At 39.9% G+C, this 288358-nt stretch overlaps 1 protein-coding gene and 1 long non-coding RNA gene across 10 annotated transcripts; both read right to left on the bottom strand.

The window, feature by feature from the left end:
- Window positions 1-42123: 42123 nt before the first annotated feature.
- On the bottom strand, window positions 42124-179424 carry KLHL4 (kelch like family member 4). 3 transcript variants are annotated; one of them, XM_004022411.6, is made up of 11 exons: window positions 178927-179424; window positions 96020-96187; window positions 95521-95657; window positions 89599-89795; window positions 85518-85730; window positions 82676-82862; window positions 76118-76342; window positions 72323-72485; window positions 68719-68931; window positions 44776-44947; window positions 42124-43555 (listed from the first exon to the last, which is right to left on the bottom strand). In XM_004022411.6, the coding sequence occupies exons 1-11, from the start codon at window positions 179343-179345 to the stop codon at window positions 43496-43498; spliced, it is 2154 nt and encodes a 717-aa protein (XP_004022460.2). In that variant the 5' UTR covers window positions 179346-179424; the 3' UTR covers window positions 42124-43495. The 3 variants fall into 3 exon arrangements, with proteins under 3 accessions (XP_004022460.2, XP_011962900.2, XP_060264446.1); XM_012107510.5 differs by lacking the exon at window positions 68719-68931; XM_060408463.1 differs by lacking the exons at window positions 42124-43555; window positions 44776-44947 and adding an exon at window positions 58862-62176.
- Window positions 179425-239041: 59617 nt separating this feature from the next.
- On the bottom strand, window positions 239042-251076 carry LOC132658860 (uncharacterized). 7 transcript variants are annotated; one of them, XR_009598951.1, is made up of 5 exons: window positions 250859-251076; window positions 248782-248971; window positions 248366-248475; window positions 247814-247976; window positions 239042-247388 (listed from the first exon to the last, which is right to left on the bottom strand). It is a non-coding gene; the product is annotated as an uncharacterized LOC132658860 (long non-coding RNA). The 7 variants fall into 7 exon arrangements; XR_009598954.1 differs by having other exon boundaries at window positions 249970-251076; XR_009598952.1 differs by having other exon boundaries at window positions 239042-247976.
- Between the last annotated feature and the right edge of the window lie 37282 nt (window positions 251077-288358).

A 288358-nucleotide genomic window follows, 5' to 3' on the forward strand; every position in this document is an offset into this window, starting at 1 on the left:
CTCCAACCTCATCTTTTTCTTGGTGTCTTATTCACTTAGGACCTTATTTTCTACTGAAAAATTGCCAAACTGATAGATGCAGTTCAGTTAAGAATTGAAGGATATAATCCAGAGAAATTAATAATGATATAAGCTTTTTGGCATGCAAAATTAACAGTGATAAAATAGGCTTCTTTCATGAAGTTCCAGAGTGAATCCCGAATAAGATATATTGCCATTTTCAAAAGATTGCTGTGCTATTTTTCTATCACTTAAAACATCCACTAAGAAATGTGCCAAAGAAGAACACATGCATCCCAGGAAAGTCTTTGTTTCTATTCTCAAGCTTATTATGATTCTACCAAGAGATAGCCATCAGGGAAGAGAAATCTGTCTTCAATAACATAGTAAACATTGCATATAAAAAGTTTAAGAAAACACAGAAAAAAAGCAAAAAACCAATCACATTGTAAACCAACTATGTGCTGTGCTTATTCGCTCAGTCATGTCCACTTCTTTGCAACCTCATGGACTATACTTCAAGTTAAAAAAAGAAAATTGTATTTAAAATATATAAAAGCATGTATCTTTTGAGGATGTGGCTAAAATCTCACCATGTCTACTTTAAACACTGCATTGACTAATAACAAGATATAATTCAGGGCATGACTTTCTCAATGTCAGTTCCACACTGTCTCAGATTTCCTATATTAGTGACAAAAATTAAACACTTAGAACAAGTAAGTGTTCTTTCTGTTTCCATGTATCTTTAGTTAATTGAGTTCTTTCTCTCTCTCTCCCTGTTTTTTTCTCTGTAGCCCTTAGTGATTATATGATATATTTTGCTTCCTTGCTTATTGTATCAGTTCAGTTCAGTTGCTCAGTCATGTCCGACTCTTTGCGACCCCATTAATCACAACACGCCAGGCCTCCCTGTCCATCACAAACTCCCGGAGTTCACTCAAACTCACGTCCATCAAGCCAGTGATGCCATCCAGCCATTTCATCCTCGGTCGTCCCCTTCTCCTCCTGCCCCTAATCCCTCCCAGCATCAGGGTCTTTTCCAATGAGTCAACTCTTCGCATGAGGTGGCCAAAGTATTGGAGTTTCAGCCTCAGCATCAGTCTTTCCAATGAACACCCAGGACTGGTCTCCTTTAGGATGGACAGGTTGGATCTCCTTGCAGTCCAAGGGACTCGCAAGAGTATTCTCCAGCACCACCATTAAAAAGCATCAATTATTTGGTGCTCAGCTTTCTTTATAGTCCAACACTCACATCCATACATGAGCACTGGAAAAAACATAGCTTTGAATAGATGGACCTTTGTTGACAAAGTAATATCTCTGCTTTTTAATGTGCTATCTAGGGCGGTCATAACTTTCCTTCCAAGGAGTAAGTGTCTTTTATTTTCATGGCTGCAATCACCATCTGCAGTGATTTTGGAGCCCCCCCAAAATAAAGTCTGACACTGTTTCCGCTATTTCCCCATCTATTTCCCATTAAGTGATGGGACCAGATATCTCTACCTAATTTGAGAATAAAGTATAAAATCCATAAGGAAACAGATATCTTTTTTTTTTTACCACTATATGTCCAGTACCTGAAAAACACTGACTCATAGTAGGTGCTTAAAAAACATCAGATGTATGAAAGCAAATGACACCACTATAGTAAGAGAGATAACAAATACACATTCTATTATAATGGAACAACATAAAAGGAGCTGAATGATTGACAGGATTGCCTTTATATGTTTGTATCTGTGTATGTATTTATATGCCTTCATCTGAAAGAGCAATGCTGAGTTAATTTACTTCCATTTCAAAAAATGACTAATATTTATATTTTAAAGCTGATGATTGTACTGCGAAGTACAATAATCTTTTGCCCCATTCTCAGTGTTGTTTCTGTTAGGTCCATAGCATTTTTGGACCTAACAGAAACAGAAGATATTAAGAAGAGGTAGCAAGAATACACAGAAGGACTATACAAACAGGATCTTCATGACCCAGATAATCATGATGGTGTGATCACTCACCTAGAGCCAGACATCCTGGAATGTGAAGTTAAGTGGGCCTAAGGAAGCATCTCTGTGAACAAAGCTGGTGGAGGTGATGAGATTCCAGTTGCACTATTTCAAATCCTAAAAGATGATGCTGTGAAAGTGTTTCACTCAATATGCCAGCAAATTTGGAAACTCAGCAGTGGCCTCAGGACTGGAAAAGGTCAGTTTTCATTCCAATCCCAAAGAGAGGCAATGCTAAAGAATGCTCAGCTACCACACAGTTGCACTCATCTCACACGCTAGTAAAGTAATGCTCCAAATTCTCCAAGCCAGGCTTCTATAGTACATGAATTGTGAACTTCCAGATGTTCAAGGCTGCATATAGAAAGTGCAGAGGAACCAGAGATCAAATTGACAACATATCTTGGATCATCGAAAAAGCAAGAAAGTTCCTGAAAAACATCTACTTCTGCTTTATTGATTATGCAAGCCTTTGAGTGTGTGGATTACAACAAACTCTGGAAAATTATTAAAGAGGTGGGAATACCAAATCATCTTACCTGCTTCCTGAGAAATCTGTATGCAGGTCAAGAAGCAACAGTTAGAACTGTCATGGAACTACAGACTGATTCCAAATCAGGAAAGGAGTACGTCAAAGGTGTATATTGTCACCCTGCTTATTTAACGTATATACAGAGTACATCATGAGAAATGCTAGACTGGATGAAGAGTAAGCTAGAATCAAGATTTCTGGGAGAAATATCAATAACCTCAAATATGCAGATAACACCACCCTTATGGCAGAAAGTGAAGAACTAAAGAGCTTCTTGATGAAAGTGAAAGAGCAGAGTGAAAAAGTTGACTTAAAACTCAACATTCAGAAAACTTAGATCATGTCACCTGGTCCCATCACTTCATGGCAAATAGATGGGGAAATAGTGGAAACAGTGATAGATTTTATGTTTTTCAGTGTCAAAATCATGCAGATGGTGACTGCAGCCATGAAATTAAAAGACGCTTGTTCCTTGGAAGAAAAGTTTTGACCAACCTAGACAGCATATTAAAATGCAGAGACATTCCTTTGCCAACAAAGGTCCATCTAGTCATAGCTATGGTTTCTCCAGTAGTCATGAGTGGATGTGAGAGTTGGACTATAAAGAAAGCTGAGCACCACAGAATTGATGCTTTGAACTGTGCTGTTGGAGAAGACTCCTCAGAGTCCCTTGGACTGCAAGGAGAACTAAGCCATCCATGGTAAAGGAAATCAGTCTTGAATGTTCATTGGAAGGACTGATGCTGAAGTTGCAATACTTCACGTGATGTGAAATATTGCATGTGATGCAATACTTTGTCCATGTGATGTGAAAAGCTGACTCATTTGAAAACACCCTGATGTTGGGAAAGATTGAAGGTGGGATGAGAAGGGCACTACAGAGGATGAGATGGTTCGATGGCATCACCGACTCAATGGACATAGGTTTGAGTAAACTCTGGGCATTGGTCATGGAAAGGGAGGCCTGGTGTGCTGCAGTCCATGGGATCACAAAGTGTCGGACATGACTGAGCAACTAAACTGAACTGAACAATGTTTTTCAGTTTATATCGCTATTTTTGTCTTCTGCAAAAGTTTGTATTTTAACGCTTAATTTTATATTGGAGTATAATTGGTTATGTTTTGTTAACTTCTAGTGTACAGCAAAGTGATTGAATTATATATATATATATATGTGTGTGTGTATATATATATTCTTTTCCAAATTCTTTTCCCATTTAGGTTCTTACAGAGTATTCAGCAGAGTTCCCTGTGCTATAGTGTTTTAGGTTATCTATTTTAAATAGAGCAGCATGTACACGTCAATCCAAAACATACTTAACTGATAAATGTCTTTTATCATAAGTCACTTTAAATCAGGGTAGAAACTAATCAGAATGCACATTTTACTAATGGTAATATTAATTAGTAAAATATTCCTAAGGCAAATACCAGGCATTCGAACACAAGTATCTCGTCTCTTGAAAATCAAAAGCATAGGAAAGTATTTAGTAAAATAGTCTTCTCCCAAAGAGAACTAGCACATTCTCTTTACTGACAGGAAAAACAAGAACGTTGATAACTGAACTATATTGAAGACTTTAAGTTAAACTAGTTAAAACCGAACATTAGATTTTCTATAAATTGATGTTTGATTCAGGTGCTTGCTAATTTATCTTCCCTGTTTATAGACTACAGGCAAGAGCATTTGGACTTTCATAATTACAAAATATCCTGAGAGAAAATTAATTTTGTTAGCAAATAGGTTAGTTACTGTTCCTTTTAAAATATATTTTCTTCAATGACTATACCAACATATTTTAAGATTGTTCTCTCTTTCTAAAATTATATAAATGTATTCATTGGAATCTCAATGGAGAAGAGGCACAGACTATTCAAAACTTGAAGAATGAGCATGTGTTTTTAAAAACAAAACAAAGAAGAAACCTAATAAAGTCAAGATTCTGATAAAAAATATAAATGCTTGTAATAAAACTTCATGATAAATATGCCACTACATCTGCAACTGGTATTAATATCTATTTGGTTAACATCTAGTAAGTATATAAGATAATCAAAACAAACCAAAAATAAGGGGGAGAAGTTCATGCTGAACTTAAACTTTTGTGTAGAGCCACTAAACAATACTGGACAAAGAAATACTCAGGAAAAGAAAATGTCAGTGTTGCTCAAATAAAATAAATTTTTTACAATCTACATGATTTCAAGTTATGAGTCCTTCATGAAAATATTATTGGAGGACTAATTAAGCAAAGCAAGCACTGATCGCATAAACAGCAGCAGACGTTTTGCTGAGCAGATCTATTTAAATCTCAGAGTAAAGATATAACACCTGAAGAATTCATGGTAATAAAACACAATGGAAATGTTCCAATGGAAATATGAAAATAAGATCACCTTGTAGAGTAGACTGGTGAAATTAGAGCAATGAGATACCACTACACACTTATCGGAAGGGTCAAATACAAAAATCTGACAAAGATGAGGGACAATAGGAACTCTCATTCGTTGTTAGTGGTTTTACAAAATGATAGAGTCACTTTGGAAGCAATCTCTTACAGAGCTAAATATTGTCATACCACATGATCTAACAATTGCCCTCCTAGTTAGTTCACCAAATGATTTGATAGCTAATGCCCACATATAAACATGCACATGAATTTTATAACAGCAAAACGAAGATCATGGCATCTGGTCCCATCACTTCATGGGAAATAGATGGGGAAACAGTAGAAATAGTGTCAGACTTTGTTTTTTGGGGCTCCAAAATCACTGCAGATGGTGACTGCAGCCATGAAATTAAAAGACACTTACTCCTTGGAAGAAAAGTTATGACCAACCTAGATAGCATATTCAAAAGCAGAGACATTACTTTGCCGACTAAGGTCCATCTAGTCAAGGATATGGTCATGTGGTCATGTGGTCCTGTGGTCATGTATGGATGTGAGAGTTGGACTGTGAAGAAGGCTGAGCACCAAAGAATTCATGCGTTTGAACTGTGGTGTTGGAGAAGACTCTTGAGGGTCCCTTGGACTGCAAGGAGATCCAACCAGTCCATTCTAAAGGAGATCAACCCGGGGATTTCTTTGGAAGGAATGATGCTAAAGCTGAATCTCCAGTACTTTGGACACCTCACGTGAAGAGTTGACTCATTGGAAAAAACTCTGATGCTGGGAGAGATTGGGGGCAGGAGGAGAAGAGGACGACCCGGGATGAGATGGCTGGATGACATCACGGACTCGATGGACGTGAGTCTGAGTGAACTCCAGGAGATAGCGATGGACAGGGAGTCCTGGCGTGCTGCGATTCATGGGGTTGCAGAGTCGGACACGACTGAGCGACTGAACTGAACTGAATTCATACTCTTTCTCTCTCACACACACAAATTGGAAGTAACCAAAGTGTCCTTTAATAGACTTATGGATAAACAAACAACGGTACATCAACATAACGGAATATTACTCAAGAATAAAAAGAAACAAGCTATCAAATCACAAAAAGAAATGGATGAAACCTGAATGGATGCTATTAAGTAAAGTAAGCTAGTCTGGAATAGGTTATATACTGCATGCAGCCAATTGTACAACATTCTGGGAAAGGAAAAACTGCAGAGCAAATTAAAAATATCAGAGGATTTTTTCTTTTGCATCACAATAGTTCTATTAGTCTGGATACAGTATGTCAACCTTCAATAATTCCTCTCCTACACTGACACACAAATCCACTCAATTGGAGTCTTCATTGCCCTAGAGCTCATATACTGTAATGTTATTCTGTGCGTCTGCAGGAACCTTGACATTGGCAGGGTTGAGGTTAACACTGGTTAGTAGTTTCCGATTCACACCCTGGACACACATTTCACAAGGTCCATCTCAAGCAGGATTAAGGTATCAAACATATAGTCTTTCTGGAGAAGGCTTTTTTTCTTTTTCTTTCCCAGAGAGCCAAAGGAACCACTCTAACGGGCAGGACTCTGCACATTACCCTCGCCACTCTCTCCTGCCAACTTCACTATCACATATATCAGCACAACAAAAAAAAGCCAGAGCAACGTGACCTCAAACCAGTGTTGGGCATGCTATGGTAGATTCTGCCAAATTACAAAGTGTCCTCAGCAGAGGAACTTACCCTGGAGCTCTCCTGAGGCAAGAGGAAATGGCTCCTGGTGCGCTGGTCTGCCCTGGCACCTGGAGACTGAGGACCAGGAAGAGCTGGGCCCTTGCTGATGTCACAAAGGGCCCATGTAGCCATTGTGAAAAGAGGTTTGCAGGGCCAACTGGAAGTAGGGCTTAAAGGGAAATGAGGAAATTTTCAGCAGGCAAGCGAAGAGAGGTGGGGAGTGACAAAATGCCATCTCCTTACCAGTGTATACTTTCGGAACCTGATGTTCTACTGGAAGGGTGGATCCATCTTCTACTCTCATTATTCCATTTGTTGAACCCAGACCCTGGGCTGAGCAGAACAGAGCCCAGGGGATGTGTCCCTGCGGAGAAGAGAGCCAAGTGAGAAAGAAAGATATTAAAGCAGAGGTCAGAAACTAGGAGCTGCTGATATGTTTTGTGTGGGCTATACTGTTTCTCAAAATGACTGTGGTCAGTCACTAAATTGTGTCTGAGCCCTTGAGACCCCATGGACTGTAGCCCAACAGGCTCCTCTGTCCCTGGGATTTCCCAGACAAGACTCCTGGAGTGGGCTGCCACTTCCTTCTCTAGGCATAGATGTTTTAGAGCAGTGAAACTATTCTGTATGATGTTATGGTAAATACATGGCACTATATATTTGTCAAAACGCATAGAATCTTACAGCAAACAAAGTGAATCAATGTATGCATATTTAAAAAAACATTTTGACATCAAGAATGGAATGCAGAATTTGACCAATCAAATTATATTACAAATGTATGAAACCATCTCACTAAGATCCGCTGAATTAAGTAACTTTGGAAATGAATAGATTTTGCAAGACTGAAAGCAAAAGATAAAACCACTGAAATCTAGTTGGTAGTGTTTTTTCTCATAGAAGTATAGGTTAACAATCCTGATACTGTTACACATGCATACTTGAACAGTTTCGTAGATGGCACATGAATATTCATACATATGTATGTTTCTTTGTCTGGTTAGCTGAAAGGGTCTAAGAGAAATGATACTCCCAAATAATGAAAGAAATAGGCACAGATCTTGGTTCCCAATACTAATTTCCAATGAAAGGAACCAGGCTTCTTGGAGAAATTAGTGATTGTAGGGCTCAGGGAGGAAATATAGAAGAGGAGTCTGAGGGAACTCTTCTATAGGGAATGCTAAAAATATAATTTTAAAAAAAAGCCCCAGAGTAATGAGGTTATGTCAAAGAAGACACGAATGAGCTTCCAATGGCCAAAATCTGTAACAAGATGAGCAATATAATAAGTAAGTCATCTTTGGGGATTATACCCCAAAGTATAAAATTAATATCTATGGGCCATACTGATATAAATAAATGAATACATGTGAGACAATAGACCAATTTCCCATGCAGAAGAATTTCAGATAGTTGACATAGGTAATTCGGCTCTCAGGGAGGTGTAGTGTACATCCCTATTCCTGAAGAGTGAGTTACATGTAGTGAATTCCTTTCAAAAAATACAACAATATGGAGAGGAAGAAACAGAGTAACTTGGCAGTGGAATAACCTGACAAACACTACTTCAACCAGGTGGTAAATATCAGCTTTACCAGTGATAAAGCTTGCTGATCATATCATATGATTTAAAGGACATTCCGCCTCTGCAGTCTTCCCCCAAAATCCATGAAGTGACAGTGAAAGTGAAAGTTGCTCAGTCATGTGCGACTCTTCAAAACACCATGGAATTTTCTAGACCAGAATACTGGAGTGGGTAGCCTTTCCCTTCTCTAGGGGATCTTCTCACTCAGGGATCGAACCCAGGTCTCCTTCATTGCAAGTGGATTCTTTACCAGCTGAGCTACAAGGGAACCTTTCCCCCCAAATCCATAGTCCCAAGCTAATAGGAAAATCATCAGACAAATCCAAATTGGGCAACATTTTATAAAATACATGATAGTATTCCTCAGTAGTATCAAGGTCATAAAAAAATAAGAGAAGTATGTGAAATTGTCACATCCAAGAAGAACATGAAAGGCATGACTACTACATGCAATGTGGGATCCAGGATGGGTTCCTGGAACAGAAAAAGGATATTAGGTAAAAATTAAGAAAATCTTAGTAGGAAAAATCTTAGAAAAAATGTAGGCACTCTATAACAATATGGGTGATATTTGGGAACTTTCTGGTATAAGGAAAATATCTTTGCTTTCTTGTAAATCTAAAATCATTCCAAAGTTTTTTAAAGTTTATTTTCAAATCATAGAGCAATAGAGGCAACATTGTTTCCTGATGACACAATTGTGTAACTGGAGCCTCCAAGAGAAATGTACTCTATACAGTTAGCCTTTCCTACCTATGTGTTTCACATCCATTAAAAATATATATTAAAAAAAAAAAACTCCAGAAAGTTCCAAAAGTCAAACTGCAAATTTACCATGTCTTGGCAACTATTTGCTTATCTTTTACATTGTATTAGGTTTGTAAGAAATTTAGAGATGATTTAAAGTATATGGGAGGATGTGTGTAGTTTATATGCAAATACTAAAATGCTATGTTACTTATTTAAGGGACTTGAACGTCTGTGGATTTTGGTATCTGATGGTTGGCAGGGGTGTCCTAGAACCAATCTCCCACAGATATCCAGGGAAAGCTGTATTTTAAAGAAATTGACCTAGATGGCTGGATAAAAATAATAATATGCAAAACAGTGTTCCTAAATACTAACAAGTAATTACATTTATAAAGGAAGACACCATTTATAATAGCTACAAACAGATAAATATCAAGAATATATTTAAGAACAAATACGCAATAGCTATTTGAAGAAAATTCTGAAATGCTACTGAAAAAATGCAGTGAAATGCATGATGAAATGGAAAGATATCTCTTCGGGGAAGATGAAAATATCTTATACAGATATCAATTGTCCCCAAATTATTCTATAATTATGATAAGATTTCAGTAAGAATACTAATATGTTTGGTGGGGGAAATAAGCTAATTCTAAAACATACGTGGAGAAAAACACGTAATAAGAGGCAGAACGTTTCTGAAAAAGAAGAATAATGAGCATGAAGGCTGAACTTACAAGATTTTGAAACGTGGATACCTACATGCTTACATAGAGAAGTACTGTTATACAACTAGTACTGGTACATGGCTAGCCTTACAGTTCATGAGGTAACAAGTGAAAGCAGAAATCAACTCAACTACACACACACATACACACAAATACAGCTTTTGTCTGAATGTGGCACCCCCAAAATTCATGTTTTGATAATTATGCTGTATTTAAATGTCTGTGGAAATGAAGATCATTCCACTTTTCTTCCTACAAGGTGGTCTTAAAGCAACTTGAAGACCATTTAATGCTGGGTTACCTACCAGAAAACTTGCATCCCACCTTCTTTTCTCAGTGTTCAGGTAGATTGCCTCAGTTTTCTAGTTTCCAGTCTGAAACCCTCGTCTTCAGGCTGTGAGAATGCTCTGAATACACTTGCCCATGCTCCACTTGGAGCTGTCTTTTGCCATTTTGAAGATTCGCAGTGGTCTGCTGCAGAGCCCCTGAGCACCCAAATATATACACCACCCCAGGTGGCCACACCCTTATGCTTTATGAAGTCAGCAAGTCACTACCCCAGTTCATTGTGGCCCTGGGTGAGCCTTGTCATCACACAGCCCCATCCTGACACCTCTAGGGGAGAATGGGGAGAAATTCACATGGTTTGGGGGGATAAAGGAGGCATTTTACATACCCCTTATGAGCACTCGGAACCCACCTGCCATCCTCATCTCTCTAACTCCACACTGTATCACATGGCAGAGGTAGTGTGTCTCCTCATTCCACCTTCCTCCTACAAGGTGGTTTTAAATCTCCCTGAAGACCATTTAATTGTGGGCCACCTACCAGAAAACTTCCATCCCACCTCCTTTTCTCAGTGTTCACGGAGATTGCCTCAGTTTTCCCGTTGCCAGGCTGAAACCCCTGTCTTCAGGCTGTGAGAATGCCTGAATAAGCTTGCCCTTGCTGCACTTGGAGCTGTCTTTTGCCATTTTGAAGACTCGCAGTGGTCTGCTCAAGAGCCCCTAAGCACCCCTATATATACCCCTCCCCATGGAGCCACACCCTTATTCTTTATGACGTCAGCAAGTTATTTCGTCCAGCCAATGGTGGCCCTGGGTTAGGCTTGACATCACAAAGCCTCATCCTGACACCTCTAGGGGAGGATGGCGATAAATTCAGATAGTTTGGTGGGATAAAAGGGGCATTTTAAATGCCCCTTGTGAGACTGCGAAACTCACCTGCCATCTTCATCTCTCTAACTCCACACTCTTTGACATATGGCAGGGTTAGTGTTTCTCCTCCATACCTGGCTTCACAGTCACAGTAGTCAGGTTTTCATTCTGTTCCTTCTCACCTTTCACCATTATCTAGTTTTTAATATCTTGCCTAAAATCCCTCCTTGAAAATTAGGGTGTATTTAAGTGTCTGTGGAAATGAGGATGATTCCACTTTCCTCTGAGGAGGTGGTCTTAAAGCACCTTGAAGACCATTTAATTGTGGACCACCTATCAGCAAACTTCCATCCCACCTCCTTTTCTCAGTGTTCACGTAGCTCTCATCAGTTTTCGAGTTTCCCGTGTGAAACCCTTGTCTTCAAACTGAGAATGCACTTATAAACTTGTCCTTGCTCCACTTGGATCAGTCCTTTGTGATTTTTTAGACACGCAGTGATTTGCTCCAGAGGCCCTGAGCACCCCTATATAAACCCCTCCCCAGGGAGACACACTCTTATGTTTATGATGTCGGCAAGTCACTTCCCCAGCCAGTGGTGGCCTGGGTGAGCCTTGACATCACAAAACCCCATCCTGACACCTATAGGGGAGGATAGGGAGAAATTGAGATGATTTGGTGGGATAAAAGAGCCATTTTAAATGTCCCTTATGAGCCAGCGAAACTCACTTGCCATTTTCATCTCTCTAACTCCACACTGTTTGACACATGTTAAGGGTAGTGTGTCTCCTCCAAACCTTGCTTCGCAGCCACAATATTCAGGCTTTCATTCTGTTCTCTGTAAACTTTCACCATTATATAGTCTTTAATATTTTGCCAGAATCCATCGCTGATAATTAGGCTGTATTTAAGTGTCTGCAGAAATGAGGATCATTCCACTTTCCTCCTACAAGGTGGTCTTAAAGCACCTTGAAGGCCATTTAATTCTGGGCAACATACCAGAAAACTTCCGTCCTACCTCCTTTTCTCAGTGTTCACATAACTCTCCTCAGTTTTCTAGTTTCTAGTCTGAAACACCTGTCTTCATGCTGTGAGAATGTATTGAACACACTTGCCTTGCTCCACTTGGTGCTGTCTTTTGCCATTTTGAAGACTGGCAGTGGTCTGCTCCAGAGCCCCTGAGCATCCCTATATATACCACTTCCAAGGGCGCCACACCCTTATGCTTTGTGAGGTCAGCATGTCTCTTCCCCAGCCAGTGGTGTCCCTGAGTGTGCCTTGACATCACCGCCCCATCCTGACACCTCTAGGGGAGGATGGGGAGAAATTCAGAAGGTTTGGTGGGATAAAAGTGACATTTTAAATGCCCCTTATGAGCCTGCAAAACTCTTCTGCCATCTTCATATCTCTAACTCCGCACTGATGTATCATATGGCACGGTTAGTGTTTCTCCTCCAAACTGGCCTTCACAGGCACAGTATTCAGGCTGTTTTCTGTCACCTTTCACTATTATGTAATCTTTAATATCTTGCCTAAAATCCCTCCTTGATAATTAGGCTGTATTTAAGTGTCTGTGGAAATGAGGATCATTCCAATTTCCTCCTACAAGGTGGTCTTAAAGCGACTTGAGGACCATTTACTTCTGGGCCACCTACCAGAAAACTTCCATGCCACTCTTTCTCAGTGTTCATGTACCCCTCCTCAGCTTTCTAGTTTCCTGTCTGAAACCCCTGTCCTCAGGCTGTGAGAATGCAATGAACACGCTTGCCCTTGCTCCACTTGGAGCTGTCATTTGCCATTTTAAAGACTCACAGTGGTCTGCTCCAGAGCCCCTGAGGACCCCTATATATAGCCCTCCCCAGGGGGCCACACCCTTATGCTTTTTGAAGTCAGCAAGTCACTTCCCCAGCCAATGGTGGCCATTGGTGAGCCTTGACATCACAAAGCCCCAACCTGCCACCTCTTTGGGGGAATGGGGAGCAATTCACATGGTTTGGTGGGATGAAAGAGGCAATTTTTTTTAGTGTATTATTTTAATTGGAGGTTAATTAGTTTTCAATATTGTAGCAGTTTTGCCATTCATTGGCATGAATCAGCCATGGGTTTACATGTGTTTCCCATCCAGAATCCCCCTCGCACCTCCCTCCCCATCCCATCTCTCTGGGTCGTCCCAGTGCACTAGCCCTCAGCACCCTGTCTCATGCATGGAACCTGGACTGGCCATCTGCTTCACATATGATAATATACATATTTCACTTCTATTCTCTCAGATCATCCCACCCTCTCTTTCTCCCACAGAGTCCAAAAGACTGTTCTATACTTGTGTCACTTTTTCTGTCTTGCGTATAGGGTTATCATTACCATCTTTCTAAATTCCATATATATGCTTTAGTATACTGTATTGGTGTTTTTCTTTCTGGCTTACTTCACTCTCTATAATAGGCTCCAGTTTCATTCAGTTCATTAGAACTGATTCAAATATATTCTTGTTAACAGCCGAGTAATATTCCATTGTGTATGTGTACCACAGCTTTCCTATCCATTCATCTGCTGATGGACATCTAGGTTGCTTCCATGTCCTGGCTATTATAAACAGTGCTGTTATGAACATTGGGGTACATGTGTATGTTTCAGTTCTGGTTTCCTCGGTGTGTATGCCCAGCAGTGGGATTGCTGGGTCATAAGGCAGTTCTATTTCCAGTTTTTTAATGAATATCCACACTTTTCTCCATAGTGGCTGTACTAGTTTGCATTCCCACCAACAGTGTAAGAGGGTTCCCTTTTCTCCACACCCTCTCCAGCATTTATTGCTTGTAGTCCTTTTGATAGCAGCCATTATGACTGGTGTGAGATGGTACCTCATTGTTGTTTTGATTTGCATTTCTCTGAAAATGAGTGATGTTGAGCATCTTTTCATGTGCTTGTTAGCCATCTGTATGTCTTCTTTGGAGAAATGTCTGTTTAGTTCTTTGGCCCATTTTATGATTGGGTCATGTATTTTTCTGGAATTGAGCTGCAGGAGTTGCTTGTATATTTTTGAGATTAACTCTTTGTCAGTTGCTTTGTTTGCTATTATTTTCTCCCATTCTGAAAGCTGTCTTTTCACTTTGCTTATAGTTTCCTTAGTTGTGCAAAAGCTTTGAAGTTTAATTAGGTCCCATTTGTTTATTTTTGCTTTTATTTCCACTACTCTGGGAGGTGGATCATAGAGGATCCTGCTGTGATGTATGTCAGAGAGTGTTTTGCCTATGTTCTTCTCTAGGAGTTTTATGGTTTCTGGTCTTATGTTTAGATCTTTAATTCATTTTGAGTTTATTTTTTGTATGGTGTTAGAAAGTGTTCTAGTTTCATTCTTTTACAAGTGGTTGACCAGTTTTCCCAGCACCACTTGATAAAGAGATTGTCTTTTCTCCATTGTATATTCTTCCCTCCTTTGTCAAAGATAAGGTGCCCATAGGTGCGTGGATTTATCTCTGAGCTTTCTATTTTGTTCCATTGATCTATATTTCTGTCTTTGTTCCAGTACCATACTATCTTGATGACTGTGGCTTTGTAGTAGGGCCTGAAGTCAGGCAGGTTGATTTCTCCTGTCCCATTCTTCTTTCTCAAGATTGCTTTGGCTATTTGAGGTACTTTTATTTCCATGCAAATTGTGAAATTATTTGTTCTAGTTCTGTGAAAAATACCGTTGGTAGCTCGATAGGGATTGCATTGAATCTATAGTTTGCTTTGGGTAGTATACACATTTTCACATACTGATTCTTCCAATCCATGAACATGGTATAATTCTCCATCTATTTGTGTCCTCTTCTATTTCTTTCATCAGTGTTTTATAGTTTTTTATATATATATAGGTCTTTTGTTTCTTCAGGTAGATATATTCCTAAGTATTTTAATCTTTTCGTTGCAATGGTAAATGGAATTGTTTCCTTAATTCCTCTTTCTGTTTTCTCAATGTTAGTGTATAGGAATGCAAGGGATTTCTTTGTGTTAATTTTATATCCTGTAACCTGTACTATATTCATTGATTAGTTTTAGTAATTTTCTGGTAGAGTCTTTAGGGTTTTTTTAGGTAGAGGATCATGTCATCTGCAAACAGTGAGCGTTTTACTTCTTTTCCATTCTGCATTCCTTTTATTTCTTTTTCTTCTCTGATTGCTGTGGCCAAAACTTCCAAAACTATGTTGAATAGTAGTGGTGAGAGTGGGCACCCTGCCTTGTTCCTGATGTTAGGGGAAATGCTTTCAATTTTTCTCCATTGAGGATGATGTTTGCTGTGGGTTTGTCATATACAGCTTTTATTATGTTGAGGTATGTTTCTTCTATTCCTTTTTTCTGGAGAATTTATCATAAATGGATGTTTAATTTTGTCAAAGGCTTTCTCTGCATCTATTGAGATAATCATATGGTTTTAACTTTCAATTTGTTAATGTGGTGTATTACATTGATTTGCAGATATTAAAGAGTCCTCACATTCCTGAGATAAAGTCCACTTGGTCAAGATGGTCATCTTTTTAATATGTTGTTGGATTCTGTTTGCTAGAATTTTAAGGATTTTTGCACCTATGTTCGTCAGTGATATTGGCCTGTAGTTTTCTCTTTTTGTGGCATCTTTGTCTGGTTTTGTATTAGGGTGATGGTGGCCTCATAGAATGAGTTTGGAAGTTTACCTTCCTCTGCAATTTTCTGGAAGAGTTTGAGTAAGATAGGTGTTAGCTCTTCTCTAAACTTTTGGTAGAATTCAGCTGTGAAGACGTCTGGTCCTTGGTTTTATTTACTGAAAGATTTCTGATTACAGTTGCACCCAACATCAGAGAAGGCAATGGCAACCAACTCCAGTACTGTTGCCTGGAAGATCCCATGGACAGAGGAGCCTGGTAGGCTGCAGTCCATGGGGTCGCTAAGAGTCGGACACGACTGAGAGACTACACTTTCACTTTTCACTTTCATGCATTGGAGAAGGAAATGGCAACCCACTCCAGTGTTCTTTCCTGAAGAATCCCAGGAATGGAGGAGCCTTGTGGGCTGCTGTCTATGGGGTCGCACAGAGTAAGACACAACTGAAGTGACTTAGCAGCAGCAGCAGCACCGAATATAGGAGCACCACAATATGTAAGGCAAATGCTAACAAGTATGAAAGGGGAAATTAACAATAACACAATAATAGAGGGAGACTTTAATACCCACTCCCACCTATGGATAGATCAACAAAACAGAAACTTAACAAGGAAGCACAAACTTTAAATGACACAATGAACAAGCTAGACCTAAAAGAAGCATTTTAAATGCCACTTATGAGCCCATGAAGCTCACCTGCCATTTTCGTCTCTGTAACTTCACAATGCTGTGTCACATGGCAGGGGTAGTGTGCCTCCTCCAAACCTGGCTTCATAGCACAGTATTCAGGCTTTCATTCTGTTCTCACTCACCTTTCACCATTATCTAGTTTTTAATATCTTGCCTAAAATCCCTCCTTGAAAATTAGGCTGTATTCAAGTGTCTGGACAGGAGGATCATTCCACATTCCTCCTACAAGGTGGTCTGAAAGTAACTTGAAGGCCATTTAATTGTGGGCCACCTATCAGAAAACTTCCATCCCATCTCCTTTTCTCAGTGTTCCCATAGTTCTCCTCAGTTTTCCAGTTTCCAGTCTGAAACCCCTGTCTTCAGGCTATGAGACAGTGAATACATGTGCCTTGCTCCACTTGGAGCTGTCTTTTGCCATTTTGAATTTTCACAGTGGTCTGCTCCAGCACCACTGAGCACCCCTATATATACCCTTGCCCAGGGGGCACACCTTTATGTTTTGTGGGGTCATCAATTCACTTCCTCAGCCAATGGTGGCCCTGAGTGAGCCTTGACATCACAAAGCCCTTTCCTGAGAGCTGTAGGGTAGGATGGGGAGAAATTAAGATGGTTTGGTGGGATAAAAGAGGCATTTTTAGTGCCCCTTATGAGCCCTCGAACCTCACCTGTCATCTTCATCTCTCTAACTCAACAATGGCGTGTCACATGGTGATGGTAGTGTGTCTCCTCCGAAACTGGTTTCACAGCCACAGTATTCAGGCTTTCATTCTGTTCTCTCTCACCTTTCACCATTATCTAGTTCGTAATATTTTGCCTAAGATCCCTCCTTGATAATTAGGCTGTGTTTAAGTGTCTGCTTTCCTTGTACAAGGTGGTCTTAAAACACCATGAAGACCATTTAATTCTGGGCCACCTACCAGAAAACTTCCATCCTATCTCCTTTTCTCAGTATTCATGTAGCTTTCCTCAGTTTTCCAGTTTCGAGTCTGAAACCCCTGTCTTCAGGCTGTGAGAATGCTCTGAATTCACTTGCCTTGGCTCCACTTGAAGCTGTCTTTTGCAATTTTTAAAACTGGCAGTGGTCTGCTCCTGGGACTGCCCCTGTACCCACGGGGGACTCCTCCATCCCCTAGGCAGTTTTGTATTTCATCCATGTGAGAATTAGTGAGGCTGCCGCCCCCTGCAATGGCCCCGTGACACCAAGGACCCTCTGTCTCTCCTCTGCATGGGGGGCGGCGGGGGGTGGGTGTTGGCCTTCATGGGCCACAGAGACGCCCCCTCCCACGGCCACAATGTGTAGCTCTTTGGAGCCAAGCTTGTATGTGCCACTCGCCTGCCCCCTCCTCACCAGTCTCACTCTTCCCACCTGTCTCCGTCTGCTGGGGCTGTTCCCAGACCCCCTCATCTTGTGGAGTTTGCGGGCAATTCCTGGCCTCCCCTGGCCTGTGGCTGCATCCCTCCCATCTGTTTATCATAACCATCTCCTCCCTGGGTCTTCACATCCCCTCTGTCTGCACCTGTGTCCCAATTTCACCTTTGTAGGACACCAGTCACACTGGGTTTGGGTCACCCTAATGGCCCCATCTTAACTTGATCACATCTGAAAAGAGCCCCCCCCCCCAAACAAGGTCACAATTCTGCAGTCATGCTCACACGTTAGGGCTCCCACATATGAATTTGTGGGGACACATTCAGCCTGTAAGAGCACCCCCACCATCTGCTGCTTCTCCACCAGCTCTTGTGTCTCTGGGCTTATCACTATCTGCATCTCCTGGCCTTGTGAGGAGGGTAGAAGGGGGCCTCTCCCGACTTCACCCCGCACCCCCGCCCCGCCAGAGTGGGTCTGTGCAGGGATTGGAGGTAGCACTGGGGAGGAAAGCCCTCTGGAGGGATGGGAGCAGGGAGGGGACGGCCTGTCCTGTGGACTGCACTTTGCCTGCCACCCACCTCCCCCGCCCTTTGGGCCCCTTCAGCCTCTGCTGTCCTCTCTGTCTCTCCCTGCTTCGCATCCCAGGTCAGCCCACGTGGTCACCCTGGACCCCATGGAGCGAGTGCTCTCCCTCTTGTGGCCCAGCCCAGCGTCATAGACACCACTTCTGTACCGGGCTGCCCCTGCTGGCCTCTGCGCCCCCTCTTTGCCCAGGCTCCGAGGCAAAGGAGGAGCCCTGCCTCTTGCCAGAGTGTGACTGTGCGTCCCATGTAGCCCAGACGTGCCGTTGCCTTGCCCCAGCCAAGCCCAGCCCCTCGCCACTGCTTCCTCTTCTATTCCCGGGGAGCTGGAGGCTCGGGCCCTTGGGGACACTGGTCCAGCTGTAGCCAGAGCTGTGTGTGTGTGTGTGGGGGGGGGGGGGGTCTCTGGACTCAGACACGAGCCTGTGAGCAGCTCCCACCCCAGGGCCTGGGGGATTACTGTGAAGGGCCTCGAACCCAGGGGGTGGCCTGCCAGGCTCTGCTGTGCCCAGGTACCTGCCAGGGACGGCTGTGAGGGTCAAGGAAGAGAGGTTGGAAAGCTGCAGGGAGCATTCTGGGGAGGCGAGCGGGGAGGTGGGGGGGCGGGGAAGTGACCCGCACAGCTGTCTACCCACCCGGCGCCCTCCCCGGCGCAGTGACCAACTGCACCATAGAAGGGGCCAAGTACAGCGCCTGTGGTCCTCCCTGCCCTCGCAGGGAGGTGCGGGGAGGGGCGCGGTCCAGTGGCGCCTGCGCAGTGGCGAGGAAGTGGCCCCAAGTCAAAAGATACTGCAGCAAACAGCTAGGGCGAAGGGACAACGCTTTGAGAAGCCCTGCTCGGGCCTGTCCAAGTAGGACGGGAGGCTCCACAAGGAGGCGGGAGGACCAGGACACGGTGCCTGGTCCTGGCCTCTCCCAGGGAGCTCCAGCACCTTCCCAAACGCCCACCGCCCCCGCCAGCTTTCCGGTCCCCGGCTCTCTCGTCCTAGGAGATTTGCCTTGGTCCCCACTCAACCCTCCACGGGGCCCAGCGTCTGGCGGATATGCCATTCAGGGAAGCTCCTCACAAGCTGTCCCTTCCCCACTCTCCTGGAGGAGAAACTCCAGTGGAAAGTCGGCATAAACTGTGTTTAGAAAAGACAGCTATGAACTGGAGCATCGCACTTCACTCCCCGCCCCCCACCTCGTACCCGCCCCCCGCAGCCTCCTTCTTCACTTCATCATGGCTCCCAGGCGCCCCCCTCCATCCCACAGCAGTCCTCTTGGGGCTCCCGCTTTCCACTGACCCGGGCCCTCCCTTCCCTGTCCCCCAGCACTGCATTTGGCGCTGCCAGCCCGGCTGTTACTGCCCCCCTGGCCAGGTGCTGAGTGCCGATGGCACCGTCTTCGTGCAGCTGGGTCACTGCAGCTGCCCGGACCTGCTGACCAGATAGCGGCACCGTCCGGGCGCCCAGCTGGCCAGGCTCTACAGCTGCAACTACTGGTGAGGGCCAGGGGTGGGGTGTGCGGCCAGGATGCCACGGGTGAGGGCAGGGCTAGTCCACTCCGTGTTTCAGCCACCCAAGCTCTCCCAATCTCAGCTGATGCATGCTAGGCTCCCATAAGCCCTGAGAAGATGCGGTAGGTACCCTAACCCCTGGTGTGACAGGTGGGGAAACTGAGGCAGCCAGCTCTGGGGGTCTGGGAGACTTCAGAGAGCTGGACTTGTGCTTTGAGGGGGCAGGGGTGGCAGTGTGATGTTTCCTTCTGCTATCTGGCCTCCTTCAGCCACAGACAACCTGTGGTCACTTCCCCATAGGACCGAGTCCATAGGATACCTGAGAGTACCTTGAGTGGGTCAGGGAGCAGGGGGCTGGAGGTGCTGGAGAGTGGGGAGGGAGACTGCGACCTCAGAGGGCAGTGGAGGTGATTGAGCTCTTCATTCACCTTGGAACACTGGCTATAGAGCTTTGAGCCTCAGAATTTCTTCAGTTTCTTTAGGTGGGACTTTTTTGAGATGATTCCTTGGTCAGCTTTGCTTAAATATGCTTATTCATCCTCACGGTTACCCTGGCCATCTGGATAAAACAAGAGAGGAAGCACAGAAGGGCACTGGTTTGGGGAAGTGGGTGAAGACAGATGGGAACGATGGCTTCAGGAGGAGGGGTGTGGGCAGAGAAGGGGTATGTGCCACATGAGGACAGAGCAGGGGGTCTTATGAGGTCGTGTCAATGGGCAAGAGGACCATGGGTGAGTTCAGCTCACCTTGACTTGTTTTGGACCTCAGTTGATAGGAGGTCTTCATCTTTTCCTCCTGGGCATCTAGAGTCAGCTGTTCCATAACAGCTCTAGAGCCTTGTGGCTTCCCAGTCACCTTGGTCATTTTGAAGACTCCCAGTGGTCTGCTCCAGAGCCCCTGAGCACCCCTATATATACCCACCCCCAGGGGGCCACACTGTTATGCTTTATGAGGTCAGCAAGTCACTTTCCCCAGCCAGTAGTGGCCCTGGGTGAGCCTGGACATCACAGAGCCCCATCCTGACACCTCTACGGGAGATGGGGAGCAACTCAAATAATTCCATGGGAGAAATGCTGCTGTTGCTGCTGCTAAGTCGCTTCAGTTGTGTCCAACTCTGTGCGACCCCATAGATGGCAGCCCACTAGGCTCCTCTGTCCCTGGGATTCTCCAAGCAAGAATACTGGAGTGGGTTGCCATTTCCTTCTCCAATGCATGAAAGTGAAAAGTGAAAGTGAAGTCGCTCAGTTGCGCCTCTTAGTGACCCCATGGACTGCAGCCTACCAGGCTCCTCCGTCCATGGGATTTTCCAGGCAAGAGTACTGGAGTGGTTTGCCATTGCCTTCTCTGTGGGAGAAATGAGGTATTTTGAATGCCCTTAAGAGCCCTCCAAACTCAGCTGCCATCCTCATCTCTCTAAGTCAACTCTGATGGGTCACGTTGCAGGGAGAGTGTGTCTCCTCCAAACCTTGCCTTGCAACCACAGTATTCAGGCTTTCATTCTGTTCTCTCTCACCTTTCATCATTAACTAGTTTTTAATATTTTACCTACAATCCCTTCATGATAATTAGGCTGTATTCAAGTGTCTGTGGAAATGAGAATCATTCCACTTTCCTCCTTCAAGGTGGTCTGAAAGCACCTTGAAGCCCATTTAATTGTGGGCCTTCCCATCCCACCTCCTTTTCTTAGTGTTCATGTAGCTCTTCTCAGTTTTCTAGTTTCTAATCTGAAACCACTGTCTTCAAGCTGTGAGACTGCACTGAATACACTTGCACTTGCTCCACTTGGCTTTCCTTGTGGCTCAGCTGGTAAAGAATCTGCCTCTCATGCAGGACACCTGGGTTCCATCCCTGGGTTGGGAAGATCTCCTGGAGAACAGCATGGCAATGCACTCCAGTATTCTTGCCTGGAAAATCCCCAAGGCCAGAGGAGCCTGTTGTGCTTATAGTCCACGAGTTCGCAAAGAGCTGGACACAACTGAACACATTCTGTCTAAAAACTCTTAGCAAACTAGAAATAGAAAACTTCCTCCACCTGATGAAGGTAATAAATTGTATAACTAACATCACACTTTATGGTAGAATACTGAGTGCTTTACTTCTAAGATCAGAATCAACATAAAGATGTCCACTCTCATTATATTGAATTTCTGTCCCTGAAGTTATGGATTGAGAAATGATTGAGAAGTGATCCAGTTTGGAAAAGAAGAATTAAACTGTTCTTATTAGTCAGTGACATCTATGTAGAATATCCAATGAAATCTAAGCAACCACAGAATACCTAAAATGAAATGGAGTAGCCATCATGGTCAACAAAAGAGCCCGAAATGCACTACTTGTATGCAATCTCAAAAACGACAGAATGATCTCTGTTTATTTCCGAGGTAAACCATTCAACATCACAGTAATCCAAGTCTATGCCCCAGCCAGTAATGCCAAGGAAGCTGAAGTTGAACAGTTCTATGAAGACCTACAAGACCTTTTAGAACTAACACCCAAAAAAGATGTCCTTTTCATTATAAGGGACTGGAATGCAAAAGTAGGAAGTCAAGAAACACCTGGAGTAACAGGCAAATTTGGCCTTGGAATGCAGAATGAAGCAGGGCAAAACCTGAGAGTTTTGCCAAGAAAATGCACTGGTCATAGCAAACACCCTCTTCCAACAACACAAGAGAAGACTCTACACGTGGACATCACCAGATGGTCAACACCGAAATCAGATTGATTATATTCTTTGCAGCCAAAGATGGAGAAGCTCTATACAGTCAACAAAAACAAAACCAGGAGCTGACTGTGGCTCAGATCATGAACTCCTTATTACCAAATACAGACTTAAATTGAAGAAAGTAGGGAAAACCACTAGACCATTCAAGTATGACCTAAATCAAATCCCTTATGATTATACAGTGGAAGTGAGAATAGATTTAAGGGCCTAGATCTGATAGACAGAGTGCCTGATGAACTATGGAATGAGGTTCGTGACGTTGTACAGGAAACAGGGATCAAGACCATCCCCATGGAAAAGAAATGCAAAAAACAAAGTGGCTGTCTGGGGAGGCCTTACAAATAGCTGTGAAAAGAAGAGAGGTGAAAAACAAAGGAGAAAAGGAAAGATTGTAGCATCTGAATGCAGAGTTCCAAAGAATAGCAAGAAGAGATAAGAAAGCCTTCTTCAGTGATCAATGCAAAGAAATAGAGGAAAACAACAGAATGGGAAAGATTAGAGATCTCTTCAAGGAAATTAGAGATACCAAGGGAACATTTCATGCAAAGATGGGCTCTATAAAGGACAGAAATGGTCTGGACCTAACAGAAGCAGAAGATATTAAGAAGAGGTGGCAAGAATACACAGAAGAACTGTACAAAAAAGATCTTCACGACCCAGATAATCACTCATTAAAAGATCTTCACAACTCAGATAATCACTGGTGTGATCACTCATCTAGAGCCAGACATCCTGGAATGTGAAGTCAAGTGGGCCTTAGAAAGCATCACTATGAACAAAGCTAGTGGAGGTGATGGAATTCCAGTAGAGCTGTTTCAAATCCTGAAAGATGATGCTCTGAAAGTCCTGCACTCAATATGCCAGCAAATTTGGAAAACTCATCAGTGGCCACAGGACTGGAAAAGGTCAGTTTTCATTCCAATCTCAAAGAAAGGCAATGCCAAAGAATGCTCAAACTACCACACAATTGCACTCATCTCACATGCTAGTAAAGTAATGCTCAAAATTCTCCAAGCCAGGCTTCAGCAATACATGAACCATGAACTTCCTGATGTTCAAGCTGGGTTTAGAAAAGGCAGAGGAACCAGAGATCAAGTTGCCAACATCCGCTGGATCATGGAAAAAGCAAGAGAGTTCCAGAAAAACATCTATTTCTGCTTTATTGACTATGCCAAAGCCTTTGCCTGTGTGGATCACAATAAACTGTGGAAAATTCTGAAAGAGATGGGAATACCAGGCCACCTGACCTGCCTCTTGAGAAACCTTTATGCAGGTCAGGAAGCAACAGTTAGAACTGGACATGGAACAACAGACTGGTTCCAAATAGGAAAAGGAGTCCGTCAAGGCTGTATATTGTCACCCTGCTTATTTAACTTATATGCAGAGTACATCATGAGAAACACTGGACTCAAAGAAACACAAGCTGAAATCAAGATTGCTGGGAGAAATATCAATCACCTCAGATATTCAGATGACACCATCCTTATGGCAGAAAGTGAAGAGGAACTAAAAAGCCTCTTGATGAAAGTGAAAGAGGAGAGTGAAATAGTTGGCCTAAAGCTCCACATTCAGAAAACGAAGGTCATGGCATCCGGTCCCATCACTTTATGGGAAATAGATGGGAAACAGTGGAAACAGTGTTAGACTTTATTTTGGGGGGCTCCAAAATCCCTGCAGATGGTGACTGCAGCCATGAAATTAAAAGACGCTTACTCCTTGGAAGAAAAGTTATGATCAACCTAGATAGTATATTCAAAAGCAGAGACATTACTTTGCCGACTAAGGTCCATCTAGTCAAGGCTATGGTTTTTCCAGTAGTTATGTATGGATGTGAGAGTTGGACTGTGAAGAAGGCTGAGCACTGAAGAATTGATGCTTTTGAACTGTGGTTTTGGAGAAGACTCTTGAGAGTCTCTTGGACTGCAAGGAGATCCAACCAGTCCATTCTGAAGGAGATCAGCCCTGGGATTTCTTTGGAAGGAATGATGCTAAAGCTGAAGCTCCAGTACTTTGGCCACCTCATGCGAAGAGCTGATTCATTGAAAAAGACTTTGATGCTGGGAGGGATTGGGGGCAGGAGAAGAAGGGGACGACAGAGGATGAGATGGCTGGATGGCATCACTGACTCGATGGACGCGAATCTGAGTGAACTCCAGGAGTTGGTGATGGACAGGGAGTCCTGGCGTGCTGCGATTCATGGGGTCACAAAGAATCGGATATGACTGAGTGACTGAACTGAACTGAACTGAACTGAATTAGCTCAAATGCTTTTGCACAGTAAAGGAAACCATAAACAAAAGGAAAAGACAACTTACAGACCAGGAGAAAATATTTGCAAATGATGTGACTGGTAAGGAATTCAGTCTCCACATTATGCAAACAGCTCATGAGGCTTAATATCATCAAAACAAACAGTCCAATAAAAACGTAGGCAGAAGATGTAAATAGCTATTTGTCCAAAGAAGACAAACGTATGACTGAGAGAAGCCTATGGAAAGATGCTCAACATGGCTAATTATTGTTGTTGTTCAGTCACCAAGTTGTGTCTGACTCTTCATGACCCATGGACTGCAGGACACCAGGCCTCTCTGTTCCCCATCATCTCCCTGAGTTTGCCCAAGTTCATGTCCATTGCATCAGTGATGCCATCCAACCATCTCATCTAATCCCTCATCTTTCTATTAGAAAAATGCAAATCAAAACTACAGTTGGATATCACCTTACATCAGTCAAAATGGCTATCATCAAAACACACACACAAAAATAAAATGTTGGAGAGGGTGTGGAGAGAAGGGAAACCTACTATACTGTTTGTGGGAATGTAAATTGGTACAGCCACTATTGATGACAGTGTGGAGGTTCCTTAAAAAACTAGAAATAGAGCTACCATATGACCCTACAATCCCATTCCTGGGCATATATGTATCCAGAGCAAATCATGGTCTGAAAGGATACATGCACCTCACTCTTCATTGTAGCAGTATTTATAATAGCCTTAACTTAAGTGGAAACATGGAAACAACTTAAAAACTAATCAATAGAGGAATGGATAAAGAAGATATGGTACATATATACAATGGAATACTACTCAGCCATTAAAAAGAATGGAATTATGCCATTTGCGGCAACATAGATGGACCTAGAGATTGTCGTACTAAGTGAAGTAAGTCAGACAGAGAAAGAGAAATATCATATGATATCCCTTATATGTGGAATGTAAAAAGAAATGACATGTCAACTTAGTTACAAAACAGAGACAAACTCACAGACCGGGAATGAACTTAAAGTTACTGGAGTGATGGGTGGGGGGAGAGGGATAATTAAGGAGTTCTGGATCAACATGTACATACTGCTATATTTAAAATGAATACCAAGGACTTACCTGATGGTCCAGCTGTAAAGAATCCTCCTGCCTATGCAGATGACATGGGTTCAATCTCTGGTCTGGAAAGATTCCACATGCCACAGAGCAATTAACCCCATGTGCTACAACTACTGAGTCCATGTCCTAGAGCTGGTGCTATGCAACAAGAGATGCCATCTCAATGAGAAACCCACACATGGAAACTAGTGAGTAGCCCCCACTTGCCACAACTAGAGAAAGCCTGACTGCAGCAAAACAAAGACCCAGTGCATTCAAAACATTAAAAAAAATATTTAATTTAAAAATATTCTACAAAATGGACAAGCAGCAAGGATCTACTGTATAGTACAGAGAACTCTGCTCAATGATATGTGGCAGCTTGGGTGAGAGGAGAGTTTGGGGAAGAATGGATACATGTATTTTTATGGCTGAATCCCTTCACTGTTCATCTGAAAGTAACAGTACATTTTTAATCAGCTGTACTCCAATACAAAAATTAAAAAAATTAAAAATTAAAAATTAAAATAAAGTAAAAATAAATAAATACATAAAATAAATTACTACAGAAAAAAATCACAGAATTAAAACAATTAATAAATCTAATTGAAGGGTGAAAAAAAATAAAACAAAATAAACCCTGAGACTATGAGCCACCTAGCAGAGCAGTTCTCCTGGCTTCCCTTACTATACTATTCTCTGCTCTCCTTTTCCAATAAAGTGCTTTGCTTTATCAATAAAAATAAATAAATAAATGTGAAAAAAACTAACCATAACACTGTCATGTCTTCTTGAATTTCACAAGATATTTTGTATACATGCACATAATAGTATGTTGATTGTGAATATCAACAATTCTTTAAACAAATTTTGGCACTATTAAATGAATAAGTTAATAGAGTTCTAGCCTTTATCAATAGTATAATGCAAATGAACCCACAGAGATCAGCACAGGGGCAAAAGCATGAACTCTGAAGTGATACAAATTTGAATTAGACTCTGATACAGGTCCTCCTGTTCACCAGCTATGTAATATTGTGCAAATCATTTTTATTAGAGCTTCAGGCTCCTTATCCTTTAAAGAGGCATAATAATATATACATTCAAGGGTTATTCTGAGGCTGAAATGAGATGTGTTGAAAGCTTCTAGGACAAGACAGCATACAGCTAAGCATATTTTTCATTTACTGGCTGCTTTCCATATGTTCAGCACTCTTCTAAGCTCTTTTTACAATCAATTCCTATTATTCTCAATAACTTTAAGATGTCTTTATTGTTATTTACTTTACTGTTATTCCTACTTTACAGATAAAAGTTAAGGTTTAGAAATGTTAAAAAAAAAAAAAAGCATTTTTAAGTGAGCATTTGCACATAGACTGCCTAACTTTGAAACCCAAGCTGTTAATTACTATGCATTTGGTTTGAACAAATATCTAGAGTATCTAGAGCTGGGATCCATACACTACAGCCCACAGGCAGAAGACTGAATGTAGCCCACTCTCTGTTTTTGTATAGCCCATGAGCTAATAATTTTTTTTAACATTTTTAAGAAGTTGAAAGATAATCAAAAGAATACTATTTTGTAATAAGTAAAAAATTACAATTTCAGTGTCCATAAATAAAGTATTATTGCAATAAAGCCACTCACACACATTCACATATTGTCTATGGCTATTTTCATGCTTTAGAATTTGTAGTTGCTCAAACCACCACATGATTGCACTCATCTCACACGCTAGCCAAGTAATGCTAAAAATTCTCCAAGCCAGGTACATGAACCGTGAACTTCCACATGTTCAAGCTGGCTTTAGAAAAGGCAGAGGAGCCAGAGATCAAATTGCCAACATCCTCTGGATGATCAAAAAAGCAAGAGAGTTCCAGAAAAACATCTACTGCTTTATTAACTATGCCAAAGCCTTCGACTATGTAGTAGTAGTGAGTAGTGAAGTCGCTCAGTCTTGTCTGACTCTTTGCGACCCTGTGGACCGTAGTCTACCAGACTCCTCTGTCCATGGGATTTTCCAGGCAATAGTCCTGGAGTGGGTTGCCATCTCCTTCTCCAGGGGATCTTCCCAACCCAGGGCTCGAATCTGGGTCTCCCGCATTGTAGACAGACGCTTTACCATCTGAACTGTGTGGATCAAAACAAAATGTGGAAAATTCTTAAAGAGATGGAAATACCAGACAACCTTACCTGCCTCCTGAGAAATCTGTATTCAGGACAAGAAGCAACCATTAGGATTGGACATGAAACAACAGACTGGTTCCAAATTGGGAAAGGAGTATGTCAAAGGTGTATATTGTCACCCTGTTTATTTAACTTATATGCAGAGTACATCATGAGAAACGCTGGGCTGGAAGAATCACAAGCTGGAATCAAGATTTACATGAGAAATATCAATAACCTCAGATATGCAGATGATACCATCCTTATGGCAGAAAGCAAAGAAGAACTAAGGAACCTCTTGATGAAAGTGAAGGAGGAGAGTGAAAAAGTTGGCTTAAATCTCAACATTCAGAAAACTAAGATCATGGCTGCCAGTCCCATCACTTCATGGCAAATAGACGGAGAAACAGTGGAAACAGTGGCAGACTTTATTTTGGGGGGCTCCAAAATCACTGCAGATGGTGACTGCAGCCATGAAATTAAAAGACACTTGCTCCTTGGAAGAAGAGCTATAACCAACCTAGACAACATACTAAAAAGCAGAGACATTAGTTTGCCAACAAAGGTCTGTCTAGTCAAAGCTATGTTTTTTCCAGCATGGATGTGAGTGTATGGATGTGAGTGTTGGCCTATAAAGAAAGCTGATCCCTGAAGAATTGATGCTTTTGAACCGTGATGTTGCAAAAGACTCTTGAGAGTCCCTTGGACTGCAAGGAGATCCAGCCAGTCTATTCTAAAGGAAATCAGTCCTGAATATTCATTGGAAGGACTGATGCTAAAGCTGAAACTCCAATACTTTGCCCACCTGATGCGAAAAACTGACTCATTTGAAAAGACCTTGATGACGGAAAAGATTGAAGGTGGGAGGAGAAGGGGACAAGAGAGAATGAGATGGTTGGGTGGCATCACCAACTCGAACGACATGAGTTTGAGCAAGCTTCAGGTTTTGGTGATGGACAGGATAGCCTGGCATGCTGCAGTCCATGGGATCACAAATAACTGGACATGACTGAGTGACTGAACATAACTGAATCTGTGGGTCACTACTGACTATTTCACTTACCATTTTATGGATATACCACATTTGTATATTCATCAGATGATGGATATATTTTACCCCATTTTTAACTATTATGAATAATGCTACCATGAACATCCAAGAACACATTTTTGCATGAATAGATGTTTTGATTTCTATTAGATTTGTGCCTAAGAGTGGCATTGTTGGGTCATATGGTAGATAACTCTATGTTTAACACTTTGAAGAATCATCAAATTATTTTCCAAAGAGGCTGCATAATTTTATGCTCTCACCGGCAATATATGATTCTTTCAATTTTTCAAAAAAGACTTGCCAAACCTGTTACACCTGTCTTTTAAAATTCTAGCCATCCTAGTGAGTGTACACTATTTTTTAATTTATGTTAATTGGAGGATAATTGCTTTACAACATAGTGATTTTTTTTTTGCCATAGAAAGGGAGAAGACTAAAAATCAATAAAATTAAAAATGAAAAAGAAGTTACAACGGACAACACAGAAATACAAAGAATCATAAGAGACTATTATGAGCAACTATATAGCAACAAAATAAACAACCTGGAGGAAATGAACAAATTCTTAAAAAACTCAGCCATTAAAAAAAATACATTTGAATCAGTTCTAATGAGGTGGATGAAACTGGAGCTGATTATACAGAGTGAAGTAAGCCAGAAAGAAAAACACCAATACAGTATACTAACACATATATATTGAATTTAGAAAGATGGTAATGATAACCCTGCATGCGAGACAGCAAAAGAGACACAGATGTATAGAACAGTCTTTTGGACTCTGTGGGAGAGGGAGAGGGTGGGATGATTTGGAAGAATGGCATTGAAACATGTATAATATCATATAAGAAATGAATCATCAGTCTAGGTTTGATGCAGGATACAGGATGCTTGGGGCTGGTGCACTGGGATGACCCAGAGAAATGGTATGGGGAGGGAGGTGGGAGGGGGGTTCAGGATTGGGAACACATGTACACCGGTGGCAGATTCATGTTGATGTATGGCAAAACCAATACAGTATTGTAAAGTAAAATAAAGTAAAAAAAATAAATAAATAAAAATAAAAGTCATCTTAAAAAAATGTATAACCTTCCAAAACTGAACCAGGTAGAAATAGAAAATATGAACAGACCAATCATAAGCATGGAAATCAAAACTCTAATCAAAGCTCTTTCAACAAAGAAAAGCCCAGGACCAGACGGTTTCACAGGTGAATTCTACCAAAACTTTAGAGATGAGCTAATACCTATCCTACTCAAACTCTTCCAGAAAATTGTAGAGGAAGCAAAACTCCCAAACTCACTCTAGGAGGGCACCATCACCCTGATACCAAAACCAGGCAAAGATGCCACAAAAAAGAGAAAATCACAGGCCAATATCACTGATGAACATAGATCTGAAAATCCTCAACAAAATTCTAACAAACAAAATCCAACAACACATTAAAATGATCATACATCAAGACCAAGTGGGCTTTATCCCAGGGATGCAAAGATTCTTCAGTATATGCAAATCAATCAATGTGATACGCCATATTAACAAATTGAAAGATAAAAAACATATGATCATCTCAATAGATGCAGAGAAAACTTTTGACAAAATTCAACACCCATTTATGATAAAAAGGTCTCCAGAAAGTACACATGTAAGGAGTACACCTTAACATAATAAAGGCCATATCCAACCAATACACAGCAAACTTTATCCTCAATGGTTGAAAGCTGAAAGCATTTCCTCCAAAATCAGAAATAAGATAAGGGTGCCCACTCACACCACTGTTATTCAACCTAGTTTTGGAAGTCCTAACCACAGCAATCAGAGAAGGAAATAAATGAAAGGAATCCAGATTGGAAAAGGAGAAATAAAACTGTCCCTGTTTGCAGTGACATGATTCTCCACATAAAAACCCTAAAGATGCCACCAGAAAATTTCTAGAGCTCATCAATGAATATGGTAAAGTCGCAAGATATAAATTAATACACAAAATAAATCCATTACATTCCTATACACTAATAATGAAAAATCAGAAAAAGAACTTGTGTAAACTATTATTTTATGGTTTCAACTTGTATTTTCCTGATAGTTAATGATTTGAGCTTGTTTTCATGTGTTTATTGGACATCCATATATCTTTTTTGTAGAAATACCTATTAAAATCCTTTGCCCATTTTAAAATTAGATTATGTATCATTTCATTAGTGAGTTATTTTTTAAAAACTTCTGGATGCAAACCACTGACTAGATATCAAGTTTATCCCATTCAGTTTTTTGATAGTGTGTTTTAAAACACCAATACTTTTAATTTTGATAAAGTATAATTTATTTATTTTGTCTTTTATCACCATGCCTTTGGAACCATTTCTAAGAAAACATTATCAGAGTTCATGCAAATTAACTCCTAAATTTTAATCTAAGAGGGTTAATAATGTTTTACACAACTGTCTTAGATTAGGGTCTTACATTAAAATAAGGTCTATGATCCATTAATTTTTCTGTTTGAATTGTAGTAAAATATGCATGGCATAAAGTTAACATTAAAAATTAAGTGTAATTGGCAAATTCCAGGATATAGTGGAGAACAGAGGAGCCTGGCATGCTACAGTCCATGGGATTGCAGAAAGTTGGACAGGACCTTACCGACTAAAAAATAACAATTTAGCAGCACTGACTGTATTTTCATTGTTGTGTAGCTATCATCACTACCAGAACATTTTCATCATCCTAAACTGAAACTCTGTGCCAATTAAACATTAATTTCCTATTATCCCTGGCTCCAAATCCCTGTTAACCACTACTCTACTTTCTGTCTTTATGAATTCTGTTATTTTAAATACTTCATATAAGTGGAATCATGCAACGTTTGTGTTTTTGTGAGCCGACTTGGCATAACTCAAATTTTATCCATGTTGTAGCAAGTATCAGAATTTACTTCTTCTTTAAGGCTGATTGTGTGTGTGTGTGTGTGTGTGTGTGTGTTTATATTCATAGTAATATTGGCCTGTATTTCTCTTGTCTTGTGGTATTCCTATCTGGATTTGGTATCAGGGTAATGCTGGCCTTGTAAAATGAGTTTGGGAGTGTTTGCTCCTCCTTGCAGGAGACCTTGAATTCCATGGTGCTGGAATGGGTTATGAAAGCCTCTGATAGGGTAGTTAGTTTGGCAATGGTCCCTGCTGGATTCTCTCTTAATCCTGTGTCTCTGGCATTGATTGGGAACCTGAGGCTACAAGAGACACCCATGGCAGTGGAATCTAGCCACTATTGGAATATGCTGGGGTGCGACTGAAATCTGTTGCTACATGAGCTACCTGATGCCATAGGAGCCAACTGATGCTGGGGTAAACTGAGAGCGTGTATTCATGATAGTTTGTTAGGAATTTGGTTCCAAGAGAGTCAGCAGGCACCTTGGTGGGTTGGGATCCTGGGACACTGGAGATGCCTAAGTCTGTGGAAGCCAGCAGGTGCCAGAGTGCACTGAGGGCTTTGGTTTATGGAAGCATGTGGAAGCGTGGAGACAAGGAAGCTTCCTGGAGAGAAGGAATCACTTGTGGCCACCAGTCACCTGGAACCACTGGAACTGGCCAGTTTCCTGGTAGAAAACTGAATTCAAAAGGGCCTTCTAATAATCTGGAGCCAAAAAAGCTGCCTGAAGCAATGGATGCTGCCTGGGACTGCTGGACACAGTTCAGTTCAGTTCAGTCGATCAGTCGTGTCCAACTCTTTGAGACTCCATGGACTGCAGCACGCCAGGCCTTCCTGTCCACCACAGGTTGAGTTTAATCAACCTCATGTCCATTGAGTCAGTGATGTGATCCAACCATCTCATCCTTTGTCGTCCCTTTCTCCTCCCGCCTTCAATCTTTCCCACCATCAGGGTCTTTTCAAATGACCATCATCAGCTCTTCACATCGGGTGGCCAAAGTATTAGAGTTTCAACTTCAAAATCAGTCCACCCAAAGAATATTCAGGACTGATTTCCTTTAGGAAGGACTGGTTGGATCTCCTTGCAGTCCAAGGGATTCTCAACAGTCTTTTCCAACATCACAGTTCAAGAGCATCAATTCTTCAGGGCTCAGCTTTCTTTATAATCCAACTTTCACATCCATACATGACTGCTGGAGAAACCATAGCTTTGACTACATGGACCTTTGTTGGCAAAGTAATGTCTCTGCTTTTTAATATGCTGTCTAGGTTGATCATAACTTTTCTTCCAAGAAGCAAGCATCTTTTAATTTCATGGCTACAGTCACCACCTGAACTGATTTTGGACCCCCCAAAAATACAGGCTGCCACTGTTTCCACGGTTTCCCCATCTATTTGCCATGAAGTGATGGGACCAGATTCCATGATCTTAGTTTTCTGAATGTTGAGCTTTAAGCCAACTTTTTCACTCTCCTCTTTCACTTTCATCAAGAGGCGCTTTAGTTCTCTTCACTTTCTGCCATAAGCGTGGTGTCATCTGCATATCTGAGATTATTGATATTTCTCCTAGCAATCTTGATTCCAGCTTGTGCTTCTTGAGCCCAGCGTTTCTCATGATGTATTCTGCATATAAGATAAATAAGCAGCGTGACAATATACAGCCTTGACATACTCCTTTTCCTGTTTGGAACCAGTCTGTTGTTCCATGTGCAGTTCTAACTGTTTCTTCTTGACCTGCATATAGATTTCTCAGGAGGCAGGTCAGGGGGTCTGGTATTCACATCTCTTGATGAACTTTCCATAGTTTATTGTGATCCAAACAGTCAAAGGGTTTGGCATAGTCAATAAAGCAGAAATAGATGCTATTCTGGAACTCTCTTGCTTTTTCGATGATCCAGCACATGTTAGCAATTTAATCTCTGGTTCATCTTTCTTTTCTAAAACAAGCTTGAACATCTGGAAGTTCACAGTTCACGTATTGTTGAAGCTTGGCTTTGAGAATTTTTAACATTATTTTACTGGCATGTGAGATGAGTGCAATTATGCGGTAGTTTGAGCATTCTTTGGCATTGCCTTTCTTTGGAACTGGAATGAAAACTGACCTTTTCCAGTCACTGCTGAGTTTTCCAACTTTTCTGGCATATTGAGTAGCACTTTCACAGCATCATCTTTTAGGATTTGAAATAGCTTTACTGGGATTCTATCACCTCCACTAGCTTTGTTTGTAGTGATACTTCTTAAGGCCCACTTGACTTCACATTCTAGGATGTCTGGCTCTAGATCAGTGATCACACCATCGTGATTGAGTCGAGATCTTTTATGCACAGTTTTTCTGTGTATTTTTGCCACCTCTTCTTAATATCTTCTGCTTCTGTTAGGTCCATACCATTTCTATCCTTTATTGAGCCCATGTTTGCATAAAAATGTTCCCTTGGTATCTAAATTTCTTTTTATTTTATTTTATTTATTTTTTTCTAATTTAGTTTTTTATTTTTTAAATTTTAATATCTTTAATTCTTACATGCGTTCCCAAACATGAACCCCCCTCCTCTAAATTTCTTGAAGAGATCTCTAGTCTTTCCCATTCTGTTGTTTTTCTCTATTTCTTTGCATTGATCACTGAGGAAAGCTTTCTTATCTCTTCTTGCTATTCTTTGGAACTCTGCATTCAAATGGGTATATCTTTCCTTTTCTCCTTTGCTTTTGGCTTCTCTTCTTTTCACAGCTATTTGTAAGGCCTCCTCAGAGAGCCATTTTGTTTTCTTGCCTTTCTTTTTTGGAAGATGGTCTTGCTTCCTGTCTCCCGTACAATGTCATGAACCTCCATCCATATTTCATCAGGCTCTCTATCAGTTCTAGTCCATTAAATCTATTTCTTACTTCTACTGTATAATCGGTAGGGATTTGATTTAGATCATACATAAATGGTCTAGTAGTTTTCCCTACTTTCTTCAATTTAAGTCTTAATTTGGCAATAAGGAGTTCATGATCTGAGCCACAGTTAGCTCCCAGTCTTTTTTTTTTTTCTTTTTTCTTTTTTTTTTTTGCTGACTGTATAGAGCTTCTCCATCTTTGTCTGCAATAGGCACCAGAGTGAGAGGGAAGTCTGCATTCATGGTACTCTGATGAGATCCTGGTGCCAAGGATGGCTTTGGGGGTTGCTGGAGATGCCTGTGGCCACTGGAGTCAACAGGTACCAAGATGAGTGTGGGCCTGAGTTTGCAGGAGCCTATAGCAAGCTACCTAGAGCTGTGAGAATTGGCTTGGTATTGGAGTGGGTCCTCTCTGGAGTTTGTGCTAAATTTGGGCACTCATTTTACTCTCCTCCCATGTGGAAGGTGTCTCTTTTCACACTGGGCTGCCTTAGCTTAGGAACCATGTAATGAGGTAGTATAAATCTATCTTTTTTACCCTTATCAATGTGTTCTTTCTTATTTCTGTGGTTCACCTATGTGCTGTGATTCCCTCACCTAGAATATTTGCTTTGTGAATGTATTTTCATGCATGGTTAATTATTCAAATTGATGTTGGTGAGGAGGAGGGAAAGGGGTAAGTAGCAGATATTCCTATGCCACCATTTTGCTTACATCATTTTCTCAAAGTCTTCTGATTATGTGTTTTCAGGCCTGTTCTTCAATAAGACTAGTTATTCTCCAAGGGCCAGAACCTGTATGTATTCTGGCAAGGTCTAGTTAATTATGATCCAGATAGGATTATTTAACCACTCAGATAGATACTGAATATAGCTTGTGGAATCAGGGTGTTTCTATGAGAATCTCCATGACCTTAGATGATATGTGAATTTGGAAATTTCAGTTGCCTTTGTAGAGGGAAGACCATCAAATACTGATTCTTCAGTTCAGTTCAGTTCAGTCGCTCAGTCATGTCCGACTCTTTGCGACCCCATGAATTGCAGCACGCCAGGTCTCCCTGTCCGTCACCAACTCCCGGAGCTCACTCAGACTCACGTCCATTGAGTCCGTGATGCCACCAGCCATCTCATCCTCTGTCTTCCCCTTCTCTTCCTGCCCCCAATCCCTCCCAGCATCAGAGTCTTTTCCAATGAGTCAACCCTTCGCATGAGGTGGCCAAAGTACTGGAGCTTCAGCTTTAGCATCATTCTTTCCAAAGAAATCCCAGGGTTGATCTCCTTCAGAATGGACTGGTTGGATCTCCTTGCAGTCCAAGGGACTCTCAAGAGTCTTCTCCAGCAACACAGTTCAAAAGCATCAATTCTTCGGTGCTCAGCCTTCTTCACAGTCCAACTCTCACATCCATACATGATCACAGGAAAAACCATAGCCTTGAGTAGACGGACCTTTGTTGGCAAAGTAATGTCTCTGCTTTTGAATATGCTATTTAGGTTGATCATAACTGTTCTTCCAAGGAGTAAGCATCTTTTAATTTCATGGCTGCAGTCACCATCTGCAGTGATTTTGGAGCCAAAAAAAATAAAGTCTGACACTGTTTCCACTGTTTCCCCGTCTATTTCCCATGAAATGATGGGACTGGATGCCATGATCTTTGTTTTCTGAATGTGGAGCTTTAAGACAACTTTTTCGCTCTCCTCTTTCACTTTCATCAAGAGGATTTTTAGTTCCTCTTCACTTTCTGCCATAAGGGTGGTGTCATCTGCATATCTGAGGTTATTGATATTTCTCCTGGCAATCTTGATTCCAGCTTGTGTTTCTTCCAGTCCAGCATTTCTCATGATGTACTCTGCATATAAGTTAAATAAGCAGGGTGACAATATACAGCCTTGACGTACTCCTTTTCCTATTTGAAACCAGTCTATTGTTCCATGTCCAGTTCTAACTGTTGCTTCCTGACCTGCATACAGATTTCTCAAGAGGCAGGTCAGGTGGTCTGTATTCCCATCTCTTTCAGAATTTTCCACAGTTTATTGTGATCCACACAGTCAAAGGCTTTGGCATAGTCAATAAAGCAGAAATAGATGTTTTCCTGGAACTCTCTTGCTTTTTCCATGATCCAGCGGATGTTGGCAATTTGATCTCTGGTTCCTCTGCCTTTTCTAAAACCAGCTTGAACATCAGGGAGTTCACGGTTCATGTATTGCTGAAGTCTGGCTTGGAGAATTTTGAGCATTACTTTACTAGCATGTGAGATGAGTGCAATTGTGCAGTAGTTTGAGCATTCTGTTGCATTTCCTTTCTTTGGAATTGGAATGAAAACTGACCTTTTCCAGTCCTGTGGCCACTGCTGAGTTTTCCAAACTTGCTGGCATATTGAGTGCAGCACTTTCACAGCATCATCTTTCAAGATTTGAAACGGCTCAACTGGAACTCCATCACCTCCAGTAGCTTTGTTGGTAATGATGCTTTCTAAGGCCCACTTGACTTCACATCCCAAGATGTCTGGCTCTAGATGAGTGATCACATCATCATGATTATCTCGGTCATGAATATCTTTTTTGTACAGTTCTTCCGTGTATTCTTGCCACCTCTTCTTCATATCTTCTGCTTCTGTTAGGTCCAGACCATTTCTGTCCTTTATCGAGCCCATCTTTGCATGAAATGTTCCCTTGGTATCTCTAATTTTCTTGAAGAGATCTCTAGTCTTTCCCATTCTGTTCTTTTCCTCTATTTCTTTACATTGATCGCTGAAGAAGGCTTTCTTATCTCTTCTTGCTATTCTTTGGAACTCTGCATTCAGATGCTTATATCTTTGCTTTTCTCCTTTGCGTTTCGCCTCTCTTCTTTTCACAGCCATTTGTAAGGCCTCCCCAGACAACCATTCTGCTTTTTTGCATTTCTTTTCCATGGGGATGGTCTTGATACCTGTCTCCTGTGCTGTCACGAACCTCATTCCGTATTTCATCAGGCACTCTATCTATCAGATCCAGGCCCTTAAATCTATTTCCCGCTTCCACTGTAAAATCATAAGGGATTTGACTTAGGTCATACCTGAATGGTCTAGCAGTTTTCCCTACTTTCTTCAATTTAAGTCTGAATTTGGCAATAAGGAGTTCATGATGTGAGCCACAGTCAGCTCCCAGTCTTGTTTTTGTTGACTGTATAGAGCTTCTCCATTTTTAGCTTCAAGTCCGAGGCCAGTGGTGGCTGGGAGGAGACACCCCACATCCGAGAATAGGGGTGGCCAGGAGAAGCCACCTCGTGCCTGAGGCCAGGGGTGGTGACTTTGAGGAGCCACCCCGAGCCTGAGGCCAGGCGTGGCAGCTGGGAGGAGCCGCCCACGCCCGAGGCCAGGGCTGGCGGCCAGAGGAGCAACCTTAGGAGTGGTGGCTATGCAGCACAGGAGGGCCTAGAGGAGCTATCCCACGTTGAAGGTCAGGAACGGTGGCGGTAAGGAGGTACCCCTCATCCAAGGTAAGGAGCAGCGGCTGTGCTTTGCTGGAGCAGCCGTGAAGAGATACGCCACACCAAGTAAGAGAAACCCAAGTAAGATGGTAAGTGTTGCAAAAGGACATCAGAGGGCAGACACACTGAAACCATACTCACAGAAAACTAGTCAATCTAATCACACTAGGACCACAGCCTTGTCTAACTCAATGAAACCAAGCCATGCCTATGGGGCAACCCAAGACGGGCGGGTCATGGTGGAGAGGCCTGACAGAATGTGGTCCACTGGAGAAGGGAAAGGCAAGCCACTTCAGTATTCTTGCCTTGAGAACCCCATGAACAGTAGGAAAAGGCAAAATGATAGGATACTGAAAGAGCAACTCCCCAGGTCATTAGGTGCCCAATATGCTACTGGAGATCAGTGGAGAAATAACTCCAGAAAGAATGAAGGGATGGAGCCAAAGCAAAAACAATACCCAGTTGTGGATATGACTGGTGATAGAAGCAAGATCCAATGCTATAAACAGCAATATTGCATAGGAACCTGGAATGTCAGGTCCATGAATCAAGGCAAATTGGAAGTGGTCAAACAAGTGATGGCAAGGGTGAACGTCAACATTCTAGGAATCAGCGAACTAAAATGAACTCGAATGGGTGAATTTAACTCAGATGACCATTACATCTACTACTGCAGGCAGGAATCCTTCAGAAGAAATGGAGTAGCCATCATGGTTAACAAAAGAGTTCGAAATGCAGTACTTGGATGCAATCTCAAAAACGACAGAATGATCTCTGTTCATCTCCAAGGCAAACCATTCAATATCACAGTTATCCAAGTCTATACCCCAACCAATAACGCTGAAGAAACTGAAGTTGAACGGTTTTATGAAGACCTACAAGATCTTTTAGAACTAACACCCAAAAAAGATGTCCTTTTCATTATAGGGGACTGGAGTGCAAAAGTAGGAGGTCAAGAAACACCTGGAGTAACAGGCAAATTTGGCCTTGGAATGTGGAATGAAGCAGGGCAAAGACTAATAGAGTTTTGCCAAGAAAATGCACTGGTCATAGCAAACACCCTCTTCCAACAACACAAGAGAAGACGCTACACATGGACATCACCAGATGGTCAACACCGAAATCAGATTGATTCTTTATTACTTAGAAACTGGAGCCGATTATACAGAGTGAAGTAAGCCAGAAAGAAAAACACCAATACAGTATACTAACACATATATATGGAATTTAGGAAGACGGCAATGACGACCCTGTATGCAAGACAGGGAAAGAGACACAGATGTGTATAACGGACTTTTGGACTCAGAGGGAGAGGGAGAGGGTGGGATGATTTGGGAGAATGACATTCTAACATGTATACTATCATGTGAATTGAATCGCCAGTCTATGTCTGACGCAGGATGCAGCATGCTTGGGGCTGGTGCATGGGGATGACCCAGAAAGATGTTATGGGGAGGGAGGTGGGAGGGGGGTTCATGTTTGGGAATGCATGTAAGAATTAAAGATTTTAAAATTAAAAAAAAAAAAGAAAAAAAAAGAAAAAAAAGAATATAATATAAATTATATGGACCTGTATTTGGTAGATTTCATAGACTTAGTCATAATTTATATGCATATTACTAGGGCCTAAGACACAGTAGATCCTTAATAAATATTTGTGACACTGAAGTATTATTTTTGAAGGTTATTAATGTGTTTTACCTTTTAACATGTATCATGTATGAGATTCTAGTATTTTGCTGGATATATTCATTTCTCCCATTGTTTGTATATGCAATGTGTATATGTGTGTGTCTGTAAAGGGAGCAGATTAGTATTATAACAGGAATGCAAAAGTAACTAAAAAATCTGTCCCTCTTCTTCAGTTAACTTACTTCAGGTACCTGTGGTAAGACAAAGATGACAGCTGAAGAAATGTATGTTTTATAGTCTTTTTGTCTTTTCTCAAAATAAGATCTTGGGGTGAGAAACTTGTTAGAGAGTTTAAGAGAAAATCCAAAATTAGAGTTTTACTTCTCTACTCCATTTGGGACTACAGGAGAGACTTCTTTTCAGTGTTCCCTCCATATTAAAATGTACCAGCAACCAAATCTGAATCAAGTTGATGGATGACACAGTTAGGCAGAGAGAGGACCTGAGTTTAGTGCCCTAGAGTCTCCTTCAGCTCCTGTGCAGTATAGAAGATATTTAGAAGTTCATGCATTCCCCGTAGAAATAATGAGAAAGTAACTGTCTGGAGAGTCTTCATAATATAGGCTGAGGGCTGCAAAGTGGTGGTAACCTGAGAGTAAGTTTATAGTGATTAAATAAAAATAAATATTTTCTTTCCAATAGGAGTATAATGTCTAAATGTATCAGCGCTTACACTTCTTGAAACAGTTTATAAATTAGTAATTCCCTCTCTTATCTGTGTTACCTTAAGCCAGACTGATAGGTTATTTCCATCATGTCATGGTAGCAAGAGGCTGCCCCTGTGACTCCCTTCTCCAATTAGATTTGACTAAAGCAGGTGAATTTGCACTTTAGTACTCTAAGCCTCTGCAGCTCTCCATTCTGACTGCTCAGATCTGCTCGGATTTAGCAGCCCAACTAAGCCATAGAGGCCCAAGCACAATATTTTTTCTACTCTTATTGATACATAATGAATACATCACTGTATAAGTTTAAGGCATACTGCATGATGACTTAATTTATATATATTGTGAAATGATTATTGCAATAGGCTCAGCTAACATCCATCATTTCAAATAAATATAATAAAGAGAAAAGAAGAAAAAGAAAAAAAAATTCCTTATGTGAGAACACAGGACTTAACTTCTTAAAAACTTTCCCTATGTATTACATAATAAAGTGTTAACTATAATCATTGCATTGTACATTATAGTCTTAGTACTTATTTATATTATAACTGGGACTTCCCTGGTAGCTCATGAAGAATTCGCCTGCAATGCAGGAGATGCAAGTTCAGTCTCTGGGTTGGGAAGATCCCCTGAAGAAGGGAATGTGTACCCACTCCAGTATTCTTACTTGGAGAATTCCATGGACAGAGGAGCTTGGCAAGCTACATTCCACAGGGACACAGAGTCAGACACAACTGAGCAACTAACACACAAACACATCTTAACTGGAAAATTGTACCTTTTGACCACCTTCCTCCAATTCCTCTTTCATCCACCCTCTGCCTTTAGTAACCACATGTCTGATATGTTTTTCTATGAGTTTGGCTTTTTTGTCTCTTTTTTCTTAGACGTCACATGTGAGATCATAAAGTAATATTTGTTTTTCTCTGACTTATTTCACTCAGCATAATTCTTTCTAGATTTATCCATGTTATTGAAATGGCAGGATCTCCTCATCGTTATGGCAAAATAATATTCCATTGTATAGATAGGTAGGTAGACAGACCCCAGTGTCTTTATCCATTCATCCATCAATGGACACTTAGGTTGTTTCCATATCTTGGTCATTGTAATTAATGCTTCTCTGAACATGAGGATGCAGATATCTTTTCAAGTTAGTGTTTTCATTTCCTTTAAATATAGTCCCAGAAGTGGAGCATTCACCACTGGCTATGATAGGTCCTCTGATTTTGTTTTTCCCACTGGCTCATATTCCAGTTTAACTTGACAGGTAAAACTTTGCTCTGCAGATAAAAGTAACTCTACCTCTGCATTGACTTAGATAAGGTATGAATTTAAAATCCAATGGAACTCTGTGGTGTGTGTGTGTTTATAGCATCTCTGTGCTTCCATCTCTACCCTTAGAACTCAAGATGTCTATAGCTCTTTATTTAGAATTAAAGACAATGAATGGCAGAAATAAGAAACAAAACAGGACAATTTTCTTTTCATATTTAAACATTTTAGCTATTGGAACTTTAAATATTAAAAGGCCAATTAAAAGTGCATTTGACATAATTTAAAGCCACACTCTTTATAACCAGAGGAAATAGATTTTATTTAAATTCAGTTTGTCAAAGCACAAATATCTTCATACGTTTATGTTGCTCTTTTGTGAAACTTAAAAGGTAGTACATTTTATAAGCATCTCTGGATTTTATTTGTTGGTTTCACATACTACAATACAAAGTCCATTTAAAAGAACATATTGCAGAAATTCTAAAATAGTAATTTACTTGAAAAGTTACTGTCATAAAGAAGGTTTTTTTTTTAAACAGTTTCTTAAATATTTTTTATAATTGAACATGGAAGTAAGAATTTAAAAGTAAAATACTACCCAGTTAGGTTTTTTGTTGTTTTTTACTTCAAAGACTTTTTGAGTACATATATCCTTAACATTCTTTACTGGATAAATACAAAATTAACATAAAAGCATGTACTGGTACATAAAGGATATAAAATTAACCACGGATGTTGAATATTTTGGTGTTTCCATGTGTTAATATTGCAGAATATCTCAATTTTACTACTGTTTCAGAATTTCTTTGATTTTGAAAACTTGTTTACAATGACAGGTGTTACAAGAGTTTGTAGAAATATTTAAGGATAATATTAATGTCTATATAAGTGAGGTCCTGACACTCAAAAGCTAAGGTCAAAGTTTGCATCAATATGATAGATAGTCACCACTATATTGTATAGATTGTATTTGTTTAATTACAATAATATTTTGCTGGTAACAAATCTAACAAGACAACATGTTAAGGAATTACCAAATCTTTATGTGTGCTTTGAAAGATAATACTGTAAAAAGAATGTCTGTGAAAATTTTAACATACTGTGAACAGCATAACAAATTATGTCTGAGCTTTTTTTCAACCGATTTTCTACCTCTTGGTAAATGTGAGGTACTATTTAGCTATTTGGGATACTGTTTGAATATGAGGATGATGTCTTACTGTAAATCAAATGTTATAATTTAAGCTTTAGATCTTTTATATTAGTTATGTTCCAAATGATATAGGGTGCTTATTTTTTTTAATAGAAAATATTTTTAACTTATCAGACTCCTAACTTAAAATTACCCATACTTTTATAAACTTCAGTACTTTGGTCACTATCAATTTCCCTGAAGCATTTTTAACATTTTAAAATAACAAGGCTAAACCTAGACTACTGGCTTTTCATTTATGTTAACTGCAACAACATATACACTAAACGCCCATATGTAATTTATGTTCAAAAATTTACTTTGGCTTCACAAATGAGAGCATTTATAACTATACATTAAAATGACACAAGAAATTTCATGTTTGATTACTAATAGAAGGAAAGGACTTTTCTTCTTCCTCTTCTCTTCCTACTCCATTTCTTGAAATTATTTGGTTTCCTCCCCTTTGATAGTTTATGGTAGCTTCACCACCACAACACATGTACCAGCTCTTCCAATGTTAACAGGAACTTCCTAATGCAGAAAACAAAAATAAAGAAAGCAATGCTGTTTGAATGAACTCTATCTTTGGCATAATATATTGGAGCTGAAAAAATCCTCAGCTGTTCTGACCCAGCCTTCATCTTGTATAAGGATAATGGAGAATGCAGCCCAGATAACATTTCAATGTGGAGACAGCATAGTCTTTAAAATGCAGTAGATCTGAGTTTGAAGGACAGGTGATCTTGGTTAAGTTTCACCTCTCTTTTAATTTTCTCACTTAAAAAATTGAAACTAATAATACTCATCCTTCAATGTTTTTGTTAGGGGTAAGCAAGAAAATGAATGAAAATAATTAGGGATATAGTAGTTATAATCTGTTTATCTAGTTGTTCTCTTTCACCCTTTGCAAGGTCACACAATGAAACAGTGAAATACCTGGAATAGAATCTACATCTCTTAACTACTTGTCTATAATTTTCTGAAAAGTAATTTATACAAGGTTAGAAAAACATTTTTTATCATATTTGACCAACATCCCTGTTTGCTAAATATTTCTTTCCATTTCTAAGCTGGTCCTAACCATTATAAATTTAAGAGCTAACTATATGGCAGAACTTGAGTATTTCTGAGGGTCATAATGAATCATATTGTTGGAGTAAAGAGATAGAAACCCACGTTCTTTCTGTGCCCCTTCTTATATTAATATTTTCCTTAGAATTTCTTCTGTTGATACCCAGAACTCTTTAGAGGGTTCAATTCCAGTCTTTTACTGTGCACCAAATCCCTGAATGACTAATTAGTAGTTAAGAGTGTTGCAATTTGTAGAATCTCTATAAGGAGGAGACTGAAAGATTTTTCTCCTGGGCACCAGTCAATAAGAAGGGACAGACATTTGTAGATAAAGATATTAGTCCTTGCTTCTCAAGTCAAAATACACATATAAAAAGTTGTTTAGAGAGTAAAGCTCTTGGATTATTGAATCTGATTCACTTTTCTATGAAAGGAATGAGTCCATGAAGCTTAGAAAATGTCTTGTCCTCACTTTATATAAATACTGATGGATTCTACTAATGATCAAACAGCTCAGTTAATAATTCTCTATAGCTAAATAAAGCACATGCAATAAATTTCACTAAAAGAATTTGATTCAGCCCTAGAGTGGAAGAGAATGGGATAAATTCCAAATATATATTTTAATTTTTGAATTGAAACTTGAAATATATAAATTTGGATACTTAAATTGAGAGTACCTCTCTCCATTCATCTTTCTGTGCATCATATGATTCAACAGTGTTCAAATAGGTATGTCCATCATATCCTCCAACCACATAGAGTCTGTCTCCAAGGGGACATACAGCAACAGCATCTCGAGGAACACTCAGAGGTGCCACAGTTGACCATGAATCATTTTTTGGATCATACCTTAAGAAGTTCAGGCAGACAATTGAAAAGAAAGTTATACAGTGTGAAAATTAAAAATAATATACATTAATAAAATATATACTTATCTATTAAAAAGAAATTTAAAAATGCCTTATAAACAGCAAATGTAATCAGAGTAATAAATATTAAGGCTATGACAGAATTCTCTTTAGCCACCAGAGGACACTCAAAGTATAGTGAAAGTGAATTTCCTTTAAAAAATGCCATGCATTTCTTTGATCAGTTCTCAGATTTTCTGAGGAAATTTCACACATTGGCATCTCAACGTTAAGTGAAAAATGCCCTCTTTGCCATTTAGTATGATGGTTGGAACACATTTTTGTCTTATTCTTTATCAAAGCTATACATGTGATGCTTGATCTTGTTTATGAGAGCTCACATTTAAGTTAATCAGAATATAATTGCCTTTTTGTTATATAAACTATGGTTACCATGGTTTTAATACTCTTTGTAGTTACAGTGACCACAGTCTTATTATTTTTCTTATTCTTATTCTTTATTCTATGAAAGTTCTTATTCATCTTCACAGGACCCTGGGATTTTTATTTACATTTTAATTTGAAATTGATTCCTCACCCCCAAATATATTTTGTAAGCAAAATGACAGAACACTCAGTAATCTGTATTAATTAAAATCTTCTCCAGGAATTATTTCCTAAAATTTGAACCCAATACATAATAATAAAATCTAGAAGAACTTCCCTCATGGTCCTAGTGGTTAAGAATCCACCTGCCAGTGTGGGGGACACAGGTTTGATCTCCAAGTCTGGGCAGAGTTCACATGCCATGGGGCAATCAAGCTCATGGGTCACAACTAAGGCGCTTGAGCTCTAGGGCCCAGGAGCCACAACTACTGAAATTCACATGCTGCAACTACTGAAGCCCTCAAGCCTGGAGCCTGTGCTCCCAGACAAGAGAAACCATTGCAACGAGAAGCCAGCACACCACAATGAAGAGCAGCTCCCCATCTCCACAACTAGGGAAAGCTCGTGTTCAACAAAGAAGATCCAAAACAGCCAAAATTAAATAAACAAATTAAACTGAATTTTAAAAAGTTTCTCTATTATAGAAAAAAGGTTTAAATAGTTTTAAAACACAGTGAACAAAATAACTTATACAGTTATATGTATAAATTTTCTCTGATCTTATACTGGCCTATTTGTAAATTCCAGTGAAAACATTTATTTTACAAAAGATATTTTCATTTATTACCATCTGTTAATTTCCTTATATTTGTATTACTCATCTGATTTCTGTTTTTCCTTGTTTAATCATAATCTAAATCATATAACCCCAGCTTTCACTTGAACTTGGTCTTCACATCCAGTAATATTTTCAATAATATCTGAAATCAACAATAATTAAGATATCCTCAATATCCACCACATATTGTTGAGTGTCATGAAGGATTTCACCTTAAATTATGATGTTATAGTGAAACCCGCAACCTAAAGATCCACAGCTATGTGTTTTAGCTAAGCTGAATCTTCAACACAATTGCTATTATTAGTTGATGCTGCATTCATCTAACAGAGTACACTCATACAACTACACACATGTATGACTGGTGAACCAGGGCTCACAGGATTCTTTTATAGATGGGCATCCAGAGCCCAAGATTTTTCTGCATATACATGATAATAAATGTTCAACAATCTGGTTAATGTTAATAATATCTGGACACTGCTTGATTAATAAGAGAGGTTTGAAGAATGTAGAATCTTTTGAAGAAAGAAAATTGTCACCTTGGTTATTATCTGTAAGGACACACAGGAGCAATTATTAAAGAAAAAGTTAACCACTACATCACCTTCAAATTAAACAGCACCTGTTTCTCCTGTTGTGTTTCTCTTTTGCTTTTTGGTTTCTCCTTACTTTGGTTATAAGTATATATATTCTAGTGGAAATAAGTGCAGACATAAGTAAGGAGAATTGGTCATAGACTTATTCCTCCACTTGGTGTAGTTACAGGTAATTTGCTTGACTTCTTTGCAACAGTTTTCTCATCAACGCTACAGAAATGGTAATCCCTGACCCAGCCATCATAAGTTGATGTGATGGTTTTAGAAAACTTTAATTTAAATGATTATCTTAATTAACTGAATGAATCTCCTACAGTAAGCTGTTGATGTTTGAGTAGAAAAAGAGTTTCAAGAATATTGTCTAGGACATGGAAATGAGAATTATCTAATTCCATAGAGTGTGCATCTTTGACTTTCTACTGACAAGACTATTTTACAACTCTGTAAGTGTAGAAATTAAGTTGTAGAAAACTGAATTTTCTTGTGATTCCTATACATAACAATAAAATAAATTTTGCTTGATAGAGATAGAATTAATTTCTAACCCCAAATGATGACCCTCCCAAATACTGTTTTATTCTCTATAGGATACTAACTACTCTTGCATCTATGAACAATTTTTACAGTATTTTTCACCATTTTCCTAACTGTTTTTATGTATTTTCTTCAAAGATATTTTGAAATAATTTGAATACCTTATGAGTTACCACATTAATTAATGAATTACACAAAACATTTGACATGTTACTCAAAGGCATGACTTTTCAAACATTATACTTTAACACTAATTATTTCTTCAATATCTTTTCAAAGAAAATGCCAATAAGGGGATAATGATAGTAATAATAATACTAATTATAAAATAATACAAACAAAATAATACCAGCAACTAGCTTCCATTAAGTACTTAATATGTGCCAGGCAACACACTTATTATTCTGTACCCTATGAGGTTGATTATTCCCACTTTTCACACGAGGAAACTGTTTAGAGGTGTAAAGTAACTGGGTCAAAGTCCCATAACTTGCAAATAACAGATCTGGGATTTGCACCCAGATCTTTCTGACTCCAAATCTAGTGCTTTTAACTAGTATACTATACAATTTTTGATATGCATGAAGTGCTTTTTTCCTATTAAAATTAAATTAAAAGTGGTATATTTGGAAATATAATTATATCAATAAATAAAAATTAGTTATTATGATATGTTGATAACTATTTAATTTTGTAGCCTGAATTATGAACTGTATATCCAGCTTCCTCCCGTGAGTTTATATTTTCCTAGTTGTATGTGTAAATGCCTATTGAAATTGGTTTAGACACCTCATATTATTGTAAGGCTAATTTCATAGTGCTAGAATGCAGACAAATTACTCTCTTTTTCAGGTCTCAACAGAGAATTACACAATTGCAGGCACTCTAAGTAAAGCCAGGAAAATGCGGGCATAATAATGAAACAGAGGAAGGTGATTTAATTAAACTTTTTTATGTATTCTAGATTTTTTTCCTTATGAAATGTATGCTTTATAGACTAAAGCTAACTTCATAATCCAATACATTTAGATATAAGAAACCAAGTAAATGCAACACAAGCTAAACCACTAAGATAAAACAAAAAGCTTCCAACACTGAAATAGACAAAAACATAAGACTTTAGTATTCCAGAAAGAAAATCTCTTACTAATTTGAATTTATTAAAAGAAAGTGGCTATTATAAGAGCTGGGAGTATTACTTGTTTCTATATATGATTTAACTTTCATTTTAGATGAAATTTTTGTGAAGTCAGGTTTGATTTTCATAGTGACAAACCTTCATTACTTTTTTTTCTTTTGAATTATTATTTTTTTTAATTTTTATTTTTACTTTATTTTACTTTACAATACTTTATTTGTTTTGCCATACATTGACATGGATCCACTACGGGTGTACATGCGTTCCCAAACATGAACCCCCCTCCCACCTCCCTCCCCATAACATCTCTCTTTACTAGATATAATTTTGAATAATATTGCTTATTTTGTATAAAACCCTTCTAGACAACTTTTAATACCATTGTAAAGAACAATATGAATTTATTATATCAGTATCACTCTTTGACCTCTCCTTGTGAATTTACTACTCCAATATAACTTAAGTATTAATGAAATTTGAGAAAGAATAATTACTTTTACATGGGTTTCTTTGTACATTTGATTAAATCAAGTTTTCCCAAATATAATAATTACTGACACTGTCTGTTCATCATATAGGAGGTGATACAGTTTTTCATATTATCAACTGTCATATAAAGAGGAAGCTATATTTATTCTTAGATACAGAAAAATACATAGTTTTACAACTGTAAGGATAGAATTCAATGCCTAGATACTCTTCCTTAAAATGAAAGCTACACTTAGGTAAATTTACCTTTACTAAAATTTTTATTTTTTTAAATTTATTTGTTTTTAATTGAAGGAAAATTGCTTTACAATACTGACTTGACTTCTGCCATACATCAAAATGAATCAGCCACATGTCCCCTCCATCTTGAATCTCCCTTGACCTCCCACCCCACTCCAATCTTCTAAGTTGTCACAAAGCACCATGCTGAGCTCCTCCTGTGTTGTATGCTACGCTAAGTCTCTTCAGTCCTGTCCGACTCTGTGAGACCTGATAGATGGCAGCCTACCAGGCTCCCCTGTCCCTGGGATTCTCCAGGCAAGAACACTGGAGTGGGTTGCCATTTCCTTCTCCAATGCATGAAAGTGGAAAGTGAAAGTGAAGTCTCTCGGTTGAGTCTGAACCTCAGCAACCCCATGGACTGCAGCCTACCAGGCTCCTCCATCCATGGGATTTTCCAGGCAAGAGTACTGGAGTTGGGTGCCATTGCACTTCCTATTAGCTATCTATTTTACACAGTAATCTCAAAAATGAAGAATGATCTCTGTTCCAAGGCAAACCATTCAATATCATGGTAATCCGAGTCTATGCCCCAACCAGTAACACTGAAGAAGCTGAAGTTGAATGGTTCTATGAAGATCTGCAAGACCTTTCAGAATTAACACCCCAAAAAGATGTTTTTTTTTTCATTATAGGGTACTGGAACGCAAAAGTAGGAATTTAAGAAACACATGGAGAAACAGGCAAATTTGGCCTTGGAATATGGAATGAAGCGGACAAAGACTAATAGAGTTTTGCCAGAGAACACACTCGTTATAACAAAGACCTTCTTCCAATAACACAAGAGAAGACTCTACACATGGACATCACCAGATGGCCAACACCAAAATCAGATTGATCATATTCTTTGCAGCCAAAGATGGAGAAGCTCTATACAGTCAGCAAAAACAAGACTGGGAGCAGACTGGCTCAGATGATGATATCCTTATTGCCAAATTCAGACTTAAATTGAAGAAAGCCACTAGACAATTCAGGTATGACCTAAATAAAATCCCTTATGATTATATAGTGGAAGAGAGAAATAGATTTAAGGGACTAGATCTGATAGACAAAGTGCCTGATGAACTATGGACAGAGGTTCGTGACATGGTACAGCAGACAGGGATCAAGACCATCCCCGAGGAAATGAAATGCAAAAAAGCAAAATGGCTCTCTGAGGAGGCCTTACAAACAGCTGTGAAAAGAAAAGAAGCCAAAAACAAAGAAGAAAGGAAAGATATAATCATTTGAATGCAGAGTTTCAGAAAATAGCAAGGAGAGATAAGAAAGCCTTCCTCAGTGATCAATGTAAAGAAATAGGGGAAAACAATAGAATGAGAAAGACTAGAGATCTCTTCAAGAAAATTAGAGATACCAAGGGAAATTTTCATGCAAAGATGGGCTCAATAAGGGACAAAAATATTATGGACCTGACAGAAGCATAAGATATTAAAAAGAGGTGGCAACAATACATAGAGGAACTGTACAAAAAAGATCTTCAAGACCCAGTTAAACACGATGGTGAGATCCCTGACCTAGAGTCAAACATCCTGGAATGTGAAGTCAGCTAAGCCTTAGGAAGCATCACTATGAACAAAGCTAGTGGAAGCGATGGAGCTCCAGTTGAGCTAATTCAAATCCTGAAAGATGATGCTGTGAAAGTGCTGCACTCAATATGCCAGCAAATTTGGAAAACTCAGCAGTGGCCACAGGACTGAAAAAGGTCAGTTTTCATTCCAATCCCTAAGAAAGGAAATGCCAAGGAATGTTCACACTACTGCACAATTGCACTCATCTCACACACTAGTAAAGTAATCCTCAAAATTCTCCAAGCCAGGCTTCAATAATATGTGAACTGTGCCCTTGCAGATGTTCAAGCTTGTTTTAGAAAAGGCAGAGGAATCAGATATCAAATTTCCAACATCTGCTGGATCATTGAAACAGCAAGAGAGTTTCAGAAAAACATCTATTTCTGCTTTATTGACTATGCCAAATCCTTTGACTGTGTGGATCACAATAAACTGTGGAAAATTCTGAAAGAGATGGGAATACCAGACCACCTAACCTGCTTCTTGAGAAACGTGTATGCATGTCAGGAAGCAACAGTTAGAACTGGACATGGAACAACAGACTGGTTCCAAATAGGAAAAGGAGTCCGTCAAGGCTGCATATTGTCACCCTGCTTATTTAACTTATATGCAGAGTACATCATGAGAAACGCTGGGCTGGAAGAAGCACAAGCTGGAATCAAGATTGCCGGGAGAAATATCAATAAGCTCAGATATGCAGATGACACCACCCTGATGTCAGAAAGTGAAGCGAACTAAAAGCGCCTCTTGATGAAAGTGAGAGTGAAAAAGTTGGTTTAAAGCTCAACATTCAGAAACTAATATCACAGCAACTGGTCCCACCACTTCATGACAAATAGATAGGGAAGCAGTGGAAACAGTGGCTTACTTTATTTATTTATTTTTGGCTCCAAAATCACTGCAGATGGTGATTGTAGCCATGAAATTAAAAGATGCTTACTCCTTGCAAGGAAAGTTATGACCAACCTAGACAGCATATTGAAAAGCAGAGACATTACTTTGCCAACTAATGTGTGTTTAGTCAAGGCTATGATTTTTCCAGTAGTCATGTATGGATGTGACAGTTGGAGTCTAAAGAAAGCTTAGCGCCGAAGAATTGATGCTTTCGAACTGTGGTGTTGGAGAAGACTCTTGAGATTCAAGCAGGATCAGTTCTGGGTGTTCATTGGAAAGACTGATGTTGAAGCTGAAACTCCAATACTTTGGCCACCTGATGTGAAGAACTGACTCATTTGAAAAGACCCTGATGCTGGGAAAGATTAAGGGTAGGAGGAGAGGGGGACGACAGATGATGAGATGGTTGGATGGCATCACTGACTCAACGGACATGAGTTTGGGTAGGTTCCGGGAGTTGATGATGGTCAGGGAGGCCTGGCATGCTGCAGTTCATGGGGTCACAAGGAGTCAGACACTTTTGAGTGACTGAACTGAACTGAATATATATATATATATTTCAGTGCTATTCTCTCAATTCACTCCACCCTCTCCTTATACCACTGTGTCCATAAATGTGTTCTCTGAGTCTCTATTCCTGCCTTGCAAATAGTTTCATCAGTAACATTTTTCTAGATTCTATATATATATGTATTAATATATTATACTTGTTTTTTCTTTCGAACTTACTTCACTCATATAACAGATCTAGGTTCATCTATCTGACTAGAATTTACTCAAATTCATTCCTTTTTATGTTTGGGTAATATGGCATAGTATATATGTACCACATTGTCTTTATTCGTTCATCTGTTGATGGGCATCTAGGTTGCTTCCATGTCCTGGCTATTGTAAATAGTGCTACAAGGAACAGTGGGGGTACATGTGTCTTTTCAATTATGGTTTCCTCAGGGTATATGCCCAGTAGTAGGATTTTCTGGGTCATATGGTAGTTTTACTCCTGTTTTTTTAAGAGAAATATCCATACATTTCTCTGTAGAGGCAGTATCAATTTGCATTCCCGACAACAGTGCAAGTGGATTCCCTTTTCTCCACATTCTCTCCAGAATGTATTGTTGGTAGATTTTTGCTGATGGCCATTCTGACCAGTGTGAAACGATACATCATAGTTCTGTTTTGCATTTCTCTAATAATAAGCAATTTTGAGCACTTTTTTCATGTATTTGTTATCCAGTTGAAGGTCTTCTTTGGAGAAATGCCTGTTTAGGTTTTCTGCCCAATTTTTGATTGGGTTTTCTGTTTTTATGATATTCAGCTGCATGAGGTGCTTGCATATTTTGGAGATTAATCATTTGTCAGTTACTTTATTTCCAACTCCGTTCAGTCAATCAGTCATGGGGTACACTGTGGAAACCCAAGAACACCAGGCTTCCTGTCCATCACCAACTGCTGGAGATTATTCAAACTCATGTTCATTGAGTCAGTGATGTCATCCAACCATCACATCCTCTGTTGTCCCCTTTTCTTCCCACTTTCAATCTTTCCCAGCATCAGGGTCTTGTCCAATGAGTCAGTTCTTCACGTCAGTGTCCAAAGTATTGGAGTCTCACCATGAGCATCAACCCTTCCAACTGATTTCCTTTAGGATTGACTGTTGGATCTCCTTGCATTCCAAGGGACTCTCAAGAGTCTTCCCCAACACCACAGTTCAAGAGCATCAACTCCTTGACTCTCAGCTTTCTTTATAATCCAATTCTCACATCCACACATGGCTACTGGGAAAACCATAGCTTTGACTGGACAGACTTTTGTTGGGAAAGTAATGTCTCTGCTTTTTAATATGCTGTCTAGGTTGGACTTAACTTTTCTTCCAAGGAGCAAGCGTCTTTTAATTTCATGGCTGCAGTCACCATCTGCAGTGATTTTGGAGCCCCCCAAATAAAGTGTGTCACTGTTTCCACTGTTTCCCTATCTATTTGCAATGAAATGATGGGACCAGATGCCATGATCTTAGCCTTCTGAATGTTGAGCTTTAAGCTAAATTTTTCACTCTCCTCTTTCACTTTCATCAAGAGGCACTTTAGTTCTCTTCACTTTCTGCCATAAGGGTGGTGTCATCTGCATATCTGAGTTTATTGATATTTCTCCATGCAATCTTGATTCCAGCTTGTGCTTCCTCCAGCGCAGCATTTCTCATGATGTACTCTGCATATAAGTTAAATAAGCATGGTGACAATATACAACCTTGACGTACTCCTTTCCTGATTTGGAACCCGTCCATTGTTACATGTCAAGTTCTAATCGTTACTTCTTGACCTGAATACAGATTTCTCAAGAGGCAGGTCAGGTAGTCTTATATTCCCATCCCTTGTAGAATTTTCCAGAGTTTGTTGTGATCCACACAGTCAAAGGCTCTGGCATAGTCGTTAAAGCAGAAGTAGATGTTTTTTCTGAAACTCTCTTGATGATCCAGTAAATGTTGGCAATTTGATCTCTGGTTCCTCTGCCTTTTCTAAAACAAGCTTGAACACCTGGAAGTTCATGGTTCATGTACTATTGAAGGGTGGCTTGGCAAATTTTGAGCATTACTTTACTCACACGTGAGATGAGTGCAATTGTGCAGTAGTTTGAACATTCTTTGGCATTGCCTTTCTTTGGGATTGGAATGAACAGTGATCTTTTCCAGTCTTGTGGCCACTGCTGAGTTTCCCAAATTTGCTGGTGTATTGAGTGTAGCAATTTCACAGCATCATCTTTTAAGATTTGAAATAGCTCAACTGGAATTCCACCACCTCCACTAACTTTGTTCGTAGTGATGCTTCCTAAGGCCCACTTGACTTCGCACTCCAGTATGTTTGGCTCTAGGTGAGTGATGACACCATTGTGGTTATCTGGGTCATGAAGATTTTTTTATATAGTTCCTCTGTGTATTCTTGCCACTTCTTCTTAATATCTTTTGCTTCTGTTTAGGTGGACCTAACAGATGTGCCCATCTTTGCATGAAAAGTTCCCTTGGTATCTCTAATTTTCTTGAAGAGTTCTCTAGTCTTTCCCATTCTACTGTTTTCCTCTATTTCTTTGCACTGATCACTGAGGCAGTCTTTCTTCTCTCTCTTTGTTATTCTTTGGAACTCTCCATTCAAATGGGTATATCTTTCCTTTTATTTCACATTTTTTCTTTTCTCAACTATTTGTAAGGCTGCCGGGAGCCGCCATGGGAGGTCCCATCCATGACAGGGTCATGTGGAAGAGAACAGTTAAGCAAGGCTTCAGAACTCAAGGGGCTCCCTAGGCTTTCTCGAGCATCTACCCCCAAACCAGAATCTGTCTGTTTTACTGTTTCATGACTTTCACCAATTCCTCTGACATTAACAGGGGGCTAACCCTGACCAATTTTCTCTGGAGAAAATCAGCTTAGGGCTATAGCTAATAAGTCTCCTGGACATGAGAGGAATATTTCAAATCAAACTCCCTCTGTTAGCATTCTAGCTTGCTTGGCAGGTATATCCAGACTCTTACAGCTACACATGTGATTATTTACAGCCTCCCAACTGTGAGAGGCACAGAAAGCCTAAAACATAGAGCCTTTGAAAGAGTTAAAAGTTATTAGAGTAGTGCTGATGTAGGATTTCATTATTGGGCCAATGCTTGTTGCTAAGTTTCCATATCTCTTATCCACTGTGCACCTGGGAATGCATTAGTTAACATAGTGAGAATGCAAGAAAAACAAGTGTAGCCTTGAATTTAAACATATCAGACTTTTGAGCTAATTGTTTCTTTCTTGTAACTCACTGTACCTTTGCTCTGTGAAAAACGTAACTCTTTGGCATTTTCTGAGGCTGACATAGATTAAAAATATAAAGAAAAAACACTTTGAGGGAAAATAAGTTTTCTGGTTGAGCAGCCTTTATCAAAAGAGGGTCATAAAATGTTCACAGGCCTCCAAGGCCAGAACATACTGTACACAACATCATTTGTGGGAAAGGTATGCAGAAAAATCCTGGTTTCGATAAGGGCAAAACTGCTGGAATGTTTGGGCTGACTCTGTATGACCTTGCATCTTTCATTTCCCTCTATGTATAAGGCAAGGTATAAAAGTACCTTTTGAAAAATAAAGCTTTTGGGCCTCGCAGAAGCTTGGTCACCCCGTGTTTTTTCTTCTCTCTCTCTTTCTTTCTCTCTCTCTCTCTCCCTCTCCCTCTCTTTTTCAGGCTGATCCCTAGGAGCATGAGGGCTCCCTGCATTCACTTATCTGCCCGGGTTTCTAAGACCTGAACGGGAAGATGTTCTGCATCTTCACTCCCTCGGGAGACCGGGAGAGCACCTGTGGCCTCCATGAACAGGGCAAACTTCTTGTCTCGGAGTTTTATTGGCTTTCTATGTAAACCAAGAAATATCAGCCTCTTTCTCTCCTCTATTTCTTATCTATAACATTCTTTCCTTCTCTCTCTAAATCAATCGCTGACGCTGTTTCTCCTTTGGGTTTCCCTGGATCCTGCGGGGGCTGGACCCCGGCATAAGGCCTCCTTGAACAACCATTTTGCCTTTTTGTATTTCTTTTTGGGAGGGATGATCTTTATCACTGTCTCATGTACAATGTCATGAACCTCCATTCATAGTTCTTCAGGCACTGTATCTATCAGATCTAATCCCTGGAATCTATTTGCCACTTCCACTGTATAATTGTAAGGATTTTATTTAGATCATGCCTGAAAGGTCTAGTGGTTTCCCCTACTTTAGTCAACTGAAGTCTGTATTTGGCAAAAAGAAGTTCATGATCTGAGCCACGGTCAGCTCCCAGTCTTGATTTTTCTGACTGTATAGACCTTCTCCATCTTTGGCTGCAGAGAATATAATCAATATGATTTTGGTATTCACCATCTGGTGATGTCCATGTGTAGAGTCTGCTCTTGTGTTGTTGGATTAGGGTGTTTGCTATGATCAGTGCATTCTTTTGGGAAAACTCTATTAGCCTTTGACCTGCTTCGTTTTGTACTCCAAGGCCAAATTTGCCTGTTATTCCAAGTATCTCTTGACTACCTACTTTTGCATACTAGCATCTTATATTGAAAAGGACATCTTTCTTGAGTGTTAGTTCTAGACAATCATTTAACTTCAGCATTACTGGTCGGGGAATAGACTTGGATTACTGTGATATTGTATGGTTTGCCTTGGAAACAAACGTAGATTACTCTGTCGTTTTTGAGACTGCATCCAAGTACTATATTTCAGACTCTTTTGTTGATCATGATGGCTACTCCATTTCTTCTAAGGAATTCCTGCCCACAGTAGTAGATATAATGGTCATCTGAGTTAAATTCACACATTCCCGTCCATTTTAGTTTGCTGATTCCTAAAATGTCGATGTTCACTCTGCCATCTCCTGTTTGACCACTTCAAATTTGCCTTGATTCATGGACCTAACATTCTGTGTTCCTATGCAGTATTAGGCTTCCCTGGTGGCTCAGAGGTTAAAGTGTCTGCCTCTAATGCAGGAGACCTGGGTTCAATCCCTGGATCAGGAAGATCCTCTGGAGAAGGAAATGGCAACACACTCCAGTATTCTTGCCTGGAGAATCCCATGGATGGAGGAGCCTGGTGGGCTACAGTCCGTGGGATCTCAAAGAGTCGGACACGACTGAGCAACTTTAACTAACTAACTATGCAGTATTGCTCGTTACAACATTGGACTTTACTGCCATCACCAGTCACATCCACAACTCTGTGCTTTTTTTTTTTTTTCCTCCATATCTTCATTCTTTCGCAAGTCATTTCTCCACTGATCTCCACCTACCCTCCTGTGGAGTTCATCTTTCAGTATTGTATCTTTTTGCCTTTTCATACTGTTCAGCAGTGGCCTGCTGCAGGATTGGAGGCACTGCGTGCAGCAGTACCTGTATGGGACCCTTTGAAGAAGGTCGCCATTACCTTCATTACCTCCACCATAGTTTGGTCTCAAGTCAAACAATGGGGAGGGAACACAGCCCCACCCATCAACAGATAATTGGATTAAAGATTTACTGAGTATGGCCCCACCCATCAGAACAAGACCCAGTTTCCCCCCAGTCAGTCTCTCCCATCAGGAAGCTATCATAAGCCTGTTATCCTTCTCCATCAGAGGGCAGACAGAATGAAAACCACAGTCACAGTAAAATAACCAATCTGATCACATGGACCACAGCCTGTCTAACTCAATGAAACTATGAGCCATGCCTTGTAGGGCCACCCAAGACAGACGGGTCATGGTGGAGAATTCTGACAAATGTGGTCCACTGGAGAAGGGAATGGCATACCACTTCAGTATTCTTGCGTTGAGAACATCATGAATAACATGAACATTTGCAATTAATTTCTCCCATTCTGAGGACTGTTTTTTTTCATCTCATTTTTGGTTTCCTTTGTTGTGCAAAAGCTTTTAAGCTTAATTAGGTCCCATTTATTTACTTTTGTTTTTATTTCCATTATTATAGGAGGTGGGTCATAGAGGATCTTGCAATGATTTATGTCAAAGAGTGTTCTGTGTACGTTTTCCTATTACACTTACTTTTCTGAATACAAATATGAGTTGAGAGTATATATACATTCACAGACAGGTGGGTCTAATCTTTTGTGAATTGTGTGCTCTCTGTAATTTTTTGTGTTCTCTAGAAAGCATCAATAAATTATCTAGGCAATTTAAAACTTCAATAAAATCTATAATTTTCTCAACTTCTTACAGTGAACTTTAACAAGTCTTGCATGTACCATATTCCTTTGGCCTTTCTAAAAGTGAAACATGATTCCCATCAAGTATAGATACACAAGTGCTGAGTAAATGCGTAGAATTTGGTATACACAATGAAATTCTGTATCAATAAAACAGGAAATATTCACGTTTAATCCTATCAATAGTACTGAGTGTACTATAGTGAACTTTTGGTTTTATAATAAATTGGAAAGTCAAATATGACTGGTTTCCAATCTTTTACAAACTTCACTTATATGAAAAAAAAAAATCCTTTAGCCACTATTTGTCAGTTAACCATACAGGGTTTCAACTTCCACTTCTGTAAGATGACAAGAATATACTAGATTTTCAAGGTCCTTTCCATTTGTAATTACATATAATTTCATTATTGTGCTTCTGGACATTTATATAAAGGGCAGAACAAGTTCAGCTCTACTTTTTAAATATACAAACAACTCAAGGTGATTTTCATGTGTTTTTTTATTTTGTTTTCAATGTTAAATAACTAGGGAGTAATACCAGCAAGAGAGTAGGCTAGGAAGTTCTAGTATCTTATTCTAGCACACAAAAAATTATTGAATAAACCAACAGAAACTGGCTCAGATAACTTTGTAGCAGTTCTGGAAATCAGTCAAGCTCCAAAGCAATAAGTTCCATGCTCATTTAAGAAAAAGAAGTAGGCAATTTTGTGAAATTCTTACTTGCTGTTACCCCACTCCCTCCTAGAAAGACATGGTATGGATTGGAGAAAGCAGTAGTTCAGCACCAGTTCCTTCAGTTCCTTTTCCTGAATCAGAGAGAGAAGAGCAGAGCTAATCTACAATCTAACATGTCTCAATTGTTCACAAAGAGGTTATTTTCTGTGTTACCTAGCTTAGAGCTCAGATAGTCTAATGTGGCATAGCTCAGGTATCAGGCTAGGAAAAGCCATGAGAAGTAGTGCACATAGTTTGTGAAATTTGCGGGGAGATTACAGATGCACTGACAACTGAAAAGAGAGATGACTGATACTGCAAAACTACTGATTGCTCCAATAGAAAGCTAAAGCCCTGAAAGACAGCAGGGCCAAGACTCTTAAGAAAAGTAAGGCATTTAAAAGCAGCCATGTATACAGAGAATCACACACATACCCAGGAAAAAAGTAAAGTTCTGAGAAGACCTCAAGTCTTAATGCTAGGTTGATCTCAAGCACAGAACATAATTAGTGATTAATTAGTGACAGTTTTCCTATGTATGGAGCCAATCTGCAAGGACTGGGAAGGATATTTCAAAATGTCCAGTTTTCAACAAATATCCCAAAGCATACAAATAAATAGGAAAATGAAAGTTACTCAAAAGAACAAAGTAAACCTCCAGAGCCATTTTTGTTAGAAACATAGGCATCTGTCTTACTAGAGAAAGATATTAACAGAACTGTCATATATTCTCAAAAAGAAAAAAGAAAAACAGGCAAAGAATTAAGGAAACAGGAAAACGATAAATGAACAAAATAAGAATGTCAACAGAGGAAATAACTTATAAAGAAGAAAAAATAGAAATTCTGGAGCTGAAAGATGAAATGACTGAATTTAAAACCTTACTAGAAGGTTTAAATGGAGACTTGAGCAAGCAGAAGGAAGAATAAGTGAACTTGAAGACAAGTCTTTTGAAAATGATCAAGTTTGAGGAGCAAAAAGAATGAAGAAAAGTGAACAAAGTCTAAGGGCATTCTGAGATGACATCAAGTGAGTTAATATATGCATTCTAGGAGAAGAAGTGGAAACAGAAAGAGAAGAAGAAAGGGAGGAAGAGGAGGTGGGGAAGATCAAGAAGATATGGTTCTATAGTACTAGTAGAATTCAATTCCCCACTTACAATAATGAATAGAATAAACCAGACAGAAGATCAGTAAGTACATGAAAGATGAACAATTATAGGCCAATTGGACCTACTCCCCTAAAACTCAGAAGACACATTTTTCATGAGCAAGCAAGAAACATTATCCAAGATAAAACATATTTTAGGCCATAAAACAAGTCTTAATAAATTTAAAAGACTGAAAACATGCAGTCTTTTCACAGTGGAATGAAACTCTATATCAACAACAGAAGGAAAAGTGATATGTCCACACATAGAGAATACACACTTAAACAACAAGTCAAAGAATACATTATAAGGGAAATTAGAAAATATCTTGAAGCAAGTGAAAATGAAAACATGACTCACAAGTGTCTTATGAAATGCAAAGAAAACATTGATACGAGTCTATAACTGTAAAAGGGAAAAAATTTCAAATCAAAAACCTGATTTTACACCTTGAAAAGGAAGAGTAACTAAACCCAAAGTTAGCACAAGGTAGGAAATAATAGAAGTTATAGCATAGATAAGTAATACACAGAATAGAAAAACAATAGAAAAAAAACAATGAAATCAAGAGTTAGTTCTGCAAAATATAAAAATTGATAAACCTTTAGGTAATTGAGTTTGAGAAAAGGACAAAACACATAAAAATAAAATGAAGTGGAAATTAATACTGCTTTTATGAAAAAGAGAAGATGATAAAAGTACTATGAAAAATTGTTCACTAACAATTTGATTAACCTTGATAAAATGGACACATTTCTAGAAACTCACAACTCATCAAGATTAAACCATGATAGACCTATAATTGTAAGGAAATCAAGTTTCCTAACAAATTACAGTTGATCCTTGAACAGTGTGAGTGATAGAGGATCCCTGTACAGTTGAAAGTTTGTGTATAACTTTACAGTCATCCCTCCATATCCATGGTTCTGTATCAGTGGATTCAACCAACTATAGATTGTAGCATGTATTTACTATAGTACTGTTGTTTTTCAGTTGCTCAGTCATGTCTGACTTTTTGCCATACCATGGAATGCAGCATGCCAGGCTTCGCAGTCCTTCACCATTTCCTGGACCTTGTTCAAAGTCATGTCCATTGAGTCAGTGATGCCATCCAACAATCTTTTCCTCTGCTGTCCGCTTCTCTTCCTGCCTTCAATCTTTCCCAGCATCAGGGTCTTTTCCAATGAGTTGGTGCTTCACATCAGGTGGCCAAAGCATTGAAGCTTCAGGTTCATCATCAGTCCTTCCAATGAATATTCAAGTAGGATTGACTGGTTTGTTCTCCTTGCAGTCCATGGGACTCTCAAGAGTCTTCTCCAGCACAACAGTTTGAAAGCATCAATTCTTCAGTGCTTAGCCTTCTATATGGTCCAGCACTCACACCCATACATCAGTTCAGTTCAGTTCAGTCGCTCAGTCATGTCCGACTCTTTGCGACCCGATGAGTCGCAGCATGCCAGGCCTCCCTGTTCATCACCATCCCTCAGAGTTCACTGTTGGAAAAATCATAGCATTGACTATACAGACCTTTGTTGGCAAAGTGATACCTCTGCTTTTTAATATGCCATGTCATATGCCTTTTTAATAAGCATGTCATAACTTTTCTACCAAGGAGCAAGTGACTTTTAATTTCATAGTTGCAGTCACCATCTGCAGTGATTTTGGAGTCCAAGAAAATGAAAGTCTCTCACTGTTTCCATTGTTTGACCATCTGTTTGCCATGAACTGGTAGGACCAGATGCCATGATCTTAGTTTTTTGAATGTTGAGTTTTAAGCCAGATTTTTCACATTCCTATTTCACCTTCATTAACAGGCTCTTTAGTACCTCTTCACTTTCTGGCAAAAGGATGATGCCATCTGCATATCTGAGGTTGTTGATACTTCTCCCGGCAATCTTGATTCCAGCCTGTGCTTCATTGAGCCCGGTAGTACTGTAGTACATATTTATTGAAAAAAAAAATCCACATAAGTGGATTTGTGCAGTTCATACTGATGAAAAATCTCACAACAAAGAAAAGACAAAGGTCAGATGGCGTCACTGGTGAATTTTCTCATATATTTAGAATTAACACTAATCCTTCTCAAAATCTTTCAAAATATTGAAGAAGTAACACATCTAAACTCATTCTGTAAGGTCAGCATTTCATTCATACCAATGCCACACAAAGACACTATAAGAAAACTACACACCAATATTCCTAATAAACACTAAATGCAAACAGTTCAGTTCAGTTCAGTTCAGTCTCTCAGTCATGTCCAACTCTTTGAGACCCCATGAATTGCAGCACGCCAGGCCTCCCTGTCCATCACCATCTCCCAGAGTTCACTCAGACTCACGTCCATTGAGTCCGTGATGCCATCCAGCCATCTCGTCCTCAGTCGTCCCCTTCTCCTCCTGCCCCCAATCCCTCCCAGGATCAGAGTTTTTTCCAGTGAGTCAACTCTTTGCATGAGGTGCCCAAAGTACTGGAGTTTCAGCTTTAGCATCATTCCTTCCAAAGAAATCCCAGGGTTGATCTCCTTCAGAATGGACTGGTTGGATCTCCTTGCAGTCCAAGGGACTCTTTTCAACATAATACTAGCAAATTGAATTCATCAGATTATTGATATGATTATATATCATAATAAAGTGGGATTTCTTCCTGGAATGAAACAATGGGTTATAATACAAAAATCAACCCAAGTAATACACTACATACTATACATGAACCAAGAACTTCCAGATAGTCAAGCTGGTTTTGGAAAAGCCAGAAGAATGAGAGATTAAATTGCCAACATCCATTGGATCATAGAAAAAGCAAGAAAGTTTCAGAAAAACATCTACTTCTGCTTTATTGACTACACCAAAGCCTTTGACTGTGTAGATTACAACATACTGTGGAAAATTCTTCAAGAGATGGGAATACCAGACCACCTTACTTGCCTCCTGAGAAATTGGTATGCAGATCAAGAAGCAGCAGTTAGAACTGGACATGGAACAAGGGCCTGGTTCCAAATTGGGAAAAGAGTACATCAAGGCTGTATATTGTCACCCTGCTTACTTAACTTCTATGCAGAGTACATCATGCAAAATGCCAGGTTGGATGAAGCACCAGCTGGAATCAAGACTGCCTGAAGAAGTATCAATAATCTCAGATAGGCAGCTGACATCACCCTTAGGGCAGAAATTGAAGAACTAAAGAGCTTCTTGATGAAAGTGAAAGAGGAGAGTGAAAACGTTGGCTTAAAACTCTACGTTCAAAAAACACTAAGATCATGGCATCTGGCCCTATCACTTCATGGCAAATAGATTGGGAAACAATGGAAATAGCAAGAGACTTTATTTTTGGGGGCTCCAAAATCACTGCAGATGGTGACTGCAGCCATGAAATTAAAAGACGCTTACTCCTTGGAAGAAAAGTTATGACCAACCTAGACAGCATATTGAAAAGCAGAGACATTGCTTTGTCAACAAAGGTCCGTCTAGTCAAAGCTATGGCTTTTCCAGTAGTCATGTATGGATGTGAGAGTTGGACTGTGAAGAAAGCTGAGCGCTGAAGAATTGATGCTTTTGAACTGTGGTGTTGGAGAAGACTCTTGAGAGTCCCTTGGACTGTAAGGGGATCCAACCAGTCCATTCTGAAGGAGATCAGCCCTGGGATTTCTTTGGAAGGAATGATGCTAATGCTGAAACTCCAGTACTTTGGCCACCTCATATGAAGAGTTGACTCATTGCAAAAGATCCTAATGCTGTGAAAGATTGAAGGCAAGAGGACAAGGGGACAACAGAGTATGAGATGGTTGGATGGCATCACCAACTCGATGGACCTGAGTTTGAGCAAGCTCCTGGAGTTGGTGATGGACAGGGAAGCCTGGCGTGGTTCAGTCCATGGGGTCACAAAGGGTCAGACACGACTGAGCCACTGGACTAAACTGAACTGAACTGAATACTCTACACTAGCAGAATGAAGAGGGAAAAAACACATATTCTCTCACCTAATGCACAAAAAGCATGTGACAAAATACTTTCAATCATTTTTTAATGATAAAAACAGTAACCAAAGTAGGAACAGAATAAAACCAACTTAACATAATAAAGGCCAGATATAAAAAACCCAGATCTATCATACTCCATGAGGAAAGACTGAAGGCTTTCTCTCTGAGATCAAGAACTAGACAATAATAGGAATTTTCACCACTTCTATTCAACATAGAGAAATAAAATGCAAACACACTGGAAAAGAAGAAATTAAAGAAGATATCATGAGGTAGAAAGACATCTCATGTTCCTGGATTAGCAGACACAATATTATTAAGATGTCAATATCACCAAAGTGATCTATAGAATCTATGCAATGTTTATGAAAACCCCGGAAACTTTTTTTGCAGGAATAGAGATATCCATTATAAACCTATATTGAATGTTGGGGATCCAGAGCATCCAAAATAATTTTGAAAAAAGATGAACAAAGATTGAGGTTTAATACTTCTTGATTTCAAAACTTACTAGAAAGCTACAATAATAGAGTGTGGTACTGGCATAGTGGCAGATATAGAATACATAGAATACAGATATAGAATACAGAGACAGAAATATACCCTCACATACATGGTAAAATAATTTTTGCAAATGAGGCCAAGACCATTCAATGAGGAAAGGACAGTCTTTTCAACAAATATTCATAGGAAAAATGGATATCCACCTGTAAAATAATGAAGTTGTATTTTTCCTTACTCCATATACAAAAATTAATTCAAATGGATCAAATGCCTGAACACAAGAGCTAGAACTATGGAACTCTTATAAGAAAACATGTACACATGTTTTCGCATGTACACCCGTGGTGGATTCATGTCAATGTATGGCAAAACCAATATAGTATTGTAAAGTAAAATAAAGTAAAAAAAAAAAAAAGAAAAGAAAACATAGGGGAAATGTTTTATGACATTTAATTTGGCAAAGATCTTTTGGATATGACCCCAAAAGCACAAACTATGAAGAAAAATTGGATTCAATATTAAAAACATTTGCACATCAAAGGGTGCTATTATCAGAGTGCAAAAGCAACCCATGCAATGAAAGCAATGATGTGCAAATCACATATCTGACAAGAAGTTAATATACAGAATATATAAAGAACTCCTATAACTCAACAGCAAAAAGACAAACAACCCAAATAAAAATGGGCAAAGAACTGCAATAGACATTTCTATAAAGAAAATGTACAAGTGACTAATAGCACACATTAAGATGCTCAACAAAGCTAACCAATAGAGAAACCCAAATCACAAACACAAAGAGATACCACTTCAAATCCATTGGGATAGCTATGAAAAACGAATCAGTGTTGGTGAAGATGTACAGAAATTGAATTCCTTTTGCTTTGCTGGCGGGAATATAAAATGGTGCAGCTTCAATGGAAAACAGTATGGAGGTTCCTTACACATTTAAAAATAGAAATTATGATAAAGAAACTCTAGTTCTATGTATACCCAAAAGAACTGAAAGCAGAGGTTCAGACAGATATCTGTACACCTATATTCTAGCAGCATTGTTCATAGTAGTCAAAAAGTAAAGCAACCCCAATTGTAAACTGATGAATGAGTGGATAAACAAAATGATGTGGTTTGTACATATAATGTAATATTTTTCAGCTTTCAAAAGGAAAGGAAATTCAGATAAACATTATAACTTCTATGAAACTTGAAGAATTTTAAGGCTCAGTAAAATAAGCCAGACACAAAAGGATTATTTATGACTCCACTTTTATTAGGTACCTAGAATTATGAAATTCATAGAAACAAAAAGTAAAATGGTGGTTGCCAGGGACTGAGGTGAGGAAGGAATGGGGATTTATTGTTTAATGAGGATATAGTTTCAATCTGAGGAAGTGAAAAAAGTTTTGGAGGTGGATGATGATAATGTTTCACAACAATGTGAATGTACTTAATGACACTGAACTGTGCACTTAAAAATGCTTAAAATGATAAATTTTATGTTATATATATTTTGCCACACTAAAAAATAATCTGGCATAATGAACAGGTGATCAATTATTACTTTACTAACTCTGCAGAAAACTGATATGGAAAAGCTCACTTTTACATATATCTAAGTATAATATCCAATACTTTGGCCACCTGATGTGAAGAACTGACTCATTTGAGTCGCTCAGTTGTGTCCAACTCTTTGCGATACCATGAACTGTAGCCTAACAGGCTCCTCTATCCGTGGAATTTTCCAGGCAAGAGTACTCCAGTGGGTTGCCATTTCCTTCTCCAGGGGATGTTCCCGACCCAGGGATCAAACCCAGGTCTCCCACATTGCAGGCAGACGCTTTACCTTCTGAGCCACCAGGAAAGCCCACATATATTTAACTATAATATCCAATACTTTGGCCACCTGATGTGAAGAACTGACTCATTGGAAAAGACCCTAATGCTGGGAAAGATTGAAGGTAGGAGGAGAAGGGGACAACAGAGGATAAGATGGTTGGATGGCATCACCAACTCCGTGGACCTGAGGTTGAGCAAGCTCCAGGAGTTGGTGATGGACAGGGAAGCCTGGCATGCTGCAGTCCATGGGGTCGCAAAGAGTGGTACATGGCTGAGTGACTGAACTGTATTATACATTTGAGACCGTAATTGACCTTCTTTATGTTTTGCATAATTCTTAAAGTTTGTTTGCATCTGTTAGGAACCAATCTCTTAAAAAGCGTTCCAGATATACACTGAGTAGCAGGTAGCCAATCATTTAGGATTAAACTTAGGGGGAAAAAAAAAACTACCAAAGATCAATTATTCCCTGTAAGAAACAAGGTATTAGCACTATCAATTATGCCTTTCAGAAGAAAAATAATAGTATTTGTATGCTTTCCTTTAGTCTTTTCTGCCTACATTTTATCCTATATATGACTGTTAAATCAATTTTATCCAAACTATTTTTCTTGGTAATATTCCATTTCTCCCAAACTTAAAATCCTTTTGTCTGTGAGATAAAATCCAAAAGTTTTCATCCTGACATTTTTGGCTATCAAAAATCTGGTACATAATTGAGTTTTTAATTGCTCTTCCAATTTGCTCTACCTTTAAGTCTAAAGTCTCTGCTCATAACTATGAAGCTTTCTCCTTTGCTTTCATGGTTTGGGTTGTGTTTTTTCCTAGACCTGAAACTCCCTCCATTCTTTTTTATGCCTACAAATTACACATTCTACCTGGTTCATGAATTTCTCTTGACAGATGCCATCCATACTGATCTGTCTTCTGAACTCTGATAACTTAACTGACTGTAAATTTGTCACTTGGACTTAGGCTATTATCAACTGCTATGTTTGTGTGTATATATACATATATATAGGACTTCCCTGGTGGTGCTTCCCTGGAGGTTAAAGCATCTGCCTCCAATGCGGGAGACCCGGGTTTGATCCCTGGGTCAGGAAGATCCTCTGGAGAAAGAAATGCCAACCCACTCCAGTACTCTTATCTGGAAAACCTCATGGACAGAGGAGCATGGTAGGCTACAGTCCATGGGGTCACAAAGAGTCAAACACTACTGAGTGACTTCACTTCACTTTATACATATACATATATATATATACACACATATACATATATATATATATACACACACACACACACACATATATAGTGTGTGTGTGCATGCAGTCTATCTTGAAAGGGAAAAGTGAAAATGTTAGTTGCTCAATCGTGTCTGATTTTGTGATCCAGTGGACTGTAGCCTGCCAGTCTCCTTTGTCCATGGAGTTTTCCAGGCAAGAATACTGGGGTGGATAGCCATTCCCTTATCTAGAGGATCTTCCCAATTTAGGAATAGAACCTGAGTGGTAAAGCTACAAAGTAACATGACTGACAAAAAATGTAGCACACTTTGTTCATCCAGATTAATGTCTCCCATTCAAAGAATCTACCTGTGAGAAATTAAATACTTAATGCAATACAGTCATTGTTCAGAACATCATAAACACCTCTCTTTGGGATTTTTTTCTGTTTATTTTGCAGTGATGAGCCTTAGAGTTGGTGATGAACAGGGAGGCCTGGCGTGCTGCAATTCATGGGGTTGCAAAGAGTCGGACACGACTGAGCGACTGAACTGAACTGAAGCCTTTATCCTTTGAGAACTGATTCAGTTTTTGAAACAGTAAAGTTGTGATTTGAGCCAGTGAATAGTTGAGTGATATAGCTTGTAATAAAAATATATTTATTCTTACTTCTGTCTCATTTTATAGAGTGACTTTTAAATGATAAAACAACGTATTCTTTTCATACACTTCTAATGATGAATCTGGAATGCATATGCAAGATTTCTTCAAAATATTTTGAGTCTAGGAGTAAGGATAAAATTTTTAAAAGAATTAAACCTCTGAAAGGATTAACACTTATTTGGAAGACTACATTTTGGCAGCTTAAAAATCCTTCTCATTTCTGAAAAAAAACAAATAACCAAATAAATAATGAATAAATAGAAATATTTTACCGTTCAACACAGGCAGAAAGTCTGGAGCAATGGTTAGAAGCAGGGGCATCATGACCCCCAACCACATATAAGAATCCATTGTATGTTGCAACTCCTACACCTCCACGTCTTTTGGACATTGGAGCACACAGACTCCACCTGTTAGTGTGTGGGTCAAAATATTCCATAGATTTGAGGCAGGAACTTCCATCACGTCCACCAATAGCATATAGCCTAGAATAAAGACAGAAGTATGTGTATATGTGTATATATTTGTGCATAGAATGAAAGTGAAAATACACTGCACACAGCATTGGACTGTGTATTCTACTCCCTCAAGATTTTATAGCGAAAGGCCTGAATTTGTGAAGGCATTTGTTAAAGTCTACCTTACCCTAAACCTACCTGCTTCATAATTTTTTTTGAAAGTTTCTTTGATATAATAGATTAAAGGTTTATATGGGAAATGAACTACAAAGAAAGGAAAGAGATAAAAGCATTGGTAGTATTTGTCTACTAAACCACAATAAAGCTGAACATTTTTAAAGATGGTACGATCTTTCCAAAACCCCAATCCAGGAACCTTACAATTTTAGCTAGATTTAATTGCCTAGCATTAGACTCTCTATTGCTTTACTGAACTACTTTATTTAGTGTAAGAAACATTTGTAACTAAGAAAATATTAATTTAACAAATAACTAAGGGGAATAGGATAAAACCTAAAAAACAGATTTTTTCCCTAGGAAGATGTATTATCTATAACATTTCTCTCATAAGTTTTAAAACGCCAATTTTTTGTATGTATTTATTTTTTAATATAAATTTATTTATTTTAATTGGAGGCTAAATACTTTACAATATTGTATTGGTTTTGCCATACATCAACATGAATCCGCCACGGGTGGATTAGCAGTGTTTTTAATTTGTTATTGTTGTTCAACTCCTTCGTGGCCTACTCTTTGTGACTCTATGGACTGTAGCACAGCAGGCTTCCCTGTCTTTCACTATCTCCTGGAGTCCACTCAAACTCATGTTCATTGAGTCACTGATGCCATCCAACCATCTCCTCCTCTGTCATCCCCTTCTCCTCCTGCCTTCAATCTTTCCCAGGATCAGGGTCTTTTCCAGTGAGTTGGCTCTTCACATCAGGTGGCCAAAGTATTAGAGTTTCAGCTTCAGCATCAGTCCTTCCAATGAGTATACAGGGTTGATTTCTTTTAGGCTCGGTTGGATCTCCTTGCTGTCCAAGGGACTCTCTTCTCCAGGCCCACAGTTCAAAAGCATCAATTCTTTGGCACTCAGCCTTTTTTATGCACCAACTCTCACAACCGTATATGATTACTGGAAAAACCATAGCTTTGACTATACAGGTCTTTGTCAGCAAAATGTCTCTGTTTTTTAATATGCTGACTAGTTGTGTCATAGCTTTCCTTTCAAGGAGCAAGTTTCTTTTAATTTCATGGCTGCAGTCACCATCCATAGTGACTTTGGAGCCCCCCAAAATGAAGTTTGTCACTGTTTCCATTTTTTCCTCACCTATTTGCCATGAAGTGATGGGATCAGATGTCATAATCTTCATTCTTTAAATGCTGAGTTTTAAGCCAGCTTTTTCACTCTCCTCTTTCATCTTCATCAAGAGGCCCTTTAGTTCCTGTTTGCTTTCTTCCATTAGAGTGCTATCATCTGCACATCTGAGGTTGTTGATATTTCTCCCAGCAATATTGATTCCAGCTTGTGATTCATCCAGCCCAGCATTTTGCATGACATACTCTGTACAGAGGGGCCTTTCCTGATAGCTCAGCTGGTAAGAATCATTCTGCAATGCAGGAGACCCACTCCAGTAGAATTGCCTGGAGAATTCTATGGACAGAGGAGCCTGGCAGGCTACAGTCCATGGGGTCACAAACAGTCAGACATGACTGAACAACTTTCACTTCACTCTGCACAGAAGTCAAATAAGCAGGGTGACAATACACAGCCTTGACATACTCCTTTCTCAATTTTGAACCAGTTCATTGTTCCATGTCTGTTCTAACTGTTGCTTCTTGACTTGCATACAGGTTTCTCAGGAGGCAGGTAAGGTGGTCTGGTATTCTTATCTCTTTAAGAACTGTCTACATTTTGTTGTGATCCACACAGTCAAAGGCTTTTGTGTAGCCAATGAAGCAGAAATAGATGTTTTTCTGACATTATTTTTAGTCTAATTTAAAGCTAATTCCAATCAATAGAGAAGATCAACATTTATTAAACTATATGCCTTCATATAGTTTACTGCCCTTCATGCTCAGTTGTGAACAATAGCAAGTTAGCAAGACAAAATTAAATTATTTAAATTCAATTATTTCAACCTCTTCTGTAATAGGTAGGAGATCACTACCGAGTCACTGGATATCATTCAGGTTAGGCTAGAGATAATCAGATTTAGGAGTATTTTAAACCCTAAAACACTGTAAGTCTGGGTTTCCTGTTAACCACAGACGCTTCTTACTTTATGCTGCTGCTGCTAAGTCTCTTCAGTCGTGTCCGACTCTGTGCAACCCCACAGACGGCAGCCCACCAGGCTCCACCATCCCTGGGATTCTCCAGGCAAGAACACTGGGGTGGGTTGCCATTTCTTTCTCCAATGCATGAAAGTGAAAAGTGAAAGTGAAGTCGCTCAGTCGTGTCTGACTCTTCACAACCCCATGGACTGCAGCCTACCAGGCTCCTCCACCCATGGGATTTTCCAGGCAAGAGTACTGGTGTGGGTTGCCTTTGCCTTCTCCACTTACTTTATGCACAAGGTGCTAAAAAACATCTGCATTGAAATTTCTATTGAATCCAGTTATATGATGAGATACTGACTTTATGAATAGTCAATACAGACACACAAGACTGTCATCCTGCTGTATTAAATTTTCATCATTCAAGTTCCTCCTATATGCTTGTCATTATCTCCAAAGATACCTTTTCAGAAAGGACACAATTACAAGTTACCTGCAAGAAGAATAATTCAAGCTTGTAGAAACCTCTAGTATTATCAAGTTTAAGGCAAGTAAGGCAAGTTTAAGGCAATTAAGGCAAGTTAATATATTATTTTCCTTCATAGGAAAGTGATCAGAAAGAAGAAAAGATTCAGAAAGATGGGACTAGCTATAATTCTAGAACACTTAGGAGAGTGAGTTATAAAGAGAAAAAAAGACTTGGCATATTACAAAAACAGACTGAAGTTTTGATAAGTCAAGAAAAAGTCATAACCAAAAAATGGTAGTTTCTTGAGGGTAAGATTGAAACTGCTTTGCTTACAAAAGTGCTTCTCAAATTTAATGTGTAATACAAGTTACTTGAGGATCTTCTTAAAATGTCTATTCTGATTCAAAAGGTCTGGGCTGGGGTTAAGATTCAGCATTTCTAAATAGATCTCAGGTATTAATGTTACTGCTGGTCTCAGGATATTTAATTAGGTATTCATTTTAGATAAATATTTTCCATCATAATGAAGGGAGAGTTCCAACAAAGGCCTTTTACAATCCATTACTAGGATGTCCTCATCACTGGGAATGCTTATTGGCAGGTGTATCACATCACTGAAGTGCTGTACTACAAGAAATGGGAGCAAAAGCATGCATGTTTGGCTCTACTCACTTATTGTTTAATGTGACTACACCAACTGTGCTTCTAGGAGTTGACATACTGGCCACATAATTCCACTGACGTCCCTCAGGGTCCCATCTTTCTACAGTATTTAGATAACTCCATCCATCATGGCCACCAACAGCATACATTGGTCCTTCAAGTGTGGCTACACCTAAAGGAAAAAATAGCATGAGAGCTCACCTAGGTAGGGCATATATAGTAGATATTTCATTTTATAAGGAAGTGACTACTTAAAAACTTGATTTTTATCTATTAATGGTTTTGTAAATAGCCATTTAATGAATAATTTGCCAATCTTGATTTGAAACTAAAACTAGATATGGTCTTTTAACCCTAGGAAATATCATGGAAGGGTATCATGGTTATAATGCTAAAGGCATAGAAAGTAGATGAACACACCATTTCTTGCAATTAACAGAAAAGGGAAGATGATTTTTCTCTGTCACAGTTTCAATGTCATTTTTCAAATATAAAAGTTAGATGAGATATGATACTGAATCTTAGATAAAAACTAGAACTGTTGGCTAAGTCTGATAGATCTTTCTAATCACTTATTTTTATTAAAGGGATAAAAATGATTCCCATAGGACATCTCAGTAGACAGGGGTTTTTGAAGTTTAGTTAGAAATTTGTTCTATTCAGTTCAGTCGCTCAGTCGCGTCCAACTCTTTGCAACCCCATGGACTGCAGCAAGCCAGGCCTCCCTGTCCATCACCAACTCCGGAGTTTACTCAAACTCATGTTCATTGAGTCGGTGATGACATCCAACTATCTCATCCTCTGTCGTCCCCTTCTCCACCCATCTTTAAATCTTTCCCAGAATCAGGGTCTTTTCAGATGTGTTAGTGGTTCAAATCAGGTGGCCAAGTATTGGAAGTTTCAGCTTCAGCATCAGTCCTTCAAATGAATATTCAGGATTGATTTCCTTTAGGATGGACTGGTTGGATCTCCATGCTGTCCAAGAGACTCTCAGGAGTCTTCTTCAATACCACAGTTCAAAAGGATCATTTATTCCATGCTCAGCTTTAATTATATCATACATGACTACTGGAAAAACCATAGCTTTGACTAAACAGACATTTGTTGGCAAAGTAATGTTTCTGGTTTTTAATTCGCTGTCTAAGTTGGTCATAACTTTTCTTCCAAGAGCAAGCATCTTTTCATTTCATGGCTGCAGTCACCATCTGTGGTGATTTTGGAGGTCTCCAAAATAAAGTCTGTCACTGTTTCCACTGTTTCCCCATCTATTTGCCATGAAGTGATGGGACCAGATGCCATGATCTTAGTTTTTTGAATACTGAGTTTTAAGCCAACTTTTTCACTCTCCTCTTTCACTTTGATCAAGAGGCTCTTTAGTTCTTCTTCGCTTTCTGCCATAAGGGTGGTGTCAGCTGCATATCTGATGTTATTGATATTTCTCCTGTAAATCTTGATTCCAGCTTGTGCTTCATACAGTTCAGCATTTCTCATGATGTACTCTGCATATGTTCAATAAGCAGGATGACAATACACAACTTTGTCATACCCCTTTCCCAATTTGGAATCAGTTTGTTGTCCATATCCAGTTCTAACTGTTGCTTCTTAACCTGTAAATAGATTTCTCAGGAGGCAGGTCAGATGGTCTGCTATTCCTATCTCTTGAGGAATTTTCCACAGATTATTGTGATCCACACAAAGGCTCTGGCATAATCAATAAAGTGGAAGTAGATGTTTTTCTGGAACTCTTTTGTTTTTTCTATGATCCAACAGATGTTGGCAACTTGATCTCTGATTCCTCTGCCTTTTCTAAATCCAGCTTGAACATCTGGAAGTTCATGGTTCATGTATTGTTGAAGCCTGGCTTGGAGAATTTTGAGCATTACTTTATTAGAGTGTGAGATGAGTGCAATTATGAGGTAGTTTGAGCATTCTTTGTTATTTCCTTTCTTTGGGATTGGAATGAAAACCAACTTTTCCAGTCCTGTGGCCACTGCTGGGTTTTCCAAATTTGCTGGCATATTGACTGCAGCCATTTCACACCACTGTCTTTTAGGACTTGAAATAATTCAACTGGAATTCCATCAACTCCACTAGCTTTGTTCGTACTGATGCTTCCTAAGGCTCCCTTGACTTCACATTCCAGAATGTCTGGCTCTAGAAGAGTGATCACACCACCATGATTATCTGGGTCATAAAGATCTTTTTTTGTGTAGTTCTTCTGTGTATTCTTGGCACCTCTTCTTAATATCTTCTGCCCTTGTTAAGTCCATACCATTTCTGTCCTTTATTGAGTCCATCTTTGCATGAAACATCTACTTGATATCTCTCATTTTCCTGAAGAGATCTCTAGTCTTTCCCATTATATTGTTTTCCTCTATTCCTTTGCATTGATTACTGAGGGAGGCTTTCTTATCTTTCCTTGCTATTCTTTGCTACTCTGCATCCAAATAGGTATATCTTTCCTTTTCTCCTTTGCCTTTCCCATCTCTTCTTTTCATAGCTATTTGTAAGGCTTCCTCAGACAACCATGTTGCCTTTTTGCATTTCTCTTTCTTGGGGATTGTCTTTATTCCTGCCTCCTGCACAATGTCATGAACCTCTGTCTTTTGTTCTTCAGGCACTCTATCAGATGTAATACCTTGAATACATTTGTCTCTTCCACTGTATAATCATAAGGGATTTGATTTAGGTCATGCCTGAATGGTCTAGTGGTTTTCCGTACTTTCTTCAATTTAAGTCTGAATTTGGCAATAACGAGTTCATGATCTGAACCAGAGTATACCCCCAGTTTTGTTTTGGCTGACTGTATAGTGCTTCTCCATGTTTGGCTGCAAGAATATAATCAATCTGATTTTTTCTATTGGATTCTATGAATAACTCCTTTCTGTTTCTCATCTGCTCTGGGAATTCACGTTACTGGTTCCTCCTGCCACCTTCTTCACCATCTCAGCTTGCCATCTACACTACCTCTCCTATCTCTTTAGCAATAGCAATTAAGAGTTTTAAAATTTGCTTCGGTGTCTCTGTAAGATATGTTTTCTAAAAAATCACATATACAGAACTGAGCTGAATAATTACATAGTCTATCATTTGATATAATTTTCAGTTATATTGGGGCAAACAACACCCATCTTGGATATGTCACACTTTAGCTGTGTAAAATTTGGTTCTTTAAAAGCAATGCAATAATTCTTTTCTTAAAAAACAAACTCTGTAGTATTGAAACATACGGAGTCTAGCACTAAGAAAAGTGGACCTTGACAAGCCATTAGGAGAATCAAAGTTTTTCACTGTTCAAGAAGTCTCTGTTCCTTCTTAAGCTTCTTGGGAACCTCTGACTTAAGTATAAATTAAGGCTACTCTCAACAAAAGTGGTTTTTCTAAATAGCCCTGCCTTCAAACTGCATCCGAAGGCTTTTGCCTAGATACAGATTTGATTCTTATGGGAAGGGACACTGGTAACTAGAAACACATTGTCTCTCTGTTAGCAAGTGTTCTTTTCTCTAAACTGACCTTAGAAGAAAACTTGTAGTTGCATGCTCCTCAGCAATGTATTCTTTCTAAAAGGTTTTATCCTTCCTGAAGCGGGACCCCTTTAAAATACCAGTGGAATGGAGGTACAGTTACAACAAGTATGACACCTGAAACAAGGAAAAAACTTTCACACGCTTTTACCATTTATTTAAGCTTTTCAGAATTTTCAGACGTTTTGAATATGAGTATGACTAAATTTCAATGATATGCACTTATTTAAGCTCTAGTAAATGTACAGTCTTTAGAAACTATAGAACATTAAGCTCTTACCTAAACCATGCCTGTGTGTTGACATGGGAGGCATCACTGTCCAGATTTTGCCAACTGGATTAAAACATTCCACAGTATTCAAAGTTTTTAAACCATCTCTTCCTCCCACAACATACAGTTTGTTATCAATAACAGCAACTCCAAACTGAAGCCTACGCCCATTCATGGTGCCAATATGTAGCCAGCTGTTGTTCCGCAGGTCATATTTTTCAATTGTGCTGGTACCTGTTAAAGGGATAGTAAACAATGCTAAAAACTACTTGTGCAAAATGTTTTCATCATTCATATTATATTTATGTATCTATATTTATAGTATAGACTCAGTGATTACAGTTCAAATTAAAATAAGTAGTCCAGATAATTCTCCAACCTGTAAGACAAGGCAAGGATAATATTTCACCACTTCTGAATCCAAATGGAAAAGTGAGAATAAAACAGTTTATTTAATATATATGGTTTATATGTTTATAATGACTTCTTTGGCTATAATATGCTACTGTTAATACTAACACAGGTTCCAGACACCACATTTTACAACAAAAACTGCTTTGGAATGTATTACTGTTTACACATTCATTATGGTTTTACTTAACTATGAACATTCAATATACTAATTTATGCCCTTTTATTTTACTCAATTTGGTCTGTATGTGTGTGTTTATTTAAAACACAAATGACTAAAAGAACAGAAAAGAAAATTTCTTTTAAATGGGCCTTCAGTGTTAATTCACATGATTCACATAATAACATTTTTGTCCTTTATTGTGCCCATCTTTGCATGAAATGTTCCCTTGGTATCTCTAATTTTCTTGAAGAGATTTTCTTGAAACCTAGGCTGTACTGATTACTAAAATTATGAAGGTATTAATGATGAAGTAAGTAGGAAATTATACCAAGCTACATTAATCAACTATATATAGAAGACTTACATTAAAATGATGTAGAAGTCTGCTTAAAGCCAAGTTATTTTTTCCAAACACTAAATAAAATATAAAAGATGAATTTACTCTATATCTCTTATCTGCATCTATGAACATATATGACTGATAGTTTTGTATCTTTAATTCTGAAATGTTTTTAGCCCATTTTCCTACTAATCAAAATGTAGATCATCTAGCTGGCTTATTATGGCAACTCTGTATTTGATTGAAAAAGCGTTTTCCTTTTTTTAACTAATCTTTTTCTTTGGGACTCACTTCGCAGTTTTTTCTGTGTTTATCAACTTTCTGCTTTAAAACGTTGCAAATATTGCTTCTTACTTCATTTCAAAGTTCCTATTCAGCTCTTACTTATGATCTATTCAAGGGTGAACAAAATCAACTAAACTTTCTGGTATTGTTTAGAACAATAGTTCCTGTAGTTGTGAATATATCTAATTTAGTTGTTTCCTCCATCTATTTTCAAATGAACTTAAAAATCACTATGTTAGCTTTTATTTGTTCCCTGTTATACTGTCTCTCAGAATTCATTATTTTAGTAAGTGAAAATTTAGTGAATACCTGGCATGCACAAAAGCCTGAAGTTTAGCATTCAACCATTTAAAATTTTTGACTGTGTGATCATACTTACAACTTTTTGATGACTCTTTTAATATACACGGTAGGGGTTATAGTTAATTCCAGCCACTTGTGTGGTATCTATATTTAGCAACTAATTCCAAGTTAATTGTATGAGTCAAAAGGAAATTAAAGACTGAGGAAGTACTGTATTTCCTAAATATCAAACGGTGAAAGTTCAACAAGTATCTTAAAAAGATAAATAAAACTACACATTGTAAGAAAAGGCATACATATAGAAAAATTTTTAAGAATGTAAATTGGTATGTTTTTAAATGCAATACTGATTTACATAGATAAATGCTATCACCTTAATATTTTTGCTTTATGTAGGTTTTTTTTTTCCTTTTCTTTTCTTTCCTCTTTTGCTCCTATGTGCTCACTCTGGTTTTTCAATTCTAAGACCCTCAAAGAGAGGGGTCAGTTTTGTTGTTGCTGCTCTTTCATCTAAAATAGTGGCAAGATAGCAACAAAGAACATAAAATTTGAGTAATAATTCCCTGTCCAGTAGTTCTATGATGCTTGCCCTTGGCATGGCTATCTAACCTTAACAGCCTTAGTTTCCTCATCTCCAAAATTAAGGTAATAAAAATCTATCTTGTAGCATTACCATGAGGATTAGAAATGATGTCTGCAAAATGCCAATCAAGGATCAAGTATTCACAAATAATCGTATTTACTATTATTGTAGTTTTCTGTAACTTCCCATAAAGCTTTTTATATTTTCATATACTAGGTATTTCAAGAGTCTCAAAATGATGGCTTTACTTTTTTCCATATCAAACTGGTAGCAGAGTCAAGGGATTATAGGCTCGCATTTCACTCATTTTTGTAAGCTATGAAGGAGTTGAAGATACATATTATTACCATCTTGTGTAATATATTCATTTGTGTAATGTTAATGTGAAAGACAAGAACCTGAAAAAATAAAAATAGCAAATAAACACAAAAATCAAACAAATAAACATAAATTTTCGCATTTCTCACTCTGCTATGTGGACATTTTAAAAATCAAATATTATAGATAACCATTTTTGCATTTTACACTTAGTACCCTTTTGATTTAATATCAAACAAGACACCTTTTAAATTCTGTGCCTGTTCTTTCTATTCAACAAAATGCAGTAAAATATCAAGTTGCTAGACTTGAAATCTATTATAACATTTTACTGTATTTGTTATTTTCTGAAGAACACTAGTTCTATGAAGTTACTCTACATCTTTAGAAAATAATTGTAGTTGCAAACTCCTGTTATACAGATTTATTATTAATTGAGATATCTCCTATATGGTCTTCCAATTTCCAATTACACATACCAAAAGAAAAAATAGTTTTCCAGAAGCATAGAACTTTGATTTTTGTATCATTCTCTATAAGGTGTCAAAACATTTCCATGTATGATTTGGCAAATTTTAAGTGAGTTGATTTTAGTTCCTACACAGCCAATTCTTAATTACAAAATCCTTGCCTCATTGTTTTGGCAACATGGTTCTATAGGTAGAAATCAATGTAAAGAGACAGAACTGTGGGAAAAAATGTTTTAAGAAGTATTCAAGGTAGACATGATGGCTTCAGAAAATTTTCCCTATTCTTATTGAAAACAATTCTTTTGTAAAATCATTATTTTTATTCCAGAATTGAATTGTTGATCTTGTTATCAACACTTTAAGCTTATTTGTAAATGGTCTTTGGTCATCTATCAGGAAATTGACAGCAATAAATTAGAAGTCATTCTCTTATTTCTGTCAAAAAACAAATTTGGAGGACCTCATCCCTTCCACTTATGATAAATCTGTAAGTTCTCCCTGAAAAGATCTTAGGTTGCAAAGCAAATACTCAAATCAAAAAAAAAAAATGCTGCCATAAGAGTCACAAAATACCTCAAGTTGCCAACACAATCTTGTGGAAAAAAAAAAAAAAAAAAGCAAAGCTGGATGTATCACTGTCCCAGACTTCAGACTATACCACAAAGCTAAAGTGAGCAAAACAGCATGGAACTAGCACCAAAACACATACAAAGATCAATGTTACAGAATAGAAAGTACAGAAATAAGCCCCCACATACAGTCAATTAATCTATGACAAAGGAGGCAAGCATATACAATGGAGAAAAGATAGTCTTCAACAAGTGGTGCTGAAAAAACTAAACAGTTACATACAAAATAATGAGATAAGAATATTCCTTCACACCATATACAAAAATAAAATCAAAATGGTTTAAAGACCTAAATGTAAGATCTGATACCATGAAACTCCTAGGAAAAAAATGCAGAACACTACTTGACATAAATCACAGCAATATTTTTTGGTTCCATCTCCTAAGGCAAAATAAATAAAAGCAAAAAATAAACAAGGGGGGGTCTAATTAAGCTTAATTAGAAAAATATTAGGAAAAAAATTAATTATGAAAATACCAAAAAAATGAAAAGGCATCCTATGGAATGGAAGAAAATGTTTGCAAATGATGTGAAATACAAGTGGTCAATATTCAAAATATGTAAATAGCTCATACAATTCAATATAAAAAAATTAAAAATGGGTAGAAGAACTGAATAGAAATTTTTCTAAAGAAGACAGATAGCTAAATGGCAAATGAAAAGATGCTTAGCATTGCTAATTATTAAAGAAAGGTAATCAAAAACACAATGAGATATAACTTCACACCTATCAGTTGACTATCATCAAAAAGTTTCCAAATAACAAATGATGGAGAGGATGTGGATAAAAGGGAACCCTTGTACGCTATTGTTGGGAATATAAATCGGTATAACCACTATGGAAAATGGTATGAAGGTTCCTCAAAAACGAAAAATATAACTATCATAGGATCCAGAAATCCCACTATTGGGGTATATATTTCAAAAAACTAAGACACTAAATCAAAATTATATATGCATACAATGTTCACAGACCCATACACAAGACTCAAGACATGGAAGCAACCCAAGTGTCATCAACATACAAATGGATGAAAAAGATGCTATCAGTTGAGTTCAGTCGCTCAGTCGTGTCCGACTTTTTTGCGACCCCATGAATCGCAGCATGCCAGGCCTCCCTGTCCATCACCATCTCCCAGAGTTCACTCAGACTCATGTCCATCGAGTCAGTGATGCCATCCAGCCATCTCATCCTTGGTGGTCCCTTTATCCTCCTGCCCTCAATCCCTCCCAGCATCAGAGTCTTTTCCAATGAGTCAACTCTTTGCATGAGGTGGCCAAAGTATTGGAGTTTCAGCTTTAGCATCATCCCTTCCAAAGAACACCCAGGACTGATCTCCTTTACAATGGACTGGTTGGATCTCCTTGCAGTCCAAGGGACTCTAAAGAGTCTCCTCCAACACCACAGTTCAAAAGCATCAATTTTTCGGTGCTCAGCTTTCTTCACAGTCCGACTCTCACATCCATACATGACGACTGGAAAAACCATAGCCTTGACTAGATGGACCTTTGTTGGCAAAGTAATGTCTCTGCTTTTGAATATGCTATCTAGGTTGGTCATAACTTTTCTTCCAAGGAGTAAGTGTCTTTTAATTTCATGGCTGAAATCACCATCTGCAGTGATTTTGAAGCCCCCCAAAATAAACTCTGACACTGTTTCCACTATTTCCCCATCTATTTCCCATGAAGTGATGGGACCAGATGCCATGATCTTCGTTTTCTGACTGTTGAGCTTTAAGCCAACTTTTTCACTCTCCTCTATCACTTTCATCAAGAGGCTTTTTAGTTCTTCACTTTCTGCCATAAGAGTGGTGTCATCTGCATATCTGAGGTTATTGATATTTCTCCCGGCAATCTTGATTCCAGCCTGTGCTTCTTCCAGCCCAGCGTTTCTCATGATGTACTCTGCATAGAAGTTAAATAAGCAGGGTAACAATATACAGCCTTGACGTACTCCTTTTCCTATTTGGAACCAGTCTGTTGTTCCATGTCCACTTCTAACTGTTGCCTCCTGACCTGCATATAGGTTTCTCAAGAGGCAGGTCAGGTGGTCTGGTATTCCCATCTCTTTCAGAATTTTCCACAGTTTATTGTGATCCACACAGTCAAAGGCTTTGGCATAGTCAATAAAGCAGAAATAGATGTTTTTCTGGAACTCTCTTGCTTTTTCCATGATCCAACGGATGTTGGCAATTTGATCTCTGGTTCCTCTGCCTTTTCTAAAACCAGCTTGAACATCTGGAACTTCATAGTTCACGTACTGCTGAAACCTGGCTTGGAGAATTTTGAGCATTACTTTACTGGCGTGTGAGATGAGTGCAATTGTGCGGTATTTTGAGCATTCTTTGGCATAATATTGCATTGTGTGTGTCACACACACACACACACAGTGAAATATTATTCTGATAAAAAAGAGGGAAATTCTGCCACTGACAGTAACATTGATGGGCCTAGACAATATTATGATTTTGAAGTAAGTCAGACAAATATAAATCTCTACATGATATCAGTTATATGTGAAATCCCCCTAAAACTGACACAAATGAATGTATATTGAATACAGAAAGAGATACGCACATATATTATAGAAAACAAACCTGTGGTTACTAAAAATGAGAGGAAAGGAGGGAAGGACAAATTAGGGGTATGGGATTAACAGATACAAACTACTGTTAATAAAATGGACAAGTAGCAAGGATACATTTTATAGCACAGAGGATCACAGCCATTATCTTGTAATACTTAGAGTATTGTCTAAAAAAATACTGAATCATCATGCTGTACATCTGTAACTAATATAATAAGTCTATACTTCAATATAAAGAAATTAATTTTATCATAGAAAAATAAATTTCTGTCATAAGAGAAAGAGTACCTATTAACAGTTAAGGAAAATCTAATGAAAGGCTTATATCCCATAAGGCAATAGTAAAAAAAAAGGTATCAGAAAATTTATATTACTTTATTTATAAAAATTAGCTTTAGATGTACACATTTCAATATGGCTTTAATACTGCCTTCACAATTTAGAGGGTGTTAAGAGTAATTAATTTGCTTCTGTTACCTTTCATAGCATCCATGCCTCCTACAGCATAAAGTGCTCCCACAGTTGATTTTCTAGGCCTTGTCCTAGGACTTTGCATCATGGGTCTTCTCTCAGGTAAGAGATGATACTTCATAGCTTCCATCAGGAGTTTCTGACATTCAAGATCACCAGTAAACATGGAGCTGTTTTCAAGATCTGCCAGTAACTAAAAAGTAATGATGCATGGTATATGAAGTAAAGAGCAGATCATTAGAAGTAACATTTCCATTTATATAATTTTGCAGGAAACTCAAGCTAATTCTAATGTATGTGTTATTATTTAATATTTTAAGTTACTTAAGTAACATATTTTATGACTAAAAGCCTCATGGTAGCAACTAATTTATTAATGAAAATTTATTTGACATATCATTCCTCATTTGAATATGTATTTTGCATACAATCTCCAGGAGTAAAAGTGAAAAAGCACTCATAAAATGTGTTACTGAAAGTGAAGTAAATGGCTATGTCTGCACAAAGCAAGCATCTCCTGTCCTACTGCATGTAGCTAGAGAAACAATCAAATTTGTGGTTGATTTAAGGGAAGTAGAGCAAACATGAACAATTAAAGTAATATTACCATGGGGGCTGCATCTTTATCATCAAATCAAAGCACAAAGCAGGTGTTTTTTATCTATATATGTACATGTATTCACAGGTGAAGTACATGTATTAGTAATTAGGTGATTCATTGTCAGTAGTATATGACATCAATCTTTTCTAACCAATGTTGCCTGACAGATAATATGACCCAATTGAATGAAATAAAATCTAGGTAAAGTATTCTTCCTGAGACTAGTTGAGGAGAAGTTACGAGCCTTTTTAGAATTTTTCCAAGGGTCATTTAGATTGATTCTTAGAAGTTTGAAGTCCACATCATCTATCATAGGACATTGTCAGCAACAGCAATCAGGTTGTTGGAAAGGAGGTACTAATCTTACCCCATAAAACTTCCCTGAAGTTTCCTGTGCTGCACTGGTTAACCTAAGCTCTGTTCTCACCCCACTTGTTATCTCTGATGGATCACTGTTTTGACTTGGCTGGTGAGATTCCAGGTACCTCCTTTATGAAGTATAAAATTAAGGGCTTCTGAACCTGTACACCAGTGCACCTCAAATTTTTAAGAGTCATCTGAAAAGCTTGCTAAAATACAGATTCCTTGGCTTCAGCTGCATAAATTGTTTCAGTAGGTTTGTGGTGGGGGCCTGAGAAGCTGAGTTTCAAACAAGCTTCCAGTCTTAAGAGTAAATATATACTGGGAGTTCCAAAGATGGCAGAGAATAAAGACTCTGAACTCATCTCTTCTCCTGGGCACATGAAAATTACAACTATTTCCAGGATAACTATTGATTTAAAAAAAAGACCAGAATCTACCAGAAAAGATCATTTACAACTAAAGATGTAAAGACGGAACCACAAGTTAGGTAGGAGAGATAGAATCTTGGTACAGTCAAGACCCAGAATCCTCGGGTGGCTGACCCACAAACAGGAGAATAATTACAACCCCTCAAAAGAGCGAGGGTTCTAAGCCCCACACTGGGCTCCCTAGTCCAGGTGTCCTGTACCAGGAAGACTCCAGACTATTTAGCTTTGAAGGTCAGCAAGGTTTATATTCAGGAGACTCAGAGGGCTGTGGGAAATAGTGACTCTATACTTAAAGGGAACACACAAAATTTCACATGGTTTGGGATCCAAGGAAAAAACAGGAACTTGAAAGGAGACAGGGTAAGAGCTACCAGCTGATTTTAGAGTCACCAGGAAAGGCAATAGATAGCTCACCTTAGAATCAGACATGGGCAGCAACCATTGTGGGAGTTCATTCTACCATGTGGACACTGGTCCTAGCAAGGGCCATTTTGGAAACTTCCCTTTAGCTTAATAGCAGCCAGACTTGCCCCTATCCAATAGACTACAGGCACTAATCCTGGGATGCCTCAGGTGAAACAACTAACTGAGAAGAGACATAAGCCTACTCACCCGAAGATGTGGTGTATACACACACACTGGAATACTACTCAGCCATTAAAAAAATTCCCATTTGCAAGAACATGGATGGTCCTGGAGTGTGTTATGCTCAGTTTATATATATATAAAATCTGCCATACACTTGAAACTAACATAGCATTGTTATGTATTTCAATAAAAGTTGATTACTGACTATAATGATGCTCTAGTGCATCTGAAACTCTTTAATATGGTTTCAATCATAGCAGTTAATTGCTCATGTTAGTTAGTAGTTTTTATTCAGAATCTAACTCCTTCCTAGAGTCTCCTCTGGGATGTTACTGTAATAATTACTATCACCTTTCCTAGAAGGTGGTAGGAAAAGAAAAAGAGTTAGCTTTAGTCATTTCCCCTGCTTGTTACAAGCGCTGTTTGGTGAGAGAAAACTGAAACTAACGAGTATGCTAAAGTTTGGAGATTATTTGTAGGTCTTTTATTAAACTTTCTTTCCCCTCTCTCTTATCATTATTAATATTGCTAACTGAAGGCTGTATTTGTCCTTTTGTGAAACAAATCCTGTACTAGAAATTCCATATAAAACAGATAAATGAAGTCACTCAGTCATGTCCGACTCTTTGCGACCCCATGGACTGTAGCCTACCAGGCTCCTCTGTCCATGGGATTTTCCAGGCAATAGTACTGGAGTGGATTGCAATTTCCTTCTCCAGCAGATCTTCCTGACCCAGGGATCGAACCCAGGTCTCCCACATTGTAGACAGACGCTTTACCGTCTGAGCCACCAGGGAAGTAAGGAATAGATTAATGTCCAGCTGTCATTTAGAATTATAATTTCCATTACCTGAGTAAGTTTCCATACCTGTGGTGGAAGTAACGGCAATCTGATGTAAGAAAGCAGCATTGCTAGGTCTTGTTGCCTAGCCTGCACATCATGCCCCACCCACAGCATTAGAGCATGGAAAATGGTTTCTTCATCAGGCACATTAATGTCATCACTGCACAAAAGTTTTGAAATCTCATTAGCTGGAAGGAGGAGGAATTCTTGGTTCTGTATTACCTCGATGAAGTGTTCCTAGAAAAGAGAGATCTACTGAAATTTTGTGCTTTAACTTCTTAACAAAATAAGTTTATCAAAGCATTTTACTTTGTTAAACTTCAGAAAAAGTCAGAGAGATAGATATATGCATTTATAAAAAATAGATGCTATTGCTGCCCATGAGAGGGGGGTCGGATGTGTCCTCTGAAGCTGAGGAATCAAAGAAGGCCTGGGAGAGGCTGTGCATTTGAGGGGGCAACATACTGAATTATTTCACGATGAAAAAAAGAGGTCAATTAAAAACTCCTTCCTCTTGTGAAAAAACACGATCTATTAATCAAGGCAAAGGTATATTTTATAATGAATAAAGATCTACAAGTTAAGGTTTATCTGAAAGTGACTCTTATGGAGTTGTTTGTTGAGGGATAAATAGTGGGGCTATCTTTCAATTTTTATATATTTTACCTTAATTCTCCCTTCTGTCATTTGTGCTGTATTTCTGTCAAGTATCAAATCTCAGGCAGTTATGTTTCAACTTTTAAAATCAAAACATTATTATGTTTTTTCTATTTATAATATTATATATATTTATTTGACAACACAATTACCATTTCGAATATTTTTCATAGTGACGATTTTAAGTTTAAATTCAGTAAAATATACTTTTGAAATTGATATAAAGGAATATTCTTATCTCATTATTTTGCATTTAGCTGTTTAGTTGGTAACTTATATTGCCTAGTACACTGATATTTTGGAAGCAGCTTAAGACAGCCTCTTTATAACTGGGGGATCTGGATAAACCAGATCACTCTTTCATCTCCATTCTGAGTTTAGTCATTGTGGGAGGTGAGACTTCTGCCAATGAACCACTCATCCCCTTGAGTTTATTCATTGTGAAACTCAGTTAACCTAATAACAAAATTCTTCATACACCAGTCATCAAGCTTGATAGTCCCATCAGGAGGCTCTAAGACCATAAATTCCAAGTTGACTTGCCTTTTTTGACAAAGAGCCTCCTTGTGACTAAGACAAGCACCAGGGGGAGAACTGTTGAATTTACTATAGCAGATGTTCCTTGTTGAAAACCCTCTCACCTATAGCAAAGTGGTGAAGTTAGTACTAAAATACTAATAGTATTAGTAACTAGTAATTAATTAGTAACTAATACTAATAGTATTAGTACTAATGATTCATTACATTTGTACAGCATTTCACACTTTAAAAATTTCTTTTATAAACATTAAGTCACACCAATGCAATCTTGTGGAAAGTGTAATTAAACAGGCTGTGAATTGGTTTGATCTCCTGCACAGTAAATGGCTAAGCGTGGACTCACATCTATGCCTTCGGGTCTACTTCATTTTATTTGATACTGCAACTGACTTTCATAAATGACATAATTTTTATGAAAGGGTTAAGAAAAAGATAAAACACTCCAAAACTTATGGCTACCTATTATTGATAGTGTATGTAAACTTTGAAGCTGTATAACTGTTATGCATGATCCCATATCTCGTTCTCCTATTTACTGTCTGATGAAATAAAATAAAAATAGAGAGAGAGAGGAAAAAAAGCAGAAGATTAGCCTAGTATGTAAAACCTTAATGGCTAATTAAATTATATACATATGGCACTGAAATATCCAGTACTATAAAACAGATACTTAGTCAAGCTTAAAGATTAATTTTAAATTGATTTATTTTACTCCTAATTTCAAGGTAAATGCTTTCTTCTAATCACCTTCCCAAGTGTCTTTTGTGTGTGTGCCCTTGATTTGGTATTCATCTTTTAAAATCCACAATTATGTTGTGTAAAATAATATTAAATGAATATAGCCTATTTCCTGAATGTTTCATCAATGCAGACTACTATTTATATGACTGTGATAGTCAATTTTATGTGTCAACTTGACTCAGCCCTGGAGTCTTCTGGCCAAACATTATTCTAGGTGTGTCTGTGAAGATATTTCTGGATGAGGCCCACTCACATTAGATAAGACAATCTGTTTATTCAGTCTATGGTTCAAATGACTAAATTCTTAGAGATCAACATTATTCTTAGACATTAAAGTTATTTGCATTTTATACTATCAATACAGTATTATTAAAGCATTATTATAGCATGATCTTGGCATATTTTACCAAATTTATAATAGATACTAAAATAACTAAAGAGAGCTTAAAGGGGACAACATTGTTGCATTTTTATGTACATCCTGCTTTAGCATTCAGTTTCAGTCACATAATAGGAAAAGGAAGACAAGTCCATTTTGAGCAACAAAAATAATTCAAGCTGTTTATCAGAATGTGTTTTGTCAGCAAGAGTAAGATACCAGACAGGAAACTGTTAATACATAGTTCAAGAATTTAAGTAATTTAACAGGAAGTTCTCATGTTTGGCTTTTGTAGTAGGATTAACCTTTGAACTGCTGTTCTATAATTTATATGGCATCTCTATTTAGGACATATGAATATAAATAGCGTAATTAAATAACATGTTAAAATGTCAATCCATTATAATACGGTATCATTTCAGGAACATGTTTAAAACTTCAAATATTGAAAAATGACCAAGGGTGGGAAGAACAGAGGCGAAGTTTTACAAGAACTTTTTTAGAGAATCTAAATATTGCAAGTTTGAAAATTTTGAGGTCTATATAAAACTCTAGAAATACTTTTTAATTATATATATCTCAATTATGGGATTGTAATATTAATTTTATTGTTGCTTTTAGCTGTGATTCTTTATTGTTCACTTTTATGTACTAGTCTTTTATTTTTGAATCTTAAATAAATGTAGCTATTTTCTTAGCTTGAAATTTTATCTTTTAATTTGATTTAGCATGAATGGTAAGGATTTATCTAATATCCTCTGTCTACTTGTCTCCCTACAGATAATCTATATTTCATGTCACTGTCACTTGACTGAATAAAGGTAGTCTTATCCAATGCAACTTTTATAGAATTAACACTAAACATGTTGATTTAGTTTATTGTAACTACTAGTAGAATTGAGAGGGACTTTAAGTTAATTAAGGAATTGAACTGTGAATTGTTTTAAACCAAAATACATATTTTAATTGGAAAATAATAAGTCCATTCAATAGAATGGTCTGACTTACTAATTTTGACAGTTCTAAAGCTCCTCCAGTTAACACTAAGCCATTAATATTTCCTTTTTATATACCGAATGATATCTAAATTTCATTAGAAACAATAATTTGTACAACTTTATGAAATTCTAATAATATAAAAACATCAGGGAAATTATTAGTCTTATTACTGTGGATTCTACTTGAAATATATACTTGTCCAGTTTAATTACTGCTGATATTTTCACTTCTCAAAGTTCTGAGGTTTAATTAAATCTTTTTAGCTTAAAAAATGTGAAATTTGTTTGTATACAGATCAACCAGACCAATATTTTTAGCTAATATTTACTATGTGTAAGTAATTTGAAAATTATATAAATCTATAATGCTTTTTAATGTTATCCCAACATTATAATCTTTACCTTGGAATGGTTCTAAACACACATATCAGTAAACATTTCATTAGGTTAGATATTGTGTTGCTGCTAAGTTGCTGCTAAGTCGCTTCAGTCGTGTTCGACTCTGTGCGACCCCATAGACGGCAGCCCACCAGGCTACCCCGTCCCTGGGATTCTCCAGGCAAGAACACTGGAGTGGGTTGCCATTTCCTTCTCCAATGCATGAAAGTGAAAAGTGAAAGTGAAGTCGCTCAGTCGTCTCCGACTCTTAGCGACCCCATGGACTGCAGCCTACCAGGCTCCTCCGTCCATGGGATTTTCCAGGCAAGAGTACTGGAGTGCGGTGCCATTGCCTTCTCCGTAAACATTGTGTTAATATATTATAAATACAACATGAATCAATTGATTTTACCATTGTGTATCTATGCGCCACATTTAGGAGCTTTGTACAGCCTTGGGCATCTCCAAATGATCGAATCCCTAAGCAGTTTGAAGGGTGGAGTTGCTTTATAAGAAAATTGGAGCAGACTTCAATGACTTGAGTCAGCTGCAGGAGACAAGCTGCAGCCAGCAAACTTTCAATAGTATCTTCTTTCAATTGCAGGACACCTAGATTGTTTGAAAAGTTAAAAAATGATTATATATTCCATAAAAAAGACACAAATATGCTAGAGAGCTAAAATGTTCAATTTATCTCATTAATAGGGCTATTTTTTTCTAGCGTACAGTGACTGTTTAGGGAATGCCATTTGAGGTGAATATATGCAAGTGAGTCTGTACAAACACTAACAAGATGGCTGAAAGGAGCAAGATTATGAAAAACAACTGGAGCAAAAGACCTGTGAGTACCATCGTTGCAAAGAACAGCAATTTCTTGTTTATATACCATCTTAGACCTGTATATAAATCTAATATCAAATATTGTCTACACTAGGACTCAAGAAACTTTATGATATATTACATAAGGATCATGGGGCTTCCCTGGTGGCTCAGATGGTAAAGCATCTACTTGCAATGTGGGAGACCTGGGTTCAATCTCTGGGTTGGGAAGATCCCCTGGAGAAGGACATGGCAACCCATTCAAGTACACTTGCCTGGATAATCCCATGGATGGAGGAGCCTGGCGGACTACAGTCCACGGGGTGGCAAAGAGTCGGACATGACTGAGATACTTAACTTTCACTTTCACATAAGGATCATGATGGGCTATACAGGTAACTGTCATTTGTGTGGGAAAATGTCTTGGTATATAAGAACATTAAGCTTATATGTCAGGTTTTTTTTGCATCTGCATTTATTAGCTGATTAGGGTGACTTTGCTCAAATATTATGCCTGGAATTAATCACTAGCACTTCTTTAAAAGAAAGAAAATACTGCCAAGTGTCCTCAGATAAAGAACTGCTTATATGATTATTTTCTTAGGTATAAAAACAGATTCAGCTAAAATATCCATAAAGATTTTTAAAAATCAAGATCAGAGCAATTTAAGCTGTTTAATTTTTATTGATGCATCATTATTTTTAAGCAAGAGTTACTGATAAATCATTGTAAATATATTATTTTGATAAGTTATATTTCTATATTTTTGTTTTAGCCTCACTTAGAGAAGTTGTAAAGAATATTTCATATGGGTTATATAAACTATGACGGAGAAGGCAGTGGCACCCCACTCCCGTACTCTTGCCTGGAAAATCCCATGGACGGAGGAGCCTGGTAGGCTGCAGTCCATGGGGTCGCTGAGAGTTGGACACGACTCAGTGACTTCACTTTCACTTTTTCACTTTCATGCATTGGAGAAGGAAATGGCAATCCACTCCAGTGTTCTTGCCTGGAGAATCCCAGGGACGGGGGAGCCTGGTGGGCTGCTGTCTATGGGGTCGCACAGAGTCGGACACAACTGAGGCGATTTGGCAGCATATAAACTATGAATTATTATTTTATAATTTTGCTTTCTAAAATACCATAATATAGATTCTATCTAATTGCATAAGTATTAAATAGAATATTACAGTATTTGGTTCAGCCTTTAAAATATGTTGTAAAGGGATCCAGTCCGTTAGCAGACTTTCATGTATTGTTTCCTATCTGGATTTTGAAAGGAGAGCCCTACCTCTATCTCATAAAACTCAGAAGTACAAACTATTCTCCAAATCAGGTATAAAGTTTCACCTGTCATAGACATTGAAACTTGGCCTGGTTATGAAGAATGATATTCATTTCTCAATGAGTGAAACCATAAAACCCATAGAAGAAAACAGCATAAAAGCTCCTTGATCTTGACAATAATTTCCTGGGTAAGAGACCATAAGCACAGGGGGAAAAGCTAAAACAAACAAGTGACACTACATCAAACTAGAGAACTTCTCCCCAGCAAAGATACAAAAATAAATTGAGAAGAAACTTGCAGAATGAGAGAAAATATCTGCAACTCAATAGCACAAAAGCAAATAATACAATTAAAAATGGACAAAGAATCTGGATAGACATTTTTCCCCCCAAAGAAGACATACAAATAACAAACAGATACGTTAAAAGATGCTTAACATCACTAATCATCAGGGAAATGCAAATCAAAACCACAATGAGATATCACCTCACACCTGTTAGAATGGCTGTTATCAAAATGAGAGGAGACAGTTAATGTTGGTGAGGCTTTGGAGAAAAGAGAACCCATGTACATTGTTGGTGAAAATATAAATTGGGTCAACCATTATGGTAAACAGTAAGAAGGCTCTTTAAAAAAAAAAAATTAAAGATTAGAACTACCATCAGTTCAGTTCAGTTCAGTCGCTTAGTCATGCCCATCTCTGTGACCACATGGACTGCAGCACGCCAGGCCTCCCTCTCCATCACCAACTCCTAGAGCTTACTCAAACTCATGTCCATTGTGTTGGTGATGCCATCCAACCATCTCATCCTCTGTCATCTCCTTCTGCTCTCACCTTCAATCTTTCCCAGCATCAGGGTCTTTTCAAATGAGTCAGTTCTTCACATCAGGTGGCCAAAGAACTACCATGGGGTCCAGTAATTCCACTCCAAAGGAAAGGAAAACTGGATCTTAAAGGGGTAGCTGCTCTCCCATGTTTTGTTGTTTTTCTTTAGTCACTAAATCGTTAGTGACTCTTTGCAACCCCATGAACTGCTATGTTTGTTTGGCATTATTCATGAAATATGGAAATAACTTAAATGTCCATTGACAGATTAGTGAATTAATACAATGTGATACACACACTCAAGAATAATATTCAACCATGAGAAAGATGGAAATTCTGCCATTTGTGACAACATGGATAAAACTGGAGAGCATTATGCTAACTGAAATAAGATAAAGAAAGAAAAATACTATATGGTATCACTTGTATATGAAATAGAGGCATGAAGGGAAGATGGGGAAAAGTAGATTGATGGGTACAAACTTTCAGTTATAACAAGTTCTAGGATATGAAGTACAGCATGGTGATTATAGTTAATAGTATTGTACTGGGTACTGCAGGCTTCCCAGGTGTTGCTAGTGGTAAAGAATCCATCAGACAATGCAGGAGACATAGAATATGAAGGTTTGATCCCTGGATCATGAAGATCCCCTGGAAGGGGGCACACAGCCCACTCCAGTATTCTTGCCTGGAGAATCCCAGGGACAAGAGGAGCCTGGCCGGCTGCAGTCCCTAGGGTTGCAAAGAGTTAGACACAACTGAAGCAACATAGCATTGGCTACTCATACTTGAAAGTTGCTAAAAGTGTATATTAAGTGGTCTCACCAACAAAACAACAGAAAAAGGGTTAACTATATGAGATGTGTGAATTACCTTGATCTTGATAATCATTCCACTATATGTGTATGTATGTATATGTGTTAGGTCCATATCATTTCTGTCCTTAATTGAGCCCATCATTCTTGAAGAGATCTCTAGTCTATTTCAAGAAAGATGGGCTCAATAAAGGACAGAAATGGTATGGACCTAACAGAAGAAGAAGATATTTAGAGGAGGTGGCAAGAATACACAGAAGAACTGTACAAAAAAGATCTTCATGACCAAGATAACCATGATGGTCTGATCACTCACCTAGAGGCAGACATCCTGGAATGTGAAGTCAAGTGGGCCTTAGGAAGTATCATTATGAACAAAGCTGGTAGAGATGATGGAATTCCAGTTGAGCTATTTCAAATCCTGAAAGACGATACTATGAAAGTGCTGCACTCAATATGCCAGCAAATTTGGAAAACTCACCAGTGGCCACAGGACTGGAAAAGGTCAGTTTTCATTCCAGTCCCAAAGAAAGGCAATGTCAAGGAATGCTCAAACTACTGCACAATTACACTCATCTCACAGGCTAACAAAGTAATGCTCAAAATTCTCCAAGCCAGGCTTCAGCAATACTTGAACTGAGAACTTCCAGATGTTCAAGCTGGTTTTAGAAAAGGCAGAAGAACCAGAGATCAAATTGCCAATATCTGCTGGACCATCGAAAAAGCAAGATAGTTCCAGAAAAGCATCTATATCTACTTTATTGACTATGCCAAAGCCTTTGACTGTATGGATCACAATAAACTGTGGAGGATTCTGAAAGAGAAGGGAATACCAGACACCCTGACCTGCCTCTTGAGAAACCTGTGTGCAGGTCAGGAAGCAACAGTTAGAACTGGACATGGACCAACAGACTGCTTCCAAATAGGAAAATGAGTACATCAAGGCTGTATATTGTCACTCTGCTTATTTAACTTATATGCACAATACATCATGAGAAACGCTGGTCTGGATGAAAGCACAAGCTGGAATCAAGATTGCCAGGAGAACTATCAATAACTTCAGATATGCAGATGACACCACCCTTATGGCAGAAAGTGAAGAAAACCTAAATAGCCTGTTGATGAAAGTGAAAGAGAAGAGTGAAAAAGTTGGCTTAAAACTCAACATTCAGAAACTAAGATCATAGCATCTGGTCCCATCACTTCATGGGAAATAGATGGGGAAACAGTGAAAACAGTGGCTGACTTTGTTTTTCTGGGCTCCAAAATCACTGCAGATGGTGATTGCAGCCATGAAATTAAAAGACCCTTACTCCTTGGATGGAAAGTTATGACCAAGCTAGACAGCATATTAAAAAGCAGAGACATTATGTTGTCAACAAAGGTCCGTCTAGTCAAGGCTATGGTTTTCCAGTGGTCATGTATGGATGTGAGAGTTGGACTATAAAGAAAGGTGAGCACTGAAGAATTGATGCTTTTGAACTGTGGTGTTGGAGAAGACTGTTGAGGGTCCCTTGGACTGCAAGGAGATCCAACCATTCCATCCTGGGGGAGATCAGTCCTGGGTGTTCATTGAAAGGACTGATGTTGAAGCTGAGACTCCAATATTTTGGCCACCAGATCTGACTCATTTGAAAAGACCCTGATGCTGGGAAAGAATGAGGGCAGGAGGAGAAGGGGATGACAGAGGATGAGATGGTTGGATGGCATCACCTACTCAATGGACATGGGTTTGGGTGGACTCTGGGAATTCATGATGGACAGGTATGCCTGGAGTGCTGCGGTTCATGGGGTTACAAAGGGTCAGCCACGTCTGAGTGACTGAACTGAACTGAATTGATGTATATGCATGTGCATGTATTTGTTGCTCTGTCGTGTTCGACTCTGCAACCCCATGCACAATAGCTTTCCAGGCTTCTCTGTCGATGGGATTCTCCAGGAAAGAATACTGGAGTGCGTAGCCATTCCCTTCTCCAGGGATCTTCCTAACCCAGGGATTGAACCTGGGACTCCCACTTTGCAGGTGGATTCTTTACTGTCTGAGCCACCAGGGAAGCTCTATGTATATATAATCATCAAGTTGTATACTTTAAATATATATGATTATATTTGTCAATCATTCCTCAATAAATTTGGAATGAATGAATGAATAAATGTTTCTTGGCCCCCAAACTGTTCCTGTTACTTTTGTTTTATGATTTGAGTAAATATGACATTATTATTTCAAGAAATGAAGCTAAATCTATAGAGGTAGAATATTCTTTTTCCACTCTTAGTTTTACAAATGAGAATGTATTCACATTAGACACAGAGAGAGACAGAGAGACATGCTCTTGTAACTTTGTGTTAATATAGCTATATTTTCTCATGGCCCCAAATTTTATAGCATATTATTTACCTCTTCCTCTTTTATACTATTAAATTTAAATACTGACTCTATCACTTACTACCTTAGGAAATTTACTTAACTGGTCTATCCTTCAGTTTTCTCACTAATAATAGACTCACAGGCTAATAATAATGTGAGTTATATGATGTAGAGATATTGTGAGGATTGAATGAGTTAATACATACCAAGCACTTACCTGTGTAAGCATACTGCACCAAGGAATTAAGTGCATTAGGATCGATTCCTTCCATCTTGACCTCTTTTTGTTTGGCTTCAAGCACATCATTAGTAAACATTGCAGCAAAATAATCAGACACTGCACTAAGAACCAACCTAGAAATAGGAATGTTTCATAGGAATTTAAAACAGTCCATAATCTCACTGAAAAGCATGAAATACAGTCAGTAAATGTGTAATACTGATAAGTATGCTTTCTGCGTACATATTTCATATGTCAGTCAAGTATAGTTAAATTAGAAAAGTAAATTAAGTTTATTTTCTTTAGACAATTTGTGCTGCTTTTCTTCATTAATTTCTCTAATGTTTAGCTCTTCTAAATATCACAGGGTGACATGGATCATATGGGCTAGTGCATTTTTAATATAATGACATAAAAATCTATTTTCTTAAAAGCTCCAATTTGTAATTAATGGACTGATTCTTTCTCATTCACACATGCTATACTCAGTACTTACCGATGGGCTGGAATCCGGAGATGTCCAGCAATGAGTAACACATCACACAACTGTTTCTCTTTCAAGTAGTTCTCCATTTTTTGAAGAGTTTGTTGTGCATGGTTTACAGCATGGAACTGCTCCTCAAATCTGCTAACACTCATGTCTTCAGCATGCTGTGTAGCCAATCTGAAAGGGAGATAAGTGTGAGAATATGGTTTGTTTCTCCTAGTGAGTGTGCAAATATCCAATGGACATTTAGGCACATCACTTCTAAAAGAAATAAATTGAATTAAAGTAAACAATATTTGCCCACCAATCCTAAATATTTTACTATTATTGCTCCCTAACCTCCATTAAAGTGAAGTGTCATGGTTAGTATTTATATCTGGAATGTAACCATGGATCTAATTATGTATAGTACAGCTGCAGACGTCATGCTAACTTTATATGCACAAACATAAATTTCAAAATACAAACCACTTTTTAAAAATTTTATTGACATCACAGTTAAATCATTAGGCATGATATGGTAGAATTGTAGGTATAATTTAAAATATTTTTTTCAAATTTGTTATGTTCTGGAGCTTCTCCATAAAGTATTCATTGCACATCAGAAATATTTCCTGGAGAATCTCAAGCCTGAGAGTTCCACGATATTGTTTACAGTTGTTTCCCATCAAGAAAATAAACATATTCCCACCTTTTATATTGTTTTTGTTTTACTCAGATATAACTGACATACTATATTGAGTAAGTTTTAGATGTGCAGTGTGATGATGATATTCATATATATTGTGAAATGATTACCATGATAAGGTTGCGTGCATGCTCAGTCACTAAGTCATACCATGGGATTTTTCAAGGCAAGTATACTGGAATGGGTAGCCATTTCCTCCAGCTGATCTTCCTGACCCAGGGATGGAACCTGCATCTGCTGTGTCTCCTGCATTGGCAGGTGGATTCTTTACCACTGAGCCATATGTAAAAGGGACCACTTTTACAGATACAGAATAGTCAAGATTTTTTTTTCTTTCAGCACTTTATTTAGAGCAAGCCCTTCATATCTGTGGATTGAACCCATCCACAGATTTTTGTATCTGTGGTGGGTCTTGGAATCAATCCCCCATGGATACTGAGGGACAAATGTATATCATACCACTGCCTTCTGTCTTGCAAGGTTTCTTCTCAGAAAATTATTGATAATTTTATTGATAATTCCTTGTATGTACTGAGTCACTTCTTTCTTGCTGCTTTCTAGACAACTCTGTCCTTTACAGTTTCATTACAGTGTGTCTGGATCTCTTTGGTTTATCCTACAAAAAGTTCATTTAGATACTTGTATTTCAAATCTATATCTCTCCTCAAATTTGGGGAATTCACTACTTTTATTTCTTATTTTTAAGTATATAAGTAGGAGCACAATACATATTTATTAATTGACTGGTTACAACTTTGTATTTTCACAAATCACAATCATAGAACAGATGAATTTATGCTAATGGTCTTGATGAATTTCAAGAATTTAGAAAACATTTTGACACTGAAATTTTTAAATATGCAGAAAAGTTGAAGGGAAAGAACAAAAGCATAACATCTCCCCAAACCTGCCAACTTTTAACTGTTACCAAAAGTACTTTATCTGTTTTACTGAATCATTTGAAAGTAAGTTATTACAATATGACACTTCATGCCTGAATATATAAGCATTTATCTCCTAGTGAAAGAGTCAATTCTTAGGTAGGTTGATAAGAATTCCAGGGTCTCTGAGGAGGAGAAAGGGGCACAGTGCTCGAAAAGGACAATTTTTCCACATTGCTTTGTCTTAGTTACATAAGACATTATTTTCTCTCAGCTCAGAGCTAATGATTACACAACAAAACAACTCATCTTAAACTATATCACAACAATGTATCCTGCTCAAGGACATGTTTCTCCTTCTTAAGAACATTCTGACTAATCCTGTTATCTTCAAATTATATTGTGGGAGTGTGTCTGGTAAGACTTTTCTGTTGTTAGTTCTAATCTTGATAATTTAAGATGTATGTCCTGGGAGTAGGTCTGGTAGAAGTATATAAGGCTTTGATAAAACTAGTGACTGGATGTACTTTCCATCCCTCTTCTGATGTCTATGTCAGAAGCTTTCTCTATCCCTTTTTATACTTTAATAAAACTCTGCTACACAAAAGGTCTTGAGTGATCAAGCCTGGTCCCTGGTCCCAAAGCTAAATCTTCTTCAGGGATCACAAATCCAACATTGTTCACCATAACTATTACTAGGAATAAGGATATTCTACATCTTATGGAGGAGCCTGGTGGGCTACTGTCCTCGGGGTCGCAAAGAGTCGGAAACGACTGAGTGACTTCACTTCACTTCACATCTTAAGGTGTGCCATTGCAACACCTGAGATCAATAGCTCAGTAAAATCTAATATGATAGATTTATATGGAATAATTGCCCCTATAGTTCTAATATGTCTTTTAATTTTTTTTCCTCATCCAGGATCTAGCCAAAATTTATACACCCATCAGGTTATGTCTTTTCTCTTTTTTTTTGTCTTTCCTCTTTTAATTTAATAAGGAATACTTCTTTCTGGCATTTCTTTCCATTATGACCTTGAACTTTTTCAACCATTCTGAATTCTTGTAGAATGTCCTAAAACTTGGATTTTTCTGTTTGCTTCTTTGTTTGTTTTTCTTTTCTTAGTAGATTTAAATTACAAATTCTCACTCTGTGGTGCATCTCTTAGTGCATCAGTAGAGATACAGAATGTCAAGCTGCCCCACTGCTGGTGATGCTAAGATGATTACTTTTTTAAGATGGTAACTGTCAGATCTTTGTTTACTTAAAGTACATTTTTTCCTTTTGTAAATGAACAATATATGGGGTGATACTGTGAAACATTTTAAACACCTTTCCATTCAAGTATTCATTGATAACATATGTCCAAGACCCTATTAAGTGTTCTAAGAAACTCTCTGCCCATTTTCTCCCTTTTCTCCATCTGGGACTTTAGTTCTGAATATATTGTCTGTTTGATGATAGTTCTTAATTCTCTAAGGTTCCATTCACAGTTTTCACTTTTTTCTTTGTGTTTTTGAGATTTGATAATTTCATACCAGTTCAGTTCATTTCAGTTGCTCAGTCATGTCTGACTCTTTGTGACACAATTAACTGCAGCACACCAGGCTTCTCTGTCCATTACCAACTCCAGGAACTTTCTCAAACTCATATCCATTGAGTGGGTAATTCCATCCAACAATCCCATCCTCTGTCATCACCTTCTCCTCCAGCCTTCAATCTTTCCCAGCATCAGGGTCTTTTCCAATGAGTCAGTTCTTCACATTAGGTAGCCAAAAGTATTGGAGCTGCAGCTTCAGCATCAGTCCTTCCAATGAATGTTCAGGACTGATTTCCTTCAGGATTGACTGGTTTGATCCCTTGAAGTCCAAGGGATTCTCAAGAGTCTTCTCCAACACCACAGTTCAAAAGCCTCAGTTCTTCGGTGCTCAGCTTTCATTATGGTCCAATTCTCACATCCATACATGACTACTGGAAAAACCATAGCTTTGACTAGAAGGATCTTTGTCAGCAAAGTAATGTTTCTACCTTTTAATATGCTGTCTAGTTTGGTCATAGCTTTTCTCCCAAGGAAAAATGTCTTTTAATTTTATGGCTGCAGTCACCATCTGTAGTGATTTTGGAGCCCAAGAAAATAAAGTCTCTCACTGTTTCCATTATTTCACCATCTATTTGCCATGAAGTAATGGGACCAAATGCCATGATCTTAGTTTTTTGAAGGTTGCATTTTAAGCCAACCTTTTCACTCTCCTCTTATACTTTCATCAAGAAGCTCTTCAGTTCCTCCTCACTTTCTGCCATAAGGGTGGTGTCATCTGCATATCTGAGGTTATTGATATTTCTCCTGGCAACCTTGACTCCAGCTTGTGCTTCATCCAGCCCAGCATTTTGCATGATGTACTCTGAATATAAGTTAAATAAAGAGGGTGACAATATATAGCCTTGACAAACTTCTTTCCCAATTTGGAACCATTCTGCTATTCCATGTCCAGTTCTAGCTTCTTGACCTGTGTATAGATTTCTCAGAAGGCAGGTCAGATGATCTGGTATTCAAATCTCTTGAAGAATTTTCCACAATTTGTTGTGATCCACACAGTCAAAGGCTTTGGCATAGTAAATAAAGCAGAAGTAGATGTTTTTCTGGAACTCTCTTGCTTTTCCTAGGATCCAATGGATGTTGGCAGTATGATCTCTGGTTCTTCTGCCTTTTCTAAATCCAAGTTGAACATCTGGAAGTTCTTGGTTCATGTACTGTTAAAGCCTGGGTTGGGGAATTTTGAGCATTACTTAACTAGCATGTGAGATGGGTGCCATTGTGTTGTAATTTGAACATTATTTGGCATTGACTTTCTTTGGGATTGGAATGAAAACTGACCTTTTCCAGTCCTGTGGCCACTGCTGAGTTTTCCAAATTTGCTGGCATATTGAACACAGCACCTTAACAGCAGCATCTTTCAGGATTCAAAATAACTCAACTGGAGTTCCATCACCTCCAATAGCTTTGTTTGTAGCGATTCTTCCTAAGACCCACTTGACTTTGGACTCCATGATGTCTGGCTCTAGGTGAGTGACCACATTGTCATGGTTATCTGGGTCATGAAGATCTTTTTTGTGTAATTCTTCTGTGTATTTCTGGGGCTTCCCTTGTAGCTTACTTGGTAAAGAGTCTGCCTGCAAGGCAGAAGACTTGGGTTCGATCCCTGGGTCAGGAAGATCCCCTGGAGAAGGAAATGGCAACCCACTCCAATATTCTTGCCTGGAGAATCCCATGGACAGAGGAGCCTGACAGGCTACAGTCCATGGGGTTGCAAAGAGTTGGACACGACTGAGCGAGTTTAACTCTGTGTATTTTCAACACATTTTACTAATATCTTTTGCTTTTGTTAGGTTCATACCATTTCTGTCCTTTATTGTGCCCGTCTTTATGTGAAATGTTCCCTTGGTATCTCTAATTCTCTTAAAGTGACCTCTAGTCTTCCCATTCTATTGTTTTCCTCTATTTCTTTGCATTGATCACTTAGGAAGTTTTTCTTATCTTTCCATGCTATTCTTTGGAACTTGGCATTCAGATGGATGTATCTTTCCTTTTCTCCTTTACCTTTAGCTTCTCTTCCTTTTTCAGCTTTTTGAAAGACCTCCTCAGACAACCATTTTGCCTTTTTGCATTTCTTTTTCTTGGAGATGGTCTTGATCACTGCCTCATGTACAATGTCATGAACCTCTGTCCATATTTCTAGGTACTCTGTCTATCAGATCTAATTCCTTGAATCTATTTGTCACTTCCACTGTATAATTGTAAGGACTCACAAATTCATATAACTTGTTCATTTAACTTGTCTTATGATCACAAGTTCATATAACTTCTCTTCAAATTCACAGATCTTTTTCCTGCAAGTTCAAGTCTGTTATTGAAATTCTCTAGTAAATTCTTCAATTCAGTATTGTATTTTTCAGGTCCAGAATTTCTGTTTGTCTTCTTTTTTTTTTTTGGTAATTTCTATCTCTTTCTTGATATCCTTATTATGTTTATATATTGCTTTTCTGACGTCTTTTAGTTATTTTTCTGTGTTTTCCTTTAGCTCTTTGAAGATACTTAAGAAAATTGTTTAAGTTATTTGTCCAGAAATTTTAAAACATCTGGCTCTTTAAGGTCAGTTTCTGGATATTTATTTTGCTCCTTTTGAATGAGCTATGTTTCCATGTTTCTTTGCATGTCTTATGATCTTTTGCTAAAACTGGGTATTTTGAAAAACAGCCACTTTTCCTAATCTTTGCATGATGGTTCAGTGTGGGGGATGTCTTTCACTAATCTACCCAGCATGAAGGATGAAGTCTTTTCAGGCCTTTTTTGAGAATGCCTCTCTGTGGACTTGCATGTGTGCATTTTAATACCAATCTGACATACACACACCTGCTTATACATGTCTTAATTTCTCTAAGTCTCACCTCTGCTTCTTTGCTGGGCCTTAAATATTCTACCATATTCCTTTGCCTATAATCTCTTGCCACCAGCTTTCCATAGGTCTATAGTCTTTCTACATTTTTCACATGCTGTGGTACCTGCTACTGCTTTCTGTGACTTCTAACCTGGGATTCAAACCACACTGGTATTCTCATCTGAGCACTGAGTTAGCCAATACTGAGATCAGTTTGTTGCATATCATGTGGATAGGGCAGAATGTAGCAAAAAAAGTTCACTCATTTCTTATAACTTGAGGGAGAAATCAAGAAATAAGTTGCCTACGCCCAGTTGTGTTGTGCCACCCTGGTACAAGAGCAAGCATCAATGCCATGAATTTTCCTATTGATTTGAATATGACTTTTTATTGATTTGCTTGACTGCTGTATATCCTTGATTTCCTTCCAAAGCTCCTCAAAAGCCTTTTAAATCAATCTGTAATTGTTTACTTGATATTTACATAGAGGACAAAGGTCTAGAGCTTCTTAACTCATCATTGTGCTGACATCACAGAAGCTTTAGAGTATGATTTTTATTTAATTTCAGGATGGGAAACACATGTACACCGTGGCAAAATGAATACAATATTGTAAAGTAATTAGTTTCCAATTAAAATAAATAAATTTGTATTTTAAAAAAAGAATACTTTAAGTTCCTATTTTTCTGATTAGCAGTAAAACAGATATCAGAAAAACAAAACTTTAAGATCTTTGTTGCAAAGCTCTTTTGTAAAATATTACTTTAAGAAAAAATGAGAAGCGGTATCTTAAAAAATGGTGAGGGTTTGATTAATTTTGGAGGCCACTTTGGAAGGCTGTTTGGAAACATAAACTTAAAAAAATTAAAGCATACTTTGTAAAGACATTCTTGGCAAGCTTCTGAGTTTGAAGTTGAAAATCTGAATGTAGTTATTTTAGAGAATGTGTCTTTTACTATAGTTCAAATGCTGCAATAACACAGAGCAAGGAACTTTCCTGGTGGTCCAGTGGTTATGACTTTGCCTTATAATGCAAGGGGTATGGGTTCAATCCCTGGTTAGGGAAGTAAGATCCCTCATGCCTTACAGCCAAGAAACCAGAACATAAAACAAAAACAAAATTACAACAAATTCAATAAAAGCTTTAAAAATGATCCATATTTTAAAAAAGGTAAAAAAAAAAGAACCAGGTAGTGCTAACAGAGTGCATAAATTAATGTTTAAGCATTTCACAAGTAGCTTCATACTTTTTGTTTTTCTTTTGTAAGTTCTACTTTTCTTTTTTTGTTGTTGTTCAATGAAAATTCAACTTTTATTGCTACGTAACAATTTACCACAAACTTAGTGACTTTAAACAATGGCCAGCTATTACCTCACAGATAGCATTAATCTACTAGAACTGCAATCTCATATGTGTTGAGGCCTCTTCCAGGCTCCGCGGTTGGCAGAATTCAGTTCATGTTGACTGTAAGACTGAAGTTCACATTTTCTTGTAGTCATCAAGTGAGGGTAGCTCCAGATCTTAGAGGCTGCCTGCAGGTGTTTGCCACTTGGGTTTCTCCATTGTTGTTATCGTTCAACAATGAATGATGTCTTGTTGAACTCTTTGTGACCCCATGGACTGCAGCATGCCAGGCTTCCATGCCCTCCCCTATCTCCCAGAGTTTGCTCAAACTTACGTCTATTGAGTCAGTGATGCTATCTAACCATCCTATTCTCTGCCACCCGCTTCTCCTCTTGCCTTCAATCTTTCCCAGCATCAAAGTCTTTTCTCCATCAGGATTTTCTCCATAGGCCCTCTCATAACATGGTAGTCTACTTCTTCAATTCCAGCAGGAGGTTCCGTGGTGTGGTGACTCAAATTTCTTCTTTTAGCAAGGGTGCAGTCCCTTTTAAGGGCTGGCTCATCTGTTTAGGTCAGGCCCACCCAGAATAATCTCCCTTTATTAACTCAAAGTCAATTGATTTGGGACCTTAATGGCACCTGCAAAATCCAATGGAAACTTAGCCTTCTTATAATGGTGTTGCCTTAGGTCCTAAAATGTTTAATTTATGCACATATTAATGTCTAATTTATGCACATATTAAATGCTATTGTAGCTTGAACTTTCTAGTGATAAAGAATCCACCTGCCAATGCAGAAGACGTAAGAGACACAGGTTCAGTCCCTGGGTCGGAAAGATCCCCTGAAGGAGGGCGTGGCAACCTGCTCCAGTATTCTTGCCTGGAGAATCCTATGGACAGAGGAGCCTGGCAGGCTACAGTCCATAGGATCACAAAGAGTCTGGCACACCTGAAGTGACTGAGCACAAACACAGCTTGAACTTTACTACATTTGGAGTCTTGGAAGTGGATAAATTAAATCTCAAGAGCAAATCACAAACTTAAAACTTCTTCTTTCTAAGATAGCTATGCACATAATATAAACTTGTAGTCATGCAGATATCATAATTTTGAGTGACATAAATTAAGCAACATTTTAAATCTATAATAAGTAATAGATTTTTCTCTGGAGAAATGATGCATTCTTTTGTTTCAAGTCAAGTAAGTCTTTAATATATTGGGTTGGCCAAAAAGTTCATTCAGGTTTTTGTATAATGTTATGGGAAAACCTGAACAAATTTTTGGTGAGCCCAATATCATATGTGATCATATTTTAAGATATTATCTGTTGTAAATTACTGAAATTGTTATTTGTAAAGAAATATTATATATAGATAATATAAAACAAGAGACTAAAATGTTTCCATTCAATCCAAAACATTTGCCATCTATGAAGGCTTATCAGTTGTTAATATTTCAGACAATATATTTCAAAATTTTGTTATTTAATTATTATAAATGATGCATCAAAGTTGAAATTACTTTCATCTGAGATTCTAAAATTTATTTGCTCTTGGATTTCTAGCTATCAGAATTAAGAAAAAGTACTCTGATGCTGGGAGGGATTGGGGATAGGAGGAAAAGGGGACAACAGAGGATAAGATGGCTGGATGGCATCACTGACTCGATGGACGTGAGTTTGAGTGAATTCCAGGAGCTGGTGATGGACAGGGAGGCCTGGTGTGCTGCAATTCATGGGGTCACAAAGAGTCGGACACGACTGAGTGAATGAACTGAACTGAACTGACACTTATATTGTTTAAATAACCAAGTCTGTGGTATTTCATTATGGCAGTCCTAGAAAACTAATGTAAGCCATATATAAAATTGAATATGATAAGGTTAGGTTCTTTTCACCATTAGCTTATAAACATTTGCTGAAAGAGACTACATGCATTTTATAATAATAAATGACAAAATCACATGAGATGTCAACAATTTATTAAATATTAATTACATTAATTGTGTTTTAAAAATTGATAAAATTTGAGAGGAAACAATGTAGTGTAGTCATTAAGAACTTATACCTTTTACTCAGATAAAGTCTCAATTTCCATTCCAATACTTAGTTAATTACTTTAAGAAATTTACTAATCTTTCCTAATGCTCAACTCCTCTTATCTGTAAAATAGTGCCAACTCCAAAGATTTTTTTTTAAATGATGCAACAGGAAGTACTCATTAAATATTAGCTATCATAGTCACCAAAAGCACCAGCACTGATACTACAATCATAATAATTTCATCATGATAATCACCATCTAGTACTACAATGATCAGTGAAAGCAGCAGCAAAAAACAATAAGGATAGCTTTAGAAGGATACAGTAAGAATATAGGTGAGCTTAGCCTTGAAGGATGGACATGTTCTGGCTGAGCAGAAAAGAATGAGAAAGACGTTTTAGAAATGGACAGCAAGGTGAACAAAAGTTTGTAAGTGTTGTTCTGCTGTTATTTTGCCCAGCTAAATTTCTCATAACATATTTGAAGGAAGGTAGAAGTAGCAAAGTAAAATGTAGACTAGGAATAGAAGTTAAACACTAGAAAAATCATAGGCCATTTACAAAACCTGGTATGGGCAATAAAAACTGAGAAAAGAGAAATCTGCACCTGGGAACTGAGTCATTGCGAAGAATTTGCTCCGCGTTAGTCTGAAGGGCAGTTCTAGACTTCACCTGACAGTGACTTGACAAAGAAAGTCAAAGTAGTTAGCATTTGGTTGCAGTGAGACCCTTTTTGAAGGTCTTCCCTGAGTGAAATAATAGCAATTCTGAGCCAGATGCCTGGCAGTAGAAAAGTGCACAGCATGTTCAGCGCTAGTGTTTGACCACCTTCATTGGGATATACAGATTACATATGAAACAAAAGTGAAAGCAATAATTAACATTCACTGATTATTTAAAATGTATTTATTTTTAATTGGAGGATAATTGCTTTACATATTGGGCTGGTTTCTTCCATACATCAACATGAATCAGCCATAAGTACACATATGCCCCCTCCTTCTTGAACCTCTCTCCCACCTCTCACCCCATCCCACGCTCTAGAATGTCACAGAGCACCAGCTTTGAGCTCCCTAAATCATACAGCAAATTCCCACCAGCTATCTATTTTACATATGGTAAAGTATATGTTTCAATGCTACACTCTATTTATGCTAGCTACCCTCTTCTCCTACTATGTTCACAAGTTGGTTCTCTGTCTGCATCTCCATTGCTGCTCTGCAAATAATTTCATCAATACCATCTTTCTAGGTTTCATATATATGTGTTAATATAAGATATTTGTTTTTCTCTTTCTGATTTGCTTCATTTTGTGTAATAGGCACTAGGTTCATCTGCCTCATTATAACTGACTCAAATACATTCATTTTAATGGCTGAGCACCAGGCTGCAATGGCATAGGAGTGGCCGAGAGGAGCTACCCCATGTCCGAGGTCAGGGATGGAGGCTGAGAGGAGCTACCCCGTGTCCGAGGTCAGAGGTGGAGGCCAAGAAGATCTACCCCACGTCTGAGGTCAGGGGCGGCAGCTGAGAGGAGCAACCACACATCCAAGGAGCGGTGGCTGCATGGGTGCAGAAGGGCCGAAAGGAGCTACTCCACGTTCAATGTCCGGAGGGGTGACCTTGTCCAAGGTAAGGAACAGCGGCTATGCTTTGCTGGAGCAGCCATGAAGAGATACCCCACGTCCAAGGTAAGAGAAACCCAAGTAAGATGGTAGGTGTTGCCAGAGGCATCAGAGGGCAGACACACTGAAATCATAATCACAGAAAACTAGCCAATCTGATCACACAGACCACAACCTTGTCTAACTCAATGAAACTAAGGCATGCCGTGTGGGGCCACCCAAGATGGGCGGGTCATGGTGGAGAAGTCTGACAGAATGTGGTCCACTGGAGAAGGGATGGCAAACCACTTCAGTATTCTTGCCTTGAGAATCCCATGAAGAGTATGAAAAGACAAAATGATAGGATACTGAAAGAGGAACTCCCCAGGTCAGTAGGTGCCCAGTATGCTACTGGAGATCAGTGGAGAAATAACTCCAGAAAGAATGAAGGGATAGAGACAAAGCAAAAACAATACCATTTGTGAATGTGACTGGTGATAGAAGCAAGATCCAATGCTGTAAAGAGCAATATTGCATAGGAACCTGGAATGTCAGGTCCATGAATCAAGGCAAATTGGAAGTGGTCAAACAGATGTCAAGAGTGAACGTTGACATTCTAGGAATCAGCAAACTAAAATGGACTGGAATGGGTGAATTTAACTCAGATGACCATTATCTCTACTATTGCGGGCAGGAATCGCTCAGAAGAAATGGAGTAGCCATCCTGGTCAACAAAAGATTCTGAAATGCAGTACTTGGATGCAATTTCAAAAACGACAGTGATCTCTGTTCATTTCCAAGGCAAACCATTCAATATAACGGTGTTCCCAGCCTATGCCCCAACCAGTAACACTGGAGAAGCTGAAGTTGAAAATACCCTCTTCCAGCAAAACAAGAGAAGACTCTACACATGGACATCACCAGAGGGTCAACACCAAAATCAGATTGATTATATTCTTTGCAGCCAAAGATGGAGAAGCTCTGTACAGTCAGCAAAAACAAGACTGGGAGCTGACTGTGGCTCAGATCATGAACTCCTTATTGCCAAATTCAGACTGAAATTGAAGAAAGTAGGGAAAACCACTAGACCATTCAGGTATGACCTAAATCAAATCCCTTACGATTACACAGAGGAAGTGGGAAATAGATTTAAGGGACTAGATCTGATAGACAGAGTACCTGATGAACTATGGACAGGGATCAAGCCCATCCCCATGGAAAAGAAATGCAAAAAAGCAAAATGGTTGTCTGAGGAGGCCTTACAAACAGCTGGAAAAGAAGAGAAGTGAAAAGCAAAGGAGAATGCAGAGTTCCAAAGAATAGCAAGGGGAGATAAGAAAGCCTTCCTTGGTGATCAATGCAAAGAAATAGAGGAAAACAACAGAATGGGAACATTTCATGCAAAGATGGGCTCGATAAAGGACAGAAATGGTATGGACCTAACAGAAGCAGAAGATATTAAGAAGAGGTGGCAAGAATACACAGAAAAACTGTACAAAAAAAAGATCTTCATGACCAAGATAATTACGATGGTGTGATCACTCACCTAGAGCCAGTCATCCTGGAATGTGAAGTCAAGTGGGCCTAGAAAGCATCACTACAAACAAAGCTAGTGGAGATGATGGAATTCCAGTTGAGCTATTTCAAATCCTGAAAGATGGTGCTGTGAAAGTGCTACACACAATATGCCAGTAAATTTGGAAAACTCAGCAATGCCCACAGGACTGGAAAATGTAATTTTTCATTCCAGTCCCAAAGAAGGGCAATGCCAAAGAATGCTCAAACTGCCGCACACTTGCACTCATCTCACACACTAGTAAAGTAATGCTCAAAATTCTCCAAGCCAGGCTTCAACAATATGTGAACTGTGAATTTCCAGATGTTCAAGCTGATTTTAGAAAAGGCAGAGGAACCAGAGATCAAATTGCCAACATCCGCTGGATCATTGAAAAAGCGAGAGAGTTCCAGAAAAACATGCATTTCTGCTTTATTGACTATGCCAAAGCCTTTGACTGTGTGGATCACAATAAACTGTGGAAAATTCTGAAAGAGATGGGGATACCAGACCTGCCTCTTGAGAAACCTATATGCAGGTCAGGAAGCAACAGTTAGAACTGGACATGGAACAACAGACTTGTTCCAAATAGGAAAAGGAGTATGTCAAGGCTGTGTATTATCACCCTGCTTATTTAACTTATATGCAGAGTACATCATGAGAAGTGCTGGGCTGGAGGAAGCACATGCTGGGTCTATATTGCCTGGAGAAATATCAATAACCTCAGATATGCAGATGACACCATCCTTATAGCAGAAAGTGGAGAGGAACAAAAAAACCTCTTGATGAAAGTGAAAGAGGAGAGTGAAAAAGTTGGCTTAAAGATCAACATTCAAAAAATTAAGATAATGGCATCTGATCCCATCACTTCATGGGAAATAGATGGAAAACAGTGAAAACCATGTCAGACTTTAATTTGGGGGGCTCCAAAATCACTGCAGATGGTGACTGCAGCCATGAAATTAAAAGACACTTATTCCTTGGAAGGAAAGTTATGACCAACCTAGAAAGCATATTAAAAAGCAGAGATATTTCTTTGCAAACAAAGGGTCCATCTAGTCACGGGTATGGTTTTTCCTGTGGTCATGTATGGATGTGAGTTGGACTGTGAAGAAAGCTGAGTGCCGAAGAATTGATGCTTTTGAACTATGGTGTTGGAGAAGACTCTTGGGAGTCTCTTGGACTGCAAGGAGATCCAGCCAGTTCATCCTAAAGGAGACCAGTCCTGGGTGTTCATTGGAAGGACTGATGCTGAGGCTCAAACTCCAGTACTTTGGCCACTCTTCATGAGAAGAGTTGACTCATTGGAAAAGACCCTGATGCTGGGAGGGATTGGGGGCAGGAGGAGAAGGGGATGACAGAGGATGAGATGGCTGGATGGCATCACTGACTCAATGCACATGAGTTTGCACATGAGTAAACTCTGGGAGCTGGTGATGCACAGGGCAGCCTGGTGTGCTGCTATTCATGGATTCGCAAATAATTGAACATGACTGAGTGACTGAACTGAACTGAATATTCCACTACATTTATGTACTACCACTTCTTTCAGTGAACATCTAGGTTGCTTATATATCTTAGCTATTGTCAATAATGCTGAAATGAACATTTGAGTACACGTATCTTTTTAAATTACGGTTTCCTCGGGATATATGCCTAGTAGTGAGATTGTTGGATCATATGGTAGTTTTATTCCTAGTATTTTAAGGAATCTCCATACTGTTCTTCATAGTGGCTCTATTAATTTATATTCCCACCAACAGTGCAAGAAGGTTCCCCTTTCTCCACATCCTTTCCAGCATTTAATGTTGGTAGATTATTTGGTGAATGTCATTCTGACCAGTGTGAGGTGATACCTCATTATAGTTTTGATTTACATGTCTCTAATAATGAGCAATGTTGAGCAACTTTTCTTAGCCATTTGTATATCTTCTTCAGAGAAATGTCTGTTTAGGTTTTCTGACTGCTTTTTGTTGGGCTGTTTATTTTTCTGGTATTGAGATGCATGGACTTCTATATTTTGAAGATCAATCCTATGTTAGTTGATTTATTTGCTATTATGTTCTCCCATTATAAGTATTGTCTTTCATCTTCTTTATATTTTACTTTGTTATGCAAGAGTTTCTAAGTTGAATTAAGTCCCATTTGTTTACTTTTGTTTTTATCTCCATTAATCAAGGAGGTGGGTCATAGAGGATCTTGCTCTTATCTATGTCAAAGAGTGTGGTATGTTTTTCTCTGAGAGTTTTATAGTTTTTGACCTTATGTTTAAGTTTTTAATCCATTTAGAGTTTATTTTTGTGTAAGGTACTAGAAGGTGCTCTAATTTCATTCTTTTGCATGTATTTGTCCAGTCTTCCCAGCACCACTTGCTAAAGAGCCTGTATTTTCTCCATTGTATATTCTTGCCTCCTTTGTCAAAGGTAAGGTGGGCATAGTATGTGGGTTTATCTCTGGGTTTTCTGTATTGCTCCATTGGTCTATATTTCTGTTTTTCTGCCAGTACCACACTGTCTTGGTGACTGTAGCTTTGTAGTATAGTCTGAAGTCAGGAAGGTTGAATCCTCTAGCACTTTTTTTCTTTCTCAAGATTACTTTGGCTATTTGGTGTCTTTTTTCCCAAAACAATGTGAATTTGCTCTATTTCTGTGAAAAATACCATTCATATTTTGATATTCATATTTTGAAAATATAGATTGCTTTGGATAGTGTAGTCATTTTTACAATATTGATTATTCCAATTTAAGAACATGTTATATCTCTCAATCTGTTTGTGTCATCTTTGATTTCTTACACTACTGTGTTATAGTTTTGTGCATAGAGGTTATTAGTCTCTTTAGATAAGTTTATTCCTAGGTATTTTATTATTTTTGCTGCAATGGTGAATGTGCTTGTTTCCCTAATTTCTCTTTCTGATTTTTCATTGTTAGTATACAGGAATTCAAGGAATTTCTATTGTATATTAATTTTATATCATGCAACTATACTATACTATATTCATTGATTAGCTCTATTAATTTTCTGGTGGCATCTTTAGAGTTTTCTATGTATAGTGTCATGTCATCTGCAAAGAGTGAGTTTTGCTTCTTCTTTTCTAATCTCAATTCATTTTATAATTATTTTCTTCTCTGATTGCTGTGGTTAGGACTTTCAAAACTATGTTGAATAATAGTGGTGAGAGTGGGCACCTTTGTCTTGTCTGATCTTAGAGGAAATGATTTCACTTTTTCACCATTAAGAATAATGTTTGCTGTGGGTTTGTTTATATATGCCCTTAATTACCTTGAGGTATGTTCTTTCTACCTGGAGGAAGGCATGGCAACCCACTCCAGTATTCTTGCCTGGAGAATTCTCATGGACAGAGGAGTTTGGCTGACTACAGTTCATGGGGTCACAAAGAGTTGGACATGACTGAGCAACCTAGCACAGCACAACAGATGTTCCTTCTATGCCTACTTTCTGGAGATTCTTTATCATAAGTGGGTGTTGAATTTTCTCAAAAGCTTTCTCTGCATCTATTGAGATGATTATATGGTTTTTGTCTTTCAGTTAGTTACTATGGTGTATCACATTGATTGACTTGCATACGTTGAAGAATCCTTGCACCCTGGGATAAAGCTCAGTGGATTATAATGTGTGATAAAGTTAATGTGTTATTGGATTCTGTTTGCTAAAATTTTGTTTAAGACTTTTTATATCTATGTTCATTAGTGATACTGGCCTGTAATTTTCTCTTTTTGTGGCACCTTTGTTTGGTTTTGGTATCAGGGTGATGGTGGCCTTGTTGAATGAGTTTGGGAGCTTCCATTCCTCTGCAATTTACTGGAATAATGTGAGCAGGATAGGTAGGGGTTAGCTTTTGTCTAAACTTTTGGTAGATTTTTTCCTATGAAGCCATCTGGCTCTGGGTTTTTGTTTGTTGGAACACTTTTTTATTTTCATGCTTGTGATTGGTTTCCTCATGTTTTCTATTTCTTCCTGGTTCAGTTTTGGAAAGTTTTTCTAAGAATTTTTCCATTTTCCCTTAAGTTTTCCATTTTTTTGACATGTAGTTGCTTGCAGTAATCTCATATCAACCTTTGTATTTCTGCATTGTGTGTTGTAACTTTCCCTTTTTCATATTTAATTATACTGATTTGAGTTTTCACTGTTTTGTTCTTGATGAGTTTGGCTAAAAGTCTGTCAACTTTGTTTATTTTCTCAAAGAACCAATTTTTATTCATCTTTGCTATTGTCTCCTTCATTTCTTTTTCATTTATTTCTGCTCTGATTTTTATATTTTTTATATTTTTATATTTTTCCTTCTATTATCTTTGGGGTTTCTTTTTTTTTTTTCTTGTTGCTTTAGGTGTAGAGTTAAGTTATTTATTTGATGTTTCTCTTGCTTCTTTAGGTAGGCTTGTATGGCTATAAACTTCCTTCTTAGAACTGCTTTTACTGCATCCTGTAGGTTTTGAGTTGCCCTGTTTTCATTGTCATTTGCTTCTAGGTATTTTGTGTTTCCTCTTAAATTTTTTTTTAGTGACCTTTTGGTTATTCAGAAGGGTATTGTTTAGCCTGCATGTCCTTGTGCTTTTTATAGTAACTTCACTGTGATTGATATCTAATATTATAGCATTGTGGTCAGAAAGGATGGTTGAAATGATTTCAATTTTTAAAAATTTACCAAGGCTTGATTTGTGACCCGAGATGTGATCTGTCTTGGAGAATGTTCCATATTCACTTGACAAAACCTGAAATCTACTCTTTCTGGATGAAATGCCCTGTAGATATCAATTAGGTCTAACTGGGCCAATGTATTGTTTCCAGCGTTTGTTTCCTGATTAATTTTGTCTGGATCATTAGTCCATTGTTGTGAGTTGTGTGTTAAATTCCCCCACTATCATGTGTTACTGTCGACTTTTCCTTTAATTGTTGTTAGCATTTGTCTTACGTATTGAGTTACTCCTATGTTGGGTACATATAGATTTATAATTGCTATATCTTCTTGGATTGACCCCTTAATCATTATGCTGTGTCCTTCCTTGTCTCTTTAATGGTCTTTATTTTAAAGTCTGGTTTTTCAGATATGAGTACTGTTATTCCTGCTTTCTTTTGCATTTCATTTGCATGGAATATCTTTTTTTTCAGCTCCTCAATTTCAGTCTGTATATGCCCTTAGGTACAAGGTGGGTCTCTTGTGGACAGCACATTCTTGCTTTTGTATTCATTCAAGCAATTTGTGTCTTTTGGTTGGAACATTTAAACCATTTACATTTAAGGTAATTATTGATATACATGATCCTATTACCACTTCCTTTATTATTTTGGGTTTGTTTTTGTAGGTCTTTTCTTTTTCTTTTGTGTCCTGCCTAAAGAAGTTCCTTTAGTATTTGTTGTAAAGCTGATTTGGTGGTGCTGAATTCTCTTCACTTTTGCTTGTCTGTAAAGCTTTTGATTTCTCCTTCAAATCTGAATGAGATCCTTGCTGGATAGGGTAATCTTTGCAGCTTTTTTTCCCTTTCATCACTTTATGTACATTTCACCCCTCCTTTCTGGCCTGAAGAGTTTCTCTTGAAAACTCAGCCAGCAGCATTATGGGGATTCAATGGTAACTATATGGGTATATTATTTGTTGCTTTTGCTTTGCTGCATTTAATATTTGTTCTTTGTACTTAATTTTCATTATTTTGATTAATATGTCTCTTAACGTGTTTCTCCTAGACTTTATCCTGTATGGGACTCCCTGCGCTTCCTGGACTTGGATGGATATTTCCTTTCCCATGTTAAGGAAGTTTTTGAATATAATCTCTTCAAATATTTTCTCATACTACTTCTTTTTCTCTTCTTCTTCTAGGACCCCTATAAATGAATGTTGACACACTTAATTTTGTCCCAGAGGTCTCTGAGATTGTCCCTGTTTCTTTTTATTCGTTATTTCTTTATTCTACTCTTCTTCAGTTATTTCCACCATTCTATCCTCCAGCTCACTTATCTGTTTTGCCTCAGTTATTCTTCAATTGGTGGGCTGCCATCTCTGGGGTTGCACAGAGTCAGACACGACTAAAGTGACTTAGCAGCAGCAGCAGTGTATTTTTAATCTCAGATATTGTGTTGTTCATTGGATTGTTTGTTCTTTATTCCTTCTAGGTCCTTGATAAACATTTCTTGTATCTTCTCAATCCATCCCTCCAGTCTATTTATCTGCACATCCATCTTATTTCCAAGATTTTGGATTATCTTTACTATCAATCCTCTGAGTTCTTTTTCAGGTAGACTGCCTATTTTTTTCATTTGTTTGGTCTTCTGAGTTTTTATCATGTTCCTTCATCTGGTGCATGTTTATCTTTCTTTTCATTTTTTTAATTTACTGTGTTTGGGGTCTCCTTTCTGCAGGCTGAGAGGTCATTGTTCCTCTTAATTGTGAAGTCTGCCCCCCTGTGATTGGGTTTGGATCAGTGCCTTGTGAAGGTTTCCTGGTTTAGGGGACTCATGCCTGTGTTCTGGTGGATAGAACTGGATCTTGTTCCTCTGAAGGGAAATTCTAGGTCCAATAGTGTGTTTTCTGGTATCTATGGGCTTGGTATGGCTTTGGGCAGCCTATGTGCTAATGTGTGGGGTTGTGTTCCTGTTTTGCTGAAGGTCTGGTGTGAAATGTCTGGCACTGGGGCTTGCTGGCTTTTGGCTGGGGTTTGGTCTTAGTGCTGAGATAGAGGACTTTGGGACAGATTTTGCCACTTAATGTTCCATCAGGTTGGAAGTTCTCTGGTGATCCAAAGTCCTGGACTTGGGTCTCCTACTTGGTGGGGATTCATGTCTGACTACTTAGTGTAGCACCAAGACTTCACAGTGCAGAAAACAAAACCCCAAGACTAATGGTGGAAATAACACTCAACATCCCAGAACACCCAAAGAAACTCACACTCTTACAAAGAGGAAGGGAGAGAGATAAAAGGGAAAAATAGAGAAAAACAGGAATGAATAAAGAAGAGAACATTCAAGCCAATAGTCAAATGCATAACTGAAAATAAATACTAAAAGTGGCCTAGCAAAAATAGAAAATTAAAAACATTGGGAAAATGCAATAATTATGCATAAAATAACATGAAATTATTTAAAATTGAGATGCTTTAAAAATTTGTTTTAAAAATTAAAGGACTAATAAAGAAAAACATTAGAACAATATGAAAAAGACAAAAAAAGAAAAATTTGTAGAGAGTGTTAGCAGAAGAATCCTCTTATAATTTCTCTGTTGACCCCTCCACACAGTGAGCTCCAGTAAATCTGCCTACTTTAGAAGTCCTCCAGTATTTCTAGTAAGGTTTCTCAAAGTTTTGTGAGCGGTGTGGGATCTGCTCATACTCGAATCTGGCATTAGTCCAGTTTGTACCTGCTTCCAAAGTCTATAATTTCCCCAAAAGTCCACAGTTGCTGGCTAATTGTGGGGATTTAATCCCTATATCTGTTGCTGCAGAAGTAATTTCCTCTTCTTTCCTTTGCCTACATAGCCTGGTGTTGTGCTTTGGCTTTGGCCCTGCCTCTGCCTTTAGCCTGCCCCCATGTGTCTGTTCTCTGCCCAGACATGAGGGGGTGAAAGTAGCAGCTTATTAGGGCTCACTTGCTCATTTTGGCTGAGGAGATGGGGGTATGGCAGACACAGTTGGGGTGGACATTCACAAATTTAATGAAATGCAGCAAGGACAAGAAAGAAAATATAGAATTGTGACTTAAACAGCAGTAGGATCAAGAAAAGCTAATGGTCTGTTTGGTGTATTTCATTTGGGGAAAAGTTAGTTAACTGAAGAGAATATAATTCTTTCTTTCTTCTTCTTTTTTTTTTTTTTTTTTGGTTACACTATGCTGGACAAAACACTATGTGAAAGAGATTTATAAATGAAAATTATGAGACATACATACAGTCTATACATAAATAACAGTCCCCTCGATGTCAAGATTGATGTGTTAAGTTAAAGACTGGTGAAAGACTTGCTTTTTGGAAGAAAAGCTATGACCAATGTAGACAGTATATTATAAAGCAGAGACATTACTTTACCAACAAAGGTCCATCTAGTCAAAGCTGTGGTTTTTCCAGCAGTCATGTATGGGTGTGAGAGTGGGACTATAAAGAAAGCTGAGTGCTGAAGAATTGATGATTTTGAGCTGTGGTGTTGGAGGAGACTCTTGAGAGTCCCTTGGACTGCAAGGAGATCCAAATAGTCCATCCTAAAGGAAATCAGTCTTAAATATTCATTGGAAGGACTGATGTTGAAACTCCAATAATTTGGCCACCTGATATGAAGAACTGACTCACTGCAAAAGACCCTGATGCTGGGAAAGATTGAAGGCAGGAAGAGAAGGGGACGACAGAGGATTTGATGGTTGGATGGCATCATTGACTCAATAGACATGAGATGGAGTAAACTCTGGGAGTTGGTGACGGGCAGGGAGGCCTGGCATGCTGCAGTCCATGGGATAGCAAAGTGTCAGACATGACTGAGTGACTGAAATGAAGTGAAAGCTTTATGTAGCAACTGCTGTAGCTTTGGGTTTCCTAATGAGAACAATGGGTGAGACAAGGAAAGTATACAGTCTCCAAAGCTGTTTTTAATATGGTATTAAAATGTTTGCTTATTTGTTGTTTTAATATGGTTTTCTAAGGACTGCTGATAGTAATTTTTTTTACTATGCTAATATAATGGAGAAGGAAAAAAAAACTGAAATATACATGATAACCCATTCTCAACTCTGCCTTCCAAGCTTGACCTTTAAAGGTTTATTATGTGTCATTCATATAGAGACATAAAGATAAAACATTGTGGTAAAGAGAATAACATTTGTCTTGTTGGAGGTTTTCAGAAATATGTGACCTGATCTACATGGACAGTTGTAAAATCACTGCAGATGGTGACTGCAGCCATGAAATTAAAAGACACTTAATCCTTGGAAGAAAAGTTATGACCAACCTAGATAGTTTTAAAAGCAGAGACATTAGTTTGCCGACTAAGGTCCATCTACTCAAGGCTATGGTTTTCCAGTGGTCATGTATGGGTGTGAGAGTTGGACTGTGAAGAAGGCTGAGCACCAAAGAATTGATGCTTTTGAACTGTGGTGTTGGAGAAGATTCTTGAGAGTCCCTTGGACTGCAAGGAGATTCAACCCGTCCATTCTGAAGGAGATCAGCCCTGGGAGTTCTTTGGAAGGAATGATGCTAAAGCTGAAGCTCCAGTACTTTGGCCACCTCATGCAAAGAGTTGACTCATTGGAAAAGACTCCGATGCTGGGAAGGATTAGGGGCAGGAGGAGAAGGGGACGACAGAGGATGAGATGGCTGGATGGCATCACGGACTCGATGGACGTGAGTCTGAGTGAACTCTGGGAGATGGTGATGGACAGGGAGGCCTGGCATGCTGTGATTCATGGGGTCGCAATGAGTCAGACACGACTGAGTGACTGAACTGAACTGAACTGAACTGAAAAGCAAGCAACTCTGGCACCAAGGAGTTTGCAACAACCAGCCACCTCTGCCCCTTTTAGTATATTAAAAAAAAAGAAGCCTAAATTCTAACTTGGGAAAGATGGTACTTCGGAACACTAATTGACCATCTCCTCAGTCTGCTGGCTTTCTGAATAAAATTGCTATTTTTTGCACCAAAATTTCACCTCTCAATTTACTGGCCTGTCATGGAGGAGCAGTAAGGACTTGGACTCAGTAACATTATTGTTCTTCATCTGCTTTGTAAGATTCATGAAATTTGTGACTTATGTTAAATTCAGAGACCAAATTTTTGTGTTAATGATGTTGCAGTGTGGTCAGTTCAGTTCAGTTCAGTTCAGTCGCTCAGTCGTGTCTGACTCTTTGCGACCCCATGAATGGCAGCACGCCAGGCCTCCCTGTCCATCACCATCTCCCGGAGTTCACTCAGACTCACGTCCATCGATCCATGATGCCATCCAGCCATCTCGTCCTCTGTCGTCCCCTTCTCCTCCTGCCCCCAATCCTTCCCAGCATCAGAGTCTTTTCCAATGAGTCAACTCTTCACATGAGGTGGCCGAAGTACTGGAGTTTCAGCTTTAGCATCATTCCTTCCAAAGAAATCCCAGGGCTGTGCTCAGTCATGTCCAACTCTTTGTGAGCCTGCTAGGCTCCTCTGCCATGGAATTTTCCAGACAAGAATGCTGGAGTGGGCTGCCAATTTCTACTCCAGGGGATCTTCCTCACCCAGGGATCAAATCCATGTCTCTTGTGTATTATGCACTGCAGGCAGAGTCTTTGCCACTGGTACCACCTGGGAAGTCCTGAGTTAATGATAAAATTATTTAAATATGTTTTTTAATCTAAATATTTTATTATGAATGATCTTTGTCTAGAAAATATATTAATTTTACTTATATATATTCATAATTCTAAAGATTTTATGTTGTGTATGAATATATTTCCATTCAAAATAACTATTTTAATCTAACAAAAATGAACAATTATAGAATTGTGAATAATAAGTTATGAAATTTGGTATAAGCATTTGCAAGTAATGCTGCCAAATCACTAAGTATTGGTACATGTCGACTCAAAATTCCTTTTTCAATAAGTTATCATAATTAAGGCACATTTTCCACATTTCCCTTAATATATTGAATCTCTGATGTCTATCAAGTGTTTCATTTAATATAAACAGAAAGACTATTAGAGCTGAAAATAAAACATATCAAAGTATTTCCAATATGAAGAGTTATACTGGTTTCCTATATATTTATCAGTCTGCCAGCAAGGCATGTATATTTTTCCTTTTTGGTACCACCATGGAAGGCTATTTTGTATATATAAAAATACTCATTAGTGCCATTCTTTTCCAAGCTTTCTTGGTATAACCCTAGTATTGTTTTACAAAAATTGTCTGAATATATATGTGTGCAGATACACACATCACAGTTCTACTCACCTTAGTGAAAGTGTGCTACCAAGTATATGTCAAGTCCTAGATCTAGATTAAATGGAAAAATGTATATTCACTTCTATATCCTAAATGAAAATTAGAGACTATAATGAAGATATACTTGTGGAATGTAAGACTAACATGCTGTATATCATCATATAAAGACAAAAGAATATATTTTTAAAAGATTTTCTCAGGAGAATGCTGGAAGCTGAAGTGTTACTACTTAGAGTACCCTATACTCCAAATGCTATTTGACTTTTCTGTTGCTTTTCTTAGTTTTGAAATAAAATTTAATGAAAGACAGAAATAATCCACAGGACAAAAATAAAGAAAACTACTGGTCATGAGTTTTAATGATAATTATAGAAAATGTTAACTCTTAAATAATTGCTTTTCTTGTACTTGTGACCTCTCCCTCTTCATTCTAAAATACAATTAATTTCTATCAATTTTACATGCCTAAATGAAATATAATTAAATTAGTAATAGGGAGAGTTTGAGTATCATGCTAATATATTTACTCTGGGTAATGTTCAAATGTCTTCCAAACATGCATTCTTCAAGCATAGTAAAATCAGTATTAACTTGTTAATCAAGTGAAAATATTTATTTACAAAAAGAGCTTTTCCTCTTTTAGATCCAAAAGAGTTTTTATAAAAATAACATCAAAAATATCTTCATAAGGCTGAAAAGGGAGCTGACAGAACTGACACTTGCTTTATTAGATACTTGTTAAATTTTTACATAGTAGGAGGCAGTTTGAACAGCAATATATCTAAATTCATTTTAGTATGAACTCTGTAGTTTATAATTTTAGTTATGGTGCAAATTCCCATGTAAATATAAGACAGTCTTTTATTTTGGTTTTCACTTATCAGAAAAGGAAGACTTACATATTCTCATACATTGCCAGTATATTAGTATTTCTAATAAGCCAGGCAACAGACTAGATATTTTCTTATACATTAATTCATTTAACATTCACTATAAGTTAAAATTTAACTATTTTTCAGCAATGGAAATTCAAGCTCAGAAAGATTTTTTAAATGCCTAATATTATGTTGTTAGTAAATTAAGAGTTAGGCTTCAAGCCAAACCAAGATCTGTGTGGTCCTAAGGCTTATTTCTTTCTAGTATTCCACAATACCATTTAAGTACTTATATTACATTGCACATTTAACTTAGAGAATGTTGGAATCTTTGTATTATATCCAAATAATTGGCAAATGTAAAGTATACGTGTATTTTGAAGAAAATCTCAGAAAAGATAAGAATGTTGAGACAGAAGTTCTCTAATTTCTTAACTACAATTTCAAAAAGCTTCTTAAAGCACTTATTATATTGATAAAATGCGAAGATTACAAATTAGTGACCTAGAAATTACATTTAAAAAGTCAATTTATTTTTATTGAAGGAAAATTGCATTACAGAATTTTTGTTTTCTGAGAAACCTCAACATGAATCAGCCATAGGTGTACATATATCCCCTCCCTTTTGAACCTCCCTCCCATTTCCCTCTCCATCCTACCCCTCTAGGTTGATATAGAGCCCCTGTTTGGGTTTCTTGAACCATACAGCAAATTCCCATTGGCTGTCTATTTTACATTTGGAAATGCAAGCTTCCATGTTACTCTTTCCATATATCTCATCCTCTCCTCCCCTCTCCCCGTGTCCATAATCTTATTCTCTATGACTGTTTCTCCATTGCTGCCCTTAAGTAAATTCTTCAGTACCATTTTCTAGATTCTGTATATTTGTGTTATAATACAGTATTTATCTTTCTCTTTCTGACTCACTTCACTCTGTAGAATAGTTCTAGGTTCATCCACCTCGTTAGAACTGACTTAAATGTGTTCCTTTTTATGGCTGAGTAATATTCCATTGTGATAATTACATTTTTAACTCAAGATATTTTAATGTAAGAAGACAAGGTATCTGGGGAATGCTTGGCTTAGAAGTCATTTGAAAACTGCATTAATTTCCTGGCTGACTGTTGGGACCTAACAAACGCCATCATAGGCTTCAGGGACTAAGGTAGGACTCACGGGAAAGGCTGAGTCATTGCCCAGTGAGGTCATCCCCACAGATGCCAGGACTTGTCTAATCAGCATACTCCCCGTAACCTGGTTTGAGTTTATCAGGACGTAAAAGACATCCCCCTGCAGCCAATAGCCAATTAGTAAATACCAGGAAACCCCTGCAGCCAATAAAGATTAGCCAATTAGTAAATACTAGGAAACTCCTGCAGCCAATCAGCCCTTGCCAACTCTCTGTTCTAAAACCTATAAATACTGCTGTAAATCTGGGCTCGGGGCTCCTTGCTCCACTCCACTGTGTTGGATGTGGCGGGAGCCCTAGCTCGAGCTAGAAATAAAACCCCTTCATGCTTTTGCATTGCTGTGGATGTCTTATTCTCTCAGTTTTGGGGACTCGGACTCTGGGCATAACATGACCTACTAACTTCAGCATTTTAGAGTCTCAACTTTTAGACCTTGTTTCAAGAAGACTAGTCTTGAAGCTATGTCATTTATCATACTCTAAAAAAAATCTTACCTATGGATATTTTAAAAGAAAAAAACTCAGTGTAATTCTATACCAGAATTTTGGCTTCCCAGGTGGTACCAGTGGTAAAGAAACCACTTATGAATGCAGGAGACACAGGAGACATGGGTTCCATCCCTGGGTGGGGAAGATCCCCTGGAAGAGGATATGGCAATACACTCCAGTATTCTTGTCTGGGTAGCCCCATGGACAGAGGAGCCTGGCGGGCTACAGTCCATAGGGTCACAAGCAGTCAGACATGAGTGAAGCAACCTGGCATGTAGGCACGCACATACTAGATTTTAGAGGAGACACATAAAAGGAGGGAATGGTATTTATTTTTGAAAATATATTTCCAGATTTATAATGAAGTGTTTTGATTTTATTTATACTTTTTAGACTCTTGTACCAAATCTTTGATTTATAATGTTCTTGGTAAGCAGAAACTACAAGAAGCAACAAAAGCAGAATAACAGGTTTTATCTTAATCTAATTAAGCTGGATGGCTTTACTGCAATTTGTATATATGCTTTATCTGAATATTTAGGCCACACACATTGTTCTTGGTTCCTTTTTCAGAGAGTGATGCTATCACCAAATCCAAAATAGAGCTGTTGATGGATGACACAGTGACAGAAGTATAAATGATGTACTGAAATAATCACATCCTCTCAGTGATTTAAGAATGCTCTATTCAAAGCAGCACAGTACAATCCTCTAAACTCATGTTTGGCATTCTCTGAGAATCACATCACTGTTTTGTTTGCAGAACCATATTTCTGAACCATTCATAGGATCAAGTGAATCTGATTATATGTTTACCTCAGATGTTTAAAATAGTCAGAACCTGTGAAAAAGTGATATTTTTCAGAGTGTTGTTATATGAACAAAATTAAAAGATAAGTGTAATTCATATGTGGCATAAAAATTTCTGACAGAACATTATAAAGGCTATTCAATTATCAAAGCTTGATTAATCAAAGCTTAATTAATTGTAATATAAAAAGGAAAATATACCTTTAGACTGAATGAAGAACCCACTAATGCAGGAGATGTAAGAGACGCAGGTTCAATCTCTGGGTCAGGAAGATTGCCTGGAGAGGGGCATGGTGACCCACTCCAGTATTCTTGCCTGGAGAATCCCATGGACAGAGGAGCCTGGCAGGCTACAGTCCAAGGAGTCACAAAGAGTCAGACACAACTATTAAGCGAGTTTCACATGTGAGCTTCTTGTGTTGGGATATTCAAATTTCTCTAACAGGTTTGGGAAGTTTTCAGTCATCATTTTTATCAAATGGAATGTTAAAGGGTCAATATATTCTGCATTCATGTTAACTATTGGGGCTTCCCAGGTGGCACTAACAGCATAAAGAACCTGTTTGCCAATGCAGGAGATGCGAGTTGTATCCCTGGGTTGGAAAGATCCCCTGGAGGAGGACATGGCAACCCATTCCAGCATTCTTGCCAGGAGAACCCCATGCTATAGGGATAGTCCATAGGGTCACAAAGAGTCAGATAAGACTGAAGCAACTTAGCACATACATTAATTACTTTAACTGTCCTGTCAAACATCTTAATTTGAACTTTGCTAATTCAGAATTTGTAATATTTCAAACAAATGGTAGACTAATTCTGTTGAAAAGAGTTCACCAAGCCAAAGGGAAATATCTATCATTTAAAGAGAAGGCAGTCTTAAGATATATGAGAAAACAGTCATTTACAAGCTAAAAATATAACTCTTATATAAACAGAGAAGAACAGTTTGGGTTTTGATGTACTCATTACAGGTAATTCTTGAATACATATTGAATTAATGGTCCTAAGAGGACATATGCATTTTAAAAAATTATTTCTTTTCAAAACAGATTCTGAATTCCATTGCTATAATGTTTTACCACCTAAGATTGATTAGTGAACATAAAATCTGAATGAGCAGACTTTTCTACACAGAAAAAGCATTATGAATGATTCCTCTGCACCAAATGTTAAATGATTGGAAGATATTACTCTCTCATTTCTTATGAGAAAAAAATATGTAAAATACTGATTCATTCACTTCAGCATATTTTATTTTTGTAAATGAATTCATTTATTTTAATTGTAGGCTAATTACTTTACAATATTGTAGTGGTTTTTGCCATACATTGACACAAATCAGCAATGGGTGTACATGTGTCTCCCATCCTGAACCCCCCTCCCACCTCCTTCCCCATTCCACCCCTCAGTGTCATCCCAGTGCACCAGCCCTGAGAGCCCTGTCTCATGTATCAAACCTGGACTGGAGATTTAGATCACATATGGTAATATTCATGTTTCAATGCTATTGTCTCAAATCATCCCACCCTCGCCTTCTCCTACAGAGTCCAAAAGTCTGCTCTTTACATCTGTGTCTCTTTTGCTGTCTTGCATATAGGGTCGTCGTTATCATCTTCCTAAATCCCATATATATGCATAATATCCTGTATTGGTGTTTTTTCTTTCTGACTTACTTCACTCTGTATAATAGGCTCCGGTTTCATCCACCTCATTAAAACTGATTCAAATGCATTCTTTTCAATAACTGAGTAATACTCCATTGTGTATATGCACCACAACTTTCTTATCCATTCTTCTGCCAATGGACATCTAGGTTGCTTCCATGTCCTAGGTATTGTAAATAGTGCTGCAATGAACATTGGGGTACATGTGTCTCTTTCAATTCTGGTTGCCTCAGTGTGTATGCCCAGCAGTGGAATTGCTGGGTCATATGGCAGTTCTATTTCCATTTTTTTTAAGGAATCTCCACACTGTTCTCCAGAGTGGCTGTACTAGTTTGCATTCCCACCAACAGTGTAAGGGGGTTGCCCTTTCTTTGCACCCTCTCCAGCATTTATTATTTGTAGACTTTTTGATAGCACATTTTATTGAGATCCCACTTATGTACAAGAGCTGATGAATAGTACACTACATAATACATGTGAATAGCACACCACTTTCTTTAGAACAAAGGACCCCAACCTTTTTGGGACTAAGGATGGGTTTTTTGGAAGACAATTTTTTCATGGAATGAGGGCAGCACAGGGTGGGAGGGGGAAGCAGGGAAGATGGCTCAGATGGTAATGAGAAGCAGCAGATGAAACTTTTCTCCATTGCCTGCTGCTCATCTCCCACTGTGTGGCCCCAGTTCCCAACAGGCCACCCAGTACTGGTAAGCTGCATCGAGGTTGGGGATCCTTGCTTTAGAAGGTCTTATGGTCCGAATCTCAATAAAAGATATTTATAGCCTAGTGTTTTCCTGCATGTCTACATACATTAAAACAAATATTAACAAAAAGGGAATACTGTTGATGGGCATACCACCTGACCTGCTTCTTGAGAAACCTGTATGCAGATTAGGAAGCAATAGTTAGAGCTGGACATGGAACAACAGACTGATTCCAAATAGAAAAAGGAGTACATAAAGGCTGTATATTGTCACCCTGCTTATTTAACTTATATGCAGAGTACATCATGAGAAATGCTGGGCTGGAGGAAGCACAAGCTGGAATCAAGATTGCTGGGAGAAATATCAATAACCTCAGATATGCAGATGACACCACCCTTATGGCAGAAAGTGAAGAACTAAAGAGCCTCTTGATGAAAGTGAAAGAGGAGAGTGAAAATGTTGGCTTAAAGCTCAACATTCAGAAAACTAAGATCATGGCATCCAGTCCCATCACTTTATGGCAGATAGATGGGGAAACAGTGGAAACAGTGGCTGACTTTATTTTTCTGGGCTCTAAAATCACTGCAGATGGTGATTGCAGCCATGAAATTAAAAGACGCTTACTCCTTGGAAGGAAAGTTACAACCAACCTAGACAGCATATTGAAAAGCAGAGACATTATCAACAAAGGTCCGTCTAGTCAAGGTTATGGTTTTTCCAGTGGTCATGTATGCATGTGAGAGTTGGACTGTGAAGAAAGCTGAGCACAGAAGAATTGATGCTTTTGAACTGTGGTGTTGGAGAAGACTCTTGAGAGTCCCTTGGACTGCAAGGAGTTCCAACCAGTCCATTCTGGGGGAGATCAGTCTTGGGTGTTCATTGGAAGGACTGATGTTGAAGTGGAAACTCCGATACTTTGGCCACCTGATGTGAAGGGCTGACTCATTGGAAAAGACCCTGATGCCCAGAAAGATTGAGGGCAGGAGGATAAGGGGACGACAGTGGATGAGATGTTGGATGGCATCATCGACTCGATGGACATGGGTTTGGGTGGACACCCAGAATTGGTGATGGACAGGGAATCCTGGCATGCTGCAGTTCATGGAGTCGCAAAGAGTCAGACACGACTGAGTGAGTGAACTGAACTGAAGTATCCATTATCTTGTCCCTTCTCCACACATATTTTTTATGTTTAAAACATACTGCAATTTATTTTCCTCACTGAATTTCAGTTAAATTAACTTTGAAATATTGAGAAGAAACTCAAGAGGAATAAGGTTAGATAAACGCTGAGCTTGGAATTGCCATGGAATCTTTGAAGAGACTTTAAACTAGAAGAAACTGTACTAATATCTGTAACATCTAGAAATATAAGCAGATTTAGACAAACTTTGATTTTCTTATTCTTCCTATTCATAGAAAGCTTAGGAATAGTTATGAGAATTTCAATTACTTATGTTAAGCCAATCTTTATATTCTGAAATGAATTCCACCTACAGTGTCAGTATCAACAACAATCCTAGCTAACACTGAATAATCACTTTCTATATGACAACTACTTCTCATAGCCCATATAATGTAACTCATTTCATCTTCTGTACAACTCTCTTAAACTAATTTCACTGATAAAGAAATAGGCTGTGCAGACTGGTTAAGTAAACTGCTTGTCATAAAGCTGTTAAACAACACAGTCAGAACTTGAATCCAGATAGTCTCTCCATAGAGAGTCAGAGTCTTGGCTACTGAATAAAATCTCTCTTTATAAAGCATCTTTTCTCATTTGTCCCTTTCTTGATTAATTTCAGAGATTAAATACAGACTAATAATGACTAACCATATAATAAAATTTTATCAAGATATAGATAATTGTAGCAGCTGTAATAGGTCAGATTTCTTCAGGCATCTAAGAAATTGGGAGGTTTCCCAAAAGAGACAGTTTGTGGGTCCAATTTTCTTACATACCTATTTGAAATAATAGCCGCAGAAACTTAAAAAGAAAAGCAAACTTGCAAAAGCCACACTGGGTTTTCTTGGCCTTTCTATAAACAGATGAGTTTGAGGGTCCTCAGAGAAAGAGAACAGAATGGCATTCTTGAAATAAAAGGAGCCATTTTGGCCTAAGCTAATTTGTGATCTCCCCTTCATGGATCACAGTCTTGTGGCAAGGGCTTGTGTAACTCAATGAAGTTATGAGCCATGCTATGCAGGGCCATTCAAGACAAATGAGTCATAGCAGAGAGTTCTGATGAAACTTGGTCCACTGGAGGAGAGAATGTCAAACCACTCCAGTATTCTTGCCGTGAGAATCACATCAACATAAACACTATGAAAAGGAAAAAAAAAAAAGATATGGAAGATGAGCCCCCAGGACAGAAGGTGTCCATCGTGCTACTGAGGAAGAGCAGAGAGCAATTATGAATAGCTCAAGAAAGAATGAATCACCTGGGCCATAGTGGAAATGAAGCTCAGTTGTAGATGTGGCCGGTGGTGAAAGTAAAGTCCAGTGCTATAAAGCAAAATATTCCATGGGAAACTGAAATGTTAGGTCCATAAATCAAGATAAATTGGAGGTGGTAAGAATGAACATCAACATCTTAGAAATCAGTGAACTAAAATGGATGGATATGGGCAGATTTAATTCAAATGACCATTATATTTACTATTGTGGGTAAGAATCCCTTAGAAGAAAAGGATTTGCCCTCATAGTCAACAAAAGGGTTTGAAATGCAGTATTTGGGTGCAATCTCAAAAACGACAGAAAGATCTCTGTTGGTTTCCAAGGGGAACCATTCAATATAAAAGTAATCTATGTCTGAACCATTAATGTCAAGGAAGCTGAAGTTGAATGGTTCTATGAACTTATAAGACCCTTCTAGAACTAACACCAAAGAAGAAGTCCTTTTCATCATAGGGGACTGGAATGCAAAGGTAGCAAGTCAAGAGATACCTGGAGTAACAGGCAAGTTTGGCCTAGGAGTACAAAATGAAGTGGGGCAAAGGCTAACAGAGTTTTGCTAAGAGAACACAATGGTAATAGCAAACACGCTCTCCCAACACCACCAGAGATAACTCTACACATAGACATTACTTGATGGTCAACACCAAAATCCGATTGATCATCTTCTTTGCAGTCAAAGATGGAAAAGCTCTATAGAGTAAGCGGGAAAAAAAAAAAAAAAGACTGGGAGTTGACTGTGGCTCAGATCATGAACTCCTGCAACATTACTGCAACATTCAGATTTAAATGGAAGAAAGAAGGGAAAGCCACTAGGCCATTCAGGTATCACCTAATCACCTAAATCAAATCTCTTACAGTGGAAGTGGAGGTAACAAATAGATTCAAGGGATTGCATCTAGTAGACAGAGTGCCTGAAGAACAATGAAGAGAGGTTCATAACTTTCTACAGGAGGCAGTGATAAAAACCCATCACAAAGAAAAAGAAATGCCAAAAGGCAAAATGATTGTCTTAGGAGGCCTTAAAATAGCTGAGAAAAAAAGAGAAGTGAAAGACAAAGGAGAAAAGGAAAGATATATCCATCTGAATGCAGAGTTCCAAAGAATAGCAAGGAGAGATGAAAAAGCCTTCTTAAGTGAACAAGCAATGCAAAGAGATAGGGGACAATAGAATTGGAAAGACGAGAGATCTTTTCACTGCTGGGCATACACACTGAGGACACCAGAATTGAAAGAGACACATGTACCCCAATGTTCATTGCAGCACTGTTTACAATAGCCAGGACATGGAAGCAACCTAGATGTCCATCAGCAGATGAATGGATAAGAAAGCTGTGGTACATATACACAATGGAGTATTACTCAGCCATTAAAAAGAATACATTTGAATCAGTTCTAATGAGATGGATAAAACTGGAGCCGATTATACAGAGTGAAGTAAGCCAGAAAGAAAAACACCAATACAGTATACTAACACATATATATGGAATTTAGAATGATGGTAATGATAACCCTGTATGCAAGACAGCAAAAGAGCCACAGATGTGTAGAGTGGACTTTTGGACTCAGAGGGAGAGGGAGAGGGTGGGATGATTTGGGAGAATGGCACTGAAACATGTATACTATCATGTAAGAAACGAATCGCCAGTCTATGTTCAATACAGGATACAGGATGCTTGGGGCTGGTGCACGGGGATGATCCAGAGAGATGATATGGGGTGGGAGGTGGGAGGGGGGTTCAGGATTGGGAACTCATGTACACCTGTGGTGGATTCATGTTAATGTATGACAAAACCAATACAGTATTGTAAAGTAAAATAAAGTAAAAATAAAAATTAAAAAAAAAAGAAAATTAAAGATACGGAAGGAACATTTCATGTAATTATGGCCACAATAAAGAACAGAAATGGTATGGATCTAACAGAATCAGAAGAGATTAAGAAGAGGCAGCAAGAAAACACAGAAAAAAGGTACAAAAAACGTCTTCTTGACTGGGGTAATCACTATTGTATGATCACTCACCTAGTGCCAGACATCCTGGAATGTGAAGTCAAGTAGGCCTTATGAAGCATCACTATGAACAAAGCTAGTGGAGGTGGTGGAATTCCAGCTGAGCTATTTCAAATCCTAAAAGACGATGCTGTTAAAGTGCTGCAGTCAGTATGCCAGCAAATTTGGAAAACACAGCAGTGGCCACAGGACTGGAAAAGGTCAATTTTTATTCCAATCCTAAAGAAGGGCAATGCCAAAGAATGTTCAAACTACTGCATAATTACATTCATTTCACATGCTAGCAAGGTAAGGCTCAAAATCCTTCAAGCCAGTCTTCAACAGTATATGAACCAAGAACTTCCAGATGTTCAAGTTGGATTTAGAAAAGGCAGAGGAACCAAAGATCAAATTGCCAACATCAGTTGGATCACAGAAAAAGCAAGGGAATTCCAGAAAAATATCTACTTCTGATTTATTGACTACACTAAAGCCTTTGACTGTGTGGATCACAACAAACTTCAAGAGATGGGAATAACAGACCACCTAACTTGCCTCCTGAGAAACCTGTGTGCAAGTCAAGAAGCAACATGGAAAACCAGACATGGAAGAATGGACTGGTTCAAAATTGGGAAAGGGTACCTCAAGGCTGAATATTGTCACTCTGAGTATTTTTATTTTTTAATTTATGATTATTTAACTTATATGCAGAATACATAATGTGAAATGCCAGGCTGATGAATCACAAGGGATATTTCTGGGAGAAATATCAATAACCTCAAATATGCAGATGACACCATCCTAATGGCAGAAATGGAAGAAGAACTAAAGAGCCTCATGATGAAAGTGAAAGAAGAGAGTGAAAAAGCTGGCTTAAAACTCAGCATTCAAAGAACTAAGATTATGGCATCCAGTCCCATCACTTCATGGCAAATAGATGGGGAAACAATGGAAACAGTGGGAGACTTTTCTTGGGCTCTAAATTCACTGCAGTTGCTGACTTCAGCCATGAAATTACAAGATGCTTGCTCCGTGGAAGAAAACTTATGATAAACCTAGACAGTTTTTTAAAAAGCGGAGACATCACTTTGTCAACAATAGTCTTTCTAGTCAAAGCTATGATTTTTCCAGTAGGCATGTACAGATGTGAGAGTTGGGCCATGAAGGAGGCTGAGCACCAAAGAATTGATGATTTCAAACTGTGTTGTTGGAGAAGACTCTTGAGAGTCCCTTGGACAGCCAGGAGATAAAACCAGTCAATCCTGAAGGAAATCAACCATGTACACTCTTGGTAGGAATGAAAAATGGTGCATTTGTTATGAAACTCAGTTTGAAGTTTCCTCAAAAAATTAAAAATAGATCTAACAATACCACCTCTAGGTTTCTCTACTAAGGAAATGAAATCTGTATCTCAAAGACATATCTACATTCCTATGTTCATAGCAGCATTACTCCTTTCAGCCAAGGCATGGAAAAAACTGAAATTATGTAAAATAAGTAACTGAATATTTTTTGGAAGGACATGCGTTAATAGTAGCATTACATAAGTTTACATGGATCTTGATTAAAAGCCTAATTGATCTTACTTTGATGATGTGATTATGAAATTATGTTAGAAAAATCTTATAAAATGCACATTCATATATCTGTAACTTGGTGGCCAATGCATTACAACTAAATCACTTTGGCAAGATATCTTTGTACATATCTGTACTTCAATACCAGAACAATGTTAACTGTTTCTTAATACAGATTTCAATTTTTCAAACCATAGTGGTCATTTTTAGAATTTTTTTTTATTGATAAAGTTTCTTTTCTATGTTTTAGATTATATTTCCAAATATATCTCTATCTCACATTTAATTAAATTAAGATATTTTCTTATTTGCTAAAGTGAATTTCTGGGATGACATTGTTTACAAGTAACAATATCTACTTATTAAGCAGTAATTTAAAATTCTAGTAACTTAAGCAGAAAATTAACCTAACAACATGTGGAAAACAGAGTAGAGGTCTGCAAATAAATATGATCCTTTATAAAACCATTAGCAGAAAGCCAAGGCTATTTACAATGACTGCCTTGAAGAAAAGGCAGTAATCTTCCCCCCAAAATGTAATTAGCAAGGTAGATAAGGGTAGAATATGTGAGCCTTGAGGTGTTTTTCTTATATCCTTCAAATTACACATTGCCAGCATAAGGTACTGCCATTAAGACTCCAGAAGCAAGAATGACATGTTACTGGACTCTAAAAAGAAATCCAGGTCTGCAACACTCTCTTTAGGTATCTGGCTTTACCGTAGCATAAACATTTTTCCAGTATAGAGAAACATCTTGCTTTTTGTGAAACTACTAGGCACCTAACTATTGCCCAAAGGAATAAATACATCACACAAACACAAAATATAGCAATAGTTAGTTAACATACCAGGACTAAAGGTACAGTTTCATATTTTTTATTACTAAGGGTACAGTTTTGTAAGCATTTTTCAAATTTACTTCACAATATACAATATCAATATCTATGACTTATTGGACATGCTACTATTGTAGGACTTATTACATTTTATCTTATATTACTGATCTTGGTAAACATACTTATGCTATCTACTAAAATACAAGCAACTGGAAAGTAGTTGTTTTATACATCATTTTTTTCTGTCAAGGTTGGGTTCAGTTCAGTCGCTCAGTCATGTCCAACTCTTTGTGACCCCAAGGACTGGAGCATGCCAGGCTTCCCTGTCCTACCCCAACTACCAGAGTTTACTCAAACTCATGTCCATCAAGTTGGTGATGCCATCCAACCATCTCACCCTCTGTCGTCCCCTTCTTCTGCCACCTTCAATCTTTCCCAGTATCAGGGTCTTTTCCAATGAGTCAGCTCTTTGCATCACGTAGCCAAAAGTATTGGATCTGCAGTTTCAGCATCAGTCCTTTCAATGAATATTCAGGACTGATTTCCTTCAGGACTGACTGGTTGGATCCCTTGCACTCCAAGGAACTCTCAAGAGTTTTCTCCAACACCACAGTTCAAAAGCATCAATTCTTCAGTGCTCAGCTTTCTTTATAGTCCAACTGTCACACCCGTACATGACTACTGGAAAAACCATGGCTATGACTAGACAGACCTTTGTTGGGAAAATAATGTCTCTGATTTTTAATATGCAGTCTTCTTTTAATTTCATGGCTGCGATCACCTTCTGCAGTAATATTGAGGCCCCCAAAATAAAGTCTCTTACTGTCTCCATTGTTTCCCCATCTATTTACCATGAAGTGATGGGATTGGATGCCATGATCTTACTTTTCTGAACGTTGAGTTTTAAGCCAAAATTTTCACTCTCTTCTTTCACTTTCATCAAGAGGCTCTTTAGCTCTTCTTTTCTTTCAGCCATAAGGGTGGTGTCATCTGTGTATCTGAGGTTATTGATATTTCTGCTGGCAATCTTGACTCCAGCTTGTGCTTCATCCAGCCCAACATTTCACAGGAAGTATTCTGCATATAAGTTAAATAAGCAGGGTGACAATATACAGCCTTGAGGTACTCCTTTCCCAATTTGGAGCAAGTTTGTTGTTCCATGTCCAGTTCTGTTACTTCCTGACCTGCATAGAGATTTCTCAGGAGGCAGGTAAGGTGGTCTGGTATTCCCATCTCTTGAAGAATTTCCCAGTTTGTGGTGATCCACACCATCAAAGGCTTTGGCATAGACAGTAAAGCAGAAGTAGATGTTTTCCTGGAACTGTCTTGCTTTTTTGATGATCCAATGGATGTTGGCAATCTGATCTCTGGTTCCTCTGCATTTTCTACATCCAGCATGAACAAAGTTCACAGTTCATGTATGGTAGAAGCCTGGCTTGGAGAATTTTGAGCATTACCTTGCTAGCATGTGAGATGAGTGCAATTGTACGGTAGTTTGAACATTCTTTGACATTGCCTTTCTTTGGAATTGGAATGCAAACTGACCTTTTCCCGTCCTGTGGCCACTGCTGAGTTTTCCAAATTTGCTGGCATATTGAGTGCAGCACTTTCACAGCATCATCTTTCAGGATTTGAAATAGCTAAACTTGAAATCCATCACCTCCACTAGCTTTGTTTATCGTAATTCTTCCTAAGGCCCACTTGACTTTGAATTCCAGGATGTCTGCCTCTAGGTGAGTGATCACACCATCATGGTTATCTGATTCCTTAAGATCTTTTTGTATAGTTCTTCTGTGTATTCTTGCCACCTCTTCTTAATATCTTCTGCTTCTGTTAGGTCCATACCATTTCTGTCCTTTATTGTGCTCATCTTTCATGAAATGTTCCCTTGGTATCTGTAATTTTCTTGAAGAGATCTCTAATCTTTCCCATTCTATTGTTTTCTTCTATTTCTTCCCATTGATCCCTGAGAAAAGCTTTCATATCTCTGCTTTCTATTCTCCTGCATTCAAATGAGTATATCCTTCCCTTTCACTTCTCTTTTTTTCTCAGCTATTTGTAAGGCCACCTCAGACAAACATTTTACTTCTTGCATTTCTCTTTCTTGGGGGTGGTCTTGGTCGCTGCCTCACAAACCTCCATCCATAGTTCTTCAGCCATTCTATCAGATCTAATCTCTTGAACCTATTAGTCACTTCCACTGTATAATCGTAAGGGATTTGATTTAGATCTTACCTGAATAGTCTAGTGGCTTTCCCTGATTTCTTCAATTTAAGTCTGAATTTGGCATTAAGAAGTTCATGATCTGAGCCACAGTCAGTTCCCAGTCTTGTTTATGCTGTCTCTATAGAGCTTCTCCATCTTTGGCTGCAAAGAATATGATCAATCTCATTTTGGTATTGACCATCTGGTGATGTCCATGAGTACAGTCTTCTCTTGTGTTGTTGGAAAAGGGTGTTTTCTATGACCAGTGGCATAGAAAACTCTTGGCAAAACTCTGTTAGCCTTCGTCCTGCTTCATTTTGTACTGCAAGGCTAAATTTGCCTGTTACTCCAGGTATCTCTTGATTTCTTATTTTTGCATTCCAGCCCCCTATGATGAAAAGGACACCTTTCTTGGGTGTTAGTGAAGAGCCTAAGCTATTCCATCTTGTAAAAGAACTCCATTTTGTAAAGGTTCCAGGCAAGCAGACTTAGACTTTGGATATTGCCTAAACTTGCCCCACTGTGCACGAGCCAATCGGCCCTTAGGTTAAACCTCCTGACTTTAAGTTCAAGAATTTGTGATTTACCTTGGAAGTGATGATTTACATTTGTGATTTACCTTGGAAATAATGAGTTACATTTGTGATTTACCTTGAAAGTAATGAGTTACCTTTGTGATGATTTACCGTGGAAATAAGAAAACCAATCAGAACCCAACACCTAACCCTGCCATAGAAGGTAACCAATTAGACATCTCCCAACCTGCAAACTCCCGTTTTTCAAATTATTCGCATGAGAATACCCTATATAAGCAATGTAACCCAGAGTTCGGGGCTCCTCTCCTTTGTCGCTGCGTCGGTAACGGTGGGAGCCCCGGCTTGAGCTTGGTAATAAAAACTCTCTTGCTTTTGCATCAGATACTGGCTCCCTGGTGGTCATTGGGAGATTTCACGACTTGAGCATAACATTAGTTCTAGAATATCTTGTAGGTGTTCATAGAACCATTCACCTTCAGCTTCTTTAGCATTGCTGGTTTGATCATAGATTATGATTACTCTGACATTGAATAATTTTCCTTGAAAACGAACAGAAATCATTCTGTCATTTTTGAGATTGCATCCAGGTAGTAAATATACTGGTCATCTGAGTTAAATTCACCCATTCCAGTCCATTTTAGTGCACTGATTCCTAAAATGTCTGTGTTCATTCTTTTCATTTCCTGTTTGACCACTTCCAATTTACCTTGATTCATGGACCTAACATTCCAGGCTTCTATGCAATATTGTTATTTATAGCATTGGACTTTACTCCCATCACCAGTCACATCCACAGCTGCATGTTGTTTTTGCTTTGACTCCTTCTCTTTATTCTTTCTGGAGTTATTTTTCCACTGATCTCTAGTAGGATATTGGGCACCTACAGACCTGCGGAATTCATCTTTCGGTGTCCTATCTTTTTACCTTTCCATACTATTCATGGGGTTCTCAAAGCAAGAACTCTGAAGTGGTTTACCATTCCCTTCTCCAGTGGACCATGTTTTGTAAGAACTCTCCACCACAATCCATCTGTCTTGGGTGTTCCTATATGGCATGGCTCATGGTTTCATTGAGATAGACAAGGCTGTGGTCCATGTGATCCATGTGGTCCATGTGGTTTTCTGTGATTGTGGTTCTCATTCTTTCTGCCCTCTGAAGGATAAGGATAAAGATAAGGATAAGGATAAGGCTAAGGATAAGAGGCTTATGAAAGCTTCCTGATGGGATAGACTGACTGTGGGGAAACTAGGTCTTGTTCTGATAGGTGGGGCCATGCTCAGTAAGTCTTTTATCCAATTTTCTGTTATTCTGTGTGGCTGTGCTCCCTTGATGTTTTTGACCTGAAGCCAAACTAAGGTGAAAAGTGAAAGTGAAGTCACTCAGTTGTGTCTGACTCTTTGCAACCCCATGGACTGCAGACTTTTCATACTGTTCATGGGGTTCTCACGGTAAGAATACTGAAGTGGTTTCATTCCCTTCTCCAGTGGACCACATTGTGTCAGACCTCTCCATCATGCCCTCCCATTTTGGGTGGCCCCACAAGGCATGGTTTAGTTTCATTGAGTTAGACAAGGCTGTGGTCCTAGTGTGATTAGATTGACTAGATTTCTGTGATTATGGTTTCAGTGTGTCTGCCCTCTTGCAACACCTACCTTCTTACTTGGGTTTCCCTTACCTTGGACGTGGGGTATCTCTTCACGGCTGCTCCAGCAAAGCGCAGCCGCACTTTGCTGTATGAGCAGTGTGAAAGGGCAATATGATAGGATACTGAAAGAGGAACTCCCCAGGTCAGTAGGTGTCCAATATGCTACTGGAGATCAGTAGAGAAATAACTCCAGAAAGAATGAAGGGATAGAGACAAAGCAAAAACAATACCCAGCTGTGGATGTGACTGGTGATAGAAGCAAGGTCCGATGCTGTAAAGAGCAATATTGCATAGGAACCTGGAATGTCAGGTCCATGAATCAAGGCAAATTGGAAATGGTCAAACAAGAGATGTCAAGAGTGAACATTGACATTCTAGGAATCAGCAAACTAAAATGGACTGGAATGGGTGAATTTAACTCAGATGACCATTATATCTACTACTGCAGGCAGGAATCCCTCAGAAGAAATGGAGTAGCCATCATGGTCAACAAAAGAGTCTGAAATGCAGTACTTGGATGCAATCTCAAAAATGACAGAATGATCTCTGTTCATCTCCAAGGCAAACCATTCAATATCACAGTTATCCAAGTCTATGCCCAAACGAGTAACACTGAAGAAGCTGAAGTTGAACAGTTCTATGAAGATCAATAAGAACTTTTAGAACTAACACCCAAAAAAGATGTCCTTTTCATTATAGGGGATTGGAATACAAAAGTAGGAAGTCAAGAAACACCTGGAGTAACAGGCAAATTTGGCCTTGGAATACAGAATGAAGCAGGGCAAAGAGACTAATAGAGCTTTGCCAAGAAAATGCACTGGTCATAGCAAACACCCTCTTCCAACAACACAAGAAAAGACTCTACACATGGACATCACCAGATGGTCAACAACGAAATCAGATTGATTACATTCTTTGCAGCAGCCAAAGATGGAGAAGCTCTATACAGTCAAAAAAAACAAGACTGGGAGCTGACTGTGGCTCAGATCATGAACTCCTTATTGCCAAATCCAGACTTAAATTGAAGAAAGTAGGGAAAACCGCTAGACCATTCAGCTATGACCTAAATCAAATCCCTTATGATTATACAGTGGAAGTGGGAAATAGATTTAAGGGACTAGATCTGATAGATAGAGTGCCTGATGAACTATGGATGGAGGTTCATTACGTTGTACAGGAAACAGGGATCAAGACCATCCCCATGGAAAAGCAAGGCAAAAAAGCAAAATGGCTGTCTGAGGAGGCCTTACAAATAGCTGTGAAAAGAAGAAAAGTGAAAAGCAAAGGAGAAAAGGAAAGATATAAGCATCTGAATGCAGAGTTCCAAAAATAGCAAGAAGAGATAAGAAAGCTTTCCTCAGTGATCAATGCAAAGAAATAGAGGAAAACAATGGAATGGGAAAGACTAGAGATCTCTTCAAGAAAATTAGAGACATCAAGGGAATGTTTCATGCAAAGATGGGCTCGATAAAGGACAGAAATGGTCTGGACCTAACAGAAGCAGAAGATATTAAGAAGAGGTGGCAAGAATACACAGAAGAACTATACAAAAAAGATCTTCACAACCAAGATAATCACGATGGTGTGTTCACTCACCTAGAGCCAGACATCCTGGAATGTGAAGTCAAGTGGGCCTTAGAAAGCATCACTATGAACAAAGCTAGTGGAGGTGATAGAATTCCAGTAGAGCTATTTCAAATCCTGAAAGATGATGCTGTGAAAGTGCTGCACTCAATATGCCAGCAAGTTTGGAAAACTCAGCAGTGGCCACAGGACTGGAAAAGGTCAGTTTTCATTCCAATCCCAAAGAAAGGCAATGTCAAAGAATGCTCAAACTACCACACAATTGCACTCATCTCACATGCTAGTAAAGTAATGCTCAAAATTCTCCAAGCCAGGCTTCAGCAATATGTGAACCGTGAACTCCCTGATGTTCAAGCTGGTTTTAGAAAAGGCAGAGGAACCAGAGATCAAATTGCCAACACCTGCTGGATCACAGAAAAAGCAAGAGAGTTCCAGAAAAACATCTATTTCTGCTTTATTGACTATGCCAAAGCCTTTGACTGTGTGGATCACAATAAACTGTGGAAATTTCTGAGAGAGATGGGAATACCAGACCCCCTGACCTGCCTCTTGAGAAACCTATATGCAGGTCAAGAAGCAACAGTTAGTACTGGACGTGGAAGAACAGACTGGTTCCAAATAGGAAAAGGAGTCCATCAAGGCTGTATATTGTCACCCTGCTTATTTAACTTCTATGCAGAGTACATCATGAGAAATGCTGGGCTGGAAGAAGCACAAGCTGGAATCAAGATTGCCGGGAGAAATATCAATAACCTCAGATATGCAGATGACACCACCCTTATGGCAGAAAGTGAAGAGGAACTAAAAAGCCTCTTGATGAAAGTGAAAAAGTTGGCTTAAAGCTCAACATTCAGAAAACGAAGATCATGGCATCCAGTCCCATCACTTCATGGGAAATAGATGGGGAAACAGTGGAAACAGTGTCAGATTTTGTTTTTTTGTGGGGGGGAGGCTCCAGAATCACTGCAGATGGTGACTGCAGCCATGAAATTAAAAGACGCTTACTCCTTGGAAGAAAAGCTATGACCAAGTTAGGCAGCATATTGAAAAGCAGAGACATTACTTTGTCAACAAAGGTCCGTCTAGTCAAGGCTATGGTTTTTTCTGTGGTCATGTATGCATGTGAGAGTTGGACTGTGAAGAAGGCTGAGTGCCGAAGAATTGATGCTTTTGAACTGTGGTGTTGGAGAAGACTCTTGAGAGTCCCTTGGACTGCAAGGAGATCCAACCAATCCATTCTGAAAGAGATCAGCCCTGGGATTTCTTTGGAGGGAATGGTGCTGAGGCTGAAACTCCAGTACTTTGGCCACCTTATGCAAAGAGTTGACTCACTGGTAAAGACTCTGATGCTGGGAGGGATTAGGGGCAGGAGGAGAAGGGGACGACAGAGGACGAGATGGCTGGATGGCATCATTGACTCAATGGATGTGAGTCTGAGTGAACTCCGGGAGTTGGTGATGGACAGGGAGGCCTGGCATGCTGCGATTCATGGGGTTGCAAAGAGTCAGACATGACTGAGCGACTGAACTGAACTGAACTGGACTGTAGCTGCCAGGCTCCTCCTTTCTTGGGATTCTCCAGGCAAGAGTATTGGAGTGGGTTGCCATTTTCTTCTCCAGGGGATCTTACCGACCCAAGGATCGAACCTGGGTCTCCTGCATTCCAGCCAGACTCTTTAACCTCTTAGCCACCAGGGAAGCCCACCAGGTAAACTAAGGTGAAGTTAAGGAAAATAATGGTAATCTCCTTCAAAATGTCCCATGCACTCAGTCCCCCTGACCCTGCAGCAGGCTACCACTGACCCATGCTTCAACTGCAATTTGGAAATATTATGCATTCTAAATGTTTTTTGATATATGAATGAAGTAGTAGTTTAAGGTGTTTTACTTTCATGTGATTTTTGTTTTCCAGACATGAGAGGAATTTCTAATAAATACACCTTCTTGACTTTCATTTATAATTTTGTATCAGTGCAAAAAAAATGTTCAGTCAGAATTATCTTAGCTTCTGTAATAGTAGTGAGAGAACTTTGACATACAAAATTGAATCTAAATAAAGTGTCAAATCAAAACACTACTGAAGTAAGACCAAGACTGGGAAAATCCAAGGCTCAAAGTATTTCAGCTAAGGCTGTCAAAATGACAGAAGTTTCATGATTGTCTCTTGTGGAATACAGTCCCTTCATGTCTCACAAAGTACTTCTAGAATAAGGGTTGACAAACTATATAGCCATGGGCCAAATCCAGACAGCCATCTGTTTTGTATGGTTTGTGAGCTAAAAATGGGTTTTAAATTAAAAAAAAAAAACTGGTTAACAGAATCAAAGGGAAGCAAGAAAATTATGTAATTTTCAAGTTCAATGTTCATAAGTATGATCTTACTGGAATACTCTTACACTCATTCATTTACTTATTATCTAAGACTGCTTTTGAGATAAAGTTTGAGTTGAGAAGTAGCAACAGAGACTAGATGGGCTGAAAAACCCAAAATATTTACTCTTTGTTCCTTTATAGAGAATTTACCTGCTCCTGTAAAACATTCATTGCATTTATGTCTCACAATGTGTTTCCAGATTATCAACAGACTTAAAAGTTTTTATTATCTTATAGGTTATATTCTGTTAGCTTGATTTTACCACAATTCAAAAACACAATGGTTCATTAAAATTGATCTTTTTTAAAAGTTTATTTATTTATTTTAATTGGAGGCTAATTTACTTTACAATATTGTGGTGGTTTTTGCCATACATCCACATGAATCAGTCACAGGTGTAGAAAATTTTACCTGCTAAATATTACCATTCCAAATATTCACTTTAGCAAAGGTGAGAAGGGTGTTTATAATTGACTAGGCTATGAATATATGTAGAAATCTCTGCAAATGAGAAATTAAATGAAAGAACTGGTAAAATAACAGTGACATACCTATTATAAAATAATTAACTGAATGATTAAGCAATGACTAATTAGGAGATAGTTACTATCACCAATAAGAAACTATAGTATGCTTAACAATCTGCATTATTACATAAGACAAATGAGGTATGATGAAAACTGTTCAAAATGTAGATGATAACATTAACCTTTATTGAATACTTATATTTAGGGTACTATTTCAACAACGTTATCTTTATTGCCTCAAATATCTTCCACACAACAATATGAAATAAGTTAACATATGTTTTTTCATATTAAAAATAAGAAGCTGAAAGGTTAAATAATTCACTTGAGGTCTAACACAAAGATGTTGCAGAACTAACCTTTGATTTTGATACTTTAAATCCAGAGTGCACCTTATCATGCTTTTTTATATAGAGTGTGGAAGAAAACTGTCCCTGGTTGGGTATGGAGCCATAAATAACTCTTTTTTTTTTTTTTTGGCTAAAAACAATGGGCAATTTAGGCTTGTTAGCAAGAATTGAAGAAAAATTCCATTGCTCATAACAATTATTTTTTTCTTCACCATATTAGCCATTTCATCAGCATGTTTTTCCGTTTCTATTGGTTTTATAAAATAAGTGATGCTTGATATTTTGAGAAAATCAAACTGTGGTAGACTGTGAAAATAATGATTCTTCTATGGTAGACAAACCATAAATTACAAAGTCACACTTTGTCTGCTGGTCATAACAATTAGCAATTATTCTCTATGTTTACAGCTAACAGCACAGAGCAAATGAAGAGACAGGAGGAAAATTGGTTTGCATTTGACAAAGCAGCAAGATAGTACAAGCTCAGGACTGACCTTTCAATGATGCCTGCTTAAAATTCATAGATATTGATATAATAATTATCTACAAATTTGCATTGCTGCTATTCAGTCACAGCTCACTTTGAAAATCAACTAGGTATATTTTTATAATGGCATATTATTTTAGATGTTTTATGGAGACACGGAAAATTTAGGGGGAAAAAAACCAATAAAATCATGTTTAGTATTGCTGAAACCCAGAAAAAAATCATTGAATGTGAAAATCAGACACTTCAAGCAAATCAGTTAAACTGCCATGAATATGATGTTTTAGCAGAAGAGATCAAGCTACTCTCCAGATAGACAGGGAACATAAAGGGAACTGGACACACTGGGGAAAAAAAAAACAGCACAATTATATTTTTTTTAAAAAGGACAAAAAGTTTCAATTGAGAAAAAAATAATTTTAAGTCCTCCTTATAACCCTTTATTAAATGCAGCAGACTTAATGATAAGTCCTTAGTAGAAGATTCCACAGAAACCAGCATGAAACCAATTTAAACAAAAGATGACTAAATGTTTTAACATTACTAAGAATATATGAATGTACATAAATATATACACTGTACATTATACTGCATATATGATAAGAAGACTATAATTTATATATTCTTGGTCCTTTTTGCATTTTATAATCTCATTAAAATGGCAAATTCTTGTATATACTGTGCAGTGGTCTCTTCTTAAATGTTACTGTATATTTTAGTCACAATTATTTATAAAATAGGGAATTAAAATGAACACCTCATGTGATTTGTCTTATTTTAGTTCTTAAAGAGCCTATCACTCTTTAATGAGATCTGTGAAACTCAAAGGTTTGGACAACAATGTCCAGAAAGGGAAGCAATCCAAATATAAGATTAGGTGCAGTTTGGGGAATCTGTAGTGTTATATCTCTTCAAGTTTTCTCACAAAACTCTTTGTACTTTAAGAAGAGAGATATAAAAGAATGAGGATGGAGAATGTAAAGCTAGATGAAGCTTATATTCAAAACCACATTAGCGATATACTGTGATAGAATTTGAGATTTTCCCTTAAGCATCCACAAAAATAAACATTTTCTTTAAATAAACTGAATTCAGATTATGAATTCCCAAGGTGACCTGTATGAGTAGAATTTACTAAGTAGAAACTTCTAGAAATCATTTTCTCTTTTAATTATATGTTCTAAATATAGTAGTAGTCCTCTAGAAATTGTCACTTTTTTCAAGGACAATTTTGTCATCTTAGATTAGTGCTCTGCTAATTAAATTACCATACCTAGCAAAATTTAGCACTAGTACTCTCTCAGTCAGTTGTGTCCAACTCTTTGTAACCCCATGGACTGTAGCCCATCAGGCTCCTCTGCTCATGGAATTTTCCAGGCAAGAATACTGAAGTGGGTTGCCATTTCCTTCTCCAGGAGATCTGCCCAACCCATGGATCCAAACTGAGTCTCATGCATCTCCTGCATTGGCAGATAGATTCTATACCACTGCAGCACACACAGTAAAATTAGGTAGATAAATACAGTAATACTCATTCATAGATCACAACCTAGTCATGGTGAGGGGCTTGTGTAACTCAATGAAAATATGAGACAGGCTCTGCAGGGCCACGAAAGATGAATGGGTCATAGTGAAGAGTTCTGACAAAACTTGGTCCACTGAAGGAGGTAATGGCAAGCAACTCCAGTATTCTTGCCACAAGAACCCCATGAACAATATGAAAAGGCAAAAACGGTATGACACAGAGAAATGAGCCCTCCAGGTTGGGAGGTGTCCAGTATTCTACTGAGGGAGAATGGAGGGCAATTACTAAAACTCCAGAATGAATGAAGTGCCTGGGACACAGCAGAAATGATTCTCAATTATAGATGTGTCTGGTGATGAAAGTAAAATCCAATGCTGTAAAGAACAATACTGCATAAGGAACATGGAATGTTAGGTCCATGAATCAAGGAAAACTGAAGATGGTCAAACAACAGATGGCAAGAGGGAACAACAGCATTTTAATTATCAGTAAACTAAAATGGACAGGAATGAGCAATTTTAATTCGGATGGCCATTGTATCTACTATTGTAGGCAAGAATCCCTTAGAAGAAATGGAGTAGCCCTCATAGTCAAGAAAAGAGTCCAAAATCCAGTACTTGGGTGGATCTCAAAAATGACAGAATGATCTTAGTTCGTTCGTAAGGCAAATAAAAAATTGCCAGTCTAGGTTCGATGCAGGATACAGGATGCTTGGGGCTGGTGCACTGGGATGGTATGGGAAGGGAGGTGGGAAGGGGGTTCAGGATTGGGAACACGTGTACACCCATGGTGGATTCATGTTGATGTATGGCAAAACCAATACAATATTGTAAAGTAATTAGCCTCCAATTAAAATAAATAAATTTAAATTTTAAAAAAATTACAGTAATCCAAACCTATGTCCCAACTACTAATGCCAAAGAAAATGAAGTTGACTGATTCTATGAAAACTTACAAGAACTTCTAGAACTAACACTGAAAAAAAGATGTCCTTTTCATTGTAGGCCATTGGAATGCAAAAGAAGGAAGTCAGAAGATACCTGGAGTAACAGGCAAGTTTGGCCTTGGAGTACAAAATGAAGCAGAGAAAAGTCTAACAATAACAGTTTTATCAAGAGAAAACATTGCTCATAGGAAACACCCTCTTCTAATAACACAAGAGAAGACTACACATGGACATCACCAGATGGTCAATTCCAAAATCAGATTGATCATCTTTTTTACAGCCAAAGATGGAGAAGTTCTATACAGTCAGCCAAAACAAGACCGAGAGCTGACTGTGGCTCAGATCATGAATTCATTATTGCAAAATTCAGGCTTAAATTGAAGAAAGTAGCGAAAACCACTAGACCATTCAGCCATTCAGGTGTGATCTAAAGTAAATCTTTATTATTATAGAGTAGATGTGGCAAATAGATTCAGGAGATTAGATCTGGTAGACAGACTACCTGAAGAACTATGGGCAGAGGTTCATAACATTGTACAGGAGGCAGTGACAAAAACCATCCAAAAGAAAAAGAAATGCAAGAAGTCAAAGTGGTTGTCTGAGGATGCCTTACACATAGCCGAGAAAAGAAGAGAAGTGAAAAGCAAGCGAGAAAGGGATAGATATAACCCAACTTAATGCAGAGTTCCTGAGAATACAAGGAAAGATAAGGAGGATTTCTTAAATGAACAATGCAGGGAAATTGAGGAAAACAATACAATGGGAAAGACAATATATCTTTTCAAGAAAATTGGAGAGATCAAGGGAATATTTCATGCAAGATAAAGGGCAGAAACAGTAAGGACCTAATAGAATCAGAAGAGACTAAGAAGAGGTGGCAAGAATACACAGAAAAAAAAAAAAAAGTTAAAATGTTAGTCACTCAGCCATGTCCAACTCTTTGCCACCCCATGGACTGTAGTCCACCAGACTCCTCTCTTTAAGGAATTCTCCAGGCAAGAATACTAGAGTGAGCAGCCATTTCTGGCTCCAGGGGATCTTCTCCAATTCAGGGATTGACCCTGGGTGTCCTGCATTGCAGGCAGATTCTTTACCATTTGAGCCATCCAGGGAGCCCAAGAATACACAGAACAACTATACAAAAATAAATAAATAAATAAGGATCTTAATTACTAGGATAATCACAACAGTGTGGTCACTCACCTAGAGTCAGACAAACATTCTGGAGTGTCAATTCAAGTGGGCTTTAAGCATTGCTATGAACAAAGCTAGTGGAGGTGATGTAATTCCAGCTCAGCTATTTCAAATCCTAAAAGATGATGCTGTTAAAGTGATGCACTGAATATGTCAGCAGATTTAGAAAACTCGGCAGTGGCCACGGGATTGGAAAGCTTCAGTTTTCATGCCATTCCCAAAGAAGGGCAATGCCAAAAAAATGTTCAAACTACCATATAGTTGCTCTCATTTCACATGCTAGTGAAGTTGTATTCAAATCCTTCAAGGTAGACTTCAGCAGTATGTAAACCAATAACTTACAGATGTACAACTGGGTTTAGAAAAGGGAGAGGAACCAGAGATCAAATTGCCAACATTCTTTGGATCATAGAAAAAGAAAGGGAATTCCAGAAAAAAACATGTACTTTTGCTTCATTGACTACACTAAAGGCTTTGACTGTGCGGATCACAGCAAACTGTGGAAAATTCTTGAAGAGATGAGAATACCAGACCACCTTACCTGCCTCCCGAGAAACTTTTATATGGGTCAAGATGCAACAGAATGGACATAGAACAATGAATTGGTTCAAAATTTGGAACTGAATATGTCAAGATTGTATATTGTCACCCTGTTTATTTTACTTCTATGCAGAGGAAGGACCTCATGTGAAATGCTGAGCTGAATGAATCACAAGCTGGAATCAAGATTGCTGGGAAAAATATCAATGACCTCAGATATGCAGGTAGTACCACTCTAATGGCAGAAAATGAATAAGAACTAAAGAGCCCTCCTGATGAAGGTGAAAGATGAGAGTGAAAAAGCTGACTTAAAACTCAACATTCAAAAAATGAAGACTATGGCACTTGATCTCATCACTTCATGGCAAATAGAAGGGGAAAAAATGGAAGAGGTGACAGATTTTAATTTATTGGGCTCCAAAATCACTGCACATTGTGGCTGAAGCCATGAAATTAAAGGATGTTTACTCCTTGGAAGGAAAGCTATCACAAACCTAGACAGCGTATTAAAAAGCAGAGACATCACTTTGCCAACAAATGTTCATACAGTCAAAGGTATGGTTTTTCCAGTAGTTATGTATTAATGTGAGATTTGGAACATAAAGAAGACTGAGAGCAAAATAATTGATGCTTTCAAACTGTGCTACTGGAGAAGAGTCTTGAGAGTTCCTTGATATACAAGGACACAAAATCAGTCAATTCTAAAGGAAATCAACCCTGGATATTCATTGGAAGGACTTATGCATGGAACAACAGACTGGTTCTAAATTGGAAAAGGAGTATGTCACGTCAGTGCTGTATATTGTCACCCTGCTTATTTAACTTCTATGCAGAGTACATCATGAGAAGCGCTAGGCTGGAAGAAGCACAAGCTGGAATCAAGATTGCCGGGAGAAATATCAGTAACCTCAGATATGCAGATGACACCTTATGGCAGAAAGTGAAGAGGAATTAAAAGCCTCTTGATGAAAGTGAAAGAGGAGAGTGAAAATGTTGGCTTAAAGCTCAACATTCAGAAAACTAAGATCATGGCATCCGGTCCCATCACTTCATGGGAAATAGATGGGAAACAGTGGAAACAGTGGCAGACTTTATTTTGGGGCTCCAAAATCACTGCAGGTGGTGATTGTAGCCATGAAATTAAAAGACGCTTACTCCTTGGAAGAAAAGTTATGACCAACCTAGACAGCATATTGAAAAGCAGAGACATTACTTTGTCAACAAAGGTCCATCTAGTCAAGGCTATGGTTTTTCCAGTGGTCATGTATGGATGTGAGTTGGACTGTGAAGAAGGCTGAGCACAGAAGAATTGATGTTTTTGAACTGTGGTGTTGGAGAAGACTCTTGAGAGTCCCTTGAACTGCGAGGAGATCCAACCAGTCCATTCCAAAGGAGATCAGCCCTGGGATTTCTTTGGAAGGAATGATGCTAAAGCTGAAACTCCAGTACTTTGGCCACCTCATGCGAAGAGTTGACTCACTGGAAAAGACCTTGATGCTGGATGGGATTGGGGGCAGGAGGAGAAGGGGACGACAGAGGATGAGATGGCTGGATGGCATCACCAACTCGATGGACATGAGTTTGGGTAAACTCCGGGAGTTGGTGATGGACAGGGAGGCCTGGAGTGCTGCGATTTATGGGGTCGCAAAGAGTCGGACACAACTGAGCGACTGAACTGAACTGAATGCTGAATCTGAAGCTCCAGTATTTAGGCCACCTAATTGGAAGTGCTAACTCTGGAAAAGACCCTGATACTGGGAAGTTCAGTTCAGTTCAGTCGCTCAGTTGTGTCCGACTCTTTGCAACCCCACGCATGCCAGGCTTCCCTGTCCATCACCGACTCCTGGAGCCTGCTCAAACTCATGTCCGCTGAGTCAATGATGCCATCCAACCATTCATCCTCGGTTGTCCCCTTCTCCTTCTGCCTTCAATCTTTCCCAGTATCAGGGTCTTTTCCAATGAGTCAGAAAGATTTAAGCCAAAAGGAGAAGGTGGCAGCAGGGGATGAGGCAGTTAGAAAACATTACCAACTCAATGGACATGAATTTGAGCAAACTCTGGGAGAGAGTGAAGGCCACAGAAGCTTTGATGGTGCATTCCACAAGGTCACAGATTAGAACATAACTTAGTGACTGAACAACAACAAAATGCAGTAGTCTCCAGAAATTAACATCAATATTACTTACCCATTATAATGGGTAATTAGCCATTACAATACTACTCATAATTCATACCTAGTCAGGTAAGCTTTGTCTTTTTGCCATAGTTGGTTCCTAACACAACCCTGACTTTATAACATAGTCAGACAGAACATTTTGCGGGCTCATATTAGAGTGTCTCTCTAATTCATGATGACTTTTGTAACACTCTGGAGTCAATTCTTAGAAAACTTGAATTAATTATGAAAACCAAAAAATATAAATGTTGCTATGGCTCTCTTTTTCTGGCAATGTGCTTCTAGTTTCCATTAAATGAGAAGAAAGTGATTGTAGCTATTGAAAAATAATTAGATATTGAACAACTTTTTTTTTTTTAATTTTTTAAATTTTAAAATCTTTAATTCTTACATGCATTCCAAAAGACAAGTAAAATCTGAAGTTAGTTAAGATTTATTTAAGCATTTATGAGTAAAACAAATCATATTTATTCAATTGTATATTGAAAAGAGGGTACAGTTTTTGAAAGCTTTACCTGTTCTGGGAAGAGTGCATGTGTTTTTGCGTTTGTATGACAGAGACAGTGTGTGTGTGTGTGTGTGTGTGTGTGTGTGTATAAGTTGAATGCTATTATTGGACCTTTGAGATGAAAATCATAGTCATTCATGAATTTCCATTTAAATTTGAAAAAACTAGAAAATCATATAAAGTATATTTCTAAAAACCCCAAATCACTGGTAAAAACATTATTTCTAACTCAAATTAATATTATATATAAAAACTATCTTGTTTTATTGCATCTTTCTTTTGTAGTCAGAGTTGTATTTTTAAAGGACAACTTGCACCAAATCAATGATGTTTTGGTTCCCACAGATCAACTAAAGCAGCAAAACTGGGAAAATATCTAGAAATATTTAATTTACTCAGTTACACACGTATTCACTTGACTATTTTTCAGCAGTGTAGGTAAGATCTTGACCTTAATGGCTCTTTTTTTAAATCTGAACACCGTTACTATAAATTCAAAAGCCATTCTTCTTTTTAGGGTGATGGAGGTAGGGAGGAGAAGACATACTATTGTGTTAGATATAATGAGTTTTTTTTTTTTTTGATTGCACACAAGGGTCAAAGCATGCCTTCTGGGAACTAGCACTATAGCAGTGGTAGCAAAGATGAATAATTAAGATATTTCTCAACATGAAGATATTTTACAAATCAAAGGAATTAAATAACTGTCTTGAATTCAATAAATAGAGTGTGTTTTGATGTCACAATGCATACTGTTCTCACTACTATCAATAAATCATCTCATGTATCCCAAGCCTTCAGTGTCCTTCACTAATGGTACTGCATGCTGCTGCTGCTGCTGCTAAAGTCGCTTCAGTCGTGTCCGACTCTGTGCAACCCCATAGATGGCAGCCCACCAGGCTCCCCCGTCCCTGGGATTCTCCAGGCAAGAACACTGGAGTGGGTTGCCGTACATCAGTACAAAGTAATAAATACCTTAAAAGTACTAAAGATGTAAGTGGTCTAATCATTACAAATGATTGATAGTTCATTAGTTTATAAGTGCTTCTTAGGTACACTTTCAGAATTAAGCAATCATCATTCAACAAACAAAAGAAATTACTTCTATTTACTTATAAAAAATAGAAGTGATTTTGTATAAAATTTTAATAAACAGGTAATATATGCTTAAACTCTTTTACATATACTTTTAAACTATATTTTAAAAGTATGAAGTGATCAATCTATTTAAGAATGACTTAATTAACTGTCTATACAGTTTTAATAGAACTTTAGAAAGACTCTCAGTGTATTCATTCAAAATGAAAGACAAAGAAATGCTACTTAATAATTTTGTCAAGTATATCCCCCACATGAGCCTTTACCACACTCTTCAGCAGATTGATGTTTTAGCTAAATGATGACTAGAATTTTCATGCATATGTAAAAATCCATGTTACGCTGGAAATATAAAAGGAAATAATTTTATTAAGGGTAAATATCTATTATTTCAGCTTGACTGGAAGCAATACCTGATGTTTCATGAATTTTCATATTTTTCCCAGTATTTTCTTCTCATTTTAATGGCAGAGAATTTTGAGTACAATCAGCAATTTTTATCCATTTATTTTTGCAAGCCACTTTCAATACAAAAGTAAACAAAATCTGTGATGACCAAACTCTTACTAATTGTATAGCCATCAACAGAAGACTAAATTATCTAGAGGGTAAGAAAAGGGATAATAAGACTTTTATGTCAATTCTGACAATTGGGCTTAAAGAAGAAAAAGTTACAGTGTAACTTTAAAAATTATCTTGAAAGTTTTACATAGATATATTTATCACAAGTTTTATATTGCTGAGAGGAAAATAAGAGAATAAGACCTAATTGTTCTAGTGTATTTGTTGGTTGGCTTTCAGATAAACTGTTATTTTAATTACCTCCTCATTTTTGAATAAAGTTGCAACATTGATCTACTTTAGAATAACAACATAAATATGATCTCAGTTCTTGATTATCCATACTACTAATGGGCAGATGCCAAAAGAGTAGATGATTCCTTGACCAGAGATACTCTTTGTCTTGTTCTTGCACAACTGAGTGTCTGTGAAGCCTCTGTGTCATGATAGACAATTTACTATATAAAGCAAACATCTATTCTTGAATTGACTGAATATTTTAGATATTTTCTGCAAACAGAATGAACAAGATGATTTAACTATGTTTTATGGTAAAAAGGTATTTAAAATGTCCTAACACTGCTATTCTGGGTGTAAAAAAGTCAAAAGGTAAATGAACACTTGTTCAAAATATACGAATAATAAATACCTAATTCTTATGCTTTATTGTCTGAAATTCCTGAATGAACCAAATATTTTTCACTCATTAATTCGAAGGATACTTTTTAGAGTTAAACTTATACTAAATCATCCTCTGCTTATGACTTTAAGACAATTGAGAGGATTCTTGGGCATCACAGGCTATTGTAGCATTTGGATTCTGGGTGAAGGGAACTTGCATGACTGTCATATAAACTTATAACTGAAACTCAACCGGTCTAAACTGACAAGTTGGTTTGGTCCCCAGAGACTCAAAAGGCTCTTCAAACTCCTGCAGACTCCAACTTTGAGCTTGCCTGCAGGATCAGAGTTTAGTTTGTTTGTTACTAAAAAAAAAAAAAAAAAAAGGCTATGGCCACCACATTGCTTGAGGGTAATTACTACCATTGTTTTGCTAATGCCTAAAGCTCACAAGTTTACTAAGGTGCAAAATCGTACTGTACTGACTTCTCATTATATAACTAGGATCTTAAACTCTAAAGTTCAGAGTGACAATGGCTCTGTCCTTAAAGCTGCTTGTATAACTCAAGGGATGTTGAAAGCTCTAGGAATAGAATATCACTTACACTGTTCCTGGAGACCCCAATCTTCAGAAAAAGTTAAAAAGTCTAATGATATTATTAAGAGGCATCTACATAAGCTAACTAAGGAAACACAAGACAGTTGGGGTTTAAAGTTTTACCAATAGCTTTAATGAGGGCTCAAACTGACCCTAAGAAGAAGGGACTGTCTCAATGTCAGATCATTTTTGTGCACAAATATTGTCATAGATCTTAAAACCTTAGAAATAACTATGTGACTCAGCATTCAGCTTTTCAACCTCCCCATCAGGGAAAGGCTTTGCATGGCTGGTTTCTCCACTTCAAAAAAAGGACTTTTTTAAACTCTGTGAATACTTTCACCAACAACAATCATATGTGATGCCTCTTCTTGATCTGATGACATCTAACAATACTAAGATAGACTATATAGTACATTGTACCTTAACTATGGACATAATGTGACTTTTAATTTTGATTAGGTTTTAAGTTGTTTTAATGACTATTTTGCCTTACATCTTTAACTGTATAATGGGGTTTGTTTCTAACCATGTGAAAGGTTTTAGATTACAAATGGTTGTCCAGCCTGCTATAAATGCCACAGCCTCCTCAAACTATTACTTCGGGCCCCTCAATTTGAGGGTTAGGAGAATATGTTGCCTCAACAGTTCAGAGACAGTGCCACATCACAACAGGAAGTAGTTATGGAATGAAAACGATGACCTTTTCCCTTGGCAACATAATTCTCTTAAAACAAAAGGGGAGGAATGAGTCAATTCCGAGGTAAGTTGATAAGAAGTCCCCAAGGAGGAGAAAGGGGTCCAGAGCCCTAGAGAAGGAGAAAGGAGTCTTGGCTTCTCAAGGGGGAGAAAAGGACAAACTTTTTATCTTTAAGCCCAGAGCTGATGATTGCACAATAAAACAACTCAGAAATAAGAAAGTCTTCCTCAAGGATAAATGCAAAGAACTAGTGGAAAACAACACAATGGGAAAGACAAGAGATTTCCTCAAGAAAATTAGAGATACCAAGGGAAAATTTCATGTAAAGATGAGCACAATAAAGGACAGAAATGGTATGGACCTAAGAGAAGCAGAAGATATTAAGAAGAGGTGGCAAGAATACATAGAAGAACTATACAAAAAAAAGATCTTCATGGCCCAGATAATCATGATGGTGTGATCACTCACCTTGAGCTAGACATCCTGGATTGCAAAGTTAGGTGGGGTTTAGGAAGCATCACTATGAACAAAGCTAGTGGAAGTGATGGAATTCCAGGTGAGCTATTTCAAATCCTAAAAGATGATGCTATGAAAGTGCTGCACTCAATATGCCAGCAAATTTGGGAAACCCAGCAGTGGCCACAGGACTGGAAAAAGTCAGTTTTCATTTCAATCCCAAAGAAAGGCAATGCCAAAAAATGTTCAAACTACGGCACAAATGCACTCATCTCACATGCTAGCAAAGTAATGCTCAAAATTCTCCAAGCCAGGCTTCAACAGTACATGAAGCAAGAACTTTCAGATTTTTAAGCTGGATTTAGAAAATGCAGAGGAACCAGAGGTCAAGTTGCCAACATATGTTGGATCATAGAAAAAGCAAGGGAATTCCAGGAAAACATCTACCTCTCCTTCATTGAGTATGCTAAAGCCCTTGACTGTGTGAATCACAGCAACCTGGAAAATTCTTAAAGAGGTGAAAATACCAGACTACATTACCTACTCCCTTAGAAACCTGTATGCAGGCCAAGATGAGACAGAACCAGACATGGAACAATAGACTGGGTCAAAATTAGGAAAGGATTACATCAAGGCTGTATATTGTCACCTGCTTATTTAACTTATATGCAGAGTACATCATGCAAAATGCCAGGCTGGATGAAGCACAAGCTGGAATCAAGACTGTCAGGAGAAATATCAATAGCCTCAGACACACAAATGATATCACCCTTATAGCAGAAAGAGAAGAACTAGAGAGCCTCTTGATGAAAATGAAAGAGGAGAGTGAAAAAGTTGGCTTAAAACTCAATGTTCAGAAAAGTAAAATCATTGCATCCAGTCCCATCATTTTATGGCAAATATATAAGGAAACAATGGAAACAGTGACACACTTTATTTGGGGGGGGGGCTCCAAAATCACTGCAGATAGTGACTGCAGCCATGAAATTAGACACTTGCTCCTTAGAAGAAAAGGAATGACCAACCTAGACAGCATAATAAAAAGCAGAGACATTACCTTGCCAAAAAATGTCTGTCTAGTCAAAGCTATGTTTTTTCCAGTAGTCATGTATAGTTGTGAGAGTTGGACTACAAAGAAAGCTAAGTGCTGAAAAATTGATGCTTTTGAATGTAGTGTTGGAGAAGACTCTTGAGAGTCCCTTGGACTGCAAAGAGATCCAACCAGTTCATTCTTAAGGAAAGCAGTCCTGAATATTCACTGGAAGGACTGATGTTGAAGCTGAAACTCCAATACTTTGGCCATCTGATGTGAAGAACTGACTCACTGCAAAAGACCCTGATGCTGGGAAATGTTGAAGGCAGGAGGAGAAAGGGACAACAGAGGATGAGATGGTTGGATAGCATCACCGACTCAATGGATTTGTATTTTAGCAAGCTTTGGGAGTTGGTGATGGACAGGGAAGCCTGGCCTGCTGCATGCAGTCCATGAGGTTACAAAAAGTCGGACATGATTGAGTGACTGAACTAAACTGATGTATTTGATGTGGCAGTTATCTGATTTAAAATGTAACAGTTATTTCACATATTTAATTATAAGAAATTCTGTAATCAGCCTTACCTTGACACTTTTTAATATAAATTTATTTATTTTAATTGGAGGCCAATTACTTTACACTACATTGACACTTTTAAACATCAGTTATAATGATGTTTGGACACTCACAGATTTACCAGAAGAAAGGGGTTGAATAAGCTGATGAGAGAATAGAATGGTTAAAGTATAGAAGTCAGGAAATTTCACATAGTTTCATTTTTGCCCCTAATTAACTGTAGTCATTCTATGTTTTAGGCTTTTCTCACACTGTCCATTTCTTTAAAAGATCTTTCTAACCAAAATCCTGATATACATAAATCTGCAATTATTATAGACACTTAAGTCACCTGAAAACAGATAAAAATAATCAGAGCATAAATTTCCTTTTTCTTCAGAAAATGGTTATGAAGTAATTATGAAATTGTTATGAAAATAATTATAGCATATATACTTGCTTTGATCATATGTGGCAAATTCAAGTACATGTATAGCACTTTAATATAGAAATAAAATTATCTTGATATATTATTAAGATGTATGGTAATTGCTATCAAATTTGCCTTATCTTTAAGCAAGCCAAATATTTAGATCAGCCAAATACTTCTGAATGGTGACTACTAAATCTATTATTAAAATTATCTTAATCAGATTCATAATTTGTGAAGAAATGCTTAATTTTTCATCTCATTTCCTAGCTAACTTAAAATGACAAAACCTTATTTCTCCCTTTTACTGCTTTAATTTGGGTTACAATTTTAGACTTAGATACTTTTACTGTATTAGCTTATACAGAGAGCAAAGGTAACAGAGAAGGTGAAGAGAGCATCTCTCAAGTGCTAAAAAAATGTGAGGAGAAAGAAAGAGAAGAGCAGTGAATTAGCTATGGGAATGAGCAGGTGATGGCAAGTCTGCAGGTAATGTCCCAAAATATAATCAGTATTTTCAATAAGTATCTATAGTATATACAGCATTATATTAGTAATCATTGTCCAGCCTTCAAAATTGCTCACCTGAGTTGAGGGACCACAGTGATGTTAAATTGTGACTGGTTATTTTGTTTCTGGATTGAAAACTTAACACTAATAAACAATTTCCATGTGGTTGAAATTTGTTTCTATTCTTAGATTAAACTTTGTGTTTGCATTTCAACACATCCTGAGTCATCAGTCCTACTTCCATCTTCATTATCCTGTGTAGTTTCAATATTAAACACTAGGAGATCTGAACTGAGCTGCTGCCTTGTAATTGCTTATAACATTTTTGTTGAGGGGGTGTACTTTTTCACTCCAACTATAAACTCCGTAGGGGTAGGATCTATGTTTTTATTTCTCTGACATCCTTTCACAAAAGTTAATAAAGTTTATTACACATTAAGAACAAAAGGTTAAATTAATGCTGTTGGCTATTTTTAAGACATTTTCTTGGTCAACATTTTTGTTTATTGCATTTTTATCAATATATCAAATATTAGGATTCTGTAGGAATTCTGACAAATTGGGCTTGCAGGAGCTGACCAAGTGTCTTTTTTTTTTTTTAAGTGTGGTTCAGAAGTTTGTTAAAATTCAGAATCCTAAATCTCAATTGAAATGAGTAAGTTAAATTATCTGATAGTAGATACTGAGTAACTACATTTTTAACAAGCTCCCCAGAGGATTCTTAGGCACGGTGAAGTCCAATATCCTATTTGCACTATGAGGAAAGAGAATTGCTTCAGGAATAGCTCATTTAACTAGTGTCTCTGAAAATGATTTGCCCCCCACACTCCATTAAAATCAACATAATACTGGAAGTCCTAGACAGAGCAATTAGGAAGAAAAAGAAATAAAATAAATCACAAATAGAAAGGAAGAAGAAAAATTATTTGTGTTTGCAGACAACATGCTCTTAAATGTAGAGAAACCTAAAGACTCTTGCAAAACAAAACAAAACAAACAAACAAAAAAACAACTGGTAGAACTAATCAACAAATTCAGTAAAGTTGCAGGATACAAAATTAATATATAAAAGTCCTTTGTTTCTACACTAACAAAAGCTACCTAAAAAATAAATTAAGAAATAATTCCACTACAAAAGTATCAAAAAGAATAAAACACTTAGGGACAAATTTAATCAAGAAGATGAAAGATTAATAAAGTGAGAATTATAAAACATTGGTGAAACAAATTAAAGACAAAGAAATGGAAGGACATCCCATGTTCATAGATTGGAAAAAATCAATACTGTTAAAATGCCAATAAAACCCAAAGCTACCTACAAATTCAGTACAATCTCTATCGAAATCCCAGTGGAATTTTTCAACAGGAATAGAAAAAAATCCTAAAATTCATATGGAACTACAAAAGGCCTCAAATAGCCAAAGAGATCTAAAGAAATAACAAAACCTGGAGGCAACACACATCCTGATTTGAAAATACACTACAAAGCAACATCAATTAAAACAGCATAGGTTTTGGCATAAACAGACTTATAGGCCAATGAAACAGAATGGAGAGCCAAGAAAACAAATTCGCCCATATATGGTTAACTAATCTTTGACAAGGCTGCCAACAACCTGCATTGGGAAAAGGATAGCCTCTTTAACAATGGTGTTGGAAAAACTGGATATCTTCCCACAAAATAATGAAACTGGACCTTATGCCATACACAAAAATCAAGCCACAAGGGATTAAACATTTTAATGAAAACCTGAAACTATAAAATTCCTAGCATGAAACATGGATGAAAAGCTTCATGGCAATGGTCTTGGCAATAATTTCGTGGATATAATACCAAAACACCAGCAAAACCCAAAAATAGGCAGGTGGAAATACATTAAACTAAAAAGTGTCTACATAGCAAAGGAAACAAGACTCAAAAGACAACCTATGTAAGGGAAAAAAATATTTATAAACTATCTATCTGATGAGGGTTAATAGTCAAGGCTATGGTTTTTCCAGTAGTTATGTATGGATGTGAGAGTTAGACTGTGAAGAAGGCTGAGTGCCAAAGAATTGATGCCTTTGAACTGTGGTGTTGGAGAAGACTTTTCAGAGTCCCTTGGACTGCAAAGAGATCCAACTAGTCCATTCTGAAGGAGATCAGCCCTGGGATTTCTTTGGAAGTTCAGTTCAGTTCAGTTCAGTCACTCAGTCGTGTCCGACTCTTTGCGACGCCATGAATCGCAGCACGCCAGGCCTCCCTGTTCATCACCAACTCCTGGAGTTCACTCAGACTCACGTCCATTGAGTCCGTGATGCCATCCAGCCATCTCATCCTCTGTCGTCCCCTTCTCCTCCTGCCCCCAATCCCTCCCAGCATCAGAGTCTTTTCCAATGAGTCAACTCTTCGCATGAGGTGGCCAAAGTACTGGAGTTTCAGCTTTAGCATCATTCCTTCCAAAGAAATCCCGGGGTTGATCTCCTTCAGAATGGACTGGTTGAATCTCCTTGCAGTCCAAGGGACTCTCAAGAGTCTTCTCCAACACCATGGTTCAAAAGCATCAATTCTTCAGCCCTCAGCCTTCTTCACAGTCCAACTCTCACATCCATACATGACCACAGGAGAAACCATAGCCTTGACTAGATGGACCTTAGTCAGCAAAGTAATGTCTCTGCTTTTGAATATGCTATCTAGGATGGTCATAACTTTTCTTCCAAGGAGTAAGCGTCTTTTAATTTCATGGCTGCAGTCACCATCTGCAGTGATTTTGGAACCCCCCAAAATAAAGTCTGACCCTGTTTCCACTGTTTCCCGATCTATTTCCCATGAAGTGATGGGACCGGATGCCATGATCTTCATTTTCTGAATTTTGAGCTTTAGGCCAACTTTTTCGCTCTCCTCTTTCACTTTCATCAAGAGGCTTTTAGTTCCTCTTCACTTTCTGCCATAAGGATGGTGTCATCTGCATATCTGAGGTTATTGATATTTCTCCCAGCAATCTTGATTCCAGCTTGTGCTTCTTCCAGTCCAGCATTTCTCGTGATGTACTCTGCATAGAAGTTAAATAAGCAGGGTGACAATATAGAGCCTTGACGTACCCCTTTTCCTATTTGGAACCAGTCTGTTGTTCCATGTCCAGTTCTAACTGTTGCTTCCTGACCTGCATACAGATGTCTCAAGAGGCAGGTTAGGTGGTCTGGTATTCCCATCTCTTTCAGAATTTTCCACCGTTTATTGTGATCCACACAGTCAAAGGCTTTGGCATAGTCAATAAAGCAGAAATAGACGTTTTTCTGGAACTCTCTTGCTTTTTCCATGATCCAGCGGATGTTGGGAATTTGATCTCTGGTTCCTCTGCCTTTTCTAAAACCAGCTTGAACATCAGGGAGTTCATGGTTCACGTATTGCTGAAGCCTGGCTTGGAGAATTTTGAGTATTACTTTACTAGCAAGTGAGATGAGTGCAATTGTGCAGTAGTTTGAACATTCTTTGGCATTGCCTTTCTTTGGAATTGAAAGTGGCCACTGCTGAGTTTTCCAAATTTGCTGGCATATTGAGTGCAGCACTTTCACAGCATTGTCTTTCAGTATTTGAATCAGCTCAACTGGAATTCCATTACCTCCACTAGCTTTGTTCATAGTGATGCTTTCTAAGGCCCACTTGACTTCACATTCCAAGATGTCTGGTTCTAGATTAGTGATCACATCATCATGACTATCTGGGTCATGAAGATCATTTTTGTACAGTTCTTCTGTGTATTCTTGCCACCTCTTCTTAATATCCTCTGCTTCTGTTAGGTCCATACCATTTGTGTCCTTTATTGAGCCCATCTTTGCATGAAATGTTCCCTTGATGTCTCTAATTTTCTTGAAGAGATCTCTAGTCTTTCCCAATCTTTGGAAGGAATGATGGTAAAGCTGAAACTCCAGTACTTTGGCCACCTCATGCAAAGAGTTTACTCATTGGAAAAGACTCTGATGCTGGGAGGGATTAGGGGCAGGAGGAGAAGGGGACGACAGAGGATGAGATGACTGGATGGCATCACTGACTCTATGGACGTGAGTCTGAGTGAACTCCAGGAGTTACTGATGGACAGGGAGGCCTGGCATGCTGCGATTCATGGGGTTGCAAAGAGTCGGATATGACTGAGCGACTGAACTGAACTGAATATCGAAACTATATAAGTGACTCACATGTCAATAGCAAAGAAACAATCTAATTTAAAAATGGGCAAAGATCTTAAATAGACATTTCATCAAAGGAGACATACAAATGGCCAACATGTATATAAAAAGGTGCTCAACATCACTAACCATCAGGGAAATATCAATCAAACTCACACTGCAAAGTAAAATAAAATATAATATAATCTAAAAAAAAATTTAAAAAAATAAAGGAATGATGTTGAAAAAAATTAAAATAAAAAAATAATTCAAAAAATAAATAATTAACTCACAATGAGCTATCTCAAATCTGTTAGGACAATTATGATAGAGAGAACAACAACAACAAAAGTGATAACAAATGTTGATGAGGATGTGAAAAAATCAGAAATTTTGTACAATGTTGGTGGAGATGTAAAATGGTGCAGCTATTACAGAAAACAGTCTAGAACTTCCCCCTCAAAATTAATAATAGAACTACCACATGATCCAGCAATTCTACTTCTGGATATATATCATTTAAAAAAATTGAAATTACTTTCTTGTGGAGGTATCTTCACTACAGTGTTCATTGCATCATTAGTCTCAATATCCAAGAAATGAAAACAACCTAAGTGTCCACTGATGGATTAAAGCATAAAGACAACGTGGTATATACAATACAACAGAGTATTATTGTAGTACAGTATTACTGTGTTGTATTATGTATAGACACACATTAGAGTATTATTCACCTTAGAGAAATTGGGCTTTATATAATAACATGAGTAAATCAGGAGCACATCATGCTAAGTGAAATAAGCCAGTAACAAAAGGACAAAAACTATTATTTCAAATTTATGAGGTACAAAAACAATCAAACTCATAAAAATAGGGTAGAATGGTATTTGGAAAGGCAGAGGAACCAGAGATCAAATTGCCAACATCTGCTGGATCATGGAAAAAGCAAGAGAATTCCAGAAAAACATCTATTTCTGCTTTATTGACTATGCCAAAGCCTGTGACTGTGTGGATCACAATAAACTGTGAAAAATTCTGAAAGAGATGGGAATACCAGACCACCTAACCTGCCTCTTGAGAAATCTGTATGCATGTCAGGAAGCAACAGTTAGAACTGGACATGGAACAACAGACTGGTCTCAAATAGGAAAAGGAGTACATCAAGGCTGTATATTGTCACCCTGCTTATTTAACTTCTATGCAGAGTACATCATGAGAAACGCTGGACTGGAAGAAGCACAAGCTGGAATCAAGATTGCTGGGAGAAATATCAATAACCTCAGATATGCAGATGACACCACCCTTATGGCACAAAGTGAAGAGCAGCTAAAAAGCCTCTTGATGAAAGTGAAAGTGGAGAGTGAAAAAGTTGGCTTAAAGCTCAACATTCAGAAAACGAAGATCGTGGCATCTGGTCCCATCACTTCATGGGAAATAGATGGGGAAACAGTGTCAGGCTTTATTTTGGGGGGCTCCAAAATCACTGCAGATGGTTGACTGCAGCCATGAAATTAAAAGACGCTTACTCCTTGGAAGAAAAGTTATGACCATCCTAGATAGCATATTCAAAAGCAGAGACATTAACTTTGCGGACTAAGGTCCGTCTAGTCACGGCTATGGTTTTTCCTGTGGTCATGTATGAATGTGAGAGTTGGACTGTGAAGAAGGCTGAGGGCCGAAGAATTGATGCTTTTGAACCGTGGTGTTGGAGAAGACTCTTGAGAGTCTCCTGGACTGCAAGGAGATCCAACCAGTCCATTCTGAAGGAGATCAACCCTGGGATTTCTTTGGAAGGAATGATGCTAAAGCTGAAACTCCAGTACTTTGGCCACCTCATGCGAAGAGTTGACTCATTGGAAAAGACTCTGATGCTGGGAGGGATTGGGGGCAGGAGGAGAAGGGGACGACAGAGGATGAGATGGCTGGATGGCATCACAGACTCAATGGACGTGAGTCTGAGTGAACTCCGGGAGTTGGTGATGGACAGGGAGGCCTAGCATGCTGCGATTCATGGGGTCACAAAGAGTTGGACAAAACTCAGCAACTGAACTGAACTGAATTGAGGAAATGGAAATGTGCTGTTTAGTGGGTATGTTTTCAATACACACGAATAGGTTCTAGAGATCTGCTATATAACTTTGTGTCTATACTCTATTGTGTACTTAAAAGATAGATCTCAATGTTGTGTTCTTGTCACAATAAAAAATAAAATAAAGCTAAAAAATATTTTTTGGAGAAGGCAATGGCACCCCACTCCAGTACTGTTGCCTGGAATATCGCATGGCAGAGAAGCCCGGTAGGCTGCAGTCCATGGGGTTGCTAAGAGTCGAACACGACTGAGCGACTTCACTTTCACTTTTCAACTTTGTGCATTGGAGAAGGACATGGAAACCCACTCCTGTATTCTTGCCTGGAGAATCCCAGGGACGGGGGAGCCTGGTGGGCTGCCATCTGTGGGGTCACACAGAGTCAGACACGACTGAAGCAACTTAGCAGCAGCAGCAGCAAAAGATTTTTAGAAATTAAAAATCACTAACTCAAATGTATAGTGAAGTGTTGAGTACTGAAGTCTCATTCAACCAGACCTTGATTTAAAAAATCATAGTTTTTATGTTCTCAGTTCAGTTTAGTTCAGTCGATCAGTCGTGTCTGACTCTTTGCGACCCCATGGACTGCAGCTGCCATGGCTTCCCTGGCCATCACCAATGCCCGGAGCTTAAACAAATTCATATCCATTGAGTCAGTCATGCCATCCAACCAGCTCATCCTCTGTTGTCCCCTTCTCCTCACTCCATCAATCTTTCCCACAATCAGGGTCTTTTCAAAAGAGTCAGTTCTTCGCATTAGGAAGCCAAAATATTGGAGTTTCAGGTTCAGCATCAGTCCTTCCAATGAATACTCAGGATTGATCTCCTTTAGTATGGACTGGTTGGATGTCCTTGCAGTCTGAGGGACTCTCAAGAGTCTTCTCCAACACCACAGTTCAAAAGCATAAATTCTTCTATGCTCAGCTTTCTTTATAGTCCAAATCTCACATCCATACATGATTACTGGAAAAACCATGGCTTTGACTAGACAGACCTTTGTTGGTAAACTAATGCTTCTGCTTTTTAGAATGCTGGCTAGGTTGGTCGTAACTTTTCCTCCAAGGAGCAAGCCTCTTTTAATCTCATGGCTTCAGTAACCATCTGAAGTGACTTTAGAGCCCCCCAAAATAAAGTCTGTCACCGTTTCCATTGTTTCCCCATGTATTTGCCATGAAGTGATGGGACCAGAGGACATGATCTTAGTTTTCTGAATGTTGAGTTTTAAGCTAATTTTTTCACTTTTCTCTTTCACTTTCATCAAAGGGCTCTTTAGTTCTTTTTTGGTTTCTGCCATAAGTGTGGTGTCATCTGGATATCTGAGGTTATTGTTATTTTTCCTGGCAAACTTGATTCCAGCTTGTGCTTCATCCAGCCTGGCATTTCACATGATGTACTCTGCATATAAGTTAAATAAGCAGGGTGACAAAGTTCAGACTTGATGTACACCTTTTCTTATTTGGAACCAGTCTGTAGTTACACATCCAGTTCTAACTCTTGCTTCTTTACCCGAATATAGATTTCTCAGGAGGCACGTGTGGTGGTCTGGTATTCACATCTCTTGAAGAATTTTCCACAGCTTGTTATGATCGACACAGTCAAAGGCTTTGGCATAGTCCATAAAGCAAAAGTAGATGTTTTCCTGGAACTCTCTTGCTTTTTTAAATGGCCAGTGGATGTTGGCAATTTGATCTCTGGTTCCTCTGCTATTTCTAAATCCAGCTCAGACATCTGGAAGTTCATGGTTCACGAGCTGTTGAAGCCTAGCTTGGAGAATTTTGAGCATTACTTTGCTAGCATGTGATATGAGTGCAAATGTGTGGCAGTTTGAGAATTCTTTGGTATTGCCTTTCTTTGGGATTGGAATAAAAACTGACTTTTTCCAGTCATGTGGCCACTGCTGAGTTTTCCAAATTTGCTGGCATATTGAGTGCAGCACTTTCACAGCATCATAATTTAGGATTTGAAATAGCTCAACTGGAATTCCATCACCTCCACTAGCTTTGTTCGTAGTGATGCTTCATAACGACCACTTAACATCACATTCCAGGATGACTGGTCTAGGTGAGTGATCACACCATCATGATAACCTGGGTCATGACGATTTTTTTCTGTATAATTCCTCTGTGTATCCTTGCCACCACTTCTTAAAATTGTCTGCTTTTGTTAGGTCCATGCCATTTCTGTTCTTTATTGTGCCCATCTTTGCATGAAATGTTCTCTTTGTATCTCTAATTTTCTTGAAGAGATCTCTAGTCTTTCCCATTCTATTGTTTTCCTCTATTTCTTTGCATTAATCACTGAGAAAGGTTTTCTTATCTCTCCTTGCTATTCTTGGGAACTCTGCATTCAAATGGGTATATTTTCCTTTACTCCTTTGCCTTTCATTTCTCTTCTTTACACAGCTATTTGTAAGGCCTCTTCAGACCTTTTCGCATTTCTTTTTCTTGGGGATGGTCTTTATCCCTGTCTCCTGTACAATGTTATGAACCTCCATCCATAGTCCTTCAGGCACTCTGTCTATCAGATCTTATTCCTTGAATCAATTTGTCACTTCCACTGTATAATCATGAGGGATTTGATTTAGGTCATTTCTGAATGGTCTAGTGGTTTTCCCTACTTTCTTCAATTTAAGTCTGAATTTGGTAATAAGGATTTCATAATCTGAGCCACAGTCAGCTTCTGGTCTTGTTTTTGCTGACTGTATATAGCTTCTCCGTCTTTGGCTGTAAAGAATATAATCAATCTGATTTTTGTATTGACCATCTGGTGATGTCCATATGTGGAGTCTTCTCCTGTGTTGTTGGGAGACAGTGTTTGCAATGACCAGTGCATTCTCTTGGCAAAAGTATTTTAGCCTTTGCCCTGCTTCATTCTGTACTCCAAGGTCAAATTTGCCTGTTACTCCACGTATTTCTTGACTTCTTACTTTTGTCCACTCCCCTATAATGAAAAGGGCATATTTTGGGGGGTATTAGTTCTAGAAGTTCTTGTAGGTCTTCATAGAGCTGTTCAACTTCAGCTTTTTCAGCATTGCTTATCGGGGCATAGACTTGGAATATTCTGAAATTGAATTGTTTGCCTTGAAAGAAACAGAGATCATTCTCTCCTCTTTGAGACTGCATTCCCAACTCTTGTTAATTCTGATGGCTACTCCATATCTTCTAAAAGATTCTTGCCACAGTAGATGTAAAGGTCATCTGAGTTAAACTGATCTATTCCAGTCCAGTTTAGTTTGCTGATTCCTAAAATATCAATGTTTACTCTTGCCATCTCCTGTTTGACCCCTTCCAATTTGCCTTGATTCATAGACCTAACATTCCAGGTTCCTATGCAATATTGCTCTTTACAGCATCAGACTTTACTTCCATTGCCAGTCACATCCACACCTGCATGTTGTTTTTGCTTTGGCTCCTTCTCTTCATTCTTTCTGGAGTTATTTCTCCACTGATCTCCAGTAGCATATTGGGCACCTACCGACCTGGGGGAGTTCATCTTTCAGTGTCCTATTTTTTTGCCTTTTCATACCATTGATGGGTTTCTCAAAGCAAGAATAATGAAGTGGTTTGCCATTCCCTTCTCTAGTGGACCACGTTTTTTAAGAACTCTCCACCACGATCCATCCATCTTGGGTGATCCTACAGGGCATGGCTCATAGTTTCATTTATTTAGACAAGTCTGTGATCCATGTGATAAGATTGGTTAGTTTTCTGTGATTGTGGTTTTCATTCTGTCTGCCCTCAGATGTAAAGCTTCTATCCAATTTTCTGTTGATGGGTGGGGCTGTGTTCCCTCCTTGTTATTTGACCTGAGGCCAAACTACAGTCGGAGAAGGCAATGGCAACCCACTCCAGTACTCTTGCCGGGAAGGTCCCATGGATGGAGGAGCCTGGTAGGCTGCAGTCCACAGAATCACTAGGAGTCAGACACGACTTCACTTTCACTTTTCACTTTCATGCATTGGAGAAGGCAATGGCAGCCCACTCCAGTATTCTTGCCTTGAGAATCCCAGGGACAGGAGAGCTGGGTGGGCTGCCGTCTGTGGGGTCGTGCAGAGTTGGACACGACTGAAGCAACTTAGCAAACTACAGTGGAAGTAATGAAGATAAAGGCAACCTCCTTCAAAATGTACCATGCATGCAGTGCTACACTCAGTGTCCCCACCCCTGTAGCAGGCCACCACCAACCCATGCCTCCACCGGAGTCTCCTGGATACTCACGGGCAAATTTGGGTCAGTCTCTTTTGGGGTCACTGCTCCTTTTTCCTGGGTCCTGGTGCACACAAGATTTTGTTTGTGCCCTTCAAGAATCTGTATCCCCAGTCCTATGTAAGTTCTGGCAACTCTGTGGTGGGGTTAATGGCAATCTCCTCCAAGAGGGCTTATGCCATACCCAGGTCTGCTGTACCCAGAGTCCCTGTCCCTGCAGCAGTGTACTGCTGACCCATACCTCCACAGGAGACACTCAAACACAGGTCAACACTCAAACTCAAAAACACTCAAACACAAAAACACTCAAACTCAGCCTCTATGCAGTCTCTGGGTCCTGGTGCAAACAAGGTTTGTTTGAGCTCTCTGAGCATCCTGGTGTGTATGGGGTTTCATTCTAAACGCGATTTCACCCCTCCTACCATCTTTTTGGGGCTTCTTCTTTGCCCTCGGAGGTGGGGTATCTCCTCAAAATCTCTCCAGAGCCACGCAGCCGCCTCTCCAGCACCGTGCAGCCACCACTCCAGCACCATGCAGCTGCAGCTCCAGTGCCAGCTGGAGATGTTTTAATAGCTATTTTTTTTTTCTGGTGTAATGGAACGTTGGAGAATCTGAAGAAAGCAAGTGCAACTTCTTTACAAAATTATTCACAGATGCAAAATACTTCAGTAAATTCTTGGAGGTTAATAAACCCAGACCTCTAAGATAAAGTCCAGATGGTTCTTTTTCTGTCTTTTAAGGTCTTCCATAATCTATGCCTAACTTTCCTTTCTTGTTTAATCTTATGCTATTCTCCAAAATATATCATTCACTTCAGCCAAACTGAAATCTGCCATTTGAGCACACCATGTTTCAATTCCTGTTTCAAGGCATTGTGTTTGTCCTCCTACCTAGAATTCATTCTTTTCCATATCTGCATCAAAATGCTATCCATCCTTAAGACTGATCTCAAATCGTGTTCCTACATGAAGCTTTCTACAAAGAATTATTTGTCTCTGAATGACTATTGGTCTTAATGACCAATCAATTTAAACTATTTTTGCAATACACTCTTTTTTTATTGCCATAAAACTTTCCAAGTGGATCCAGTTTATCTCCCCAACAGTATTGTAAGTCTCTAGTGGGAATCAGCCTCTATTACATCTTCAGAGTGCCAGTTCAATAAACACTTGCTGAATGGAAGAAACAAACAAATATCAACATCTTAGTTAAACAAATATTTGTTGAATGTTACAACAGAATTCAGACCAAATTAAATAGTTGTGCTGCCCTAAAGTGCTATGTGATCATCTGTTAAACATGTAATTGCTGATTGGAATTGTTATAGCTAATATGATCAACATTCACCAAAAAAGAACATTTAAATGCCACTGTGCTGAAGCAATCTATTAATAGTTTTACAGGGAAAATGTGGACAAAAATATTTAACAGATAGTTTCTATTGACTGAGCTAGCACTGGAATGACCAAGAACAAATCACCTATGTTAAAGACCCACTGAAAAAATTGGCAAGGCATTTAGTATGGCTCCTGAAGAAACAACAGCAATAGACAGTATGTGAGGCGGGCAACAGTTTCCATTCTGTAAAACAACATTTGAAAGTATGCAAAGGATAAGTCACTTTGACTAACAGTAACAGGCTAAGAAAGATTAGCCAGGAGTAATGAAGCATTCACATCTGATAGCTTCAATAATATGATCACTGGTGCTGCTCTCCTTCAGTGCAAAGGCTAGTGGTATGTATTATATCTATACACTGATTTTGGAAATACATATTTTATAATGTTTTCAGTGTAAAGCCTTATGCAGGATACATTTTCAGTAATAACCTGTTCCATCCTAAAACATTAGATAATGAAAACTATTTGATTTAGATTTTCTCACTTTTAGTTACATTTTATTAGATAGTTCTTTTAAAGTCTATTTTAAAAATCCAGAGGGATGTTGTGGGGAGGGAGGTGGGAGGGGGGTTCATGTTTGAGATCGCATGTACACCCGTGGTGGATTCATGTCAATGTATGGCAAATCCAATACAGTATTGTAAAGTAAAATAAAGTAAAAACAAAAATTTAAAAAAAATAAAAATCTTAATTATCAGTCACTATGGATATACATTTTCACTCTCTTTAATGAAATTATAATCTTAATGGAATGTAATCACCATGAATAAAATATACTCAATGGGTGTATCTTTCATTTTAGCATGGAATAATAAAGATTTTTATGTATAGAAGTGTGTTTTATGTGTACCATTATTTTCCTTTGGAGAGATAAACCACAGACAGCAATACAAAGAAACAGAAAAAACACAGAAGACTGTGTTTTTGTTTGAAAGCACCAATAAATGTATGCCACTTCATTAGTATCCACGGTGTTCTGGAGTGATTCAAGGACTTCGTTGGTAGCTGTAAGAATCTGTCTGCAATGCAGGAGACCCAGGTTTGATCCCTGAGTTGGGAAGATCCCCTGGAGAATGGAATGGCTGCCAACTCCAGTATTCTGGCCTGGAGAATTTCTTGGACTGTATAGTCCATGGGGTCACAAAGAGTTGGACTTGACTGAGTGACTTTAATTCATTTATTCTGGAGTGATTTAAATAAAAATGAGTTTCCAACTATGACTTTATCAGTTGTGATGCCCTTAAAAGTTGGTCCACACCAAATGTTACACATAATTAATATCATCGGGATAAGAACTGAAATTTCATGTAATTTTTAATTGTTATCATAACTTTAGCTGATTTTCCTAGGATTGCCTTTAGGATATTATCTGGTTGCCAATGTATAGGATTTTTGCATAGAAAAGGTAATAGGTTGGTGCAAAAGTAATTTTGGTTTTGCATTGTTGAACTTTGGCATTTGATACTAGAATACATTCTTAAATGACTGTGGTTATGCTATACATCATTTAATGCACATTTCTTGCTTTGTGATTTTGCTAATGAATTATTACTTTCTGTTTACTTTATATGCATTTTAGGCTACTGAAATGATGTCATGAAAAATCAAATTCAAGCATTTTTCTTATTCTAATTCAAAATGGGTCATAAAGCTGTGGAGACAACTTGCAACATCAACAACGCATTTGGCCCAGGAACTGCCAATGAACATATAGTTCAGTGGTTGTTCAAGAAGTTTTGCAAAGGAGACAAGAGCCCTGAAGGTGAGGAACACATTGGTCAGCCATCAGAAGTTGATGATGACCAACTGAGAGCATCACTGAAGCTGATCCTCTTACAACTACACAAGAAGTTGCCCAAGAACTCAATGTTGATCATTCTATGGTCATTTGGCATTTGAAGGAAATCAGAAAGGTGAAAAAGATCAAAAAGTGGGTGCATCCTGAGCTGACTGCAAATCAAAAAACTGTAGTTTTGAAGTGTCATCTTCTCTTATTCTACACAATGAACCATTTCTCGATCAGATTGTGGTGTGCACCCAAAAGTGGATTTTATACAAAACCCAGCAATGATCAGCTCAATGGTTGGACTGAGAAGCTCCAAAGCACTTCCCAGCCAAACCTGCACCAATAAAAAAGATTATGGTCACTGTTTGGTGGTCTGCTGCCCATATGATCCACTACAGCTTTCTGAATCCCTGTGAAACTATTACATCTGAGAAGTATGCTCAGAAAATTGATGAGATGCACCAAAAACCGTAACAACTGCAGCTGGCACTGGTCCACAAAAAGGGTTCAATTCTTCTCCATGACATGTGTGTGCATGTCACACAACCAAAGTTTCAAAAGTTCAATGAATTGGGCTACAAAGTTTTACCTCATCTGCCATATTCATCTGACCTGTCATAAACTGACTACCACTTATTCAAGCATCTTGACAACTTTTTTGCAAGTAAAATGCTTCCATAACCAGCAGGACATAGAAAATTCTTTCCAAGAGTTCATCAAATCTCGAAGCATGGATTTTTTTTTTTTTTTTTGCTACAGGAATAAATGAGCATTTCTTATTGAAAAAATGTGTTGATTGTAATGGTTCCTATTTTGATTAATAAAGATGCATCTGAGCCTAGTTATAATGATTTAAAATTCAGGGTCCAAAACTGCTGTTACTTTTGCACCAACCTAATAACAGCCCACTGATTCTGATTTAGTATCCTTCTAATCAGTTGCCAAAGAACAAAAATAAGCAAAACAAATAACAACACGTATTAAATTCTTATAATTGGGTGGTCTCCTAGTATTTATTTATGAAATCTATTTATTGGATATGAAGGAAAGTTACATGGCTCAAAATAGCTTGGAGTTAAAACTCCCCTCCAGGTCCTCCCCACCATTCTATGGAAAACAAAGAACTCTCTCACCGTGCGCCCCCCCCACCCCCGCCAAAAGAAATGGACATTAAGGTTGATTACACCCAGCTCTCAGCTGGTCCAGCCTCTGAGAGACTGATCTCCAAAATTCCTTGACCTAGTCATTTAAGAGATAACTACTCTGAACAACCTTGGAGAAGAACAGGCCCCCTTAAGACAGTAATTTATCAATAATTATCTTAAACATAAATGGGTTGAATGTCTCAACCAAAAAACAAAGACTGGCTGAATGGATACAAAAACAAGACCCCTATATATATTGTCTACAAGAGACCCACCTCAAAACAGGGGACACATACAGACTGAAAGTGAAGGGCTGGAAAAAGATTTTCCATGCAAATAGAGAACAAAAGAAAGCAGGAGTAGCAATACTCATATCAGATAAAATAAACTTTAAAACAAAGGCTGTGAAAAGAGACAAGGACACTACATCATGATCAAAGGATCAATTCAAGAAGAAGATATAACAATTATATATGCACCCAATGTAGGAGCAACACAATATGTAAGACAAATGCTAACAGGTATGAAAGGGGAAATTAACAATAACACAGTAATAGTGGGAGACTTCAATACCTCACTCACACTTATGGATAGATCAACTAAACAGAAAATTAGTAAGGAAACACAAATTTTAAATGATACAATAGACCAGTTAGACTTAATTAATATCTATAGGACATTTCACCCCAAAACAATGATTTTCACCTTTTTCTCAAGTGCACATGGAACCTTCTTCAAGATAGATCACATCCTAGGCCATAAATCTAGCCTTGGTAAATTCAAAAAATTTGAAATCATTCCAATCATCTTTTCTGACCACAATGCAGTAACATTAGATCTCAATTACAGGAGAAAAGCTATTAAAAATTCCAACCTATGGAGGCTGAACAACACGCTGCTGAATAACCAACAAATCAAAGAAGAAATGAAAAAAGAAATCTAAATATGCATAGAAACGAATGAAAATGAAAATACAACAACCCAAAACCTGTGGGATACTGTAAAAGCAGTGCTAAGGGGAAAGTTCATAGCAATACAGGCATACCTCAAGAAACAAGAAAAAAGTCAAATAAATAACTTAACTCTACACCTAAAGCAACTAGAAAAGGAAGAAATGAAGAACCCCAGGGTTAGTAGAAGGAAAGAAATCTTAAAAATTAGGGCAGAAATAAATGCAAAAGAAACAAAAGAGACCATAGCAAAAATCAACAAAGCCAAAAGCTGGTTCTTTGAAAGGATAAATAAAATTGACAAACCATTAGCCAGACTCATCAAGAAACAAACGGAGAAAAATAAAATCAATAAAATTAGAAATGAAAATGGAGAGATCACAACAGACAACACAGAAATACAAAAGATCATAAGAGACTATTATCAGCAATTATATGCCAATAAAATGGACAACGTGGAAGAAATGGACAAGTTCTGAGAAAAGTACAACTTTCTAAAACTGAACCAGGAAGAAATAGAAAATCTTAACAGACCCATCACAAGCACGGAAATTGAAACTGTAATCAGAAATCTTCCAGCAAACAAAAGCACAGGTCCAGATGGCTTCACAGCTGAATTCTACCAAAAATTTAGAGAAGAGCTAACACCTATCCTATTCAAACTCTTCCAGAAAATTGCAGAGGAAGGTAAACTTCCAAACATTCTTTGAAGCCACCATCACCCTAATACCAAAACCTGACAAAGATGCCACAAAAAAAGAACACTACAGGCCAATATCACTGATGAACATTGATGCAAAAATCCTCAACAAAATTCTAGCAATCAGAATCCAACAACACATTATAAAGATCATACATCATGACCAAGTGGGCTTTATCCCAGGGATGCAAGGATTCTTCAATATCCGCAAATCAACCAATTAACAAATTGAAAAATAAAATCCATATGATTATCTCAATAGATGCAGAGAAAGCCTTTGACAAAATTCAACATCCATTTATGATAAAAACTCTCCAGAAAGCAGGAATAGAAGGAACATACCTCAACATAATAAAAGCTATATATGACAAACCCACAGCAAACATTTTCCTCAATGGTGAAAAATTGAAAGCATTTCCCCTAAAGTCAGGAACAAGACAAGGGTGCCCACTTTCACCATTACTATTCAACATAGTTCTGGAAGTTTTGGCCACAGCAATCAGAGCAGAAAAAGAAATAAAAGGAATCCAAATTAGAAAAGAAAAAGTAAAACTCTCACTGTTTGCAGATGACATGATCCTCTACATAGAAAACCCTAAAGACTCCACCAGAAAATTACTTGAGCTAATCAATGAATATAGTAAAGTTGTAGGATATAAAATCAACACACAGAAATCCCTTGCATTCCTATACACTAATAATGAGAAAATAGAAAGAGAAATTAAGGAAACAATTCCATTCACCATTGCAATAAAAAGAATAAAATACTTAGGAATATATCTACCTAAAGAAACTAAAGACCTATATATAGAAAACTATAAAACACTGCTGAAAGAAATCAAAGAGGACACTAATAGATGGAAAAATATACCATGTTCATGGATCAGAATAAACAATATAGTGAAAATGAGTATACTACCCAAAGCAATTTACAGATTCAGTGCAATGCCTATCAAGCTACCAACGGTATTTTTCACAGAGCTAGAACAAATAATTTCATAATTTGTATGGAAGTATAAAAAACCTCGAATAGCCAAAGCAATCTTGAGAAAGAAGAATGAAACTGGAGGAATCAACCTGCCTGACTTCAGGCTCTACTACAAAGCCACAGTCATCAAGACAGTATGGTACTGGCACAAAGACAGAAATATAGATGCATGGAACAAAATAGAAAACCCAGAGATAAATCCACTCACCTATGGACACCTTATCTTTGACAAAGAAGGCAAGAATACACAATGGATTAAAGACAATCTCTGTAACAAGTGATGCTGGGAAAACTGGTCAACCACTTGTAAAAGAATGAAACTAGAACACTTTCTAACACCATACACAAACATAAACTCAAAATGGATTAAAGATCTAAATGTAAGACCAGAAACTATAAAACTCCTAGAGGAGAACATAGGCAAAACACTCTCTGACATACATCACAGCAGGATCATCTACGACCCACCTCCCAGAATTCTGGAAATAAAAGCAAAAATAAACAAATGGGACCTAATGAAACTTAAAAGCTTCTGCACAACAAAGGAAACTCTAAGCAAGGTGAAAAGACAGCCTTCAGAATGGGAGAAAATAATAGCAAATGAAGCAACTGACAAAGAACTAATCTCAAAAATATACAAGCAACTCCTGCAGCTCAATTCCAGAAAATAAACGACCCAATCAAAAAATGGGCCAAAGAACTAAACAGACATTTCTCCAAAGAAGACATACAAATGGCTAACAAACACATGAAAAGATGCTCAACATCACTCATTCTCAGAGAAACGCAAATCAAAACAACAATGAGGTACCATTTCATGCCAGTCAGAATGGCTGCAATCCAAAAGTCTACAAGCAATAAATGCTGGAGAGGGTGTGGAGAAAAGGGAACCCTCTTACACTGTTGCTGGGAATGCAAACTAGTACAGCCACTATGGAGAACAGTGTGGGGATTCCTTACAAAACTGGAAATAGAACTGCCTTATGACCCAGCAATCCCACTGCTGGGCATACACACTGAGGAAACCAGAATTGAAAGAGACACGTTTACCCCAATGTTCATTACATCACTGTTTATAATAGCCAGGACATGGAAGCAACCTAGATGTCCATCAGCAGATGAATGGATAAGAAAGCTGTGGTACATGTACACAATGGAGTATTACTCAGCCATTAAAAAGAATACATTTGAATCAGTTCTAATGAGGTGGATGGAACTGGAGCCTGTTATACAGAGTGAAGCAAGCCAGAAAGAAAAACAGCAATACAGTATACTAACACATATATATGGAATTTAGAAAAATGGTAACAATAACACTGTATGCGAGACAGCAAAAGAGACACAGATGTATGGAACAATTTTTGGACCCTGTGGGAGAGAGCGAGGGTGGGATGATTTGGGAGAATGGCATTGAAATGTGTAATATCATATATGAAATGAATAGGCAGTCCAGTTTCGATGCATGATACTGGATGCTTGGGGATGGTGCACTGAGACGACCCAGAGGGATGGTACAGGGAGGGAGGAGGAGAGGGGTGTTCAGGATGAGGAACACGTGTATACCTGTGGTGGATTCATGTTGATGTATGGCAAAACAAATACAATATTGTAAAGTAATTAACCTCCAATTAAAATAAATAAATTTATTTTTTTTATTTCCAAATGCAGAAGGAAACTGAGTCTTGTCTTTCAAATATCAGAAATAACAACTATAGGTGTGTAATCATAATGTTTAAAGAAACATGGTCCTAACATATTGCCAGATCCTTAGATAGAAAGGAGCCCCAAATTTCTCAAATATTAAATACATTTTAACTAATGTTAACTTAAATATATACACAATACCACACTGTTAAGAATGAGTTGTGAAGACCATGGTGCCTCACTCTCAGTAAATAGGCTGTGCCTAGCAAGAATTTAAAATCAACCAACGGAAGTTCCATTAGAAATTAGGAATATTAGGAAACATTGCACTATATTTAAAATAGGTGTTAACATGCTCTAAAAATGTTATTCGTTTAATAAAGCAATTCAATAACTTGTGTAGTTTTGTATGGTACATTTTAACCCATAGACAAAGAGATTTAATCTTAAACTTTCTATAAACAACAATAAAATTGTAGTTTGTTCCTTATTCTTTCCTTTAAAGTAACAGTTTCTACTCAGTAATGTGGTATAAAATTAAGTAAAGCAAGCCTAACTCTGAACTTTATAAAGCCACATAATATTGTCTTGAAAGAAGATAAGCAACAACAACAGATATCCAATAAAGTAGTACCCAGAGAAAGACGTGAACATTCTTTGCATTCAAAAATTTTCTTGAGAACATGAGAAAATACATGTATTTTGTGCTTGGCACATAGTAAATATCTATAAAAGATGCTGATTATTTTTAATGCTGTGTTATTGTTGCCTTTTCAAAGCTATCTGCTATTCATCTCCCCTTTGAAAGCCCTCCTGCAGCTGCACTAGCCTTGTTGTGTTTTAGCATATGAAGCACACTCCATTTCAAGGCTCTTGAAATCGCCGTTCTGTCTTTCTGGAAACTGCTCCCTGTAAATACTCACATACCTTACTTCCTACTTTATGAGAAAAGATATTACAGTAAGCTTCATTATGTAAGATTTCTCTTATGCATAAATATTCCCCAAGCATATTCCGTATTACATGTGGATTTGTGTTGAGGATAAAGACACACAATGCATTTGGTTTGGACCCATCTGGATTGTTTTGTGAAGAGAACAAATAAACCATCATGTGTCCATTTTCACAAAGGGCATGGGGCCTCTGTACCTGAAGTATATAATCTACTGGCTGAATAGCCAGATCCCCAGAGAACAAAATGGCACCATGGTTAAAGGATGACTGGAAAGTCACCTCTGTGCCCATGAGGATATGCATGTGATCTTAAAGTCACTGTAATAAGCAACAGGCAGGGCATATTTTTGATTTCACTACTTAAATTAAGAATGTTTGAAACATTAATCAATGGATTGTGTGGGGACATGTGGTATTGATTTGAATTAAAAAAAAAATATGAATGGAGGTTATGGACTCCCATGAGGCACAGCAGCAGTAACCTCTCACTTGCTTTGAATTCTGTGTCAGACATCCTCATGACTGCCCTTTCACTTTGTTTAGATCTCTGCTCAAATGTTACCTCATCAGAAAGGCCTTCCCTATCTGAAGTAGGATCCTTTCTTCTCTCTCTTCCTTCTAATTATTTTTTCTTCATACTACTTACAACTACTAAAGTACTATATTTGGTTTATTTTTATTGTTTCTCTCATTATTAGAATGTATACTCTATGAAAACATATTTTCTGTTTTGATCCTGAATTATCTCCAGTATGTAGAAGTGTACCTGACACACAATGGTGCTCAATATTTGTGGAATGAATTATTAATGAATTCTAAGTCTTATTCATTCAATCCCCCCTTCTTCAGGCTATCGCAATTTACAGTGACATCATCCTTGTTGTTCCCGAGGGACACCTCACTTGAAAATCAAAAAGGTGTAAAATGGAGGGAATTTTGTTGCTTGTCTAACAGAGTAATACTGCCAAAGATACACAAAATCATATATCATACAGATAACAAATTACACAAAAACATATAGGGTGAGGGTATGATCCCAATTGCTGCCAATTCCTTAAAACTAAACATCCCTGTGAATCTTCAGCTTTGTACTGCGGCATGTTGTTCTGGGCCAATACACAGGTCATCAGGATTTTATTCAATGTTCTCAAGCACAATGAAGAGATAACCACATTTATCTTAGCAAATGCAGTTGAACAACTTTATACTCCTGGGTACTTACACAATCATCTCTTTATCAGCACCTTATAACAATATTCTGTCATATAAAATCATGATCATAATACACTGTCAAAATAGTTTAATATTTTGAATTCTAAGGATGATATAAGAAAAGAAAGGCCATTGAGCAAGCTTGTTATGGGAAGCAAAGATGCAGAGTTAGTACATAACTAGGGCAAAAAGAGTCATACATGACTGAGCGACTGAACTGAGGGCAAAAAGGAGATGATAATTGAGCCTAGGCCTCTGATGACATGCATGCTGATATGTGCATACTCACAGTGTGGGACCATGATACAGAGCTGCTCCTAAATGAAATACAAACTTAAAATTCAATTACAAAGAATGTATTTGAGTTTTAAAATCCCCTAGCCAATGTATTAATATAACTTTAATATCTTGGCTTTACTACCTGTTTTAGATTTAATTATAGGTTATTCAACTATATTATATTTTAGTAAACTAGTCCGTTCTCTATTCCCTGCAATATTTGTAGAAAGCAGGATGACTTAAGAACCCTTATTTTTGCCCAAGTGTTAGAACTCACCTTGTGTTCTTCACACTGACTGCCATTTTTGTTTGTTATTTAACCATAAGAGTTCTACTGAGGGAATAGTAGGTTGCTGCCAATTTTGCAGGATCTTTTCCTCCTGCTCCCCAATTTTGCTTAAAAAGAAGCATTAGAGAAGTGGGAAATAAGAAAGTTCCTTATCAAATTTTCTTTACCCAAGATGAAATAATTCAGAATGGGTAATTATAGATTAATAAATCATCATTTTCAATTAATTAAGCACTCAATTTACCTCTTCTCTTCAGCTTAAAATATTCCTGGCACGTCTATAAAACTACTTCCTGTATTTATTTTAGTAAAATATTAGCTTTGCACTGTAACCATAGCATATTTAAGGGAATGTTTTTTAGAATATGAACATTGTAAAGAATAAAAGGAGAAATATATTTTTAAGATATTATTTGGTGACACTTTATATTTGACATTTTATCTAGTATTTTCATTTAGCATCTAAATTACTGTAAATATATTCTCATGCTGGAAAATCAATTTAAGGATGCTCAAAAAAATTTTATCAGGAATTCACAGTGGATAATTTAATTTCCTTACGACAGTCACTAAGTCACATCTGACTCTTGTGACCCCATGGACCGTAGCCTGCCAGGCTCCTCTGTCTATGGGATTTTCCAGGCAAGAATACTGCAGTGGGTAGCCATGCCCTTCTCCAGGGGATCTTCCCAAACCAGGGATCAAACCTGGGTCCCCTGCATTGCAAGCAGATTCCTTTACCATCTGAACCACAGGGGAAGCCCACACTTATAGACAGTACACAAAATATCCAGATTTCTAAATAAATTAGCATACCTTTAAGCTGAACCACTATAAAATTTAAGCCATTTCAAAAATACATTTTTTACTATAACCTTTTACACTGTAATTTCATTATCAAAATCATTACTTGTGTCTACATGTTGAAGAAATAAAATCTGATAATGAAAAAAGGAAAATAAAGTAAAAATGTACTAGATTAAGTTATATTAGACAGTATTAGAGGAGGGAACATACTTTTCTTCTACTCAAACAATACTGGTGTGGGATTTCCCTGGGGGTCCAGTGGTTAAGACTCCACCTTTCAATGCAGGATGTGTGGATTTGATCCCTGGTCTGGGAGCTAAGATCCCACATGCCTTGTGGCCAAAAAAACAAAATATAAAACAGAATCAAACAATACTGGTAGACACAAAAATAAAAATGAGGTCAAAGATTTTATGAGCTATACTTACACAATACTTTATTATCATTTTTATCACATTTTAATATTCTAAAATAGTTGATATGTTCCATTTCCTACTTTAAAATCTCACTGCCATAAGAAGCATTTCATTACTTGTTTTATGCAAAATATTTTCATAAATGCAAACTAGCTGTGGAACCTAATACTACTTGAAATAAATCTCAAATGCCAAAATAAACTTTTCCATACTCTCACATAAAGATAATATTTATCAAGCATCAGTATGGCAACTATGTACTAAGTTATAGACAAGGATGTGCTGAGCAGTCAGAGCTGGCCTGACAAAGTCAGAAAGAGTTCTAGGTAATCGATCACAATTTTACAAAGGAAGAAAGAAAGAAACACAACTATCTGAATATTCAAGCAACAGAGGATATTTACAGAAAAGTAACAATTATAATAATTGCTAATCTCTAAAAACTGAAACAGAATTCTTAACAGAATCAGAATGGAATAGAGAAACTAAACTCACAACTCTAAAGCATATTTCCCATTAATTACCAAAAGTATGTACTATGACTATATTCTTTTATAGACTCAGATAAGGGGATTACTTGAACACCCCGATTGGCTGCATACAAATTCAGAAATTATTATAACTTTTATTTAAACACTAAATGAGCACTTCAGAGGATAAGTTAATCTAAGCTATGACTTTGTTATGTGTTCAAAAACTCCTACCCGGCTGTAGAATCTTCTGTATTGTCATCAGCCATCATCTCCACATCTTGTGAGTGTTTTTCATAAGCTTCTTTGAACAAATTCCATGGAACTGCTTTAAGAGTATCTTCATTTGCTCGAAGATGTTCTATCAGTTTTCGTGAGTGCCAGTTCTGAAAGGCTCTTTGATGGGCAGGGGCCAATTCTGGCACTGGTGGTAATACGCTGTGGTGGACAGGACTGTTGCTTTTTTTCAGTCCATTTCTGTCCCGAGAGTGGTTCTTCAATCTGCCCTGAACCGGGGTCCCTCTATGCTCATATCCTTCCTGCTGAAGGCAATTTCCAGTGTTGGGTGAGCCTTGAGAAGGATGACTAAACCATCTCCAGCGTAGCCTTAGGATCTGTTTCACATCAAACTCTTTCTTGCCAGACACTGACATTGTTGCAGGAGGAAAGACGAAAGCCTTCTCTCACAGAAAGGAAACAGCCTTTGTTATCTCTTGTTTCTCTGCCTCTTCTGTAGGACTAACAAAAGCACAAGTGTTGAGAGCAGTCTCTTGTTCCCCCCTCCCCCACTGTTTGTGATACACTGCGAACAGTTCCAGCTTTCCAGCTGAAGCAGAAAGCAGCAGCTAACAGTGTAGGTGGGAACCCATACGGACAGGATGATGAGGTCAGACCTTAAACAAGTAAATCAGTTTAGCACAGGAAAACAGCTACAACACACTCCAGCTGCTAGATTTGCAAACTCCCAGCCTTCCCGCCTGGACTTGTAAATATCTAACCCAGCTCCTTCCTAACTGAAGTATAGTAGCTTTGGCTTTTAAGTCCAAGCAAGTGAACAAAAGCAAAGTGTTTAAAAACACTTGTTTCTAAATTCCACTCACCCCACCCTCTGTCAGATATTATTTCCTGGCAGCCCACTTCTAAAAATGTGACATTTTGTCCTAGGAGAATTTGTAACAATGAATTCATTATGACCTATTTTGGTGTTCTTATGGAAAATTTGAAGGTAGTTCATTAAGAAAAAGTATCTTGCCACCAGTCTCCTCATGCATATTTGTAGTTATTTTTTTACAAAATGTCTGAAAATGTGACTGTCTTTATAGAGATATTTGTTTGAAAACCTGAACAATTTTAGAAACATAATGTGTTGGTTACCTATGGCTAAAAACACTAGAGGATGTATTAACAGTATTTTAAGTCTACCCCTGAAGGAAGAGAACAGTGTTTTTCTAAGCTCATAGGTAGGAAGACATGTCTTCTCTCACGAACCAAAACTTGAAAACGAATAGTCTATTCTGGCTCCGTGCCTGTATAAACATTTCCTTATCATGCTCTTTACTCTCACAGGCAGTGTTAAAGGTCTATTTTCTTTGTTCAAAAGTTCGTATGAGAGGATGTGCAAAAGGCATGTTTTGAAGTAACTCCAAATTGTCACATATCTCAGTAATAACTGTGCACAAAGTACTTTGAGATCTCTGATTCAGAATCTCTACTTTGTACAGGGGTAAATGTTTCTATAACAGTAACGTATAAAGAATATATTCACCAATACCATTTTGAAATTTACTTTGAACTTTATAGCTTACATGTCATGCACACATGTGATAAAGGGGAATTGTACCACTGTATCCTTAGAAAGAATACTGAAATTATAAGGTTTTGATTCTAGCTCAGGTTTTATGATTAATGAGCTGTATTATCTTGAACAAGTCATTTACTTGTTTGTATGTTTCTTCATATATAATATGGAGTGGCTGAACAAATTTCCCAAGTTTATACTTGCAATGGATTTTTAAAAATTTATAAATAGAAAATTTACCTGCAGTTTTCTATAAATCTAATATACCATTTCCTTTCCCCTCTTTTTTTGTATATGTATAGTGGTAAATTTCTGTGTCAATTTAAATGGGCTACAGGATACCCAGCTATTTGGTCAAGTATTGTTTTGGGTGTTTCTGTGAGTGTATTTTTGAATGAGTTTAACATTTAAATCAATAGACTAATAGATTATCCTCCCTAAGGTAGGTGGTGATGGTTTAGACGCTCAGTCATGTCCAATTCTTTGTGACCCCATGGACTGTAGTCTGCCAGGTTCCCCTGTCCATGGGATTTTCCAGGCAAGAATACCTGAGTGGGTTGCCATTTCCTTCTCCAGGGGAACTTCCCGACCCAGGGACTGAACCCTGGTCTCCTATATTGCAGGCTATCTCCTGCATTACAGGTGGTTTCTTTACTGATTGAGCCACCGGGGAAGTTCTATAATGTGGGTGGGCCTCTTCTAGTCAGCTGAAAGCCTGAATAAGCAGAATGGTGACACTTCCCTAAACAAGAGGGAATTTCACTTGCCTGACTGCCATCAAGCTGGGACACTATCTTTTTTCCCTGACTTCCGACTCAAACTGAAATATTGACTTTTCTTGGGTCTCAACGCCTGCAAGGCCTTTGGATCAGAGCTATACCATCAGCTCTTTTGGGTCTCCAACTTGCTGACTACAATCTTGGGATCTGTCAGCCTCCATAATCAAGTCAATTCCTTACAATAAATGAATATCTATTAATTTACCTATTTATATTTTTCTGTTACTCTATGGGACTTCCCTGGTGGCTCAGATGGCAAAGCGGCTGTCTACAATGCAAGAGACCATGGTTTGATCCCTGGGTCAGGAAGATCCCCTGGAGAAGGAAATGACAATCCACTCCAGTACTATTGCCTGGAAAACCCCATGGACAGAGGAGCCTGGCAGGCTACAGTCCATGGGGTTGCAAAAAGTCGGACATGCTGAGCGATATTATTCTAGTACTAAGAAATTGATAAATACACAGATAGATATACAGCTGATTTTTATACCAGTTACAAACACATTACTCCTTTCTCCAACTTCCCAACCTATTTTCCAATAGGCTCCTTAAACCTCAGTGTTGACTTCTATCATCCTCTCTCCTTGGTGAGTGTAATGTCAGTTCCTGATATTTAACATATAAATAATTGAAGGGGATCTCAAATAGTTCTGATGAGTCCCAGGCACAGTGAGTCCTGACAACTAAACGTAAATTCCCTTTTTCTTATCTGGGTAGATAACATTCCAAACAAATGCCTAGAGTCAAGATTTATATTTAAGATCTTTGTATTCCCCAATATGCCTAAAACACAATATTGGACAAAGAGTAAACAAACTGCAAATACCAAGCAGAATGAATAAAGTATTACAATAGAAGTGCAAACAGTATGTGGTAAGCACAAGAAGAATCACTACATTGACCATCTAAGTAGTTCTAAAAAATATCTTCTTGGATACTAAGAATCAGCAACCTAGTTTTTTATGTATTTCCTGAGCTTGTTAACAATTCAGATATAATTGTGTATTTCCCTGTGTATCTTTTATGAACAATCAGTTCAGTTCAGTTCAGTCACTCAGTCGTGTCCGACTCTTTGTGACCCCATGAATCGCAGCACACCAGGCCTCCCTGTCCATCACCAACTCCCGGAGTTCACTCAGAGTCACGTCCATCAAGTCCGTGATGCCATCCAGCCATCTCATCCTTGGTCGTCCCCTTCTCCTCCTGTCCCCAATCCCTCCCAGCATCAAAGTCTTCTCCAATGAGTCAGCTCTTCACATGAGGTGGCCAAAGTACTGGAGTTTCAGCTTTAGCATCATTCCTTCCAAAGAAATCCCAGGGCTGATCTCCTTTAGACTGGACTGGTTGGATCTCCTTTCAGCCCAAGGGACTCTCAAGAGTCTTCTCCAACACCACAGTTCAAACACATCAAATCTTCGGCGCTCAGCCTTCTTCACAGTTCAACTCTCACATCCATACATGACTACTGGAAAAACCATAGCCTTGACTAGACGGACCTTAGTCGGCAAAGTAATGTCTCTGCTTTCAATATGCGGTCTAGGTTGGTCATAACTTTTTTTCCAAGGAGTAAGCGTCTTTTAATTTCATGGCTGTAATCCTTTATAATACAATAGATACCAAGGGAACATTTCATGCAAACATGGGCTCAATAAAGGACAGAAATGGTATGGACCTAACAGAAGCAGAAGATATTAAGAAGAGATGGCAAGAATACACAGAACAACTGTACAAAAAGGATCTTCATTACCTGGATAGTCACGATGGTGCATCACTACGAACAAAGCTAGTGGAGGTGGTGGAATTCCGGTAGACCTATTTCAAATCCTGAAAGATGATGCTGTGAAAATGCTGCACTCAATATGCCAGCAAATTTGGCAAACTCAGCAGTGGCCACAGGACTTGAAAAGATCAGTTTTCATTCCAATCCCAAAGAAAGGCAATGCCAAAGAATGCTCAAACTACCACACAATTGCACTCATCTCACACACTAGTAAAGTAATGCTCAAAATTCTCCAAGCCAGGCTTCAGCAATACATGAACTGTGAACTTCCTGATGTTCAAGCTCATTTTAGAAAAGGCAGAGGAACCAGAGATCAAATTGGCAACATCCACTGGATCATGGGAAAAGCAAGAGAGTTCCAGAAAAACATCTATTTCTGCTTTATTGACTATGCCAAAGCCTTTGACTGTGTGGATCACAATAAACTGTGGAAAATTCTGAAAGAGATGGGAATACCAGACCACCTAACCTGCCTCTTGAGACATCTGTATGCAGGTCAGGAAGCAACAGTTAGAACTGGACATGGAACAACAGACTGGATCCAAATAGGAAAAGGGGTACGTCAAGGCTGTATATTGTCACCCTGCTTATTTAATTTATATGCAGAGTACATCATGAGAAACACTGGGCTGGAAGAAGCACAAGCTGGAATCAAGATTGCCGGGAGAAATATCAATAACCTCAGATATGCAGATGACACCACCCTTATGGCAGAAAGTGAAGAGGAACTAAAAAGCCTCTTGATGAAAGTGAAAGAGGAGAGTGAAAAAGTTGGCTTAAAGCTCAACATTCAGAAAACGAAGACCATGGCATCCAGTCCCATCACTCCATGGGAAATAGATGGAGAAACAGTGGAAACAATGTCAAGCTTTATTTTGGGGGGCTCCAAAATCACTGCAGATGGTGATTGCAGCCATGAAATTAAAAGATGCTTACTCCTTGGAAGAAAAGTTATGACCAACCTAGACAGCATATTGAAAGCAGAGACATTACTTTGCCGACTAAGGTCCGTCTAGTCAAGGTTATGGTTTTTCCAGTAGTCATGTATGGATGTGAGAGTTGGACTGTGAAGAAGGCTGAGCACCGAAGAATTGATGCTTTTGAACTGTGGTGTTGGAGAAGACTCTTGAGAGTCCCTTGGACTGCAAGGAGATCAAACCAGTCCATTCTGAAGGAGATCAGCCCTGGGATTTCTTTGGAAGGAATGATGCTAATGCTGAAACTCCAGTACTTTGGCCAGCTCATGCAAAGAGTTGACTCATTGGAAAAGACTTTGATGCTGGGAGGGATTGTGGGCAGTAGGAGAAGGGGACGACAGAGGATGAGATGGCTGTATGGTATCATGAACTCGATGGACGTGTCTGAGTGAACTCCGGGAGTTGGTGATGGACAGGGAGGCCTGGCGTGCTGTGATTCATGGGGTCGCAAAGAGTCGGACACTACTGAGCAACTGAACTGAACTGAACTTGTATGATTCTACCAAGAGTGTGTTTTTTTGTTTGTTTGTTTAAAATATGTAGATTATGACCATTTTCTTAGATATTGGATACAAAATTTTAGAATGACCAAAAAAGTATATAAATCATCTGCTGCTGCTAAGTCACTTCAGTCGTGTCTGACTCAGTGCAACCCCATAGACGGCAGCCCACCAGGCTCCCCCATTCCTGGGATTCTCTAGGCAAGAATACTGGAGTGGGTTGCCATTTCCTTCTCCAATGCATGAATGTGAGAAATCAAAGTGAAGTCGCTCAGTCGTGTCTGACTCTTCGTGACCCCATGGACTGCAGCCTACCAGGCTCCTCTGTCCATGGGATATTCCAGGCAAGAGTACTGGAGTCGGGTGCCATCTAGAAAATAAAAAGAATAATATATTATTAACCATGAGGGTCCCTTTGAAGTTTCTGATTATAAAAGAAAGATTTAAGCATATTCAAACAAAAATAAAAATGTTTGTGAGGATAGGAATTATATTTTATTAATCATTTCCTTATTATCTACCTGCTATCTATTAATACTATTTAATATACATGAAATTAATGAAATATTAAATAGTTAATAGATACCAAGTAGAACTAATGAATGAAAAATTCTAAATTATTTTATTATCACAGAATTTACTATCTCACTAAGTGCTGGAATTTTAAAAAGAAAATGCAAAATTGGTTATGGTCTAAAATACCCTTCTAAATCATTAATAATTATACAGGTTGGGGAACAAGTGTGCAAACCAACTGAAAACTCCCACCAGCTTAGCAGCTATATGCGCTAATGATGTTTCATTCTGAGTAAAATCTTGGCCAACAAATTAAATTAGCTAATAGGACACCTCCATAGTTAACATTATCCGAATGTACTTAGGGATACTTAGTTTTACTTCTTTCCAGTAATTATATGATTATAAAACTTAAAGTAACATGGTTATAAATTTCTGTGCAGTAAAGGTTACACATCAACAACCTATCATGGTCCTGACATTGAACTATTCATTTGACACAAACCACTACAGGTAGCACTATGATGAAAAGAAAAGCAATATCTGATTGGAAAAGTCGGATGCTAAGCACATGGCTCTCAGCCAATCCTGTCCTAAGTCACTGTGCCCAAAATCACTATGAAATATTGAAGAAGGTTAAAAACATTAATATTGACTCAGAGTCCCTATCAGTTTCCTGACTCTGCAAAAGGAGCTCAAATAACTGAATGATAAGTTGAAGGAAACTCCTTCATTTTATCCACTTATTTAGATGAACTAACTTTCTTCAGTGCTTACATCTATAATAACAAAATGACTGAATTTTGCTCACATCTGTCTCATTTCATTAAAAAGTAATAGCCATTGTTATTACCTGAACTGAGCACAAAAGTAGGCTCATTTGTCTCCACTAATAAGTTCCCAATAAAATTTTAATGTGTTCAATATCTTTTAAAAATATAAAATGGATGTATATTGTTTTGTTTAATTATTATACTAATAGCTAAAATGCTCCTTCAAAGAAAAAATTATGTTTAGAATCAACAGAAATTTAAAAAATAAAATTCAATTTATAACTTGAGACTATACTAGATAGCTACAGTAATCAAGACCATATGGTACAGGAACAAAAACAGAAATACAGATCAAGGAAGAGGATAGAAAACACAGAGATAAACGCGTATATCTATCCATGGTCAACTAATCTACAGCAAAGGAGGCAGCAATATACAATGGATAAAAGACAGTGTCTTCAATAAGTGGTGCTGTGAAAACTGAAGAGCTACATGCAAATGAATGAAATTAGAACACTCCCTAACACCATACACAAAAGTAAACTCAAAATGGATTAATGACCTAAATGTAAGGCCAGATACCGTAAAACTCTTAAAGGAAAACTTAGGGAGAACATACTCTGACATAAAATCACAGCAAGATCTTTTTTAATCCACCTCCTAAACTAATGAAAATAAAAACTAAAATAAACAAATTGGGTCTAATTAAACTTAAAAACTTTTGCAAAGCAAAGGAAACCATAAACAAGATAACCTTCAGAACAGATAAAATATTTGCAAATTAAGCAACTAACAAGGGATTAATATCTAAAATATATAAATCCCTAAAATATTTTAAAAACTCAAAAACGGGCAGAAGACCTAAATAGACATTTCTCCAAGAAGACATATAGGTGTCCAAAAGGCACATAGAAAGAAGTTCAATATCACTAATTATTAGAGAAATGAAAACCAAAACTACAATTAGGTACCACCTCACATTGGTCAGAATGGCCATCATCAAAAAGTCTGCAAATTATAAATTCTAGAGAGTGGGTGGAGAGGAAACGAACCGTCCTGCATTGTTGGTGGGAAAGTAAATTGATACAAACTCTATGGAGAACAGTATGGGAGTCTATTAAAAAGCTAAAAATAGGTGATCTTGTTATTTCACTCTTGGGCAAATACTCGGTGAAAACCATAATTCAAAAAGATACATTCACTCGTGTTTATTGCAGCACAATATCCAGGACATGGAAGTAACTTAAATGCCCATCAATAGAATAATGAATAAAGATGTGGCACAATGGGGAGTGAGATGGGAGGGAGGTTCAGTAGGGAGGGGACATTGGTGGACCTATGGCTGATTCTTGTTGATGTTTGACAGAAAACATCAAAATTAATTCTGTGAAGCAATTATCCTTCAATTAAAAAATAATTTTTAAAGATGTGGCATATATATATAGTTGAATATTATTCAGCTATAAAAAGGAATGAAATTGTGCCATTTGCAGAGACATGGATGGACTTAGAGATTGTCATACGGAGTGAAGGAAGTCAGAAAGAAAAAAGCAAATATGATATACTAATGCATATATGTGGAATCTAGAAAAATGGTATAGATGAAGCTATTTGCAAAGCAGAAATAGAGACATAGAGAGAACAAACATATAGATATCAAGAAGGGGGAAGGGGGTGGTGGGATGAATTGGGGAACTGGGATTTATATATATAGACTACTATATATAAAACAGATAACTATTGAGAACCTACTCTATAGCACAGAGAACTCTACTCAATGCTCTGTGATGACCTAAATGAAAGGAAATCCAAAATGAAGGGGATATGTATATATATATAAAAGAAAAGTCTTATAAGTGGATCAGTTTATATAAAGATGTCTGCGAGATTTGAGGGAAGAGAATAAGAGAGGGACAGAGGAAACAATTTAGGAAATGTTTTTAGTGAGAACCCAAGGTTCTCAACATTCTATACAGAGGGAGAAAGTCGATTAAAATTGTAACTCTAAAATCTAAATGAATTAGTCATAATAAGCCAGATTCAAAGTAATTTCAATACAGTTTAAATTATATTGTTATGTAATATAGAATCTTTCCTGGGAAATCCCATGGACAGAGGAGCCTGGCAGGCTACAGTCCATAGGGTTGCAAGAGTCAGACATGACCTGGCTACTAAACAACAACATTATATAGAGCAGAAAACTGAGCTCATGTTTACAAGGTCAGGAGTTTTAAGGATAACTCTGTGCTTGGTATCTGCTTAGTAACAGTAGAGAAAATTTCGTGAGTCATTTTTTATATATTAACTATCTACTAGAAAACAGAGGTGCAGGCTGTGGAAATTCTTATAATATACATTATGTAAACCACATTTCTCAAATTATGAATTGTGAGGACAGATGAAACTGTGTACACAAATGTGAAATTTTACCTGAAGCTTTCCACAGGCAGTTGTAGATGTTAATTAATATCAAGGCTAAGTGAACATGTATATATTGACATTTATAATAATTTAAGGGCTCTGTTTAACAGTTTTATTTCTTTAAAATCTGGTTAATGTCTCCTTGGTCATGCAAAAATGATGAGCTCCATGAAATGGTTATACCTAGCTTTACAGTTAAAATGTTTTGAATAAAATGCCATTAGAAAAGAATGGCCTAAGTTTATCAGGGCATGTGGCTTCAAGGACCCCCTGGATTAAATAAAGACATAAAATGAAAGTAGCATAGTCATCAAAAGGTAACTGAGAGAGAGGTCACTAAAGATTTCCTAGAAAGAAATCTTTGAACTGATCTTATTCTCAGTTCCCTTATGCGTTCTGTGTGAGCAAAATCATGAAAACTGCTTTGTGCCTCAAGTTGTTTTTTGTAAAAGAAAGTAAAGAAAATATGCCCTTTCCCTAGTTTGTGAGATACTGTGAGGACAAAAAAGGCAATTTAATCTATAAGATGTCTAAAAACAGGTAAAGTAAAAATACAATTTCTCACTATAAAACCATTATTTCAAAGGGTTTTATTGTTGGAAAAATTTATTTGAACAAATCCCTATGTTTTATGGAATATTATGAAAAAAATCAAGAAAAGTCATAGCCCTCAATATTGAGTATATTGCTAGTTAATGGGGTAGACAGAACATATCCAGATGGTTGGAAAGGTGGTTAAGAATTCTAGAGTTAAAAGGAGTTACTGTTTTCTCATAAAAAAGGTTAATGAAATGTTCTCAACAGTTAACAGTATACTTAAATGATGCCATTTATCTCTTCTATGTAAGTCTATAAGCATGACTGTCGGTTTAGAATGATCAAAGCAAAGTAATAAGGAAATGTGAAAAAGTGCACTATGTGCTGTCCAAGGAAAGAGAGAAAAAATAAAATATGCTAGCCTCTTTCAGTACACAATATTGGGCCTGGCCAAACCATTTGTTCCAGTTACAGAAAATCTCGAATGATCTTTTTGGCCCACCCAATATAGGAAAGCTAACATTTTAGTCTTGATTTTTAAAACTGCATTAGTTTACATTACAAAAAAACCTATGATCTGCCAAAATGTTTTACTGAATTTTGTTTTAATGTGTAAACTTTGTTCTCATAAAACTGCTCTTGGTACGCAACACACACACACAGGTTCCTGTGTAGGAAATTGGTACTGTCCACAATTATTTTGCAAAAATACAGTAAAGTTAGGCAAGAAATATAAAAAGAGAGCAATTTATGTGAACAGAAAATCCAGAAGAAAAGGAGAAGAACTGTGTGTTCCCTCAAAATGTGAAGGGAAGCTCAGAATCATGTGTGATCAGAAAAGTACAAATGAAATATGAAAGTGATATCATATTTCATGTCCATTGGCACAAAATAATAGACTTAAAATACCAGTAATTAATAGGATATGAGATTATGTCCATTAACAAGGAGACGAGGGCCTTTGTTCCTTCTAGGCATCAAGCCTGTATTGTGCTCAATGACCTATTTCAGCAGGACACAGTCTAACTCCTGTCCAGGAAATTTCACAAAGTCAGTGTCCAAAGCTCCGCTGAAAAGAATAGGGGAGTTCTTGAAACCCAGAGAAGGCCTCGACCATGAGAGCTGTTCCTTGTTTCTAATATGTGGGTTTTCCCATTCAGGGGCAAATAGTGGTTGGCTGACAGGTGCAAGCTGGAGGCAGAAGAAGGCATCTTTCAAGTGCCAGCAAGTAAACCATTCAGCTGTAGACGGGATCAGTCCTAGCAGGGTGTAGGTTTTAGGCACTGCTGGATGCAGAGTAATTGTCGCCTCGTTTACAGCTCCTAAGCTCTGAACTGGATGGTAGTCATGTGTCCCTGGCTTCTTCACAGGTAGTAGTGGGATGTTCCAGGGTGACTGGCATTTCATCAAAAGTCTGTGTTGGAGTAGTCTGTCTAAATGAGCCTGGATTCCCAGCCAGGCCTACCAGGGAATCAGATACTGTTGTAGTTTTACAGGCTGAACTCCTGGTTTCAGATCCATCAGGATGGGATCAAGGGGTTTTGCCAGGCCCAGAGCATTTTCCTCGGCTGAAACTGGTGGGTGCTCATTCTCTAATTCTGGAGGAATGGTCCCTTCTCTTGGAAGGGAGGAATACAAGCGCCATTCTTCTTCTCACCTTACAGCAAGAGTCATAATCAAGGAGGAAGGTGGGCCTGCTAGCTTTAGGAGAGGTAACCCATTAGCAGAAAGGGAAATCTGGGCCCCCATCTTAAAGCAGGTCTCTTCCCATCAAGGGAATAGGGCAGTTAGGCAAGGGGAGGAACTCGTGCTCTACCTCATGGCCCCCCAGTCGGCATTGTGAAGGACTGTAAAACGGCCTGCAGGTCTGGGTGTCCGTGGATCTGGGCGCTTGTGCCCCCGATGATATGATAGTTTCTTTTCCCGATAAGGGGCCTATCTCCGGGGTGACCTCAGAATGCTCAGCACAAGTTTTCAACATAAAGTCCACTGGATGGCCCCCTACTTGAATTCTGACCATGGGCTCTCACGGACCCAGTTGGAGAGAGTCCAGTCTCCTCTAGTTGGATTCTGCTTCAGCTAGCCCGATCAGATTAGTGCCGGGTGGCTTGGGTTGATACCGGCTTGGTGGGCCTGCTGCTTTGGTTTTCTTCTCAGGGAAACTGGGGCACTCATTTTTCCAGTGTCTCTTTTCCTTGAAGTAGGCACACTAATCGTGGCTGAGCGGAATTGTTCTTTTCAGATCTTGACCCCTTGCCTTACGGTGTGGTCCCAACAGGAGTGCACACTTTGACAGGGCAGCTGCCAAGGGTGTGACTTTTTGCTTCATACACTTTTTCTGTTCAGTTGTGATTGACAAAGACTTTGTTGGCAAAGCAGTTCTGTGGCATTTTTACCTGCAAACCTTTTAACTTCTGTAGTTTTTTTTTTCTCAGATGTCCGATTGGGCCTATCCCTCAAAGGCTGAATTTATCATTCATTGATTTTCAGTGGTTTCATGATCAAAAGGGGTGAAAACCCAGAAGGCCTCATACAGCCTTTTGCAGAAATCATCCAAGCTTTCATCTGGTTCATGTAGCACCTCAGTGGTCTTAGCCATGTTAGCAGGCTTCTTAGCCTTGTCTTTTACCCACTGTAGTAGAGAGGGCCTGTGGATATCTCTCCAACTGCTTTCTTCCCCTCTCCGTATTGGGGTACCAACGAGGCTCTTCCTCTGGGAAGTTCTCCCAAGCCCAGTTCTCCACATCTAATTGGCCGCCTGGGGCACTGGCCTGGAGCCATTTTCTAGCCTTTGTCATGACTCATCCCCATTCCTCTGTATTGAATAGGGTGAGGAGACGCTGCAGGCAGTCTCCCCAGGTGGGGCAGTGGGTCTGGAAGATGGAATCTAAGAGACCAATCACCACTTGGGGCTTTTCAGAGTATGAGGGGTGTGCTGTTTCCAGTTAAGGAGATCAGTCATGGAAAAAGGCTGGTAGTCAAAAACGGGGCAACAGAGCAGAAACTGTGAGCTTGTGTATGTCTCTTGATGTAATTGTAGATTTGTGGAACCACTGTCCGGAGATGTCACTGGCCATCCTTTCCTGGTTCCTGTTTTGGACAGGGGCGCCACAGACATACACTGACCAGGCTCCCCGAGCCTGTGGATGCCTCGTGCCTCCTCTTCTTGTTGTTCCTAGTCTCATGTTCTGTCACCTTCCTCTCTGTGTCTGATATGAGCCAGGCACATGCACACACACAGAAAGACACGCAAACACAGGCGACATAAGCATACCTGTGTAAACACACACGAGGAAGGCACAGAGACACAAACAGGGAACACAGGTGTTCCAGTAGCTGAGGACGCCTGTGTCCAGCAATATGGGAGATGGTGTCAGTAGGCGCCATGTCCTGCCCTTTTGGGATCCCTGTCCATTTCTTCCCCCAGCTATTCAGTATTATCACCAGCCAGCCTTAAGTCGTCTCTGACTTTGTGGTGGTGATGAGAGGCCAATCAGTGGATGTGGAAATTCACAGAAAACCCCAAAGTCAGCACAAAAGTACCAAGGGACAGTGGAGAGAAACCCATTCCAACTGGTGGGCCTTTCCAGGAGGAAGGTTGGGACTTAAGGGCCCAGGGGAATCTCAAACTCAGTGAGCAGCAGGAGGCCTGGGGGTGGCTCAACCTGGGGAAAGATGATTCTGACAAAGGTGTTTGATTCACCCTGTCTCTCTCAGATTCACCTAGGATTCTCATCTTGTAATCACAGCTTCTTCCAGTGAGACTTGGACACACAAAGTCCCTAAGCCTCCAGTCTCAGCTTGTCACTTGCTACCAGTATGACCCAAATCCAGGCTCCACATCCAGCCTGCGTGAACCCGAGCATCCCCATTTGGGAACGGAGAGTGTCCCAGCCTCTACATGGCTGTCCCTTCAGGGCCCACCTTTGATCCCCTCACAACCTGTGTTTCTGTCAGTAACCTCTCATGGCAGGATCTACCCCCCTGGGAAGTACTGCAGGAGGTCGAGCCACACGTCTTCACTGATTACCTGCTGGCAACACGAACAAGGTCAGCATGGGTCTCACCAGGACCCAAACCCTTCGTGAACAGTGAAGAACTCCAACACAAATCACCAATTCCTCAGAGGCCCAGAGCAACCCCATCTCAGCAATCCTGTTTGATCCTGGGCTGTTGTGATCCAACAACCAGTTGAGGAAGTTAAGGCTGCTGGTTTCCAGCCTGCAGCTTGGAGCTCCCCGTTTATAAACCCAGAACCAGTGGACTGGAGTGGAATAACACGGCATGTATCCTGGAGGAAGACAGGGGAGGCAGGGAAGGATCGTACAGGAGGAGCATCCACTCCCTTCCCCACCCACCCACACCACGCTGGGAGGCAGGTTGTACCAGTGATGTCAAGGTAGTACTCCTTAACGATGACTGTCTTCCTGAAGTAGGGTTTGCTCCGAAAGGCAACTTAGCAGCATGCAGCGGGACCAGGGATGCTTCAGTTCCTGCACCTGCCAGGACCAGGAGGAGGGGAAATGTGCAAGTTTCTAGGGTCCATAGCTTGCCTGCAGGGCAGGCATCAACAGCTTCTGCTTCTCCACTCCAAGTGCTCACACCACATAAGATGATCCCCCACTTCCCTGCCCAGCTCCCCTACCCACCTGTCCTCATTCTCCCTCACTGACCTTCAAATGGATCACGTAGCTAAGCAAGACTTCATCTTGTTCACTGATCATGATGGGTAGTTGGCGGTTGTTCACAATCCGCTGCAGGTCAAGGAGCCAGTCATGCCACATGCTGGGCCAGGTAGAGCCACAAGCAACAGGGCTAGTTTGGGAAGGAACAAGTGAGAGGGTAAGAGGCAGGAAGGCTAGGGGCCCCGAATGGAGGAAATAGGCTGCAAGTGTCAGACATTTTTCTCTGTCTCTTAAGCAGGAAAATTGCACGTGTCAGATTTTTTTTTTTCCCTTCTCTATACAAAATGTAGACTTTACTTAGGAAAAGTATACAAATTCGGTTATTTTACACAATTATGGTTCATTGTGGGAGAAGGCAATGGCAACCCACTCCAGTATCTTGCCTGGAATATCCCATGGATGGAGGAGCCTGGTAGGTGCAGTCCATTGGGTCCCTAGGAGTTGGACACGACTGAGCGACTTCACTTTCACTTTCATGCATTGGAGAAGGAAATGGCAACCCACTCAAGTATTCTTGCCTGGCAAATCCCAGGGACAGAGGAGCCTGGTGGGCTGCCATCTATGGGGTCGCACAGAGTCGGACACGACTGAAGCGACTTAGCAGCAGCAGCAGCAGCATACAAAATTAAAAGGAGGCTTCTTTAAAAATTCTGTGTTGCCATGATGACACCTGATTCCAGCTGAATTTAACTTTTCTCAAACCTTGAGCCAACCAAAGCATTTTTCTTATGGAAATGTTTTTCTTAAGCTATGTTAATGAACTATGTATTTACCCTAGACTCTGTCTTTCTTCAAGTCGGTTCCACCTAAGACTCAGAACAGACAATGCCTCAACAAACCAGTATGTTTTACTCATAAAATTGTTCTCCTAATCTATGTTATTAAGACTATGTATTTGCTTGGAAATCTGCCTTTCTTCAAGATTCTTGTCAATCCTTTTATGGCAGGATGACTCACCTTGTGCCAATGTTATCTCAAGATAGATGTTGTGGGTGAGGGACCTGGTGCCACTCTGTGATTGTGGAGACATTTCCTTTCTCTAATTAGCAGCCTGCTAGTGCTTATATAACTTTCTGCTAAAGACTAGTGTGGGGGCACTCTTTCTGCCCCCTTCTGATGTCTATATTAGAATCTTTCTCTATCTCTTTTATACTTTAATAAAACTTGATTACACAAAAGCTCTGAGTGATCAAACCTTGTCACTGCCCCTGGATTGAATTCCTCTCCTCCCCAGGCCAAGAATCCCAGTGTCTTTCACGGCAACAGCTTTTCACAGGGACAGTGGAACAGACATCAATCAGCAAGCGCTCTGGACACTCACACTTGCCTGCCCACCCCACCGATGTATGTCCCCAGCCAGTGTCATAACATCAAACATGCTCACGGCTCTTGGTCCCCTGTGGTCTTTGGCTTCTGAAGTCATCTGCATTCGCCAAGGGAGGGTCTGTTTCTGACTACTTCTGATCTCTGACTGGCTGGTGTATGTTGAGTGGTGGCATGTCACTGCTTAAAACATCAAGAACTGCAGTCCCTATGGCACACCTTGTCTGCGGGCAAGCGTGAGTGTTGTGTATGGGTATGTGTGTGTGTCTCTCTGTGTGTGTGCGTGTGTGTGTGTGTGTGTGTTTAACAAGAAAGCCCTGGGTCTCTGACCTGCTCCCTGTCTTCACAAGGATGTGTCTAGAGTCATCTGGCACTCACAGTGTTTCAGACAGCAGCCCTTTCCTTAACCACCTTGGGTGTGGAAAACCTCCTGCTTCTGCACTGCACTAGTGGGAACAGCTACAGGGGCTCTGACTGACCGGGAGGGGTTGAGGGACTCCCGCTGTCTCTGTTACTTCCCGGGATTATCCACAAATACAATAATAATTCTCTGGGAATGCCACTCTGGCCTAATGTTTCTGGTCACTTCTGATATAGAATCCCCAACCCCAGGTACTACTCCGCTTCAGGTGCAGGGCAAAATGAGTCACCCAAATCACGGCCCAGACACCTACAGGTGTTTTGGCCATACCCGAATTCTTCTGCTGTATCTTTGGGCTTCCACACCCCCAGCACCCAGTTCCCTCGGCCACCCCTCACCTTGCCTGTGCCCTTGTCCCCACCTCTCTTCCTGCTCCTGGTCCTTCTCCTCCTCCTGAGCAGCTGACTCCAAGGAATAGCAGTCAGGATAGGGCTTGGGCCCAGAAGCCTGCAATGCCCTGGAAGATGGCGCATATCTGAGCCAAGTGACCCTTCCTACTCTGACAATTGTTCCACCTGATACGAACGTAAGTCCTGTGGTCTTTCACATTCCCAGAGCTAAACTCACTGTCTGAAGGGCCGCCAGTGACTTCAGCCCCTCCAGCATGGGCCGGTAAATCACCCGGGGTTCCTGGCCTTGCGCGTTCCTGGCTCTGCTCCTCTAGCTTCTCCTCTGGCTCCTGCGAGGACAGCTGCTCCTGCTCCACGTCCGCCACCACCTCCACCTCCTCTGTGCTTTCTTCTTCCACCAGCAGCCTGATCTCTTGCCTGATTCCCCCCCATCTCTCCCTCTTCCAGCGCCTCACCTTTCTTTCTTCGCCTCCACACTGAAGAGAGCCGCCTCCTCGTTTGGTGCGCCACCTGGTGCCTACAACGTCCCCAACGCGCCCACTGTGAGGGCAGGACCCAGGACCTCCGTCCCCTGAAGACTTGGCCTCACAGCTAGGAAGATCCAGAGTCCCGGGGTGCTCCGCCATCCTCTGGCAGCGTCTCACTCTGGACGTGGCCCTGGCTGTGGCTCGAGCTGGAGCAGCTGTGAAGGGGTTGTGCATGACAGCACAGCAGGTGGCCTGCACAGCCAATGCAAATGCTGCCCTCACCCAGTGGCCATAGCTCCTCCTTCTGGGGTGCCCTGAGACTGAAGAATGCGGTGGGGGACCACCTGGCGCAAGGTGCGCAGGCGGGACAGATTACCCAGGCTAACCGGCCCCTAGGCCGCTGGAGCTGTGAACCACTCCCAGTCTGCTGGGCCCAATCTCAGCCATTGGCAGAGAGGGTAGTGGGCGTCACGCTCCACGGACAGGCCCCTAGCCTAAAGGGAGTCGCCTCAGGCCCACCTCCACCCCCGTCCCCGGGCCCACCCCCTCCACCTCCCCACACCCCCACCACACGGGGCTCCAGTGAGCCACGTGATGCCTCTGCTTCGCTGAGTGCCCGTCTCCAGGCATGTTGCCTGTATTCCATCTGGCAAAACCCAGGTGCAAGGTGCCACTTCATTGGCTTCCATAAATTCAAACCATGAATTCCCACTTCCATATCAGAAAAGGACACTCCTGTGTCCCACAGGACCTTTAATCTTTGGGTGCTCTCCCAAAGTGTCCCATGAAAGGCAGGAGGCAATGTGGCTGAATAGTTTCCTTCACTGAGCAGAGAGGCCCATGCAGTCTGGATGATAGGAGACTGGGTACAGACCCAGTTTGATACTGTTGAGCTCCTTTGCTCAGGGGCACCAGAGCCACAGGGTACAGAGCTCTCTGTGTCTCTGTCTCTGCTTCTGGCACGCACTGTTTCTCTGTCCATCTTTCTTTGTGTGTAGTAGGGGCTTTTAGCTGTGTGTCTTTGCCTCTCTGACTGGCGCTGCTGCCCTCTGCCACTCTCTGGACACCAGTGCTTATAAAAGACACTTAACCTAGGCATGAAGCCAAAGCTCTCCTCCTGTGTGAGTTGCACCCATAGGAGATGTGACTTCATCAGTACACACAGCTGGGGAATGCTTTCTCAAACTTAGAGGCAAACACAGGCAATCTCTGCTGAACCACAGGAGACAGGCGTCCCTCCCTCCCTCCCTCACATGGTGGACATGAACGCTGCACAGGACTATGGTGGCTTGGCCACACTTTGGACAGGGGGAGAAATGGGGCATGCTCTAGCTGGCATGAGGGGACTCCCTGAAGCTTGCTTGAATGCGTCAGTGAGACGCCAAGGACAGCTCTCCATGAAGGGCCATGATTCACCGGTGCCAGAGGCTTCGAAGTCTGCCCATTTAGTGTATACAGGCCCTTTCAAAGTGGTGCTGTTCTCGTTCAGCCTCCAGGTTGAGAACACACTGCAGCCTACCCTGTCTCCCCAGGCCTGTGGGGTCGGGAGCACCAAAGAATCAACTGAAGCCATCCTTTGCATAGTCCTGATATCCAAGTGTTCTGTGAAGAGTATAGTAATGTTTTAAACTGGCAAACTCTGCAGGTAACACCTGCTTATGCTGCAGTCCTGTCAGTCAACCAAAGCTTACATTAAAAGCAAGGTGTGCTCATGCCCCTGGTCATTTTCGGGAAAGAATGCTGCTACAGTTGAGAAGGACAGAAAGATCTTTGTCACTGGCTGTCCAAGGGGCTGTAGCCCTGCCCCCTCTTCTGTGCCTGGGAATCCACCCCATTCTGTTTCTTGGCTTCTTTCCATTATCACTGATTTCCCACTGATGCTTTCTACCTGCCTATCCTTTTGGCAAGGGATACAGAGTACAGCAGCACACTGGGAAAAAGGAAGGAATTCACATCAGGACATCTTTAAACGAGCAATGTGGTGTCTTCCTCATGACTGCTGTTCACTAATGCCTGGATCCTAAATACAGCAGGCTCTGAACTGGAACCTGTCTCTCACTGTCCCAGGGTCCCTGCACGCAAACAGCCTGCTATCTTTGCTTTATCCCTGCTCCCTCCCTCACAGACAGACACTGGCAGTGGGGCATATACACCCCACATCTGCGCTTTCCTCACCTTTCTGCACTGCCAGGTAGCTGGAAGTGCCCATCGGATTCCATATTCACACCCCATCTCGACCAGGATGCCTGGGGGTTCACTCTGAGGGCCTAGCTTAACATGTCATTTGTCTCGCATGGTGCCAATATGTAACGCACTTGGAGAGGGAGTGTGCTGGCTGACAGGCTGATCCTAGGCAGCACTAGCCCAGGACTTTCCCAGATCTCCTTCTCACATGTGTGGAACAATCTGCAGTGAAGCCGGCTCTCATTCCCATCCTCCTCCTTCCAGTCTCTTCCTTTTTCCAAAGAATCCTGGACTCTTCAAAATCGGGGGTCCTGCCCTAGCCTCATCCAGCATTTCCACAGGGTAGCCAATGTTCCACAGACAGTGATGAGTCCACAGACGGTGGTTTTAAATCCCCACATCATTTGATTTATTTCCTCTGGGTGACTCTTCAAACGCGCCCCCCTCTACTGCTTACTGATACAAACACACAACACAGCAGAAATTGTGAGCTTGGTTATGCCTCTTGATGTAACTCCAGATTTGCAGAGTCCCTGTCCAGAGCTGTCACCTGTCAGCCTTTCCTCATTCCTGTCCTGGACAGGGGCATCACAGAGATGCGTGGACCAGTCTCCCCTAGTCTGTGAACGCCTCATGCTTCCTCTTCTTGTTGCTCCACATCTCAGGGCTGTCTCATCATCATATGAGATGATGTCACCTTCATCTCTGTGTCTGCAGTGGGCAGGACCCATGCACACACACACACGCAGCACAAGCACACACGTGTAAGGGACAGGGACACAAATGCAAACAGGGAACACGTGGCAGTACATGAAGAACACTTTTCTCATACAAAATATAGAGATTTCCATATTTCTTATAGGAAAATCTCCATTCTGATCTTCAAATGTGAACTATACCAAAGTCCAACTTCCATGAAGGAGCACTAGTGCCTAGATTTTGATATAGGGAATATAGGGAATTCCATATTTCATGGTGGAAAATCATTGTATTGATACATGTTGAGAAATGCAAAGAATTCCATATTTCATGAGAAAACAGTGATGCTGATATTTTCACTTGTGAAATAGGGGCAATACCAACACCATATTGGATCTCCATATCTTAAGCAAAGCAATACCTAGATGTTCGTGTGTGAAATGCAGAGTATCCCATATTTAATGTAAGAAAATCACTACCCAGGTTTTCATCTAGGAAGTATAAAGAATTCCATATTTCATGTAAAATACTCTGCATACAGATTTTAATAAAGTGAAATACAAAACATTCAACATTTCATGTAGTAAAACCAGCACTGAGATTTTCTTATGTAACATATAGAGAATTCTATTTTTAATAGAGTGAAAATGTCACAATGATTTTCGTTTCTGAAATATACAGAATTCCATATTTTATGTAGTAAAATTGGTACACAGAATTTGATAGATATCTTAAGCATACAGAATTGCAGATAGCATGTGGGGAAATTGGCACCCAGGTTTTCCTATGTGATACACATAATGTTCAATACTTCCTCTAGGAAAATTTGAGCAGAGATGTTCATGTGTGATACAAAGAAAATGGATGGTGCTATTTCAAATATGATACATAGAGAATTCCATATTTCATATGGGAATATTGGCACTCATATTTTCATATATGAAGCATAAAGTTTTCTTTATTTTTGTACAAATATCTGGGCTGAGATTTACTTATATTAAATGTGAAAAATCTCACATGACATGTATGAAAATCTGTTCACAGATTTCTATTTGTGAAGTGTAGAAATGTCCTGATTCATGTAGGAAAATCGGTTCCCTGATTTCTATAACGTGAAATATAGAAAATTAGATACTTGTGTCAGAAAATCTCAATTAAGATTTTTATATGTGAAATATACAGAATCCCACATGTCAATATAGCAGAAAAGTCTTTGTTCCAATTATCATCTGTAAAATGTATGTGATTCCATATTTCATTTAAGAAAATCTGCACACTGATTGGCACGTGTGAAACATACAGAATTCTGTATTCCACATTTGAAAATCTATGCCCACAAAAGCCACGCTAATATTTTCCTATGTTTTTTAGAGAGAATTTCATACTTAATGTAGGAAAATGAATGGCGATGTATTCAAAGGTTTAATATGGAGAATTCCATATATTGTGTAGGAAAATGTGCTCACAGATGTTCATAAATGTAACATAAAGAAGTCAATATTTCCATTGTGAAGACTTCTTCCAGATTTTCATAGAGTCTATTCCATATATCATGCAGGACAATGTGTGCCTAGATTTTCAAATGTGAACTATAGAGAATTTCATATATTTAGTGTAGAAATAACAGTGCTCATATATTCCTATGAGAAATAATAGAGTATTGCATATGTAGATCAAGGAAATCTGTGCCCAAATGTCTTTGTGTGAAGTATAGAATATACCAAATTTCAGGTAAGATAATCTGTACCTAGATTTTCATTTTTGAAATGTACAAAGTTTCTCTTTCATGAGTGAAAATTTGCATCATGCTGTTGTATTTGAACTATTGAGAATATGCCTCATGTCAGAAGATCTTAACGGAGATTTTCATATGGAAAATATATAAAATTCCATACTTCAAGCAGGAAAATGTATGCTCAAATTGTCTTCTGTGAGATATACACAATTCCATATTCATGTAGGAAAAAGTGTACACAGCCATCCAGATGTGTAACATCCCATACGCCATGTATCATGACCAAACAATACAACTAGATTTTCAAAAGTGAAATGCAGATTTTGTATTTCACATAGAAAACTCTGCACCCATATTTTCATATGTGAAACATAGAAAACACATATTTCATGCAGGAAAATCATCCTTCAGGTGTACATATGCATGAAGCAGGGCATCCAAAGCCAGTGATCTGGAAGAACCCAGAGGAATAGGGTGGGGAGGGATGTGGGGTGGGCTTAAGGATGTGTTGGACACATGTGTACCTATGGCTCACTAAGCTTGATGTACGGCAAAAACCATCACAATGTTGTATAGTAATCATCCTCCAGTTAAAGAAATCAATTTAAATTACTGACAAAATAAGAAAGGAAAGCACAAGGAACTCTGCTCAGTGCTCTCTGGTGACACAAATGGGAAGACAATCCAACATGAAGGGCTCTATGTAAGCATATAATTGATTCACACTGATGTACAGCAGAAACTAATACAACAATGTAAAGGAACTATACTCAAATAAAAATTGATTTAAAAATGTTGCAATGCAACTGTACCTCCAGCAGTGAATAAATAAATGGTTCTCCCATTTGCAATGTCTTTAGGGACATTAGGCTAAGGAAAATATTTCAGCTGGAGGAAGACAAAAACTTTCTCATCACATGATATTGTTAGTTAAAATACCTGAGTTATAGAAACAGAGAGTTGAATGTGGTTATCGAGGGCTAGTGGAAATGGACCATGGTGGTCCAGGATACCAACTTTAGTCATACATTGAATAATCTCACCAAAGAAGATACTGTAAGAGGGCAGGAGGAATATGGAGCTGCACACTGAGCTCAGGTCCATTAGTGAAGTTCAAAATCCAGCTCCACCAGAGTCAGGCTCTCAGAAGAGTTTAGTTAAAGATATATTGCAGGCTTTGCCCAGGGCCCTCCAGGTCCTCTGGCCTTGGGCTGGGGAGCAAGCCAGGGCACCTGAAGATAGGCTAAAGGCTGTATCTTGCAGTGGCCCAGAGCTGCTTGCTAGAGCCACTCGCTGGCCTGGCCCCAGGTTCAGAGCAATAGCCAAGCTCTCCCATCCCCACCTCCATGACCAAACGGTTGTGGCTTCTGCATGAGTCAGTCTACAGGACCCAGCCCCCGCCTGCTGGGTAGACTGAGGAGACTGAGGGCCAACTGCATGCTGGACACCTGGCTCCCTCATTGAAGATGTTTGGGCAAGGTATGGGACCATGGTAAGAGGAGGGCCCAGAGACTGAGAGCTGCCTCTTCAGCTGGGACTGGCCACTGGTGGGAGGGTCAAGACTGGGTGCTGGATGAATGCTCCCAGTCAGGATAACCAGCCGGCCCAGGGACCCCCTCCTGCCTACAGGACCTTGGAGTGTGAAAGTCAAGCTTGGAAGTGTTTTTTTCAACATAGGGAATAATAGTTGTTTCGCTAGAGGTTTCCATGGGAGAAGGCAATGGCACCTCACTCAAGTACTCTTGCCTGGAAAATCCCATGGATGGAGAAGCCTGGTAGGCTGCAGTCCATGGGGTCGCTAAGAGTTGGACACGACTGAGCGACTTCACTTTCACCTTTCACTTTCATGCATTAGAGAAGGAAATGGCAACCCACTCCACTCCAGTGTTCTTGCATGGAGAATCCCAGGGACGGGGGAGCCTGGTGGGCTGCTGTCTATGGGGTCGCACAGAGTCAGACATGACTCAATCGACTTAGAAGCAGCAGCAGCAGAGGCTTACATGAACACTGTTACCTCACCATGACCTTATTTCAGTAGCAGAGGATCTGACAGGGAGACGTTTGCAACAGTTAACCACACCTCTCCCTCACCTCTCCCAGAAGTGCGTTTTGCTGAAAACTCTTGGGGAGCTCAGGATTTTTAAAGCCATATGCCACCCATCTCCTTTCATAGCCCTGCAATAAAACTTTCTCGGCTTTAAGCTCCAATGTTCTGATATCGCATGGCCTAACTATATTGTGAACATGGGTATTCATTAACACTAGCCCCTAAAGACTCATTTCTGTAGAGAGTAACTGAGAGAATGCCTCATTCCAAATCCACCTTCAGTCATTAAATTATGTGCAATTTAACATTCCTTCATAGAAAACAAATTACCAAAACTGATGGCTACAACAAATTACCAGGTGAATTTAGGACAAAATAACTGTGACAAATGTTGTCATCAGGTCTTATTTGAGGACTACATATTATTTTGAAAATTTGTAATGGTTGTACTTAATAGGATCGTTTCAGTCGCTCAGTCGTGTCTAATTTTTTGTGACCCATAAATTTTTTGCGATCCATGCACGCCAGGCTTTCCTGTCCTTCTCCATCTCCCGGAGCTTGCTGAAATTCATGTCCATGGAGTTGGTGATGCCAATCCAACTTTAAATCAGTGTTGGACGTAAACAGGATGCACATTTTACTAATGATAACATATTAAATAGAAAAAAATATTCATCAGGCACAGTACCAGAAACTCGAAAACAAGTATGTAAAGATTTCTCTTCTCTGGAAAATCAAAAGCATATGAAAATGTTGATTAAAATATCTTCCCCCCAAAGAGAACTAGCATATTCTCTTTGCTGACACGAAAACAAGACTGTGGATAACTGAACTATAACAAGAGTGTAAGTTGAGCCAGTTAAAACAGAACATTAGAAATTCTGTAAATCTATGTTCTTTTGAGGTGCTTACTAATTTATCTTCTCTGTTTATAGACTATATGCAAGAACATTTTGGCTTTCATGGTTACAAAATACACTGAGAGAAAATTAATTTTGCTATCAGATAGCAAACCATTTAGTTACTGTTACTATGGAAATATATTTTCTTCAATAACTATACCAACACATTTTATGATTGCTCTCTGTTTCAAACATTATATAAACAGATTCATTTGAATCTCAATGGAGAAGAGGCACAGACTGTTAAAAACTGGAATAATGAGCATATAGCTTTTCAAAATATGAAGAACACACATACTCAAGTGAAGATTCATATGAAATACACATACACTTGTCATAAAATTTCATGATACATGCAAAACTGCAACTGCAACTGGTACGAATACAGACTTGGTGAACATCTAGTAAGTATAGAAGAGAATCAAAGAAACAAACAAAAAACACTGGGGAGAAGTTCATGCTGAACTTAAAGTTTTGTGTGAAAGCACTAAACAATAGTAGACAAAGCAATACTCAGGAAAAGAAAATGTGCTCAGTGTTGGTCAATTAAAAATATTTTGTTTTCTAATATACATGATTTCAGTGTATGAGTCCTTCATGAAAAATATTATCAGAGGACTAATTAAAGAAAGTAATTACTGATGGCATAAACAGAGGCAGAAGTTTTGCTGAGCAGAAGATCTTTTTAAACCTCAGGTGAAAGATGAAACACCTGAAGAATTTATGGTGATAAAATACAACGGAAATATGGAAATAAGATAACTTTTCAGAGTAGACTGGTGACATTAGAACAATGAGATACAACTCCAGACTTATTGGAATGGTCAAATACAAAAATCTGAAAAACGATTTACTGGCAAAGAGGGACAATAGGAAGTCTCATTCGTTGTTAGTGGGAATGCCATTTGGAAGCAATATCTTACAGTGCTAAGCGTTGTCATACCACATAGTTTAACAATTATGCCCCTAGATAGTTCAGTAAATGATTTGATAGCTACTGCCCACACAAAAATATGCACATGAGTTTTATTACAGCTTAATTCATACTCTCTCTCTTTCACACGCACACACACGCACACAAATTGGAAGCAATCAAAGTGTCCTTTAATAGACAACGGGATAAACAAACTACCGTACATCAACATAACAGAATACTATTCAGGAATAAAATGAAATGAGCTATCAAATAGCAAAAAGAAATGAATGAAACCTGAATGAATGTTATTAAGTAAAATAAGCTAGTCTGGAAAAGATTATACGCTGCATGCTGCGAATTATATGACATTCTGGAAAAGGTAAAACTACAGAGCGAATAAAAAATATCGGAGGCCTTTTCCTTTTGCTCCAGAATAGTTTTACTAGTTTGGCTAAGGTATGCCAACGCTCAACAATTCCTCTCTTACTTTGACTCACAGATCCACTCAGGCGGATTCTTCAATGCCCCAGAGCTCATAGGACTTCAGGAACCTCCTCACTGAGGGGGTTGAGGTTACCACCGGTCGACGTGGTGAGTTTCAGATTCCGCAGACTGGACACAAATTTCACAAGGTACATCTCGAGCAGGGCTGAGGTATGGAACATGTAGTCTTCTTCAGAGGAAGACTTTTCCTTTCTCCTTCTGAGAGAGCCCAATGAACGGCCCTGACGGGCAGCAGCAGTGTGTGCTTACTCTCACCACTCTCTCCTGCCAACTTCACTGTCACGTACATCAGCACAATGAAGAAAAGCCAGAGCAACGTGATCTCAAGCCAGTCTCAGGCATGCTCTTGTAGACTCTGCCGAATTAAAAAGTGCCCTCCGCAGAGCATCTTCCCCTGGATTTCTTCCGCTTTCTCTCTCAGAGTAGTAAACGTTAAGGCGTAGACACAGGTAACACCCATGGAAATGCACAGGAACGATTTGAGGGACCACATGGTGAGCCGAGAGCAAATGGCTCCTGGTGTGCTGGTCTGCCCTGGCACCAGGAGACTGAGGACCAGCCAGGGCTGGGCCCTTGCTGATGTCACAGAGGGCCCCGCCCCAGCCGGAACCCATGTGCCCATTGTGATGACTTCAGGGCAGAGGATAAGGAGGCTTGCAGGGGTCAACTGGTAGTAGGGCTTAAGGGAAGATGGCGACATTTTCAGCTGGTAGTTGCAAAAGAGTTGGGGGATGACAGAATGCCACCTCCTTGCCAGTGTATTCTTTCTGAACCTGGTGTTCTACTGGGAGGATAGGTCCATCTTTCATTTTTATTTTTCCATTTGTTAAATCCAGACACTGGGTGAGCAGAGCAGACCCATGGGCATGTGGCCCTGTGGAGCAGAGGGCCAAGTGGGAAAGAAAGATAGTAAAGGAGAGGCCACACACTAGGAGCCACGGATGTGTTTTGTGTGGCCTTCACTGTTCCTAAAAATGACTGTGCTCAGTTGCTAAGTTGTGAGTGACTCATTGAGACCTCAAGGACTGTAGCCCTAAAGGCTCCTCTGTCCCTGGGATTTCCCAGGCAAGAATACTGGAGTGGGTTGCCATTTTCTTCTCCAGGCATAGAGGATGTTTTAGGGCAGTGAAACTTTTCTGTATGATGTTATGGTAAATAGATGGCACTGCCTAATTGTCAAAAGCCTTAGAATCTTACAGCACATGAAGAGAATCAATGTATGCATAGTAAAAAAAAAAAAACCCACACATTTTGACATCAAGAATGGAATACGAAACTTGACTAAACAATCTAGTTATATTATTTCAAATATTTAAAACTACCTCAATCAGACTCCCTGACTTAAGTAACTTTGGAAATGAACGGAGTTTGCAAGACTGAAAGCAAAAGATAAAAGCGCTGTAACCTAGTTGATAGTGTTCTTTCTCGTAGGGGTACAGGTTGACAATCTTGATACAGTTACACATGCATACGTGAATTTACTGTTAAATAGATGGCACATGAGCATACATGCATGTATTCCTCTGTGCTGTGAGCTGAAAGACTCTAAGAGAAATGACACTCCCCAAATCTGAAAGAAACAATGATGTGGAAATAAGCACAGATTTTGGTTCCCAATACTTTTTCCAAGGAAAGGAACGAGGCTTCTAGGAGAAATTGCTGATTACAGGGCTCAGAGAAGAAATATAGAAGAGGAGTCGGGGGGGATCTTATCGTATCAAAAGGGAAGTGGGGGGGGGAAGCCCCACAGTAATGGGGCTATGTCAAAGAAGACAAGAATGAGCTTCCGATAGCAAAAGCTAGAACAGAACGAGCAATGCAATAAATTAAGTCAGTCATCCTTTGGGATTATACCCTAAAGTATAAAGCAACTCTTCAAAAAGCAGTTCAGTGAGGTCTTTCAAGACAGGCATCCAAGATAGGGGGTCATGGTGCCATAGTGGGCCAGACGAGATGGCAGGGGTGAAGAGGATATCCATGCAGACAACATAGCCTAGTATGGAGCATCAGAACTCAAATAGGGTGAAACAATAAGATCCACAAGAACAGGGAAGGGGGGTATGTAGTATGATATGTGAGCACCTGAACAGGGAAATAAGGATATCCATCCCAGGATGTATCATGGGCAGCCAGGGCCAAAGTGGGATTAAGAGGCCTTCACAGAGCAGAGAAGCCTGCCACAAGCATCAGTCTATCCAGAGGATATCAAATAGGACGCTTGCCAGGCATGCAGAGTAAAAGCCTAAGTCCAGAGAAGTGGAAATCCACATGGAGGAGGCAGATTTGTGTAGAAGATCAGAGGCTAAGCAAGAGGAGGGCATCCATGCACCAAAGTGGGCAGCCCTGTGTGGGCAGTTAGAGGCTGAGTGGAACAAGGGGAGTATCTGAACGTGGGGGTATCCCATTGCAGAGTATCAAAGCCCAAGCAGGGTAAGGGGAGTAGGTTTACAAAATGGTTGCCTGGAGTGGGTGTCAGAGTCTGAATATGTTGAGAAAGGCACATGGGTTGGGGACAATCCAGAGTTTTGTGATATCAGAGCCAGAGTTATGCAGGGAGGATACTCACACAAAGGCACGCGCACACACATGTACACTTCCCAGACTCTGTCCAATGAGAGGAACTGAGAAATAATGAGTCTCATATATTGGGTTTTAAATTCCATTTTCCACTAAAACTTTTTGGGATTTCTGGGAGAAATTGTTAATTCCAGGGCAAGGTCAGGGAAAGTACAAGATGAGCTTGGAATACCTTGTACCAAAAGCCTCAAATTGTTCAAAGAATGATGGGAAGATGTCCAAAGGACAGAGAGCCTGGCTTAAGGAGGTTCCCACTGTCCTGTCCGAGGCTGGAACAATATGAACATCAATATAAATAATGATAGTGACAAGTCATGATTCCCTTAGTAAAATAAGAGGTTATTAATCAAATAGATTGAATTAAATTAATAAATCTAAATTTTGGAGAGGAATTATATATATGTATATATACTTTAAAACACAAAAGAATGTTTCAATTACAAGATAGGGGAGGGTAACTTGACTGTGGAGAAGCTTGACAGCAACCACTTTAATCAAGTGATCCAAGTGAACGTCATCAATATTGGGACACACTGAAATCATGAACCACTTGATAGAATGAGATGATCTGAACACAGTATCATTTCCATCATTTTCCTGTCAAAGATGCAAAACATGATATTCTTCATGAGCAAACACTGGATGGAGCAAAGTTGAGGAGAATTCTACAACTGTCCTCTAGTTTTGGCATTCGAGTAATACTGCCTCACTGAACGAGCTGGGAAATGTTCCTTTCCACTTCTACGGATACATTTAGAATGCATGTGTGGAGAATTGGCATGACTTTTAGTTTAAATATTTGGTAGAATTCAGCAGTGAGGCTATCTGGGTCTAGGTATGGTAGTGGGACTTTTGTGAGGTGGGTTGGGCAGGAAGTTTAAAAATGAATAATTCTATCTCTTTGCTATTCAGATGTTCAGTTTCTTCTTGAGTCGATTTCAGTCATTTGTGTATTTCTAGAAATTTTTCCATTTCATCTAAATTTTCTAAATAGTGCCATGGTATTCCTTTACAATTATGTTTATTCCTCTAAAGTTGGTAGTAATTTTTCCTTTTCTATTCCTAATTTTAGTGATTTGAGTCTTCTTCCTCCCTTGAACAATATCACGAAAGTTGTGTCAACTTACTGACCTTTCTAAACAATGAAATTTTCATTTGTTGAGTACCTCTGTGGTTCTTCTATTCTCTATTTCACTTATTATGCTGCGATATTGATTGTTTACTATGGCTGCCTATTTGAGTTTGGTTTGCCACATCCCCTACCTTAGGTGTAATGTGTTTTTGCTTTCATTCTTCTCAAAGTGAAAAAGCAAGAGAGTTCCAGTAGAATATCTACTTCTCTTTTATTGACTCTGGCATAGTCTCTGACTGTGTGGACCACAACAAACTGGAAAATTCTTGACGAGATGGGAATACCAGACCACCTGACCTGCCTCTTGACAAATCTGTATGCAGGTCAGGAAGTAACAGTTAGAACTGGACATGGAACAACAGACTGGTTCCAAATAAGAAAAGGAGTACGTCAAGGCTGTATATTGTCACCCTGCTTACTTAACTATGTATATGCAGAGGACATCATGAGAAACGCTGGGCTGGATGAAGCACAAGCTGGAATCAAGATTTCTGGGAGAAATATCAATAACCTCAGATATGCAGATGACACCACCCTTATGGCAGAAAGCAAAGAAGAACTAAAGAGCCTCTTGATGAAAGTGAAAGAGGAGACTGAAAATGTTGACTTAAAACTCACATTCCGGAAACTAAGATCATGGCATCTAGTCCCATCACTTCACGGCAAAAGGATGGGGGAACAGTGGAAACAGTGACAGACTTTATTTTCCTGGGCTCCAACATCACTGCACATGGTGACTGCAGCCAAGAAATGAAAGGACACTTGTTCCTTGGAAGACAAGTTATGACCAACCTAGACAGCATATTAAGAAGCAGAGACATTACTTTGCCAACAAAGGTCCATCTAGTCAAAGCTATGGTTTTTCCAGTAGTCATGTATGGAAGTGAGTGTTGGACTACAGAGAAAGTTGAGCACAGAAGAATTGATGCTTTTGAACTGTGGTGTTCGAGAAGACTCTTCAGAGTCCCTTGGACTGCAAGGAGACCCAACCAATTCATCCTAAAGGAAATCAGTCCCAAATATTCATTGGAAGGACTGATGGTGAAGCTGAAACTTCAATACTTTAGCCACCTGTTGTGAAGAACTGACTCAATTAAAAAGACCCTGATACTGGGAAAGATTGAAGGCAGGAGGAGAAGGGGACGACAGAGGATGAGATGGTTGGATGGCATCACCAACTCAATGGACGTGAGTTTGAGTAAACTCCGGGAGTTGGCGATGGACAGGGAGGCCTGTCATGCTGCAGTCCATAGGGTCGCAAAGAGTCGGGCGTGACTGAGCGACTAACACTTACTTACTTACATTACTCTGGGGCTTTTTTTTTTTTTTTTTTTACTATTTCCTTTTTGATACAATAATATCCACCCGACTCCTCTTCTATAGTTCCTCTCTGAGCCCTACAATCAGTAATTTCTCCAAGAAGCCTGGCTCCTTTTATTGGAAAAGAGTATTGGGAACCAAGATCTGTGCTTATTTCAACATCATTGTTTCTTTCAGATTTTCAGAGTATCATTTCTCTTAGACCCTTTCAGCTAACAAGACAAAGAAATATGTGTATGTATACACATGTGCCATCTATTTAACTGTTCAGTTCAATTATGCATGTGTAAGACTATCAGGATGGTTAATGGAGAAGGCAATGGCAACCCACTCCAGTACTCTTGCCTGGAAAATCCCATGGACGGAGGAGCCTGGTAGGCTGCAGTCCATGGGGTCGCTAAGAGTCAGACACGACTGAGCGACTTCACTTTCACCTTTCACTTTCATGCATTGGAAAAGGAAATGGCAACCCACTCCAGTGTTCTTGCCTGGAGAATCCCAGGGACGGGAAGCCTGGGGGGCTGCCATCTATGGGGTCACACAGAGTCGGACACGACTGAAGTGACTTAGCAGCACCAGCAAGACTATCAGGATGGTTAACCTGTAACCCCAAGAGAAAAAACACTATCAACTCGATTACAGTGCTTTTATCTTTGGTTTCAATCTGCAAACTACATTCATTTCCAAAGTTACTTATGTCAGCGGATCTTAGTGAGGTGGCTTCATACATTTGTAATATAATTAAATTGATTAGTCAAATTCTGCATTCCATTCTTGATGTCAAAATGTGTTTTTTCTTTTTTTTTTTTTTAGATATGCATACACTGATTCACTTTTTTTGTGTAAGGGTCTACAGGTTTTGGCAAATATATAGTGCCATGTATTTACCATAACATCATACAGAATAGTTCCACTGCCCTTAAACATCCTCTATGCCTGGAGAGGAAATGGCAACCCACTCCAGTATTCTTGCCTGGGAAATCCCAGGGACAGAGCAGCCTGCTGGGCTACAGTACGTGGGGTCTCATAGAGCCAGACACGAGTTAGTGTCTGAGCACAGTCACTTTTAGGAACTGTGTTGGCACAGAATACACATCAGTGGCTCCTAGTTTGTGGCCTCTTGTTTAATATCTTTCTTTCCCACTAGGCTCTCTGTTCCACAGGGGCACATGCTCAAAGCTCGGCTCTGCTCAGCCCAGTGCCTGGATTCAACAAAATGAGTAATGAAAATAGAAGACAGAAACCCCCCCCACCCCCAGTAGAGCATCAGGTTCAGAAAGAATACACTAGCAAAGAGATGGCGTTTTGTCACTCCCCACCTCTTTTCGATTGCCTGCTGGAAATGTCCCCATTTCCCTTTAAGCCCTACTCCCCGAAAGCCTCCTTACCCTCCGCCCTGAAGTCATCACAATGGCCACATGGGTTCCGGCTGGGGCGGGGCCCACTCTGGCATCACCAAGGGCCCAGCCCTGGCTGGTCCTCAGTCTCCAGGTGCCTGGGCAGACCAGAGCACCAGGGGCCTTTTCCTCTCAGCTCACCGTGTGGTCTGTCAAACGGTTCCTGTGCTTCTTCATAGTTGTGTTACCTGTGGCCACGCCTTAATGTTTACTTCTCTGAGAAAGCTGAAGAACTCCAGGGGAGGAAGCTCTGCGGAGGACACTTTCCAGTTTGGCAGAATCTACCAGAGCATGCCCAAGACTGGCTTGAGATCGCATTTTCTGGCTTTTCTTCGTTGTGCCAATGTACCTGACAGTGAGGCTGGCAGGAGAGAGTGGTGAGAGTAGTGTGCAGACTCCTCTTGCCCGTCAGGCTGGTTCATTTGGCTTTCAGGGAAAGAAAAAGAAAGAGGCTTCCCCCAACAAAGACTGTATGTTCGATACCTTAACCCTGCTGGAGACGGACCTTGTGAAATTTGCTTCCAGAGTGTGGAATCTGAAACTCGCCATGGCAACCGGTGGTAACCTCAACCCTCCCAATGTCAAGGTCCGTGCAGATGCACCCAATAACATTTCAGTATATGAGCTCTGGGGCAACGAAGACTCCGATTGAACGGATTTGAGTGTCAAAGTAGGAGAGGAATTGTTGAGCATTGACATACCTTATCCAAACTAATAAAGCTATTCTGAAGCAAAAGAAAAAAAGCCTCTGATGTTGTTTATTCACTCTACAGTTTTACCTTTCCCAGAGTGTTGTACAATTGGCAGCATGCTGTGTATAATCTTTTCCAGACTAGCTTATTTTACTTAATAACATTCATTTCTTTTTGTGATATGATAGCTCACTTCTTTTTATTCTTGAATAATATTCTGTTATGTTGATGAATCATAGTTTCTTTATTCAGTCGTCTATTTAAGGACACTTTGGTTGCTTCCAGTTTGCGTGTGTGTGTGTGTGTGTGTGTGGGTGTGTGTGTGTGTGGGTGTGTGACAGAGAGAGATTATGAATTAAGCTGTTATAAAATTCATGTGCATGTTTTTGTGTGGGCATTAACTATCAAATCATTTCCTGAACAGTTTAGGAATGTGATTGATAGATCATGTGGTATAACAATGCTTAGCTCTGTAAGAAATTGCTTCCAAAGTGACTCTACCATTTGCAATCCCGCTAACAACGAATGAGAGTTCCTGTTGTTCCTCATCTTTGCCAGTAATTGGTTTGTCAGATTTTTGTATTTGACCATTCCAATAAGTGTGTAGTGGTATCTCATTGTTTTAATTTCACCAGTCTACTCTAAAAAGTTATCTTATTTCCATATTTCCATCGTGACATTTCCATTGTGTTTTAATAGCATCAGTTCTTCAGAAGTTTTATCTTTAATCTGAGGTTTAAATAGATCTTCTGCTCAGCAAAACTTCTGCTGCTGTTTATACCATCAGTGATTACTTTGCTTAAGTAGTCCTCTAACAACTTTTTCATGAAGGACTCATAACTCGAAATCATGTTTATTGGAAAATATGCATTTTTAGTTGAACATCACTGACCGCATTTTCTTTTCCTGAGTATGGCTTTGTCCACTAATGTTGAGTGCCTCCACACAAAAGGTTTAAGTTCAGCATGAACTTCCTCCCTCCATTTTTTCCGGTTTGTTTAGATTCTCTTATATGCTGGCTAGATGTTATCCAAATCTGGATTGGTACCAGTTGCAGTTGTAGAGGTACATTTACCCTGAAGTTTTATTTGTATTTTATCGGAAGCAAATATGTATTTTATCAGAATCTGGGCTTCATTATATGTCTACTTCATATAGTTTTGAGAAACTACATGCTCGTTATTCAAGTTTCTAATAATCTGTGCCTCTTCTCCACTGAGATTCGAATGAGTCCATATATAATGATAGAACTAGAGAACAATCACAAAATATGTTGGTATAGTTATTAAAGAAATTATGTTTTTAAAACGGCAATAACTAAACTGTTTGTTATTGGTAACAATTAATTTTCTCTCAGTGTTTTTTTGTAATTTTGAAAGTCCAACTGCCCTTCCATATAGTCTATAAACAGAGAATACAAATTAGCAAGCACCTCGATCGAACATCGATTTATAGAATACCAAATGATCGGTTTTAACTAGTTTCACTTCGCATCTTGTTTTAGTTCAGTTATAAACATTCTTGTTTTTCTGTCAGTAAAGAGAATTTGCTAGGTCTCTTGAGGGGAAGATTATTTGACTCAATATTTTCCTATGCTTTTGATTTTCAAGAGAAAAGAAATCTTAAGACACTTGTTTTCGAATGTCTGGTACTGTGCCTAGTGAATATTTTTCTAATTAATATTTTATCATTAGTAAAATGCACATTCTGTTTACTTCCAACACTGATTTAAGTGGCTCATGAGAAAAGACATGTTTCAGTTAAATATGTTTGGGATTGACATGTACACACTGCTGTATTTAAAATGCATAACCATCAGGGACCTACGTTATAGCACAGGGAACTCTGCTGAATACTCTGTAAGAACATAAATGGGAAAATAATAATAATAAAAAAAAGATATATGTATACCTGAATCACTTTGCTGTCAACGTAAGCTATCACAACATTGCTGACCAACTGTACTCCAATATAAAACAGAACATTAAAAAAGGAAAATAAACTTTCACTGAACAAAAATAGCGATATACACTAATAAATGTTGAGAATGAGGCAAATGATTATTTTACTTCACGGAACACTAGCTTTATCAATATAAATATTAGTCGTTATTTCAAATGGAAGGCAATTAACTCAACATTGCTCTTTCACATGAAGGCATATATATATATATACGCAGCTTACTTTAAGTCATTACCATGGATTGGCCTAGTACAAAGTGAGCCTGAAGTAGACTGGTGGACTTACTCATTAGAGCACTGAAAATCATCCCACCACCAGTGCAAAAGGCAGCTCAATGGTAAGCCACTACTACTTGAGTTGTTTTTTTTTTTTTTCCTTTTTTCATGTTGTGTGAATCTCCTCCCATGAAATATTTAATCTCTCAAACATAAGGAAAAGAAATGAAAGATAAGGTCACAAGAAAGGACAGAAACGGTATGGACCTAAAAGAAGCTGAAGATATTAAGAAGAGGTGACAAGAATACACAGAAGAACTGTGCAGAAAAGATCTTAATGACCCAGATAACCACGATGGTGTGATCACTCACCTACAGCCAGACACCCTGGAAGGCAAAGTCACATGGGCCTGAGAAAGCATCACTCGAACAAAGCTAGTGGATGTGATCGGATTCCAGTTGAGCTATTTCAAATCCAAAAAGATGATGCTGTGAAAGTGCTGCACTCAATATGCCAGCAAATTTGGCCACTGGATCGGAAAGTGTCAGTTTTCATTGCAATCCCAAAGAAAGGCAAGGCCAAAGAACATTCCAACCGCACAATGGCACTCATCTCACTTGCTAGCAAAGGAATGCTCCAAATTCTCCAAGCTAGGCTTCAACAGTACGTGAACCAAGAACTACCAGATGTTCCAGCTGGATTAAAGAAAGGCAGAGGAACCAGAGATCAAATTGCCCAGTCCATTGGATCATAGGAAAAGCAAGAGAGTTCCAGGAAAACATCTACTTCTACTTTATTGAATGCACCAAAGTCTTTGAGTGTGTGGATCACAACAAACCGTGGAACATAAAGAGATGGGAATACCACACCACCTTACTGCCTCCTGAGAAATCTGTATGCGGGTCAAGAAGCAACAGTTAGAACTAGACCTGTGACAGCAGGCCGGTTCTAAACTGGGAAAGGGGTAGGACAGGGCTGTTTATGGTCACCTTTTCATTTAACTTATATGCAGAGTACATCGAGAGAAACCCCGGGCAGGATGAAGCACAAAGTAGAATTGAGATTGCTGGGAGACATACCAATAACCTCAGATATGCAGAGGACACCACCCTTTTGGCAGAAAGGGAAGAAGAACTAAAGAGCCTCTCAATGAAAGTGAAAGCGAAGAGTGCAAAAGCTGGCTTAAAACTCAACATTCAAAAAATGAACATCATGGCATCCGGTCCCATCACTTTTTGGCAAATAGAGAGAGAAACAATGGAAATAGTATCAGGCTTTATTTTCTTAGGCTCCAAAATGACTGCAGATGGTGACTACAGCCAGGAAATTAAAAGATTTCCTGCTGGAAAGAAAAGCTTCTTGCTGGAAGAAAAGCTCTTACCAATCTAGACAGCATATGAAAAAGCTTTACTTTGTTTTGACATTACTTTGCTGACAAAGGTCCCTCTAGTCAAAGCTGTGGTTTTTCCAGTGGTCATGTATGGATGTAAGAATTAGATGGTAAAGAAAGCTGAGCACCAAAGAAATGATGCTTTTGAACTGGGGTATTGAAGAGGACTCATGACAGTCTCTTGAGTTCAAGGAGATGAAACCAGTCTGTCCTAAAGGAAATCAGTCCTGAATATTCATTGGAAGGACTGATGGTGAAGCTGAAGCTCCAATATTTTGGCCACCTGATGTGAAAAACTGATTCATTGGAAAAGAAGTGAATGCTGGGAAAGTTTGATTGCAGGAAGCCAAGGTGATGACAGAGGATAAGTCAGTTAGATGGCATCAATGACTTGATGTACAGGAGTTTGAGCAAGCTCCAGGAGTTGTTGATAGACAGGGAAGCCAGCAGAGAGTTTAGGTAACTTTCCTAAGATCAAAGATTGCAGAGGTGGAAGCAAAGAGAGGTTAGACAACTTGTCCAAGATCACATAGCTCTTAAGAACAGAGAGGTCAGGCAATATGCCTGAGATAACATAGGTAGAAGTGGAAGCACAGGGACGTCAGGCAACTTGCCTAAAACCACACAGCTTAAATGTGGAACAACAGAGAGGTCAGGCAACATACCTAAGTTCACATAGCTCATAAGGATATAAGCACATAAACACAGAGAGGTCTGGCAACTTGACAAAGAGCACAGCTCAGAAGTGGAATACAGATAGATCTGACAACTTACCTAAGTTCACATAGCTCAGAAGTGGAAAGAGAGAGGTTAGCAATCTTGCCTAAGATCACACAGCCCACATGCAGAAGCACAGAGAGTTTAGGCAACTTGTCTAAGCTCACATGGCTGAAATATCAAAGAACAGCATATACAGGCATGTTGCCTAAGATCATAGAGCTCAGAAGTGAAAGCAGAGCGAGGTCAGGCAACCTGCCTGAAATTACACAGCTGAGATATGGAAGCACAGATAGGTTAGGCTACTTGCCTCTGATGGGATGGTGCAATCTCAAAACGACAAAAAGATCTCTGTTCGTTTCCAAGGGAAACCATTCAATATCACAGTAATCCAAGTCTATGCCCCAACCAATAACACCAAAGAATCTGAAGTTGAATGATTCTATGATGACCTACAAGACCTGCTAGATCTGAAATAACAAAAAAGATGTCCTTTTCATCATAGGGGACTGGAATGCAAAAGCAGGAAGTCAAGAGATACCTGCCATAACAAGCAAGTTTGGCCTTGGAATACAAAATGAAGAGCAGGGCAAAGGCTAACAGAGTTTTGCCAAGAGAATGCACTGGTCATAGCAAACAACCTCTTCCAACAACACCAGAGACGACACTACACGTGGACCTCACTAGATAGTCAATACCAAAATCAGATCGATTATGCTCCTTGCAGATGAGAAGCTGTATACAGTCAGCAAAAAGAAGACTGGGAGCTGACTCTGGCTCAGATAATGAACTACTGATTGCCAAATTCATACTTAAGCTGAAGAAAGAAGGGAAAAACATGAGATGATTCAGGTATGATCTATATCAAATCCTTTAGGATTCTACAGAGGAAGTGACAGATTCAAGGGATTAAATCTGACAGACAGAGTGTCTGAAGAACTATGGACTGAGGTTCGCCACATTGCATAGGAAGCAGTGATGAAGACCATCCCAAAGAGAAGGAAATGCAAAAAAAAACCAAAATGGTTGTCTGAGGAGGCCTTACAAATAACTGTGCAAATAATAGAAATGAAAGGCAAAGGAGTAAAGGAAAGATATAACCATCTGAATGCAGAGTTTCAAAGAAGAATAAGGAGAGAAAAGAAAGTCTCTTTAGTGATCAAAGAAAAGAAATAGAGGAAATGAGAATGAGAAAGACTAGAGATCTCTTCAAGAAAATTAGAGATACCAAGGGAATATTCCACGCAAAGATAGGCATAATAAAGTACATAATTGGCATGGATCTAAGAGAAGCAGTAAATATTAAGAAGAGGTGGCAAGAATACACAGAACTATACAGAAAGGATCTTAATGCCCCAATTAAGCATGATGGTGTGATCACTCACCTACAGCCAGACTACCTGGAATGAAAAGTCAAATAGGCCTGTGGAAAAATCACTATGAACAAAGCTAGTGGAGGTGATGGGATTCCAGTTCAACTATTGTAAACTCTAAAACATGTTGCTGTTAAAGTGCTGCACTCAATATGTCAGCAAATTTGGAGAACTCAGAAATGGCCACACAAAAGAAAAGGTCAGTTTTCATTTCAATCCCAAAGAAAGGCAATGAAAAGAATGTTTAAACTAGTGCACGACGACACTCATCTCCCACGCTAGCAAAGGAAGGCTCAAAATTCTCCAAATATTCTTCAACAGTATATGAACCTAGAAATTCCATATGTTCAAGCTGGATTTAGCAAAAGCAGAAGAACCAGAGAAATTGCCAACATCCACTGGATCATAGAAAAATCAAGAGAGTTCCAGAAAAACATCTGCTTTATTGACTACACCAAATCCTATGACTGTGTGGATCACAACAAACTGTGGAATATTCTTAAATTAATGGGAGTGCCAGACTATGTTACCTATTGAATTCTCCTCAAGTTCCTCACTTTCTGCTGTAAGGGTGGTGTCCTCTGCATATCTGAGGTTATTGGTATGTCTCCCAGCAATCTCAATTCTACTTTGTGCTTCATCCTGCCCGGGGTTTCTCTCGATGTACTCTGCATATAAGTTAAATGAAAAGGTGACCATAAACAGCCCTGTCCTACCCCTTTCCCAGTTTAGAACCGGCCTGCTGTCACAGGTCTAGTTCTAACTGTTGCTTCTTGACCCGCATACAGATTTCTCAGGAGGCAGTAAGGTGGTGTGGTATTCCCATCTCTTTATGTTCCACGGTTTGTTGTGATCCACACACTCAAAGACTTTGGTGCATTCAATAAAGTAGAAGTAGATGTTTTCCTGGAACTCTCTTGCTTTTCCTATGATCCAATGGACTGGGCAATTTGATCTCTGGTTCCTCTGCCTTTCTTTAATCCAGCTGGAACATCTGGTAGTTCTTGGTTCACGTACTGTTGAAGCCTAGCTTGGAGAATTTGGAGCATTCCTTTGCTAGCAAGTGAGATGAGTGCCATTGTGCGGTTGGAATGTTCTTTGGCCTTGCCTTTCTTTGGGATTGCAATGAAAACTGACACTTTCCGATCCAGTGGCCAAATTTGCTGGCATATTGAGTGCAGCACTTTCACAGCATCATCTTTTTGGATTTGAAATAGCTCAACTGGAATCCGATCACATCCACTAGCTTTGTTCGAGTGATGCTTTCTCAGGCCCATGTGACTTTGCCTTCCAGGGTGTCTGGCTGTAGGTGAGTGATCACACCATCGTGGTTATCTGGGTCATTAAGATCTTTTCTGCACAGTTCTTCTGTGTATTCTTGTCACCTCTTCTTAATATCTTCAGCTTCTTTTAGGTCCATACCGTTTCTGTCCTTTCTTGTGACCTTATCTTTCATTTCTTTTCCTTATGTTTGAGAGATTAAATATTTCATGGGAGGAGATTCACACAACATGAAAAAGGAAAAAAAAAAAACAACTCAAGTAGTAGTGGCTTACCATTGAGCTGCCTTTTGCACTGGTGGTGGGATGATTTTCAGTGCTCTAATGAGTAAGTCCACCAGTCTACTTCAGGCTCACTTTGTACTAGGCCAATCCATGGTAATGACTTAAAGTAAGCTGCGTATATATATATATATGCCTTCATGTGAAAGAGCAATGTTGAGTTAATTGCCTTCCATTTGAAATAACGACTAATATTTATATTGATAAAGCTAGTGTTCCGTGAAGTAAAATAATCATTTGCCTCATTCTCAACATTTATTAGTGTATATCGCTATTTTTGTTCAGTGAAAGTTTATTTTCCTTTTTAATGTTCTGTTTTATATTGGAGTACAGTTGGTCAGCAATGTTGTGATAGCTTACGTTGACAGCAAAGTGATTCAGGTATACATATATCTTTTTTTTATTATTATTATTTTCCCATTTATGTTCTTACAGAGTATTCAGCAGAGTTCCCTGTGCTATAACGTAGGTCCCTGATGGTTATGCATTTTAAATACAGCAGTGTGTACATGTCAATCCCAAACATATTTAACTGAAACATGTCTTTTCTCATGAGCCACTTAAATCAGTGTTGGAAGTAAACAGAATGTGCATTTTACTAATGATAAAATATTAATTAGAAAAATATTCACTAGGCACAGTACCAGACATTCGAAAACAAGTGTCTTAAGATTTCTTTTCTCTTGAAAATCAAAAGCATAGGAAAATATTGAGTCAAATAATCTTCCCCTCAAGAGACCTAGCAAATTCTCTTTACTGACAGAAAAACAAGAATGTTTATAACTGAACTAAAACAAGATGCGAAGTGAAACTAGTTAAAACCGATCATTTGGTATTCTATAAATCGATGTTCGATCGAGGTGCTTGCTAATTTGTATTCTCTGTTTATAGACTATATGGAAGGGCAGTTGGACTTTCAAAATTACAAAAAAACACTGAGAGAAAATTAATTGTTACCAATAACAAACAGTTTAGTTATTGCCGTTTTAAAAACATAATTTCTTTAATAACTATACCAACATATTTTGTGATTGTTCTCTAGTTCTATCATTATATATGGACTCATTCGAATCTCAGTGGAGAAGAGGCACAGATTATTAGAAACTTGAATAACGAGCATGTAGTTTCTCAAAACTATATGAAGTAGACATATAATGAAGCCCAGATTCTGATAAAATACATATTTGCTTCCGATAAAATACAAATAAAACTTCAGGGTAAATGTACCTCTACAACTGCAACTGGTACCAATCCAGATTTGGATAACATCTAGCCAGCATATAAGAGAATCTAAACAAACCGGAAAAAATGGAGGGAGGAAGTTCATGCTGAACTTAAACCTTTTGTGTGGAGGCACTCAACATTAGTGGACAAAGCCATACTCAGGAAAAGAAAATGCGGTCAGTGATGTTCAACTAAAAATGCATATTTTCCAATAAACATGATTTCGAGTTATGAGTCCTTCATGAAAAAGTTGTTAGAGGACTACTTAAGCAAAGTAATCACTGATGGTATAAACAGCAGCAGAAGTTTTGCTGAGCAGAAGATCTATTTAAACCTCAGATTAAAGATAAAACTTCTGAAGAACTGATGCTATTAAAACACAATGGAAATGTCACGATGGAAATATGGAAATAAGATAACTTTTTAGAGTAGACTGGTGAAATTAAAACAATGAGATACCACTACACACTTATTGGAATGGTCAAATACAAAAATCTGACAAACCAATTACTGGCAAAGATGAGGAACAACAGGAACTCTCATTCGTTGTTAGCGGGATTGCAAATGGTAGAGTCACTTTGGAAGCAATTTCTTACAGAGCTAAGCATTGTTATACCACATGATCTATCAATCACATTCCTAAACTGTTCAGGAAATGATTTGATAGTTAATGCCCACACAAAAACATGCACATGAATTTTATAACAGCTTAATTCATAATCTCTCTCTGTCACACACCCACACACACACACACCCACACACACACACACACACACACGCAAACTGGAAGCAACCAAAGTGTCCTTAAATAGACGACTGAATAAAGAAACTATGATTCATCAACATAACAGAATATTATTCAAGAATAAAAAGAAGTGAGCTATCATATCACAAAAAGAAATGAATGTTATTAAGTAAAATAAGCTAGTCTGGAAAAGATTATACACAGCATGCTGCCAATTGTACAACACTCTGGGAAAGGTAAAACTGTAGAGTGAATAAACAACATCAGAGGCTTTTTTTCTTTTGCTTCAGAATAGCTTTATTAGTTTGGATAAGGTATGTCAATGCTCAACAATTCCTCTCCTACTTTGACACTCAAATCCGTTCAATCGGAGTCTTCGTTGCCCCAGAGCTCATATACTGAAATGTTATTGGGTGCATCTGCACGGACCTTGACATTGGGAGGGTTGAGGTTACCACCGGTTGCCATGGCGAGTTTCAGATTCCACACTCTGGAAGCAAATTTCACAAGGTCCGTCTCCAGCAGGGTTAAGGTATCGAACATACAGTCTTTGTTGGGGGAAGCCTCTTTCTTTTTCTTTCCCTGAAAGCCAAATGAACCAGCCTGACGGGCAAGAGGAGTCTGCACACTACTCTCACCACTCTCTCCTGCCAGCCTCACTGTCAGGTACATTGGCACAACGAAGAAAAGCCAGAAAATGCGATCTCAAGCCAGTCTTGGGCATGCTCTGGTAGATTCTGCCAAACTGGAAAGTGTCCTCCGCAGAGCTTCCTCCCCTGGAGTTCTTCAGCTTTCTCAGAGAAGTAAACATTAAGGCGTGGCCACAGGTAACACAACTATGAAGAAGCACAGGAACCGTTTGACAGACCACACGGTGAGCTGAGAGGAAAAGGCCCCTGGTGCTCTGGTCTGCCCAGGCACCTGGAGACTGAGGACCAGCCAGGGCTGGGCCCTTGGTGATGCCAGAGTGGGCCCCGCCCCAGCCGGAACCCATGTGGCCATTGTGATGACTTCAGGGCGGAGGGTAAGGAGGCTTTCGGGGAGTAGGGCTTAAAGGGAAATGGGGACATTTCCAGCAGGCAATCGAAAAAGAGGTGGGGAGTGACAAAACGCCATCTCTTTGCTAGTGTATTCTTTCTGAACCTGATGCTCTACTGGGGGTGGGGGGGGTTTCTGTCTTCTATTTTCATTACTCATTTTGTTGAATCCAGGCACTGGGCTGAGCAGAGCCGAGCTTTGAGCATGTGCCCCTGTGGAACAGAGAGCCTAGTGGGAAAGAAAGATATTAAACAAGAGGCCACAAACTAGGAGCCACTGATGTGTATTCTGTGCCAACACAGTTCCTAAAAGTGACTGTGCTCAGACACTAACTCGTGTCTGGCTCTATGAGACCCCACGTACTGTAGCCCAGCAGGCTGCTCTGTCCCTGGGATTTCCCAGGCAAGAATACTGGAGTGGGTTGCCATTTCCTCTCCAGGCATAGAGGATGTTTAAGGGCAGTGGAACTATTCTGTATGATGTTATGGTAAATACATGGCACTATATATTTGCCAAAACCTGTAGACCCTTACACAAAAAAAGTGAATCAGTGTATGCATATCTAAAAAAAAAAAAAAAGAAAAAACACATTTTGACATCAAGAATGGAATGCAGAATTTGACTAATCAATTTAATTATATTACAAATGTATGAAGCCACCTCACTAAGATCCGCTGACATAAGTAACTTTGGAAATGAATGTAGTTTGCAAGATTGAAACCAAAGATAAAAGCACTGTAATCGAGTTGATAGTGTTTTTTCTCTTGGGGTTACAGGTTAACCATCCTGATAGTCTTGCTGGTGCTGCTAAGTCACTTCAGTCGTGTCCGACTCTGTGTGACCCCATAGATGGCAGCCCCCCAGGCTTCCCGTCCCTGGGATTCTCCAGGCAAGAACACTGGAGTGGGTTGCCATTTCCTTTTCCAATGCATGAAAGTGAAAGGTGAAAGTGAAGTCGCTCAGTCGTGTCTGACTCTTAGCGACCCCATGGACTGCAGCCTACCAGGCTCCTCCGTCCATGGGATTTTCCAGGCAAGAGTACTGGAGTGGGTTGCCATTGCCTTCTCCATTAACCATCCTGATAGTCTTACACATGCATAATTGAACTGAACAGTTAAATAGATGGCACATGTGTATACATACACATATTTCTTTGTCTTGTTAGCTGAAAGGGTCTAAGAGAAATGATACTCTGAAAATCTGAAAGAAACAATGATGTTGAAATAAGCACAGATCTTGGTTCCCAATACTCTTTTCCAATAAAAGGAGCCAGGCTTCTTGGAGAAATTACTGATTGTAGGGCTCAGAGAGGAACTATAGAAGAGGAGTCGGGTGGATATTATTGTATCAAAAAGGAAATAGTAAAAAAAAAAAAAAAAAAAGAAAAGCCCCAGAGTAATGTAAGTAAGTAAGTGTTAGTCGCTCAGTCACGCCCGACTCTTTGCGACCCTATGGACTGCAGCATGACAGGCCTCCCTGTCCATCGCCAACTCCCGGAGTTTACTCAAACTCATGTCCATTCAGTTGGTGATGCCATCCAACCATCTCATCCTCTGTCGTCCCCTTCTCCTCCTGCCTTCAATCTTTCCCAGTATCAGGGTCTTTTTAATTGAGTCAGTTCTTCACAACAGGTGGCTAAAGTATTGAAGTTTCAGCTTCACCATCAGTCCTTCCAATGAATATTTGGGACTGATTTCCTTTAGGATGAATTGGTTGGGTCTCCTTGCAGTCCAAGGGACTCTGAAGAGTCTTCTCGAACACCGCAGTTCAAAAGCATCAATTCTTCTGTGCTCAACTTTCTCTGTAGTCCAACACTCACTTCCATACATGACTACTGGAAAAACCATAGCTTTGACTAGATGGACCTTTGTTGGCAAAGTAATGTCTCTGCTTCTTAATATGCTGTCTAGGTTGGTCATAACTTGTCTTCCAAGGAACAAGTGTCCTTTCATTTCTTGGCTGCAGTCACCATGTGCAGTGATGTTGGAGAATAAAGGAAAATAAAGTCTGTCACTGTTTCCACTGTTCCCCCATCCTTTTGCCGTGAAGTGATGGGACTAGATGCCATGATCTTAGTTTCCGGAATGTGAGTTTTAAGTCAACATTTTCAGTCTCCTCTTTCACTTTCATCAAGAGGCTCTTTAGTTCTTCTTTGCTTTCTGCCATAAGGGTGGTGTCATCTGCATATCTGAGGTTATTGATATTTCTCCAGAAATCTTGATTCCAGCTTGTGCTTCATCCAGCCCAGCGTTTCTCATGATGTCCTCTGCATATACATAGTTAAGTAAGCAGGGTGACAATATACAGCCTTGACGTACTCCTTTTCTTATTTGGAACCAGTCTGTTGTTCCATGTCCAGTTCTAACTGTTACTTCCTGACCTGCATACAGATTTGTCAAGAGGCAGGTCAGGTGGTCTGGTATTCCCATCTCGTCAAGAATTTTCCAGTTTGTTGTGGTCCACACAGTCAGAGACTATGCCAGAGTCAATAAAAGAGAAGTAGGTATTCTACTGGAACTCTCTTGCTTTTTCACTTTGAGAAGAATGAAAGCAAAAACACATTACACCTAAGGTAGGGGATGTGGCAAACCAAACTCAAATAGGCAGCCATAGTAAACAATCAATATCGCAGCATAATAAGTGAAATAGAGAATAGAAGAACCACAGAGGTACTCACCAAATGAAAATTTCATTGTTTAGAAAGGTCAGTAAGTTGACACAACTTTCGTGATATTGTTCAAGGGAGGAAGAAGACTCAAATCACTAAAATTAGGAATAGAAAAGGAAAAATTACTACCAACTTTAGAGGAATAAACATAATTGTAAAGGAATACCATGGCACTATTTAGAAAATTTAGATGAAATGGAAAAATTTCTAGAAATACACAAATGACTGAAATCGACTCAAGAAGAAACTGAACATCTGAATAGCAAAGAGATAGAATTATTCATTTTTAAACATCCTGCCCAACCCACCTCACAAAAGTCCCACTACCATACCTAGACCCAGATAGCCTCACTGCTGAATTCTACCAAATATTTAAACTAAAAGTCATGCCAATTCTCCACACATGCATTCTAAATGTATCCGTAGAAGTGGAAAGGAACATTTCCCAGCTCGTTCAGTGAGGCAGTATTACTCGAATGCCAAAACTAGAGGACAGCTGTAAAATTCTCCTCAACTTTGCTCCATCCAGTGTTTGCTCATGAAGAATATCATGTTTTGCATCTTTGACAGGAAAATGATGGAAATGATACTGTGTTCAGATCATCTCATTCTATCAAGTGGTTCATGATTTCAGTGTGTCCCAATATTGATGACGTTCACTTGGATCACTTGATTAAAGTGGTTGCTGTCAAGCTTCTCCACAGTCAAGTTACCCTCCCCTATCTTGTAACTGAAACATTCTTTTGTGTTTTAAAGTATATATACATATATATAATTCCTCTCCAAAATTTAGATTTATTAATTTAATTCAATCTATTTGATTAGTAACCTCTTATTTTACTAAGGGAATCATGACTTGTCACTATCATTATTTATATTGATGTTCATATTGTTCCAGCCTCGGACAGGACAGTGGGAACCTCCTTAAGCCAGGCTCTCTGTCCTTTGGACATCTTCCCATCATTCTTTGAACAATTTGAGGCTTTTGGTACAAGGTATTCCAGGCTCATCTTGTACTTTCCCTGACCTTGCCCTGGAATTAACAATTTCTCCCAGAAATCCCAAAAAGTTTTAGTGGAAAATGGAATTTAAAACCCAATATATGAGACTCATTATTTCTCAGTTCCTCTCATTGGACAGAGTCTGGGAAGTGTACATGTGTGTGCGCATGCCTTTGTGTGAGTATCCTCCCTGCATAACTCTGGCTCTGATATCACAAAACTCTGGATTGTCCCCAACCCATGTGCCTTTCTCAACATATTCAGACTCTGACACCCACTCCAGGCAACCATTTTGTAAACCTACTCCCCTTACCCTGCTTGGGCTTTGATACTCTGCAATGGGATACCCCCACGTTCAGATACTCCCCTTGTTCCACTCAGCCTCTAACTGCCCACACAGGGCTGCCCACTTTGGTGCATGGATGCCCTCCTCTTGCTTAGCCTCTGATCTTCTACACAAATCTGCCTCCTCCATGTGGATTTCCACTTCTCTGGACTTAGGCTTTTACTCTGCATGCCTGGCAAGCGTCCTATTTGATATCCTCTGGATAGACTGACGCTTGTGGCAGGCTTCTCTGCTCTGTGAAGGCCTCTTAATCCCACTTTGGCCCTGGCTGCCCATGATACATCCTGGGATGGATATCCTTATTTCCCTGTTCAGGTGCTCACATATCATACTGCATACCCCCCTTCCCTGTTCTTGTGGATCTTATTGTTTCACCCTATTTGAGTTCTGATGCTCCATACTAGGCTATGTTGTCTGCATGGATATCCTCTTCACCCCTGCCATCTCGTCTGGCCCACTATGGCACCATGACCCCCTATCTTGGATGCCTGTCTTGAAAGACCTCACTGAACTGCTTTTTGAAGAGTTGCTTTATACTTTAGGGTATAATCCCAAAGGATGACTGACTTAATTTATTGCATTGCTCGTTCTGTTCTAGCTTTTGCCATCGGAAGCTCATTCTTGTCTTCTTTGACATAGCGCCATTACTGTGGGGCTTCCCCCCCCCATTCCCTTTTGATACGATAAGATCCCCCCGACTCCTCTTCTATATTTCTTCTCTGAGCCCTGTAATCAGCAATTTCTCCTAGAAGCCTCGTTCCTTTCCTTGGAAAAAGTATTGGGAACCAAAATCTGTGCTTATTTCCACATCATTGTTTCTTTCAGATTTGGGGAGTGTCATTTCTCTTAGAGTCTTTCAGCTCACAGCACAGAGGAATACATGCATGTATGCTCATGTGCCATCTATTTAACAGTAAATTCACGTATGCATGTGTAACTGTATCAAGATTGTCAACCTGTACCCCTACGAGAAAGAACACTATCAACTAGGTTACAGCGCTTTTATCTTTTGCTTTCAGTCTTGCAAACTCCGTTCATTTCCAAAGTTACTTAAGTCAGGGAGTCTGATTGAGGTAGATTTAAATATTTGAAATAATATAACTAGATTGTTTAGTCAAGTTTCGTATTCCATTCTTGATGTCAAAATGTGTGGGCTATTTTTTTTTTACTATGCATACATTGATTCTCTTCATGTGCTGTAAGATTCTAAGGCTTTTGACAATTAGGCAGTGCCATCTATTTACCATAACATCATACAGAAAAGTTTCACTGCCCTAAAACATCCTCTATGCCTGGAGAAGAAAATGGCAACCCACTCCAGTATTCTTGCCTGGGAAATCCCAGGGACAGAGGAGCCTTTAGGGCTACAGTCCTTGAGGTCTCAATGAGTCACTCACAACTTAGCAACTGAGCACAGTCATTTTTAGGAACAGTGAAGGCCACACAAAACACATCCGTGGCTCCTAGTGTGTGGCCTCTCCTTTACTATCTTTCTTTCCCACTTGGCCCTCTGCTCCACAGGGCCACATGCCCATGGGTCTGCTCTGCTCACCCAGTGTCTGGATTTAACAAATGGAAAAATAAAAATGAAAGATGGACCTATCCTCCCAGTAGAACACCAGGTTCAGAAAGAATACACTGGCAAGGAGGTGGCATTCTGTCATCCCCCAACTCTTTTGCAACTACCAGCTGAAAATGTCGCCATCTTCCCTTAAGCCCTACTACCAGTTGACCCCTGCAAGCCTCCTTATCCTCTGCCCTGAAGTCATCACAATGGGCACATGGGTTCCGGCTGGGGCGGGGCCCTCTGTGACATCAGCAAGGGCCCAGCCCTGGCTGGTCCTCAGTCTCCTGGTGCCAGGGCAGACCAGCACACCAGGAGCCATTTGCTCTCGGCTCACCATGTGGTCCCTCAAATCGTTCCTGTGCATTTCCATGGGTGTTACCTGTGTCTACGCCTTAACGTTTACTACTCTGAGAGAGAAAGCGGAAGAAATCCAGGGGAAGATGCTCTGCGGAGGGCACTTTTAATTCGGCAGAGTCTACAAGAGCATGCCTGAGACTGGCTTGAGATCACGTTGCTCTGGCTTTTCTTCATTGTGCTGATGTACGTGACAGTGAAGTTGGCAGGAGAGAGTGGTGAGAGTAAGCACACACTGCTGCTGCCCGTCAGGGCCGTTCATTGGGCTCTCTCAGAAGGAGAAAGGAAAAGTCTTCCTCTGAAGAAGACTACATGTTCCATACCTCAGCCCTGCTCGAGATGTACCTTGTGAAATTTGTGTCCAGTCTGCGGAATCTGAAACTCACCACGTCGACCGGTGGTAACCTCAACCCCCTCAGTGAGGAGGTTCCTGAAGTCCTATGAGCTCTGGGGCATTGAAGAATCCGCCTGAGTGGATCTGTGAGTCAAAGTAAGAGAGGAATTGTTGAGCGTTGGCATACCTTAGCCAAACTAGTAAAACTATTCTGGAGCAAAAGGAAAAGGCCTCCGATATTTTTTATTCGCTCTGTAGTTTTACCTTTTCCAGAATGTCATATAATTCGCAGCATGCAGCGTATAATCTTTTCCAGACTAGCTTATTTTACTTAATAACATTCATTCAGGTTTCATTCATTTCTTTTTGCTATTTGATAGCTCATTTCATTTTATTCCTGAATAGTATTCTGTTATGTTGATGTACGGTAGTTTGTTTATCCCGTTGTCTATTAAAGGACACTTTGATTGCTTCCAATTTGTGTGCGTGTGTGTGCGTGTGAAAGAGAGAGAGTATGAATTAAGCTGTAATAAAACTCATGTGCATATTTTTGTGTGGGCAGTAGCTATCAAATCACTTACTGAACTATCTAGGGGCATAATTGTTAAACTATGTGGTATGACAACGCTTAGCACTGTAAGATATTGCTTCCAAATGGCATTCCCACTAACAACGAATGAGACTTCCTATTGTCCCTCTTTGCCAGTAAATCGTTTTTCAGATTTTTGTATTTGACCATTCCAATAAGTCTGGAGTTGTATCTCATTGTTCTAATGTCACCAGTCTACTCTGAAAAGTTATCTTATTTCCATATTTCCGTTGTATTTTATCACCATAAATTCTTCAGGTGTTTCATCTTTCACCTGAGGTTTAAAAAGATCTTCTGCTCAGCAAAACTTCTGCCTCTGTTTATGCCATCAGTAATTACTTTCTTTAATTAGTCCTCTGATAATATTTTTCATGAAGGACTCATACATTGAAATCATGTATATTAGAAAACAAAATATTTTTAATTGACCAACACTGAGCACATTTTCTTTTCCTGAGTATTGCTTTGTCTACTATTGTTTAGTGCTTTCACACAAAACTTTAAGTTCAGCATGAACTTCTCCCCAGTGTTTTTTGTTTGTTTCTTTGATTCTCTTCTATACTTACTAGATGTTCACCAAGTCTGTATTCGTACCAGTTGCAGTTGCAGTTTTGCATGTATCATGAAATTTTATGACAAGTGTATGTGTATTTCATATGAATCTTCACTTGAGTATGTGTGTTCTTCATATTTTGAAAAGCTATATGCTCATTATTCCAGTTTTTAACAGTCTGTGCCTCTTCTCCATTGAGATTCAAATGAATCTGTTTATATAATGTTTGAAACAGAGAGCAATCATAAAATGTGTTGGTATAGTTATTGAAGAAAATATATTTCCATAGTAACAGTAACTAAATGGTTTGCTATCTGATAGCAAAATTAATTTTCTCTCAGTGTATTTTGTAACCATGAAAGCCAAAATGTTCTTGCATATAGTCTATAAACAGAGAAGATAAATTAGTAAGCACCTCAAAAGAACATAGATTTACAGAATTTCTAATGTTCTGTTTTAACTGGCTCAACTTACACTCTTGTTATAGTTCAGTTATCCACAGTCTTGTTTTCGTGTCAGCAAAGAGAATATGCTAGTTCTCTTTGGGGGAAGATATTTTAATCAACATTTTCATATGCTTTTGATTTTCCAGAGAAGAGAAATCTTTACATACTTGTTTTCGAGTTTCTGGTACTGTGCCTGATGAATATTTTTTTCTATTTAATATGTTATCATTAGTAAAATGTGCATCCTGTTTACGTCCAACACTGATTTAAAGTTGGATTGGCATCACCAACTCCATGGACATGAATTTCAGCAAGCTCCGGGAGATGGAGAAGGACAGGAAAGCCTGGCGTGCGTGGATCGCAAAAAATTTGTGGGTCACAAAAAATTAGACACGACTGAGTGACTGAAACGATCCTATTAAGTACAACCATTACAAATTTTCAAAATAATATGTAGTCCTCAAATAAGACCTGATGACAACATTTGTCACAGTTATTTTGTCCTAAATTCACCTGGTACTTTGTTGTAGCCATCAGTTTTGGTAATTTGTTTTCTATGAAGGAATGTTAAATTGCACATAATTTAATGACTGAAGGTGGATTTGGAATGAGGCATTCTCTCAGTTACTCTCTACAGAAATGAGTCTTTAGGGGCTAGTGTTAATGAATACCCATGTACACAATATAGTTAGGCCATGCGATATCAGAACATTGGAGCTTAAAGCCGAGAAAGTTTTATTGCAGGGCTATGAAAGGAGATGGGTGGCATATGGCTTTAAAAATCCTGAGCTCCCCAAGAGTTTTCAGCAAAACGCACTTCTGGGAGAGGTGAGGGAGAGGTGTGGTTAACTGTTGCAAACGTCTCCCTGTCAGATCCTCTGCTACTGAAATAAGGTCAGGGGTGAGGTAACTGTTCATGTAAGCCTCTGCTGCTGCTGCTGCTAAGTCGCTTGAGTCATGTCTGACTCTGTGCGACCCCATAGACAGCAGCCCACCAGGCTCCCCCGTCCCTGGGATTCTCCATGCAAGAACACTGGAGTGGAGTGGGTTGCCATTTCCTTCTCTAATGCATGAAAGTGAAAGGTGAAAGTGAAGTCGCTCAGTCGTGTCCAACTCTTAGCGACCCCATGGACTGCAGCCTACCAGGCTCCTCCGTCCATGGGATTTTCCAGGCAAGAGTACTTGAGTGAGGTGCCATTGCCTTCTCCCATGGAAACCTCTAGCGAAACAAATATTATTCCCTATGTTGAAAAAAACACTTCCAAGCTTGACTTTCACACTCCAAGGTCCTGTTTAGCAGGAGGGGGTCCCTGGGCCGGCTGGTTATCCTGACTGGGAGCATTCATCCAGCACCCAGTCTTGATCCTCCCACCAGTGGCCAGTCCCAGCTGAAGAGGCAGCTCTCAGTCTCTGGGCCCTCCTCTTACCATGGTCCCATACCTTGCCCAAACATCTTCAATGAGGGAGCCAGGTGTCCAGCATGCAGTTGGCCCTCAGTCTCCTCAGTCTACCCAGCAGGCGGGGGCTGGGTCCTGCAGACTGACTCATGCAGAAGCCACAACCGTTTGGTCATGGAGGTGGGGATGGGAGAGCTTGGCTATTGCTCTGAACCTGGGGCCAGGCCAGTGAGTGGCTCTAGCAAGCAGCTCTGGGCCACTGCAAGACACAGCCTTTAGCCTATCCTCAGGTGCCCTGGCTTGCTCCCCAGCCCAAGGCCAGAGGACCTGGAGGGCCCTGGCAAAGCCTGCAATATATCTTTAACTAAACTCTTCTGAGAGCCTGACTCTGGTGGAGCTGGATTTTGAACTTCACTAATGGACCTGAGCTCAGTGTGCAGCTCCATATTCCTCCTGCCCTCTTACAGTATCTTCTTTGGTGAGATTATTCAATGTATGACTAAAGTTGGTATCCTGGACCACCATGGTCCATTTCCACTAGCCCTCGATAACCACATTCAACTCTCTGTTTCTATAACTCAGGTATTTTAACTAACAATATCATGTGATGAGAAAGTTTTTGTCTTCCTCCAGCTGAAATATTTTCCTTAGCGTAATGTCCCTAAAGACATTGCAAATGGGAGAACCATTTATTTATTCATTGCTGGAGGTACAGTTGCATTGCAACATTTTTAAATCAATTTTTATTTGAGTATAGTTCCTTTACATTGTTGTATTAGTTTCTGCTGTACATCAGTGTGAATCAATTATATGCTTACATAGAGCCCTTCATGTTGGATTGTCTTCCCATTTGTGTCACCAGAGAGCACTGAGCAGAGTTCCTTGTGCTTTCCTTTCTTATTTTGTCAGTAATTTAAATTGATTTCTTTAACTGGAGGATGATTACTATACAACATTGTGATGGTTTTTGCCGTACATCAAGCTTAGTGAGCCATAGGTACACATGTGTCCAACACATCCTTAAGCCCACCCCACATCCCTCCCCACCCTATTCCTCTGGGTTCTTCCAGATCACTGGCTTTGGATGCCCTGCTTCATGCATATGTACACCTGAAGGATGATTTTCCTGCATGAAATATGTGTTTTCTATGTTTCACATATGAAAATATGGGTGCAGAGTTTTCTGTGTGAAATACGAAATCTGCATTTCACTTTTGAAAATCTAGTTGTATATGTCTGGTCATGATACATGGCGTATGGGATGTTACACATCTGGATGGCTGTGTACACTTTTTCCTACATGAATATGGAATTGTGTATATCTCACATAAGACAATTTGAGCATACATTTTCCTGCTTGAAGTATGGAATTTTATATATTTTCCATATGAAAATCTCCGTTAAGATCTTCTGACATGAGGCATATTCTCAATAGTTCAAATACAACAGCATGATGCAAATTTTCACTCATGAAATAGAAACTTTGTACATTTCAAAAATGAAAATCTAGGTACAGATTATCTTACCTGAAATTTGGTATATTCTATACTTCACACAAAGACATTTGGGCGCAGATTTCCTTGATCTACATATGCAATCCTCTATTATTTCTCATAGGAATATATGAGCACTGTTATTTCTGCACTAAATATATGTAATTATCTATAGTTCACATTTGAAAATCTAGGCACACATTGTCCTGCATGATATATGGAATAGACTCTATGAAAATCTGGAAGAAGTCTTCACAATGGAAATATTGACTTCTTTATGTTACATTTATGAACATCTGTGAGCACATTTTCCTACACAATATATGGAATTCTCCATACTAAACCTTTGACTACATCGACATTCATTTTCCTACAATAAGTATGAAATTCTCTCTAAAAAACATAGGAAAATATTAGCATGGCTTTTGTGGGCATAGATTTTCAAATGTGGAATACAGAATTCTGTATGTTTCACACGTGCCAATCAGTGTGCAGATTTTCTTAAATGAAATATGGAATCTCATATATTTTACAGATGATAATTGGAACAAACGCTTTTCTGCTATATTGACATGTGGGATTCTGTATATTTCACATATGAAAATCTTAATTGAGATTTTCTGACATAAGTATCTAATTTTCTATATTTCACGTTATAGAAATCAGGGAACCGATTTTCCTACATGAATCAGGACATTTCTACACTTCACAAATAGAAATCTGTGAACAGATTTTCATACATGTCATGTGAGATTTTTCACATTTAATATAAGTAAATCTCAGCCCAGATATTTGTACAAAAATAAAGAAAACTTTATGCTTCATATATGAAAATATGAGTGCCAATATTCCCATATGAAATATGGAATTCTCTATGTATCATATTTGAAATAGCACCATCCATTTTCTTTGTATCACACATGAACATCTCTGCTCAAATTTTCCTAGAGGAAGTATTGAACATTATGTGTATCACATAGGAAAACCTGGGTGCCAATTTCCCCACATGCTATCTGCAATTCTGTATGCTTAAGATATCTATCAAATTCTGTGTACCAATTTTACTACATAAAATATGGAATTCTGTATATTTCAGAAACGAAAATCATTGTGACATTTTCACTCTATTAAAAATAGAATTCTCTATATGTTACATAAGAAAATCTCAATGCTGGTTTTACTACATGAAATGTTGAATGTTTTGTATTTCACTTTATTAAAATCTGTATGCAGAGTATTTTACATGAAATATGGAATTCTTTATACTTCCTAGATGAAAACTTGGGTAGTGATTTTCTTACATTAAATATGGGATACTCTGCATTTCACACATGGACATCTAGGTATTGCTTTGCTTAAGATATGTAGACCCAATATGGTGTTGGTATTGCCCCTATTTCACAAGTGAAAATATCAGCATCACTGTTTTCTCATGAAATATGGAATTCTTTGCATTTCTCAACATGTATCAATACAATGATTTTCCACCATGAAATATGGAATTCCCTATATTCCCTATATCAAAATCTAGGCACTAATGCTCCTTCATGGAAGTTGGACTTTGGTATAGTTCACATTTGAAGATCAGAATGGAGATTTTCCTATAAGAAATATGGAAATCTCTATATTTTGCATGAGAAAAGTGTTCTTCATGTACTGCCACGTGTTCCCTGTTTGCATTTGTGTCCCTGTCCCTTACACGTGTGTGCTTGTGTTGCATGTGTGTGTGTGTGCATGGGTCCTGCCCACTGAGATGAAGGTGACATCATCTCATGTGATGATGAGACAGCCCTGAGATGTGGAGCAACAAGAAGAGGAGGCATGAGGCGTTCACAGACTAGGGGAGACTGGTCCACGCATCTCTGTGATGCCCCTGTCCAGGACAGGAATGAGGAAAGGATGACAGGTGACAGCTCTGGACAGGGACTCTGCAAATCTGCAGTTACATCAAGAGGCATAACCAAGCTCACAATTTCTGCTGTGTTGTGTGTTTGTATCAGTAAGCAGTAGAGGGGGGTGCGTTTGAAGAGTCACCCAGAGGAAATAAATCAAATGATGTGGGGATTTAAAACCACCGTCTGTGGACTCATCACTGTCTGTGGAACATTGGCTACCCTGTGGAAATGCTGGATGAGGCTAGGGCAGGACCCCCGATTTTGAAGAGTCCAGGATTCTTTGGAAAAAGGAAGAGACTGGAAGGAGGAGGATGGGAATGAGAGCCGGCTTCACTGCAGATTGTTCCACACATGTGAGAAGGAGATCTGGGAAAGTCCTGGGCTAGTGCTGCCTAGGATCAGCCTGTCAGCCAGCACACTCCCTCTCCAAGTGCGTTACATATTGGCACCATGCGAGACAAGTGACATGTTAAGCTAGGCCCTCAGAGTGAACCCCCAGGCATCCTGGTCGAGATGGGGTGTGAATATGGAATCCGATGGGCACTTCCAGCTACCTGGCAGTGCAGAAAGGTGAGGAAAGCGCAGATGTGGGGTGTATATGCCCCACTGCCAGTGTCTGTCTGTGAGGGAGGGAGCAGGGATAAAGCAAAGATAGCAGGCTGTTTGCGTGCAGGGACCCTGGGACAGTGAGAGACAGGTTCCAGTTCAGAGCCTGCTGTATTTAGGATCCAGGCATTAGTGAACAGCAGTCATGAGGAAGACACCACATTGCTCATTTAAAGATGTCCTGATGTGAATTCCTTCCTTTTTCCCAGTGTGCTGCTGTACTCTGTATCCCTTGCCAAAAGGATAGGCAGGTAGAAAGCATCAGTGGGAAATCAGTGATAATGGAAAGAAGCCAAGAAACAGAATGGGGTGGATTCCCAGGCACAGAAGAGGGGGCAGGGCTACAGCCCCTTGGACAGCCAGTGACAAAGATCTTTCTGTCCTTCTCAACTGTAGCAGCATTCTTTCCCGAAAATGACCAGGGGCATGAGCACACCTTGCTTTTAATGTAAGCTTTGGTTGACTGACAGGACTGCAGCATAAGCAGGTGTTACCTGCAGAGTTTGCCAGTTTAAAACATTACTATACTCTTCACAGAACACTTGGATATCAGGACTACGCAAAGGATGGCTTCAGTTGATCCTTTGGTGCTCCCGACCCCACAGGCCTGGGGAGACAGGGTAGGCTGCAGTGTGTTCTCAACCTGGAGGCTGAACGAGAACAGCACCACTTTGAAAGGGCCTGTATACACTAAATGGGCAGACTTTGAAGCCTCTGGCACCGGTGAGTCATGGCCCTTCATGGAGAGCTGTCCTTGGCGTCTCACTGACGCATTCAAGCAAGCTTCAGGGAGTCCCCTCATGCCAGCTAGAGCATGCCCCACTTCTCCCCCTGTCCAAAGTGTGGCCAAGCCACCATAGTCCTGTGCAGCGTTCATGTCCACCATGTGAGGGAGGGAGGGAGGGACGCCTGTCTCCTTCTGTGGTTCAGCAGAGATTGCCTGTGTTTGCCTCTAAGTTTGAGAAAGCATTCCCCAGCTGTGTGTACTGATGAAGTCACATCTCCCGTGGGTGCAACTCACACAGGAGGAGAGCTTTGGCTTCATGCCTAGGTTAAGTGTCTTTTATGAGCACTGGTGTCCAGAGAGTGGCAGAGGGCAGCAGCACCAGTCAGAGAGACAGAGACACACAGATAAAAGCCCCTACTACACACAAAGAAAGATGGACAGAGAAACAGTGCGTGCCAGAAGCAGAGACAGAGACACAGAGAGCTCTGTACCCTGTGGCTCTGGTGCCCCTGAGCAAAGGAGCTCAACAGTATCAAACTGGGTCTGTACCCAGTCTCCTATCATCCAGACTGCATGGGCCTCTCTGCTCAGTGAAGGAAACTATTCAGCCACATTGCCCCCTGCCTTTCATGGGACACTTTGGGAGAGCACCCAAAGATTAAAGGTCCTGTGGGACACAGGAGTGTCCTTTTCTGATATGGAAGTGGGAATTCATGGTTTGAATTTATGGAAGCTAAGGAAGTGGCACCTTGCACCTGGGTTTTGCCAGATGGAAGACAGGCAATGTGCCTGGAGATGGGCACTCAGCGAAGCAGAGGCATCACGTGGCTCACTGGAGCCCCGTGTGGTGGGGGTGTGGGGAGGTCGAGGGGGTGGGCCCGGGGACGGGGGTGGAGGTGGGCCTGAGGCGACTCCCTTTAGGCTAGGGGCCTGTCCGTGGAGCGTGATGCCCACTACCCTCTCTGCCAATGGCTGAGATTGGGCCCAGCAGACTGGGAGTGGTTCACAGCTCCAGCAGCCTAGGGGCCGGTTAGCCTGGGTAATCTGTCCCGCCTGCGCACCTTGCGCCAGGTGGTCCCCCACTGCATTCTTCAGTCTCAGGGCACCCCAGAAGGAGGAGCTATGGCCACTGGGTGAGGGCAGCATTTGCATTGGCTGTGCAGGCCACCTGCTGTGCTGTCATGTCCAACCCCTTCACAGCTGCTCCAGCTCGAGCCACAGCCTGGGCCACGTCCAGAGTGAGACGCTGCCAGAGGATGGCGGAGCACCCCGGGACTCTGGATCTTCCTAGCTGTGAGGCCAAGTCTTCAGGGGACGGAGGCCCTGGGTCCTGCCCTCACAGTGGGCGCGTTGGGGACGTTGTAGGCACCAGGTGGCGCAGCAAACAAGGAGGCGGCTCTCTTCAGTGTGGAGGCGAAGAAAGACAGGTGAGGCGCTGGAAGAGGGAGAGATGGGGGGGAATCGGGCAAGAGGTCAGGCTGCTGGTGGAAGAAGACAGCACAGAGGAGGTGGAGGTGGTGGCGGACGTGGAGCAGGAGCAGCTGTCCTCGCAGGAGCCAGAGGAGAAGCTAGAGGAGCAGAGCCAGGAACGCACAAGGCCAGGAACCCCGGGTGATTTACCGGCCCATGCTTAGGGTCTGGAGTCACTGGCGGCCCTTCAGACAGTGAGTTTAGCTCTGGGAATGTGAAAGACCACAGGGCCTACATTTGTATCAGGTGGAACAACCATCAGAGGAGGGTCACTTGGCTCAGAGATGTGCCATTTTCCAGGGCATCGCAGGCTCCTGGGTTCCAAGCCCTATCCTGACTGCTATTCCTCGGAGTCAGCTGTTCAGGAGGAGAAGGACCAGGAGCAGGAAGAGAGGTGGGGACAAGGGCACAGGCAAGGTGAGGGGTGGCCGAGGGAACTGGGTGCTGGGGGTGTGGAGGTCCAAAGATACAGCAGAATTCGGGCATGGCCAAAATGCCTGTAGTGTCTTGAGCCATGACTTTGGGTGACTCGTTTTGGCCTGCACCTGAAGCAGAGTAGTACCTAAGGGTGGGGATTCTATATCAGAAGTGACCAGAAACATCAGGCCAGAGTAGCATTCCCAGAGAGTTATTACTGTTATTTGTGGATAATCCCAGGAAGTAACAGAGACAGTGCGAGTCCCACAACCCCTCCCGGTCAGTCAGAGCCCCTGTAGTTGTTCCCACTAGTGCAGTGCAGAAGCAGGTTTTCCACGCCCAAGGTGGAGATGGAAGGGGCTGCTGGCTGGTATGCTGTGAGTGCCAGATGACTCCACACACAGGGCTTTCTTGTTAAACACACACACACACACACCCATACACAAGACACACGCTTGCCCCCAGACAAGGTGTGTCAAAGGGACTGCAGTTCCTGACGTTTTAAGCAGACATGCCACTACTCAACACACACCAGCCCGTCAGAGGTCAGAAGTGGTCAGAATCAGACTCTCCTTTGGCAAATGCAGACAACTTCAGACGCTGAAGACGAAAGGAGACCAACAGCCGTGGGCATGTTTGATGTTATGACACTGGCTGGGGACATCGGTGGCGGGCAGGCAAGCGTGAGTGCCCAGAGTGCTTGCAGATGTCTGTTCCAGTGTCCCTGTGAAAGGCTGTTGCTGAGCCGTGAAAGATACTGGGATTCTTGGCCTGGGGAGGAGAGGAATTCAATCTGGGGCCAGTGACAAAGTTTGATCACTTAGAGCTTTTGTGTAATCAAGTTCTATTAAAGTATAAAAGAGACAGAGAAAGATTCTGACATAGACATCATAAAGGGAGCTAAAGAGTGCCCCCCCCCGCCCCTGGCTAGTCTTTAGCAGGAAGTTATATACCCACTAGCAGGCTGCTAATTGGAGAAAGGAAATGTCTCCACACTCAAAGAGGGGCACCAAGCCCCTCATCCACAACATGTATCTTGAGATAACATTGGCTCAAGGTGAGTCATCCTGGGCCATAAAAGGATTGACAGGAATCTTGAAGAAAGGCAGGTTTCCAAGCAAATACATAGTCTTAATAAGATAGATTAGGAGAACAATTGTATGAGTAAACCATACTGGTTTGTTGAGGCATTGTCTGTTCTGAGTCTTAGGTGGAATGGACTTGAAGAATGACAGAGTCTAGGGTAAATAAATAGTTCATTAGCATAGATTAAGAAAAAATTTCCATCAGAAAAATGCATTGGTTGGCTCAAGGTTTGAGAAAAGTTAAGTCCAGGTGGAACCAGGTGTCATCACGGCAACACAGAATTTTAAAAGCAGCTTCCTTTTAATTTTGTATAGAGAAGGGGAAAAAAAAAATCTGATACGTGTAGTTTGTTTCCTCCTGCCGCTTGAGAGAGAGATAAAAATGTCTGACACTTGCAGCCTATTTCCTCCATTCGGGGCCCCTAGCCTTCCTGCCTCTTACCCTCTCACTTGTTCCTTCCCAAACTAGCCCTGTTGCTTGTGGCTCTACCTGGCCCAGCATGTGGCATGACTGGCTCCTTGACCTGCAGCGGATTGTGAACAACCGCCAACTACCCATCATGATCAGTGAACAAGATGAAGTCTTGCTTAGCTACGTGATCCATTTGAAGGTCAGTGAGGGAGAATGAGGACAGGTGGGTAGGGGAGCTGGGCAGGGAAGTGGGGGATCATCTTATGTGGTGTGAGTACTTGGAGTGGAGAAGCAGAAGCTGTTGATGCCTGCCCTGCAGGCAAGCTATGGACCCTAGAAACTTGCACATTTCCCCTCCTCCTGGTCCTGGCAGGTGCAGGAACTGAGGCATCCCTGGTCCTGCTGCACGCTGCTAAGTTGCCTTTCGGAGCAAACCCTACTTCAGGAACACAGTCATCGTTAAGGAGTACTACCTTGACATCACTGGTACAACCTGCCTCCCAGCGTGGTGTGGGTGGGTGGGGAAGGGAGTGGATGCTCCTCCTGCACGATCCTTCCCTGCCTCCCCTGTCTTCCTCCAGGATACATGCCGTATTATTCCACTCCAGTCCACTGGTTCTGGGTTTATAAACCGGGAGCTCCAAGCTGCAGGCTGGAAACCAGCAGCCTCAACTTCCTCAACTGGTTGTTGGATCACAACAGCCCAGGATCAAACAGGATTGCTGAGATGGGGTTGCTCTGGGCCTCTGAGGAATTGGTGATTCGTGTTGGAGTTCTTCACTGTTCATGAAGGGTTTGAGTCCTGGTGAGCCCCATGCTGACCTTGTTCGTGTTGCCAGCAGGTAATCAGTGAAGACGTGTGGCTCAACCTCCTGCAGTACTTCCCAGGGGGGTAGATCCTGCCATGAGAGGTTACTGACAGAAACACAGGTTGTGAGGGGATCAAAGGTGGGCCCTGAAGGGACAGCCATGTAGAGGCTGGGACACTCTCCTTTCCCAAATGGGGATGCTCGGGTTCACGCAGGCTGGATGTGGAGCCTGGATTTGGGTCATACTGGTAGCAAGTGACAAGCTGAGACTGGAGGCTTAGGGACTTCATGTGTCCAGCCTCACTGGAAGAAGCTGTGATTATAAGATGAGAATCCTAGGTGATTCTGAGAGAGAGGATGAATCAAGTACCTTTGTCAGAATCATCTTTCCCCAGGTTGAGCCACCCCCAGGCCTCCTGCTGCTCACTGAGTTTGAGATTCCCCTGGGCCCTTAAGTCCCAACCTTCCTCCTGGAAAGCCCCACCAGTTGGAATGGGTTTCTCTCCACTGTCCCTTGGTACTCTTGTGCTGACTTTGGGGTCTTCTGTGAATTTCCACATCCACCGATTGGCCTCTCACCACCACTATAAAGCCAGAAACGACTTAAGGCTGGCTGGTGATAATACTGAACAGCTGGGGGAAGAAATGGACAGGGATCCCAAAAGGGCAGGACACGGCGCCTACTGACACCATCTCCCATATTGCTGGACACAGGCGTCCTCAGCTACTGGAACACCTGTGTTCCCTGTTTGTGTCTCTGTGCCTTCCTCGTGTGTGTTTACACAGGTATGCTTATGTCGCCTGTGTTTGCGTGTCTTTCTGTGTGTGTGCATGTGCCTGGCTCACATCAGACACAGAGAGGAAGGTGACAGAACATGAGACTAGGAACAACAAGAAGAGGAGGCACGAGGCATCCACAGGCTCGGGGAGCCTGGTCAGTGTATGTCTGTGGCGCCCCTGTCCAAAACAGGAACCAGGAAAGGATGGCCAGTGACATCTCCGGACAGTGGTTCCACAAATCTACAATTACATCAAGAGACATACACAAGCTCACAGTTTCTGCTCTGTTGCCCCGTTTTTGACTACCAGCCTTTTTCCATGACTGATCTCCTTAACTGGAAACAGCACACCCCTCATACTATGAAAAGCCCCAAGTGGTGATTGGTCTCTTAGAATCCATCTTCCAGACCCACTGCCCCACCTGGGGAGACTGCCTGCAGCATCTCCTCACCCTATTCAATACAGAGGAATGGGGATGAGTCATGACAAAGGCTAGAAAATGGCTCAAGACCAATGCCCCAGGCAGCAAATTAGATGTGGAAAACTGGGCTTGGGAGAACTTCCCAGAGGAAGAGACTTGCTGGCACCTCAATACAGACGTGGGAGGAAAGCAGTTGGAGAGATATCCACAGGCCCTCTCTCCTACAGGGGGTAAAAGAATCCTGCTAACATAGCTAAGACCACTGAGGTGCTACATGAACCAGATGAAAGCTTGGATGATTTCTGCAAAAGGCTACGAGAGGCCTTCTGGGTTTTCACCCCTTTTGATCTTGAAATCACTGAAAACCAACGGATGATAAATTCAGCCTTTGAGGGACAGGCCCAATCGGACATCTGAAAAAAAAAAAAATTTACAGAAGTTAGAAGGTTTGCAGGTAAAAATGCCAGAGAACTGCTTTGCCAACAAAGTCTTTGTCAATCACAACTAAACAGAAAAAAGTGGATGAAGCAAAAAGTCACACCCTTGGCAGCTGCCCTGTCAAAGGTGCGTCCCCGGTGGGACCACACCTTAAGGCAAGGGGTCAAGATCTGAAAAGAACAATTCCGCTCAGCCATGATTAGTGTGCCTACTGCAAGGAAAAGAGACACTGGAAAAATGAGTGCCCCAGTTGCCCTGAGAAGAAAACCAAAGCAGCAGGCCCACCGAGCCGGTATCAACCCAAGCCACCCGGCACTAATCTGATCGGGCTAGCTGAAGCAGAATCCAACTAGAGGAGACTGGACTCTCTCCAACTGGGTCCCTGAGAGCCCATGGTCAGAATTCAAATAGGGGGCCATTCAATGGACTTTATGGTGGACACAGGTTTTGAGCATTCTGTGGTCACCCAGGAGATAGGCCCCTTATCAGGAAAAGAAACTCACATCATCGGGGGCATAGGCGCCCAGACCCACAGGCACCCAGACCTGCAGGCCATTTTGCAGTCCTTGACAATGCCGACTGGTGGGCCATGAGGTAGAGCACGGGTTCCTCCCCTTGCCTAATTGCCCAGTCCCTTGATGGGAAGAGACCTGCTTGCTAAGATGGGGGCCCAGATTTCCTTTTCTGCTAATGGGTAACCTCTCCTAAAGCTAGCAGGCCCACCCTCCTCCTTGATTATGACTCTTGCTATAAAGTGAGAAGAAGAATGGTGCTTGTATTCCTCCCTTCCAAGAGAAGGGACCATTCCTCCAGAATTAGAGAATGAGCACCCACCAGTTTCAGCCGAGGAAAATGCTCTGGGCCTGGCAAAACCCCTTGGTCCCATCCTGATGGATCTGAAACCAGGAGTGCAGCCTGTAAAACTACAACAGTATCCGGGCGGCTGGGAATCCAGGCTCATTTAGACAGACTACTCCAATACAGCCTTCTGATGAAATGCCAGTCACCCTGGAACATCCCACTACTACCTGTGAAGAAGCCAGGGACACATGACTACCATCCGGTTCAGAACTTAGGAGCTGTAAACGAGGCAACAGTTACTCTGCTCCCGGCAGTGCCTAAACCCTACACCCTGCTAGGAGTGATCCCTTCCACAGCTGAATTGTTTACTTGCTCGCACTTGAAAGATGCCTTCTTCTGCCTCCAGCTTGCACCTGTCAGTCAACCACTATTTGCCCCTGAATGGGAAAACCTACACATGGGAAACAAGGAACAACTCTCTTGGACGAGGCCTCCTCAGGGTTTTGAAAACTCCCCTACTCTCTTCAGTGGAGCTTTGGTCACTGACTTCGTGAAATTTCCCGGACAGGAGTTAGACTGTGTCCTGCTGAACTAGGTCACTGAGCACAACACAGGCTCGATGACTAGAAGGAACAAAGGCCCTCGTCTCCTTGTTAATGGAAGCTGGGTACCGGGTATCAGAGAAAAATGCACAAATCTGTAAAAGATAAGTCAAATATCCAGGTTTTAACATCATCTGGAGCCAGCAAAGGCCAGGAACTGAAAGGAAACAAGCCGTTTGTGCTAACCCTCCCCCTACCACTCGCCAGAAGGTCCACGAGCTCCTGGGAGCAGCAGGATTCTGCACGATACGGATCCCTGGATGTTCAGACCTGGCCAGACCCCTATATGAGGCCCTGAAAGAAGCCAAGGGGCGGCATTTCAAACAATTAAGGCCAAAGTCTCCGATGCCTCAGCCCCAGAGCTTCCCAATGGAACCAGAGAGCTCAATCTCTATGGTCATGAAAAGTACAAAATGGCCTTGGGAGTCTTAACCCAAAAATTCAGGCCTTAGCAAAGGCCAGTGGTCTACTTGTCTAAATAGATGGCCACCCTACCTCCAAGCAGCAGCAGCCACTACCTTGCTAGTGAGCGAGGCTGACAAATTAATGTTGGGGCAAAACCTCAATCTCAGTTGTAACCCTGATGGATAGCAGAGGCCACCACTGGCTCACACATGCACGGATGACTCAGTATCAAGGTTACTATGAGAACATCCAAGGTAAAACTGCAAGTTGTATGAACTCTAAAACCAGCTATCTTTCTACCAAAAGAAGCAGGGCCCTTGGAACACGATTGCTTGGAATTACTAGATGAAGCATTTTCTAATAGACCAGATCTGACTGACAAGCCACTCCACAACCCAGACTTGGTCCTATATACTGATGCTAGCAGCTACATGGAAAACAGAAAGAAGATGGCTGGGTATGCTGTAGTGTCTGACTCTGAAGTGGAAGAAGGAGAGGTGCTTCCTCAAGGATGGTCAGTGAAGAGAGTGGAGTTATGGGCATTAATCAGGGCCCTGGAACTCAGCTGAGAGCAGCAAGTCAATACCTATACAGACTTCGGTATGCTTTTGCTACTCTACATGTCCACGGAGCCTTATACAAGGAAAGAGGACTCCTTACAGCAGGAGGGAAAGGGTTCAAAACCCCAGTCGAAATCCTGAAACTTCTGGAAGTAGTATGGGAACCAAAGGAAGTGGCAGTTGTCCGCTGCAAAGGTCAGCAGAAGGGAGGTGACCCAGTAGCCAAAGGGAACTGTCACGCTGATGCAGCCACCAAGGAGGCTGCCCACAGCCTCAGGAAAAATCTAAAATCCTGCTAGCCCTGGAGATACCAGCTGCCCCCAGGTCCTCTCCCGAGGAGGAAAAATGGATAAAAATAGAAGAGGGAACCAAGGCCAAGATGTGATGTTGGCTCACACAAGACCACAAGTCTATGTTCCAGCACAACTTGCCTACAAGCTATTGCATCAGCAACATGAAGTGACCCATATGGGCAAGACTGCCTTAGAGACTTTGCTAGGCCCATACTACCTCGTTGCTCACCTCCCCGCACTCTGTTCTTCTGTCTCCCAGTGATGTGTAATCTGTTTACAAAATAATGCTCGCCAGGGGCCTAGTAGGTCGGCAGGGACACAGCATTGTGGACTATCCCCCTTTGAGCATATAGAAGCAGGTTTCACTGAAATCACTCCAAATCAAGGATTTAGATACCTTGTAGTTTTTATCTGCACCTTTTCAGGCTAGGTGGAAGCCTTTCTTACCTGAATTGAAAAAGAAAGACAAGTAACCAACGCACTCCTGAAAGACATTGTCCCCAGATATGGAATGCCTGTGACCATAGGGTCGGACATCAGCATTTGTAACTGATGCAGAACAACAGGTGGCAAAGGCTTTGAAAACCCTGTGGAAACTGCATACTGCCTACCATCCCCAGAGCTCAGGGAAAGTGGAAGGTGTAAATCAAATCCTCAAGCAAACCCTACCAAAACTATGCAAGGAGACCAGCTTATCTTGGCTAGGCATGTTGCCTGCAGCCCTCTTAAAAGTAAGGAGTTTGCCCTGGGCAGGGATAGGGTTTTCACCATTTGAAATCCTGTATGGACGACCACCCTCGCTAGTCAACTTAAGGGGAGACACCAGAGAACTGGGGAACTTGGACTTACATAGGCAGCTACAAGGGTTACGACACACAATCTGTCAAATACATACATGGATAATTGATAGAATACCCATTTCCTTAGGCATAACAGTGCATCCTCGCCAACCAGGGGACCGAGTATGGGTAAAAGATTATAAAAAAACTCCTTTAAAACCCATGTGGAAAGGGCCCTATTCTTTAAACTTAACTACCCCACTGATCTCAAGGTGCCAGGAACAGACGCTTGGATCCATTACTCCAGAGTCAAACCTGCAAGTCTGACTGATAGCCAAGAGAAGTGGGAAACGACCCTTAGTCTGGAGGAACCCCTGTGCCTGACCTGTGCGGAGAAGGTAATAACTACCCCCAAAGCCCCACTCTGGCCACACTGGAAGCTCATCAATAAAAGCACAGCTGAAGCTTAAGGAACCAATAGGACTGAGAAAAGGCAGAGGTATTGGTTATTCATTGGTCTGGGACTCCCCGTATTCATCTTATTTGGAATTTACTCTCTACTCCAGAGTGGACTTGTATCCAAAAACTCTCTCTCTGCTTTGCCTACTTCTTCATAGTTCTTGTTTTTTGGAGTCTCTTCCTACTGTGATCAACTTAAGTATGAAAACAGTGTATTTTTGCCTTACAGTTCTCTTAAGTTGTAAAATCCCCTCCTCACCTGAGAGTCAGGATGATTGTTCTGAATGTATGGAGTCTTTCTACTATGAGGGTAAATGGGCCCAAGGGTTCACTGACTACACATACAAACCAACCGCATGTTATAGTTCAGGTTTCCCATGGACTAGGGAAGGGAAGCATTACTGGGAGGGAAAATTAGAGCTCACAGTGTGTATGGCCTAATGTGGTATGGCACCCCAAGACAGATGTCCTGCTGGACTCGACAGACTCATTTTGGGATGTCAGATGAGGGAGGGGGTGTGTGGCAGGCAAGACCAGGCTAGGAAGGAACCAGCCCAAGAGGTGGTCAAATGGTTAAAAGCCCAAGTAACCAAGCCAGACCCATTGGCATCAGGTCCAAAGATGGGGTCCTCTGGACTGTACAACCAACTTCGAGCCTCCCTCAAAGATAAGATGCCCACTATTGGAAATAATCCTTTTATCTAGCCGAGGTGGCGGCCCTGAAATTAAATGTCAGTAGCTGCTGGGTTTGTGGAGGAACTCTGATGTGTAAAACATTGCCCTGGAAGTGTACTGCATTGGATGTCTTTCTGCTATTTCAATGGAATTGAACAACTAGCAGGCGGGCAGGGGGTCCTATTCAGAGGTGGACCCTGACCAAGGAAACAGTAGGCAAAGAATGCCTAAGCCGGTCAGAGAAACAAAATGCAGAAGAGCCTTGGTCTATAATGATACCTGTAAGAAACTTATGTGGAGGCCAGGGGCCACAACCTGGTATTGGGCTCCCCACAAAAGAGGGAATGGAATTCACATTTTCAATCCCTTCAACTCCACTTCTGGGATTCTAGAGCAAAACTGTACAGGAAATCAACCTGATACTAATCCCTTTCTTGCAATCCCAGGCATTAGCCCATACTGGAAGCATCATTACTCCACAAATCCAGACTTACGGCAGCCCCAAGAAGGGGCTTTTTGGATTTGCAGGAGAAGGGCCTACTCACGGTTCCCATCCAGATGTAGAGGAACCTGCACCATAGGAATAATTCAGTCAGGTCTCTTCCTCTTACCCGACTCACCAGGGGACATGCTGGTGTTCCCAATATGCGACAACCTGAGACACAGAGAAAAATGATTCCTCGAGCTAAGGGGAAAACAAAACTGGAGCAAAGATGAGTAGCCCCCTCAACAGAAAATCCAATATTATGGTTCAGCCACATAGGCACAAGACGGGAGTTGGGGATACAGGACACCCATTTACATGCTCAACTGAATAATACGACTGCAGGCAGTACTTGACATTATAACTAATGAAATCGTAACCGTGTTGGAACTGTTAGCACAGCATGAGGACTGCCATCTATCAAAATTGAACAGTGGAGGAATTGAACAGCTTGTGGGAAATTCTACCAAACTGTTGCATCCAAATAGGTGACAATGGAAAAGTTGTGACAGACATATCGGGAAGATTGCCCATGTTCTGGTTCAGACAATGTTTCTGGTTAAGACAATAATTGGGATTGTCATAGTCATACTCACTGATGTCTGCTTATTCCCTGCTTTATACCCGTCCTAATCAAAAACGTAACAGGGTTCATTCGTAGAAACAGTTGTCGAATGGAGAACAGCCACCTAGTTGTAGCTTTTAAAGGGTTACCAGCCAGTTCATCTGATGATGTTCTCTGACAGCTGCAGGTGCACGCTAAATATCACAAGGGGGGAATGAGATAGAAACCAGATCAAAGCCCCCAATTAAAGTAACAACCTTTTGCTTTCCCTTCATCTTGTGTTAACAGCTGCTGCTCATCAATCACCGCTTCCACATCTGATCTGTTGCTTGCTGGTTACCTCCTCTCCTCAGGAACTAGGGCTACCTGGGGAAGGGAGGGATCTGAGCTGTTTGAGTGGGAAATTTATGGTGTATAAAAGATACCCAGAACAAAGCCAGGGCACTCAGTCTTTGGAGGCAACTCTGCTGAGCCCACCCCGGTGCTGAATAAACCTGGCTATTCTGCATCTTTGAGTGCCGCGTGTCTCTTTCTGATGCCACGGAGTCGATAACAACACTACTATGTCAATCAGACAACTCACCTATACATGTTCCCAATGGAGACAGAGCCTGGCAGGAGGCAAAATAAGACCATTCCTCTGCTCTGGTAGAGCCGAGACAAGTTGTCCATGTCAATCAGAACTCAGGAATTCTGAAAAAAAAAATTGCAGATTTCATGATCTGCACTCAGGGAACCTCACTTAGTACAGCTACAACAGTGCCCTAGAATCTGTCGTTTTTCACTATGCTTGGAAAACCCTCAGGGACTTTATTAAACCCCTTTAGTAGCAAGACTGTCAGCAAAATAAGGGAAATAACAATCAGAACAGATATGAGAAAAAAAAATGGAGATGATCAACAAAACCCAAAGCTGTCTCTTTCAAAAGATCAAAACAAATTCATAAACTTCTACTCATATAGACCAGAAAAAACCAAGATAACTAAAGAAAACACTTACCAATGTTGGAAGTAAAATAGATTTCAGATCCCACAGAAATTAGAAGGATTCTGTGAATGATTCTACATAATGACATCTGGCAAGTTCGGTGAAAGGAACTAAGTTCAGCCAAAAAGAAATAGATAATCTATTGAAAAACCGAGCTTGTAGTTGAAAAATTTGCAGAAAGCTCCATGCCCAGGTGGTATTCCTGGCACAAAAGAGAAAGGGAGGGAAAAAAATGGGTACAGACAGAGAAAAGGCGACTATATTCTAATACAATCAGTTACTCAAGGTAAAATGGGCCAAATCCAAGCAACCTGCTGAAGCCATTGGTTTTTAATTTTCTCAATGTCCTCCAGCTTCCCCTTCCTGCCTCCCTCCTTTGGCCCAGTTGCTTTCTCCTTCTTAAGTCCTGCCCTCCATCAAGAGTAGCAATATTATGAGGCACGGTTCCCACATTATAACTGATATCCGCTGGTTGACTGACATTCAGCATGGATGCTATCATCCCTGAAGCTGGTATACTCAAGCTCTCTGTCTCTCATCACGGACCAGAAGGTTTCACTCCTAATTTCAGGTGTAGGTAGGAGAGAAGGTGCAGGGCACACGTTGGAGCCTTGAGTCTTTCATCTGTGAAATGCGGCTGACCACAAATGGTGGAAGAAACAGAGACAGCAGCACCAGACCCTTTTCAATGAGTGCTAACCCGTTGAAACATGCCAAACCCAGAGCATCACAGGACTCCTTGACATTCAGAAGCATGTCAAGTAGATTTCCCTGCCAGGACTCTTGCATTTATTGTTCCTTCTGCCTGGAATGCTCTTCCCCTAGGTAAGCCCACGGCCTGCTCACTCACTTCCTCCACATCTCTGCTTAATTGCCATCTTTCAGGGAGACTTTCCCTCATTATCTTGAATAAAATAATATCATACCTCCACACACCCTTTCCCCTGATCTAGCATTATCTTTCTTCATAGTGCCTGCCACCCTTGATTTACTTACTGACTACCAGGTCTATGAAATGAGAGACTTGGTCCGTTTTGTCCTGTCACAAACTCCTCGAATTAGGGCTCTGGTATATGGCAGGTGCTCAGAAACATTTGCTCAAGGACAGTCGGGAGCCAGGCCCTTTACACAACATTGCTAACATACACAGGTGCCCTCCAAGACGGACACTGGCCCCACTGTATTAATTATCATACATACTGAGATTCCAGGAGACGAGTGACACGCTCAACAACACACAGTCGGCATGTCAGCTTCCAGGCTTCAGAATCATATCTGCCTGCTTCCAAATCCTCAGTTCCTGGACAGAGACCTCACAGCCAAGAACGCAAGAGGCTTTATTTCTAACACAACGACTCCAAACAGTTCAGGTAGATACTTAGAGACAACAAAAACGGGTCACTGACTATCAGACAGAGAGCTCACAACTCGAGTCTCAGACCCTCAAACACGACAGAGACCAAACACACTGCGACAAAGAGCCTTCAACAGACCAAGGTCTTCAAGACAGAAACAAATGAGAATTGCACAGATACTTCACATCACGGAGACTGACTTCTGAACCACTCCGGACACTTACTAACCTAATACAGAAACCCCTAAGCATAAAGACAGAACTTTGAGTAACTCAAGAACATCATACAACCTGAAGATAAAGTCCCCAGACAAATGGAAATCCTGCACCCTGTGCACAGACCCCAAGCAGCTGATAGCTTACACCTTAAGACAAACCTCTCCTCAAAGCAGCTCAGAGACATCACAACCTGGGACCCAGAATCAAAAGCTCAGAGATCTCACATTCTGGGGAGCAGACGCCTACACAGAGATCTCACACCCAGGGACTCAAATGCCCGAAAGCTCCAAAAATGCACATCCCGGCATACAGGCACACACATCCTAGAGGATTTGGACCATGGCTCGCAAAATCCACTCAGATCAAATATCCCATCACCCACGATCCTGGCCAATGGCTCAGAGAGATCAAATGTACCCTAAACAGCATCTGTGATGTCATATGTAGCCATACACAACCCCAAGCTCCCTGACACAGGTTACTCTCCAGGGAGAGACACGAAACAAGCGCAGAGACCTTTCCCTGGTCATGAATTGCACGCATCTGTGCGACTCTCGCGTTGCCATATGATCCAGACTGAGTGAGAGCTAAGTAACACTGAAACACCGTCAGCCTGCACAGCCTTGCCGAACCTCGCCACTCCCAAGGCAGCGATTCAACCGCTTCCAGAAAAGCGGTAAAACTCGAAGGAAAATTGCTCTCTGAAAAGCTGCGCAAGCGAACGCAGGCGCACTGGTATACACACGCCTCTCGCCCAGAGTTCCAGCTCCGCGACCTCAGTGCCGGTCTAAGACAGGCAGCCAATGGGAACTGAGCAGGAGACGAAGGAGGGCGGGAGTAGCCGGACTTCCGCGTGTACTCGCGCCCCGGAAGAGCTAATTCCTGCAATCTCTCGCTATGTAGCCAATCCCACCTTGGATGTGACCATGTAGAAAAGAAGGGGTGGAGTTGAAAAAGAGACAAAAAAATTGCAGCTTAATATCGGTGTGCACTCGAGTTCAAATGCGGCGGGAAGATGGAGTGGAGCGAATGCCGTTGGACCCAGTGGCGCCCTGAGTGCCTCCGCTGGGAAGTGTGGTCGATGCCCGACGCGGTGTCAGGGGACCCTCTGTGTTGTCACAGGCACTCTCCCAATGGCACCTTCCAGAGTGGGTGGTCCCACCTTTACACTTCGGTGGTACATCCCAAGACAGAACTGTTTCATCTCCAGCGCCCCTTGGTGGTGGCATTGGGAAACAACAGACGTAGATGCCCATACCATCCCAGGATGATATGCAAAGGGTGGAAAGGCAAAGTCAGGATGAAAACCTCACAGATTACCACACTCTTGGACTCAGAAAAAAGTTTTCATAAACTGAAGAACACTCCTCTGTGGTGGCCACTATTGTAACAGGAAGCATTCAAAGAATTTTCTCTGTTCTGGGCAGTGGCATTTGTGCTTGTTTGTGTTTTCCTGTTTAATACAGAATAGGTCTCATGGAGAAAACCAGCCACAGTCCTCCGACTGGCAGGAGAGATAAAGCTTCTGAGAATGGGATCTGAAGGCCCATTCAGGTGTGGGGCCTGAATGTGAGGCCCCACATTTCAGCTGTGGGGACGACTTCTGTCGCTGACTGCGAGTGATATGTGAAAGGACAACAGGACTTTTCATTCTGTTAGGAAAGGGGTCATCTCCAAGGAGCCCCAAAGACACGGTGTAGATGAGATAAAGACCACAGCCTTGTCATCATCTTGTCATCCCTGAATATGTTCCCTAGCAGAATCCTCAACCTGTATATCTGTGCCTCTCTCAACGAGTTTAAATTTATTCATTCATTCATTCTCTCCACAGTATGTGTCAAGCACAACTATAAGGGTTAGGAAGGAGAAAATCAACCTTGCCCTCATGGAATGTACATTCTGTGGCGATCATACAGCCCCAAACTCTAAGTAGTTTTTCAGGTGTTTGTAACTGCCGTGATTAAAATTAAATCAGGATAGTGAAATAGAGGGGATTATGTCTAGAAAGAGTGGTCAGGGAAGTTCATTGTAAGATTGTGGCAAGATTTGAGCAAAAGCCTAAAGGAGATGCCTATCTGGGAGAAAAGTACCCCAGACAGAGATAATGGCCAGTGGAAAAATTGGGGAGTGGAACTAAGTGTCGTGTGTGTGAAAACAGTGAGGATGACGATGTGACTGTCACAGCGTGATGGAGGGAGAGCCAAGAGATCAGATGAGAGAGGTAATGAGGGGCAGGTCCCATAAGGCCTATTGGCCATGGGGAGGACTTTGACTTGAGCCCCAGGAGAGTTCTTACAAGAGAAGCCCCCATGCTTCCTTCAGAGTCTCAGATTACACAATGATTGTTGAGGAAGGCCTGGTTTACCCCTGGCCCTCTGAAGCTGAATGTGCCTTTCCTTGAATCCCCCACTCTCAAGGAGAATCGCCCCTACTGCTCCCAGTGAACATCCATGTCAATTGATGATACCCTCAGGAAAGACAGACCAAGGACCCTCATGGTGTGAGTGAGGTCACATTCAGTCTTGCAAAGGCAAAGGGGGATGATGTAACAGGCATGGAGTTGTCAGGGAGAAAGACAAAGCTAGAGCATTAGACAGGAGCAGAGAGACTATTTCTGGAAGCAAAGAGTCCCCACTTAGTTGCACACCCACCTATGGGCCCCCAGCCCTGCTACCGGATGATGTACCTGTCTCTATAGGAGTAAAGAGGCCCCTCCCTGGGGACTGCATCTAGGAAATCATTCAGTTGCCCATGGCCTGGGCCTCAGTCATGCCCCCTTGACACACATCAGGGGCCTCTGCCCATCAACACAAGGACATGTTCCAGTCATGGGGAAGCTCATGCTGTACACAGTGTTCCTCACAACCTGTTCTGTCCAGACTGCCCTCCTACTGACATCAGTGCCAATGAATGTTTTAATGGGGGAAAGAGAGGGAGGGATTTCTGCATTTGTGGTGGAGCCTCATGCAAGTTGGTGAATGTGAGGTTGCTCCCCACCTGCTTGGAGGCTCACCTCTGTGACTTTCAGCACCACCTCCAAAGGAATGAGAACTTTACATTTCATATATCGGGTAACGAGCTGAGTGTGTGATGGGGAGACACAGAGACATATCTTGACAGTGCATCAGTCACAGGGTCCTTGTGACCCTGTGCAAACGCCCCTTTCCCCATTACCTGGCCAGGGTTGCGCTGAGTCTTCCTGACTCCTCCAAAGAACCCAAGCTTATATCCAGTATCTATTCTCCTCGTGTGCTGAGGCCTTCCATCTGCACTGGGTTTGGGGTTGGGCTCCCATCTGCAAATGGTGCCCTCCTTGTTGTGGCTTGGGCAGATTGAGTGAGTGAATGTGTGAACACAGTTTTGGTCACAGGGTCCCTATCAAGGGTGGTAGTCATGTCAGCAAGCTTTGTTGTTATCAGGATTATTACCATGGGCTCCTCTGAACTGCACATCACTTACTCTCACTGAGGATGGGGCCCCAAGCTTTTATCTCTAGGGAGGCATGGTAGAAATCGTAGCAAAGACAAAACCAGAGGTCTGCTTCTAAGACCCGTGAAAGTGGGATCCATCCAGCCTTCCTCTCAAGAACACTCTCATTCGCAGATACATGGACAGCTCAGAGGCCCGACCCACTGGGCAAAGACCCCCCGCCCCCCCTACCCAGATAGTTCATAGACTCCATGCCTGGGACAGAGATCTACAAATAGTTCAGAGCCTGCTCATCCTGGACACCAACCCCAAACAGCTCAAATACGTCACACCTGAGGACACAGACCCTATCCAGCTCAGAAACTCCCACTGCGGCCTCAGATGAGTTAGGATCCCTAAGACAAACAGCATTGCTCACAGCCAGTTCCATGGGGGGAAGCTGTAATCTCTGGATGCTGCATTCTGAAGGAATTCAGAGTGAAAAACAGGATGAGACATACTATGTTTTGGACAAGCTGGCCTTTGTGTAGTTACATGGATACCTCAGGAAAAGGTTCAGTGGCCCCAGATTCTTGCATCTTCCCAAACACAGAAAAGTACGAAAAGCATTAACTTGTGATATCTGATCTCTGTGTTTCACAGTAACCTTTGTACCAATATGCATGCTTGACTGCATCTATTTCCTAGCCAAACTCATATTGACTCATACCTCCTCAGAGCAGTTTCCTCAGAGCTAACAGAGTAGCTGTGTCCTGGGCTCTAGTCCCCAGAAGACCCTGAATCCAACTTAAACTCACAGCACTTCCACTGTGTTTTTCTTTAAGTAGCCACTACTCAAACTAACAGCTTGTCTTTAGCTCGGAGGCCTCACACCCCTCCCCACAGGGCCTACAGGCTGCACTCTGGGACACACAGCCCCAAATCTTTCCCTCTGGGCTTCTGTGTGGGCAGCAGCAGTGAGGCTCTGTTAAGTCAACCCCAAGGGAGAGAGGCCACCAGTCTTGCAATCCCTGCAGTCTGCATTCACCAGCATGTCATTCTGAGGAAGGCAGGTTCCTTCCAGGGGTGTGATGTGCCTTAGAGCTGAGGGGTTCTGAAACTGATTTCCCATGTCTGGGTCCTGACTTAGGCCCTAACCCTCACCCCATCCCCGCTCACCTCTGGTCATGGTAACCTTGTATCCTGCCCCATGGGAGGTTCAGAGTGAATCCCAGATTTACAGAAGAAGCCCCGGGGATCTGGTCGTCTATGTCAGCACCGACTGTGGGCTACTGAATTCTGGAGATAGGAGAGGTTTTCCCCTCACTGTGCCTATGACAACTCCCTTACATCCCTCTAATCATCTGTCATTTTCCAGAGCCCCTCTCCTGGTGACAGCTGCCACAACTCCCCTCTCACCCAAATTCCTACCCCTCCCCTGATCTTCCAAGAGGCCTCCCCTCCCACCTCAGGGGCCTCTTTAGCTCCTCGCCCAGCCCTACTCCCAGGGACACATTTACACCCTCTCTCCAATTGTGGCCTCTCACCCAGCACCCGCAGAGGATCCCCTGAGGACCCTGTCTACTCCCTGCATTCTTCAGGACACCTCTCTCTTGCCCCACACAGGTGTCTGTCATAAAGTCCTGGTGAGGGAGGAACTGAAAATCTCCAGGATCCAGAGAAAATCCAGACCCAGACCAGGAGTCCAGGGCACTTCCCTCAGAGCTGGTGGGAAAAGGTGAGGGTCTCTGAGAGAAAGAGCTTGACTCAAGGTCCCACAGGTGTGACAGGGTGGCCTTCTTCAAGGGGCCTAGTGAGGAGGAAGTGAGATGTACCTTAGAAGTGCTTCGGACACTGCAATTCAGAAGGGTGATTACCTGAAACTGAGATCCCTGCCCACGGACATCAGCTGACTCCTAGAGTGACCTCACTAAAGCAGCCACTGATCAGAGAAGCATCTCCAGCCTGTTGACTGGGCAGCAAACACTCCTGGAGATTGGGTTCCACTGGTCCTTCAGTGCTCAGGCCCCAGGTCCCCACTGCAAGCTCTTGCTCATCAGCCTCAGTGCCTGACTGTGTGAGCCCTGGTCTCATCTGGGGTCTCTGTCCCTGTACCCCACGAGAGCCTGAACCTGCGTTTTCCATGTGGGCTGCCCAGAGTGGTCTAGGATTCCGTGCCTCCCAAGCTCCACATCCAATCACTGCTGCCAGTGTATTCAAGTCTGCAGGGGATGGGTGTGGGCAAAATGGGGCTGGAGTGGCCTCCTGGACATGAGAAAGGGGATTCCCCTCAGTTTGCCCTGAGAATGATGTGAGGAGGTAGTACGCAAGCTTGACTTCTCCTGCACTGCAGATGGACAGCATTGTGGCAGCATCTATCAAAGTGAAAACTCCTGACAAAACCTTGTCCTGTCCCTGAGGGAAGGACATTTTTGGTCCAGTTTTGTCATTCACCCCAGTGCCCGGCACATATAGCTGCTCACTGGGTGATTGGTGACTGACTGAGTCTTGATCCAGCAGCTCCACTTTAATAATGTATAATCAACACACCCACATTTGTAGACCTGTGTGTAGAAGGAAGGTGGTAGCAAATAATTGTGCAAAACCTCTTTATGTCCATTAATTGTCAATGATTTTTGGATGGTAAATGAACAGTGAGGGGTTCATGGTATAGCATGCAGCACACACCGGCCATGGAACGCAATGAGGGGACCAGTGTGTACTGATCAGATGGAGCTCCTTCAGGACATGCTGTTAATAGTCATGGAGAGGGGAAGCAAATGGGAGATGCTCATAGTGGGGCCTGCTCTGTGTGTGTGTGTGTGTGTGTCTTTGTCTGTGTGTTTGCTGTGCTGTGCTTAGTCAGTCAGTTGTGTCAGATTCTTTGCAACTCCATGGACTGTAACCCTCTAGGCTCCTCTGTCCATGGAGTTTCTTCAGGCAAGATTAGTGGAGTGGGTTGCCATGCCCTCCTCTAGGGGATCTTCCCAACCCTGGGATCAAACTCAGGTCTCCCGCATTGCAGGTGAATTCTTTACCATCTGCACCACCAGAAAAACCAAAGAATACTGGAGTGGGCAGCCTATCCCTTTTCCAGGGGCTCTTCCTGACCCAAGAATCGAACTTGGGTCTCCTGCATTGCAGGCGAATTCTTTACCAGCTGAACTACCAGGGAAGCCCCGTGTGTGTGTGTGTGTGTGTGTGTGTGTGTGTGTGTGTGTGTGTGTAGTTAAAATACAGAGAAACATGTTTGAAAGGAACAAGGAGGCTCCAATAACTAACCCCAGTGGTAGGCCCTGGAAGCAGAGAACGTGGAGTGAGATGACCTGTGTAGTCCATGTACTGATATACTAATGGAATCTTTTACCAACCCTGTTCTCAGATAATATTTGAGTAACTATTAATATAGAAAGCAAGGTCATGTGATGAAAACAATGCCTGTACCACAGAGTATTTGTATGTGAGGGCCTATGGAAGATGTCCAGGAACAGGGTTCTCAAACTTACACGGCCCAGGGCCAAGCAGTTAGTGTGCATAAGGGAACCCAGCTCATGTGAGGGTAGGGAAGAGCAGCACATGGCCATGGTAAATGTTCCCTGCTGATCTGCTTCTGGTGTAGGTACAATAGAGAAGATGGGGTTGGTTCAGACTCCAGACCCTCGTGACAACCTCCTCTGCACCATAAATAGTGGTAATTTTCAGGACTGTATCACAGTTGTTACATCTTTGCACTGATGTAAACTCCTCCGGAGTTTCCCTCAACCTTTTCATTGCAGGACACACACACACATGTCATAGGGAAAGATAACTGATCCTCTATACCCAGAATTCAATAACTAACTAAGACGGACTTGAGGGGACTTCCCTGGTCATCCTATGGTTAAGAATTCACCTTGCTGTGCAGGGCATGCAGGTTTGCTGCAACCAGTGAGCCTGTGGCACAACTAGAGAGTTCGTGCACCCCAAGTTGAGTTGCAAATCTTTGCTTGCAGTGCACAGACTCTCTATTTCTTTATGTTACAGGTTTACTATTGTGCTAATGAATTATGTCTATTAAAAATATATACAGAAATGGAAATTGTAAAGAGATCAATTAAAGATAAACTGTTTTTTTAAAAATCATGACAATTATCCTCCAATTAAAATAAAACACAACAACAAGACTGACTTAGGAATTGGTTCTGCCCATGAAGAATTAACAAGCTTGGATTTATCCTCCCACATTAAGTAACTAAATCTTTGTGACGGTTTTCATACATAGTACAACATGCAGGATGCTGAGAGGAGGGGAAAATTGAGGTGAGAACTCACATTTTCCCTAGCTTACTTCCTGAAGAAGCTTTCCAAGCATTATTGCAGGAAGAGGGAACTCAGCCAGAGGGCAGCACTCTCCCAGAGCTGAGGAAACAGAGTACGTCATTCAGGGAGGCCAAAACAGCTAAATCCTGGAACACAGGACAAGAGGAAGGGGAGCTGCACCCAGCAGGGAGGACTGCAGAGAGAGAGAGAGAACAGGATTGCCTGCTAGAAATTTCGCCATTTCCCTTTAAGCCCTGCTGCTACTGCTGCGGCTAATTTGCCTCAGTCGTGTCCAACTCTGTGCGACCCCATAGAGAGAAGCCCACCAGGCTCCCCTGTCCTTGGGATTCTCCAGGCAAGAACACTGGAGTGGGTTGCCGTTTCCTTCTCCAATGCATGAAAGTGAAAGGTGAAAGTGAAGTCGCTCAGTCGTATCTGACTCTTAGCGACCCCATGGACTGCAGCCTACCAGGCTCCTCTGTCCATGGGATTTTCCAGGCAAGAGTACTGGAGTGGGGTGCCATTGCCTTCTCCGCAGTTAACCCCTGCAAGCCTCCTTATCCTCTGCCCTGAATTCATCACCATGGCCACATGAGTTCTGGCTGGGGCGGGGCCCTCTGTGACATCACAAAGGGCCCAGCCCTAACTGATCCTGGGTCTCCAGGTGTCAAGGCAACCAGGGCACCAGGGGCCGTTTTCTCTTGGCTCACCACGTGGTCCCTCAAATGGTTCCTGTGCTTCTTCATGGGTGTTACCTGTGTCTGTGCCTTAATGTTTACTTCTCAGAGAGAGAAAGCGGAAGAATTCCAGGGGAAGGAGCCAGAGCCTGCCCAAGACTGGCTTGAGATCACATTGCTCTGGCTTTTCTTTGTTGTGCTAATGTACGTGACAGTGAAGTTGGTGGAAGAGAGTGGCGAGAGTAATGTGCAGACTCCTCTTGCCCATCAGTGTGATTCATTTGGCTCTCCGAGAAAGGAGAAAAAGAAAAAAATAAAGTTTCCCGAGACAAAGATAGTATGCTCGATACCTTAACCCTACTGGAGATGTACCTTGTGAAATTTGTGTCCACAGGACAGAATCTGAAACTTGCTATGGCAACTGGTTTTTCAACAAAGGTCCATCTAGTCAAGGCAATGGTTTTTCCAGTAGTCATGTGTGGATGTGAGAGTTGAACTATAAAGAAAGCTGAACACAGAAGAATTGATGCTTTTGAACTGTGGTGTTGGAGAAAACTCTTGAGACTCCCTTGGACAGCAAGGAGATCCAACCAGTCCATCCTAAAGGAGATCAGTCCTGGGTGTTCATTGGAAGGACTGATGTTGAAGCTGAAACTCAAATATTTTGGCCACCTGATGCAAAGAGATGACTCATTTGAAAAGACCCTGATGTTGGGAAAGATTGAAAGCTGGAGGAGACAACAGAGGATGAGATGGTTAGACAGCATCACCAACTCAATGGACGTGAGTGTGGGTAAACTCTGGGAGTTAGTGTTGGACAGAGGGGCCTGGTGTGCTGCAGTCCATGGGGTCCCAAAGAGTCAGACATGACTGAGCGACTGAACTGAAAGAACTGATGGCAACTGGTAGTAACTTCAACCCTCTCAATGTCAAGGTTCCTGCAGATGTACCCAATAACATTACATTATATGAGCTCTGGGGCAAAGAAGGCTCCAATTGAGTGGATTTGAGTGTCAAAGTAGGAGAGGAATTGTTGAGTGTTGACATACCTTATCCAAACTAATAAAACTATGCTGACGCAAAAGAAAAAAGCCTCTGATAATTTTTATTCACTCTACAGTTTTATCTTTCCCAGAATGCTGTACAATTGGCAGCATGCAGTGTATAACCTTTCCCAGACTAGCTTATTTTACTTAATAACATTCATTCAGGTTGCATCCATTTCTTTTTGTGATTTGATGGTTCATTTCTTTTTATTCTTGAATAATATTCTGTTATGTTTATGTTGATGTTTCATAGTTTGTTTATCCAGTCATTTATTAAAGGACACTTTGGTTGCTTCCAATTTGTGTGTGTGTGTGTGTGTGTGTGTGTGTGTGTGAGAGAGAGAGAGAGAGAGAATATGAATTAAGCTGTTATAAAATTCATGTGTATGTTTTTGTGTGGGCATTACCTATCAAATCATCTGGTGAACTAACTAGGAGTGTAATTGTTAGAGTGTAATTGTTAGTGTAATTGTTAGAACTAACTAGGAGTGTAATTGTGATATGACAATATTTAGCTCTGTAAGAGATTGCTTCTGAAGTGACCACCATTTTGCAATCCCACTAACAACAAATGAGAGTTCTTATTGTCCCTCAACTTTTCTGGTAAATGGTTTGTCAAATTTTTGTATTTGACCTTTCCGATAAGTGTGTAGTGGTATCTCATTTCTTTACTGTCACCAGTCTACTCTAAAAGGTTATCTTATTTCCATATTTCCATTGGAGCATTTCCATTGTGTTTTATTACCATCAATTCTTCAGGAGTTTTATCTTTAATCTGAGGTTTAAATAGATCTTCTGCTCAGCAAAACTTCTGCTGCTGTTAATGTCATCAGTGCTTACTTTGCTTAATTAGTCTTCTAATAATATTTTCATGAAGTACTCATAACTTGAAATCATGTACATTGGAAACAAATTATTTTTAATTGAGCGACACTGACATTTTCTTTTCCTGAGTATTGCTTTGTCCACTATTGTTTAGTGCCTCTACACAAAGGTTTAAGTTCAGCATGAACTTCTCCAACTTATTTTTAGTTTGTTTGATTATCTTATCTACTGACTAGATGTGAACCAAATAGATATTAACACCAGTTGCAGATGTAGTGGCACATTTATCATGACGTTTTATTACAACCATTTATACATTTTATCAGAATCTTGACTTTATTATGTTTCTTCTTCATATTGTTTTAAAAAAATACATGCTCATTATTCAAGTTTTGAATAGTCTGTGCCTCTTTTCCATTGAGATTCCAATGAATCCATTTATATAATGTTACAAAGAGAGAACAATCATAAAATATGTTGTTACAGTTATTGAAGAAAATATATTTCAGAAAGAACAGTAACTAAACCATTTGCTATTTGCTAACAAAATTAATTTTCTCTCAGGATATTTTAAATTATGAAAATCCAAATGCACTTGCATATAGTCTATAAGCAGAGAGGAGAATTTTGCAAGCACCTCAGTCAAACATCAGTTTATAGAAAATCTAATGTTTGGTTTTAACTAGTTTAACTTAGAGTCTTGCAAAGTATTCAGTTATCAACATTCTTGTTTTTCCTGTCAGTAAGAGAATGTGCTAGTTCTTTTTGGGGGAAGACTATTTTACTCAGTATTTTCCTATGCTTTTGATTTTCAAGAAAGAGAAAACTTGAGACACTTGTGATCAAATATCTTGTATTGTGCTTAGGAATATTTTACTAATTAATGTTATCATTAGTAAAATGTTCATTCTGATAACGCTCCACGCTGATTTAAAGAGTCTTGTGATAAAAGACATATATCAATTAAATATATTTGGGATTGACATGTACACACTATTAAAAAAATTAAACACCAATACAGTATACTAACGCATATATATGGAATTTAGAAAGATGGTAACGATAACCCTGTATGCGAGACAGCAAAAGAGACACAGATGTATAGAACAGTCTTTTGGACTCTTTGAGAGAGGGAGAGGGTGGGATGATTTGGGAGAATGGCATTGAAACATGTATAATATCATATATGAAATGAATTGCCAGTCCAGGTTCGATGCATGATACTAGATGCTTGGGGCTGGTACACTGGGATGACCCAGAGGGATGGTATGGGGAGGGATTGGGGTTCAGGATGGGGAACACGTGTATACCTGTGGCAGATTCATGTTGATGTATGGTAAAACCAATACCCTATTGTAAAGTAATTAACCTCCAATTAAAATAGATAAATGTATATTAAAATAAAGAAATAAAATGGATAATCAACAAGGACCTACTCTATACCACAGGGAACTCTGCTGTAAGTTCTCTGTAAGAACCTAAATGGAAAAAGAATTTGAAAAATATATATATATAATTGAATATACTTAGTCGTGTCCAACTCTTTGCGACCCCATGGACTGTACCTCACCAGGCTCCTCCCTCCATGGGATTCTCCAGGCAAGAGTACTGGAGTGGGTTGCCATTTCCTTCTCCAGGGGATCTTCCCGACCCAGGGATCGAACCCGGGTCTCCCGCATTCCAGGCAGACACTTTAACCTCTGAGCCACCAGGGAAGCCCATATATATATATATATACATATATATATATATATATATATATATATATATACACGTATATATATATATATATAATTGAATCACTTTGCTGTACACAGGAAGCTAACACAACATTGCTAACCAATTATACTCCAATATAAAATAAAACATTAAAGAAAATAAACTTTTGCAGAAGACAAAAATAGCAAGATAAGCTAAACAACATTGTTCAGTTCAGTCGTTCAATCATGTCCGACTCTTTGCGACCCCAAAGACTGCAGCACTCCCGGCCTCCCTGTCCATGACCAACGCCCAGAATTTAATCAAACCTATGTCCATTGAGTCGGTGATGCCAATGAACCATCCCATACTCTGTCATGCCCTTCTCATCTGGCCTTCAGTCTTCGCTAAGATCAGGGTCTTTTCAAATGTGTCAGTTCTTCCCATCACATGGGCAGAGTACTGACATTCAGCTTCAGCATCAGTCCTTCCAATGAACATTCAGGACTGATTTCCTTTAGGATGGACGGCTTGGTTCTCCTTGCTGTCCAAGGGACTCTGAGGAGTCTTCTCCAACAGCACAGTTCAAAGCATCAGTCCTGCAGTGCTCAGCTTTCCTTATAACCAACTCTCACATCGATTCATGACTACTGGAAAAAAACCATAGGTTTGACTAGATGGACCTTTGTTGGCAAAGCAATGTCTCCGCTTTTTAATATGCTGTCTAGGTTGGCCAAAACTTTTCTTCCAAGGATCAAGCATCTTTTTATTTCATGACTGCAGTCACCATCTGCTGTGATTAGGTGCCCAAAAACATAAAGTCTGTCATTGTTTCCCCATCTATTTGCCATGAAGTGATGGGACCAGGTGACATGATCTAAGTTTTCTGAATGTTGAGTTTTAAGTCAACTTTTTCACTCTCCTCTTTCACTTTCATCAAGAGGCTCTTTAGTTCTTCTTCGCTTTCTGCCATAAGGGTGGTGTCATCTGCATATCTGAGGTTGTTGATATTTCTCCCAGCAATCTTGATTCCAGTTTGAGCTTCATTCAGTCTAGCATTTCTCTTGATGTACTTTTTATAAAAGCTAAATAAGCAGGGTGACAATATATAGCCTTGATGTACTTCTTTCCTGATTTGGAACCAGTCTGTAGTTCCATGACAGTTCTAACTGTTGCTTCTTGACCTGCATACAGATTTCTCAAGAGGCAGGTCAGGTAGTTTGGTATTACCATCTCTTTAATAATTTTCCAGAGTTCGTTGTGATCCACACACTCAAAGGCTTTGGCATAATCAATAAATCAGAAATAGATATCTTTCTCGAACTATGTTGCTTTTTCGATAATTTAACGGATGTTGTCAATTTGATCTCTTGTTCCTCTGCCCTTTCTAAATGCAGCTTGAACATGTGGAATTTCACGATTCATGTACTGTAAAAGCCTGGCTTGGAGAATTTGGAACATTACTTTTCTAGCGTGTGAGATGAGTGCAACTGTGTGGTAGCTGAGCATTCTTTGGCATTGCCTCTCTTTGGGATTGGAATGAAAACTGCCCTTTTCCAGTCCTGAGGCCACTGCTGAGTTTTCCAAATTTGCTGGAATATTGAGTGAAGCAGTTTCACAGTATCATCTTTTAGGACTTGAAATAGCTCAACTTGAATCCCATCACCACCAATAGCTTTGATCATAGTGATGATTCCTCAGGCCTGCTTGACTTCACATTCCAGGATGTCTGGCTCTAGGTGATTGATCTTACCATCGTGATTATCTGGGTCGTGAAGATCCTTTTTGTATAGTTCTTCTGTGTATTCTTGCCACCTCTTCTTAATATCTTCTGCTTTTGTTAGGTCCAAAAATGGTATGGACCTAACAGAAACAACATTGAGAAAGGGGCAATTATTGTGTTTGCATATCAATATAAATAATAGTCATTTTTTGAAATGGAAGGAAATTAACTCAGCATTGCTCTTTCCCAAGAAAGCATATAAATCATATACAGATATAGATACAAATATATAAAGGCAATCCTGTCAATCATTCAGCTCCTTTTATGTTGTTCCATTATAATAGAATGTGTATTTGTTATCTCTCTTACTATAGTGGTGTCATTTGCTTTCATACATCTTATGTTTTTTAAGCACCTACTGTGGGTCAGAGTTTTTCAGGTACTGGAAAATTTAAAAAAAATCAGTTTCCTCATGGATTTTATATTTTATTCCCAAATTAGAGATATACAATAAGCAAAGAAGTCAAATATATCTTACAATCACTAAGGGCTACAGAGGAAAAACAGGGAGGAGAGAAAGGACTCAATTAACTAAAGATACATGGGAACAGAAAGAACACTTACTTGTTCTATGTTTTGAATTTTTTTCACTATTAGAGGAAATCTAAGACAGTGTGGGACTGATGTTGAGAAAGTCATGCCCTGAATTTTAGCTTGTCAATGCAGTGTTTAAAGTAGACATGGTGAGTTTTTAGCTACATTCCCAAAATACACATGCTTTTATGTATTTTAAATACAATCTTCTTTTTTAAGTTGAAGTATAGTCCATGGGGCTGTAAAAAGGCAGATATGACTGAGCGACTAAGCACAGCACATAGCTGGTTTCTAACGAAGTTGGTTTTTTGCTTTTTTTCTGTTTTTTTTTTTTTAACTTTTTATATGCTGTCTTAACCGTGTTATTGAAGACAGATTTCTCTTCCCTGATGGCTGTCTCTTGGTAGAATCCTAATAAGCTTGAGGTTAGAAACAAAGACTTTCCTGGGATGCATGTGTTCTTCTTTGGCACATTTCTTAGTGGATGTTTTAAGTGATAGAAAAATAGCACAGCAATCTTTTGAAAATGGCAATATATCTTATTCAGGATTAACTCTGGAACTTCACAGAAGAAGCCTATTTTTCCACTCTTAATTTTGCATGCCAAAAAGCTCATATCATTAGTAATTTCTCTGGATTATATCCTTCAATTCTTGACTGAACTGAGTGTATCAATTTGGTAATTTTCCAGTAGAAAGTAAGGTCCTAAGTGAATAAGACACCAAGAAAAAGGTAAGGTTGGAGATAATTTTGACTATAGGTGTAGGCTAGGATTCAAGATGTTCCATAGTATGTCAAAAACATGTGGGAGATACTAGTTTTAGAAGGACAAGCCTTGTGTACTTTTAAGGTTTTCTGGTTTTGGCTCATTTATTGCTATGCAGTGAACGTGAAAGTGTTAATCACTCAGCTGTGTCCAACTCTTTGTGACCGCATGGACTGTAGGCCACTAGGCTCCTCTGTCCATGGAATTCTGCAGGCAAGAATACTGGAGTGTGTTGCCATTTCCTTCTCCAGTGGATCTTCACAAGCCAGGGATTGAACATGGCTGTCCCTCACTGCACGCAGACTCTCTACCCACTGAGCCACTAGGGAAGCCCTTGCTATCCAGAAGGATCATTCTAATCTCGTCCTTAAAAAAAAAAAGAAAGAATGAAAGATAAGAAAAAGCTCATTACTTCAGTCCCTATAATGTGAGAAAGCTTGGTCTTTAAAGGCTAGCTCCATTATTCACACTGGGACTTTTACTGAAGACCAAATTTCACTCTCTACAGCCTTGTATGATATAAATATCTAACTTATTGAGAGTTAAGAGATACACAGTAGACATTTATCTAATCACTTTGTTAATATTTTACTACTTTGTTATTATGAAAAATTCACAAGGACAAATTTGAAACAAAATCATAAAAGAAAATAAGAATGGGAGTGGACTTCACCATAGACAGGGAAATGGTTGGCAACACCATCCTCGGAAGCTGAATGGGTTTTCAGGACTTAGTATTTCTACTGGCCAGTTCAGAACATGCACAACAAGCTCTTCTAGTCAAAGATTTACGGATTCCCTGCCATAAACCTAGAAGTCCCTACCACAACTGGCCCAATAGACTGGGTGTGCCACCCATGTGACACTAGATCATCACAGAGTTGGACCCTGCAAAAGGACCCCTGGAACTCCTGACCCTGTAGCGGTAGAGATTTATTTACCTTTAAGTAATGTGACCCTAGATTTTATAAAATTGTAGTTTTTAACCTCATTTTTAAAAATTGCTTTTCATTATGATAGGGCTTTAAAGTATTGCACGTTTCCAAAATGCTTGGTCCATACACACTGCCTTAAGCCATGGTCCTTCTCTTGGCCATCTGTCTTATGTCATCTAGGGCTGCCTTAGCCTCTTGCTTTGAACTTCTTCCCTTAGGCTCTCAGAGTGACTAAGGAATAAGAGGAGGAATTCCCTAAGATCCCACTCTTGGGCCAAAGTGAGTGAAGATGGCTTCATGCCTATGTATTCTGTGCAATTACACCAGACCCTATTCTTGGGTGCTTGGAAGGATTTCAACCATGGTTTCATGATCTGCTGTGACCATCTTGAAAGTCTAAATCATTTTTGAAGCAGGGCCCCCATATTTTATTCTTTTCTGAATTCTGTCATTTAAGTAGCCACTCCTGAGATCCAGCATCTGTTATAAATATTCTGTTCAGAGAAGTGAAGTAAGGTGAAGTGAGGGTCGCTCAGTCATGTCTGACTCTTTACAACCCCATGGACTGTCCATGGCATTCTCTAGGCCAGAATACTGGAGTGGGTAGCGTTTCCCTTCTCCAGGGGATGCTTCCACATCTGAGATCTGTGATCCCAGTCAAGTTGCCTGACTTTGTGCGCACCCACATACACAGATTAAATAAGGAAATATCTTTAACCATTTGCTTCTGTGTGTTTGCAGCTAGAAAACTGGAACTATGGCATTTAATTAGGGAAGCATGCTGCCAAATTCTCTCTGGTTGGCATTGGAGCGCAAGATCTGAAAGATGGAAATCAAATCCTGACTTAAGCTTTGGTCTGGCAGCTGATAAGAAGGTATGCTACACAATTTTAGCGGTTTAAGCTTCACTATCATACAGGCCTGTGATCAAGTCCTTACTATTTTTAAGGAAATATATCGATGACACCGCCTTTGAACTTTTTGTGCTTGGACTCTGAAGTGAGCTTAAGTAATGAATATGTGTTTGATGGCCAGTGGAAAATGCTTCCTTGAAAGTGAGGCAGCAGAACTGTGAATATTTCCCTTTTTCATACGAAGTTTGACACAGGCTTGATCCTCGTTTAGTGCTGGTGAATACAAATAGCAAAAATTATGGACATGTATATATTTGAGAAAGAAGGTCTCTTAACTGTAGTGCTTAAAAGCAATTAATTATAACTGGGTACCAGCCAAAGCACAGCATCCTTTAAGACATTACCAGGGGTTGGTTGGTCTAGTACAAAATGAAACTGCAGTAGACTGCAGGACTTACTCATTAGAGCACTGAAAATCTTCCTGCCACCAGTGCAAGAGCCAGCTCAATGGCAAGTCACTACTACTTTATATTTTTTCTTTTTTTCATATAGTTTGAATCTCTTCCCATGACATCTTTAATCTCTCAAACCTAAGGAAAAGAAATGAAAGATAAGGGCACAAGAAAGGACAGAAACAGTATGGACCTAAAAGAAGCAGAAGATAATAAGAAGAGGTAACAAGAATACACAGAAGAACTATACAAAAATGGCCTTAATGCCCTAGATAACCACGATTGTGTGATCACTCACCTATAGCCAAACATCTTTGACGGCAATGTCACATGGGCCTGAGGAAGCATCATTATCAACAAAGCTAGTGGAAGTGATGGGATTCCAGTTGAGCTATTTCAAATCTGAAAAGATGATGCTATAAAAGTGCTTCACTCAATATTCCAGCAAATTTGGAAAACTCAGCAGTGGCCACAGGACTGGACAAGCTCAGTTTTCATTGCAATCTCAAAGAAAGGCAATGCCAAAGAATGCTCAGACTAACACACAATGCACTCATCTCACTCGCTGGCAAAGGAATGTTCCAAATTCTCCAAATTGGCTTCAACAGTATGTGAACTGAGAACTTCCAGATGTGCAAACTGGATTTAGAAAAGGCAGAGGAACCAGAGATCAAATTGCCAACATCCATTGGATCATAGGAAAAGGAAGGAAGAGAGTTCCAGAAAAACATCTACTTCTGCTTTATTGACTACACCAAAGCCTTAGAGTGTGTGGATCCCAACAAACTGTAGATAATACTTAAAGAGATGGGAATATCAGACCACCTTACCTGCTTCCTGAGAAATCAGTATGTGGATCAAGAAGCAACAGTTAGAACTAGACACGGAACAGCAGGCCGGTTCTAAACTGGGAAAGGAGTACAAGGCTGTTTATGGTCACCCTTCTCATTAAATTTATATGCAGAGTACATCGAGGGAAATGCCAGGCTGGATGAAGCACAAGGTGGAATCAAGATTTCTGGGAGACATACCAATAACCTCAAATATGCAGATGACACCATCCTAATGACAGAAAGTGAAGAAGAACTATAGAGCCTCTTGATGAAAGTGAAAGAGGAGAGTGAAAAAGCTGGCTTAAAACTCAACATTCAAAAAACGGAGATCATGGCATCCAGTCCCATTACTTTTTGGCAAGTAGAGAAAGAAACAGTGGAAATATTATCAGGCTTTATTTTCTTGGGCTCCAAAATGACTGAAGATGGTGCATGCAGCCAGGAAATTAAAAGACACTTCTCTCTCAAAGAAAAGCTCTGACCAATCTTGACAGCATATGAAAAAACAGAGACATTACTTTGCTGACAAAGGTCCCTTTAGTCAAAGCTGTGGTTTTTCCAGTAGTCACGTATGGATGTCAAAGTTGGATGCTAAAGAAAGCTGAACACCGAAGAAATGATGCTTTTGAACTGAGGTATTGGAGAAGACTCTTGACAGTCTCTTGAGTTCAAGGAAATGAAACCAGTCCATATTAAAGGAAATCAGTCCTGAATATTCATTGGAAGGACTGATGCTAGACTTGAAGCTCCAATACTCTGGCCACCTGATGTGAAAACCTGACTCCCTGGAAAAGACCCAAATGCCAGAAATTTTGATTGCAGGAAGCCAAGTTGACGACAGGGGATGAGTAGGTTGGATGGCATCACCAACTTGATGTACAGGAATTTGAGCAAGCTCCAGGAGTTACTGATAGACAGGGAAGCCAACAGAAAGTTCAGGCAACTTCCCTAAGTTCAAAGAGCTCAGAAGTGGAAGCACAGAGAGGTCAGACAACTTGCCTAAGATCACTCAGCTCTTAATATTAAGGACAGGGAAGTCAGGCAACATGACTGAAATCACATAGGTCAGAAGGGGAAGCACACGGAGGTCAGGCAACTTGACAAAGATCACAGCTCAGAAGTGGAAGCACAGAGAGATCAGACAACTTGTCTAAGTTCACACAGTTCAGAAATTCAGAAGTGGAAGGAGAGAGGTTAGCAATCTTGCCTAAGATCACACAGCTCACATGCAGAAGCACAGAGAATTTAGGCAACTTGTCTAAGCTCACACAGCTGAAATATAAACAAACAGCACATACAGACATCTTGCCTAAGATCATAGAGCTCAGAGGTCAGGCAACCTGCCTAAGATCACACAGCTGAGACATGGAAGCACAGATAGATCAGGCTACTTGCCTCTGATGGAATAGGTACAATCTCAAAATGACAAAAAGATCTCTGTTCATTTCCAAGGGAAACCATTCAATATCACAGTAATCCAAGTCTATGCCCCAACAACTAACACTGAAGAAGGTGAAGTTGAATGGTTCTTTGATGGGCTACAAGACCTTCTAGACCTAAAACCAAAAAAAGGATGTCCTTTTCATCATAGGGGACTGGAATGCAAAAGCAGAAAGTCAAGAGATACCTGTCATAAGAGGTAAGTTTGGCCTTGGAGTAAAAAATGAAAAGCAAGACAAAGGCTAACAGAGTTTTGCAAAGAAAATGCACGGTCATAGCAGACAACCTCTTCCAACAACACCAGACATGAACTACACATGGACCTCACCAGATGGTCAATACCAAAATCAGATTGATTTTGTTCCTTGCAGATGAAAATGGAGAAGCTGTATACAGTCAGCAAAAAGAAGACCAGAAGCTGACTCTGGCTCAGATCATGAACTCCTGATTTCCAAATTCAGAATTAAACTGAAAAAAGTAGGGAAATTATGAGACAATTCAGGTATGAACTAAATCAAACCCCTTATGATATTACAGTGTAAGTGACAGATAGATTCAAGGGATTAAATCTGATAGTGTGTCTGAAGAATTATGGATGGAGGTTCATCACATTGCCAGGAGGCAGTGATCAAGACCATCCCCAACAGAAGGAAACATAAAAAAGCAGAATGATTGTCTGAGGAGGCCTTATAACTGGGCAAATAATAGAAATAAAAGGCAAAGGAGAAAAGGAAAGATATAACCATCTGAATGCAGACTACCAAGGAAGAGCAAGGAGAGAAAAGAAAGCCTCTTCAGAGATCAAGGAAAAGAAATAGAGGAAAAGAGTAGAATGGAAAAGACTAGAGATCTCTTCAAGAAAATTAGAGATACCAAGGGAATATTTCATGTAAAGATAGGCACAATAAAGTACATAAATGGCATAGACCTAAGAGAAGAAGAAGATATTAAGAAGAGGGGGCAAGAATACATGGAAGAACTATACAGAAAGGATCTTAAGGACCCAGATAAGCACGATGGTGTGATCACTCACCTACAGCCAGACATCCTCGAAGGCAAAGTCACATGGACCTGAGTAAGCATCACTATGAACAAAACTAGTGGAAGTGATGGGATTCCAGTTGAGCTATTTCAAATCCGAAAAGATGATGCTGTAAAAGTGCTTCACTCAATATTCCAGCAAATTTGGAAAACTCAGCAGTGGCCACAGGACTGGACAAGCTCAGTTTTCATTGCAATCCCAAAGAAAGGCAATGCCAAAGAACATTCAAACTACACACAATGGCACTCATCTCACTCGCTAGCAAAGGAATGCTCCAAATTCTCCAAGCCAAGCTTCAACAGTACGTGAACCGAGAACTTCCAGATGTTCAAGCTGGATTCAGCAAAAGCAGAGGAACCAGAGATCAAATTGCCAATATCCATTGGATCATAGAAAAAGCAAGAGAGTTGTAGAAAATCATCTGCTTTATTGACTACACCAAAGCCTTAGTGTGTGTGGATCACAACAAACTGTGGAATATTCTTAAATAAATGGGAATACCAGACCACCTTACCTGCCTCCTGAGAAATCTATGCTTGTCAAGAATCAACAGTTAGAACCAGACATTGAACAACAGACTGGTTCCAAATTGGGAAACGAATACGACAAGTCTGTATATCCAGCTCATTAAATTTATATACAGAGAACATCTTGGGAAATGCCGAGATGGATGAAGCACAAGGTGGAATCGAGATGGCTGAGACTAATAACAATGACCTCACTTCTGCAGTTGACACCAATAGAATGCAGGAAGTGAAGAAGAAATAAAGAGCCTCTTCATGAAAGTGAAAGTGAAAAAGCTGGTTTAAATCTAACATTCAATAAACCTTAGGTTATGGCATCCCGTCCTATCACTTCATGGCAGATTGATGGAGAAATAGTGGAAACTGTTTATTTTCTTGGCTCCAAAATCACTGCAGATGGTGACTGCAGCCATGAAATTAAAGATGCTTGCTCCTTGGAAGAAAAGCTATGACAAACCAGGACAGCATATGAAAAAGCAGAGATATTACTTTGCCAACAAAGTTCCATCTCATCACAGCTATGGTTTCTCCAGTAGTCATGTATGGATGTGAGAGTTGGACCAAAAAGAATGCTGAGCTCTGAAGAATTGATGCTTTTGAACTGTGGTGTTGGAGAAGACTCTTGAGAGTCTCTTGGACTGCAAGGAGATTCAACAAGTCCATCCTAAAGAAAATCAGTTCTGAAAGTTCTTTGGAAGGACTGATGCTAAAAGTGAAGCTCCCATATTTTTGCCACCTGCTGGAAAGAACTGACTCTTTGGAAAAGACCCAGATGCTGGGAAAGATTGAAGGCAGGAGGACAAGGGAATGACAGAGGATGCGTAGGTGGGATGACATCACTGACTCGACTTATAGGAGTTTGAGCAAGCTCCAGGAGTTGGTGATGGACAGGGAAGCCTGGCCTGCTGCAGTCCCTGGGGTCACACAGAGTCAGACAAGATTGAGAGACTGAAGTGAACTGAACGCAGCAAAGATATGGAAGCAAAGGGAGGTGAAGTAACTTGCCTAAGATCAGAGAGCTAAGAATGGGAAGCAAGTAGATGTCAGGCAACTTGCCTAAGGTCATAGAGCACAGAAGTGGGAGCACAGTGAGCTTAGCAAACTTGTCTAAGATCACACAGCTCAGACGTGGAAGCACAGAAAGGTCAGGCAACTTGCCTAAGATCAGAAAGGTCAGAAGTGGAAGCACAGAGAGGTCAGGCAACTGGCTTAAATCACACAGCTCTTAAGTGGATGCACACCTGGGTCAGGCAATTTGCCTAAGATTGCACAGCTCAGAAGTGGAAGCACAGAAAGGTTGGCAACGTGCCTAAGATCACCCAGCTCATAAGTGGAAGTAAGGAGACATCAGGCAATGTGCCTGATATTGTTTGTTTTGAGTTTGCCTAATATCATTTGATTTTCTTTTTTTTCACTTTTTATTTTATTTATTTTTTCAATATAAATTTACTTATTTTCTTATATTCTTACTAGAAACCAAATCTGTGTTACTACCAGTTGCAGTTGTACATTTACCCTAAAGTTTTACTTACAAGCATATATGTATGTTATCAGAATCTCGACTTTATTATGTAAGTTCTTTGTATAGTTTTGGAAACTATGTGCTCATTACTCAAGTTTTTAAATTGTCAGATAGTTAGCACATTCTTCAGTACTACCCTACTTGGGAATTGGGATGAAGATTGACCTTTGGCAGTCCTATAACCACTGCTGTGTCTTCCTTATTTGCTGACATATTGAATGCAGCACCATGAAGGCATCATCCTTTTGGGAAGTGCATAGTTCCACTGGAATTCCATCGCATCCTCTAGCCTTATTAACAGTAGAGTTTCCTAAGGCCCCCTTGACTTCCCACTCCAGAATTCCTGGCTCTGTGTGACTGAAAACCAACATAATAATCTGGTTCGTTCAGATATTTCTTGTACATTTCTTCCATGTATTATTTCCATCGCTTTTTGATCCCTTCAGCGTTTACTAGGTCTCTACTGTTGCTGACCTTTATTGTTCTCATCTATGGCCAAAATGCTCCCTTGATATTTCCAGTTTTCATGAAGAGATCTCTATTCTTTCTTCTGCTGTTGTTTTCTTCTAGTTTTATGCACTGCTCGTTGATGAAGGCCTTCTTGTTTCTGGGTGCTCTTCTTTGGAATGCTGCCTTTAGTTCGATGCACCTTTCCTTTCTCCCTTGGTTTTTGCTTCTCTTCTTTCTTCAGCTATTTAAACACTTCCTGGGATAACCCCTTTGCCTACTTGCTTTCCATTTCCTTTGGGGTGGCTTTGTTCACTGCCTCCTGTACAGTGTTAAGGACCTCCATCCATAGTTCTTCAGGTGCACTGTTGACTGCATCTAGTTACCTCCACTGCATATTCATAGGGGATTGGATTTCAGTCACACCTGGCTCTCCTAGTGGTTTTCCCCACTTTCTTTAGTTTAAGCCTGAATTTCGCTATTAGAAGCTGATGAGCAGAGCCGCAGTCAGCTCCAGGTCTTGTTTTTGCTGACTGCATACAGCTTCTCCATCTTTGGCTACAAAGAATGTAATCAATTTGATTTTGGTATTGCCCCTTTGGTGATGTCCATGTGTAAACTCATCTCTTGTGCTGTTGAGAAATGGTACATGCTATGAGAGTGCATTATCTTTGGCAGAATTTAGTTAGCTTTTCCTCTGATTCATTTTGTTCTCCAAGCCTGTTACTCCAAGCATCTTTTGACTTTCTACTTTGGCATACCCATCCCAACAGATGAATAGACCATCTGCTTTTGGTGGTAGTTCTAGGAGGTCTTCTTCATATGACTGATCAGCCTGAGCTACTTCAGCATCTGTGGTAGGAATATTGACTTGAATTACTTTGAGGGGAAGGAAAGCAAAAGCACACCACATCTAAGTTAGGGAATGTAGTGAACTGAACTCAAATAGGCAGACATAGTCAACAATAAATATTAGAGCAAAATAAAGGAAATATAGTATAGAATAAAAGCAAAATATACTCCACAAATGAAAATTTGATTATTTAAAAAGGTCAACAAATAATACAATTTTAGCAATATTGATCAAGGGAGGAAGAAGCCTCAAATTACTAAAATTAGGAATAAAACAGGAAAAAAAACCAACAACTTTAGAGAAATAAATAAAATTGTAAAGGAATCAGTCAGACAGCTCAGTTACTCAGTTGTGTCTGACTCTTTGCAACCCTGTGGACTGCAGCATGCCAGGCCGCCCTGTCCATCACCAACTCCCAGAGCTACTCAAACTCATGTCCATTGAGTCAGTGATGCCATCCAACCATCTCATCCTCTGTTGTCCCCTTCTCCTCTTGTCTTCAATCTTTCCCAGCATCTGGGTCTTTTCAAATGAGTCAGTTTTTCGCATCAGGTGGCTAAAGTATTGAAGTTTCAGTTTCAGCATCAGTCCTTCCAATGAATATTCGGGACTGATTTCCTTTAGGATGGACTGCTTGGATCTCTTTGCAGTCCAAGGGACTCTCAAGAGTCTTCTCCAACACCACAGTTCAAAAGCATCAATTCTTTGGTGCTCAGCTTTCTTTATAGTCTAACTCTCATATTCATACATGATTATTGGAAAAACCACAGCTTTGACAAGGTGGACCTTTGTTGGCAAAGTAATATCTCTGCTTTTTAATATGCTGCCTAGGTTGGCCATAGCTTTTCTTCCAAAGACCAAGCATCTTTTCATTTCATGGCTGAAGTCATCATCTGAAGTGGTTTTGGAGCCCCCCAAAATAAAGTCTCTCAGTGTTTCCAATGTTTCCCCATCTATTTGCCATAAAGTGATGGGACCAGATGTCATGATCTTAGTTTTTGGAACGTTGAGTTTTAAGCCAACTTTTTCACTCTCCTCTTTCACTTTCATCAAGAGGCTCTTTAGTTCTTTGCTTTCTGCCATATCTGAGGTTATTGATATTTCTCCCAGCAATCTTGATTCCAGCTTGTGCTTCATCCAGCCCAGCATTTCTCATGATGTACTCTGCATATAAGTTAAATAAGCAGGGTGACAATACACATCCTTGTCAACTCCTTTCCTGATTTGGAGTATGAACTAATAAGAAAACTTAGATGAAATAGAACATATTTCTAGAAACACACAGTTGACTGAAATTGACTCAAGAAGAAAATGAAAATCTGAAGCAAAGAGAAAGAATTATTCATTTTTGAAGTTCTTGCCCAACCCACCCACCTCACAAAAGTCTTCCTACCACACCTAGACCCAGATAGCCTTAATGCTGGATTCTACCAAATACATAAACCAAAAGTCATGCCAATTCTCCACACATGCATTATAAATGTACCCAAAGAAGTGGAAAGAAACATTTCCCAGTTCATTCTGTGAGGCAGTGATACTCGAATGCCAGAACTAGAGGCCAGTTATTTTGTAATTCTCCTCAACTTTGCTCCAGTATTTGCTCATGATGAATATCATGTTTTGCATCTTTGACAGGAAAATGATGGAAATGATACTGTGTTCATATTATCTCATTCTATCAAGTGGTTCATGATTTCAATGTGTCCCAATATTGATGACATTCACTTGGATCACTTGACTAAAGTGGTTGCTGTCAAGCTTCTCCACTGTCAAGTTACTCTCTCCTATCTTGTAATTAAGACAAGTACATACATATTTTATTCCTCACCAAAATTTAGATTTATCAATTTAATTAAATCTATTTGGTTAATAGGCTCTTATTTTACTAAAGGAATCATGACCTGTCACTATCATTATTTATTTTATTGTTCATATTGTTCATATCATTCCAACATCGGATAGTGGGAACCTCTTTAAGCCAGGCTCTCTGTCCTTTTGACATTTTTGCATTATTCTTTGGACAATTTGATACTTTTTGTAAAAGATATACCAGGCTCATCTTGTTCTTTCTCTGGACTTGCCATGGAATTAACAGTTTCTCCCAGACATCCCAATAATTTTTAGGGGGAAATGGAATTCAGAATCCAATATATGAGACTTGTATGTGCTCATTATCTCCCAGTTCCTGTCATTGGACAGAGTCTGGGAATTGTACATGTGTGTGTGCATCCCTTTGTGTGTGAATCCTCCCTGCATAGCTCTGGCTCTGAGATCACAAAATTCTGAATTGTCCCCAACCCATGTGAATGCCTTTCTCAACATATTCAGACTCTGACACCCACTCCAGGCAACTGTTTTATAAACTTACTCCCCTTACCCTGCTTGGGCTTTGATACTCTGCAAGGGGGTACCCCCACGTTCAGATACCCTCCTTGTTCCACTCAGCCTCTGACTGCCCACACAGGGCTGCCCAATTCTATGCATGGATGCCCACCTCCCCTAGTTTGGCCTTTGACTTTCTACACAAATCTGCCTCCTCCATGTGCATTTCCACCTCTGTGGACTTACACTTTTACTCTGCATGCCTGACCAGCCTCCTATTTAATATCCTCTGGACTGAACTGACCTTTGTGGTAGGCTCCTCTGCTCTGTGAAGGCCTCTTAATCCCTGTTTGGCACTGACTGCCCATGATACATCCTGAAATGGATATCCTTTTTTCCCTGCTCAAGTTCTCACATCTCATACTATACCCCTCCCTTCCCTGTTCTTGTGGATCTTATCATTTCACCTTATTTAAGTTCTGATCCCCCATACTAGGATACTCTGTCTGTATGGATATCCTCTTCACCCCTACCATCTCATCTGGCCCACTACGGCACCATGCTCCCCTGTCATGGATGCCTGTCTTGATAGATCTCACTGAATTGCTTTATGAATAGTTGCTTTATACTTTGGGGTATAATCCCAAAGGATGATTTACTTAATTTATTTTGTTGCTCATCCTGTTCTAGTTTTGGCCATTGAAAGTTCATTCCTTTCTTCTTTGACATAACCCCATTACTGTGGGCATTTTTTTTGTTGTTGTTCACTTCAGTTTTGATACAATAAGATCCCCCAGACTCCTCTTTTATATTTCTTCTCTGAGCCCTACAATCAGTAATTGTTCCTGGAAGCCTGTTTCCTTTTATTGTAAAAGAATATTGAGAACTAAGATCTGTGTTTATTTCTACATCACTGTTTCTTTCAGATTTGGGGAGTGTCATTTCTCTTAGACACTTTCAGCTCACAGAACAAAGAAGTATATGTATGTATACTCATGTGCCATCTATTTAACTGTTTATTTCATGTACACGTGTGTAACCATATCAAGATTTTTAACCTGTACCCCTACCAGAAAGAACACTATCAACTAGACTACAGTGTTTTTATCTTTTGCTTTCAGTCTTGCAAACTCTGTTCATTTCCAAAGTTACTTAAGTCAGCAGATCTGAGTGAGGTAGTTTTAAATATTTGCAATATAATTAGATTGTTTAGTCAAATTTTGTATTCGATTCTTGATGTCAAAATGTTTTTCTGTACTATGCATACATTGATTCACGTAATATGCTGTAATATTCTAAGGGTTTTGACAAATATGCAGTGTCATCTATTTAACATAATATCATACAGATAGTTTCATTGCCCTACAACATATTATATGCCTGCAGAAGAAAACGGCAACCCACTCCAGTATCCTTGCCTGGGAAATCCCAGGGACAAAGGAGCCTGGTGGGCTACAGTCCATGGGGTCTCAAGGAGTCACACAACTTAGCAACTGAGCATAGTTATTTTTAGTAACAGTGAAGGCCACACAAAACACATCTGTGGCTCCTTGTGTGTGGCCTCTATCTTTCTTTCCCACTTAGCCCTCTGTTCAACAGGGGCACATGCCATGGGTCTGCTCTGCTCACCCAGTGTCTGGATTTAACAAATGGAAAAATAAAAATAGAAGAGGGACCCACCCTTACAGTAGAACACCAGTTTCAGAAAGAATACACTGGCAAGGAGGTGGCATTCTGTCATCCCCCAACTCTTTTATAACTACCCACTGGAGATGTCACTATCTTCCTTTAAGCCCTACTACCAGTTGACCCTTGCAAGCCCCCTTATCCTCTGCCCTGAAGTCATCACAATGGGCACATGGGTTCCGGCTGGGGCGGGGCCCTCAGTGACATCAGCAAGGGCCCAGCCCTGGCTGGTCCTCAGTCTCCAGGTGCCGGGGCAGACCAGAGCACCAGGAGCCATTTGCTCTCGGCTCACCATGTGGTCCCTCAAATTGTTCCTGTGCATTTCCATGGGTGTTACGCCTTAATGTTTACTACTCTGAGAGAGAAAGCGGAAGAAATCCAGGGGAAGATGCTCTGCGGAGGGCACTTTTTAATTCGGCAGAATCCACCAGAGCATGCCCAAGACTGGCTTGAGATCACGTTGCTCTGGCTTTTCTTCATTTGCTGATGTACGTGACAGTGAAGTGGGCAGGAGAGGGTGGCCAGAGTAGAGCGCAGACTCCTGCTGCCCAGTAGGGCCGTTCATTGGGCTCTCTCAGAAGGAAAAGAGAAAAGACTTCCCCTGATGAAGACTACATGTTCCATACCTTAACCCTGCTCGAGATGGACCTTGTGAAATTTGTGTCCAGTCCGCAGAATCTGACTCAGCACGTCAACCGGCGGTAAGCTCAATCCCCACAAAGTCAAGGTTCCTGCAGACATATGAATTCTGGGGCCACAAAGAATCTGACTGAGTGGATTTGTGAGTCAAAATAGAAGAGGAATTGTTGAGCATTGACATACCTTATGCAAATAATAAAACTATTCTGAAGCAAAAGAAAAAAGCCTCTGATATTTTTTATTTGCTCTAGTTTTACCTTTTCCAGAATGTCACATAGTTGGCATCATGCAGTGTATAATCATTTCCAGACTAGCTTATTTACTTAATAACATTCATTCAGGTTTCATCCATTTCTTTTTGTGATTTGATAGCTCATTTCTTTTTATTCTTGAATAATATTCTGTTATGTTGATGTACCGTACTTTGTTTATCCATACATCTATTAAAGGACACATTTGTTGCTTCCAATTTGTGTGTGTGTGTGAGAGAGAGAGAGAGAGCAATAGCATGAATTAAGCTGTTATAAAATTCATGTGCATGTTTTTGTATGGGTATTAACTGTCAAATCATTTGCTGAACTATCTAGGAGCATAGTTGTTAGATTATGCGGTATGACAATGTTTAGCTCTGTAAGTAATTGCTTCCAAACTGCATTCCCATTAACAATGAATGGGAATTCCTATTGTTTCTCATCTTTGCCAGTAAATGGATTGTCAGATTTTTGTATTTGACCATTCCATATGTGAAACATTCAATATTCCATATATCATGAACAAAAATGTATAGCCAGATTTTCGAAAGTGAGATACAGATTTCCTACTTCATGTAGAAAAATCTGCACCCATATTTTCATATGTGAAATATAGAAAATAACATATTTCATGCAGGAAAGTCATCATTCAAGTTGTAATATGTGAATTTCATATTTTTAAGCAGGGAAATCTGCACTAATGCTTTGATAAAAGAAGTGTATAGAATTTCAAATGTTATATAGAAAATCTACCCCTAGATTTTCAAATGTGATATATAAAGAATTCAATATTTTAGAAAGTAAACCTGTCCTCATATTTTGAAAAGGGAAATAGAGAATTCCATATTTAATGTGGGAAAATCTCACCCAGATATTCATATGTGACATGCAGCAAATTGAACATATTATGAAGAAAAATCAGTGCTCAGATTATATATATTAAATATAGGGATTCTATATTTCTAGGAAGAATATCTGAGGTAAGATTTCCATATTTGAAACACGGAAAATTCCATATTTCATGTACAAATCCCGTACTCACATTTTCATATCTAAAATATACCCAGTTCATATGTCATGTAAGAAAATCTATACCCTGGTTTTCATATATGAAATGAACAGAATTCCATATTTCATGTCTAAAATTCCTCATCAGGTTATTATATGGGAAATATAGAGAGTTCCATATGCTTTGTAAAAAAAAAAATGTCTGGGCTGAGATGTCCACATATGAAACATGAAAAGTTTCATATATCATGTATGAATATCTGTTCAGAGATTTTTATATGTGAAATATAGATATTTCATATAGGAAAATCTGATAAGATAGTCATTTGTGGACAGGTAGGGTGTGAGGTAAAGCTTTCTTTCCATGGTCAAGGACTTCCCAGGCGTCAAAGTTAAGGATGGTTCTGTCGTTGACATGGCTCTTGGTTCCTGCTTCTGGGTCCTTGTTGGAAAATAGCAAGATGGTGCCAGCCAGGCTCTCTTGCCCCATGCTCTCATGCCCTCTTGCCCCGTGTTCTGTAAACAAGGTCTTTGCACAGTTATGAGGTACTCATGCACATCATGAAGTACTCGCTTGGCCACAGGCTACTTTTATCCTGTAAGCATATATATGTAAGCTTCACCTGGAAAAGCCCTGAAGGATTGTGTGCAGTTATGCTGTATTATGTCTGCTGCACCAGCCAGGAGAGAATAAACGTGACTACAGTTCCTATGGCTCCTAGCATTTTCTTCCAGCCTTTTAACTCGCACCTTGCCTACCTTGGGTCCAGCAAACAGTGTCCACTGTGAGATACAGCCCAGGCCATGTGGGATTTCAAAGGTCATCTCTCACTATCTGCATCCACCAGCCATGAAGAGAATGAATTTGAGAGAAACTGAAGCCTCAGAGAGACAGGCCAGCAGGGGTGGTGATTTCTCAGAAGATCCACTGCCCTGCCCTTGGTTTGGCTCTCTTGTGTTCATTATGTTCTGTCTTCCTGGTGTTCTCAGGTTGATCTTCGCAACTGTGTGTTTGTCCCAGGAAGAATAAGTCAGTTGGAGACAGTCTCTCTACCAAAGGGGTTTAATAAAGTCCCTGAGAGCTGCCCAAGCAAAGTGAAAACTCACAGATTTAGGGCACTATTGTAGCCACACTGAACGAGATTCACTGAGTGCAGATTATGGAATCTGCCTTTAAAAAATTTTTTTTTTTTTAGTATTCCTCAGTTCTGATTGACATGGACAACTTGTCTAGGCAGTAAGAGAAATGGTCTTATTTTGCCTACTGCCAGGCTCTGTCTCCATCGGAAGCATGTGTAGGTGACAGGGGTTTGCTGCCTTCTCTGTTGCACAAACCCAAGACCTCCAGTCTAGGAGACTCACCGACATGTCTGCTGTTCTGAGGAGGCTCTCAGACCATTATTTCCACAAAACATCCAGATTCCAGTCTTGCCAAGCCTCTATCTGAAAGTTTCTGAATAAATCGGATTTCTATTTAGTGTGCCTTTCCATGATGTAAGATCAATTTGTGTTATGTGGTAGCTGTTAATCTACATATTTTGCCATAGCCATTGGATCTTATACTTGGCTGAATAAATACAGAACACACTGAGTTTTCCACAGTGCCTCCAGACCAGTGGCTCCCTGACTGCTGGGCAACGCTGAGCAAGTTATGTAGCATCTCTGTGCCTCATCCCTCCCTTAGCCACATGGAAACACCAGCTTGGAGTAAATTTAATTACTTCATGGGGCAGTGTAGAACATTGACCATGTTAAGACATGGGAAACTGTCAGGACAGTATGTGCCATATGGTATGTTCCCAGTCAATTCTAACTGTTTTCATTACTGTTGTTAATATTATTGTTGTTCCCCTGGCTCATGCTCCCTGGATTGTTTCCCTGGAGAGTGTTCAAGGGACACAATGTCAAGACCACCTTGGACTCAGTGCATGGAGTCACTTCAGCCCTTCAGGGCTTCAAGAACAGAGTGTATAAGGCATGCAGGAGGGTTTTGGTTTGTTGGTTTGTTTGTTTTTTTAGCATGATGAGTATTCACCTCTTCTTATGGGGATATTATGAAGCCTAAATGAAATATTGAGGTTTTATCATGTAATTGCATGAAAAATTTAGTGAATATTCTCCATGAAGTTAGAAGTCTAATGACCTCTTCATATGATTTGTATAATGATGGGAAAGCAAGTGATCACTGGAGAATTATAGAACACGCGTATTGTTGTTCAATCATTCAGTCGTATCCAACTCTTTGCAACCCCATGGACTGTAGCATGCCAGGATTCCCTGTCCTTCACCATCTCAAAGAACTTGCTCAAACTCATGTCCATTAGATCGTTGGTGCCATCCAACCATCTTGTCGTCTGTTGTCCCCTTCTCCTCCTGCTTTCTATCTTTGCCAGCATCAGGGTCTTTTTTAACGAGTTGTCTCTTTGCATCAGGTGGCCAAAGTACTGGCACTTCAGTTCCAATATCAGTCCTACCAATGAATATTCAGGGTTGATTTCCATTAAGATTGACTGGTTTGATCACATTGTAGTTCAAAGGACTCTCAGGAGTTTTCTCCATTACCACAATTCAAAACCATCAATTCTTGGGCGCTCTGCCTTTTTTATGGTCCAAATCTCACATCTGTACATAACTACTGGAAAGACTATAGTTTTGACTATATGGACATTTGTCAGCAAAGTGATGTCTTTGCTTTTTAATACACTGTCTAGGTTTGTCATAGGTTTTTTTCCAAGGAGCAAGTGTCTTTTAATTTCATGGTGGCAGTCACCGTCCACAGTGATTTTGTAGGCCAAGAAAATAAAGTCTGTCACTTTCCATTTTTTCCCCATCTATCTGCCATGAAGTGATGGGACCAGATCTTAGTTTTTTGAATGTTGAGTTTTAAGCCAGATTTTTCACTCTCTTTCACCCTCATCAAGAGCCTCTTTAGTTTCTCTTTGCTTTCTGCCATAAGGGTGGTGTCATCTGCATATCTGAGGTTATTGATATTTCTCCCTGCAATGTTGATTCCAGCTTGTGCTTCATCCAGCCCGACATTTCTCATGACGTACTCTGTATATAATTTAAATAAGCAGGGTGACAGTATACTACCTTGACGTACTCCTTTCCCAATTTTGAACTCATGTAATTGTTTTTCTTGAATCTGTATACCAGTTGTTGAATATTTGGTTGTTTCTAGGTTTGGCTATTAGGAATACTTGTGTGGAATATTTGAGTGCAAGTCTTTGTGTGAACATATATTCATTTCTCTTGGGTAAAATTTTCCAGATGTAGAATGGCTGAGTCATATTAGGTTTCACAGGTGGTGCTAGTTGTAAAGAATCCACCTGCCAACACAGGAGACACAAGAGATGCACGTTCAATGCCTGGGTGATATGAAAAGCTGATATAAGGCAAAATATCAGGTATATATTTATATCTACTGGTATATTAACCTTTTTGTCATGATTTCTTATTCTTTGCATATGTTCTTGTGAATTTGACACCATCCAGAATGTTTCCTTACCTAATACAGCTTTGCTCCCAACAACCTCCTTTGTGTTGTTGCTGGCAAATATCTTACATATTATATGTTATGGCCCCAACAATAATTTACATGATTCTGTTTTATACAATTGCTTTTTAAATACAGGAAGTAAGCAGCAAAAAATGTATATTAATATAGTATTTTGTGTTCATATAGTTACCTTTACCTGTGCTCTTTGTGTTTTCATGTGGATTCTAACCAACATCTGAGGTCATTTCTTGCAGCCTGAAAAAATTCCTTTAGCTTTTCTTGTAAGCCACTTCTCCTACCAACAAAATCCATGACTCTTTTAAATTTTAAAATGTATGCAAGACAGGGAAAGAGACACAGATGTGTATAACGGACTTTTGGACTCAGAGGGAGAGGGAGAGGGTGGGATGATTTGGGAGAATGACATTCTAACTTGTATACTATCATGTGAATTGAATCGCCAGTCTATGTCTGACACAGGATGCAGCATGCTTGGGGCTGGTGCATGGGGATGACCCAGAAAGATGTTATGGGGAGGGAGGTGGGAGGGGGGTTCATGTTTGGGAATGCATGTAAGAATTAAAGATTTTAAAATTTAAAAAAATAAAAAACTAAAAATTAAAAAAATAAATAAATAAAAATACAAAGATCATGGCAAAAAAAAAAATAAAATGCCTTTAATTCTTAAAACCACTTTAGTGTGGTATGTTTAACATGTAAAAAGCTGAACATATTTAATGTGTACTTCACAAACTTGGGAGTGTGTATACATGCATGAAATCATCACCAACTTCAATGTACAAAACTCAACTGTATTTCTATAGTAGCAGTGAATACTCCTAATAAGTAAGAAAATTCCAGTTAGAATAAAAAGAACAATATACTTAGGAATTCATTTGACCAAAGAGGTAGAAGATTTGTACACTGAAAATAACAAAACAGAGTTGAAAGAAATGGAAGAAAACTTAACTAAATGGAGGGTTTTCCTGGTGGCTCAGCAGTAAAGAACCACCTGAAATGCAGGAGATGCAGAAGATGAGGGTTTAATCCCTGGGTAGAGAAGATCCTTTGGAGGAGGGATTCAACTCACTTCAACTCACTTCAGTATTCTTGCCTGGAGAATTCCATGAACTGAGGGGCATGGCGGGCTACAGTCTATAGGGCCAAAAAGAGTTGGATATGACTGAAGCTACTGAGCACACATTCACATAAATAAATGGAAAGATATTCTGTGTTCATAGATTGGAAGAAAATATTGTCACGATGGCAAGATTCCCCAAATTGATCCAGACGTTCAGTGTAATCCCTATTAATATTCTAACTGTATACTTTTTAGACATTGAGAGGCTGATCAGAGACACAGACTACTTTAACTTCACAAAAGAAAACCCAACTTGGAGGACTCACATATAGTCTAATTTCAAAGGTTATAACAAAGCTGTAATGACCAAGATGGCATGGAACTGGCCTAAGAATAAATACATAGATCAATGGTATAGAATCAAGAGTCTAGAAGTAAAACCACACATCTGTACTACATTAATTTTTGACAACAGTGCTAAGACAACTGAAGGGAAAGAACATTGTTTTAGCAAATGGTGCTAGGAAAACAAGGAATCCACACGCAAAAGAATGAATTTGAATTCCAGCCTTATACCACAGAGAAAATGCAACCCAAATGGATGGATATCCAAATGTAAGTGATACTATAATCAAACTCCCATAAGAGAGCATAGGTGTCTTAATGACTTTGGGTTAGGCAATGGATTCCTCCATGTGACACTAAAAGCACAGGTGCTGTATGAAAACTTAGGTTAAAATGACTTCATCCAAAAAGTGTGCTTTACAGAACATCATAATAAAGTGAAAACACTACTCAAAGAATAGGGTAAAATATTGGTACCTCATGTATCTGATAGAGCCCATGTTATTACATGGAATCTTCATCTCTCATTTATCCATCCAGTAGTCACTATCAATGGGCACTAGAGTTTCCTCTAGAAATTTGCTGTAATTGTACACACATCTCTTTGCATGTGTGAATATTTCCTTAAGACACATTCATAGCTTTGAAATTGGTTGAGACATAACTAGGGGTGGGGGTTGGTAGCTAAGCTTTTCTGGTATGGCAAAGTGCCTCCCCACAGGAGAAGTTAAAGTCCTGCTTGGCTGTTGCCTCTGGGGAAAGCCTTTCCCACTAGTGGATTCCTGTTTCTTAGCTGCAAGGCAGCTCCTGCTAAGGTACACACACAAAGGGTCTTAGAACCTTTCAGGGTGGCTTTGCCCTACTGGGTACCTGTGTTTCACAAGTGGACAGGGGGTTGGGACAATGATGGCTCTCCTCTCATAGAACAATATCTGCATCTCGGTAACTGAAACGTGTTGTTGAGATTGAAAAGAAGATCGGCTTTGCACTCAAGAGGAACTAGGGTGTGACTCCCAGATCCAGCCTTTACTGCATCAGCCGCCTAAGCTCTTTCAGCTTGCTTCCTTGTGGGTGAGAAGACTGGGGATTATCCTTATCTCTCTGGGTCTGTGGGGAATAAAACCCCTATGCCTGGCTCCCACAAGCTCCATAACTAGGCTCCAGGTGAGTCATTTACACAGCACCCCTTGTTAGGGACATGTCAGTGGGGAGGGAGGCATGCCAGAGACCCTGGGAGTCTACTCCATCCTCTGGCTGGGGTGGGGGTTGGGGTGGTGGTGGTGGGACTGGTGCTATGTCCGACTTTTTAATTGTCTTTACATAACACAGAAACACACTTCATTTCATATTTAGGTGTGCTCTTCTCAGAGGAGTTGTAGTGAATGAAGTCAGTCATCACAGTTGTATCTGTAGCAGGCAGAAGCAGCAGTGGGTTCACTCCCTCCACTGGGCATCACAGGAACTGGCAGTTTCCACCAAGGGTTGATGGCACCTGGTGGAGACACCTGAGGAATTGCAAGAAGGTGCTGTCACATTCCCTAGGAAGGTCCCCATACTAGCTGGCAGCTCATTCTCGCCTCCCTGATGACCACAGGGACTAGTAAATCAAATCCCTGCATAGGGAGGATGTGTTAATACACTTCCTCTTGTCCTAACAGAAACTCAGAGTATAGAGTGAAAAATAGCGAAAATCTCATCAAAACACAGTGCATACACGTAGGGCAGTTCAAGTCCTGTTCCAGGTACTGGGTCACAGACACCGTAAAGTGACCTTTTGAAATTCCCATGCTTCACCTGATCCCTCCTTACTGTGAAGCAGGTGGTCACCCTGGATCCCTTTATGCTTCCAACACTATGACCAAATTCCAAAGGCCATATTCAAACACAACAATGGGCCCATATAAAACAAGAGTAGAGCTTTGCTGTCTGTATCTTATTCTTTGCAAGGAAGTCTTTCCCAGAAAAACTCTGCCATCAGATTGCATTTCATATCAGCACATCGTGCAGCAGGGTAAAACGTGTGACCATTTGGGGGATTCATAGTGAAATCCATCACCTTCCATTTGGTAAAAATATCAACTCTGCCAACTGTGCCTTTTCATCAGGTACTCCCCAGGAAAAATGGAAATCGCTCTACCCATCCTGACAGCTAAACCTAAGAAGGAATCAGGCAGATGGGGAGAAAGGAAGGGCATGTAAGATGGAGGCAAAAACAGGAGTGAGGTTATGAAATCTGTGGTTGGGGAGGGAGCGAGAGGGGGCAGAGAACTAGGGATTATGAGTGTGAGCACACTGGCCATCTGATGAACAGAGAGAGGTTTGGGTGGGCTGGAATATCAAGTGGGGCATGGAGCAGAAGGAGGGGGTCTTGTGAAGATCAGACTTTTGTGGGCAGACAAGGCCTGCTATGCCTAGTCCAGGAGGCTGGACAGTATCCTAAGAGCATCAGGCAACCAACACAATTGCCTTATATTTAACATACCTCTTTTGGGTGTATTACATATGTCTATGTGCCTGTGTGTTAGGTTTGCTTTGCTTGTTTGCTTTGTCAAAAACAGAAAAATGAAATGGCTTTGCTTGCTTGAGTGTCTCAGGGAACCAGCAACCGAGAAAATGTATAAAAAAGAAAGGATTTCCTTAACTTAAGGGAAAGAATTTCCACAACTCCCTATGGAAGGGGTTTAGTCTCCTGCCTAGAACATATTGGCATTCAATGAACTCTTTTGTGAGTGGTCATTTTAGGAAAGCAGTAGTTCTACTGTTTTTACTTGAATATTGGCTCCATTTAAAATTATGCTTGAGATTGTGTAAAATAGGTAAGTAAAACTACAGATCTCAGTGATCCATTTCCTTTACCCTGTATATGGGTGCAGAACAAACTCAGTGTAAACCATCAGTTTGGGTAGAGCCAATGTGCCCTGCAAGGAAATTTTGTTTATACAGTGGAGAGACTAGATATGCTAACAGGAAATCTATAGTTTGTTCAGCAGATTATCTAATAGAGGAGGATGTAGAGCCAGGGGAATGTATAAGGTGGTGATTGTGAGTTAAAATAGGTGGGGACATTAAGAGAGAGAGAGACAGAAAGAGAGAGTGGTGTAATGAATAGTGAAGAGACCTTTAGATTTTAACAGATGTAGATAAAATTTGATCAGGACCACTACCAAGCAGTGTGGCCTAGAGTAAGATGCTCACCCTCTCTGATCTTCGGTTCCTATGTCTGAAGTGGGACAATAATATTGTATGT

The sequence above is a fragment of the Ovis aries genome, chromosome X, assembly GCF_016772045.2.
Source record: "Ovis aries strain OAR_USU_Benz2616 breed Rambouillet chromosome X, ARS-UI_Ramb_v3.0, whole genome shotgun sequence".
Lineage (NCBI taxonomy): Eukaryota > Metazoa > Chordata > Mammalia > Artiodactyla > Bovidae > Ovis > Ovis aries.

What these genes read in the sequence shown, in the direction of transcription:
- KLHL4 (XM_004022411.6), bottom strand. Translation starts at nt 179,345, where the DNA reads ATGTCAGTGTCTGGCAAGAAAGAGTTTGATGTGAAACAGATCCTAAGG. An exon ending in TGCCGTTACTTCCACCACAG is followed by an intron (nt 82,863 to 85,517) that starts GTATGGAAACTT and finishes ATTACTTTTTAG; the next exon opens with TTACTGGCAGATCTTGAAAA. An exon ending in GTAGTCACATTAAACAATAA is followed by an intron (nt 68,932 to 72,322) that starts GTGAGTAGAGCC and finishes TCTTTATTCTAG; the next exon opens with GCTATATGCTATTGGTGGAC.